The sequence below is a fragment of the Drosophila persimilis genome, unplaced genomic scaffold (assembly GCF_003286085.1).
Source record: "Drosophila persimilis strain 14011-0111.01,24,50 unplaced genomic scaffold, DperRS2 tig00000477-arrow-pilon, whole genome shotgun sequence".
Lineage (NCBI taxonomy): Eukaryota > Metazoa > Arthropoda > Insecta > Diptera > Drosophilidae > Drosophila > Drosophila persimilis.
The window spans coordinates 2,087,971-2,376,328 of NW_020825313.1; the positions used below are offsets into that span (position 1 = coordinate 2,087,971).

The following is a 288,358-nucleotide window of genomic DNA, read 5'->3' on the forward strand; positions in this document are numbered from 1 at the left end:
CTCGGACGCCGTGCCTCGGAAACGAGCAATTAAGTCGCCCCTTAGTTCCTGCCAAACACCACCGCCATGATCACGGATGTACTGCCAGTACCATTCCCGCGCGTTTTTTGTAGCCAGGTGATGAAATCCCTTTAGAACTTCATCCCACGGACAACGGCATTGGGCTTGTAGGAATTCAATTCGGAACACAAAATCCTCGACTGTCATTTTGTTGCTGTCTCCGTCGAACGTCACGTCCCATTTTTCGACTCGGCCCCACCGTGGCCAAGGTCTACAACCCAGGGGATTTGGATGCGGATCTTCTCGAGGAATCCCACCAGCTCTCCTACCCTCGCCACGACCCTGACCCGAGTGTCTGAGTGCTATTGGGTTTCGCCAATTTCGCGCTTGATGCCCACCCCGTTGATGCTGCTCACTGGATGCGGTCTGTCCTACGCCTGAAGACGGTTCCGGACCAATACCACCTCGCCCCGAGCGAGACAAAAATGGTTTTGGTGCTAGACGGCTTCCTTTTCGGGATTGCTCCTCGATACTCCTGCTCGTGGTGAACCTCCTCCCGCTGCGGTTCCTTCTGCTGCTGCAGCTGTCTAACCGGCTGGAGTACCTCGTTGAGTATGTGCATCATCTCGATAAACCCCTTACGCAACTCTTCCTGCAACACCCGACTAATCGAGTCAGTGTTCGCTGCCCTGTGTGTCGCATGAGCCTGGGCCAACGAACCGGTGTTCTTGGCAACCCACCCACAGCTCCAAGTTCCTCCCGAGCTTGATCAAACATCGCCCCTGACCTTTCTCCTATCTGGTCCACTGTTTTGTTTCCGCGTGATCGCGTATGATACTGTCGACTACCCCCTTATTATGGCATCTGCACCGAGCAACACCAATATTACAAAAAAAAGGGAAACTCCTAAACTAAGATAATATACATAAATAAAGAAATAAATACCCAAAGAAATAACTAGTAAGAATAAATAACACCACGCTTCGGACCAATAAATACTCCGATAAATAAATAAATAAATACCGATATAAATATTGCGCCAACTAGCGCCGTTAACGAGATATATGCAATTAAATATTTGAATAAATAAATAAATAATAACATACATGTATATTCGATCGACACCTAAGACACTCAAACTTCAAACCCATTCAACACAACACCAAACCTAACAACAACAAAAATTTCTAACAGTTCTTCTTCTTCTTCTTAGATTCATTAAGAGGGGGACACGTGACTAGCCGGGACCAGTAACCGCTCCAGTTTCTGCGCTCCACTTGACAGTCGCCCTACGGATATCCTACAATTACGAACACCACCTTTGTGTGGCCTGTCATCTACTCTAGTCATCGCTCTAAGCCATGGCCGATAAACGAGAAGCCTCACGGTGCATGAGCTCACTTTGCTTGTGATTTGTTCCTGTCATCCATCATACCGATCTGCCATGACAACAGATGCATCGTGGGTTGTCTTTACGACTCCCGGGCCACCTACTCCTCACCACCTCTCGGCAGACAGACAACAGGTTCAAAAACACGAAAGCGGCTTTGTTTTAAACAAGCAGGTGCGAAACTATAATGAACATTTACCTACATGACTTACTCTAACTTATTCCAATATCATATTCCATCACAGATTTATTCGATATCACAGTCCACCAGGCAATGTGTCCGTCGCAAATTCCCTGTCCATTTTTTTGTTGAACGGCAGTGACTTACGTTCACTTGCGACATCGAATAGCGACAAAATGTTCAACTGTAATTCGTAAGTCCCTATCACATATTTTATATTTCCGTTAACTGCCTCCGTCCATCCATCCCTAGCATCAATCACCCCGGGCCATTAAGGACCAGCTTTACGCTCACCTTAAGCCTGCAGCAGCGACTTCGGCCGGGACAGCTAAACTGCACTTCGCCAGCTGTCGTCTTCTCCACAAAATTTATTATTTTTTTCATTCCCCGCATCTGCCTTTACCAGCCCGAGTGACATTTGTTGTAATACCACCCGAACCTGCGTCAGTCCAGATGCATGCGAATTCGAAAATATATTGGGCGCCATTTGTTACACTTGGCTTGTTTCCCAGGGGGCAATGCCGGCTAGCTGTCGACCCCAGGGCTGGGTAGTTCCCTTTGCCCGCCAAATGTAGACAAAAAAGGAGACATACTACTTCTCGGGACATCAAAACTAACAACAACAAAGAAAATCATAAACAGACGGCTATCAAGTGGGTGAAGCTTGGGTGTTATCACTTCGCGCGCCCGCCCTACCTGGGACCAAACACAACGTTCATTTTGGCCACCCTCTGCTGGCCTACTCCATGGCTTACGCCACGCGTCCTCCCTCTATTTTAAATTTACTGCATCATGCTTCAGTATATATCCAAGCTTTAATAATTATAAATTGACAATTTCATCTTTCTCATTAATAAAAAGATATACTCAAAATTATCACTAACCAAAAAGAAACACCAAAACGTTCGACACAAAGGCAAACACGGAAATAACTGCTGAAATTTCGTTCAACCAAAAGGGATGCCCTCACCCATACGTAATGGAATATGTGTAGATGAGTGGATCCAGTTTTACGGGAGTTAATTTAACTCGGGCCTCTACGGAGAGTTAACCTACCAAGAGCTCTTGTTAAGGGTCCCCGGGACATAAACAATAAACAATATTTTTCCACAAATCGCTCGACCAATACGGTGGACTGATGGGACCCCCGCGTCACCCACTAAGGGTTAATCTGGAGCTGAACTGAACAGCTGATCGCAGATTTAGGTTTGTGAAAGGTGTTGGTGTTTTTACATATTTTTTTCAATGGCCAAGATTTTACGTTAAACGGTTTAAGCTAATACTAAATACTGAATAAAGGACAACACACGGAACAAAATAACATTTAATGTGGGACGGTGTTTGGAGGGCGGATTATGTTTTTTTCTTTAAGTTCAAACGACGTGGGCGATCGCTGGCCGTGGCCGGTCAGCCCTAAATTTATATACATAGGTCCGTGTATACGTGTTTTTTTTTTTTTATTGGGTAAACAATTTATATTTATAAAATAACAATTATGGCTAGGAAGGGTGGGTACGCTCCCGCGGGACTGCCGCTAGGCATTACTTCGCGGTGCGGGCTGTGGGGTCATCTTTCTGGCTTAGTTTTTCCGGCTTCGCTCCAGCCTGCGCAGCTCCTTGATCACGCTTGCTGCCATGTAGGCGACCGCGTTCCAAGATTGCTCATCGGCTAGCATCTGGTCGGTGAGGGTGTCCACACTCACTTCTGCAAGCGTCTCCCCTAGCCTCGTTCGTTCTTGCGAGAAGCGGGGGCATACAAAGAAGACGTGCTCTGCATCCTCGTCGACTCCAGGCCAGCAGCAGCTGCAATACGGGTCGTCAGCATGCCTAAAGTGATGCAGGTACTGCTTGAAGCAGCCATGCCCCGTCAGCAGTTGGCCCAAATAATGATCCATTTGGCCGTGCCTTCTTCGCAGCCATGGGCTAAGCTGGGGAAGGAGACGTCTGGTCCACCTCCCTTTTGCCGCTTGGTCCCAGCGCCGTTGCTATATAGTGGCTATAGTACGCTCTCGCCGCTCGCTGGCTACCTCCATTCCGCTCTGCCGCTCAGCTGCCAGGAGATCCAGCGGAACCATGCATGCCACAATAAGCCCACCAGGGTGCACCCTTCCGGTAATGTAAGCCGCAGGATATCGTCATACTTCACGTTCCACAGTATCGGCCCTAGGACCGAGCCCTGTGGGACGCCTCCGGTGATTTGGTGATGTTCTGCTCCTTCTTCCGTGTCGTAGATCAGGACGCGGTCCGTAAAATAGCTTCGCAGAGTCCGTGTGATTTGCTCAGATATACCCCTCCTGGTCAGTGCCTCTAGGATGCTCTTCCAGCTGGCAGAGTTGAAGGCGTTTCGTACGTCTAGTGTACATACTAGGCAGTACTTTTTGTCGCCTCCAGCCCATCGCGTTCCTGCCATGGCTTCCCTGGCAAGGTTTGTCACCATCTCGATGGCGTCAGTGGTGCTCCTCTGCTTGCGGAACCCGAATTGGAGGTCGGAAAGTCCGCGACGCTCAGCCAGTTCCGCCTCCAGTCGGTTACATACCATCCTCTCGAAAATCTTGCCCATGGTATCCAGCATGCACAGCGGCCGGTATGACGTTGGGTCGTTGAGCTCGTTGCCTGGCTTGGGTATCAGAACCAGTCTTTGCCGTTTCCATGCTCGTGGGACTGTCCGCTCCGCTAGGCACTGGGTGTACATTGTGGCGAATGCTTCCGGATGGGCTCTAATTATGCATTTTAGTGCTGCATTAGGGACTCCATCTGGACCTGCCGCTTTGCCGATCTTCAGCTTACCCGTGGCCTCCAGTACTTCTCTGGCAGTGATGGTGGTGATGGTGTCCCTCAGGCTAGCTCCTTCTACCCTAGCTTCCTCTTGTAAGGGTGGTTGTCTAGGGAAAAGGGTGCCGACTATCTCTCTCATATGCACCGGATCCTTGGGCATAGGCTCTCTGTTTAATCTCCCCATGACTAGTTTTTATGCTCCACCAAAAGGTTCCGCATCGGCCGCATCGCAGAGCTCCTTGAAGCATTTGAGTTTGCTGCTTCTGATGGCCTCCTTCAGCTCTTTTCTTTTGGCCTTGAATGCCGCGCCATTTCTGCCAAATTGGGCGGAGCTTGCTCGCTGGTAGGCACGCCGAGCTGCGCAGCACTCCCTCCTGGCCTTGGCAATGTGCTCATTCCACCACGGTACTGGCCGGTGCCTGCTTCCTCCGATCTTTCTTTTTTTCATGGCTGCATCACATGCCGCTTTGACGGTCCTGTAAACGGCACGCGCGGATGCTTCAGCATCCCCGGCGGCGCTTAGGTTTTCTGCTGCCGAGAGGAGCGCGGCTCTGCTCAGGCTTTCCTCCTTGTACCCGGCCTGGAGCGCCCGCTGTATCCTTGTTGTGTTCCTGGGTGCAAAGGTTTCCGTCAGTACGGCTAAGTGGTCGCTATGGGTGTAAGCACTCAGCACTTGCCACTTCGCGTGGCATGCGAGCTCTGGGCTTGCAAAGATGAGGTCTACAATAGACTCCCGTCGATCGCTGCAGCTATGGCCTCACATACATCGTCGCCTGTCGTGAGCTCGTCTATGTTGAGTACCTCAACCGCGACTGTCTCCTGCATGGCCTTCACGGCTGCCTTGTTCCCAAGCGCTGCCTGGATGGCCATCTGTAGCTCCTGGGTGGCGGGGTCTGAGGATTTTTGCATCCTTAGAAGCAGCTCGTCCGAGGCTGTCTTCCTGATGCCCTGAACCTTGTTTTTGAGGTTCTGGAGCGTTGGTGCTGCCTTCACCAGTTTGAGGATGTCGGCGTATGATGCCTCCTCGGTGCATTTGACCAGCACTGCGTCTGGTCGGCCTGTCTGCTTGCGTTTCGCACGCCTGCCTCTCACCTCACTCCACTTCTGTGTAGGGTTGGTGTCTTCCGCCTTGCCGCACTGCATCTTGGTTTCCTCTTGTCGAGTGGCGTCAGCTTGGTGGCCTTGCCGGGGCCTTCCGCGCGCGCTCTTCTCCTCAGTTCGGGGTGTTGCCTCGCGCTTGTGGGCTCCTGATGCCGTTTGCGTCGCCTTAGTCGCACTGGGCTTGGTCATCCTGGGTAGGGGGCCAGTTGGGCCTGCAGTGTGATCATGGCACTGGCATCCTCCTGGCGCTGCCATTTTATCCTCTGGCGCCTGCAGATGGGATTTGACTTCCACTTGCAACTCCTTCATGCGTGCTACCATCTTCTTGATGGCCATGTTGATCGACCTCTGGCCGTTCTCGTTCATCTGGTAGAGTAGGTCGTCCAGAATTGCGCCAATCTCGTCTATGTCCTGTAAGCGGTTCCTGCTTCGCTTAGGGGGGTTTTTCTCCCGCTACTCGATGGTGTAGGGGGGTCCCTCGGCCTCTTCGGAGTATCAGTGCCCTTGCCGCCGTCCTGCGTGGCCCCACTGGCAAAGCTGTGCAACGAGCTCTGCTTCATTGGCGGTGCTAAAGCTGCTTGTGGCGGTGTTCGGGCCACTTTTGAGGCTTTTTGGAAAGCCATTGCTCCTTGGCTTGTAGCCGTGTATACGTGTGCGCGTGTGTGTGTGTGTGAATAGGGTTTCGGGGTTTTTACGTGGAGAATGAGACCAAACATGTGGCACGTACTGGAAGGCGATGCAACGATCGTGCGGTGTGTCTAGAATCGCCCTGGCAGCTAAATCGTCCTCTTTCACCCTCCCCCTTCACACGTCTCGCGCTACTTGGCTCACACACGCGCAACTAGAACGAACTCACTCAGGTTCACGTTGGACAGTCTTCTTCTCTGCAGTCGACTTTCTCGAACTCCAGTGTTCCTCTCCAGGAAACCTTCTGGCCCGGTTCTGGTGGCTATATTCCTTGCCGGCTGTGAGTAAAATTTTCTGCATTACAACCTATTTTCTCGCCCGCATTTTTCTGTACTCACTTCAAACTTTCTGTTTTAAGCACAAAATTTCAACTTTCGACGTTAATCTTCCGTCCACGCTCCACGATTTCCATAATCCAATCCACGTTTTCTAATATTTTCACTCCTATTTATCCCTTTTTCCTTTACTAATACATATAACTAATCCTATTCTCTTCCTTATATCCCCAGTAACGGCTCCAGCTCCCCCCATGTCCCCATACACCATCGGGCCTCCTTGGACTTCCGCTAGATGGCGCGTCGCCCTCAGCCCTGGCCACCTATCGTTCAGGTGGGACTGGAACAATATGTTAAGCAAAAACGAATTTAAAGTAAATTAATTTCTTTTCTTCTGTAACATCGAGTATTTTTTAGTCGTTTGGAGCTCATGGATATCGCTTTTTTATTTTTTCTTGTTCTTAGCTTAAATATTAATGTGATGACTATTATTATAAATATAATTGCACACAAAACTGCATTGGAAAAAATGTCGCGTTAGTGACGTCGCGTGAGTGACCCAGAAGAATCCTTCGCAAAAACAGGACAGGCCAAATTTTGAAAAATCATAAGTCTACTAATAAAGCTTCATATTTCTTATTTATGTCAAAAATATTTCAAGTTCCAAATTTGTACACAATTCGCAGAGTTTGCCGATTATTAGCATTGATGTCTAAAGACATGACTATTTGAAGTCGCGTGAGTGACCGCTCTTTTGTGGCTTTTACCTCAACAAAAAAAAAAAACAAATGGGAGGCTCTCAATTCTTTTTACCATGGATAGTACTCTCAAAATACTACAAAAAATTATTCGTGGTGAAGTGTAAAAAATTGAATTTTGTTTGATTTATTTAACATTTAAAGTTTTATTTTGCTTCCGAAAGTCGTGTGAGTGACCGCGGAAATGCCCATATGTGGTAAAAAATGATTTTACAAAATGCAATTCTTTTGGACCGCACCAACGGCAATAATTTACAATATTTAAGCTGCTTGACCCGCTAGACTATTTAAAATGCTTAATCAATAAAAAAAAAAATTAATTGATTAAAATTAAGAACTAATAATGCATCTGCAAAAAAAAACAACTTTGACAATGTATTGTACAGCTTCTAGACATCGTTGCACCATGCATTTAAACAGATTCAATATTGCAAGTTTTTCCTTTAAGTTCTTTTTTTTTCTTATTTCGTTCAGAAGGTAATATTTTCGAACGCTGAAATGGCAGAAGTCTCCACTGCGCGACGTGGCGAAGATCCGAAATGAAACTGCACCGGACAGATCTGTTAGGCAAACGAGAAGTAGGCGCCAAAGAGAGTAGGCAGCAGTGCGATGAGCCGGGAGAGCAGCGTACTCGAAGAGTAGAAATGCAAACAACAACAAACGCTGTCTACCACGAAGTGCAGCAAAGGCATTCAATTTTTTGGGTATTGTGTTGCTGTTGATTTCTTTTTTAATATTTATAGGGTTAAAGTCACCGTCTTTATTTTTCATTCAAATGACCGTTCACGACTGGGCATTAAGTAACAAGGAGTCAAAGCTGTTTTCACCCTCCCCACTTCATTACGTCACCATGTCAATTGTTTGACTTGTGGTGTTTGACTTAATTTTATGGGGTCCGCCTAGTTTTTTCAATTTTCGACGAGATGAATATCGGTACCATGTAACCTCTTGGTAAAGAGGATGAGGTCTCCACGACAGGACTCCACCCTCAGGCGTGCCTTTGTGGGCCCTTTTTGACATGGAAGCGGTGCCCCACCCTTTTTACACCAGCCTATACGCGGGTTGAGTGCGGGGTATGTGTTGGTCGCTCCTAGGCGGTCTATTATAGCGTTCGTACTCACGTTGTGGAATGTTCCGGATATAACTAAATACACTCCAAGTACATCCTTTTTGTTGTGAAGGGCTTTCTCGTATGTAACTACTACGAGTTCAATGCCGCCGCCTCCGATTTGCCTTTGATTGAAGCATGCTGGTGGTCGACATTAGTAGCCTACATCATTCCTGATGTGTAGAACCCGCAGCTTTTCCAGTGTTTTAAGTAGAAAAGAGGTGAGGCTCTTGGGGCCCTTTTTCTTATTACGGTAATTTATTTATTTAATCTTCTCTCTTGGAGACTAACGACAAGTAGGCAAATCATCATCTAATATATTCAATATATATTCTAGTTATTCAATTGAATTGAATTATTTAAAGAACGGCCCTAACTATTATGGTTGGGTGGGGAGAACTCTACGCCGGAGTCGTGTATGGCTAGTGTGCTAGTTTGCTTTTACCTTTGTGATTTCATCTTTAACAGATCATTCATTTAAGTGCCCCAGTTCATAATAGTTCTCATGATCTTCGATTGAGCTCTATGGATTAATTCTAAGTTACTAGTACAACCGTTTCCCCTTGTTATTAGCTGAATGTCAAAATAGGTTTTAGAGCTGCATTGTACAAATGTACTGTTGTATTTCAGTTTTAGTGGTGAATGGGCGTTTAAAGGTCAAAGCTTTAAAGGTCTGTTAAAAGGTTCAAATCTTGAGCGACATCAATCTAGCCCCTTATGAAACTTATATGGCTGCACTTTTGGGAGGAAGAAAATCTGCGAAATCCTTCATTGGATAGGTATACATATAGCCTGTACGTAGGTAAACCGAGTATACTGCGGACAGCAATGGGGTGATCAGGTCTTTGGTCACCTGTAGTATTGCTGGGAATTTTCGGTCTAGTCCAGCTGCTTTTACACCCGCTATGTAGATTCTCTTAAAGTTTATCAGATTTGTTGGCGAATACTGATCCTCTGTTTCTATGTCCTAATGCTTTTGAGCATCTGTGATCTCGGTGCATCCTAGGAAGGCTTCTTCGCTACCCTCAGTCCTCCTTCCGTATGATTCTGTATGGTATCCTTCTTTGATAGCAGCTTTCCGAGTATATGTAGATGCTCGAGGAATGGGTAGACAGCAAAACCAATAAAACTGATGCGGGCAGTGGACTCGACCTCAGCAGAGAGAAGTTTATGAAAGAGAAGTCCATGAGAAGTCCTACAGCTTTCAAGAGACTGGATGTTTTTAAGACGCTGGCTAAGATTAGATAGGGAACTGTTTCTTCTCCTGTAGCATCCTTTTTTCCTGGTCCAGCTCAGAAGTGCAGACATTGTCATGACACACCTGTAGATATCCCTTGAAATTTTTAAATTACGTGCTCTAGACATATTTCAAATCGTAATTCGAAGAAGAAGAAAATAAAAAAAAATGGCACAGACACAATAAAAAATGGAGAAACCAGAAATTGGTCGTAATAAGTAAACAAATGTATGTATGTATTGAATTTTTGATGATTAGTATTTTGCAGCCATTAAATAAACAAACAATACACGCAAGTCGAAATGGACTGCATAGATGAATCTCAATATAAACATTTGGCATGAGAGTACTGCGGCTCTAGTATCCAGTATCTTTGTGCGACCAAAGCGATCCACCAAAGCAACAAAACTGGAGCGCAAAAATAACTTTTCTTGCACATATATAAATTGTTTTTTTATAGCCAATTAAATAGCCTATTTACTAATTTAAAATTGTGTAAATTTTCTAATTCAGACCAAAACTTTGTTATTTTATGCTCATCAGCCGCTTTTTGACGAATGGTAGATGGTGAATGGTGCCAGTGTGAATCTGAGTGAATCACATTTGTCAAAAAATCCCACCGTTCCCTTGGGATGTGCTTAGTGTGCAGAGTTGTCGTAATTCAATTTAAAATAAAAAAAAAACGCGGACAATATTTTCACGTTTACCACCCATTGCAAGCAATCACCAAATTAGACAAGAACCAATGCATAAAAAAGTTTAACGATACGTTAACCGCTTCTTATCGCAAACCGATTTCTAACGAGGGGGAACGTTGTGAGTTGCTGCGTATACCGCAACTCTACATTTATACCCGATACTAAGTCAGTATGGCTCTCCTCCGGCAGACGCCGCTAATATTAAACGACACGACAAAAAGTGCCTGCGAGAGAGACAGAAAATCAGTCTGAGCGTGACGTCGGGCGCTGCGTAGCCACTGCAAATTGATTTGTTCCTTTTGGTTATAAAAATTATCTGATCTGATCCAGATTCAGCAATCTGATAAATATGGTCATTATCTATGATTCTGCGCTTTTAGTTTTCTCGAATCTGCAATATTGTGGATGCAACAGATTTTCGTCCTTTGTGTGGGCGGAAGGGGGTGGGGCGAAATTTGGACACGAAACGGTCAAGATCCGATATCACAGGAGTGTGGATACCAAATTTGGTTGCTCTAGCTCTTATGGGTTCTGAGATCCTTGAACTCATATTTTGCAATTGGCAAAACCGACCATGACACCTGTGTGTTAGAGAGAGACAGAGCGAGAAAGAATGAAATTGTTTTCTTGATTCTGCCTATAATAATTATACGATCTGGTTCAGATTTTGCACTCTAGAAGATATAGCCATCTTCTACGATTCTGCGTTTTTAGTTTTCCCGTATCGTCGAAATTGTGGATGCCACAGATTTTCGCCCTTTGTGGGGGCGGAAGTGGGCGGGGCGAAGTTTTGAAATAATTTTGTAGCAGTGACATATCACTGAAGTCTGGATCCAAAACATCGTTACCCTAGCTCTTATAGTCTTTGAGCATTAGGCGCTGAAGGGGACGGACAGACGGACAGACGGACGGACGGACAGACGGACAGACAGACATGGCTCAATCGACTCGGCTATTGATGCTGATCAAGAATATATATACCTTATGGGGCCGGAAACGATTTCTTCTGGATGTTACACACATCCACTTTTACCACAAATCTAATATACCCCAATACTCATTTTGAGTATCGGGTATAAAAATAAACTTTTTACTGTCAGTCCAGGTTACAGTGGTAGACAAAAGTATTTAAACATAAATATATTATTATTTAAAAAAAAGAAATCTTTATTTTTCTGTAAGAACAACAAATATTATTGCACCTTTATTTAAGCAACAGCTGTAGAAATTTTTTTAAAATATTAATTTGTAATTATTTTTTTTTTCTCTATCTCTTTCAATCTCTTGTGCCTACACATGAGACGCTGATCAAGCGGTCTGTGCAAGTTTCTAAGCAGATTATTAAAAATATGTACATACATGTATATGTATAAATTATATACATAACATATAAATCATAAGATTACATATATTTCGACTGGGTATCGGGTAAAACAGGCGATTCGTAACCCTGTACATCTGCTCACACAGTACTCATTTTTAAATTGGCGGCTATTCAATTATGTCCTTCATATATATTTTCTTAACACTGAATTGACTTTACCCTCAATGGCACCACCCAAAGCTACGTGTATAGCGAGCGAGCTTGAATTTGACAAGCTAAAGCTCAAGTGTACAGAGGAAACTTTTAATATCAAAGGGGACTTCTAGTGAAACGTTTCTTTCACGGTCTGGGCTTTTGAGCTGAGCGGTGCTGTAATCTCGAGATACCTTACATTTGTCATTTTACCAAGCACGACGGCACAAGCTCTGTGCTTTTTCCCGTCGCATGTGCCAAACACAAGATTCCAAACTATAAAGCATACATACAATTCGATTAACCACCTACTAGCATGGACATAAATATATACATAATTCAAATTTCGAACGGGGTGTAAATAAATGTGCAATAAAAGACAAAAGTAGAAATCGACCTTAAGTTTATGTGATACATTTTCATTTGCATACTTACATATATATGAGTATATAAACATTTCAAGTGCATAATGCGCATGCTTCACATGTTCTAGTGGCTACTCCTGTATGTATGCAACATTTATAGGTATATTCATAAAATACATATACATATAAATATTTGCTATAAATTACATATAGATAACATGCCTTTAGACAGATCCAAAAACAGATTAATATACAATTTACGTAATATTAAAGATAAAAATCTTTACAAACTGTATATGTACATATGTATGTAAGTGGAGCTATGTATTTTTCCTCCATCCCACCAATAAAAAGAAAGCTTTTAGTATAGGGATACATAGAACGAATTTTGTATCCTTTTTATTAATAAAAATACATAAATATATCCGGTTGGATTGTGTGATCTGCATCATCAAGCACCACAAATATTTATATATTACACTACAAAAATGTTTGAATTTAAATTGAACAATATATAAGAAAGTAGTAGTTAAAACCAAAATATATATACCTTTGGATGTATGTATATACATATTTACGTTGAATGAACTAAGAATTTTGGATTATGTAGTCATCGTTTTAAATTCGAAACGTACATATGTATGTATATAACATGACTCAAATGTGCATATCATACATACATACATATGTACACAAATACATATGTATGTGTACATATACATATACATATGTATATGTGAATATGTATGCGGGACATCAACAACGCTAAAGCATGGCATATCTTAACGTATTTCCATTAACCGTTACGTTCGTCACCGTGCACCTTTCAACAGTTTAGAAAACCAAGACGAAAAATGTAATAACCAGAAAAACATAATACATTTTAATAAATGTACATACTGTAGTTTAAAAATAAACTGGGCCGTTCGGGGTTTTGAGAATGTACATTTTCTTTGTGCGAGGAACCTACTCTGGCAACGGAATTGATTTGTCCGGGATCATTTTTTAACAAAGCTTGACCTTACTTTCCAAATTAACTCATCAGTGATAAAAACAATATATGTTAAAATAAAATACCTCAAAACAAATTTGATCATCATTGTATGCACATCATTGTAGCGCATAAAAGTGTCATTTATATTATTCTTACACCTACTCATAAAATAAGTGAAGTGAAGTATTCAGAACACAATTCCAGCGTCGTAACACGCAGGCTACCTGAATAGCTACCTCCCCTACAACTCTAATCCGTCAAAAAAACTCGAATACCAGAAACGGTACCGGGCGACCGTTGCCTAGAAGTGTTCGAGTTTTTGTATGGTGCGTGGCAATGTATTGGATACCCTTTCTATTTCGCTCATTGGGTTGCTTTGTATGGTTGTGTAAGTATTCTTTGGAATTTAACAATATAACTTTAATAATGTTATGTCTAATGTGTATATTCAAAAAAATAATTTTTTTTTTTATGATTTTATATTCTGTCAGAGGGTATTTTAGTATATTCTCCCAAAATATTTATGTTCTTGATCCGCAGATTTAAGCGTATAGAAATTTCCTTCGAATGATCCCAAGCGGTATCACAATGGGCCGAAACCGGCCTAAGTGTGTATCTATCCTAACCTCCTTCTATGCTTATGGTCTAAGTAAATAGTAATTATCTTTGGAACGGTATTCAAGCATAACTGGAAAATAACGGTCAACACTTCTTTCCTTTGCTGTCTGGTCCCTGCCATGATGAAATTATACAAGTACCACCGCTTACTTTTTTTCTTATTTTACGCTCAGCACTACTGAGTCCGCTTTGACGCCATGTTTGATGTAAGAGCGGAGAAAAAGATAGATATATGGATGATGTTTCGTTTTGTCTTGTTTTTATAATCCTCGCTGCTTTCCGCTGCTGTGAAATGTGTAAAATCAAAAGAACAAAAATTATATATTTTCTTACAAGTTTTTCTTTTATTACACAAAAATTTGTAGCATTTTTCCGAACATCCGTCACACACAATCACTCGCAACAAGCAAACGAGTCGGACTGGCCAAAATAAGACCCGAAAAGAGAGCGCGTTGCGGGAGCGGACCGCCTTGTATTAATTCATCATGGTCACTGACAAAATCGGTAAACACCACGCACACATGCCCTCTCACTGAGTAGAACACTATTTGTCTCTTCGTTTGTGCGAAGTTGAGCTCACAGAAAATTTTGATTGTAGTTGAGCAAAATTTGTCTGCGTCAAGTCTCTTTAGTTTCCTGCAAATTTTAGATCATTACAATTGTAATATATTTTTATAGATCTGCAAATTTTCTGCAACCTAAAGAGAGGTGATGAAAAAAGATGTAATGACTTCATTTTGCCCCAAAAATATCTAAAAAATTGATTTCAAACTCTAAACGTGCACATTTTTTTGTACATATGCATATATTTTATTAATCAGAGATAAGCTTACCCTCTAACAAATAGTTCATATTTTCCGCACTTAGGGAGAAAGGTTTTTATTCACATAGGCAAGTGATCGTTGCCATAGGCACCACAGTACCAAGCACCTATTTCAAAAGGTGTAATTTTTATACCCATATATAGAGCCACGAAATTTCGTATCCAGACTTCTGTCATACTGCACTGCACAGTGGTTGCGCTTATATGGGGCTGGTGGCCAAAAACACTTCCCGTAAAGATAGAGCGCTGAGATTTGTTTCTGGGTATTAGAGATGAATTTAGATAGCATACAGTAAATATTTGTGAAAGAGAAAATATTAAAAAAGAAAAATTCGTTTTTCAATCATATATAACAGCCAATGTAATTTAATTATAAGATAATAAAAATTACGAAAATTAAAAAGAAATAACAAAAAAGATTAACATACATTATCTAATAATACATTATCTGATAGTCATATGTAGATGATATAAAAGTGGATTTGTGATTCTTTGGCAGATTTCTTTGACCTGTTATAAAAGGGTCTGACCTCAAAAGAAGAGTTTTAATCAAATCGGTATTTGTCAGTATACGAGACATCTTCCGAGTATGCTGCAGACGGCACTTTTTATACCCGATACTCAAAATGAGTATTGGGGTATATTAGATTTGTGGTAAAAGTGGATGTGTGTAACGTCCAGAAGGAATCGTTTCCGACCCCATAAGGTATATATATTCTTGATCAGCATCAATAGCCGAATCGATTGAGCCCTGTCTGTCTGTCCGTCCCCTTCAGCGCCTAGTGCTCAAAGACTATAGGATCCAGACTTCTGTGATATGTCACTGATACAAAAATATTTCAAAACTTCGCCACAAAGGACGAAAATCTGTGGCATCCACAATTTTAAAGATACGAGAAAACTAAAAACGCAGAATTGTAGAAGATGACTATATCTTCTAGAGTACAAAATCTGAACCAGATCGTATAATTATTAGAGCCAGAGTCAAGAAAACAATTTCATTCTTTCTCGCTCTGTCTCTCTCTAACACACAGGTGTCATGGTCGGTTTTGCCAATTGCAAAATATGAGTTCAAGGATCTCAGAACCAATAAGAGCTAGAGCAACCAAATTTGGTATCCACACTCCTGTAATATCGGACCTTGACCGTTTTGTGTCAAAATTTCGCCACACCCCCTTCCGCCCCCGCAAAGAACGAAAATCTGTTGTATCCACAATATTGCACATTCGAGAAAACTAAAAACGCAGAATCATAGATAATGACCACATCTATCAGATTGCTGAATCTGGATCAGATCGAATCGATTTTATAGCCAAAAGGAACAAATCAATTTGCAGTGGCTACGCAGCGCCCGACGCTCAGACTGATCTTCTGTCTTTCTCGCACACACTCTTTGTCGTGTCGTTTAATATTAGCGGCGTCTGCCGAGGAGAGCCATACTGACTAAGTATCGGGTATAAATGTAGAGTTGTGGTCTCCGCAGCAACTCACAACGTTCCCCCTCGTTTATTTCTTTATTGTTTGACTCTGCAGCTTCCTCTGAGAGCTCTCCGATCCAAACCAAAGCGTGCTCTATTACCTTGGGTCCATGAATTAAAATTTAATGCACTGTTGCTGGAAGATAGTACCATGGATACATTTCAATTAATTTATTAGCCGTATCTAGGGCGTATTTTTCGAATTTTTGTATATTCATTTTGTATTCTGATGCTAAGGCTTGCAATATCGTAGCGCATCGGGCAATTACTTCTTCATCAATGCCTGTAATCTGAGATGCTAAGCTTGGGTTACTGAAAAATTTCCTGGCAGTATTTCCATCGCTGGAGTTTCCTCTGCCTCTGATGTTTTCTCTTTAACACAATAGACTTGAGTTCTACCGATCGTATTTGCCAAAGCTTTACATCCAGTTTATACGAAAGTGGTGATAACCCGATGTAATTTTGTATTGCAAATTTTATGCTCATTTGTCTTTAAGTCAGCTATTTTCTCCTTGAAGTAGTGCTCTTCTTCGACGGAAAGTGCGGCGGTCTCCTTTTTAAATTGAAGTCTGAGTGGTCTACAATATCGGGTATACGATGGCCTGGGATTTTTCCGTATTATCTTAGAGTCGATTACAAGCTGAAGTGGGACGTACGATGTGACAAAAAAACTTTTCTCGTCATCAATACAATTGGGAAACTTTTGTTTATACTCGCTGTGACCAGTGCTGCCATCGAATCCCCATTTTCCAATTAATGCTAAGGTTTTTTCTGTTTCATCCAAACGTTCTTCAATTATAGTCTTTTGAAGCTCTAAAATACTTGAAGCCGTGTTATCTAAAAGACTTTGTAGTTCCACTTCTGCATATGTTTCGTCTATAACAATATCATTTGGATATCTCAATGTTTTAAATTTAAGAATTTTTGCATAGCTTGGCAATAAGTTGTAGGGAACTTCTGAATTGATAAATGATCTAAAGACAAAGTATTGGTGCTTGGACAATCCAATGTCCACGAAAAGCGACAAGATTTTTTCAATATTTATTTCAGTGGCATAAAGTTTTGACTGAGAATCAGATGAGCGCAAAACAGAAGCTGCAGACTCATCATGCTTTTGTAGCAGGGCTATTCGGCAACGTTTGGTCCTTTTTGAGGACTCAGCCAAATCCATTTTTGGGCCGTCCACGACTAGAACTCGGATCAATTTCTTGAGCACTACCAGTAGGCTTCAGGGCAATGAATTCTTTAGTTTTTAGCCATTCAGATTGGTATTGTACAACTGAACTTCTAATTCTTTTGTACTGAGTCCAGTAGGCAACTATCTTTTTGCAAATGTACTGAATGCATTTCTTAAGGTCAATCGTATTGACTTTGTAGTCTTTGCTTATTATGTTAAGTTCCAGCAAATTATTTATGCCTTACATTTTTTCGACATTCGTGCCCTTTTCTTGGCACCAAAGATCAAAGATGTGCATGCGTGAAAACACAGAGCTATGACAATCTCCTTTACAATGAATAGTAAAATGTCAAAAGAAGACAAAATTATAAACAATAATATTTAAAAAGTTTTATAAACAAACAGAATTGACGAAAACGACAGAAACATCAAATAAACAAAAGAATAGCAGCTGATTGCATTGCATGTTTGTCCTTGAAAAATAGTGAGACCGCTTTAGTTTATTTAAGAATGTACGCAAATAAGCAACTATCAGCAGGTAAAACAGTAATCACAGTAATACACAAATACACAAAAACAGTTGAGTTGGTTAAAAGGACACAAAAAGATTTAATTAATTATATTAATGTTACAATAATAATTTCTTTAACTAAATACCTTCAACTATAAAATCCATTTTAAATAATTAATCTTCGAACACTTTGCCAAACGTGTAATCACTTTGAAGTGCGCTTTTGTTTTGACAAAAAGCATAAAAAGCAGAGACGCGTCGCAAAAGTGAACATGTGTTCGTCATTTCAATTCTATTTTTTGAAAGTCCTGTTGCAAATCCGGTTTGCCACAAAGAAGTTTGGACATTTATGAGACGATATGGTTACATGTTGTCAAAATATTTTATAATTGATTTTTTGATTTTTGGCCTATGGGCGCAACCACTGTGCACTGCAACAAGCTATATCGATCTGATCGGATGATTTTTGGTTTGACACTGAAACCTTGGGTGGCGGGGATTTTTTTTAAGCGCATTCCTATTCCTACTGTACATATAAGTGAACAAATTTCATTGTGTTTAAGCAGACCACTTTTTATGAGAAATGCAAGGAATAATTCAAAAAGTTGAATCTCAAGAATATGGTTTAGTACGAAGGACGAAGCGTTTAATACAGTTCCAATTTGTGAATTTTTAGAATCGTTTTTCAAAAGAGTGTACGGAAAACTTTGGGTGGCTATGATATTAAATTTATTATTTATGAAAATTTGTGTGTTCGATAGTATTCAATTTCAACGAATAATCCTCTATTTTTACAATTTCATCTCTTTGCCTTGATAAGCTACGGTGGCAAAGCGGTTCTAATTCGTGAGGATTAGCGAGGAAGCGAGCGGTCCCGCTTAGCCCTAGCCTAACTTACACTACTATAAAGTATTGAGGTATTTACTCATCAATTATAAGATTACTTAACAATAAAGATTAACCTCTCAGCGCAAGAGAGTTTACAATATTCTTGGTTAGTCCGTCTTTAGCCAACACAAACAAACTGGATGGTTTTCACACATGCGAATATGCCACATACAGTTGTCCGTGGGAAAAGCATGATTTTTCCAAATCTAAGCCACATACAGACAATGTCTGGCCTTGTGACTTATTGATCGTCATAACGAATGTCAATCTAATTAGGAATTGATTACGTTTGAATTCAATTGACACATCTGTATTAACCATAGGGATTCGTGGCAGCAACACATTTTCGCCTTGAAACTTTTCATTCAAAATGATGGCTTCAATAATGTTTCTCATTAGTTTTTTAATGACTAATCGTTTGTCATTACACAGCCGTGGTGGGTTCAAGTTACGAAGCAGAATGACCGGAGATTCAACCATCAATTTTAAATCTTGTTGCAGCATGCCTGGCAAATCCAATGAATTTAAAAACTCTATTGGATAATTCACAGTTCGGTTGGTATCGCAAACTGCATCGATAGATTTGTATGACACTTAACTTAACTAATTTAACTAATGAAAACCAATTAAAATAAGCAAAAGATATTTGTTTGGTATATTTAAAGTAAAAAATAATGATTGGAAAAATTATAGTTTTGCGACCGGTACTTCAAGTTTAAAAATACCAATTGAGATAATTTATTGTGTAAGTACTCAATAGAAACCTACATTTATCTTCTTTTAAAATAAATTAAAATAAAATATTTTTTTTAAATAAATTTAAGTAATCAGCTGCCTAGGGTCAGTAGAATGTCGGTATATGGCACGGCGATTTATCGTCTGGCTCTCTCCGACTTAGAACGTCCTGTTGTGCAGGTCCGCTGGGTGAATCTTGGCAACCCTACGCCGGTGTCTGAGGCTTATAGTCTCTGAGCATTAGACGCTCATAGGGACGAACAGACAGACAGGGCTCAATCGACTCGGCTATTGATGCTGATCAGAATATATGTACTTTATGGGGTCGGAAACGATTCCTTCTGGACGTTACACACATCAATTTTCACCACAAATTTAATATACCCCTATACTCATTTTACGTATCGGGTATAAAAACTGGAAAAATTTGTCTATCTTTTTTGTACATCAAAAGCATTTGAACGAATATATAGCGAAATAATCAAAAAATATTTCCCAGAATAATCATTATTTTCTCGTACTATCGAGAATGTTGTCTGTTTATAACAAAATTAATAATATTATAAATATTTCATTTGAAAACATTATAATTCCCGTTTCCGACCAAATAAAGTTTATAATCAAGCAGGCTCCGTTTTTCACTTACTTTTGCGGATCACGCTTTCAGCCAAAACGTTTCGTTGTCGTTGTAAGGTGCTCCAGTTTTCACATATTTTTGTTATCGATATGTTTAATTTTCATCGTTTATGAGAAACAAAATCAGCTGACCTGGCTGCTTTGTAAAAATACAGCGTGATTTAAATGCCTTTTTTTTCAATTGCTTGTTTTGAAGAAAAAGGTCGGCAGAAATTACGTTATTTAAGACGATCCAGACTTCATAGATGCAACACTTGTGTATTTAAAATGTCTGACGAGCTGTGAGTAACAGCATGTTGCCTCGAATAGTTGCCTGTGTGGATGGAACTCACATCAGAATACTAAAGCCTGTACAAAACCGCTCCGTGTTCTATAATAGGAAAGTATTTTATAGCATGAAATATGGTGTCATGGTGGTGTGTAACTACAACATGGAGATAATTACTATTGATGCCACGCACCCTGGTTCCTGCCATAACTCCTTCATTTGAAATCACTCCCCTGCTAGAGAATATTTATCCACGACCATCAAAGGGTTTGTTTCGGGCTACGCTTTAGAGAGTTTTGTTCGCGGAGATAGCCACCTTTCAGCACAGATTCAACAGTCCTTAAAAGCCGTTTCCGTTGCATGCAACGCACTTTAAATTACCAACCAAAATTATGCTGCCATATTATAAATGTATGCTGTACCCTACATAATATTTGTAGAAGACGTAATGTCTTAATTGAGAAGGATGTTCGATTTAACGACCCTCTAGACACTAAAAATGAATTCAATGATGCTGAAAATAATGGATCATCTATACGCGACCATTCAATAATCTTTATATCTTTCACAATAAACTAATTGTTGAGACATCGAGCTTTTTCGCTGACTATAATTGTTCAAGAATTTCACAAAGTAATGATTTCCAAAACCCTATCATTTTTATTATAGGTAATTTGTGTGTTGAGGGTGGCGAAACGCCAGTCGATGCAATCGTTGAGACAAGCTTGATGCACGGCGAAGAGCAGAGAGGAACGCAGACGTTGTAAGATCCTTCACAAGCTCGATTTGAACCGCCTTAATGGAGAAACATATAAAAATGCTCATGTAGCACTTTAGTGAGGGCCGGTTGCGAACTTCTGATTTTTACAGGAACGGACCGCAATAGTCAACGCCGGCCACCAAAAATGCACGAGATTCGCTAACTCTGTCCACCGGAAGATCTGACATTATTTGCTCGAGAGTTCGAGCTTCACACTAAAGCATCTGACACACTCTTGGATTACGTGTGCTATGGTCTTTCGGCCACCGATTGGCCAGTACGTTTGACGAATTCTGGCTAAAGCGACAGGGGTCCAGCGTGAAGGTGTTTTTCGTGTTAGTGCCGTATCAGAGCAGAAGTGATGGTTATTCCAGACTTTCGTCGATGAATGAATTTGCATACATACGCAAAAATTCGTTGCATTTTGGGAAAGGAATTTACAAACTTTGAATCTTCCACAAAATATCTTGACGCGCAGTTTTTAATTAGTATAGTTTCTCGTGCCTCCAAAACTGGCTCTGGAAGAACAGGCGTACTTGGCCATTGATCCGTACTGGCTGTCAAGTATGTAAGTCTTCCAAAGATGAGAATTGATGAGCTCAGCTGGTAATGATCCTCGAGAAAGCATATCGGCAGGGTTTAGATCAGTTGGCACGTGCAGCCAAGACATTCCAGATGTGAGTTCCTGAATAGTAGAATGTCTATTAGCGACAAATACATTGAAGTTGGATGGTTGATTCTTGATCCAAGCTAAAACGACTGTGGAGTCACACCAGCAATAATAAGAGCAATTGAAGTTCATCAAAGACACTTCATGCGTAAGCTGGGCGAGCAGCTCTGCACCACATAATTCCAACTTGGGTATTGTGATAGTCTTCAGTGGCGCTACACGAGATCTGGAAAATAGGAGATTTGCCTTGACTCCATTGTCGCCTTGCGAAACAGCGTAGATGCAAGCTCCATAAGCACTCATGCTGGCATCACAAAATCCATGTATTTCAAGGTTGCTGCTTCGAAGGAACGATAGGCGAGGGAAAGAAATTTGTTGCATAGATTCAAACTGCTGAATAAAGTTGATCTAAGTTGTGCGTAAGGAGACTGGCAGACTTACATCCCAATGAAGCTTTTCTTCCCACAGCTGCTGTAGAAATATTTTTGCTTTGGCAATTACTATATATATATAGGCCTATAAGACCCAGTATATAAGTCCTAGTATATAAGTCCCAGTATATAAGTCCCAGTATATAGGTCCCAGTACAAGTGGATCATAGAATCGTGCAATAGTTGACAATACAACTCGCTTAGTTGGTTTCGAAGGGACTTCATTGGGACAGAATGAAAATAATAGTTCATCCGAAGTGGGATTCCATGCTAAAACTTGCGTCTTGGTTACATCGCTGCCATCAGTAAATTTACCAAATGATTCCCATCTTCACTGGGTGTTTGATCGAGTACAGATGCATCGTTGGAACACCATTTCCTGATCTTGAAATTTTCTTTGGCTAAGAGTCCTGACACCTGGCGAATTATTTCCAGCACCTCATTTGTAGTATCTCCCCCGTTAGCAAATCATCCACGTAAAAGTCCCGCAGCACAACTTCAGAGCCAATTGGATATGAAGAGCTCTCGTCTGCCGCTAGTTGGTGCATAGAACATACGGCCAGAAATGCTGCTGGTTTCGTTCCATAGGTCACGGTATCCAACTGTAATATTCTTAGATCCTCGGGGGGTGAGTCAGTCCACAGTTGCACTGCAGAAAACTATCTTGGGGCGAGACACGGACGCATCTATACATTTTACAAATGTCACCAGTCAATGCTATACGAACGGTACGAAATCGAAGAAGAGTCGTAACTAAGGAAGAAGATGAGAAGAAAAAATTGGCATTGTTTAAGTGAGTCACCTTTGACAGGGGACATGTGATTCAAATCGACGTATTCCGTATTACTTATAAATGCGGCGTATTGTACATTGAAAAGTGGTTTGCAAACCAGCTTGCGCTCTAGATTGAGGAATCTGCAAAAAGGCAATTGAACGCAGTACTCGCCGCTTGGAAGCCGACCGCAATGTTTTTTAAAATGTTCCTCGCAAGCAATTTCCTCCTTTGTTGCTTCTGTAGCGGGACCGTGGCAGTTTTCCACTTCCCAGAACCTTCGCACTAGCTCATCCAAGCCAACGGTAGGCGTTTGACTCAATTCCGTCGAACTAGGGGCAGCTAGGAGCACTGAGCTGTGGGAGTAATGACCTCCACCTGTGACAACCCAGCCGAGACGGGTTTTTTGTATTATAGGAAGTCCCCTCTCCAATTTGATCTGTCCAACGCATAAAATATCGTAAAATAAGCTGGCTCCAATAAGTACATCGATGCGGTGAGATTTGTTGAAGTGTGGGTCAGCAAGGCTGATATTGGAAGGCATTTCCCATTTGGATACATCAAATGAAGATGCAGGCTGGTTTCCTGTAATACGTGGAGCAACGAGAGCTGTGAGACTAGTGAAGTAGACTAGTGAATGACCAAATTAACTGAACCTTCCGTGTGAAATGCCGAATCAGCGCCGATACCGGATACTGATACCGACCCTTGGCTCGTTTCAGCTGAAGCTTTTGAGCAAAGCGAGAGGTTATTAAATTAATCTGAGAGCCTGAATCCAGAAAAAACCGGCAAGGAAGAAGATACCAAATCAACTCTTTATCATAATGCGTTTGAATCAACATAGCTTGATCCATGGTCTCCATGGCTTGACATCTCCTCTCCAAAAAAAACCGAAAAATGGTCCCATGTTGGTATGACGTTAGGGGGCGACAGCTCCTCCCATTTGGTCCTGGTATCAGAGTCGAGATACTTGTATGTGGAGTGAACGATGATGCATCCCGCTATTTCCTCCATGGTAACCATCGACCTAAGCGCTCTCATGTGAGAATGAAGCTTGTCCGATAAAGCATGTAGCTGTGTAGTTGACCCATTTTCAACCGTCTCATGCCTCCAAATCTCAGCGACGGGTGCCTGAAAGATTAAACGTTTATTATTGAAATGATTGTTTAAAATGTCCAATGCAATATCATAATTGCTCTCCGATACTTCCAAAGAGCGAACAGCCTCCAGGGCAGATCCATCCAAACATGAGCGCAGGTGCTGGAACTTCTCAATCTTTGATAGAAAGGGCTCCTGATCTATTACTGCGCTAAACATCGAGTAAAAGTCTGCCCACTTAGTATAACCTCCACGGAAAGTGGGAAGTTTAATGTCAGGAATATGATATCGTGACCGTACATTTCCGGAGGCAGTAACGTTGAGCTCGGGTCGTATCGTTGAGTGATGCGGCATGTTCTGGGTAGTCCTGCGGAGTGCTGAGCGAATACGAACTTCGATTTCCATCGCCAAATCCTCAAAATTGTTGCTTAAGTCGCTGCCAATTTCGCTTACATCAAGCTCTTATAAATTAGAATGAGTAACATTAAATGAGTCGGACATTTTTTCCAAGAATTTTAAATGAACACTTAGCGCATCTTCACTGATTGGGTTATTTTCAGCATTCAATATCGTCTCTCAAAGTGAAACGGCTTTGTTGTATATTGAGAGTGCCTTTAGTTTGTAAAAAAACACTCTGTTTTCTGGCAAGTCATTAGACTCATCCATTTTCGACAGGCAGCAGCGAGCAAAGCACAAAGAAGAATCGAAGAACCAACCGTTTAATTTTTTTTGGTATGCAAGCGCAAGTGCAGCGAACCCGAAGCCGCTAATGCACGTAGCTGTATTAGTGCTTGTAAGCAAGCGCGCGACGAAATGGAAACTAGCCGCTTCGCGTTCGAACACTGAAAACACTGTTTATAGTTGTTTATTTCCGAATTGTTATTGACGATCACGTCGGGGTCACCAAATGTTGAGACAACGAGCTTTTTTTGCTGACTATGATTGTTCAATAATTTCACGAATTAATAATTTCCGAAACGTTATAAATTGTATTATAGGTATTTTGTGTGTTGAGGGTGGCCGAAGATGCCAGAGTCTTTTACAATATTAGAGTGATACACTTGAATGAGGCAAGCGAGCCGATCTCGATTGGGGACAAAAAAGGTCTGTTCTCCAACTATATCAAGCGGTAATTGATAGAGCAGGCGCAGCTGCTGACGGCTTAGCGACGGCATAGGAAGGAAAATAGGAAAAGGTAACAAGAGCGAGCATAGATAAAGACTAGATGAATTAATGCGAGCATGTTGCTGAGCGAGCATAGATAAAGCTACGCTTACGTTACGTTAGTTTAGTATAATGACAAAAATGGAAAGGAAAGTGAATTGATAGGCAATAGAACGATGGTACAAAATTTACACTCGGGCTTCGCCCGAACATACTCCCCCCGTGGAAGGATCCATGCCTTTCACCTCATCTCGTAGAGGCAATAGACATAGTTTTGCAAGTGCTCTTCGGCTAACACCTGTAGCCATCCTGATCAAGGCGACTCGAGATACGCCATCAGCTCCTGGCATGAGCTTGAGGATTCTCGCTAGAGGCCACTTCAGAGGAGGGAAGTCCTTAACAAGAACGACATCATTGACGTGAAGCTCAGGATTCCGGGTGCGCCACTTCGTTCTTTCTTGAAGACTGGTTAAATACGATTGGCGCCAGCGAGACCAAAAGATTTGCTGAAGCTGTGTGACCTTCTGCCAACGGTCCAAGCGATCGACGTTTAAATGAACCAAGTCAGGCTCCAAGAAGGTTGTGATGGGGGCGCCAACCAGAAAATGGTTGGGCGTGAGTACATCGAGATCTGCAGGGTTCTCTGAAAGAGGAAACAATGGCCTTGAATTAATGATTGCACAGATATTGCACGCGAGAGTGCGCAGCTCAAGGGCGAGGATCCAAGGGCACGTCGAAGATGATGTTTAGCAAGCTTGACTGACGCCTCCCACAATCCTCCAAAATGTGGCGATCTAGGAGAAATGAAACGCCAATCGATGCAGTCGGCGAGACAAGCTTGAAATCAGGAATATGATATCGTGACCGTACATTTCCGGAGGCAGTAACGTTGAGCTCGGGTCGTATCGTTGAGTGATGCGGCATGTTCTGGGTAGTCCTGCGGAGTGCTGAGCGAATACGAACTTCGATTTCCATCGCCAAATCCTCAAAATTGTTGCTTAAGTCGCTGCCAATTTCGCTTACATCAAGCTCTTATAAATTAGAATGAGTAACATTAAATGAGTCGGACATTTTTTCCAAGAATTTTAAATGAACACTTAGCGCATCTTCACTGATTGGGTTATTTTCAGCATTCAATATCGTCTCTCAAAGTGAAACGGCTTTGTTGTATATTGAGAGTGCCTTTAGTTTGTAAAAAAACACTCTGTTTTCTGGCAAGTCATTAGACTCATCCATTTTCGACAGGCAGCAGCGAGCAAAGCACAAAGAAGAATCGAAGAACCAACCGTTTAATTTTTTTTGGTATGCAAGCGCAAGTGCAGCGAACCCGAAGCCGCTAATGCACGTAGCTGTATTAGTGCTTGTAAGCAAGCGCGCGACGAAATGGAAACTAGCCGCTTCGCGTTCGAACACTGAAAACACTGTTTATAGTTGTTTATTTCCGAATTGTTATTGACGATCACGTCGGGGTCACCAAATGTTGAGACAACGAGCTTTTTTTGCTGACTATGATTGTTCAATAATTTCACGAATTAATAATTTCCGAAACGTTATAAATTGTATTATAGGTATTTTGTGTGTTGAGGGTGGCCGAAGATGCCAGAGTCTTTTACAATATTAGAGTGATACACTTGAATGAGGCAAGCGAGCCGATCTCGATTGGGGACAAAAAAGGTCTGTTCTCCAACTATATCAAGCGGTAATTGATAGAGCAGGCGCAGCTGCTGACGGCTTAGCGACGGCATAGGAAGGAAAATAGGAAAAGGTAACAAGAGCGAGCATAGATAAAGACTAGATGAATTAATGCGAGCATGTTGCTGAGCGAGCATAGATAAAGCTACGCTTACGTTACGTTAGTTTAGTATAATGACAAAAATGGAAAGGAAAGTGAATTGATAGGCAATAGAACGATGGTACAAAATTTACACTCGGGCTTCGCCCGAACATACTCCCCCCGTGGAAGGATCCATGCCTTTCACCTCATCTCGTAGAGGCAATAGACATAGTTTTGCAAGTGCTCTTCGGCTAACACCTGTAGCCATCCTGATCAAGGCGACTCGAGATACGCCATCAGCTCCTGGCATGAGCTTGAGGATTCTCGCTAGAGGCCACTTCAGAGGAGGGAAGTCCTTAACAAGAACGACATCATTGACGTGAAGCTCAGGATTCCGGGTGCGCCACTTCGTTCTTTCTTGAAGACTGGTTAAATACGATTGGCGCCAGCGAGACCAAAAGATTTGCTGAAGCTGTGTGACCTTCTGCCAACGGTCCAAGCGATCGACGTTTAAATGAACCAAGTCAGGCTCCAAGAAGGTTGTGATGGGGGCGCCAACCAGAAAATGGTTGGGCGTGAGTACATCGAGATCTGCAGGGTTCTCTGAAAGAGGAAACAATGGCCTTGAATTAATGATTGCACAGATATTGCACGCGAGAGTGCGCAGCTCAAGGGCGAGGATCCAAGGGCACGTCGAAGATGATGTTTAGCAAGCTTGACTGACGCCTCCCACAATCCTCCAAAATGTGGCGATCTAGGAGAAATGAAACGCCAATCGATGCAGTCGGCGAGACAAGCTTGATGCACGGCTTCTTGATGACTGTCGCTTAGGAATAGCGACTTATGTTCCGCCAGTTCGTTCCGCGCTCCAACAAAACTTGTGGCATTATCTGAGCAAATACGAATCGGTCTTCCACGGGTGCAAATGAAACGGCGGAGAGCAGAGAGGAACGCAGGCGTTGTAAGATCCTTCACAAGCTCGATGTGAACCGCCTTAATGGAGAAACATATAAAAATGCTCATGTAGCACTTTAGTGGGGGCCGGTTTCGAACTTCTGATTTATACAGGAACGGACCGCAATAGTCCACGCCGGTAACTAAAAATGCACGAGATTCGCTGACTCTGTCCACCGGAAGATGTTCCATTATTTGCTCGAGAGTTCGAGGCTTCACCCTAAAGCATCTGACACACTTTTGGATTACGTGTGCTACGGTCTTTCGGCCACCGATTGGCCAGTACGTTTGACGAATGATGGCTAGTAGCGACTGGGGTCCAGCGTGAAGGTGTTTTTCGTGTAAGTGCCGTATCAGAGCAGAAGTGATGGAATGATTCTTGGGCAATATTATGGGATGCCGTGCTTCGAAGTCCAAGGTAGAGTTTTTAAGACGCCCTCCAACTCGAAGCAAACCGCAATCACCTAAAAATGGCGAAAGCGAGACGATCGAGCTTGAAGCCTTGATGTCCTTTCGCGTTTCCAGGGCTCTTATTTCAGTAGATAGACGAGATTGCTGAGTAAGACGAAGAAGCAGTTCGGTTCCCAAACGCAAATCCTCCACAGTTATTCCAGACTTTCGTCGATGAATGAATTTGCATACATACGCAAAAATTCGTTGCATTTTGGGGAAGGAATTTACAAAACTTTGATTCTTCCACCAAATATCTTGACGCGCAGTTTGTAATTAGTATGGTTTTTCGTGCCTCCAAAACCGGCTCTGGAAGAGCAGGCGTACTTGGCCATTGATCCTTACTGGCTGTCATGTATGTAGGTCCATACTTCCAAAGATGAGAATTGATGAGCTCAGCTGGTAATGATCCTCGAGAAAGCATATCGGCAGGGTTTAGATCAGTTGGCACGTGCAGCCAAGACATTCCAGATGTGAGTTCCTGAATAACAGAAAGTCTATTAGCGACAAATACATTGAAGTTGGATGGTTGATTCTTGATCCAAGCCAAAACGACTGTGGAGTCACACCCGCAATAATAAGAGCAATTGAAGTTCATCAAAGACACTTCATGCATAAGCTGAGCGAGTAGCGCTGCACCACATAATTCCAACTTGGGTATTGTGATAGTCTTCAGTGGCGCTACACGAGATCTGGAAGATAGAAGATTTGCCTTGACTCCATTGTCGCCTTGCGAAACAGCGTAGATGCTTGCATCCATAAGCACTCATGCTGGCATCACAAAATCCATGCATTTCAAGGTTGCTGCTTCGAAGGAACGATAGGCGCGGGAAAGAAATTTGTTGCATAGAGTCAAACTGCTGAAAAAGGTTGATCCAAGTTGTGCGTAAGGAGACTGGCAGACATTCATCCCAATGAAGCTTTTCTTTCCACAGCTGCTGTAGAAATAGTTTTGCTTTGGTAATTACTGGCCCTATAAGTCCGAGTGGATCATAAAATCGTGCAATAGTTGACAATACAACTCGCTTAGTTGGTTTCGAAGGGAAGTCCCTTGGGACAGAATGAAAATAGTAGCTCATCCGAAGTGGGATTCCATGCTAAACCTAGCGTCTTGGTTACATCGCTGCCATCAGTAAATTTAACAAATGTTTCACTATCTTCATGGGGTGTTTGATCGAGTACAGATGTATCGTTGGAACACCATTTCCTGATCTTGAAATTTCCTTTGGCTAAGAGTCCTGTCACCTGGCGAATTATTTCCAGCACCTCATTTGTAGTATCTCCCCCCGTTAGCAAATCATCCACGTAAAAGTCCCGCAGCACAACTTCAGAGCAAATTGGATATGACGAACTCTCGTCTGCCGCTAGTTGGTGCATAGAACGGACGGCCAGAAATGCTGCTGGTTTCGTTCCATAGGTCACGGTATCCGTCTTGAATGTTCTTAACTCATCGAGGGGTGTGTCAAGCCAAAGTATGCACTGCAGAAAACTATCTTGGGGCGAGACACGGACGCATCTATACATTTTACAAATGGCACCAGTCAATGCTATACGAACGGTACGAAATCGAAGAAGAGTCGTAACTAACTTTGGCTGAATTGTTGGGCCTGACATCAATATATCGTTGAGGGAATATCCTGTAGATGTACAAGCGGATCCGTCGAAAACTACTCGGAGTTTTGTGGTGGTTTTGTCTTCTCTTAAGACGCAGGGATGAGGAAGAAAAAATTTGCAATTTATAAGTGCGTCATAGGCTTGTTGATAAGAATCTCCAAGAAGACTGTCACTCAGTTTTAAAGGCAATTGAACGCAGTACTCGCCACTTGGAAGCCGACCGCAATGTTTTTTGAAATGTTCCTCGCAAGCAATTTCCTCCTTTGTTGCTTCTGTAGCGGGACCGTGGCAGTTTTCCACTTCCCACAACTTTCGCACTAGCTCATCCAAAACAACGGTAGGCGTTTGACTCAATACCGTCGAACTAGAGGCAGCTAGGAGCACTGAGCTGTGGGAGTAATGACCTCCACCTGTGACAACCCAGCCGAGACGGGTTTTTTGTATTATAGGAAGTCCCCTCTCCAATTTGGTCTGTCCAACGCATAAAATGTCGTAAAATAAGCTGGCTCTGAAATGCGCTGAAATTTGTTGAAGTGTGGGTCAGCTGATATTGGATGGCATTTCCCATTTGGATACATCAAATGAAGAAGCAGACTCGTGAAGTAATCGGAAGTCCTGGATCGAATGACCAAATCAACTGAACCTTCCGTGTGAAGTGCAGAATCAGCACCGATACCAGATACTGATACCAACCCTTTGGCTCGTTTCAGCTGAAGCTTCTGAGTAAAACGAGCGGTTATTAAATTAATCTGAGAGCCTGAATCCAGAAAAGCCCGGCAAGGAAGAAGATACCAAATCGACTCTTTATCATAATGACTGTCGTGGCTAGAAGCACTACGTCTGAGCTAAGATTCTGAGCAGGAGGCGAGCATGGTGATGAAGCGGCAACAAGAAAACTTGAAAGATTGGGGCCTGAGCATGAGTTTGTCTAAATAGGAGACGTAGTAGCGTTTGCAGGTTCCGTGTTAACTGACGTAGGCAGCGGATTGTTGATATGTAAAAGGGTATGATGTTTTTTACCGCATGTGCGACATGAGCCTGAACTGCAAGAGGTATTCCAATGTCTTTTCTTCAAACAGTTGAAGCAAACTCTAAGCTTCCTTGCCTTTATAATTGTTTGATTGTTTAATGATTTCCGAAACGTTATAAATTTTATTATAGGTATTAGAGAGTGATACACTTGGATGAGGCAAGCGATCCGATCTCGAGCCAAAGTAATAGATTGTGGACAAAAAAGGTCTGTTCTCCATCTATATCAAGCGGTAACTGCCAGAGCAGGCGCAGCTGCTGACGGCATACGAAAGATAACAAGAGCGAGCATAGATAAAGAATAGATGATTAAATGAGAGCATGTTGCTGGGCGAGCATAGATAAAGCTACGCTTACGTTACGTTAGTTTAGTATAATGACTAAAATGGAAAAGAAGTGAATTGATAGGCAAAAGAAAGATGGTACAAAATTTACACTTGGGCTTCGCCCGAACACTAATAGTAGGAAACTAATTATTTCGACAATTTGCCCAAAATTTGGCTAAATTGCTTAAGAGCGCATTTGGACCTCAAACTCCTTCCTCCATCTCTAACGCATCCATTCTGTCGAAATCTTCCGAAATTTTGGTTGACATTGTCGACATTTCCATGGACTCTTCCTTCTCTGAGGGTTCCTCCTCAATGAGATCTTCCAACACGCATTTAACCCCAGTGTCATCCTCCTTGGTCGTAAGGGGTGGGAAGTCCATACGTCCTTCCACCTGTATGAACAGGTCACATAGCTTTGCCACTTCCTCCTCCAATTCGCCAAGCGATCACTGTGCGAAGGGCCCACCACCTGTAGCTCGAGATTATAATTTGTTCGTGGCCAGCGTCTTGCGGATGTTCGTCTTCCGATCTGCCCAAACCTGAAATCATAGAATCGTATCTGACATCTGGTTATATTGAACTTTATAATTCTGCAAAGCTGATTAATGCAGCTATAAATCCTACCAGAACACATTGTAGGTTAAGGTTACCGTCTGGAAAGTATTAAGCTTTCAAATTAAAAACTACAAGTTTTTGGTGGTATTTTTAAATGAAATTTTGACTTTGAAAATTTGGGAAAAGTTTAAATAAATTTATTCCTTGGGGTTTTTAATTTGCTGGTATACCCATACATTGCACTAATTGGGCGTCGTTTTTAGTGCAGCCGTTGATCAAATATACAATTTTCGCACTTTTCCACCTGTTAAGCTATTAAGCGTTTTTAACAACTATTGCAATTTGAAGTTAATGAAAGTCGAGAGGCTGTTTATAATTCACAATTTATTTGTATATGTAAACCAACTTATCGTATGTACATATGGGAATGATTGGGGCGAACGATTGATGCGAGGATGTTAGTCTAATAGCTGCGACGATTAGCTCAAGACTGCCCATGCAAGGGCTGACGGGCCAAATTGCCGGGCCCTATGCAACAAGCTTAGACGCGAGCGAGAGCGTATGATAGAAAGAATTCCGCTGCATGTGCATATGCGGTAGCAAATGATCTTTACAGTGGGGGCATTGGAAACGACAACACCAAAATGCATTTCCTTTGGGCCGCACCACTGGCAATAATTAAAAATATTTAAGCTGCTTGACGCGACACCACCCGTACAACAACTCGTACTTTTCAGTCTTTTGAATAAGGTTTAATTAAAATATAAAGACTTTTTTATTTGCTATGTTTCTACCAGTTCCAGAAGTTTTTTAATATTAGTAATGAATTTAGTTAGTTAACGCTTGTTGCTAGGTTTAAAATGATTGAAGTTTGTTGGCGTACAACATATTTTGATTCCCTTGATACAGTCGTTCCATAGCTCTGAACAAATTCTAAGTAGGAGATCAGGAAATGGATTTTAGGTGACATGTTTGCTCCAATTTTTTCATAGTTCTGAAACATAATCATCACTCTTTATGTTACCAAGAACATTTTTTGGATGGGAAGAGGAAGATAAGGTAGGAGCACATGCTTTAAGCTTTCCTTTCTGCAGTTCAGAAATAACCCCCAATATTTTGGGTTGTAAGCCTCAAACAGTTGCTTAAATAGTCTGAAAAGATCCAAGAAGCTCGGCTTTAAATTTATGAAGATTCAGGATCAATTGTGCCCGTAAAAGGGGCTTGCCATATCTATTATCTATATTCTCCTGAATGGTCATTACTTGAATTCGTTTTTCCATTCGACGAATACGTTTTAGTGCCATTATTTCCCTCGAAATAGGATCAGGAAGGAGGCCTTAACCAGTGTGATGGACCTATTTCAGGCTGAGGTAAGCTCAGTAACCACAAGAAATTCGTAGAAATGGATGGAACTTTAAGGGAGATATCAGGTTTGTCCTGTTGCAGAGGGGATGGATCGGGGCTCGAGTATGAGTCTCTCGTGTTGTGCGTTATACAGTGCAGGAGGAGGTGTAGAGTGAGGGGGCACTGTTGGTGCCTCGGTGATTTGAAATGAACTTACGCAGCTGATGTTATTCGGGTATTCGACCTGGTATTTCTCTTTATTATTATCGGATCGGGTTGTCCACGTCAGTTCTTGGCTACGTCTGTACTTGGGGCCGGTTTTCTACGTAAGTTTTTGGTAAAACATCTGTACTCGGGGCCAGGTTTCCACGTAACTTCTTGGTACGTCTGTACTCGGGACCAGGTTTCCACGTAAGTTTTCCTCTGGTTCCAGCAGGCGCATATTTATACGTTCTCTGTCGCTCTGCGAAAGTGCACCTCCGCGCAGGGCTCGCATTTCGCTGACTTGGTGATCCTGGGTCGACCGGGTCACATTTCTTCCCATTTTGGTGACTTGGCGGATTTGCCTTTGGCGCGTGTCGTGAGTTTGCGCGGTCTCATCACTTCGTGGTTGATGAACTCGGACGATTGCACCCGACCGTCGCTAAGTCTGGAGTAGGGAAAAGGAGGCTCGCACAGCCTGGTGTGAGATTTCTTTGGGCTTTCTTTGTGCCGGTGTCTTCTTTCCGTGGTTGATGAACACGGACTACGAACCCGGGAAAACGCGTCAGACCGGTCGTTCGGTTTTGGGGTGGAGAAAGTCCGCATGACCAGGCGGGCTTAGTCGGCGGTTTGAGGGCCGGCGCGTGTCTTAGTAGCTACGTTGGCATTTCTTATTCTATGTTGGGAGTGGCATTGTAGCGAATCCTTTTAAGTTCGTTACACCAGATTGTTTCGGGTAAACCATTTTCATGGTCCTCCCAATTCCAATTACTTTGAATGAACAAAAGAAGCATTCGGAGCCGCAAATATCTATATTCCTCCACAGCATAGGACCACCAAACTGAAATTTTTTACCAAAAGAAAAAATTGTAAGAAAAAAAAAATGTTTTTTTAACTCATCGCCTCACATTTTCCCATAAAGCGTGACTATAAAAATACCGAAAAATATCAAATTGTGATCTTTTGCCTATTTTAATACGTTTTCAGATCTAAGTTAATAAAATGAAATGCCAATAAGTTAAATTAGTTAAGTTTCATTCAACTTAGAAAATAATATCGAGCTAAAAGAATATGGAAATGGGCTTATATTAGAACTTAAACATTTGATGACGTTTGAAATTTCCACGGAAAATAAACAACAATAATTATAACGAATCTAGCATAAGATCACTATTAATAAAATATCAAAAATATTCCCTTCTGTTTATACCAGGTCACAAAAATATTGAAGGAAATAAGCTAGCGCCAAATCTGATTATGATACTATGTAACACAATATTTACGCTTCGAACCAAACCGACATTTTCTGATAGATAATAGATTTTTTCATGAATTATTAATTTATGAATTTAATGAATTATGGTTTTTATTTCATAATGTGGTTTTTCTTTTTTACATAAATTAAGTATCTAACGCTTGTTTTGAACTTTGCCATTCTGAAAAGCTGATAAATGCAGTCTAAAAACTGGACCCGATCACTTTGTAGCTTCATCATTTTTTTCGTTATTTTTATACCCGATACTCAAAATGAGTTTGGGGGTATATTAGATTTGTGGTGAAAATGGATGTGTGTAACGTCCAGAAGGAAGCGTTTCCGACCCCATAAAGTACATATATTCTTGATCAGCATCAATAGCCAAGTCGATTCAGTCATGTCTGTTTGTCTCTTCGTCCCCATGAGCGCCTAGCAGTGCGGCCGATTACGCTTTTTTCCCGTCAGATCTGGCTTTTTTGAAGACCAAATCCGGGAAAATTGTTCAATTGTGGGAATTCTAGATTTATTATAAATGTGTTTTGTCTTTTTTTCAGCTTTTTTGATGTTGCTACCGGTTACGTAAAGTGGCCGGTTCATCATTCTTTTTTAACGATGTTTGTCAACCACCCCTTGTTTACCAGATAATTTAGAAATTTTAAGACCGTCAGATCCGCCAACAAAATCTTGTGCGCTAAGGAAAATGGAATTAGTAAATTTGATTACCTTAAAGTTGAAAATATTCAGAAATTGAATGCATATATAGCGATATTAATTTAATTTAATAAAGGGGGAAAATATCAGCGAGATCCCTAGCTTTAGGAGGCTTACTTCTATAAGGTTAGGTTAGGTTGAGGCGGCTGCCGGGCTCGCTCGGAACCCGTCACACTTAGGCCGGTTTCGGCCCGTTGTGATACCGCATAGGATCATTCCTTCCTGCGTTGTGAGACTTCCTGTCAGCAATTATCCCATCCAGATGTTCTCACAAAGTTCGCTATCCTCCTGGGACATAGTTTGGACATCTCTGAGATGTCGTGTAGAAAGGCTGAGCTCAGGTGCTGTAGCCTTCTTCTGCTGAGAGCTGGGCAGGAGCAGAACAGATGTTCCACTGTCTCCTCCTCTTCCTCGTCTCTACAGCTGCGACAAAAATCGTTATATGGGGCCCCCAGCCTGTTAGCGTGGGTCCCTATTAGCCAGTGTTCCGTGAGGGAACGTATGACTACGTTGCACCTTTTCCTGCTTAACTTGAGGAGCTCGGAGGTGCGCTTCATGTCCATGGTCGGCCATGTTTGCCGAGTTGTGCGACATCGTGGCACTGTTTGCCACATATCGTTTGTTAGTCGCTTGTATTGCTCCCTTATAATGAGCTTACAGGTGGCCATTGGCATACAGATATCCTCCTTGTCTTGGAGAAGGCCAGTAGTGCCAGATCTAGCCAGCTCGTCCGCTATACAGTTGCCCTCGATGTCCCGGTGGCCCGGGACCCAAATCAGGCTAATAGCAAATTGCTGAGCCATCTCGTGCGGAGATTTGCGGCAGTCTGCCACGGTGGCCGAGTTCGAGGAAATCGCGCTTAGCGATTTGATCGCAGCCTGGCTGTCGCTATAAATGTTTAGCTTGGTTGCCGTAACGGCCGCCGCTTGTAGGCAGTCTAGAGCCTCCCTGATTGCTATGATTTCCGCTTGAAAGACACTGCAATGATCTGGCAGTCTGAAGGAATGTCTTATGTTTAGCTGTTCAGAGTAGAGTCCCCCTCCGACTCTGTCGTCCAGCTTTGATCCATCTGTGAAGATGTTTATGGCCCCATCTGGGCCTGGGAGTCCCTCGAGCCATTCGTCTCTGTGAGGGATGATTGTGTCGAAGGGAGTGACTGTGTACTCTCTTGGAACTTGGTAGTTTGTTTTTGAGGGGACGGTACTGCTATTATTTAATATGGCTGAGTGACCTATGCACTGTGTCACCTATTGATCTGAGTCTCCTAGACGTATTGCTGCTGCTTCTGCCCGTTCCTTTCCTGCGAGGTCAAGGCTCTGTAGGCATAGGATGGCATTTAGCGCATCATTTGGGGTGGTGCGAACAGCTCCGCTGATGCATATGGCGGCAGTCCGCTGGACTTTGCCCAGTTGCTTGGTGATCGCCCTTTTTGATAGGGCCGGCCACCACACCGTAACTCCGTAGAGTAGTATTGGTCTAACTATAGCTTGATATATCCATTGGACTATGCTTGGGATCATGCCCCATCTTAGCCCAATAGCTTTTTTGCATGTGTAGAGTGCAGTCATTGCCTTCTTCACTCTGTCTTTGACATTCAGGTTCCAGCTAAGCTTCTTATCAATTACCAACCCTAAGTAACTGGCACTGTCGCTAAAGGAGAGCCTGCATCCTTGTTGTATTGGAGGGTTGAGGGGCGGGACCTTGTATTTCTTTGTGAATAGTACGAGTTCCGTTTTTGAGGGATTTACTCCCAGACCGCGCGATTCTGTCCAATCCGACAGTTGCGCTAGCTTTGTGGACATTAAGTCGCACAGTGTTTGGGGGTATTTCCCCGAGAAGATAATCGCAACGTCGTCCGCATAGGCCACGAATTTGCAGCCCCCCCTCTTCTAGGTCACATAGAATCTTGTTAACTGCTATGTTACACAGAAGAGGAGACAGGACACCACCTTGCGGGGTGCCTCTGTTGACATACCTTGACTGGGCGGACGATCCCATCGATGATGTCACCGTCCTGCATGTGAGCAATTGATCAATGCGCATCGCCAAGTGACGGTCCACCCATAGGTAAGTCAGGGCTTCTGTAATGGCGCCCGGTACAACGTTGTTGAAAGCTCCCTCAATATCGAGAAAGGCTATGAGTGAGTACTCTTTGTGATGCAGAGATTTCTCTACAGCTGAGATCACTTCATGAAGAGCCGTTTCCGTGGATTTTCCTTTCCGGTAGGCATGCTGTGCGCCTGACAGCAACTGAGGGTATATAGTTGTCCTCAGTTGCAGCCCGACGAGTCTCTCAAAGGTTTTGAGGAGGAAGGACGATAGGCTGATTGGTCTAAAGTCTTTTGCAGCTGAGTGCGAGGCTTTTCCTGCTTTGGGAATGAAGACTATCTTTGCCTTAAGCCATGTTCGCGGGATTGTACCCACAGCCAGTATCTTCCTGAAGATACCTTGTAGCCAGTTGATGGCCGTATCCCCGGCCTTCTGAAGTTGGGCCGGGATTACCTGGTCTGGGCCTGGCGATTTGAACGGGTTGAAGCTGTTTATTGCCCAGCTTATGTTACGTTTTGTGAGGATGTGATCCATCGAGGTTACCGGTCCCTCTCCTGGAAGATGTACCGTCTCGATGGCTGTGCACCCTGGAAAATGCGTGTCTAGTAAAATGTGCAGGGTCTCCTCACTGGAGTTAGTCCATGTGCCGTCATTCCTTTTAAGATACCCTACCGAGGGGTTAGTTTTTGAGAGAATCTTGCGAAGCCTTGCGGCCTCTGACGTTTCCTCAATTTCCGAGCAAAATTTTTGCCAAGAGGCCCTTTTTGCTTTCCTTGTTTCCTTTTTATATAGTGACAGACTGATTTTGTAGTCTGCCCAGTGGCTCCCCTGTTCTCCAGTGGCTCTCCTGTTTGGCCCTGTTAAAGAGGGTCCTGCAGCTTTTACGTAGGATGTCTGTTTGTTTTGACCACCAGGGGGTATCTTTTTCCCCCTAGGTTTGCTAGAGGGGCATGCTGCCGCGAAGGCTTTGTTGCATGCTTCTGTGAACCTGTTCACTAGGCAATCTAGGTCGTCTTTTGTGTCAGGGCATGATGGTGCTTTGGAGGGGAGTAAGTCCTCCAGGGCTGAGCTATATTTTTCCCAGTTGGCTTTCCTGCGATTAATATAGTCCTTAGGTTTCGGACACTCGAGGGATAGTGTGGTCTCGATGTATCTGTGGTCAGAGAAAGAGTGGTCATCAAGGACTTACCAACTCTTGACTATGTCTAACAGGTTGGGAGACACTAAGGTGATGTCAATAACCTCCTGTCAATTTTTAATTATAAAAGTGGGGTCGTTGCCCCGATTACAAATAAATAGATTTGAGTTAAGGATGAAGCTGAAAAGTGACTCACCCCTTACATTTGTGTTCGAGCTCCCCCATTGAGTGTGGTGAGCGTTGGCATCGCAACCTATTAATAGGTCTATGTCCGACCTCTCGCTGTCGCTGGCTAGTTTGCGAACAAGGTCGTTGGGAGGATCGTTTCCCTCATGGGCCATGTAGGACGACATCAGCCTTAGATGTGTCCCTTTCAGCTCTAGGCTGCCGCCGTGTTGTCGCTATCGCTATAATTATGGATAGAAAGATATTAAGGTGCTTTCTGGCGAGAATGCAGGTGCGGGTTTTAAATTCATGTTGAGCTACAATTATCTTGTACTCCTTCGACCATAGTCCACAAACCTTGTCTCCCACTATCCAAGGTTCCTGGATCAGGGCTACGTCTGCTCCGCTCTCTTCAAGGCGGAGTATAAGAGCAGCGGATGCTGCTTTACAGTGGTGGAGATTGATCTGAAGGAGCCTCAAGGACATCCTTAGTGTTCTCCACCACTGTAATGTCGGCATCCGGATCGTCCTCGACTTCCTCGTGGCAACACATCGCCTCGAAGTCGCATCTCAGCGTGCCATCGGTGGAGTAGCCCTCTGGGTCTATCTCTGTGTGATCGTCGGGTGCTTCGATCTCCGAGGCAGCGTCCTGCTCGACTGGCGACTGGTCCAGGCTGCTTTTCCAGCAGGTCGAAGCAGCGGTCGGCCAGTGCCGCTTCCACCCACTTCCACTGGTTCCTAGGGATCCGGGAGTCCGCGCTGCCTTTGTCCAGGACGCCAATCAGCGTCCTTTCACTGGTAATCTGCGCGAATGATGTGTTAGGCAGTACTCTGCAGCGCTTCGGTGTCGGCCCCGGAGTCTCTTGCGAGCGCTGCCTTTTTGGCTGAGGGGCTTCCTTCTTCGGTGCTTCCTTGCCAAAGTTCGGCAGCACCTTCGAGGCCCACTCAACCTTCTTTATCCATTTGTCCGTCGGGCTGGACATCTGGCTTGCGTTCTGCTGACGGAGTATATTGCCAGCACTCCTTCTATCGGCATATGTAAAAGATTTGGCTTGGACACTAGTAGATGGTGACTCATCACCCGCCACTTTACCAGCATGCAGAGCAGCCGCAGGATTGCATAGCCACTCTGCCAAGGTATCGGTTTTGTGAGCCAATTCACCACCCACCCCGACACCGGGATGGGACCCCTTTGGGCTCTCCCTAGCATCTTCCGCCGCGCAGGTTTTCCCTGCTGATTTGCGGGTCGGGCCAGGCCTTTGGGCCGCTGCCTTCCCCTGTTTGGGATTGCTCCCTGTTGGCATTTGGGGAGTGCCAGACTCATTTTGTTTGATTTTAAAATCTTCCATTCTTTTCCCACGAGCTGCAGAGAAGGGGTACGGTCCGTCCGGGCAGAGATCCACGTTGCCCGGATAAGGCATACTTGGAACAGGGGGCTGCCAAGTCCCTGAGTTCTCCGTTAACGACTGGGCTAGTTTTATATACCGGGCCCCCAGCCAGGCTGACTCTCGGCACGGGTCGAATAACACTCTTAGTCCAGCCCGGTGTGAGCTGAATGTGGGGGGTTGGGATGTGGGTAGGTAGTGTGTAGGGATAGGGGAGTGTGTGAGCTACTTATACGAGGCGGCACCACAAGCGCATCGTCAGTGTTGCTACTTCGCGAACACCCGCTGGCTGTCCGCGGCTGCTTATTTTCGGTACTCTCCCTAGGGATGTCCGATTATTCGCAGCTGACCTACCTATATGACCTGTATATAGGTAGGTCGTTCGATATCCGCAACCTGCGACCCGTCCGGTGGCCTCAGCTAGGCCCCCTTTGAGCCACCTCACGAGCTCATCAGACCAGATTACTTCTATAAAGATTCTGGTGAAAACAGCTGATTTTTTGACCTAGCAGCTGTTGCACTGCAAATGTTATCATTGCCGTGGTTAAACGCGCAAAATTTAGCGGGTATTAAGCCACGTTCATCTGGTTAAGACAAAACTAAGGAATTCCAGGAAACTAAGCAGAACCAATAGCACTCTGTGCATAAGGTAAAGTTTTATGGTCAGTGAAGGGATATTACACCAAATTTTTTTTTACATGGTAAATTGGTTCGTGAAAAAACCGTGTAAAAAAACGACATTGATCGTATGCAAAAATAGGTGATTGGTTCCTTGTTTTTAAAGCCTATTAAAATTAGGGAAACAATTAGGAAACTTTGGAAAAACAAATTTACGTATAGAAAAATTTCTTTACTAATCACGTCTGATTGCATTGATACTTCAGTTTCTAGCTGCTTGTGAGCTGTGTGTTTTTATTTTAAACCGTGCTGAATGAAATAAAATCGTTTAAAAAATTAAAAATTTGTTATTTTCTAACCGTGTTATTTGCAATCCGTGTATAAAATGAGCGTGTAAAAACGGAATTAGGTGTACTAGTTTTTGTTTAAATATACAGGTATGGCTTGCGAAGTCTTTGTTAAAGTTAGCAGCACTGGCGCCTAGTGCTCAGAGACTATAAGAGCTAGAACAACCACATTGTGTATCCAGATTTCTGTAATATGTCAGGTGTTACAAGTGTTTTTCAAAATCCGCCCCCTTCCGCCCCCACAAAGGACGAAAATCTGTGGCATCCACAATTTGAACGATATAAGAAAACCAAAAGCGCAGAATCGCAGAGAATGACAATATCTTTTAGACTGCAGAATCTGAACCAGATCGTATCATTATTACAGCCAAAATGAAGGAAAAATTTCATTCAATCTCGCTCTGTCTCTCTCTAACACACACGTTTCATGGTCGGCTTTACCTACTGCTAAAAATCCTAGATCTCAGAGACTATATGAGCTAGAGCAACCAAATTTGGTGTCCACACTCCTGTGGTATCGAACCTGCACAAGTGTATTTCAAAATTTCGCCCCACCCCCTTCCGCTCCCATAAAGGACGTTTCGTTCAGGTACCACGCAAAACCAATGAACCAATGTTTGTCAACAACGAGGCAAGTTTTTGTCTCCCGGCTAGATGCTTTTATATAAGTCAGAATAAAGGTGAAGGTGGAGAAGTTGAGTCCTCTTCAAAAACTTTCTCTCTTCACCAGTCAAGATTACTTCTAGAGTAACGCAGGGCAGCCATATAGGCCCCTTACTTTTCACACTCTTGACTTGCCTTCGGTATTAGCATACTCTCGAGTACTCATGTATGCGGATGATGTTAAGCTCTGTGTCCAGTAAATAACATTTCATTTCATTCTCACTTGCAATCCGATCTTAATAATTCGACGTTCTGGACCTCCGGATATTGCCTACATTTGGGGTTCCCGCCACAATGACGAGTTTTGCTTCACGGCTGGCCCGTGACCTCATATCTAATGATGTTAAATCGGTCGACTTAAGGTGGAGAGGTTTAACTTCTCTTTTGCCAGGGAGATACCTTCACTTAAGATAAGCGTCTCCCTAACTCCATTCGACACCATTTGTTCTGCCAAATTTTGGCCGGAGCTTAAGCCTAAGAAGATGAATAGGACCCCATAGCTATTCCAAGTCAGAATCAGCCAAATGTTCCATTCTCATCTCCCTTCCAAAAGAACTAATTTCTCTTTATCTCTTTACCTTCTGCGGATATCTCAATTTATGAGCAGCACTTGTCCGCTTTAAATGTTGCTTCTTCCTCGCTATCAGATAAAGATCATAAGGTTAAGGTTACCTTTAGAGTACCTAAGGGCAGCCATCTAGGCCCCTCACACTTCATACTCTTTATTAATGACTTGCCTTCGGTATTAGCATACTCTCGAGTACTAATGTATACGGATGATGCTAAGCTCTGTGTTCAGTGTAAGGATACTTCACTTCAATCCGGCTTGCAATCCGATTTCAATAACTTTTAGCCATGGTGTTGTGCAAATTATCTAGATCTAGCTCATAATCATCTATAACTGCGATCAAAAAAATAAACAACAATTATTATAACGAATCTTTCATAAGATCACTATTAATAAAATATCAAAAATGTTCACTACTGTTTATACCAGGTCAAAAAAATATTGAAGGAAATAAGCTAATTGACCTAAGCGCCAAATCTGCTTATAATACTTTGTGGATATGAATGAGTGGACTGTATAAATTTTACTAGGTTTTAAGTAATATATTTGATGATTATATAATATCGGTGATATCTGTGCGGCTGTATATCGATATGCAGGCGGTTGGTTATGAATCTATTTTCCTACTTACTTCCACTTCACAAAAGAAGTCGAGCCAAAACGGAATTGAAAGATCACACGATGCGACGGTCCAATGCAAAACAGTACACATCGATGTATGCGTGTGCAGCTGCGGGCTTTAGCTATATGTGTGAGAACGTTACAGCTATGTTTTGGACACAAGCAATAACAACACAGCTATGCGCGTAAAAATAGTTACTTAAGCGGTGCAATACAATCATGAGCATATGAATAGGTCAGTTGTAATATAAATGAACATTGAACAAAACTACGTGTCTAATTTCTGAACATACCGGCTTCCCTGAACGACTGTTCAGAACAAGGAAAGCACAGCAACTTTGGTAATAGTAAACTCGATAACTCGATTGGTAAACTCGAACCCTCTCGTCTTGGCCACGGTTATGTTGGTGGACTCCTGCTGCCATTTCGTGCGAGGTTGCAAGGGAGCAAGATATTCAAGACTCCGTTTCCAGAATTCTTGAATCTTGGCTTGCAATTGTCTCCAACGCTGCAGTCTGTTAATGTTGACGTCTAACAAGGACGGCTCCGGCACCGACATGTGAGGTTGAACTGTAAGAAAATGAGCGCGGGTAAGGCGATCCAAGCTTTGATCGCTGGGCGTACACAGTGGGCGAGAGTTGAGTAAACCTTCAATATGGGTTTAAATTGTTGAATATTCCTCGAAAGTCAACGCACTGCTACCAATTACTCAGCACAGGTGGAGCTTGATAGATCGTACGCCGGTCTCCCAAATACCTCCAAATGCGGGGCAGACGGCGGAATGAAGTTCCAGTTGATTTCCTGACTCGTCAGAAAATTAGCAATTTCCTCGTCCTGACTTTAAGATACAGCTATCCGTTGCATCTCCGTTAGTTCCTTTCTGGCTCCATGGAATGTTGTGCCATTGTCTGAGTAAAAATCGGATATAGGGCCACTTCGAGACAATAACCGTTTGAAAGCGGCGATAAATGCAGGAGTGGTCAAATAACTTACGAGCTCTATATGAATTTCTTTTGTGAACAGACAAACAAAGATGGCGAACCAAGCTTTGCCAAACTTCGGTGTCCAACCTACTGATGTCTTGATGGTAACTGGTCCAGCGTAATCCAATCCAGAATGTAGAAAGCAGCGGGAGGGCTGAACGCGAAAGGCGGGAAGATCAGCCATGAGTTGTGTGCTCGTACCTTTGCGCTGGAGGAAACAAATCTTGCAGTTCAATACAATTTTGCGGACTATGTTACGGGCTCCAAGGATCCAATACTTCTGTCTCAACGTGTGGAACATAAGTTCGACTCCAACGTGTAGCGATGGGACGTGCTGGTGTCTAGCTAGTAAAATAGCGACTGGTGATTCCTTTGGAAGAAGTATGGGATGTTTTGCATCATAGGTTGTCCTCGAATTTCCAATGCGTCCTCCTACGCGCAGAATTCCTTGGTCGTCAACAAATGGAGTGTAGTGAATCAACTTGGGTTTTTGAGAAAGGGCTTGTCCAGTGCTCAGCTGTTTGTACTCCACTTGGAAGAACTCCATCTGGACATGTTTGATTACCCTAGAGCGGGCATATTGACGCTCCCATGACGACAAAAACGATGACAGGCGGTCCTTGCAACGAAGTCGATGTACAAAGCGAAAAAAATTGCTAATTGTCCGCAAGAGATGTGACCAGGAGGAAGCTTTGTTGATCATACAATCAAGATAATTTCCTTCATCAGATATGTGTAGATTAACTTGAGTCTCACGCGACTGTAGATGACAGCGGCGTGTGCCGGTAAATGATCTTCAGCTACAAACTGTTGCCAACGTGCACATAGCTGCGCTGGTAGTGATTCGTTCCATTCGACCGAGCTCAGCCAACTATTTTAAAGGAGAACATTTAGAATTACAGTTGTGGGGGCAAGCAACCCCGGTGGATCGTAGATCTTGGCAAGCTCAGACAGCAAAATCCATTTTGTCATAGCACTTGGGGCATCAGGTCAACTTGAAGGAAAGCTCGCCTACAGCCGTGTACCATCGTATTTCAAGAACCTTGACATATTGAGTTGGACTTTCTTCCTGTAGAGCTTCAAGCGGATACTCACAAATTTTCTTTGGCAGCGAATTGAGTAGTGACCAACAACTTGAACTCCATTTTCGAAGTTTAAATTGAGCTTGGCTCAATAGTCAAATTAATTCATCTTTGAGTGCATTGAGATCAGATAATTTAGTAATTCTAAAACAGGTTGACTTTTTGCGTCAACAAAATCTTGTGCGCTAAGGAAAATGGAATTAGACAAATTTTTGATTACCTTAAAGTTGAAAATATTCAGAAATTGAATGCAAATATAGCGATATTAATCCAATTTAATAAAGGGGGAAAATATCAGCGACAGCACTAGTTTTGGAAGGCTTACTTCCATAAAGATTCTTGTGAAAACATCTGATTTTTTGACCTGGCAGCTGTTGCACTGCAACTGTTATCATTGCCGTGGTTAAACGCGCAAAATTTAGCGGGTATTAAGCCACGTTCATCTGGTTAAGACAAAACTAAGGAATTCCAGGAAACTAAGCAGAACCAATAGCATTCTGTGCATAAGGTAAAGTTTTATGGTCAGTGAAGGGATATTACACCAAATTTTTTTTTAGATGGTAAAAAAGACATTGATTGCATGCAAAAATAGGTGATTGGTTCCTTGTTTTTAAAGCCTATTAAAATTAGGGAAACAATTAGGAAACTTTGGAAAAACAAATTTACGTATAGAAAAATTTCTTTACTAATCACGTCTGATTGCATTGATACTTCAGTTTCTAGCTGCTTGTGAGCTGTGTGTTTTTATTTTAAACCGTGCTGAATGAAATAAAATCGTTTAAAAAATAAAAAATTTGTTATTTTCTAACCGTGTTATTTGCAATCCGTGTATAAAATGAGCGTGTAAAAACGGAATTAGGTGTACTAGTTTTTATTTAAATATACAGGTATGGCTTGCGAAGTCTTTGTTAAAGTTAGCAGCACTGGCGCCTAGTGCTCAGAGACTATAAGAGCTAGAACAACCACATTGTGTATCCAGATTTCTGTAATATGTCAGGTGTTACAAGTGTTTTTCAAAATCCGCCCCCTTCCGCCCCCACAAAGGACGAAAATCTGTGGCATCCACAATTTGAACGATATAAGAAAACCAAAGGCGCAGAATCGCAGAGAATGACAATATCTTTTAGACTGCAGAATCTGAACCAGATCGTATCATTATTACAGCCAAAATGAAGGAAAAATTTCATTCAATCTCGCTCTGTCTCTCTCTAACACACACGTTTCATGGTCGGGTTTGCCTACTGCTAAAAGTGAGCGCCTAGATCTAGACTATAAGAGATAGAGCAATCAAATTTGGTATCCACACTCCTGTGGTATCGAACCTTCACAGTGTATCTCAAAATTTCGCCCCACCCCTTTCCGCTCCCATAAAGGACGTTCCGTTCAGGTACCACGCAAAACCAATGGTGGGGGTTCTCAACAACGAAGCAAGTTTTTGTCTCCCGGCTATATGCTTTTATATAAGTCAGAATAAAGGTGAAGGTGGAGAAGTTGAGTCTTCTTCAAAAACTTCCTCTCTTCACCATTCAAGATTACTTCTAGAATACCGCAGGGCAGCCATATAGGCCCCTTACTTTTCACACTCTTGACTTGCCTTCGGTATTAGCACACTCTCGAGTACTCATGTATGCGGATGATGTTAAGCTCTGTGTCCAGCAAATAACATTTCATTTCATTCTCGCTTGCAATCCGATCTTAATAATTCGACGTTCTGGACCTCCGGATATTGCCTACATTTGGGGTTCCCGCCACAATGACGAGTTTTGCTTCACGGCTGGCCCATGACCTCATTTAATTATGATGTTAGTGCTTTTTATAAAAAACAAAATAAAACCGTCGGCTTAAGGTGGAGAGGTTTAACTCCTCTTTTGCCAGGGAGATACCTTCACTTAAGATAAGCATCTCCCTAACTCCATTCGACACCATTTGTTCTGCCAAATTTTGGCCGGAGCTTAAGCCTAAGAAGATAAATAGGACCCCATAGCTATTCCAAGTCAGAATCAGCCAAATGTTCCATTCTCATCTCCCTTCCAAAAGAACTAATTTCTCTTTATCTCTTTACCTTCTGCGGATATCTCAATTTATGAGCAGCACTTGTCCGCTTTAAATGTTGCTTCTTCCTCGCTATCAGATAAAGATCATAAGGTTAAGGTTACCTTTAGAGTACCTAAGGGCAGCTATCTAGGCCCCTCACACTTCATACTCTTTATTAATGACTTGCCTTCGGTATTAGCATACTCTCGAGTACTAATGTATACGGATGATGCTAAGCTCTGTGTTCAGTGTAAGGATACTTCACTTCAATCCGGCTTGCAATCCGATTTCAATAACTTTTAGCCATGGTGTTGTGCAAATTATCTAGATCTAGCTCATAATCATCTATAACTGCGATCAAAAAAATAAACAAAAATTATTATAACGAATCTATCATAAGATCACTATTAATAAAATATCAAAAATGTTCACTACGGTTTATACCAGGTCAAAAAAATATTGAAGGAAATAAGCTAATTGACCTAAGCGCCAAATCTGCTTATAATACTTTGTGGATATGAATGAGTGGACTGTATAAATTTTACTAGGTTTTACAGCGATATGCAGGCGGTTGGTTATGAATATATTTTCCTACTTACTTCCACTTCACAAAAGAAGTTGAGCCAAAAGGGAGTTGAAAGATCACACGATGCGACGGTCCAATGCAAAACCGTACACATCGATGTATGCGTGTGAAGCTGCGGGCTTTAGCTATATGTGTGAGAACGTTACAGCTATGTTTTGGACACAAGCAATAACAACACAGCTATGCGCGTAAAAATAGTTACTTAAACGGTGCAATACAATCATGAGCATATGAATAGGTCAGTTGTAATATAAATGAACATTGAACAAAACTACGCGTCTAATTTCTGAACATACCGGCTTTCCTGAACGACTGTTCAGAACAAGGAAAGCACAGCATCTTTGGGAATAGTTCTCTTGTAAACTCCTCGGGCTGTTTTTACGGTGACCACTCGAACCCTCTCGTCTTGGCCACGGTTATGTTGGTGGAATCCTGCTGCCATTTCGTACGAGGTTGCAAGGAAGCAAGATATTCAAGACTCCGTTTCCAGAATCCTTGAATCTTGGCTTGCAATTTTCTCTAACGGTGCAGTCTGTTAATGTTGACGTCTAACAAGGACGGCTCCGGTTATCCTCCCCGTGGTGCAGAGACGCTGCCCGCGGGGTTTCTATGGGTTCTTCGGTGCCGGTAAGCCAGCCGCGATTACGCTCTGCTTGGCACCGTTGATGTAGTGGGATGGTCTTGTCTCTCCGGTACTTAAAAGGAGCTCCGAGCTCCTTTGCGGTGTTTTTTTTTTAATATTTTAAGTAGTGTAGTTGACGTAGTAGTTCCCACGAATATTCGGGAAGGGGTCGGTTCAGTTGGTCAAGTAACTCTCAATTAAGAGTAACTCAAGTAACTCAACCAATTAATAAATACTCTTTCGCAAGCTCTGAGCATAAGCCATAAACAACATTGTGACATCTTTTTATTTTTTATAACTGGAATATTTTATATCAATTTAAAATTTAAACAGGCCAAATCTAACATTATAAAAAGGACCAACAGACATTGGTCGATATTTTGTCAATTTGTTTGCCCAAAAGAGATTTATTGTCGCCAGAAGTCTTAACCGCAAAATCGAATCCAGGATCCCCCAGCAATTGTTCAATGCTAAATTAGCTTACATTTTTTTTATATAATATAAATTATTATAATTTCACGATACGTGTCACGACTAAAAAAGTTTCGACAGATTAATTGTGGAGCTAGGGTATTCCAAATATAATCGAAATCTAAGTTTCAAAAAAATATACCGCGAAAAATTCTCAATTTTGAATTTGAAAGCTTAATATTTTCCAGACGGTAAGCTTAAACTACAAAGTGTTGGTTCCGATTTATAGCAGCAGTACACCTAGAAAGAACAAAAATTTTGAAACATTTGTAAGGCTCAAAATCTATCATAAACTGTCGGTTTGTTTCACAGCGGAAATGTGGTGTTGCGTATTGTAATAATGCATATTAAGGCCACAGAAAAAACCACAGCATGATTACCTAATACTTAAAATTATTTCTTGAAATAGGTTTTGGACTTGCATACTCAACAAAATTTGGCGCTGATCAATATGATCATAGTTCAGCAAATGGTGACAGTAGCCATGGCGATCTTTATTTAGGCACGGTTCCAATAAATAAGTCCGGACGTCAGGATTTGTTACAGCAGACACAACTGCGTTTGGCAGGCAAGACAGCTTATCTAGGAAACGATGAGGAACTTGATGAAAATAAGTTGGCAAAAAATTTTCCTAAAAATGGGGAGAAACTTAGCTCCATTTCTGACTACGCACCATATCAAAACCACAAAGAGTACAACAAGGAAAGCGAACATGATGGCACAGGATTTTATGATCCCACCTTTACCTTGGAAACTGTTGTCCCACATAAAACAGGTAGCTCAGGAAACTTCAACACAGGCGATATTCCAAAGTTTCGCAATATTGGTGCGCAGAAAAGTAGGACTGAAGTAATTGGCTCACGGGAAGGTGATCGAAAAATTAATTCACGTGGTCGTGAAAGCTTTCTTGGTGGACCCAATAATAAACAGAAACCCTTTAGAGTAAATTTGGCAGTGCTTGTCCAGGATGATCCCAGTCAAATGGTTGAAACCGTTACCAGCTGCCAGAATCACAGTGATGGGTCTAGCGAGAATACCTGCAAAAATCATGAAGATATGGTCCCTAAATTGCAAATGGACTGCGAAAAAAGTGGCGTACACGTAATGTGTCCAAAAACTTTTCGATGTATCTTTAAGTACTGGCTTTGCGACGGCGATGATGATTGTGGTGATTACTCGGATGAAACACATTGCGGAGCATACACTAACTGTACGGATGATCAATTTCAGTGCCAGAACGGCTTTTGCATTCCACGAACATGGCTCTGCGATGGTGAAAATGATTGCAAAGACTTCTCAGACGAAACGCACTGTAATCGTTCTAGCTGTACTGAAGAGCATTTCACTTGCAATGACGGATATTGCATTTCATTGGCGTTTCGGTGTGATGGCGAACGCGATTGCAATGATAACTCAGACGAGTTTAAATGTGCGGCAGTGATTAACATCTGCCCTGAAGGCGAATTTAAGTGTCGCGGTGGTTTGGGTGGCGCTGGAGGCCCTAGCGGGCAATGTATACTCAATCGTTTTCGCTGTGATGGTGATAATGATTGCGGAGACTGGAGTGATGAAGAAAATTGCCCTCAAAAACCATCATTGTGTACATCAAATGAATACAAATGCTCAGATGGAACGTGCATTCCAAAACGCTGGAAATGTGATAAAGAGCAGGATTGTGATGGAGGTGAAGATGAAAATGACTGTGGGTTAGTTGAGCATTCATTGAATTGCGGATCTGACGAGTTTTCCTGCAACAATGGACGCTGCATTCTGGTAACATATTATTTCTATGTAGTTTAATCTGTATATATATACTAAAGTTTGTAAATTTTATGTAATATCTTAGCGAACATGGCTTTGTGATGGATATGCAGACTGTTCTTCAGCTGAGGATGAGGTTGACTGCCATCTACAGTGCGACCCTGGGCAATTTTTATGTCCAACAAAGCAAAACGTCACTAACCTTAAGTCAGTAAAATTTAAAAACTAGTTGCATTCATAGAATAATAGTTGATTGTAATCGTTTTCAGAATATGTGTACATCAAAAACACGTATGCGACGGCCATAGCGACTGCCCTTCTGGTGAAGATGAATTGAACTGTCCTGAGGAGCAGAGCTGTTTCGAACCTAAACAGTGTGAACAACTTTGTATAAAAACAAAAAAAGGTTCTGATGAGTGTGCCTGTCGACTTGGTTACCTTATGGATAAAAACAAAGTGAAGTAAGTGTTAAGGATACTAAATTTCGACCATATTTCTAAAGACAGTATTATTTGATTAGCTGCACCGATATAGATGAGTGCCAGTACCTGACTAGTCCTGTCTGCTCGCAAAAATGCCAAAATACACTAGGCTCATTTATATGCTCATGTGAAATGGGTTACATACTTCGACCAGATTTAAGATCTTGCAAAGCGTTAGGTGGCGCCATGACTCTGTTGGTAGCCAATCGTTGGGATATACGACGTGTTACGCTAAGCAATAATCGCTATACAGCTGTAGTTAAGGGATTGCACAACGCGATTGCATTAGATTTTCATTATCGCAGGGCTCTGATGTTTTGGTCGGATGTGTCTACTGATGTCATAAAAATGGTATACATGAACGGAACACGAGTTCGCGACGTCATTAAATGGGGCTTAGAGTCTCCTGGCGGAATAGCTGTAGACTGGATTCATGACTTACTATTTTGGACTGATTCAGGTACTCGAAGAGTCGAGGTATCCAATTTTCAAGGCAATTTACGCACTGTAATCGCTTCCAATGATTTGGATAAGCCTCGCGCCATTGTTATCCATCCAGGCGAGGCATTAGCATTCTGGAGCGACTGGGGACCGAATCCAAAAATTGAGCGCGCTAATATGGATGGATCACAACGACAAGTGATTATATCAAATGGTGTAACTTGGCCAAATGGTCTAGCAATAGACTACCCGAATCGAAAAATTTATTGGGCTGACGCTAAGCAGCATGCGATAGAATGCTCAAATCTGGATGGCACTGATCGGATTAAAATTCTTAGCACCCATCTACCACACCCGTTTGCTTTGACCATCTTCGAAGACACCATGTACTGGACAGACTGGAACACAAAGACAGTATCTGCAGCTAACAAAATAACTGGAAGTGAATTCAGAGCAGTTCATGAAAATTTTCATTTTCCCATGGATATTCATGCCTATCACCCTGCGCGTCAACCTGAATACCCAGACCGTTGCCAAAAAGACCGAAGAGGCATGCGTGGTGGCTGTTCTCATTTGTGTTTGCCAAACCAAACTTCACGCCGGTGTGGTTGTCCCATCGGCCTTTCATTGAAGGATGATGGCAAGACTTGCAAAAGTACAGCTGATAAATTGGTTCTGGTAGCACGCCGTAAGGATATACGCTTAAGACAACTTAAAAACAATCAAGCAGAGCTAAGTGAGGTTGATATGATTGTTCCACTGGACAACCTTAAGCATGCCGTTGCATTAGATTGGTGCAGTGATACAGACTTCATTTATTGGACGGATGTAGAGCGTAGTACAATTAATAAGGCGCATATAAACGGCAGCTACCAACAGCGTGTGGTGCACTCAAACTTAGTTTCGCCTGTAGGATTAGCCTTAGATTGGATTACTGATAAACTTTATTGGACAGACCCATCCACAAATCGTATTGAAGTGGCTACAACAAATGGGAAAATGCGTACGTTACTTATATGGGAAAAATTATACAAGCCCAGAGATATTGTCGTCAATCCCATAGGTGAGTTGAATAAAGTCAATTAATATTATATGTAACCCTTATTTTTTTTTTTGTACCCAATGGTCGTGAAATAAAAAGTATTTGTGAAGCAGAAATTAATAGAAAAAACCAAAAATTTACATATATCTAAAAGTGAAATCTAACCATATGTATGGTTCAATCTGACAGTGTCCAGTGATCTCTCGGGTAACTGCCGAGCGTTATAGTCTCTGTATGAGTCGGATAAATCCTGAATAAATTGGCCGGGCATTTCTTGGATCGCAAAATAGGTGGTCATATCGATCGTGAAATTCTACATGTGATGGTTTGCTCACTACGCCTGTTTGTCTTTAGCTGCGATATTTCATGCTTGAGAAGCCTGCATATGGCCATCGGCAAAGTGGCATAGCGGCATCGTTCCCATCGATGTTCCTATATCCGATTGATATAGGAAGTGTTTTAATCGTTTCTTGGCAGTTCGAGAAGAGTCCAAGGATAGTTTGGAGACAGTAGAGATGGCTTTTCTGATTTCTGCCGTCTAATTTTGAGTCATCAGGGTAGATTTGTACGGCAGTTGTAGGTCCTGGGTCGTACATGTCCCATTCTTAGCTTAGTGGGAGAGATAGGTCATTGAGAGGTGTTCATTATGGATGCAGTAATCTTCCTTCTCGTGTATTTTCGGGAATCTTGCCAGGATTCTCAAGTGTACAAGCGAGGATGGCTCTCATTTTTAGTTTCTCTCACTCAGAGAGAAGTTACAACCTTCTCCTTATGAGATCTACGGGGATAAGGTGTCCTGAGGTTGCGATGCGCTGACCTCGACTAAGCTTGCTTGGAAAAAACTTTTTGAGAGCTGTTTGCCATATCATCAATGCCTAAAGCAAGAATGGCCAAATACAAGTGGTGAATTGTCACCGTTCTTTGTTCTATTTCAGTCCGATGTCTTTCCTATAGATGCAGAAGGCCACTGTGGACGTCTTTACCCTGTCCTCGGTGCTCAATTTCCAATCAAGTTTTCTTTCACGGACTAAGTGTTTCTAAACACTTCCCTGCAGGGTCCACAATCGTGTGTAGGTTCAAACAAATTGTTTGGGTCCTATTTATAGCTGCATTTATTAGCTTTTCAGAATTACAAAGTTCGATACAACCAGATTTGAAATATTTAAGATATCACCATATAAAAAAAGTAATAGCTCATTAAAAAATGCTAAAGCACCAAATCTATCTGGAAAAGACGGTTAAGTTCGAAACGTTCATAAAAGGTTCAATTTGGTTGCCTAATGTCTTGGTGGTCAGTATATAACTAAAAATATTCATTGGTGATCTTTGCTAAGTCGCTCTCGTCAGACACACAGCAGTCCAAGATATTATCCGATACCAAAGAGCCTATGTCTGACATCGCAATTTTCACTTCCGTCTGTGCAATTTACGGCCTGTCTCGATCTTGGCTGGCTTGCCATTGTAGTCAGGATTGTAGAAAACTATAGCAACTCTTTTGTAACTATAGTCCGGCACACCGCCCGTCCAGTAACTGTTTCACCGTGCAGCGATATTTCTTGCTTTTGAATAATCTTTAGTATTTTTTAAAGCAATTATATTATGTACAGTTATGACTCGAACTCTGAAGGAGTGACCTGTCATAAATGCCTTCGCTGCCTTCTCCTGTGATATATTGACCTATTTTATTTACGCGTATTCACCAAAATGTATCCATCCGATTCCACCATTTAATGCTGCACGTACTTTCTACTGACATACATAGGTACTTAGGTAAGACTTGCAGACTTCATTTCCAATTTTATTCAGATAGCTATTTAACCAAAAGAAGTCGTATTTTTTTCCATAAAGGGGAAAAATTGAGTTACATATGAAGTATCTATTTTATTGTTATGTCAAGAATAATCGTAAAAATGTTTTTGGGCCAGTGCGACCTATTTAGTATATTTATTTAAAAATTATTGAAATTGATTACATTTTAAATTATATTTTTTAATGTCATCGTCTTCTTCTTCTGGTTGTATGTAGTAAATGTCCTCATTATAATCAGATTCCGAGCTGGATTCGTTTTCATATGAATTTTTTTTTCGGTACCTGGAAACTCCACAAGACTTAATACTTTCTTCGAAATAGGTCTTTGCTTTTTTCTTTAATTTATTTCAAACAGACTCTCAAGAGTAACGGATCCGATAAATCTATCGCTCTGTGAAAAAGATCAGCTATAGTATTCATTCAACCACTTTTCCTTGCATTCCGTGCTTCTGAAGCTTTTTTACCTTAGAATCCAAGGGAAACCAACGTCGAATTGTTTATTTAAAAACTGTGGATCCAATACTTTACGAATCGCCTTTCTATTAATATAATGTGAACGTATATTTAAAACTTTTTTCTTTGCTGAAGTTGGTAAAGGACGATACTAGTTTACTATTTGCAAAAGCTCCTTTTTCATCTTTATTCATAGCCCTTATCATTCCAAATCCTTTCCTGACTGTATTTTTTCCATATGCTCATTTTAATCTTATCATCCCCTTTCATATTCTATTTTTTTATCTTTATGCTGTACGAGGTACAGGTACGTTCAGGAAAAATTCTAGAAACCGGATCCATGCATGTAGTGGACTTACCCCAAATTTCAATGCTTTAAGCTGAACTAAAATCTATAATTTCCAATATTTTTGTTGTGGTGGCACCACAGATTGGACAACATTGAGTAGGTTTAGTTCCAGCTAATATGTTTAGAGCTTTCACATCTATAAGTGTCATATTCTTTTAATATGTCACTGCTATGTCCACCTTCTTATCCAATTTATAAAAAAAAATTGGTTGTTTTAAGGTTGTTAATTTAAAATCTAAATGATTTTTTTTCTATACATCAAGATGTTATGATGAAAGGATTCTATAGTTTGTGTGGGTTACAAATACTGAGTGATCCGAATGCTGTCCACAAGGTGTTGTACTTTAAAAGTTTGTTCAATACAAATAGGGAAATATAAGTATTTTCTGATATCGCTAAATACGAATTAAATATGTATTTTTTGTGTATTCCATGTTGCCGCAACATATTTCCCTTACATTGATTTATTTAGTTAATATTGGCATTAATATCTCTTATTTGAGGTCTCTGTTAAAAGCTGCAAATTAATTTGATTTTCGATGTGCAGAATGAACCAAAAGATTTTGTAATTACACTGGAGCTGTAGTTTCCATTCCGTCTGTACTCACGGGCCTCCACTATAATTTGTCTTTCATTGCATGATTCAAGTTGGGATATATGTTGCTGTAATGAGTTTTATTCAAAAGCCTGGTGTTCTAGTTTAAAGCTACGGTAAGGCTAAGGTAGGCTAAAATTTCGTCTGGTGTAAGTTGTTTTGAAGTTTTCTCATTTCAGTTGATGTTGTCGTTTCTTTAAGGGCAAAGGCCACATCCTTCCTGCATCGTTTTGTAGAAAAAATTGCTCCAGCATGCATAAGAAGATTCGTGTTAAGATTATTTTTATTTTCAAGCTCCTTTTTTCCTTTTTTAATCTTATCCCTGCATTTGCGTGCCTGCGTCACATTTTCTGTGGTATCTTACAATTTTCATCAACAGTAATTGATATGTTAGACGCCAGCCATTTAGCATTCGATACAAATCGTACCAAAATTTTATTGGATTTCGGAAGATTTATTTTAATGACTGATTTGTTGTTGATTTTATTGTAAATTTAACCTGAGGCAGAATTTTGTGTAGATTTTTTCTGCGATTGATGAAGTCGCTATGACAAAACTCAAACTTGAATAAATATTAAAAAATTGACAAAGGGGAACGTTGTGAGTTAATGCTGTGATCGCAACTCTACATTTATACTCGACACATAGTCAGTATGGCTACATTGAGCGACAAAAAGTGTATGCGAGAGAAACAGAAAACATGTCTGAACGTGTCGTCGGGCACTGCGTAGCCACTGCAAATTGATTTGTTCATTTGGCTATAAAAATGATCCGATCTGATCTTCATTTTCTATGATTGTGCGTTTTTAGTTTTCTCAGCGGAGCCCCACATAGGCCAATATGGCCCTTAGTTGTCTAGATAGGGGGGTATGAACCGTCGCGGCAGTGTTTATGGGATTTTTTAAGGTCCTCGAGAATCGAGATATTTTTCGCATAGGCCAGTAGTTGCTGTGGCGTCCTCTTGGAGGCATCTTCCAGTGATGCCAGCACCGGGCGCCCAGGTATTTCCTCCTTGCCCTTAAAAGATCATGACAGTTTCAGATTAGATGTTCCAGGGTTTCCGCCCAGGTTCATCACATTTCCTACAACTGTCTCTGTTGGAGATGCCTAGCTTTGTTGCAAGCGCCGCAGCTAGACATTGGGCTGTTAATATTCCCACTCCTCTGGTACTCCTCTACCTACTTTCGGTTTGTTTTTTGGCCTGCTTTTCTAGATCGCTTTGCAGCTTTCTAAGGGAGACAGGCACGTTTTGGGTTCTCGTATTCGTCAGCCCGACGTCTTCCTTGGCTAGTACGTCCGCCGCTTCGTTTCCTTCGATGCCCTGGTGGCTGGGAACCCTATAGATCCGCACTGTCTTTGTCGTGCTTAGGATGTCTAATGCCTCCCTGCTCGCCAAGACACTTCTGGAGCTGACCGCGGACGACTGCATGGATCTTATCGCCGCTTGGTTGTCGAAGAATGGGTTGACCGCATAGCGATATGCAAAGCCGACCATGAAACGGGTGTGTAAGAGAGAGACAGAGCGAGAAAGAATGAAATGGTCATTCTGGCTATAATAATTATACGATCTGGTTCAGATTCTGCAGTCTAGAAGATAAGTCATTCTCTACGATTCTGCGTTTTTGGTTTTCTTGTATCTATGAAATTGTGGATGCCACAGATTTTCGCTCTTTGTTGGGGGCGGAAGTGGGCGAGGCAAAGTTTTGAAATATACTTGTGCAGATTCGATATCACAGGAGTGTGGATACCAAATTTGGTTGCTCTAGCTCTTATAGTCTCTGAGCACTAGGCGGTTATAAAGACGGGCAGACGGACAAACAGACATGGCTCAATCGACTCGGCTATTGATGCTGATCAAGAATATATTAACTTTATGCGGTCGGAAATGCTACTTCTGGACGTTACACACATCCATTTTCCCCACAAATCTAATATACCCCGATACTCATTTTCAGTATCGGGTATAAAAACAAGGGGGAACGTTGTGAGTCGCTGCTACGGCTCCCGTCCACCAGAGGGCGCACACATTCACTAGAGAATTCACGAAGAGTGTGTAAGAGAGGGACAGAAAATAAGCACGCGCGTGGACGGGGTTGTGTAGGCCCTGCAAATTGTTTTGCTCCTTCTGATCTGATCCAATCCGATCTGATTCGGCAATCTTTTATATATGGTAATTTTCTACGATTTAGGGTTTTTATTTTTCTCGTATCTTCAAAATTGTGGATGCCACAAATTTTCGTCCTTTGTGGAGAAGACTTCGAAACAAACTTGATTTAGAGTGATCTCACAGGAGCCTGGATACAAAATTTCGTTGCTCTAGCTCTTATAGTCTCTGAGAAGTAGACGTCAAACAAGACGGACGGACTCGGAAGCGCTTCCTTCTGGGCGATATGCAAAACCTAAAAAAACTCCTATACTCTTTTTGAGTATGGGGTATAAAAAAGGGGCGAAAACGGGCCAAAGTTATTACTTGGCGATCGAATAGGACTTTGATATGTATAAACAGATGTAAACAGTTTTTCTTAGTAAGCCTAAGAACGTTTGTACTATTCCATTAAACAGGGAATGCACGTTAATTTTCTACAAAGTTAGACATAAATTGGACATTGCACAAAACATAAATCCTAGGACTACACAAAAAATAACTAAATTCTTTAGATACTACATGCCCTGATCTTTATTTTCCATTATTAAGTGGAATTTAATTCCATTATTTTAAATAAATTTACTTCAGTATCACAGAATAATGTAATCAAGTAATTTTTCACAAATTTGTTTCTTTCATAACACATTTACGCTGTGAACTAATCCGACTTTTTCTGATAGATTTGGCTTAAAGAAATTTTGTACGGACATATATGTATATACATTTTTTTTATAGTTTAATTTTTTGAAACATTTTTTATCTAATATATAAAGTTCTCGTGTCACTTGTAGCGCTAGGATAGAGCACGAAAATAAATAAATACAAAAAATAAAACCAAAGCATTATTACCTGGGGTATAGAATTTCATGGTTTAATCCATACAACATAGTAATTTTCAGTCTTTTGAGTAAGTTTTAATTAAATATAAAGACGTTTTTATTTGCTACTCGGTGACCCGGCAAACGTTGTTTTGCCGTGTATATTATTTCTGGGAAATTTTTTCAGTTCAATAAAAATAACTATAATAACCATTTTTATCAATTTCTTATCAGAGAATCTTAGAGTATACAATATTCGTGGTTAGTCCATCTTTAGCCAACACAAACAAACTGGATGGTTCTCCCACGCGAAATATAGTTGTACAGTTGTCCGTGGGAAAAGCATGGTGTTTCCAAATTTCATCTTTAAAAATGTGCGCGTCAATGGGGTCCACATACACATGTTATCGATGAGAGTATTTTGCGAGTCGATAATTGAGCATTTGTGTATGCATCCAGTATTTTCATGTACACTAACTTTCCCATCGCCAATATCTAACAGTAGTTTAGAGAACTTTTCGGCGGATGGATCCTGAAGCGTTTTAACGCGCATGTTCACATTGTTAGCGTTGTTGGTAAATTCCTCTACGTTTTTTGCGTTGTTGGTCAATTCCTCTACGTCTGTCGACTATGTACCTGCGCGTTACTCTCCGTTCCAGTTGGCGTTGTTGATTTCGTTCATCTCGGGCCTCTTGCGATTGTGATTCGTTTAACTGCGATTTGGATTTTCTTGGATTTGTTCCCCTGAAATTCATACTGTTATGTCTTACATGATTCTAGACTTGATCGTTTGACGACTCAAATTGGGCACTCTGCGTCTTATTAACTTTGGCCAAAAATATTAAATTCTCGGGTTACAATGTTTGTTATTAAACTTCTCAGAATTGTATGTGCATTCGATTAAAGGTTTTTTTGTATATGTTTTCGCTTCCGTGATGAAACGAATAATGATTTCATTCACAATATTTAAACCCCAGGACCGAATTTTTTCGGCCTACTGGGATTTTTGAATTTCATGACGCTATTGACTCAGATTGGCGAGATAAGCTTGGTAGGTTAGGTTAGGTTAAAGCGGTAGCCGGGAGGGGGGGGGATAAGAGCCTCCCGCCCCCAAGCTCACTTGGACCTATAGACAGGTCCGTTGTGTTGCCGCATGGGCATGTGCCCCTTCGCGTTGCCCGAACCGTGAGAGCATACTACTGCAGGTTAAGGGCAGTCCCATCCGGTGGCTTGGATGTATTTGGACAAGGTCCCTGGTTTGATTACGGATAGGTCCGAAATGTCCGTGAGGAAAGCGGCCCCGAGAATACGAAGACGACGATTTCCAAGGGCTGGGCAGTGGCAGAAGAAGTGGGGGACCGATTCCTCCTCCTCCTCGTCGCGACAACTCCTGCAGAAGTCGTTATGAGGGATTGACAGTCTAGAGGCGTGAGTGCCGATCTGCCAGTGTCCCGTAATGGCTCTAGTAACTGCAGAGCACTGTGCTCTGCTGAGTTTATACAGCTCTGCTGAGCGCTTCTTCGATCGATATGGCCATATCAATCTTGAGACTTTACAGGAAACGGTTTGCTGCCATCTCCTATTGGCATTTTGCTCGAACAATTCGTGCGTTAGGAGCCTGCACGTAGCCAAAGGCATCGCTACTTGCTCCCTCTCCGATAGGAGAGGAATCGTAGTACCCTGCCTGGCTAGCTCGTCGGCGGCGTCATTCCCCTCGATGTCCCTATGGCCTGGGACCCATATAAGGAAGAGGTCTAACTGCTCTGCGATCTCGTGCAGAGACCTACGGCAGTCATTTACAGTCGCTGAGTTCGACGATATTGAGCCTAGAGCTTTGATAGCTGCTTGGCTGTCCGAGAAGACGCACACTAAGTGCGTATCTAGGAGTAGTTTGGAGACGATCGAAATGGCCTCCTTGATGGCTTCAACCTCCGCTTGGAACACACTACAGTGATCCGGGAGCCTGAAGCAATGACTGATGTTCAGCTCGCTGCAGTAGACTCCGCCTCCTACGCGGCCGTCTAGCTTTGAGCCATCAGTGTAGAAGTGGACCGCATTAGCAGGCCCTGGTTCGCCCATCTCCCAGTCCTCCCTAGATGGGATTGATACCTGGAAGGGCGTCGAGAGGTGATCACTGGGGATACAGTAATCTGTCCTCTCTGGTAATTGCGGGAGTCTCATCAGGATTCCCGAGTGCCCAACCGCGGATGCTTTCCACAGTCTGGCTTCTCTCATTCGGAGGGCGGAAAGTGTTGCCACCTTCTTTCCCATGAGATCAACCGGGAGGAGGTCCAGCACAGTATCCAGGGCTTCCCCTGGAGTAGTGCGTAGCCCGCCGGTTATGCATAGTTCTGCCATGCGTTGAACTCTGCTGAGTTTATTGAGGCCTGTCCTTTTGTCCAAGGCTGGCCACCATACCACCACTCCATAGAGCATGATTGGTCGTATGATGGCGGTGTAGAGCCACCGAACTATGTATGGGGTCATTCCCCATTTTAGTCCGATGGCTTTCCTGCAAGTATAGAGGGCCACTGTGGCCTTCTTTACTCTATCCTCTATGCTCAATTTCCAATCGAGCTTTCTATCGAGGATAAGGCCAAGATACTTGGCGTTGTTGCTGAAGACTAGCGTTTCCCCACATAGTCTTGGGGGAATCAGTGCCGGAACTTTGTACTTCCTAGTGAAAAGTACCAGTTCCGTTTTAGACGGGTTGACGCCTAACCCGCATTTGTCTGCCCATTTCGACATTTTCGTGAGAGTACTTGTCATGCACTCACACAACGTCTGCGGAAATTTTCCGGAGAATGCTATGGCAACGTCGTCCGCGTACGCCACCACGCGGCAGCCACCCCCCTCTATCTCCCGCAGCAGTGTGTTCACTGCCACGTTCCATAGGAGGGGCGAGAGGACTCCGCCCTGCGGTGTGCCTCTGCTGACAAATCTGGTACACGTTGACGTCCCCAGTGATGCCTCAACCGTCCTGCATTGTAGCATCTGATCGATCAAGCTCACCGTCCTGGAGTCAACGCCCAGATCCGTCAGTGCGCCCGTGATGGCGGTCGGAAGGATGTTGTTAAAGGCGCCTTCTATGTCGAGGAAGGCTACTAGGGTGTACTCCTTAAAATTAAGGGACGCTTCGATGATCGATGTGATCGAGTGTAGGGCCGTTTCGGTGGATCTTCCCTTCCGATAGGCATGCTGGGAGTCTGAGATCAGACTGGACGGAATGCACGCCGTTAGATGCAGCCCCAGGAGCCGCTCCATCGCCTTTAGAAGAAAAGACGATAGACTTATGGGTCTGAAATCTTTTGGGGCAGTGTGCGAGGGCTTGCCTGCCTTGGGTATGAATACGACTTTGGTCTGAAGCCAGGTGTCAGGAATGCACCCGTGGGAGAAGATTCCCTCGTAGATTATTTTGAGCCAGTTAATGGCTTTGTGTCCCGCGTGAATCAGTTGGGCAGGGAAAATGCCGTCTGGCCCCGCGGACTTGTAGGGTTTAAAACTTCTGATCGCCCAGGAAATGTTCTCCTGGCTTAGCAGTCTCAGGATGGCATTTGAGGCGACGGAAGGAGGCGCGAGGTAGTTGGGTCTGTTTTCATCGCAGCCAGGGAAGTGGGTATTTAGGAGAAGATTTAGGGACTCCTCGCTGGACGTAGTCCACGACTGGTCGGTGTTCTTCAAGTAGCCCAGGGTGGGTGTTGTCTTCGAGAGAACTCTGCGCAAGCGTGAGGCTTCTGAGTTACTCTCGATTTCGCTGCAGAACTTACGCCAGGAGGCGCGTTTGGCTTTTCTAAGTTCTTTGTTGTAGGTTGACAGACTGGCTTTGTACTCGGCCCAGTTTTGCTCAACGTTTTCAGCCTTGGCTTTATTGAAGAGTCTCCGGGAGGCTTTCCGGAGTTCACCCAGTTTCGGATTCCACCATTCAGGTTTCTTCCGGCCTCTGTTCTTGCCAGAGGGGCATGCTTTGTCGAGCGCCTTATTGCAGGCGTCGGTAAAGATCTTAAGAAGACGAGTCGTGGCCTCCGTGGAGAACTCCTCCTCAGATGGGGGCTCAGGGAGAACACGACAGAGGTAGTCAGAATACCGAGTCCAGTTTGTCCGCCTGATGTTCCGGAATTGGACTGGCTTCGACACTGAGAAGGAGAAGACAGTTTCCACGTACCTGTGGTCCGAGAAGGAGTGCTCTTCCAGGACCCTCCAGGATACAATGTTACGCTGTATCTCATGAGAGGCAAGCGTGAGGTCCAGGACCTCCTTGCGGTTTTTAATGATAAAGGTGGGATCACTACCCCGGTTTAATAAGACCATCTGTGTGGTCAGTAAGTAACTGAAAAGGTACTCACCCCTTTCGTTCGTGTCAGTGCTTCCCCACTGACAGTGATGTGCATTGGCATCACACCCCACAATTAGGCCGATGTCCTTGGCCGAGCAGTCTGCGATTAGAGCCCGGAGAGGCGCGTGTGGAGGGGGGTCTGGTTGTTCATGCCCCATGTATGCGGAGCAGATCCTCAGTGAGCGCTCCTGGCCTTCGAGGCTCACTGCGGTGTGGTCTTCATTGCTGAAATTTGGGAGCAAAAATAAGTGCAACTCTCTTTTTGCAAGAATGCAGGTACGAGTTTTACCTGTGGTTTCAGCTACATATAGCTTGTAATCAGAAGTACTCAGACCGGAGACCCTGTTTCCGAGGATCCAGGGCTCCTGAATGAGTACTATGTCGGCTCCACCCTTGGCCAGGTGGAGCAGTAGAGCAGCGCATGCTGCCTTACAATGGTGGAGGTTTATCTGCAGGAGCGTCAACGACATTCCTGAGGCTCGCCTCCACCATTGTTACTTCTGGATCGCTGTCAGGGGACTCTGGCTCCTCCCCGACAATGATATGGCTGAGACCTCTGGCTAGGTCGCTCTCGTCGAACGCGTAGTCGTCCAGGATGTCGTCCGACATCAAGGACGCCGCATCCGACGCCGGGTTATCCTCCTCGCACGAGGCCCCCTCTTTCGGGATCTCTGGCAGCTCCGGGTCTGGCTCGACCTCCGCTTGCCTGCCCTTGCGATCGGACTTGTACGTGGATATGGTGACCTTCTTATAGCCATAATCCACTACACCGTCCGACTTTGCGAGGAGATCTATTGATTCCTCATTTAGGACGAGGATAATCTGGCGCCTCTGCCCTTGGATATCCTCCACCTTTGCCACCTTCCAATCGGCTGTAGGAAGGTGGGGGTTGCAGACCTGCAGTAACCTGAGGATCTTCTCAGGCTCTGCAGGCTTAGCCGAGACCCACGCTCTGGCTCTCGGGCGACTAGGGACATCTTCCCACTTCACGGCCTCCAGTTTCGCCCCTGGATAGACCTCTTTTAGGGCCGCCACCGCCTTCATGTAGAGGGCCGCAGAGCGAGCGTCTTGGCAGGCGATGGCTTTCACCTTGCCTTGATGCCACCCTGCGTCCTCACACTTTGGCGGTGGTCCGCCGTTCTCCTCAAGTTCCAGTAGGAACCGGTCCTGGAGCTCGTTCTCCACCAGGTGCCACTTATCGCGGGGGACATGGCCGTCCTCGGCGCCCCTATCCAGGACACCGATCAGGGTCTTGCCCCTCGCCACCTCAGCGAACGACCGGTTCGTGAGGTGGGTCTTCACCCGCTTGGCTTGCTGGGCTTGACCTGGCTGATTTGCGGGGTCCTCCGCTGAGCGTTGCCGCTTGTTGGGGGCCTTGGCTGCGCCCTTTCCAGCTTTGGCTGGCTGGAACAGGGGAAGGATTGAGCAGGCCCACAGCCTCTGCTCCTTTCCTTCGGTTGACGCCTTGAAATTCGGGTCTTCATTGGACAGGATGAAGGCCGCTCGTCTCCTGTCCTGGTACGACGGCTTTCCTCCCCGTGGTGCAGAGACGCTGCCCGCCGGTGGTCCCAGGGGTTCTTCGGTCCCGGTGCGCTTACCAGCCGCGATTACGCTCTGCTTGGCAGCCACACCGGTATCCGCTTCGCCCTTGGAGCCACCCGACTTGGAAGAACCCGATTGGCTTTTCGGGCCCCCCCTCGCTGCGGCTGCTGCCTGAAGACGGTGGACCGACTGAGTTTCCTTCCCCGTCTTCTTTGGACCCGGTTTCCCAGGCGCTGGTGCAGAGGGATTGGCTTGTCCCTCCGGTACTTTAGGAGGAGTACCGAGCTCCTTTGCGGTGTTTTTATTTTTAATATATGATTTGTTTGGCATTTTTGTTCCCACGAGTAGGCGGGAAGGGGTTGGTCACCCGAGGCATAGCCCGCTTGCCCCGGGAAGCCTGATTTAAACTGGAGGTCGGCAGGTATCCAGAGTCCGCATATTAGCGACCGGGCACCCCCCCGGCCATGCATCCCTCGGCATATAACAGTGTCACCTTGGATTGGGGTAATTTCACTGAGAGTTTTCTTCTCTCCGCCCGACTACCATTTGCCAGCATCCTAGCAGAGACATGACCGTGCTAGGACCTGTTTCCAGCCGCCCTCACGGGGAGAGTATAGTCGCACTTCCACCGGTGTGCACAGTTACGGCGGGTGACGGCTCGCTCGCAACCCTCTGTGTCCTAGGGGGGTGTGAGACGCAGACCGCACCGGGTATTACTAACCGGAGCGGCTGCGCCTCAGTTCCGAGTTCACAGTTGTGCGAGCCGACCCGTCATCCGTTTGTCCCCCTGTAGCACCCGATGGCTGACGGCCTAAGCTTGGTAATCGTAGTAACAATTTTCTGGGTTTTACATGCGCTGCAGCTCCAGATGGCGATGGGCGCTTCGCACGATGCTATACCTCAAAACTAATCAAACTGAATCAAACTTTGTCAAAACATAAGGGCGTGTAAAAAAAAATAAAATTATGTTTTCCAAATCTTGACCCGATCAGACCACTTCTTCGGGTACCTCCCAAAAAAGGACATACGTGTTTGGGAAGTACCCGAAAAAGTGATCTGATTGGGATGAAAAATAGATGTTGGCGCATGCGCAGACCTAACCGATAAGCACACAAGATTTCACGAAAATCGGTCATGCCATTTCGGAGGAGTTCAGCAATAAAATTTAGATGTTACTACAAGTTCCAGAAGTTTTTTAATATTACTGATACATTTGGTTAGATATCAATTTTGTTGATTAAAGTTTTTTTTGCGATCTTCTTTTCTTCTCTCGACATATAGTCGCTCAAGATATCTCCGTGTTCATCACGAACTTCCCCTAGGTTAGGAGTCCTACACTGCAGGAAATGGATTTTAGGTGACTTCTTTGCTCTACTTTTTTCATCGTTCTTAATTAGGTCTTAGAATATTTTATCGTAATCCTTGCTCTTTCTGTTACCAAGGAAATTAGTTTAAACCAGTTGGAATGAGATCCAGGCTGCATTCTTATTCGTAGAGAACATATTTTCAAGTTATCAATTTCTGTTACCAAGGAAATTAGTTTAAACCAGTTGGAATGAGATCCAGGCTGCATTCTTATTCGTAGAGAACATATTTTCAAGTTTCAATTATCTTTTAGTGGTTTTCGGTTGCCATCAAATACGTCTTCTTTAACTTTTGCCAGCGACATTCGCGGTAAACTCTTTAGCTAAATCATCGATTCCCCTTTCCTTTTCCAGTGCTGGATTTAATAAAATTCTCTCGGATATTCATTAGTTGTGCATTTGTACGTTTTGATGTCCCAAAGTATTTTCGTCCCGTTCTGGCCAGTGCTTTTTTGAGCAATGCGCTTTTCTATCTCGGCTATCCCATAGGCACAGGAACCAGCAGTATTTTTATAACCTCATTGCAATCCAGATAACACGATGCGACCATTCACTGGTGTTTTCAAACAATTTAGTCATTGTTTTAATAGTACTCTTTCATATTAACATCTCGGACGATTGCAAGAGGCGGCTTTTGATTTCCATTGTGTAGAAAAAAATGCCTTTAAACTTTCCTTCAGCTGTCTACAAATAGCCTCCAATTGTAATGCTTTGTTTTGTTTAAATATATCTAAGTAGAAGCGGATTTCGGTATTTGGACCAGCAACGTAACGAACCTTACTTTAGGGGTAAAACGCGGAAATTAATTTTTTGATGAAATGGCTGCACCTTAGCCGTTCATCTGTAAATATCTATGAAAAAAGGAATACATTTATTTCGACTTTTCCCGATTTTTCAAACTCAAAATACGTTTAAAAAATTTCAATTTGAAAGCTTAATATTTTGTACACGAAAGCTTAAGCTACAAAGTGTTCGAGTAAGAACTATCGCTGAACTGATCAGCTTTTGTAAATTGCAGAGTTCAATAACTAACCATACAGTTTATAGATGTGCCAGTTCATACAACGAAAGCGTCACACATTGGCTAGCGCGTTCCGTACCCCAGAGTGACGCGTCATCATGAGAGAGAGCGCAGAGAGAACATCTTTGCATGTGTTAGTACACACGCAATATGTTTCGACAAAAATATGTGATTGTATTCTTTTTTCAGATTTTTTGAACTCTCTCAGGTCTAGTTCTGTTTTGCCACCAGCATGTTTGTATTTGAGTTTGGTTCTTGTTTTGGGTCTTTTGACGGACTGACCTAAATGAAATGAAGAATGGGCAGGGGGTGGGGGTATGGTACACTAAGGCGCGGGAAATAAAATAAAAGCTGTTATTTGTTTGATTTATACCACAAAATATAAAATATTACAATAATATAATTACACATTTTTTTCCTTATTTTAAACAGGTTGATTCTAAATTATAAAAATTATGCAAACGCCGTCGGTTCTCGACTTTTTTGTTTATTATAACTAAAACAATATTATCTAAATATACAATATAAGAAAATATATATAGTTAAATATCCGCAACTCGATTTTAAGTGTTTTAAAAAAGACTTTTATTTTACAACTTAAATATCTTTATGTCACAAGATTTAAATGAATTCCCCGACTTGACTTTGGGTCTGCTTGTCTCAAACGGAACTGATCTCTCCGCTGCTGGCTAGTTTCCATGAGCCCTTCTCTTGGAACTCCCGACTCTGGCTTCGGGCGTTGCTTTCCTCGGCTGCATCTTCGTGTCGGTGGCGTACGTGCCTGGATCGATATTTGGGGATGCGTCGGCTTTGATGAAAGGCATCCACTGCTGGCGATCGGTGTTGCATTACATGACGGAGCTAGGAATGTGATACTCCTTGGTTTTATGTCTAGCTTTGATTGGTCCTCATGAGTGGCGTGATTCTAAAGAATCGATTTCTCGAGAGTGGCGTGATTCTAATGTTGATGAAACAATGTGGTCCATTGTTTATATTATGGGGGGCCCTAGCTTGGAGTATGGGAAGAAACAGTTATTGATTCTTGAGTGGGGTCCTGTTACTTGTGTGGATGGGGTGGATGAATTGTACATAAACATAATGTGTATGGGATGTGGGGAATTATGGATATGTCACTCCCCCAACGTTTGTTATTAGCCTGTCCCTAGGCGATTACCCTCGGGTATAGTGACGGGGTGTCAAGTGCGGTGGCTGAGGTTGGTTCCTCTTCTGCTTCTATTATAGGGTTAATACATTTAACCGTGACTCTTTTAGAAGTTTTCTTAAATTTAACAGCTACATAACTTAGTAGTACTAATATAATTATGACAAATGAAATTAGTAGACTTATTTGTAATAGGTTACTATATTTGGTGTATTGCATAATTATTTCATTAGTTTGGACATATGACAGTGGTTTTATTTTAGTTATGTTGTTGTTGACATAAACATTCTGGGCAAAATCTAACATTGTGTTTGATATTGTAAATTCATTTAATTGGATTGAACAGTTGTAGATTTTTATAATGGTATTTCCTTCCGCTATGATTTCTTGGTTTACACAATTCTGGTTTAGCGTTGTTTTTGGAAGATTCCATGTGATTAGTATATTGGGTTCAATAAAGTTTATTTGAAAGTTTTGAAAAGTTTTGGAATATGGACATTTAGTGGGAGTTTGCATTAAAATCCCTTTAAACAATTGTCATTGGTTTTCAATCTAGTTTCTTTAACAAATACTTCTTCATTTTTTATGTAGTACTTGTCGTATGTCATATCTGTTAACATGTTATTTAATTCGTCTGGATACGGAACGATTTTATAGATTGGTACTTTTTTAATGTCTTTGGGAATGTTGGAAATTATTAGAATTTCGTTGGTATCGGATTTTAGCCATGTGGAGGTTTTTATATTTAGTATTTTCTCAGAATTTATTTGTTCCAGGTAGTCTTGTTTTAATAATTTTGGATTAAATATACCGAGCCTAGTTAATTTCATACCTAGTTCTATAGCTTCGATATATTCTGTGAAATGTTGTAGATTGAATATCAAAATTTCTATTTGCTGATTCCATTAACTTCCTCGGTTTCTCTGGAAATTTTATATTTGCTTGTATTAGATTTCTTCTTTTTCTTGAATTTTGATTTATAATGAGTTATTTTCCTACCCCTATTCTTTTCTTCATAATGTTTTTCGTCTACCTGTCTAATTTCGCCCGTCCTTTTGAAAGGATTTGTTACCTTAGACTTAACTAGAGGTGATAGTTTATAGCGGGTATCTACTTCATACTCTATGCGGTTTTTATTTAATTGAGTGATTTCATTCACTGTATTTAGTTGCGTGTCATAATCAGGTGAGCCTGCATAAATGAATATATCAGCTGGTGTCCTATTTGTGGTATTATGTTTGGTTTTATGATTATAAGTATAAAGAATTAATTCAAACTTCGTGAATCTATCTTCTGGGTTATCCTCGCTAGATATTATTCTTAATTTTTCATTTACTGTTTTATGAAATCTTTCTACGTCAGATATTCCATTTTTGCTGGAAGTGATCTCTATTTTGACGTTTTCCGCATTCAGCCATGCTTGCAATGCTGTGCACATAAAAGCTGAATCTTTATCGGCTTTGATTTCAATTGGTTTGCACATCTCGTTAAAAACTTTCATGATGGCTCTTTTTGCTTCTAACCAGTCACGACTTTTTACTTCTACAAGAGTGGCAAACTTCGAGTATACGTCAATACATGATAGGAACTGTTGGTTACCAACCATATAGAAATCTATGACGTATTTCTCTCTGATGTTCAGTATTTCCGGTGTAGTTTCGAATGCCAACTTCGTATTTCTATGCTCTGTTTTGGCAATATTACAAGTAGGACATTCGTTTATGATGTTTTGGATTAGTTTTTGATAATCCGGGTAATAGTATTTTCACCTAAACCAATTGACGGTTTTCTCTATCCCTGGATGGAGTAAGCCTTTATGATTCTTTAATATGGTTTCTTTAAATTCAGCGTAACTCTGAATATCTAGGAGTTTCGTGCTTGATTTAATAGCTTTGGTTATATTGTTAGAATTAATGATTTCTAAATAGGTTTTTTGGAATGGAGGAAAATCTATTTCGTTATGGAAATATAATGCGCTTTTTTTGGTCCATAGATATTCCTTTATTATATCCTTCGCTAAGGTGTTAGTCATTTCCTTATACGTGATCTTGATGATTAGCTTGTGAAAATAACGAATTGTTTCTACCTTATCTTCATTGCCTTTTATTAGCTCAATTTGCCGATTGTAATAGTTAATTGGTCTTTCCGTGATAGCAATGTGATTTAGATTGTCTTCCTGTGCGCTATGTACAGTTGCACCAACGCTATTGGAAGCTTCTCCAAGGAGATTTTCGTTAATCTTTACCCTTGATAAGGCATCAGCTACATGATTTTCTTTGCCTGGTAGATATTTCATTTTAAAATCAAACTCATTCAGTTTTATTTTCCACCTTTGTAATTTCATATTTGGCTCCTTGAGGTTGTTCAACCAAATCAAGGGTTTATGATCGCTTTGTATCTCGAATGTTCTACCGAACAGGTATGAACGGAAATACTTGGTTGCCCATACGATCGCTAATAATTCCTTTTCGATGGCTGAATAGTTTATTTCATTTCATTTAGGGTTCTGCTAGCGTAGCAGATCGGTTTGTGTTCTTGTGACAAAACCGCTCCCAATGCTATGTTACTAGCGTCGGTTGTTACCGTGAACATTTTGTCAAAGTCTGGGAACGCAAGGATAGGGTCTGAGGTGATGAGTACTTTTAGTCTCTCAAATGCCTCGACGTACTTTTCTTCCATGGGGTCTATGACAGCTCCTTTCGTTAGTTTGAGTGTCATGGGTTTTGCTATGTTTGCAAAATTAGGAATGAATTTCCTATAGAACCCGCACAGACCTAAGAATGACTTTATTTGTTTAGTCGTTTCTGGTATTGGAAATTTGACAATGGCAGAGATTTTGCCTGGATTTGGTACTATTCCTTCAGTAGTGACTACATGACCTAGGAATTCAGTTTCCTTTTTCATGAATTCACATTTATCCATTTGTAGCTTCAAGTTGGCGTCTCTCAACTTTCCAAATACTCTCCTTAGTGACAACAAGTGTTCTTCCAATGAAGTGGAAAATATAATGATGTCATCTAAGTATACAAAGCAATCTTTGAAGATTAACTCTTCTAGCAGATTGTTCATACATCTTTGGAAGGTAGCTGGGGCAGTGGTTAGCCCAAAGGGCATACGAGTGAACTCGTAATGTCCATGCTTTGTGGAGAACGCAGTTTTGGGGATTGAGCTAGGTTCCATGGGTATTTGATGGAAACCCTTTGCTAAATCGATTGTCGTAAAATACTGACATTTACCTAGTTTGTCTAGGATTTCATCCATTCGTGGAGTTGGGAATTTGTCCTTAACTGTTATTTCATTTAGACTTCTATAGTCTACTACCATTCGATATTTTTGCTTTCCTGAAGCATCTATCTTCTTCGGAATCATAGATATGGGCGAGCAGTAAGGAGAATTCGACTTTCGAATTATTCCCTGCCTGATCATATCTTTGATTTGCTGGTTTACCTCCTGATCATGTATCTGGGTATATTTGTATGGTCGTCTGTAGACCGGGTCTTCATGTTGAGTTTTGATCTCGTGCTTGATTGTACTTGTGAAAGTCAAATTGTCACCTTCTCTGTACTGCACATCCTTAAACTCATATAAGACCTTCTTTAACTCTTCCCTCTCTTCGTCGTTTAAGTGTTCCAATCTTAATTGATTACATTCCCTTAATTCACTGTCTAGAGCGGAAGCGAAGTATTGATCTCCCTCTGGAGATGGGTCAAGGCACTTAGGTGCGATCTTCTCTTCTTTTGTAGAGGTATCAGTGCACTTCTGTGCGGTCTTGCCGGCTTCAATAGCTTCTCCACTCTGAATGATTGGGTACGACCTAGCTCCTAGTGTTACAGTGTCATTTCTGTAACCGATGACGGCTTTACTTGCCATCAAGTATTCTCTTCCTAATAAAATATCATAATTTTCGGAAAAGTTATGTATGTAGAACTTTTGTTCGGACGGACATGTTTTGTTCGCATTCCTCAGACCGTAAGGTTATCGTCTTTTATCTCGGAATCTGTATAATTTTCTTTCATGATGTTGATCGATGATCCCGAGTCAGCGATACACCTTAATATTCTTTTATAAATGGTAATGTTTATATAGGGTCCTCCTCGGTTTCTTCCGAGGCGGCTTGATGAAAATTTACGTCCATCTTCGTTTGGCCACTCTGGCTCTCCCTCCCTCTTTTAGTGGGTTGGTTGGGTCCACTCCCACTAGCTTGGTTTTGAGATATTTGCTGATTGAATGGATTCTGAGCCCTACCATGATTCAAGGAATTTTTGAACTCATTGTATAATCCAGGATTTTGGGAATTTTGATTTTGATTTGTTCGATTAGTCTGACCTGTTCCAGATGAACTCTGAGTTTGATTGTGATAGTTAGTAGTATTATAATTTGGATAATAGTTTCCAACATTCTTTCGATTTGATTGAGACGATTTCGATTGATCTTTATTTGTACCTGAATCTGTTGTACTAGCTTCGTACAATCCTTCTTTTTGTGCTGCCTTCTTAAGATTAGACAATGTGGTAATATCTTTTCTTGCTAAGGTCATGAACATTCTGTCAGGAAGTTTTCGAGTAATGACATCTTTAATTGTGTTGTTCAAAGCGTTTTTATAAATGACATTATTTTCTGGTATGTTTTCTAAGTTTAGCTTATTGTTTATTAATAATGCCTTTATCTCTAATTCTTCTATAAACTTACGAAGACTGCCGTTGAATCTGGTGGTGTATAGTTGTCGTAAGAGTTCTTCATATGGTGTGTGATTTTTGAACTCGTTGATCAGCGCCGTCTTCAGTTCGAGCCACGTGTTGGGTTGTATCATTTGCGATATGCGTTGTGCCTCTCCTGACAGTTGGATCTCGGTCGCTCCAAATAGGATCCTTTGTTGGCGAAGATCTTCAGTTGGATATAATCCGCATACATATTCGATTCGTTTGATAAATGAGCTTAGCTGTCCAGATGAACCGTCATAGGCAGGTATTTGTCTGATCGACAGCAGTGCCTGGTTCAAGTGGATTTCGCTCAATGATAGTGGTGGTAACGCCTGTTGTTGGTGTTGATTGGGTTTTGTTTTGTTTTCAGTAGTTTTTAACTTTATTTTGGTTCACTTGTAAGTTTTTTGATTTTGTATTTAGTGTTTCACTGTTCTTAGTGGATCAATATCTCCGCTTACTTCAGTTCACTTAATTTTAGTTTTGCAAATCGTATGGGCTCGTAACACATAGGTTCTTTGGCGGATTTCACAATTTTATTAACGATTCCGGGATTACGTGATCACATTAATTAGAAATTACACAAGCTGACCATTACCGAAATATAGGAGTTAATTTTAAACGAAATCCTACCGACTGCGCTAGTTAAATATCCGCAACTCGATTTTAAGTTTTTTAAAAAAGACTTTTATTTTACAACTTAAATATCTTTATGTCACAAGATTTAAATGAATTCCCCGACTTGACTTTGGGTCTGCTTGTCTCAAACGGAACTGATCTCTCCGCTGCTGGCTAGTTTCCATGAGCCCTTCTCTTGGAACTCCCGACTCTGGCTTCAGGCGTTGCTTTCCTCGGCTGCATCTTCGTGTCGGTGGCGTACGTGCCTGGATCGATATTTGGGGATGCGTCGGCTTTGATGAAAGGCATCCACTGCTGGCGATCGGTGTTGCATTACATGACGGAGCTAGGAATGTGATACTCCTTGGTTTTATGTCTAGCTTTGATTGGTCCTCATGAGTGGCGTGATTCTAAAGAATCGATTTCTCGAGAGTGGCGTGATTCTAATGTTGATGAAACAATGTGGTCCATTGTTTATATTATGGGGGGCCCTAGCTTGGAGTATGGGAAGAAACAGTTATTGATTCTTGAGTGGGGTCCTGTTACTTGTGTGGATGGGGTGGATGAATTGTACATAAACATAATGTGTATGGGATGTGGGGAATTATGGATATGTCACTATATATATATTTAAATAAATATTCATAAATATAAATGGAATTGGTTTTACATATATTTCAAATCAATTTTCAATCGCGAGCTTTCCGACGGGAATCTGCAAAGCAAAAATTTAGATGCCGGTCGCATCTTGAATACTCTCATGGACAATACCCAAAAAAAAACTTAGTCAGTATGGCTCTCCGCCGGATGACGCCGCTTATATTAAACGACACGACAAAGAGTGCGTGCGAGAGAGACAGAAAATCAGTCTGAGCGTGTCGTCGGGCGCTGCGTAGCCACTGCAAATTTATTTGTTCCTTTTGGCTATAAAAATTATACGATCTGGTCCAGATTCAGCAATCTGATAGGTCATTCATAGATCAATTGGTCATTCTCTATGATTGTGTGTAAAGTATAAAGTATCAATATAAATCAGCATCAATAGCCGAGTCGATTGAGTCTTGGCTGTCTGTCCGTCTGTCCGCCTGTCCGTGCCTATGAGCGCCTAGTGCTCAGAGACTATAAGAGCTAGAGCACCGACATTGTGAATCCAGACTTCTGCAACAGCAACGACAGCTGCTGTTGATGCAGATTCGGGTGCCGAATTCATCGCTTCGGAGAACGTGCAGCCAAGTAAGTCTGCAGCGTCCGTGTCCGTGGTGTCCGCAAGCTCGATAGCTGTACATTTATTCAGTAATCAGAAGTTCCGGACCTCCGGATATTGCCACCACAGGTACTAGGCCTGTGGTGCCTAAGCCACTGGTGGGAGTCGCACCAAAACGACAACTTTTTATTTCAAAATAAAAGCCATGGGTTTAAAGGTGGAGAAATTTAACTTCTCTAAGGCTAAGAAGAATAATAGGCCCCCCATAACTCTTTTACAAATCATTCCAGTGTATCACCCTCAACCTCAACTACCTCTTCCTCATCTTCCCATCCTGCTTCCACCTCTTCAAAAAACTAACTTCTCTTTTTGTAACTTATCAGAATGTTAGAGGCTTACATACGTAGTAAGCTCAGCATTCTTTTCCGGGATAGTGTTGCATTTTCTTTCCACGTTATTGTGTTTACTGAAACCTGGTTAAAGCCGGACATTCTTAGTTCAGAGGTTTTGGCAGGTCGGTACACAACTTTTAGGAAGGACCGTTCGTCTCGACGTGGGGTTAGGGTGCGGAACGATGACTGAATACAGTCAATATAGCACATAGCACAATCTGATGTATTTCAGGTAGAATATACAAAATGGGTACCAGTATTGGTATTCGTTGATATTCCTTCTAGGCAGATTTGGGAAGAAGCTAAGCGAAAGAATTCTCATAGAGAAATATAGGAATATGTGATAACGATACAAGAAAAATCTCCCGACTGAAGTATGCCCCTATAATATATACTATATATAATATATAATGAAATTTCACTGCCATATCTTTAAAATTGAAAATACCACAGCTTTTCCTCAATCATCTAGTGTGTGGGACTTCCTTGACTCCAGTTTTAGTGGCACAAAACCCAAATAAATCCGAATTAAGTTTATGGCTTACATTATCAAAACGAAATCAAGTAGCCTACTGCTTTCTTTCCCCATAGACCAGTCCCATAGAACAGTTTTTCTTTTTTTGTGCTTTTTTTTTGTTTTGTTTGGTGTTACATATACATACCTTGGAAACGGGTATACAAACATTGTCCAGGAGCTTGCATCGGTGAGAAAACGTAATTCTTATCTATATATAATCTGGATCGCATGAAGCACTGACAAATCCGCCACAGAAACAATCGATTGAAGGTCCGTCCTTGTGAAAATACACTTTACAAATACTAGTCCCTGCCAAATTCGTTCAACATGGGACTATATTACAAATCTTCAGGGTATCTCTGTCTTCGGATCCCGTCTATTACCTTTCGCCTTAGAGGGATGGGTGGGTGGGCGAGGCACCAGACCCGGTCCCGACACGGTCCCGGGTGCAGTGATCTGATTGCAGTGGACTCTTACTTCACGTCGGAACACTTAACAGTCCAAGTTCAACAGCAACTGGAATTCCTGTGTGTAAAACTGATTCTTCCCGCTTTCGCTATATTCATTACTTTCTCGTATATTCCACCTTCTTCGGATATCTCTATTTATGAGCAGCATTTCCTTTCCTTCCTTTCTATCAGATAAAGATCATATGATAGTTCTTGGTGACTTCAAGTTGCCAGGAACTGTTTGGTCTTCGGTAAACGAGTTTAATAAGCTAATGCCATGTCACTATATGAGTGACTATATGTCTCAAGTCAAACATGTGAAAAATTCCTCGGATCGATTGCTTGATCTGTGGTTTGTATCGGATCCGACCTTAGTGTTGTTAACCCGAGCCCTTCCACTCACTATACGTGAAGACGCCTACCAACTGTATTGGATCGGTCGAGTCGATCGGTCGTTGCTTTCGTAAAACCGAGTTTGCGAAGCTAAGTAATCTAATTAGGGATTTTGATTGGTCCGCTTTGTACTTGTGCACTGATGTCATAAAAGGCACAAACATTTTGTACAATGCTCTTGGCACATTTTTTGATTATTGTGTCCCGCTTTCTTGGTTGGGGGTAAACCCCCGTGGTTTACCAAAGAGCCTAAAAAACTTAAAATCAAGACGTTATAAAAAATTTCAAGAAGGTGGTTCTCCTACTTCTCACTCTCGCTATGTAACAGCGCGGTCAAACTTTTCAGTTCTTAATGCACAATGCTATAAGAACTACCTGTCTCGATGCAGGTTACGTTTTTCTCAGGACCCTAAACAGTTTTACTGTTTCGTAAACAGTAAGCGTAGAACGTCCGTACACCCATCCTCGCTATCATTTTGTAATTGGCAATTGCCGATCTTTTTACCCAAATTTTCCAAACCACCTATTCTGAGGAAAGCTACTCTGGTCATCCGTACCCATACGGTTTGCCGAGGTCGAACGGCATTTTCAGTCCCTTGTTAAATGAATGTTCCCTACTTCATGATCTTCGACTAGTTAAGCCGGTGTTTTCACCGGGTCCAGACGGGGTTCCAGGTTGTGTACTCAGGTACTGCGCCGAGGCACTGTGACCCCTTCCTTAAACTATTCACTTCTTGCTTTCCCCCGATCTGGAAGGAAACGTTTATAATTCCTCTCTATAAAAAAGGTAGCAAGTCTGAAGCAAAAAATTATAGAGCAAAGCTATCCGTTATCCCTAAAATTTTTGAGAAGATTTTAACTCTGCACTTGCAACATCTCTGCAAGTCACTTATATCTCCAACTCAGCATGGATTTATAAAGCGGCGATCAACCACCACGAAATTGTTAGAGTTTACCTCTTTCATTATTAAAGGCTTTCAAGGTAACTTTCAGAGAGATGTTATTTACACCGACTTTAGTAAAGCATTCGACTCTGTAAACCATTCCCTTTTAGCGCATAAACTTGACCTTTTATTTACCTTGCCTTCGGTATTAAAATACTCTTGAGTACTTATGTATGTATGCGGATGATGTTAAAGTCTGTGTCCAGTATAAGGAAATATCATTTCATTCTCGCTTGCAATCCGATCTCAATAACTTTCAGTCATGGTGTTGTGCAAACTTGTTGCACCTTAATGCCTCGAAATGCAAGGTTATGACATTTCACCGTTCTAGCCCCTTGTTGGCTCCCTATACCCTATTTGGAGGTTCTCTTGAGAGAATTACCCTGGTGGATGATCTTGGTGTTAGCAGTATCCCCCCCATTCTTAGTTAACCGTAGAAAAATGCTTGGTGTGATATTTATGCACAACTTGATCAGGGGTGACATAGACAGCCCTGATCTGTTGAGCCGCATAAACTTCACGATTCCAATTAGACCTACTAGAAATTTTATACCGTTGTTCCTTCCACTTTGTAGATCGAATTATTCCTTGCATGAACCGTTTAGGGTCTTATGCTCGGATTATAATTCCCTCTACCATATTATATCCAACACTAATTCTCTTCCTCTTATTAAATCACTAATCCTTACACACCTTTCTAGTAATTAGTAATTGTAGTGGTATTGTATTTTGAATGCATGCCCAGTTCTCTCAGTAACTTTAATGCTAATTGTCCTCGAATATTAGTCTAACATCTATCTTTCCTGCATGCTCGCGTAACAGCCTTCTGCTGGTTTCAGACGGGCCATTTTATGGTGCAGTAATTGCATCGCCTCTTGCAAGATGTAGTCATTGCATGTCCAAGATGTCACTGTTACAAGTATATTTCAAAACTTCGTCCTGACCACTTCCGCCCCCACAAAGGACGAAAATCTGTAGCATCCACAATTTCAAAGATACCAGAAAACAGAAAACGCAGAATCGTTCCATCGGAGAAGCTTGAGACATTTCACCGGACCAATATGGATTTCGCAAGGCCAGATCCACGATAGACGCCGTTGCTAAAGTGGTAGACATTTGCCTCTTGTGCAATTGCCGGCACTCGGTGGAAAGGTGGCGGAAAATGGATATAAAGAAATGGATTTCAGAGGATAGTACAAAGCCATTTTGAGAGCAGGCTGCTTTTGTACAGCACGCAGGCTAGCACGAAGCAATACGAGGTATCGGCAGTCGTCCCGCATGGCTCGGTGCTGGGCCCCACACTATGAAACGCAATGTATGATGACATATTGCGACTCACCCTCCTCCACGGACCCTTGTGGTGGAAAAAGACTTGTCCGTCGTGGAGACGACCTGCAACCAGACAATTGAGCGTATTCTGTGGTTGGATCTGGTTGGGCTCGAACTTGCACCCCAAAAAACCGAGGCAGTGCTGGTGTCCAGCCAGAAGAAAGTCGAGATGGCCAGCATCACAGTGGCAGGCACCTTGGTTTCATCTAAGCGTGCAATCAAGTACCTTAGAGTCTTGGTAGACTCTCTGCTTCGAGAGCACTTGGCCTACATGGGAACGAAGGCGGCGACCAGCAACGATGGACGCGGCTGGCAAAAGGCAGGTGAGCATGTTCGGAAGGCTGCAAGCAGTAGAGCCTCAGAAAGTGGCAACAACGCTGGGACATGACCCCAAAGGGGCGATGGGCTCACCAGTTCATCCTATTCATCGAAGCTTCGGTTAATAGGAAGCACGGTCAGGTTAACCTGACTCAGCTCTTCAGTGGCCATAGATGCTTCCGAAGCTACCTTCACCGCTTCGGTCTCGAGGACTCGAGTACAACGTGGAGAAGGATGCCAAACATATCATATCTGCGGCAGGAAGAAGCTCTGGGCGGGGCTTTAACCAAGCAAAACCTGGTGCCATACATGGTCGCGGCAATCATCATGGCAGAACACTGCGCTGTTGAGCGCAAGAGAAGGGGGTAGCTAGGCTAAGAAAAGCCGCCACATGTGTGAAGCATTGCTTCACAGCCGTACCACACATGTTGGCTTCGCATAGCCTAACTTATATTTTTTTTTTATTAATTATAAAATAAGTTGAACATTTACTATGAGTAAATAAATGGAATTAAAAAAAAAAAAATCATTTAAAGCGATGTTTATTACACGCTTTACTCTTTGCTACCATCCTCCCGCAAAATACGTTTCCTAACGCTGCCGCTGTTTTTAATCACTTTCTCTGATGGCAACTATAATATAGCATTCGATTTATTCGAAAAAAGATTTTATAATCGACGTTTGATTTTTTAGGCACAAATTACTGAGATAGATATTGGGGCTCCAGGCTGTAGAACATGGGTCAGTGGTTATGCTTCGGGAGTTTTCGCACATATTCAACGCTCATATGCGTGAGGTCCAGGGTTTGGGTACTCTTGAGCAGATCGCAGATCGCATCATCGGGCAGGAGCTTTTCAGGAAAGTAGATGCAGCGAGACAAGCAAAGTGGGAGGAGCGATTAGAGGACACACCATTTGTTAAGTTGATTCCAGCGATGCAACTCATTGGAGACAATGGATTAGGCTATGGGAACCGATGCGCTGAGCAGTCAGGTGGATAGGAGTAAAAACCATACGCGTTTAGATTCATTTATTTATTATTATTAAAATGATTAGTATTACTCGCCAACGGAGTCACAATAGTCCTGACCTGGCTTATTTCTATCTTAAAAATAAAAAAAAAGCTATGCATGGCAAAGGAAGAATTCTGTAAGCAACCACCTGACAGTTCTCTTTTCCCTGGCAAAAGTCAAATAGCATCCCAGCTGTCTGCGCATTGTGCTGGTGAAGTGCCAGGTGGTCTCATTAATGCCAAAATTGGTTCGGTGGATATCAACTACAAAAGGTGCATGGGCTCTTATGCTCCTGGCAGGCGTACTGAAGCCATGAGGAAAGTTAAAGTGAAGAAACTTTGAAATATTGCTGAGTCTGGCAATTTGCCTATAATTGAAGATGAAACTTATGGAATCTTTCCTATAAGTGAGCGTGGCAAATTTTCACTTGCCAATAAACCGGTAACAGAGAATTTGTGAAGATAAACAAAACGCAACGCGAAACTGGTATTTTCCTCCAAAGGGTCAGCTTCCAAAACATCATGTGTGAAAATATTGACCACCGCAAGAACAGACTCTAAGATATCCAAATCATGCCAAACTGTCTATGGCTCAAAATTTGAACTAAAAAAAGAAGCAAAAATGTTTGCTATACAATCAGTATTTCAGCTCAAGTTACCAAGGTTCATAGCTAAATGAAACGCCAAAACGACCGGTATTGATTTAAAGTCCCCTTTCAACGTCGCTAATGTACTGATTATATAATAATATAATAATACCTCACCCAATTAACAGGGTCAAATAACTCCTAGCCAAGACTAGATATTTTTAGTATAATCCGGCATGCCAAAAATAGTCATCCTACTTAATCTACATTAGTATCTCGAATAGATTCAGGCTTACATCAGAAAAAAAAAATATTTAGAATATGGTTTCGCCCAGGGCGAATAATAATGGAATTTAGCTGAAAATACCAACGGCATATGATGCATGTCACATTCTACAATAGGCAGCTTGCAACATGTAACACGCAAATTTTAGCAATGTTTGGGAACTGCGCCTTGTAGATTCCATAGCAGCTATTTGGTGGAACGTACGGTGCGCTAAAAAATAACATCTCCGACTGGCCGGCCACCGCCACACCTATTTGATCCAAAATAGAGTCATCATCCAGGAGAGAAATCGGATCACAGCGTAGGCTAACGGCCACACTTTCTCTGCAGCGCTTCGTTTTGGTAGAATTGCTGTCAATACGAACCGCCTAGAATAGGTTAGGATCGAAGCGTTAGTTGTCGAAGACGTTTGAGTTTAGCCAGGTTTCAAGCATGACACTGTCGGAACGCACATAAAGGTTGCCAGGTTGACAGCCGGAGCATTGATGATCATACCCACTTTCTCTTGGAAAACAAATTGCATGCAGCACCTTGGCACCGTCACAGATAGCGGCGCTGCGGTCCAGTTAGCGGCTACTGAAGATGGATCGAGGGGAGGGTCAGGCATATCCCGCTGAGCCAGAGGGGCGAGGCCAATACTTAAAACTTTCCCAAACGCCGCAGTTCAAATCAGCAGAACACCATCCTCTTCCAGAAAATCGGGCATTGAAGCAGCAGGGAGAACTGAAGCATTGCTGAATATTCAAGAGTATTCAACTTAAGAGCGACGCCGGGCTGCTAACTCTCCCCAAATTTCGAGTGCTGTGACGGCGCATGCATAGCACTCAAAGTAGTGCATTAGCGTTTATTGTAGTAATGATGAGGTCAGAAGCGTACGTAGTCGAGAAAGAGCGCCAGGAAGAACATTGTCATCTCATCTAGCAGTAGCCGAAAAAACAATATTTTGTGGTTGTGTCGAAGAGGCTTGCCAAAAATGAAACAACGGCCTGTTGCTCATAGCAAAGATGCGAAAAAGTGCAAGGTGAATATGTTGTCGAGAATCGGCGACTATAACACCAGAGGAACCGCTAATTGGCACTTTTTTGAAGTGGATGGAACTGGAGCTTTCTGAGTCGGCGTGGACGTCTGCAATGGCACAGCTGCACACAGATTAACTGCCGTCAAATCAGCAGTCGGCCTCTGTCTATGCACAAAGCGGGAAACCCTTACCAATACTGGCCAGAATCTATCATCAATGAGCACGGGGAATAGGGATTTGGGGACCCCAAGCTTAAAATTAACGAACTTCAACGCAGCTAAATCAGCATCTCGCTTGATCAATTTCGCGCAAGAAATTTTATCGGCAACAAATATCACCACCGCCTCTGGCCCCGTCGCGATAGAAAATTTACCAATGTGGAGGTATGTTAAGAGTTTAACTGCATCTGCATGCATATCAATGCACGTCAGATGAAATTCTCGGCGGCACAACGAACAGCGGACAGCACCAAAGCAACGATGTTGAGCGGCTGTCCATCCGAATTGTACTCCGACCAGTGATAGAGCGACATAACGAGAACACGACCGAACGACCGATCGCCATTAAGCAAAACTTATCAGGTTGCGTGCTGTGCAATGATAGCTCCCACGAAATCCATTACTTTATCCCCCACAAATCACCTTAAAGAAACCAAGAGGCTTTCCCTTGGTGTAAACTGTCTTAAAACAGGGCATCTATTGAGTCAGTGCAACTCAAGCCATACCCTCCTGCTTTTCAGTAACCCTGAAGCTAATTCAGCCCAAGGGCAATGAGTGCCACTCCATCCTCCGTCTCTATCTACGCCGGCTCAGCATTCCACTGACCATATGTCAGTATATCCGCCTACGACTTCTCATTATACCACTGTACCAGAGGGTTCAGCGTCTACTTCCACTACTCTAGTTGCTCAAAATCTCTGCAATGATGATGTGCTACTGTCCGCGGCTACCCTCCTGGTCAAAATTTGATCTGCAGCCTTCGTTTGTGGCCGAGCGCTGCTAGATTCCGGCTTTCAGTTGCATTAGTCAATTTCCGTTATGTCAATCAGCTTCAGCTTCCGAAGGTAGATTTGTTCACTTTGTTTGATTCGTTCGGGAAAAGGTGATCGCAGCTTCAACGACGATGGATTGTCGATCCACATAAGCCTACAGTTTCGCTGCTCTAACTACTCCCAACAATTTTGTTAGCTGTTTATTGCCTTTTCCAGAAGCTCCTGTGTGTTGGGAAAGTCAGGCTGCTGTCATGAATACCGTTAATTCTGAAGGCTCGCTTGTGATGGGTTATATATGGATTTTGTGATCGGTTGACGGACTCTTTGTTGCTGGTTTTACGCGCTCCTGCCATTTCGTATAGGCAAACGCCTGAACTTCACCGAAAGGTTCTCCTGGTCAAAGTTCCCCGAACTTGTTTCCTATGATTCCCTGGCTATAATCTTTAAAATGAAATCCATTGCCGTGACCTCTAAATAGATGATACGATATCTGGCTCTCACTCTCAGGAAAAGTCCAATAGGCTTTTCCAACAACCAACTAGACGTTCACCTTAAGGTAAATTCCAAATGAGGCACCTGAGCACGAAAACTGTACATAATGGAGCTCCTGCAGCTGGGAATAAGCCCATTCGAATATTGGCTTATTGGCGGGAGAATTTGCAATTTTCTGATCAAATTTTGTATAGTTGTAAATTTGGCATGTAATTTGAAAATCCAGACTTGGAAATCCAGAACAGCTAATGTTGATCGAAACTAATAATTTATCTAAAAACGAAGTTGTCGAGTTATCAACTTAAACTTCTCTCGAAAAATATATATTTTAAAGATATAAATGCATCCAGCGTGGATGGTGTCGAGCCAATTCGTCCAGGTAGTCGGAAACGATGACTTTTCGGAGCCGATCGCATATAAATTTGAGTTAATTTTAACAATTCAACGCGCATGAGTTTTCTCAATAAAACTTGACAGATGTTAATTATTGCATTTCTTATGTCATTTAAATGGGTTCTAACGTACTGACACCCCAAACCTTGATTTGGTCAATAGTCTTCCAGGAATCTTAAAATCTGGCAAAGAGTGCAACGTTTGTACCTGATATAGCTTCGGCACATTGCTCAAATGCTACCCGCAAATATATTTCACTGACGTGATGTCTGCATGGGAGGTATAAGAGTGTTTTGTCTAATGGTTTCTTTAGGCGGAATGAAGAGCCGATAATTCGTCCAGAATTGGATGCAGTTGTAGGCTTCTTTTTATTTGGGCAACAATTCCCCATTTCATTCGCATTCCGCATTTTGGGTAGACGAGGGTGGCAATTGGATATTTTAATACTCTGTACATGTAATTGCGCATTAGTCGGAAAAGTTGAATGTTGATTATTTATTGTTGGCTCAAGTATTGATAAATCGAGCTGAAATATATTTTAATATTCTAAATAAGAACAATATGCAATATAGTAGATGCCATAGGAACCATTGGCCAAATATCGTATTTTAACGAATGGAAATATAGTATACTGACTATTCTTTTCATGTCAGATTATATTGAAAATAGCCAGTTTTAGCTAGAAGTTGTTTGGAACAAAAAGTAAATCTTTTAGAAAATAAAGTCTCCCTGTCCAACTAGAAACCAAATCTCTGTCTCCGTTCTCCATTCGAAATAAGAACTCTCGAACCGTAACAACTGGTGTCAGAAGTGTTGATTTTGAGAAGGGTTAAATACGGAGAGGTAAAAGTTGAACAGTTGACGAAGGAATTAGCTGAGCTGGGCTTACCGACAAGCGTCTTGAAAGTCGAACTGCAGCTACGGCTAATGGAGAGAGCAGGCCTCATTGTCGAGGATTATGAGTACTTGGATGAGCAAGGGTCCAGGTCGACAGTGGACATGGAGGTGATATGGAGGTGAACACATACGGAAAGTTCATCGCTTGGAATTGAAGGGCAGGGTACATCGTTACGCGGAATCGCTTCAAGAGTTCGCGATAGCTTACAATGATGCCCCAACCAACTTTCTACAGAGATGCAAAATCAAGGGTTTTATAGACGGTATCAAGGATTTAGAAACACGGCGTGCAATGGTTTGGATGCCGAGAAGAACCTATGAGGAAGCGGTCAGTCAGGCATTGACCTGTGAAACATCACTATTGATATGTCGTCCAGCACCAAAAGTGCATAATGTACAAGCTGAAATGAATAATGGTAATCGACCGACAGTAACCCAATGACAAAGAATATTCGAGGGAAGAAGCTTCATTTGCCATCAAACGGGCCAAATGGCGAGACGATGTCGCTATAGCCAAAAAAAACCGGTATCCTGGCCCAAGAGCGGAAATCATCACAGGAACAAAGGCTTATCAAAAAGTTCAGCTACAGCAGCGCCTCGATGAGGAGGCGATGAAGAAGCACAAACAACAGATGCAACAGCTGTTTGAGGTTAGGCAATTGGCGAATCAGGAGAAGCATAATCAAGAACAAAGTCTGTCCGAACTTTAGGGTTGCCAAAGGGAACTAAGCAGCATACAGTTTGCAAGCAGGAGGAGAAGATCACTGAGCTGTATGTACAGACAAGGAAAACTGCAGCAGCCCTCGTCTCCAGAAAGGTGGAGCAACAAAAAATGCGGCACTAGAGAAGATCAACAAGGATTATGAAGAATCTCGAGCAGAGTCCTCCCAGTTAGAGGAACGTATCCAGCAAATTTCACAACAGCTCAAATCCGAGCGGCAGGCAGACCGATCCTCGTCGAGCAACCTTCACATAAAGATGACCATATTTAGCGAACAAACGATCAGCAGTCAGAAAGAGCTGACCAGCAAAGCCTATACCTGGGTCCAGGAGATGCTGTAGATGCAGCCCGAGGTGCTGGATCAGCACCAGCAGCTGCACTTTAGTCAAGAAAAAAAATCTGAAGAAGGAACTGTTCAAGATTCAGGCGGACCAACAGCAGTTGAGCAGCGGCACCCAGGAGACCATCAAGGACCTGAAGGAACGCCTAAAAATCGCCAACACGGATGTCCAGCCCAAAAAAAAAAAAAAAAAAAGGACCTAGAAGATGCACAAAAGATCAACGACCCCAATGCCACTAACGCCACTATATCCGAAACTAATACAGAGCTTTACAGGGGCAGGAGGTGCTTCAGGCACAAAAGGGTGCACCGATTCACATCTTCGAGCTGTTCGAGATGAGACGGACACTGAAGGGTGACTTTGAATCAAAAAAAAAAATCTACGTGCTTTTTTATACCCGATACTCAAAATGAGTATTGGGGTATATTTGATTTGTAGTGAAAATGGATGTGTGTAACGCCCAGACGGAATCGTTTCCGACCCCATAAAGTATATATATTCTTGATTAGCATCAATAGCCGAGTCGATTGAGCCCTGTCTGTCCGTCCGTCCGTCCGTCCTTATTAGCGCCTAGTGCTCAAAGACTATAGGAGCTAGAGCAACGATGTTTTGGATCCAGACTTCTGTGATATGTCACTGCTACAAAAATATTTCAAAACTTCGCCCCGCCCATTCCGCCCCCACAAAAGACAAAAATCTGTGGCATCCACAATTTTAAATATACGAGAAAACCAAAAACGCAGAATCATAGAGAATGACCATATCTTTTAGACTACAGAATCTGAATTGGATCGTATTATTATTATAGCCAGCATCAAGAAAACAATTTCATTTTTTCTCGCCCTGTCTCTTTCTAACACACACGTTGCATAGCCGGTTTTGCTTAGAGTATAACATTAGCGCCTAGATCTCAGAGACTATTAAAGCTAGAGCAACCAAATTTGGTATCCACACTCCTAAGATATCGGACCGAGACGAGTTTGTTTCAAAAATTTAGTCCCACCCCCGTCCCCGCAAAGGACGAAAATCTGGGGATATTCACAAATCTCGGAGACTGTTAACGCTAGAGTAACCAAATTCGCACGCACTCTTTGTCGTGTCGTTCTATATTAGCGGCGTCTGCCGGATGAGAGCCATACTGACAAAGTATCGGGTATAAATGTAGAGTTGCGGTGTACGCAGCAACTCACAACGTTCCCCCTCGTTTTTTTTATTGTGTAAGTAATTTTTATTGTTTTTAATTTATCTGTAAAAATGCCGCGAAAAAAGAAGATCAAAGCTTTACCGACAAAGCCGTAATTCAAGAAGGATACGAAATATAGCGAATGAAAAGTCAGCGTTGGTATGGCTCGGCTTCGTTCTTCTCAAATATAAGAGCAAAGCGGGGCAGCCCGTGAAACGGCTCGATTCGCAATGCCAAATCGATGAGCGAACAACAGAAATCAACAAGTAGATAATTTTCGACGCTAAAGAAGAGATTTATCGAGAGCTGATTTGAATCGAGCAGCGTTTCGATACAATTGCAGCACTGATTACTGCTTGACTCCTAGAGTTTGCATTGAGCCAATGGACGTTGCTTGCGAATATTGGTTCGCATTTAAGTTTTCCGAAGAAACGGCCGGAATGTGCTGCCTTAGTGGTCACGTTAAATTGTTATAATTGACTCCGCACTACAAATGACTTGCACTCATTGCTCATTGCGAAACGCCCGAATCACGTTGTTAAGCTTTTAAGCGTTTTTAATAACTGTTGCAATTTTGCAGCTAATGAAAGTCGAGAGGTTGTATATAATTCACAATTTATTTGCATAAGTAAACCAACTTATCGCGTATGTACATATGGGGTAGATTGGGCGATGGATTGATGCGAGGATGTTAATCTAATAGCTGCGACGATTAGCTCAAGACTGATAATGCAAGGGCTGATGGGCCAAATTGCCGGGCCCTATGCAGCAAGCTTAGACGCGAGCGAGAGAGTAGGATAGCCCGAGAGCTTTAGAGCTGCTCGGGGCCGCTGTTAAGCCGAGTACGAGAGATTGCGATATAAAGAGACGAAAGAATTCCGCTGCATGTGCATATGCGGTAGCAAATGATCTTTACAGTGGGGGCATTGGAAATGACAACAACAAAATGCATTTCCTTTGGGCCGCACCACTGGCAATAATTTACAATATTTAAGCTGCTTGACCCAACATACTCCCCCCGTTGGAAGCCTGACTTTCACCAGCATCTTTTAGGGGCAGCAGGCACAGCTTGTTGACGGCGCGCTTGGTGATTCCAGATGACGTCTTCAGCACAGCAACTCGGGAAACGCCATCTCGTCCAGGCAAAAGCTCGACCACTCTCGCCAGTGGCCACTTCATCGGAGGAAGATTCTCATCCTTGCGACTGTTAAACTAGGCTTCGCAGTGCTCCTCCTTCCACCGGGACCAAAAGAGCTGCGGCAGATACGAAACGCGCTGCCAGCCGTCCAGGCGATCGAAGTTTAGCTGCGTGACGTCAGGCTCAGCGAACGAAGCAGGAGGGCGACCATTCAAGAAATGCGCTGGAGTTAGAACATCTAGATCGGCAGGGCTCTCTGAAATCGAAACTAAAGGTCTTGAATTAATCACTGCCGTGATGTGGCACAACAGCGTCCGCAGCTCGTCAAATCCAAGAACCGAGTTGCCTATCGCACGGTAGAAGTGGTACTTGGCCGTCTTCACTGCAGCCTCCCATAGACCACCAAAACGAGGGGAGCGCGGAGGAAAGAAATGCCAGTCAATAGTTTCGACCAAGCAAAAACCCAGCAGCGCCTTCTGATGGTCATCGCTGAGGACCAGGCGCTTTAATTCCATCAGCTCATTCTTAGCGCCGACAAAATTGGTTGCGTTGTCTGACCAAATTTGCCGCGGCTTTCGTCTGGTACATATGAAGCGCTTTAGTCCATGTAGAAAAGCAACTGTGGATAAGTCTAAGCTCCAGATGAACAGCCTTGGTAGCGAAACAAATGAAGACGCAGACGTAGCACTTGATTGGAGCCTTGTTGCGTGCCTCCGGTTTGTAGAAAAACGGCCCACAGAAGTCCACGCCTGTGATCTCAAGGGCATGAGAACCATCGAGCCGCTCCTTTGGAAGATCCGCCATAATATGCTCCAATACCCTGGGCTTCAGTCGAAAGCATCTTAAGCACTTGTTTACTACCTTGTTTACCGTCTTCCTCCCCCCAATAGGCCAATATTGGGATCGAATTAGTCCAAGCAAAGCTCGAGGACCAGCGTGCAGATTCCGCTCATGAAAATGGGAGATTATTGCAAGAGTCAGTGGATGGCTGCTGGGCAAGAAGATGGGCCATCAAAATCCAACGAAGAGTTTTTCAGTCGACCATCTACCCTGAGAAGTCCAAACTGATCCATGAATGGCGATAACGATGCGATTGAGCTCGATGAGGAGACTGCTCCCCTTGCCCGCAGTGACTTCATGTCCTCCCATAGCTGAGTACGCTGGACTAGTCGTAGCAATACCTGGGTTCCATGTTCAATGTCTGAGACAGTGAGTCCGGGGCGCCGAATTCGGTTGCAAAACTTGTGAATGTATCTGAAAACGCGTTGCAAAGAAGCAAATGAATTCGCATACTTGGAATCAGCAATAATGTCCATGTAGGGCGATTTGACCAGAAGAGCCTTCCGACGAAGTTCAAGGGCTGGCTTATCAGGTAGCACAGTGGGTGGCCAGTCATCTGAGGAGCCGCAAAGAAATGGAGGACCATGAGCCCAAAGAGGTGACTCATTCAGCTCAGTCGGATGAGCCCCTCGAGACAGAATGTCGGCTGGGTTTAAAGCTGTGGGAACATAGCGCCATTCCAATTTTTCGGTCATTTCCTGAATCGTTGACACTCTATTTGCAACAAAAATATTAAATCTTGACGGCTCGTCCCGAATCCAAGAGAGCGCAACGGCAGAATCACACCAACAGTAACACCTTCCCTTGAATACATTCATTCCAGCTATCTCAGATATGAGCCTAGCCAGCAACTCCGCTCCACAAAGCTACAACTTTGGTACTGTAAGTGTCTTCAAAGGAGCCACACGAGATTTGGCACAAAGTAAGTGACTGCTGGAATGCTGACCCTTGGACACCACATAAATGCATGCACCATAAGCCTCGATGCTGGCATCGCAAAATCCGTGAATTTCCAGCGTAGAGTCTGGAAGGAGCACAAGCCGAGGAAATTCAAGTCGACGAATCTGACCAAACCCGGTGCATATTTCCTGCCACTCGGTGTTCAGTGCGACTGGAAGGCTTTCATCCCAGGACAACTTCTCTTGGCACAAACGCTGGAGAAAGATTTTGGATTTAGTAATTACGGGACCAGCTAGTCCGAGAGGATCGTAGAATCGCGCTATGGATGACAAAACAGAGCGCCTGCAGGAATTCAAAGAAGATTGAAGGGCCGAGAACGAAAATAATAGTAGATCAGAAACCGGATCCCACGCAAGTCCTAAAGTTTTAGTCACATGGCTGCCATCGTCGAACTTTAAAAATATTTCCTTGTCCTCTTCCGGAACTCCATCCAGCACAGCAGGGATGTTCAAACACCATTTCCTCGATCTGAACTGACCTCTAGACAAAATTCCAGTAGTTTGCTTTAGAATTCGGATAGCCTCTTCCTGAGAGCTGGCTCCAGATATCAAGTCATCCACGTAGAAGTCACGGCGAAGGATTTCAGCTCCAACTGGAAACGTCATCTGCTCGTCCATTGCCAACTGATGCATCGCTCGCACAGATAAATACGAGGCAGGCTTCGTCCCATAAGTAACGGTGTCCAATTGAAACACACGGAAGTCTTCTTCCCTGGAGTTTCTCCACAGAATACACTGCAAGTTGCTATCCTCGGTCGAGACTCTTACACAACAATACATCTAACAGATCAAGAATATGAAATAGTTTGGGTTGGATTACGGGATCAGCCATTAAAACGTCGTTCAGGGAATATCCAGATGAGGTTGAAGCGGATCCATCAAAAACGACGCGAAGCTTGGTCGTAGAACTATCTTCCTTCATGACGCAATGGTGAGGCAAAAAATATCGGCAGTTGCTGATTGCTTGGGTAGGAACCTGAGACATATGGCCCAAATCAAGGTACTCCTTTATAAATGCTGCATACTGAGATTTAATATCAAGGCGCCGATCAAACTTTCTCTCAAGGGTCGGGAATCTACGAACCGCTTGATTGTAAGATTCTCCAAGGAGATCCAAATTATATTTTGCTGGCAGCCGAACTCAATAATCGCCTTTATGTAGTCGACGGAAATGCTGCACAAAGTGTGCTTCACAATCTAGCTCTTCTTTGGTAGACTTTACTATTGGTTCGATGCAAAGTTCTACCTCCCAAAACCTCCGAAGAAGCATCTCAAGCCGATCCTCTGGACTATTATCCTCAGCAGCTACGGCTCGAGCGTGAGAGACCATAAACGAGGAACCTTTTAAGCGCGAACAACCTCCAGACACGACCCATCCCAAGCGCGTTTTCTGAATTGAAGGCAATCCTGGCAGTAGCTTGACCTGACCAACACACAGGAGTTCGAAAAACAGACTTGCGCCAAATAGCAGATCGACGCGCTGTGGCTCATAAAACTCCGGATCAGCTAGTGGTATGTTCGATGGAATGTTCCAGTTTTGAATATCAATTTCAAAGACTGTCTGTCGATCGGTTATGCTAGAGGCTAAAATGGCAGTGATGAGAGTTGAGTAATCCAATGAGCGAGAGTGAGGCTAACGTTGACCGAAAATCCATCCGTGACGAAGCTAGAGTCGCCTATTCCCGAGACTGCAATCGATGATTTCATTTTTCGAAGCTGAAGTTGATTCGCGAAACGAGAAGGTATTAGATGCAACTGGGAGCCGGAATCCAGCAACGCTCGGCAGGGAACTAAAACTCCGGAACGATTTTTGACTAAGACCGTGGCCGTGGCAAGTAGAACAACACCATTCCTGAGATCTTGGGCAATAAGGGCAGACGAGGTAGCCGCTGAAGTAGAGGGCTCAGTGGTATGCTCAGACGGCGTAGACTCAGACAGCGCAGACTGAGATGGAGTACACGGCGCTGATTTCCCTTGGACTGCGGTATCTTCAGGGCTACCAAAATGAAGGAGGGTATGGTGTCTACGCCCGCAGGTACGACAGTTGCTCGAGGTGCACTGAAGTAATCGATGCCCTGTTCTGAGACAATTTATACACAACGAAAGCCGCTTGGCTTCTTTATGGCGATTTGTGGGGGACAGCGCTTTAAACTTCTGACAGTGCTGGACCTCGCGAGCACCATCGTTGCACAGCGCGCAGCGTGCTACGGTTTGGTTCGTTGTAACCAATGTGGACCTAAAATTATTATTCTTTCTACTTATGCTCAACGCATAGCTTGCCATAGAAAAGTCCATCGTCTCCAATGATCTGCATCGCTGCTCCAAGAACGAGGCCATAGATTCCCACGACGGAATTAAGTTGGCGAATGCGGGGTCGTTGAATCGTTCCTCCCACTTCTCTTGGCTCGCTGGATCCAGTTTTCGGAGAAGCTCCTGCACGATGATGCATCCTGCGATCTGCTCAGTTGTGCCCAAGCCCGGGAGTGAACGCATATGAGAATTCAACGTGTCTGAAAGCTCCCGAAACATGACCACTAACCCAGGTTTCATAGCCTGGAGCGCCAAGATATCATTCATGTGTGCCTGAAAAACCAATCGCCGATTATTGAATCTGTTTTCGAACAAATCTAATGCCACAGCATAATTGCCATCTGAGATTTCCAGCGACCGAACAGTCTCCAATGTCGAATCCCGCAGACATGAGCGCAAATGCTGGAGCTTTTCTATGTTTGTTAAGTCCGGATGGCTGTCGATGATGGTGGCAAACATTGAATAAAAGTCCGTCCAGTTCGCATACCCGCCGCTAAACGTCGGCAATTGTATAGGAGGCAGGGATGGTACTTGTCTACGGTGAGGTAGAAATTGCGAGCCGGCAAACTCAACCGTAGTGTTTCCTCCAGCCAAGGTAGAATGAAACGGCATGCGGCCGCTACTCTTAGCCATTTCCCTCATAATCGCCGCCTTCAGCGAGCTTGCAAGTGACTCAAAAATGTCACACAAACCACTGTGAATTTCGCTTCGATCCAGTTCCTCAAGCTCGCCGTGAAACATCTCAAATTTGCCGATCAAATTCTCGACTTGCTCTTGCTTTACCACGAGCATATAGTAGTCACAGTCCGACGACTCATTCTGCCAAGCGGTAGCTAACCTTTTTATTTTCTCGCATAATTCCGTTGACTTAAGCTTCAAAAAAGACACCCTGTTTTGCTCACTGGTCATTGGAATTTCGTTAGCAGCATTAATTTCTATGGTAGCAGCAGAGTTAGCAGGAAGACCAACGTCTCTAGCGGGAAGATGATCGCATAGAGTAACACGAGCAATACACGACAAAAACCGAGCCCAGCAATCGAACAGCTATGTACGAACTGTATATAGAAACGTTTCTTGCGGGAAGATGACCGAAAAGAGAAGCGCAAGCCAACAGCTACGTGCACTACCGAATATGCAGGGGAGGCCGGTGTATATATGTATGGAAAACTTATGTGGTCGATGACACTGGTTGAGATGGCAATTAGTTTAGATCTTTGAATGCTATATTAGTTTGTGATTGCACTGATAGATTATTTGTTGCACAATCACGTCGGGGTCACCAAATGTTAAGCTATTAAGCGTTTTTAATAACTGTTGCAATTTTGCAGCTAATGAAAGTCGAGAGGTTGTATATAATTCACAATTTATTTGCATATGTAAACCAACTTATCGCGTATGTACATATGGGGAAGATTGGGCGAACGATTGATACGAGGATGTTAATCTAATAGCTGCGACGATTAGCTCAAGACTGACAATGCAAGGGCTGATGGGCCAAATTGCCGGGCCCTATGCAGCAAGCTTAGACGCGAGCGAGAGAGTAGGATAGGCCGAGAGCGTTAGAGCTGCTCGGGGACGCTGTTAAGCCGAGTACGAGAGATTGCGACATAAGGAGACGAAAGAATTCCGCTGCATGCGCATATGCGGTAGCAAATGATCTTTACAGTGGGGGCATTTTAAATGACAACCACAAAATGCATTTCCTTTGGGCCGCACCACTGGCAATAATTTACAATATTTAAGCTGCTTGACCCGACGCACATTTTATTGCAAACATTCAAAAATACAATGTTTGTTTTCAACTGACCTCATTTGGCCATTTTGCATTCGCCATGACGATTAACAAATCACAAGGCCAATCCTTGAAAGTATATGGTCTGAATCTGGAAAATCAATGTTTTTCCCATGGCCAATTATATGTGGCATGTTCACGGGTCGGAAGACCATCTTTGTTTTTTTTTTTTGCGCCTGATATGTTGTGTAGGTAAGGTTAACCAGTAGGTAGTGGCTGAGTTTCTCGTTGCGTTATTTGCACATGATTTTCGAGGTTCTGCAGGTGGTGGTGCTCCTCCACCTACTTTCGGTTTGTGATTTGGCCTGCTTTTCTAGATCGCTTTGCAGCTTTCTAAGGGAGACAGGCACGTTCTCGTTTCTCGTATTCGTCAGCCCGACGTCTTCATTGGCTAGTACGTCCGCCGTCTCGTTTCTTTCGATGCCCTGGAGGCTTGGAACCCAGTAGATCCGCAGTGACTTTGTCGTGCTTAGATTATCTAGTGCCTCCCTGCTTGCCAAGACACTTCTGGAACTAACCGCGGACGATTTCATGGATCTTATCGCCGCTTAGCTGTCGACAAATAGGTTGACCGCATCGTGGGCTCTTGATAGAGCTGATGTCAAAAATATGCTGCCTGGAATATGCTGCATTGGTCCGGAAGCTTATATGACAGCCTCATCTCAGGGTCTGTACAATATAGGCCCACTCCTACTCCTTCGTCCATCTTGGAGCCGTCCGTATATATATATTGAGGTGCTCAGTTTGGTCTGTACCGATTTTCCAGTCTTCAGGTCCCAAAGATGCGGTTGTTTTCACGTCGAGGCAAGTTTGAGGTGTCATGTAATCAGTTGATCTGGTCATTTCCCTGCCAATTGAACTATGTCCGTATCCATACCTTGTACCTCTTGGTAAAGAGAATGAGGTCCGTCTTGTCCGCGTTGATACTGAGTCCTACTTCTTCCGCCCACTCACGTATCTCCCTGAGTTTTTTTTTTTAATTTTAATTGGTTTAATTACTCTAGTAGACTGCTATTATTAAACCTCCAATCCTTAGTTAACCGTAGAAAAATGCTTGGTGTGATTTTTATGCACAACTTGATCAGGGGTGACATAGTCAGCCCTGATGTGCTGAGCCGCATAAATTTCACGATTCCTATCAGACTTAATAGACATTTTACACCGTTGTTCCTTCCACTTTGTAGAACGAATTATTCCTTGCATGAACCGTTTAGGGTCTTATGCTCAGATTATAATTCCCTCTACTATATTATATCCACCACTAATTCTCTTCCTCTTATTAAATTACTAATCCTTACACACCTTTCTAGTAATTAGTAACTGTAGTGGTATTTGTATTTTGATTGCATGCTTAGTTTCTTAGTAAGTTTAGTGCTAATTTTCCTCGAATGTTAGTCTAATAGCTATCTTTCTTGCATTTTCGCGTTCGGTTCGGCTACGCACCGCGCGTCATGCGGCAGCGCCCCTCGGTCGGTTGGGCGGGAGGAGGGCTGCGTTTTGCCTGGGATCCACGCGTAACAGCCTTCTGCTGGTTTCACACGGGCCACTTGACTGTGCAGTAACTGCATCGCCTCTTGAAAGATGCAGTCATTGCATGTCAACGTCCAAATATTAAGCGTTGACTCCGTACATTGCATATATCGTATCTTACAACAAAGGTAAATAATATTAAGGAGACCAAACCTATTGCTTAATGCAAGAGGACTTCGAGAAATATAATATAGTATAATATATAGTAATAATAAAAAAAAAATTAATATTATAATATTGCGAGGGAAACTTATAGTTGGCCAAAAGTTTTGGCAAAGCCCAATCTCTTCAATCGCCTCGAAGGTCTGGCAGGTAGTAAACGTCTCGCGAGTTTACTTAGGTGTCTAATCAGCCTGTCACTGTATCTGCTGGTGTGCCTTCCAATCTGCTCCTCTACTGTACGCAGATTCAAGTCCCGATGTAGGGTGGAGCCTCGCACGTACCAGGGGCAGTTCGTTATTTGCCGCATGGCGCGATTCTGCAGGACCTGTATCCGTTTGTAGTTCGTTTTTGCAGCTATACCCCAAATCTATACGCCGTAGAGCCAGATCGGGGCTATATAAAGTTTATATATTATAAACTGCTCTTTTGGCTCTCAGTGACATGGTGCTTCTTCTGTTCATCAGCCACCGCAATTGCTGCATTCTTTGCCACATTTACGAGCCGTAGCTTTCAAGTGTGGTCCAAAAGTAAGACGCTTATCAAGGGTGATACCGAGATACTTTGCTTGCTCTGGTTGGTCCAAAGTTACGCCTTCATACTCTATGGGTAGGGTGTTGTCTATGAGCGCTTTCAGGGTGAAGCATGGATTGCTGGTCTTCAGTGGATTGACTTTTAGATTCCATCTCTTGCACCAAGCTGCCAAAGAGTGTAGGTACTCCTGGAGCCCATCTGCTGCTTCAAGGATGCATTTAGAGCTGTACAGCAGTGCTATATCGTCCGCGTAAGTAGCAAGTAGAGCCTTACGGGGAACCTCCATATGGTGCTCGCTTGGGGCGGGTAGATCTGCGGTATAAATTAAGTAGAGCAGCGGGCCAAGGACGCTGCCTTGTGGAACTCCAGCTCTCATTTGGCAGGGGGTTGAATAGGTGTTCTTGCACCTGACCATAAACTGACGTCCTTCCAAGTATGATCGTAGGACTCCGTAGTATGGTGCTGGGAAGAGTTTTTTTAATTTTGCTCAGTAGGCCGATATGCCAAACTCTATCGAATGCTTGCTGCATATCAATGAAGACTGCATTGCAGTATTCTAGCTTATCGAAGGCCTGTAGGATGTGCCTTGCCAATCTATGGACTTGCTCCACTGTGCCGTGTCCCTCCCGAAAGCCAAACTGATGATCCGGCAAGATACGGCATTCTTTGATGATGCCACCAAGACGATTGGCAAGAAGCCTTTCCCAGACCTGAGATAAGGAAGACAAGAGACTTATTGGCCGATACGACTCAGGGTTTTCCTCCGGTTTTCCAGGCTTATGGATCATCAGGATTGTTGCTATCTTCCACTGCTTAGGGAAAAACTGCACCCTTAACATGGCGTTAAAAATGAGCGCTATGTAGAGTATCGCCCGTGTAGGTACTGCCTTCAGTGTGGAATTGCACACTCTGTCAATGCCAGGAGCCTTCTTTCTCGGTAGGGACTTGATGACTTCTACAATCTCCTCAACCCTGACTAGTTTAATGGGTAAGGCCATTTGTAGAGGTGCTTGCGGACTATCTCGGGTCTCTCTGAACTGTGCCTCCGTGGCGAATTGGTAATGGGTGAACCTGTCCTCTAAATGATGTGCAAACGAATTGGCCTGCTCTTCTTCGTTTCTGGTAAGATCGCCGTTGGGACACCGGATAGGAACCTGCCTTAACGGTTGTCTCGTAAGAGATTTAGTGGTCTTCCAAAGCGAATATCCAGCATCCACGGTGTAATCCATGGAAGCTAGCTTTTGTTCAAAGAAGTTGCTTCGAAGTTCTCTTAGTGTGTTTCGAAGTTGCTTGGCAGCCCGGTTCCATAGAATTCGGTGACATGGGTCTTGAGATCGGATTGCGCGTCTTCGAAGTCTCCTTTTTTGTGACAAAAGCTGTCTGGCCTCTCTTGTAAGAACTATTCCATAGGCGGCGCTTGTCGGTTGATGCGAAGGCGTTGAGGCAGCTGCGGCCATGTATATACTCTCTGTGATGTTATCCACAGCCATCTCGATGTCTTCCTCAGAGTTCGGTTGGATCGACCTCTCCAAATGTTGCCTAAAGGCGAGCAGATCAGTGTGCTTGGTGAATAGACGAGGGCTTGGATTTTCTATAATGCCATCTGTGTCAATGCTGATGACTAGGGCCAGATGGTCGGAGTCCAGATCCCAGCTCTGACTTATTGTTGCTCTTGAATCCGGAATACCATGATGCACTGCGAAGTCTATGCAGGACGGCGTGTGATTGAGTACATATGGATACCTGGTTGGTGATCCAGTTGCAAGGATCTTCGCGCCAGTGGCAGATATGGCTTCCGCTAGCTCTCGCCCCCTAGGGGAATTGTAAGTGTCCCCCCACAGCCAGTGTCGGGCATTCCAGTCACCACCAACCAAATACCTTTGCCCGCAAGCACGGAGTGCGTCGAACGAATGTCTTTCCTCAATCCTGACACTGGGAGGGCAGTAAAAGGCGCTGAACTCAACATCGCCCAGTCCTGTGGCTACTTTTACTGCTGACATTTGCATGCTGCGTGTCTCAATGACCCTTTGTGGAAAATGGCGAAGCGAGGTCCTCACTAAAACCGCCACTCCACCAACGCTATTATTATTCCGCGATGGCTTGAAGGCTGGATAGAAGGAATATCCATGGATTTTTACAGCTACCCCTCTTTTAATCCTGATCTCCGTCAAAAGAAGAATGTCAACGCTGTTGTTGTGCGCGAAGTGCTCAACTTCATTTACTTTCCCTGAAATGCCGTTAGCATTCCAGATGAGAACCTTTAGTGGATTCATTGAGAGGCTGAAACGTTGTTCTGGAACTGCCGATTAGATCCAGCCCATTGCTTAATCGTGTTGGCCAATTCAAAAACTATTTTTCAAGTTTTTCAAGGCGTTGATTGGCTTGACTATTATGCTGCTGCTGTTGCTGTAGCCACGTAAGAAACTGCTGCTGTTGCTGCTGTTGGAGCTGTTGTTGCCATTGCTGAAATTGTGCCTGCTGGTGTTGCAGCAGCGCATGAACTTCATATGAATTTTGTTGCTGATTACTCAATCCTTGTTGCTGAGATATCTGATGAAAACGACGCTGTGCAGGTCCATCTTTGCGAGGTATTGCATTTGAATTACCTTTTGCTACGGCTGCATAGGAGGCTCCTGTATTACTTCTGGTTCCTGGCAAAGGTTGATGCTGGACAATATTTCGCTGGTGTTGCTGTATTATTGGTCTATTAGCCCCTTTTTTGTGGCTAGACTGCAAGGTAGGAAACTTTTGCCGATCTCCAGGGAGTGTGGCAGAGTAAGCATATGCCACTTGGTTGTTTAAGGGGACATGACTCGTCCGGTTTGTATTAATTGCCTTCTTTGCAGATCCCATTGATCGGCGTAGAAACTCCTGGTACCATTGACATCCTTTGTAACTGGCAATATGGCTTCCAGAGCAGTGAATGCAGGTTGGCTGTGCGTCTAAGGGACGAGTGCATTGTGAGGTTTGGTGATTTTCACCACATCTGGCACAATTGGGATGTCGGCGGCAGTATTTAGCTGTGTGGCCATAACCCTGGCATCGACGACATTGTGCAATCTCTGTAGATTTTCTCATCTTTTCAATCCTTATTTTTTGACGGCAAAGGGTCCTGACTTGGTAAATTTCGTTAATTTTAACACAAGGCTTAATATTAATGAAGAAAATATTAAGTTTTTCGTCCTTGTTAGTCTTTGAGCTTGGATTATGGATATGAAGGACCTCGAAGCCCAACATTTTTAACTCGGCGGTAATGTCATTGTTTAGGGTGCTATGATGTAGGTCTCTTACTAAAATTCTATTTGGCTTTTCAGTCTGCATTTGGTATGTGTGGAATTCTATTCCTATGGCATCCAAACAATCCACAATTGCTCTATAGGTATCACTGTCTTTTGGGAGGATTCTGACCGTTTCCCCTTGGTTAGCTTTGCTGACAATGTTATTCAGATTTACAACTTCCCTTATGAGATCAAATAGGTCATTTAAGTTGCTAATGTTGACTGTTTGTGGTGGTTTTGAGGGCCCTTAAGCTGATTACCAGAGCTCGCTGTTTCTCCTTGCAGACCCTGGTCTGTATTAACTGCGTCATGAAGTTGGTCATTTTTAGCGTCTGCATCTACAATCATCCGAACTTCCTCATCCTCACTATCACTTGGGATGTCCGTGTCAAGAGTGGCAAATCTGTTGTTGCAGTTTGCCTGTTTGCTTGTAGTGGAGGGCGAGCGCAGATCCCGGCCGCCGCTCCCTCGTTTTGGGTTACAAGTGGGTGACAAAGTCTGATTGTTTTTTCTTTTGCCCGATCTCCGTTTTTGGGCATCCAGCAATCGTTCGGCAGCAGCGCTGATTGTTTTTGCCTCTGGGCATATCGATATGGTGGGTTCTGGGGTCCTATCAGTTCTTAGTGCAGGGCAGATACTGCTTATTGTAGCAGTAGCCATGGTGTAGGTGGTGTTGCTGGTAGCACTAGTGAATGTTACTGTTGTTGTGATTTCTGTGCATGCGTTCAGCCTCTGAACGGTACTCAGCACGAATCTCTCTTCACACAAGCATTCTCTCATGATCAGTCCGCTTATTTCTAAGCCGAGAGTCAGATACAATGTTAGTCGCTACCAGGCGATTTGTTATTGCTTTCGTAGCCACGTTGTTAAATGCTCCAGAGATGTCCACAAATACTCCCAGTGCATACTTTTTATTGTGAAGGGCTTTCTCAAGGGTAGCTACTACCGAGTGTAGTGCAGTCTCCACCAATTTCCCTTTGGTATAGGCATGCTGGTTGGTTCACATCAGTCCTCCTACCTCATTCTTGATGTATAAGTCCAGCAGCTTTTCTAGTGTTTTTAATATAAAGGAGGTAAGGCTTATCGGTCAATAGTCCTTGGGACTCGCATGGCTGCACTTTCCTGACTTTAGGAGGAAGACAACTCTCGAGGTTCTCCATTGGAGAGGGGTGTAACCTGCACTTAGACACGCTGTGAATATTGCGAAAAGCCATGGGGTAATCGCCTCTTTGGTCACCTGCATCATAGCTGGGAATATCCCGTCAAGTCCTGGTGCTTTTGTGCCCGCAAAGGAGTCTATTGCCCAGTGGATTCGCTTAGTGGTTAACAGATCTGTTGGGGGGTGTTGTTCCTCGGTTGCTAGGTCCTGGTACTTTTTGGCATCAGCGACCTCGGTGCAGCCAGGGAAATGCTCCACCATTAGTGCTGTTAGGGCTTCATCACTGCCCTCTGTCCACTGTCCGTCGTCTTGCTTTAATTGGTTTTGTATGGTAGGCTGCTTAGAGAGCAGCTTCCGAAGCGGTGTCTGGTACTTTCTCGATATTGGAGCAGAAGGTCCTCCACGAGTTCCGTTGTGCTTTACGTATTTCCTTCTTGTAGCTCCTGAGTAGGATTCTGTATTCCTCATAGACGATCCCTTCGTTCGCTTGTTTGGCGATCTTAAAGAATTCCTTGAGGTTGTCCCTTTGAAGAGAGAGATCCCGGCTCCACCAGAGTGGCTTGGACCTCTTCTTCGTCCTCGAGGGTTTGCACGATGTGTGGTAGGCGTCCAGTAACGCGTTGGATAGGGTCTCTAGAGACTTCTCTATGTCCTCCGCGGATTTCACTGAGCCCGGACACGCGAGCTTCGAAGTAGATGTCTTTTTAAACTTTTCCCAGTTTGTATTCCGGGGATTTCTATAGACTGTTACCTTCGAAACAGTCTATCGTTGGATGAGGTCGGACCTACGAAGGTGTGCTCCTCCCCGACGTTTGCTATATATAGATTAGTTGCTAGTATAAAGTCTAAGAGTGACTCACCTCTGTCATTGATGTCGGTGCTTCCCCACACATTGTGGTGGGCATTGGCGTCCGTCCCGATGACGAGTTGATGGTTTTTGGTGCCGGCTTCTGTCACCAGACTCCTGAGTTCGTCGGGTCGTGCGGGTCTTTCATATAGCAGGAAGCTACCAGACGGCGCTTTTCCTCACTTTCCAGCATCACAACCGTTTGGTCATCACAATCCAGGGCTCCTGGACTAGAGATATGTCGGCGAGCCCTTGCTCCAGGGCGATGAGGAGCTCCGCCGACGCTACCTTGCTTTTATGCAAGTTGAGCTGCAGCACACTCAGCATGGGTGGCTAGCTCCTTTGCACCTTACGTCAGGTCACCGTCCTCCTCTTCTTCCTCTGCTTCTTCGAGCGCAAGACCCTGGGCGGCCTCCATGATGGACTCGAGACCTGAGTCTCGGGGAGTGATGGGGAAGAGTACCTTCGGCTTAGGCATGGACGGGACAGGCTCCCGATCCACAACCTCCAGCTTGGCCACTGTTCCGCGGTCATCTTTCGGTGGAGGGGCTGCACTCTTGGGCCCGCGTTGCAGCTTGCTCGCAGGAGTGTCCTTAATGGCACTCTCAGTCGAGCGTTGCCTCTTTGTGGCCATAATCTACTCCACCTTATTGGCAAATTCGCCATTCGACGCCCTCATTTGTGGCATCTAAGCGTAGTACAGCCGGCCCCCCTCTACTCGCTACTCGGCCCAGGCTAGCTTGACTTTCTCCTCATGGGAGATGTCTGCTTTACCTTGCAGCTTTTGCAGCTTTTGATGTTGAGGGCCTTTACGCTGCGCTTTGGCCTTCATCCCCTCTTTGGAGCGTTTCGGCCCTTCCCTAATCAGGGAGCTGGTGCCTGTTTCCGGCGAGCGGAAATGGCTCTCTTCCTATTTCCTGCTTAGAGAGAGCACGCTCTCCAGATCCGTGTCTGTTTCGACTACGGCATCCGTGCGGCTCAATTTGGCCTGCCTCCGCTAAGTCCGTGGTGTGACCGCTGGCGACACGCAGAGAGGATTGCCGGTGGTAGCAGTCACGCTTCCCATCCCCCGGCCCGAGGGTCCATACCGGTTAATATTTTTCGGGGAACCACCCCCTAGCGTTTTAGGCCTGACCGCCAGGCACCTCTACCCATGGCCCTGGTTCGGTTCCCCCGACTTTAAATCGGGAAGACGCCGGACCATTGCCTTAGCTAGACACTGCATTACCCCGGACAGAGCAAGCGACAGTGCATTACCCTTGCCCTCATGGAGGGTTCAGCTAGAGGATTTTGTGTATCACAAGGTGCTTAAGTGAAAAAAAAATAAAGCCTAAAGAATCGTTAAAATAAATAAATGAACATGATAAAATCAGAAATCATTTTATATATTGCCTCTAAGGCGGAAAAAAGATCACCGGGTCATCTAAAAATATTTCGTTATACATTAGCCACATTTACTTAAGATGCCGCATTAGTTTATGAGATGCATGAGAATGAAGGAGAAAATATATAGAGAGAGTTGTTGTATTTGAGAGAGCGACATCAAAAGGAATTGCTGAAGAAGAGCAATTGAATATGGCAATGCTGTGTCGGGCAATGCGAGAGTTAAGAGAGGGTGAGACCCGAGGCGGAGAATGTGCTCGGCAGTTTACTTATGGATTTTGAAGAGAGAGACAACACCGAGACTCACTGCGCTCGAGGCTTAAGAAAAATACAAGAAGAAGAAGAGCCCCCTGTCCCTCGGCCCCTATCATTTCTTGGACGTGGACATGAAATGACTGCATCTTACAAGAGGCGATGCAATTACAGCATCGTCAAATGGCCCGTGTGACACCAGCAGAAGGCTGTTACGCGAGGATCCCACGAACGCGAACGTTCGAACGTTCGAACGCGAACATGCAGGAAAGATAGATGTTAGACTAATATTCGAGGACAATTAGCATTAAAGTAACTGAGAGAACTGGGCATGCATTCAAAATACAATACCACTACAATTACTAATTACTAGAAAGGTGAGTAAGGATTAGTAATTTAATAAGAGGAAAAGAATTAGTGGTGGATAGAATATAGTAGAGGGAACTATAATCTGAGCATAAGACCCTAAACGGTTCATGCAAGGAATAATTCGATCCACAAAGTGGAAGGAACAACGGTATAAAATTTCTATTAAGTCTAATAGGAATCGTGAAATTTATGCGGCTCAGCACATCAGGGCTGTCTATGTCACCCCTGATCAAGTTGTGCATTAAAATCACACCAAGCATTTTTCTACGGTTAACTAAGGATGGGAGGTTTACTAATAGCAGTCTACTAGAATAAGATGGGAGTCTCACACCCGAATCCCAGTTAAGGCCGCAGAGCAAAGAGTAAGAAGTTTTTCTGTATTGATTCTATACGGTCCTGGTGTAGTTTGTACTAAGGGCACCATACATAGGAGCCGTATTCTAAGATTGGACGAACAAGCGAGATATAGAGAGTCTTTGTTATATAGGGGTCGTCAAATTCCTTTGACCAAGTCTTTATAAACCCAAGCACGCCCATGGCCTTATTTACCATGGTAGAAATGTGTTCGAAAACTAATAAAACACCAAGATCATTCCCCTAGGATAATTCTCTCAAGAGAACCACCACATAGGGTGTAGTTAGCCGACAAGGGTGTAAAACGGTGAAATGTCATATCTTTGCATTTCGAGGCATTAAGGTGTAACAAGTTGGCAACACCATGACTGAAAGTTCAGATCGGATTGCAAGCGAGAATGAAATTAAATGTCCTTATACTGGACACAAAGTTTAACCGCACAAATCCGCATGCATAGGTACTCGAGAGTATGTTAATACCGACGGCAAGTCATTAATAAAGTTTGTGAAGTGTATGTGTAAGCCATCTAGGGATGGCTGCCCTGAGGTACTGCCGAAGAAACTTTTACTGGTGAAGAGATGGAGTTTTTGAAGAGGAATCTTTGAGATCTGGAACAAAGATAGCTAGAAATCCATCTCAGGAGGTTGGACGGATACCTTAGAAGGTCAAGTTTATGTGCTAGAAGAGAATGGTATACAGAGTCAAATGCGTTACTAAAGTCGGTGTAAAAACCATCCGTCTGTTAGTTACCTTGAAAGCCTTTAATAATGAAAGTTCTAACAAGCTCGTGGTGGTTGATCGCCGCATTATAAGTCCATACTGAGTTGGAGATATAAGTGACTTGCGGAGATGTTGCAAGTGCGAAGTTAAAACCTTCTCAAATATTTTGGGAATAGCGGATAACTGTGATATACCGCTATAATTTTTTGCGTCAGACTTCCTTCCAGATCGGGGGGAAGCCAGCAAGGGTCCACATAGAGCCTCGGCGCAGTACCTGAGTACACAACCTGGGACCCCGTCTGGACCCGGTGTCGAAGATCATAAAGTAGTGAACATTCATTTAACAAGGGACTGAAAGTGCCGTTTGTCCTCGTTAAGCCGTATGGGTACTGATGACCAGGGTATCTTTCCTCAGAATAGGTGGTTTGGAAAAATTGGGCAAAAAGATCGGCAATTGCCTGATCATTATTTGCCGACGTATTACGAAATGATAGCGAGGATGGACGTTCTAGCTTACTGTTTTCGAAGCTGTAAAACTGTTTTGCGCCCTGTGAAAATTGTATCCTGCATCAAGATAGGTAGGTAGCATTGGGCATTAGGTTAGGTAGGGGAGGTGTCAGGCTCGCTCGGAGCCCGCCACACTTAGCCCGGTTTCGGCCCATTGTGAAACCGCTTGGAATCATTCCCCTCCTGCAAAGTGAGACTTCATGTCAGTAGTTGTCCCAGCCAGATGCTCTTATAAAAGAGATGCCGCAGAGATTTGCGGCAGTTTGCCACTGTGCCGCAGAGATTTGCGGCAGTTTGCCACTGTGCCGCAGAGATTTGCGGCAGTTTGCCACTGTGCCCGAGTTCGACGAAATCGCATTAGGTGATTTGATTGCAGCTTGGCTGTCACAATAGATGTTTTTCTGGGTTGCCGTGGCGGTGCCCGTTAGGCAGTACAGAGCCTCCCTGATTACTGTAACTTCCGCTTGGAATACGCTACAGTGATCTGGAAGCCTGAAAGAGTGCCTTATGTTTAGCTGTTCAGAGTAGATGCCTCCTCCGACCCTACCGTCCAGCCTCGAGCCATCCGTGAAGATGCTTATGGCCCCGTCTGGGCCTGAGAGTCCTTCGAGCCATTCGAAGCTGTTGGACGATAATACTAGTAATCTATATTTTGAAAATTTCATTGTTGGTTTGCCGAGTAGACGATTTGCGACGGGGAAATTAGAAATTATTTTAGTAGTTAAGTAGTTAGTTAATAAGACAGACTGTCCAGAGGCGGCCATATCGGCTTGGCGTGGATGACAAAGAATTAAAAGAAAAAGACAAAGAATCAAATTCCAATAGATCCAGGATCGATAGACCGAACCGCCTTTGTAACCCCCGAAGTCCAGTATGACATCCTTGCTATGTCATTTGGACTGAAAAATGCCTCTTCGATTTTTCAGCGAGCCACAGCCCGAGCCCTGGGTGACTTGATGACGTGGTGATAGGCACGAGGTCGAAGGAGGAAACATTTGAAGCATTTTAACATTAAAAAGTACGCATTTCTCAAAACTGAAATGGAATATCTTAGATACTTGGTCAAAAACGGTAGTATTGAACCAAATCTTGAAAAATACAAGCATTATCTGATTTACCTGAACCTGGTGTACTACTTTCGCAAGTTTGTCCCACAGTTTTCTGAGCGGATAAACCCTTTATATCATTTGACTTCCAAGATTAACAGTTTTGTCTGGAAGGTCGAGCACGAAGAAATACGACAGAAGATTATCTCAGTGCTATCTCATGATCCGGTATTAATTATTTTTGATCCACAATATCCCATTGAACTGAATATGGATGCAAGTGCAGACGGCTATGGTGCCATACTCATGTACAAAATTGACAGTAAGCCTAGAGTGGTCGAATATTATAACAAGTACACATCGGCTTCAGAATCGAAATATCATTCATACGAACTGGAGACCTTGGCTGTGTACAACGCTAAAAAAGATTTTAGAAGTTACCTGCACGGTAATCTTTACGGATTGTAATTCGTTAAAAGCAAGTCGTACTAAAGTAGAACTAACGCCAAGAGTACACCGTTGGTGGTCGTTTGCCTTATTTGTGGAGTACCGCAAGGGCATGACACATGTGGACTTTTTATCCCGAAATCCGATTGTTGCTGGACATGAGACTTCGTTGTTCGCATTCCTTTTGTGGTGTATGATGTCCATTGCGAATTTGGGGAAAGTTCTAAAGTGGTGCTGCAATCGCTTCTACATTACAACACTCAAAGTACAGTTTCTCCGTGGAGACTATACCCCTAAAGATGATTAACCCTGCTTATGCAAGGTATCCGCGGCTCACATCGACTTTACTGAAGTAACAGATAACTGGCTCGTAGCTGAGCAGCAGCGTGAGTCGTGCTTGAGGGAAATCATAGCAGAGCTTAATGGTGGGGAGATGCAGATTGCCAATGACATATGAGCTAAGATCAGGAATTCTATATCGGAATATCCAGAGAAATTGCAAAACACGCTGTTTACCTGCAATCCCGAGAGCCTTCAGTTGGTCCGTGGTAAATTATGTGCATGAAGCGATAATACATTTGGGATGGCAAAATACGTTGGATAAGGTTTATGAACAATATTAGTTTGAACATATGTATGTATAAGTATGTACGAAAATTCGTAGAGAATTGCATCACATGCAAACTGTCAAAGCCTCCATCAGGCAAAGTTCAAATGGAATTTCACCCACTACCGAAGTTTTAAATACCATGGCATACTGTGCATATTGACATAAGTGACAAGCTGAGTGGTAAAAATGATACCAAGGAATATGTCATAGTGCAAATTGATGCTTTCACTAAGTTTGTTTACCTGTATCATACCTTGAATTTAGATGCGCAGAACTGTATTAAGGTTGTGAAATCAACAATATCTCTTGTTTGGGTACATAGTTGTATTATTGCAGATCAAAGTAGAAGTTTTGCCTGTGCACGATTTCGAGAGTTCTGTTCAATGCATAAAATAGATTTACATTTTATAGCGACAGGTGCAAGTGGGGCCAATGATCAGTTTGAGCGAGTCATGAGCACGATGAAAGGTATGCTGACAGCCGTAGAGACAGGCGAACGATCCTGGCAGGATGCATTAAGAGAGGTACAGTTAGCCATGAATTGCACAAAAAAAATGGTAACGAAATTCAGCCCTTTAGAGCTATTAATTGGAAAAGAAACTAGACCAACGGGTTTACTGCCTGTAAATGATGAGACGAAGATAGATTGTAAGCAAGCGAGAAAACAGCCCAAAGAAAATATTGAGAGTAATGCGAAATCGACAAGAAACGAGTTGACAAGAATAAGGGCGAGATTGTAAAACACAGGGTTGGGGATTATATCTTGCTTAGGAGTGAAGAACGGCATCAGACCAAATTGGATCCTAAGTTAAGGGGACCTTTGGTGGTTGCTGAGTTGCTTGAAGGTGATCGTTACCTGTTAAAGTCATTGACCAATAAACGAACGTATAAGTATTGGCGCGAGAGTCTGCGAAAGTTACTAGATCAGCAAAGTGATGATAGTAATGAGGAAAGCGACAGTGGTGAAAGATACATGAGTCCTGGGTCTTTCTCTCCCAGCTAAGAGAGGTGTGGGGAACGTCAAACACAGGGGCTGGTTCCAAACAACAATTTTCATGCCTGAATTGGGTGATATTGTGTCTGATGGACCTTGGATCTACTGAAATCGTGGCACTGGAGGATGCGACAAGAGCCTAGAGACTGAATAGATATCGTGTATAGTCAAATGAATGGGTTTACGCAGTAGAGTATGATATACTGAGAGAAAGGTCAAGCCGAAGGCACAAGTGCTGAACTAGCAGTGTTCAGACATGATGTGTGGCGCGGTTGACGTGGTTGTGCGAGACGGATGAGGCACATCTTGAAAATTGGAATATGGTTGCCTACGAAACCACGTAAATTCTTCAACTCTGAAAAATTAGAATTCTGAATGATGAAATGAAAAATGAAAAATTCTGAATTAACCGAAAACCTTGGCTGTAATTTAATTATTTATTCGGCGGGGCGAAAATGGATACGCTCGATCTATTTCAATGTTAGCGAACAACTATATTTTCTTCACAATTCAAAATCTCTTACTCTAGCTAACCTACGGTGGCAAAGCGGGGCGAATTCGCCAAGAGCGAGAGAGCGAGCTTTTATTGCGCTCCCGCTTTGCCCTAGCCTAACTTACACTAGACTTCATAATTAAGATCAATAACTAATAATCGCCGCCATGGATGGAAGGTCACGCAACACCGGCCCCGTTGAACGCCTGCATCGGCTTCAACACATTGGGAGCGGCGCCAATTTGTGTATGGCCCGCCGAAAAACCGCTCCAGTGCTAGTCTTTATTTCGACGACCCTGACCATGCCGTCCTTTCCTGCGTGCGTGGCGATGACCCTCCCCACGAGCCACACCTGAGGCGGCAGATTGTCCTCGGCCACGATGACGAGGTCTCCTTCCTCGAGGTTCGGTTGCTGCTGGTGCCATTTGCCCCGAATTTGCAGCCCCAGGACATATTCGCGGGACCATCGCTGCCAAAACGCTTGCCTGACTGACGAGACAAGTCGCCATCGCCGCAAGCAACTGAGACTCTCCCGGTCCGGAGTCCGCAGTGCTGGGGGGGGCGATGAGCGACCCGCCTGTCAGCAGGTGCCCGGGTGTTAGGGCCTCGCCGTCGCTTGGATCTTGGCTGATGGCTCCCAGCGGCCTCGAGTTCATTATGGCCTCGATGCCGACGAGGACTGTGGCGAGCGCTTCGGCGGTTAGGAGCGCGCTGCCTACCGCCCGTAGGAGTAGGCTCTTGGCAGTTTTTACACCTGCCTCCCATAGTTGCTTCGCTTTTGGATTTATTCAAAATTGTAAGAATCTCAGTTTAGATCTTGTTAAAGGCAGCAATATCGACGGACTGCACAAAGTCCTCGAACTCTTCAATCTTCTCCTGCAGAAGATGGATGGACACCTTCTCGTCCTCAATGACGCACATGATCTGCAGCTTTTGGATGCCATAGCCGACGGGCATCAATTTGGATGCGCCCCACAGCAGACCGTCCATTTCGATGGTGCGAACATTATTCTCCATATCCTTCATGTCGGTCTCATCATCCCATGGCTTGACATCGAGCAGCACCGACGACTTGGCAATAAGGGCGGGTTTCTTCGATTTCTTGGCGGTGTAGGCAGCAACACGCTCCTGCTTGATACGCTCGGCCTCAGCGTCGTCCTCCTCGTCGTGGGAGCCGAATAGATCGACATCGTCATCGTCGTCAGCAGCTGGCATGGCCGGAGCAGCCACTGTGGGTTTGCCACCAGCCAACTGAGGCAGGGGAGCGCCTGTCCAAGCGGAGCGCTCTCCGGCCTCGAAGGAGGCAATGTGGCGGTACCAGCGGTCTCCAGCTGGAGCCTTGCCCAGGGAATCGAACACAGACAAATCGGGTATCCGCTGATGTAGCTGCTGTTGGCCAGGAAGTTGTTCAACTCCTTTAGTCCCTGTGGGGTCTTTACATCACCAAAAGCCATTTTAGTTTATTTCTTGATCTGAATTCGCGTTTAAAAAAAATCAATGCCCGCGTGCACGTACCGACGAAAAAGGAAAGAGAGAAGCCCTCCCATGTGAGGAGCTCGCGGCGGTATGAACGCAAATTCGCATCCGTTTTTTGACGCGAAGTCGCGAATTGTGTCTCCCTGCTCCTTGAGTCTGATTCGCAGAGCGCTGAGATGGCGGCTCGCTCCGACGAAGTTCGAATGGTGCAGATGACGAATATAGGTTCGCACGAATTGCGAGCGCTTAGTCAAAAGCAGAGGAAACTTGGCATCGTATGATATAGGAGCTTTGGCTAGTCGCCCCCCCCACTCGCAACAACGAAAAGTTGCACCAAGTCCGTGTGTCTTCATGGATGAATGGGTTCAACCGCTGAAGACTAGGACCAATTGTAGATCCTTTCCTAACCTTTTCGATTTCTCCTTGATACTCGTGATGCTGGACGATTTCGACAATTTTATCAAAGCCTTCATTGTATTCGGTCGGTGAGGTAGTTTTTTCGAAATTTAAGCTTGGGTCTTTACATTTTCTTATAAAGCGGAACACATACACGAACACTCTAAGCAGTTTGAGGTGTCACGAGAATCCCTCAATGACATCTAACAGCTCCGAACTTCGCACAGCCGCGGTTAGCCCGACCGCAGTCTTCCTCTTTTCCAGCTGAAGATCATCGGAGTGTTCGAAATGAGCGTTCTTGGGCCAGTTTTCTTCCTCCTCTTTCAGAAATGATGGTCCTTCGAACCAAATTGACTGAACGATTTCGTCGACGTCACAACCTCTTGAGACAATATCTGCTGGGTTCTGTTTCGTGGGTACATGCCGCCACGTAGCATCATCTGACCACTCTTGAATCTCAGCCACTCTATTTGAAACGAAAGTCGACAACGACGATGGATGAGACCGGATCCAATGAAGAGTTACCTCTGAATCCGACCAATAAAAGACTCGTTCAATGGGAACGTTTAATAGGGGCTTGATTCTGTGACAGAGATCTGCGAGAAGGTGAGCGGCACATAACTCAAGCCTTGGGAGCGTTTTGGTCTTGAGCGGCGCTACTTTGGATTTCGAAGTCACAACATATTCCACGCTGTTTCCAAATGCATCGGGATCGACTCATCCCAATCTAGTTTGTTAAGCCAAAGCTCCTGCAATAGGATCTTGCCTTTTATGAGGATAGGACTTAACAAGCCAATGGGATAATATCGCTCGGAGACCGATAGCTGAATTGTCCATTTTGAACTTAAAGGCATCGTCAGTAGGTAACCATGAGATTCCTAACGCCTTTGTCGACTCTGAATCCGAGATTGTTTTGGGTTTGGCTGTGCTCTCAGATGCGGTGATCTCGGGTGAGTTTGAAAACCACTTAGTCAACTCAAACCCTGCGGTCTGAAGAACCTGAGACACTTCGGACTTAATTGCCCTTAGCTCCTCTACGCATGCAGCACCAGTCAACAAGTCATCGACGTAAAAGTCGGACCCAATAACGTTAGCAGCTCCAGGGAATGAGAGCTTCGCAGGCTCACTCAACCTTTTCAAACACCGGATAGCTAAGAATGGGGCTGGTCCAGTCCCATAGGTTACAGTGTTGAGCTTGTATAATCTCAAGGATTCAGAAGGGTCTCTTCTCCACACTATGAGCTGAAACTGCCGATCCGCTTCGTTCACCATCACTTGGCGATACATCTTTTTAACATCAGCAGTCAGGGCAAACCTGTGCAGACGGAAACGGAGCAGTGTATAATTCCTCTTGAATGGTAGGTCCCACCATCAGAATATCATTTAAGGCCACCTGTGAGGACGTCTTGGGCGGAGCATCGAACACGTCAGTAGGAGACATATGACCTCAGGAGAGGTACTCTTCCATGAATTCCAAGTACATTTTCTTCAACTCAGGGTCACGATGCAATCGTCTTTCAAGCGACAAAAACCGCCGTTTCACAACCTCAAAGGAGCTGCCTAAACAATTTGGATCTGATTTAAACGGGAGCCTTACTTCGAACCGACCTGATGATAGTACCTGAGTCGTCTTAAGATAGTATTCTTCACATAGCTTGTGCTCAGGTGTGGCAATTTTCTTGGTAGATGGCATTTCTTCCAGTGACCAAAACTTTTTCAAGGTCCTATCGATGGATACTAGCAACTCTTCACTGCAACTCAAACTGTTTGTAATTTGAGGAGCAGAACTCCTGGAAACATATTTTCCCGACACAACCCAACCAAGAAGGGTTTTCTGAAGAGTTGGAAAGTCAGGACCTTGTTTAATTTGACCAACAGCTAATAATTCAAAGAACGATTCGGCTCCAATTAACATATCTATTCTTTGTGGCTTGTAGAAATAAGGGTCTGCCAGTGGTAGGTTCTCTGGGATTCGCCAGTCAGTCACATTCACTGACTGGTCAGGGTGATAACCTGAAATTGATTTCAGGATCCAAAAATCAAAGGAGAACTCACTACCATTTATTCGCGACTTCACCATTGTGTGTATTTTATCCTTTACTTGAGAATTAGATTCACCAATTCCAAGCAAGTTAATACAGGACTCCTCTCTACGGATCTGTAAGCGATTAGCGAGGTCCTCGGTAATGAAATTTGTTTGCGATCCAGAGTCGAGCAGAGCTCTGGCCAGAATGTGTTCACCGCTCTTAGTTCGGACGCTTACGATCGACGTAGCCAGAATTAACCTGTCCAACGCTGTCGCATGCAAAACATGTGACGTGGAAGGTTGATTCAGATTTGATGGAGGAGTAGGACTATCTTGGGGTGGTGGCAACGCGAGATTAGCCGACACTGTGTATCGATGCAATAATGTATGATGTGAGCGGCTGCACACTCGACTAGCTACAAGTTTGCTGAGTTCTACTGTTGGTGGAAGTGCAAGAACAAGCAAATGAACTGCGATTATGTTGATTGCTTGGCACGACTTTGTCTTGCCTTGGCTTGGTCGATTTTTCAGCAGACAGATGCTGGTATCGACGATTCAAGACTTTCTCAGAGTCGGACCAAAGCGGCAACTTCTCATAAGTAAGCTGTTCATCCCACTTTTGTTTCGTCACTGTGTCGACTCTGTTTAAAACGAGATGAATGAGCATTGCATTCGAAATTTTTGTATCATCTCCGATCGAGAGTAACGATCCGTAAATCGACGAAACAGTATCGATTAGAGTTCTTAGAGATGATGCAGATTGATGCGACATTCTCGGCAGATTGAACAATGTGGAAATATTATTCGTGAAAATCAAATAATCGTTGTCATATACTCGTTTTAGGCCAGCCATGGCCGTTTCATAATTTGCCTCGGTGACTTGGAACGCCTTTATTGTTCCTAATACTTCATCAGAGAGGCACGAAATCAAATGATTAAATTTTTCGATCACCGGTATGCTGTTGTCGCTATGGACTAGTCTCTCAAAAAGGCTAATGAAATTTTTGAACTCCGAGTGTTTACCACTAAATTTGAGTAATGCCAATTTCGGAAGTCTAGCATGAGTTGGGGCTGAAGAAGACACTGGCTTCGTCTCGCTTGCTGCATCAAAGGCGGCGATAAGCGACATTATCTTTCCCTTGGTGACAATCGTCAACTCTTCCAACTCGGCTGCATATGCATCATCACCTGTTATGTCCTCGATTTGCTCCTGCAAATGGTTAGCCTTTTCAATTGAAGCATTCAAACAATCTAATCTACATTGTAATTCCGGTAATTGCAAAGGAATCGACCCTTGATCTAATCGATCCTCTAAGCGGCGAATGCTTTTCACTCGACTTTTGAGCTTAATCTTGAAGTCTTCAAGAGTGGATTTACTGTTTTCTGCCATAATATTTGTGTATGTAGATTTTACGCAACAAACCACTATTATTTATATTTATTTATTTATTATTATTATTATTTTTTTTTTTTAATGTTTTAACGAGAACGATAATCGAAAACGAATTTTAATTGAATGTCGAGGCACGAGGTATCAAGTGACGTTCGAAAACAATATACCCTTAGAATTTAGGGTATCGCGTCACTTGGCAATTAACAGCCGAAAACAATATACCCCTTAGATACAGGGTATCGCGTCACTTGGCAAGTAACAGCCGAAAACAATATACCCGTTAGATACAGGGTAGCGCGTCACTTTGCGCACCGTTAAGCTCAAGAGCGGCAACGAAAATTCTTCCAACAAATACAACGCAAGCAGCAGTGGAGAAGCGTAAACGAAATAATGCACCGGTGCTGCTGCTTGTATGTATGTGTGGATACTTTCTATACGCCGTGGTTTGGGTGAACGAACGAGGTGTGTGAGGTGTGAGGGTGTGATGTTCTAACGACGAGAAAGGTAGAACAAAATAAAGGGGGGGGGGAGGGCGACAGTGATTGCAGTAAACGATAGATGTATGTACATATAACTGTTGCGTCCAAATAGCGGTTCACATATGTCTGTATGTGTCGATATGTATGTATTTATGTGTGTTTAGTTATATTTATGCAATTACTAATAAAATGCATGCAATCAAGCCCTACTATATGTATATCATACGTCTGTGCCTAGAATTGAAGGCGATGTGCAATTTTTTCAGCACAAGACACCTCAAAGAGAGATCTGAATGTCTTTTGCTCAGCCTTCAATTTTCTGCACAAATACCTCTGATTCCTCTTTTGGATCTTTGAATCCAACTGCTACTTTCCTGGCTTTATCGCAGGGCATCCCTCGGCGGTAGCAGAAATTTGCACAAAAATTATTCTTGGCGCGACCGACGCGATGATATTATGCAAATTGATTGCTGATTGACACACACACCACGACGCGGGCAACGAATATGTTTGCATATACTGCAATTTCTTGTGTCACTGTCACTTATTGTTGCTGCCTATAATTAACTTTACAGTCCACCCGGGGGCGCCATGAAAAATTAGAAGAGTTTTTCTAATGAATTAAGCGAAAACTTTGGGTGGCTGTAATTTAATTATTTATTCGGCGGGGCGAAAATGGATACGCTCGATCTATTTCAATGTTAGCGAACAACTATATTTTCTTCACAATTCAAAATCTCTCACTCTAGCTAACCTACGGTGGCAAAGCGGGGCGAATTCGCCAAGAGCGAGAGAGCGAGCTTTTATTGCGCTCCCGCTTTGCCCTAGCCTAACTTACACTAGACTTCATAATTAAGATCAACAACTAATAATCGCCGCCATGGATGGAAGGTCACGCAACAAATTCTTTAATGAAGTTTTTTACTGTTTGAGTTTGTTTATTTATTTTTTTTGGAATGGCCATAAGATATGAAAACAAGAATGATGAAAAGACAATATTACTAAAGCAAGAATGATACAACCTAATGTTACAGAATGCGCATGGGGACGTGTGAAGGTCAGGATGGCCGTGTCGGATATGCATGAGAATGAAGGAGAAAGAGTTGTGTAGCATTGAGGAATGGTAACAACATGAGACAACAACGTGACCCTGTCATTTCTTGGACGTGGACATGCAATGACTTCATCTTACAAGAGGCGATGCAATTACTGCACCGTCAAGTGGCCCGTGTGACACCAGCAGAAGGCTGTTACGCGAGCATGCAGGAAAGATAGCTGTTAGACTAATATTCGAGGAAGATAAGCACGAAAGTTTCTAAGAGAACTAGACATGCATTCAAAATAAACATAAAAATAAAACTACCACTACAATTACTAATTACTAGAAAGGTGTGTAAGGATTAGTAATTTAATAAGAGGAAGAGAATTAGTGGTGGATATAATATAGTAGAGAAATTATAATCTGAGCATAAGACCCTAAACGGTTCATGCAAGGAATAATTCGATCTACAAAGTGGAAGGAACAACGGTGTAAAATTTCTATTAAGTCTAACAGGAATCGTGAAATTTATGCGGCTCAACAGATCAGGGCTGTCTATGTCAAACCTGATCAAGTTGTGCATAAAAATCACACCAAGCATTTTTCTACGGTTAACTAAGGATGGGAGGTTTAATAATAGCAGTCTACTAGAGTAAGAAGGGAGTCTCACACCCGCATCCCAGTTAAGGCCCCGCAGAGCAAAGAGTAAAAAGTTTTTCTGTACTGATTCTATACGGCGCTGGTGTACTTTGTACTGAGGGCACCATACACAGGAGCCGTATTCAAAGATCGGACGAACAAGTGAGGTCTAGAAATTCTTTGTTATATAAGGGTCGTCAAATTCCTTTGACAACCTCTTTATAAATCCAAGCACGCCCATGGCCTTATTTACCATGGTAGAAATGTGTTCGGAAAACTTTAACTTGAGGTCTAACATAACACCCAGATCATCCACCAGGGTAATTCTCTCAAGAGAACCAAATAGGGTATAGGGAGCCAATAAGGGGCTAGAATATGATGAAATATCATAACTTTGTATTTCGAGGGATTAAGGTGTAACAAGTTTGCACAACACCATGACTGAAAGTTATTGAGATCGGATTACAAGCGAGAATGAAATGAAATGTCCTTATACTGGACACAAAGTTTAACCGCACAAAATACATAAGTACTCGAGAATATGTTAATACTGATGGCAAGTCATTAATAAAGAGTGTGAAGTTTAAGGGGCCTAGATGGCTGTCCTGAGGTACTCCCGAAGAAACCTTTACTGGTGAAGAGAGGAAGTTTTTGAAGAGGACTCTTTGAGACCTGAAACAAAGATAGTTAGAAATCCATCTCAGGAGGTTGGGCGGATACCCTAAAGAGTAAAGTTAATGTGCTAGAAGGGAATGGTTCACAGAGTCAAATTCTTTACTAAAGTCGGTGTAAAAACCATCCGTCTGTAAGTTACCTTGAAAGCCTTTAATAATGAAAGAGGTAATCTCTAGCAAGTTCTTGGTGGTTGATAGTCACCTTATAAATCCATGCTGAGTTGGAGATATAAGTGACTTGCAGAGATGTTGAAAGTGCGTTGCTAAAACTTTCTCAAACATTTTGGCAATAGCGGATATCTTTGCTAAACCTCTATAATTTTTGGCGTCAGACATGCTATCTTTTTTATGGAGAGGAACTATAAATGATTCCTTGCAGATCGGGGGGAAGCAAGAAGAATCAATGGACATGGTGAATAGTTTAAGCAAGGGTCCACACAGTGCCTCGGCGCAGTACCTGAGTACACAACCTGGAACCCCGTCTAGACCTGGTGAAAACACCGGCTTAACTAGTCGAAGATCATGAAGTAAGAAACATTCATTTAACAAGGGACTAGAAATGCCGTTCCCCCTCGTTCAACCGTATGGGTACGGATGACCAGAATAGCTTTCCTCTGAATACGACGCTTGGAAAAATTGGGCAAAAAGATCGGCAATTGTCCGATCATTATTCGCGGGCGCTCTACGCTTACTGTTTCTGAAGCTGTAAAACTTTTTTGGGTCCTGTGAAAAACTTATCATGCATCGAGGTAGGTACATAGTTTTTATAGCATTATATAGACAGATTGAGAAGTAGGAGAACTAACTACTTGAAATTTTGTAAAAAGACTTGGTTTTAAGGTTTTTAGACCGGATAACTTTTTAGTGCAGATCTAGTCGGACAAGAAAGCTTGACAGAAGAATCAAAAAATGTGCCGATATCATTGTAAAAAATGTTTGTGCCTTTTATGACATCAGTGCACAAGTACAAAGCGGACCAATCAAAATCCCTATTGAGTTTATTAAGCTTCGCAAACTCGACTTTCCGAAAACAGGGGACACGTTTAGATACCCTACTCGACCGACCCTATACAGTAGGTTCTATATCTTGCGATACTTCGAAAGTAGGATGGTAGGCATTTTCAGGTGTACTTAGCGGAAGGGATCGGTACAAACCACCGACGAAAAAGGAAAGAGAGAAGCCCTCCCATGTGAGGAGATCGCGGCGGTATGAACGCAAATTCGCATCCGTTTTTTGACGCGAAGTCGCGAATTGTGTCTCCCTGCTCCTTGAGTCTGATTCGCAGAGCGCTGAGATGGCGGCTCGTTCCGACGAAGTTCGAATGGTGCAGATGACGAATATAGGTTCGCACGAATTGCGAGCGCTTAGTCAAAAGCAGAGGAAACTTGGCATCGTATGATATAGGAGCTTTGGCTAGTCGCCCCCCCCACTCGCAACAACGAAAAGTTGCACCAAGTCCGTGTGTCTTCATGGATGAATGGGTTCAACCGCTGAAGACTAGGACCAATTGTAGATCCTTTCCTAACCTTTTCGATTTCTCCTTGATACTCGTGATGCTGGACGATTTCGACAATTTTATCAAAGCCTTCATTGTATTCGGTCGGTGAGGTAGTTTTTTCGAAATTTAAGCTTGGGTCTTTACATTTTCTTATAAAGCGGAACACATACACGAACACTCTAAGCAGTTTGAGGTGTCACGAGAATCCCTCAATGACATCTAACAGCTCCGAACTTCGCACAGCCGCGGTTAGCCCGACCGCAGTCTTCCTCTTTTCCAGCTGAAGATCATCGGAGTGTTCGAAATGAGCATTCTTGGGCCAGTTTTCTTCCTCCTCTTTCAGAAATGATGGTCCTTCGAACCAAATTGACTGAACGATTTCGTCGACGTCACAACCTCTTGAGACAATATCTGCTGGGTTCTGTTTCGTGGGTACATGCCGCCACGTAGCATCATCTGACCACTCTTGAATCTCAGCCACTCTATTTGAAACGAAAGTCGACAACGACGATGGATGAGACCGGATCCAATGAAGAGTTACCTCTGAATCCGACCAATAAAAGACTCGTTCAATGGGAACGTTTAATAGGGGCTTGATTCTGTGACAGAGATCTGCGAGAAGGTGAGCGGCACATAACTCAAGCCTTGGGAGCGTTTTGGTCTTGAGCGGCGCTACTTTGGATTTCGAAGTCACAACATATTCCACGCTGTTTCCAAATGCATCGGGATCGACTCATCCCAATCTAGTTTGTTAAGCCAAAGCTCCTGCAATAGGATCTTGCCTTTTATGAGGATAGGACTTAACAAGCCAATGGGATAATATCGCTCGGAGACCGATAGCTGAATTGTCCATTTTGAACTTAAAGGCATCGTCAGTAGGTAACCATGAGATTCCTAACGCCTTTGTCGACTCTGAATCCGAGATTGTTTTGGGTTTGGCTGTGCTCTCAGATGCGGTGATCTCGGGTGAGTTTGAAAACCACTTAGTCAACTCAAACCCTGCGGTCTGAAGAACCTGAGACACTTCGGACTTAATTGCCCTTAGCTCCTCTACGCATGCAGCACCAGTCAACAAGTCATCGACGTAAAAGTCGGACCCAATAACGTTAGCAGCTCCAGGGAATGAGAGCTTCGCAGGCTCACTCAACCTTTTCAAACACCGGATAGCTAAGAATGGGGCTGGTCCAGTCCCATAGGTTACAGTGTTGAGCTTGTATAATCTCAAGGATTCAGAAGGGTCTCTTCTCCACACTATGAGCTGAAACTGCCGATCCGCTTCGTTCACCATCACTTGGCGATACATCTTTTTAACATCAGCAGTCAGGGCAAACCTGTGCAGACGGAAACGGAGCAGTGTATAATTCCTCTTGAATGGTAGGTCCCACCATCAGAATATCATTTAAGGCCACCTGTGAGGACGTCTTGGGCGGAGCATCGAACACGTCAGTAGGAGACATATGACCTCAGGAGAGGTACTCTTCCATGAATTCCAAGTACATTTTCTTCAACTCAGGGTCACGATGCAATCGTCTTTCAAGCGACAAAAACCGCCGTTTCACAACCTCAAAGGAGTTGCCTAAACAATTTGGATCTGATTTAAACGGGAGCCTTACTTCGAACCGACCTGATGATAGTACCTGAGTCGTCTTAAGATAGTATTCTTCACATAGCTTGTGCTCAGGTGTGGCAATTTTCTTGGTAGATGGCATTTCTTCCAGTGACCAAAACTTTTTCAAGGTCCTATCGATGGATACTAGCAACTCTTCACTGCAACTCAAACTGTTTGTAATTTGAGGAGCAGAACTCCTGGAAACATATTTTCCCGACACAACCCAACCAAGAAGGGTTTTCTGAAGAGTTGGAAAGTCAGGACCTTGTTTAATTTGACCAACAGCTAATAATTCAAAGAACGATTCGGCTCCAATTAACATATCTATTCTTTGTGGCTTGTAGAAATAAGGGTCTGCCAGTGGTAGGTTCTCTGGGATTCGCCAGTCAGTCACATTCACTGACTGGTCAGGGTGATAACCTGAAATTGATTTCAGGATCCAAAAATCAAAGGAGAACTCACTACCATTTATTCGCGACTTCACCATTGTGTGTATTTTATCCTTTACTTGAGAATTAGATTCACCAATTCCAAGCAAGTTAATACAGGACTCCTCTCTACGGATCTGTAAGCGATTAGCGAGGTCCTCGGTAATGAAATTTGTTTGCGATCCAGAGTCGAGCAGAGCTCTGGCCAGAATGTGTTCACCGCTCTTAGTTCGGACGCTTACGATCGACGTAGCCAGAATTAACCTGTCCAACGCTGTCGCATGCAAAACATGTGACGTGGAAGGTTGATTCAGATTTGATGGAGGAGTAGGACTATCTTGGGGTGGTGGCAACGCGAGATTAGCCGACACTGTGTATCGATGCAATAATGTATGATGTGAGCGGCTGCACACTCGACTAGCTACAAGTTTGCTGAGTTCTACTGTTGGTGGAAGTGCAAGAACAAGCAAATGAACTGCGATTATGTTGATTGCTTGGCACGACTTTGTCTTGCCTTGGCTTGGTCGATTTTTCAGCAGACAGATGCTGGTATCGACGATTCAAGACTTTCTCAGAGTCGGACCAAAGCGGCAACTTCTCATAAGTAAGCTGTTCATCCCACTTTTGTTTCGTCACTGTGTCGACTCTGTTTAAAACGAGATGAATGAGCATTGCATTCGAAATTTTTGTATCATCTCCGATCGAGAGTAACGATCCGTAAATCGACGAAACAGTATCGATTAGAGTTCTTAGAGATGATGCAGATTGATGCGACATTCTCGGCAGATTGAACAATGTGGAAATATTATTCGTGAAAATCAAATAATCGTTGTCATATACTCGTTTTAGGCCAGCCATGGCCGTTTCATAATTTGCCTCGGTGACTTGGAACGCCTTTATTGTTCCTAATACTTCATCAGAGAGGCACGAAATCAAATGATTAAATTTTTCGATCACCGGTATGCTGTTGTCGCTATGGACTAGTCTCTCAAAAAGGCTAATGAAATTTTTGAACTCCGAGTGTTTACCACTAAATTTGAGTAATGCCAATTTCGGAAGTCTAGCATGAGTTGGGGCTGAAGAAGACACTGGCTTCGTCTCGCTTGCTGCATCAAAGGCGGCGATAAGCGACATTATCTTTCCCTTGGTGACAACCGTCAACTCTTCCAACTCGGCTGCATATGCATCATCACCTGTTATGTCCTCGATTTGCTCCTGCAAATGGTTAGCCTTTTCAATTGAAGCATTCAAACAATCTAATCTACATTGTAATTCCGGTAATTGCAAAGGAATCGACCCTTGATCTAATCGATCCTCTAAGCGGCGAATGCTTTTCACTCGACTTTTGAGCTTAATCTTGAAGTCTTCAAGAGTGGATTTACTGTTTTCTGCCATAATATTTGTGTATGTAGATTTTACGCAACAAACCACTATTATTTATATTTATTTATTTATTATTATTATTATTTTTTTTTTTTTAAATGTTTTAACGAGAACGATAATCGAAAACGAATTTTAATTGAATGTCGAGGCACGAGGTATCAAGTGACGTTCGAAAACAATATACCCTTAGAATTTAGGGTATCGCGTCACTTGGCAATTAACAGCCGAAAACAATATACCCCTTAGATACAGGGTATCGCGTCACTTGGCAAGTAACAGCCGAAAACAATATACCCGTTAGATACAGGGTAGCGCGTCACTTTGCGCACCGTTAAGCTCAAGAGCGGCAACGAAAATTCTTCCAACAAATACAACGCAAGCAGCAGTGGAGAAGCGTAAACGAAATAATGCACCGGTGCTGCTGCTTGTATGTATGTGTGGATACTTTCTATACGCCGTGGTTTGGGTGAACGAACGAGGTGTGTGAGGTGTGAGGGTGTGAGGTTCTAACGACGAGAAAGGTAGAACAAAATAAAGGGGGGGGGAGGGCGACAGTGATTGCAGTAAACGATAGATGTATGTACATATAACTGTTGCGTCCAAATAGCGGTTCACATATGTCTGTATGTGTCGATATGTATGTATTTATGTGTGTTTAGTTATATTTATGCAATTACTAATAAAATGCATGCAATCAAGCCCTACTATATGTATATCATACGTCTGTGCCTAGAATTGAAGGCGATGTGCAATTTTTTCAGCACAAGACACCTCAAAGAGAGATCTGAATGTCTTTTGCTCAGCCTTCAATTTTCTGCACAAATACCTCTGATTCCTCTTTTGGATCTTTGAATCCAACTGCTACTTTCCTGGCTTTATCGCAGGGCATCCCTCGGCGGTAGCAGAAATTTGCACAAAAATTATTCTTGGCGCGACCGACGCGATGATATTATGCAAATTGATTGCTGATTGACACACACACCACGACGCGGGCAACGAATATGTTTGCATATACTGCAATTTCTTGTGTCACTGTCACTTATTGTTGCTGCCTATAATTAACTTTACAGTCCACCCGGGGGCGCCATGAAAAATTAGAAGAGTTTTTCTAATGAATTAAGCGAAAACTTTGGGTGGCTGTAATTTAATTATTTATTCGGCGGGGCGAAAATGGATACGCTCGATCTATTTCAATGTTAGCGAACAACTATATTTTCTTCACAATTCAAAATCTCTCACTCTAGCTAACCTACGGTGGCAAAGCGGGGCGAATTCGCCAAGAGCGAGAGAGCGAGCTTTTATTGCGCTCCCGCTTTGCCCTAGCCTAACTTACACTAGACTTCATAATTAAGATCAACAACTAATAATCGCCGCCATGGATGGAAGGTCACGCAACAAATTCTTTAATGAAGTTTTTTACTGTTTGAGTTTGTTTATTTATTTTTTTTGGAATGGCCATAAGATATGAAAACAAGAATGATGAAAAGACAATATTACTAAAGCAAGAATGATACAACCTAATGTTACAGAATGCGCATGGGGACGTGTGAAGGTCAGGATGGCCGTGTCGGATATGCATGAGAATGAAGGAGAAAGAGTTGTGTAGCATTGAGGAATGGTAACAACATGAGACAACAACGTGACCCTGTCATTTCTTGGACGTGGACATGCAATGACTTCATCTTACAAGAGGCGATGCAATTACTGCACCGTCAAGTGGCCCGTGTGACACCAGCAGAAGGCTGTTACGCGAGCATGCAGGAAAGATAGCTGTTAGACTAATATTCGAGGAAGATAAGCACGAAAGTTTCTAAGAGAACTAGACATGCATTCAAAATAAACATAAAAATAAAACTACCACTACAATTACTAATTACTAGAAAGGTGTGTAAGGATTAGTAATTTAATAAGAGGAAGAGAATTAGTGGTGGATATAATATAGTAGAGAAATTATAATCTGAGCATAAGACCCTAAACGGTTCATGCAAGGAATAATTCGATCTACAAAGTGGAAGGAACAACGGTGTAAAATTTCTATTAAGTCTAACAGGAATCGTGAAATTTATGCGGCTCAACAGATCAGGGCTGTCTATGTCAAACCTGATCAAGTTGTGCATAAAAATCACACCAAGCATTTTTCTACGGTTAACTAAGGATGGGAGGTTTAATAATAGCAGTCTACTAGAGTAAGAAGGGAGTCTCACACCCGCATCCCAGTTAAGGCCCCGCAGAGCAAAGAGTAAAAAGTTTTTCTGTACTGATTCTATACGGCGCTGGTGTACTTTGTACTGAGGGCACCATACACAGGAGCCGTATTCAAAGATCGGACGAACAAGTGAGGTCTAGAAATTCTTTGTTATATAAGGGTCGTCAAATTCCTTTGACAACCTCTTTATAAATCCAAGCACGCCCATGGCCTTATTTACCATGGTAGAAATGTGTTCGGAAAACTTTAACTTGAGGTCTAACATAACACCCAGATCATCCACCAGGGTAATTCTCTCAAGAGAACCAAATAGGGTATAGGGAGCCAATAAGGGGCTAGAATATGATGAAATATCATAACTTTGTATTTCGAGGGATTAAGGTGTAACAAGTTTGCACAACACCATGACTGAAAGTTATTGAGATCGGATTACAAGCGAGAATGAAATGAAATGTCCTTATACTGGACACAAAGTTTAACCGCACAAAATACATAAGTACTCGAGAATATGTTAATACTGATGGCAAGTCATTAATAAAGAGTGTGAAGTTTAAGGGGCCTAGATGGCTGTCCTGAGGTACTCCCGAAGAAACCTTTACTGGTGAAGAGAGGAAGTTTTTGAAGAGGACTCTTTGAGACCTGAAACAAAGATAGTTAGAAATCCATCTCAGGAGGTTGGGCGGATACCCTAAAGAGTAAAGTTAATGTGCTAGAAGGGAATGGTTCACAGAGTCAAATTCTTTACTAAAGTCGGTGTAAAAACCATCCGTCTGTAAGTTACCTTGAAAGCCTTTAATAATGAAAGAGGTAAGGTAAATCTCTAGCAAGTTCTTGGTGGTTGATAGCCACCTTATAAATCCATGCTGAGTTGGAGATATAAGTGACTTGCAGAGATGTTGAAAATGCGTTGCTAAAACTTTCTCAAACATTTTGGCAATAGCGGATATCTTTGCTAAACCTCTATAATTTTTGGCGTCAGACATGCTATCTTTTTTATGGAGAGGAATTATAAATGATTCCTTGCAGATCGGGGGGAAGCAAGAAGAATCAATGGACATGGTGAATAGTTTAAGCAAGGGTCCACACAGTGCCTCGGCGCAGTACCTGAGTACACAACCTGGAACCCCGTCTGGACCTGGTGAAAACACCGGCTTAACTAGTCGAAGATCATGAAGTAAGAAACATTCATTTAACAAGGGACTAGAAATGCCGTTCCCCCTCGTTCAACCGTATGGGTACGGATGACCAGAATAGCTTTCCTCTGAATACGACGCTTGGAAAAATTGGGCAAAAAGATCGGCAATTGTCCGATCATTATTCGCGGGCGCTCTACGCTTACTGTTTCTGAAGCTGTAAAACTTTTTGGGTCCTGTGAAAAACTTATCATGCATCGAGGTAGGTACATAGTTTTTGTAGCATTATATAGACAGATTGAGAAGTAGGAGAACTAACTACTTGAAATTTTGTAAAAAGACTTGGTTTTAAGGTTTTTAGACCGGATAACTTTTTAGTCCAGATCTAGTCGGACAAGAAAGCTTGACAGAAGAATCAAAAAATGTGCCGATATCATTGTAAAAAATGTTTGTGCCTTTTATGACATCAGTGCACAAGTACAAAGCGGACCAATCAAAATCCCTATTGAGTTTATTAAGCTTCGCAAACTCGACTTTCCGAAAACAGGGGACACGTTTAGATACCCTACTCGACCGACCCTATACAGTAGGTTCTATATCTTGCGATACTTCGAAAGTAGGATGGTAGGCATTTTCAGGTGTACTTAGCGGAAGGGATCGGTACAAACCACAGATCAAGCAATCGATCCGAGGAATTTTTCACATGTTTGACTTCAGACATATAGTCCCTCATATAGTGACATGGCCATTCGGTTATTAAACTCGTTTACAGAAGACCAAACAGTTCCTGGCAAGTTGAAGTCACCAAGAACTATCATATGATCTTTATCTGATAGAAAGGAAGAAACAGCAGTTCAAGCGGACAAATGCTACTCATAAATAGAGATATCCGAAGAAGGTGGAATATACGAGCAAGTAATGAATATAGTGAAAGGGGGAAGAATCAGTTTTACACACAGGAATTCCAATTCCGGTTGAATCTGGACTGTGAAGTGTTCCGAGGCACAATGGAATGATTTATAACAGGTATGGGGGGCCTATTCTGCTTCTTAGCCTTAAACTCCTTCACCACCAAATGCTCCGGCCAAAATTTGGCGGAGCAAATGGTGTCAAATTGAGTTGGGGAGAAGCTTATCTTAAACGAGGCTATCTCCCTGGCATAAGAGAAGTTAAATTTATCCACCTTTAAACCCATGGCTTTTATTTTGCTTTGTATAAAAGCAGTTACATTATTATATGTGAGGCAAAAACTAGTCGTTTTGGTGGGAACTTCACCGGTAATTTGGGCACCACAGGCCTAGTACCTGTGCACAGTGGTTTGTATGAAGGCGCGGTCAAAAATACTTCTAATGTTAGCAGAGTGCTGAAATTTGTACTAAGGATCTTAAAAAAGGTGATAAGAGGATGGACGTGATTTTTATTTGGCCCCAAACCCCACTAATAAAAAAAATTCCACAAATAAGGAAAACAAATATTAGAATAATATTTCATAATAATTATTGTCACAAAAATGTATAATGTGAGGACACTCTAGTAAGACATACACAAATAACTTCGATTTATTCCTTTTTCCAAGCTTTCTCTGCCCGGTTATAAATGCGTGACATTTTTCGGCTGTGATTAAGTCTACAAATTTTTTTGTTCTTTGTTGTTGGATTCAGTAGCTTCCTGTGAAATCTCCTCAAATGATACGATCGCATTTTCTATCACAGAAGATCCATGAAGTAAGACCTTATGTACTGTAGACTGCAAATAGTAACATGGATATTCCTTAATCAGTATCGAGGGAACATTCATTAAATTTCTAAACATTATTTTGTAACCTGATGATATAGCTTGAAGTATCATGGCGCAACCAATTCTGCAGCCAATTTTTGGTTAGAACAAAATTCTCTGGAGACATTTCCATCTGCAAAGTTTAGTTTTGGACGGCCACGATAAGAACTTTTCTCCATTTGCTGCGATTGCTGGTTGCATTTTAAAAATATTGACTTAGTTTCCTTTAACCAATCGCACAGAAATTGGAGAACTGGAGATTATTTACGATCGTAGCGAGTCAAAAATACTACAATCTTTTTACAAACGTAGCCAATATGATTCATAATGTTTGTCGGTTCAGATGTGTAGCCTTTTTTCTCAATATCTTGCTGTACAGTACTGATTATTTCTTGTAATTTTTCTGCATTTGTACCTTTTTTGTGCATCATATATTGAAAATATGTTGCCGTGCAAGCACACTTTGATATAAATCGCCTTTCAAAACCAAATAGAAAATTAAATAAATAATAATAATTAAATTAATTAAATAATGACAGCAAAAATCTGTTCACAAACACAAAAGACGAAAACAAACACACTGCGCCGTAAGGCTACACAGAGGATTCCCTGGGAAAATTTGAAAAATAAGACGAAGAGTTAGTATTTTAAATATTACAGACACATCCTCAAAACTCCGCAAATAAATTCAGTCCCTTTATTACCTGAAGAATAAACATAAAAAACACACCAAAAATTAATAAACACATAGTTTACTCAAAACATTAATTTCAAAAGAGTCACAACATAAATTGGTTTTTATTAATAACTAAATATAAATTAAATACCTTTATCTTCCAAATCCATTAAAAAATTTAGTTTTGTAAACTTCACCAATTACACGATGGATTTGAAGAGCGCTTTTGATCTTAATAGCTCATCCTGCTTTCAGCTTCGCTTTGAAAATGAACACGCTTTAATTCTATTTTTAGAAAGTCCCGTTAGATTTACAGAAAAATCTGGTTTACAATTGTGAAGTTTGGACATTTAAGAGACAAATTGTGTAATTTTTGTATAAATACTTTTTGATATTATTTTTTTTATTTTTGGCCTATGGACAGTGGTTCCGTGCTGTTGTGGCAATATCCGGAAATTCTATTCACTGATAGGATCGGAATAGACTTGACAGCTAGTGAGTTTGCGGAAACCACGGTACGGACGCTTCAGACGTTATTGGCTGCACGTTCTCCGAGGCGATGAATTCGGCTACCGAATCTGAATCGCCAGCAGCTGTCGTTGCCTTGAAGTGGCAAACGAAATCAGCTGCTGCACACTTGGAGTGGTCGGAGTCAGTTTTTCGGCAAAAAGCGGCTGCGTGACTGTTGGCACTGGCATTTCGCACGGAGTGACCCTTTTGCGCCTCGGAGACTCATGCCGCCCTTGCAGACTGCCAAACTGAGACTCCATGGCTAGGAGCCGATCGTACTGCTTTTTAAAGCCAACGGTCAGCTCCTTAAAGCCTCATAAATATAACCATGTCAGTCTCAACCGCACGGCATGTCTTACAACTTTAGTACAAGCCATAACGTTACCCAGCGCATTTTGCGAGCAGTATCCTATCGTAGAGCCAGCATGGGATACTCGGCTGATCATGGGTGATCTCTTTCCGACAGGTTTTTTTGTCACATACAAATCAGTTAAAAAAAGTTAAAGATAAGTTAATAAAAAGTTAAAATCAAAAAACATTTCAAAACAAATAGCTATCAGACCAGTGTGCCAGACAAACGCTAATAAGAGCAGAGGAGAGCAGTTGCAGCAGCAGCTAATGAGAGGGAGAGATAGCTACTGATCAGAAAGTTACGAGTGCGAGAGAGAACGAAAAGTTTAGGTGATAGGGAGAGAGTAAAAATCTAACAAAATCTACAAGACGAGGGTGGACTGTACTGCAATGTAATACGTATGTTCGGGCGAAGCCCGAGTGTCAATTTTGTACCATCGTTCTATTGCCTATCAATTCACTTTCCTTTCCATTTTTGTCATTATACTAAACTAACGTAACGTAAGCGTAGTTTTATCTATGCTCGCTCAGCAACATGCTCGCATTTATTCATCTAGTCTTTATCTATGCTCGCTCTTGTTATCTTTTCCTATTTTCCTTCCTATGCCGTCGCTAAGCCGTCAGCAGCTGCGCCTGCTCTAGCAGTTACCGCTTGATATAGCTGGAGAACAGACCTTTTTTGTCCCCAATCTATTACTTTGGCTCGAGATCGGCTCGCTTGCCTCATCCAAGTGTATCACTCTAATACTAGTGTAAAAGGCTCTGGCATCTTCGGCCACCCTCAACACACAAAATACCTATAATAAAATTTATAACGTTTCGGAAATTATTAATTCGTGAAATTATTGAACAATCATAGTCAGCGAAAAAGCTCGTTGTCTCAACAACGTACTCATGGCAACAACACAAACAAGACAAGCCGGCGCCGATAAGTAAAAAGTGAAATAATTTTTTAACACAAATCAAAAGGCATGAACTCTCGGAATAGAATAGAATTCCAGATTGTAGGAAGTTAATTAAAGTTTATTTACGAAAACACTGGTTGCTTATTATACACAAAGAAGAAATGCGGAGCGCAAAACAAAAACGCGTCTGGTCACTACGAAAGAGAACGAACGATACATATATGTACATATTATGTACATCTATTTACATTTATGTATATATATGTATATAAGTATATTAGGCTTCCGCATAATTGTATGCGCTTTTTTAATCAAAAGTCTCAGGGTCTAAAAATGTTCCTTTTGTTATAAAACAATAAAATGCAACGTTTAGAGGTGCCGACTTGAGGTCAAAGTTAAAAAATACGATATTTGGCAAATGGGTCCTATGGCAGCTATACTATATATCGCTTTTATCGGATTGCATTTTTTTCTGATTTAAAATATTAAAATATAATCCATACCCCAAAATTTCAGCTAGACTAGTTCATATTTAAGTCAGCAGTAAATAGTTAACATTCAACTTTTCGGACTAATGTGCAATTACACATGCAGATTATTAAAATATCGAGTTGTCTACACAAAATGTATTTGGAATGGGAATGAAATTGGGAGTAGTTAATCAAATTAAAAAAGCCTGTTTTGATAAAACAGTGTCCAGTTCTGGACAACTTAACGGCGCTACATTCCACCTAGACACTATTAGACAAAAGACTTTTATACCTCCCGTGCAGACATCACACCAGCGAAATACATTTGCTGTCAGCATTTAAGTCATGTGCCGAAGTTACATTAGGTGCAAACGTTGGACTCTTTGCCAGATTTAAAGATTTCTGAAAGACTATTGAACAAATCAAGTTTAAGTTTGGTGTGACTTATCAGTACGTTGGAACGCATTTAAATTACCTTCTGCCAAGTTGAATTGAGAAAACTCATGCGCGTACTGATTACGTTGAATTGTTAAAGTTAGCTCAAATTTTTTTTAGGATTGGTTCCGAAAGGTAATTTTTCTGACTCCCTGGACCAATGCACCATTCACGCTGGATGTATAAGGCGATTTATACCTTTAAAATATATATTTTTCGATAGTAGCTTACGTTGACAACTCGATAAGAAAAATATTTGCGCGACGTATCTAATTTTATTGTGCGTTTTACATAAATTATTGGTTCCCGTCAATGTTAGCTATAGAAGCTCCTAATCTGGACTTCCAATTCTTATGCGAAATGTACATCTATAAAGAATTTGATCCGAAAATTGCAAACGTCATTCTAAAAAGACTTGCAGACATTTGTAATATTTATCTGATGAAAATATCGCACTTGCATTGTTTGACGATAAAGTTACTTTAAGGGAGAAACGAGAAATAGCGAAGCAACTTTTGGTACTTTGTGTTGACGATGATGAGTCAAAACTTCTGCAAAACGCCTAATATTGAAAGAAAAAGGTTTGCCAAAGTTAATTACAAAGAGACAATCTGATTTTGTGACACCTAATTGTGCTACATTTTTTTATCGGTTTATTATTCCCAAACGTGTTTTAACTGAAGATTCTTCAGAATGGCATAGTAATGAAGATTTTCAAAATGCTTTAAATGTATTAATAAAATTTTAAAGTGGTAAATGATACAGCCGAACGTGCCGTTAAATTTATGCAAGACTAACCAAATACTAACCAAAAAATATATGAGTTTCAGAAATTAATAAGTGTCGTAAAAGAATATGCAAGTCAAAATCAAACTGCTCGACTTTTCATTTTGTTAAGTACAGCATTAATGCATTATATTTCCTGTTGGAAAAATAAATGTCGAAGAAATAGTTTACGTAAAACGAGGGGGAACGTTGTGAGTTGCTGCAGTGACCACAACACTATATTTATACCCGATACTTAGTCAGTATGGCTCTCCGCCAGCAGACGCCGCTAATATTAAATGACACGACAAAGAGTGCCTGCGAGAAAGACAGAAAATCAGTCTGAGCGTGTCGTCGGACGCTGCGTACCAACTGGAAATTGATTTATTCCCTTTGGCTATAAAAATGATATGATCTGATCTAATCCAGATTCTGATAGATACGGCCATTCTCTGTGATTGTGCGCTTTTAGTTTTCTCGTATCTTTCCTATTGTGGATGCCACAGATTTTCGTCCTTTGCGGTGGCGGGAGGGGGTGTGGCGAAATTTCGAAACAATTTCAAGTTTCGATATCACAGGAGTGTGGATACCAAATTTAATTACTATGGCCTTAACAGTCTCTGAGATTTGTGGATGCCCCAGATTTTTGTCCTTTGCGGCGGCGGAAGGGGCCGAAAGTTTGAAACAAACTTGTCAAGTTTCGATATCACAGGAGTGTGGATACCAAATTTGGTTAGCTTGTATAGTCTCTGAGATCTAGGAACTCACTTTTTGCAATAGGCAAAGCTGACCATGAAAAGTGTGTGTTAGAGAGAGATGGAGCGAGAGAAAATTAAATTGTTTTCTTCATTCTGGCTATAATAATATTACGATCTGGTTCAGATTCTGCAGTCTAAGAGATATAATAATTTTCTACGATTCTGCGTTTTTTGTTTTCTCGTATCCTTAAAATTGTGAATGCCACAGATTTTCTTCTTTTGTGGGGGGGGAGTAGGCAGGGCGATTTTTCGAAATATACTTGTAACAGTGACATATCACAGAAGTCTGGATACAAAATGTCGTTGCTCTAACTCTTATAGTCTCTGAGCACCAGGCACTCATAGGGACGGACAGACAGACATGGCTCAATCAACTCGGCTATTGATGCTGAACAAGAATATATATGCACTATGGGGTCGGAAACGCTTCCTTCCAGACGTTACACACATCCACTTTCACCACAAATCTAATGTACCCCTATACTCAGTTTGAGTATCGGGTATAAAAAGCTGCTGTCACCTGTTTGATTTGTATCGTATGGTTAGCTTAGATTAGGTAGAGGCGGCTGCCTCTGTGGTTCGCTCGGATCCAGTCACACTTAGTCCGGCTTTGGCCCGTTGTGGTACCGATTGGGAACTTCCCTTTTCTGCGTTTTGAGACCTGATAATAGCAGTTATCGCATCCAAATTCTCTTACAATCTAGCTTGCAATCTTCTTAGGACATAAAGCAGAAATCTTTGAAATGTCAGTAGGGCCTTCTTCTACTGAGAGTTGGACAGGAGCAGAACAGATGTTCCACCGTCTCCTCCTCTTTTTCGTCTCTACGGAAAAAGTCATTAAGTGAGGCACTCCGCCTGTTTGCGTGGGTGCCTATTAGCCAATGTTCTGTGAGGGAACGTATAACTGCGCTGCATCCTTTTCTACCTAGCTTGCAGAGCACAGCGGTGCGTTTACTATCTATGGTCGGCTATTTGCCACGTTATTACTATTGCTTTTTCATGATAAGCTTACAGGTGTCCATTAGCATACAAATATCCGATTTATTTTAGAGAAGGGGGATTGTAGTACCAGATCTGGCTAACTCGTCCGCTGTACAACTGTATCCTCAATGTGCCGGTGGCCCGGGATCCATATAAGGCTAATAGCAAATTGATGAACCATCTCGTGAAGAGATTTGTGGCAGTCTGCCACGGTGGCCGTGTTCGAGTAAATCGCATTTAGTGATTTTGGTGCACCTTGGCTGTCGTTATAAATGTTTAGCTGGGTTGGCACAACGGAAACTGCTTGAAGGCAGCTCAGAGCCTCCCTGATTGCTATTACTTATGGTTGGAAGAAGCTACAGTGATCTGGGAGTCTGAAGTAGTGCCTTCTGTTTAGCTATTCAGAGCCATCCGTGAAGATATTTATGGCCCCATCTGGGCCTGAGAGTCGCTGGAGCCATTTGTCTCTGTGAGGGATGATTTTTTTGAAAGGAGTATCTGTGTATTCTCTTAGAACTTGGTAGTCCGTTTTTGAGGGGACGGTATTGAATTATTTAATATGGCTGAGTGACCTATGCACTGTGTCACCCATTGATCTGAGTCTCCTAGACGTATTGCTGCTGCTTCTGCCCGTTCCTTTCCTGCGAGGTCAAGGCTCTGTAGGCATAGGATGGCATTTAGCGCATCATTTGGGGTGGTGCGAACAGCTCCGCTGATGCATATGGCGGCAGTCCGCTGGACTTTGCCCAGTTGCTTATTGATCGCCCTTTTTGATAGGGCCGGCCACCACACCGTAACTCCGTAGAGTAGTATTGGTCTAACTATAGCTTGATATATCCATTGGACTATGCTTGGGATCATGCCCCATCTTAGCCCAATAGCTTTTTTGCATGTGTAGAGTGCAGTCATTGCCTTCTTCACTCTGTCTTTGACATTCAGGTTCCAGCTAAGCTTCTTATCAATTACCAACCCTAAGTAACTGGCACTGTCGCTAAAGGAGAGCCTGCATCCATGTAGTATTGGTGGGTTGGGGAGCGTGACCTTGTATTTATTTGTGAATAATACGAGTTCCGTTTTTGAGGGATGTACTCCCAGGCCGCGCGATTCTGTCCATTCCTACAGATGCGCTAGCTTTGCGGTCATTAAGTTGCACAGTATTTGGGGGTTTTTCCCTGAAAAGACTTTTTATGATAGATTTCTGACTTTCAAGATGTTCACATTTTTTTTTTTTTTTTTGTTAAGGTTAAGGTGCAGCCTTAAGATTCTGCCGCTGTGCAAAAATGCACCTCCGCGCAGGTCTCGCATTTCGGTGACTTGGCGGATTTGCCGTTGGCGCGTGTCGTGTGTTTTCGCGATCATCTCTACTTGGTTGATGAACTCGGACGATTGCACTCGATCGTCGCTGTAGTCTGGAGTAGGGCGGAGGAGGCTCGCACGGCCTGGTGTCTTTGGTCAGCGTTCGTGTGGTCTTCATATGCTGAGACCTCTTAGGGCTTTCTTTGTGCCGGTGTCGTCTTTCCGTCTGGTTGATGAACTCGGACGACGAGCAAGGGAAAGACGAGCAGCTCACAGACCAACATCTGAGATTCTCTCCAGGGGGCAGGAAACCATTTAACTGTTTAATCGTGTTTCCGATCTGACGTATTCAAGGTATTCAACGCATCCCGTCCAACAACGGCCTGAGCTTGGATGAACTTCTGCATGCTGGCCCAGTCCTAGAATCTGATTTAACCTTTCAGATCCTAAAGTTTCGCTGATTCCGGTACGTGTGCAATTCTGATATCACTAAGATGTATCGACAGATTTGGGTAGATCTGAAGCACACCCTCTTCTAGTGAATATTTCGCAACAAGGAGGGAGAAATTCGCGACTATAAGCTGAAGACCGTTACCTTTTTAGTCAATTGTGCTCCCTTTCTCGCCATCCGTATGTTGCCACAGCTATCAGACGATGTCCAGTCCCGATTCTCAAGAGCTAGTCTTATTATTCGGTCCTTTATGTACAAAGACGACGTCCTACCAGGAGCAGACTCCACAACTGATGCTAAGCTAGTTATCCGCAAGTTACAGGCCGTACTTAGCTCTGCGGAGTTTCCGCTGAGAAAATGGCCGTCCAACCACAAAGCTATTTTGGCCAGAGCTCCGAGTTACTATTTCCTCCATGAAATTTATACAGAGAGTACGGCCAAGAACCTCGGAACCCGCTGGAAGGTGACCTCAGACGAGTTCATCTTCGTTTCTCCAGATAGTGGCCAACCGAGTAACAAGAGTTTCCCAAGACACCGAGGTCAAGTACCGTCCGCGCATAACCCCGTGGACTTAGCCAGTAGGAGCACCACCATACAGAAGCTAGTCGAACAAACTCTGGTGGCACGCTGCAAGAGCCCCGCTATCAATGGCCAGCACAATCTGAGGAATCTCCCGTTATGACCCTTGAGCAACGTGCTGTAAAGGTTCATCTTGCACCGAGCCCATCCGAAGAATTCCTTGACCGGTTGTTCAATCTTGAGAGAGCTCTGCCAGTCCGTGCTTATGTTATTTGCTTCACCAAACGCTGCCGGAAGGCAGTCACCTGACAAGAGGACCACCTTGCAAGCGGAGAAATTAGCGAAGCTGAGCGCACTCTTATCCTAGAGACCCAGCGAAACTGGGAATACCCCCAAGAGTATCTCTGCCTAAGTGAGAATTGGCCAGTGCCAAGGTCAAGTTCTATCCTGAATTTGAAGCCGTTCCTAGACCAACATAGGCTCATAAGAGCATGTGGCCTTGTCGCAACTTCTGCCTTTATGACGAACGGCATGCAACTATTCTTCCATACAGTTGTTGGCTGTCAGGTCTTCTCGCACAATTCACCCACCGGATAACTCTTCATGGCGGCAACCAATTAATAGCGACCTGTATTCGATGCAAGTACAGTATGTCAAAGATTCAGAAGCTTATGAAGGGGGTCGTAAATTCTTGCCAGAAATGCTTCATCCATAAATAGAAATTTCAAGCCCAAATGTTTGGTGATCTTCCAACTGAGCGAGCTTCCTTTTCCAGACCATTCACGCACACCGGAATTGACTACGCGGGCCACTTCGAAATACGGAATTATAAAGAGCGTGCCTGATAAGTACGGGTGTTTGAATTAAAGGGCTCGGTGGCTGATGCTTATACCCATCAGCAAGCTTTGTGGCGTTTTATCCCACCAGGAGCTCTTCATATTTATTCATTTACTTATTAGTAAGATAGTAACAGGAAATACAAAAATTAATTATGGAAAAAGAAGAGATCTACAAGCAACCGTCTGACGGCTCCCTTCCCCTGGCAAAAGTCAAAACGCATTCCAGCTGGCAGCGCATGTGCTGCCGAAGCGCCCTAAAAATAGGCTCATTGGTCCAGTGGAGATCAAATGCAAAGGGTGCATGGGTCTTAAGGCTCCTGGCAGGCGCACTGAAGCTAATCTTTGTAATATTCGAAGCTTGTCGTCCTTATTTATTGGAAATATCAAAGCCTAACTCCGAAAGAACAGCCTAAAACTACGTCATAACAAAATTTGAGTTTAAGATTTTGTGAGCTTTGATAAAGCTTATCAACATATGTTTTGCGATCAAGTGGCAACACTTTAATATGCAATGTTTCTGCTTTGCATCATATTTTATTAAATATTGCTGTGCCTGCATTCGGTATAACAGAAACAGACCATAGAAAGTGTGAAAACTACGTGGGTTGCTGTACTTAGTAGGCCCAGCCTCTTTCTTTTTCTCCTCGTGGCCGTCGTCGTGACCGGTAGTGAAAATATATACGCTTAAAGCCGGCTCAGTGTCCGTTCCAAGGTCAAGCCAAATCAAAGATTCCTGCCAGGGCAAAGTGGTAGTTCCACGCCGTGGACGGAGAAAAAAAATATATATCGCCAATACGTGGGCAGCCGTTCTGGAAAACGAGCGCCGCAGTGTGTTAACAAATGAATTGCGCTTAACAAAGCCAAACATAGCACAGGCTTCTGGCAATATAAAATTCAGATGCTCAACACAAAGAAATCTTGAGTCAAATAAGAACTTGTAGGTCTAGTATCTCCGTCAGCTTTAAGAGAAGATAGCCATCTATTGAATATGAGGCCAGCACATTGAAGACACACTAGATCAAGGTAACAAATTAACTTTTGCTAATGTTGAGAGGGAGCGAATAAAGTCTGCACCAACAAAGGGGGTCCGAAGGCTTTCCATTTACCACTACGACATACTCTCGCCGCTCAAGATATGACCTAAACGAACTGGGCAGGAAGGAATGAATCCCTAACCGATGCAGCTTGGCTATTAAGACACAGTGGGGACTTTGTCAAAGACCATAGCAAAGTCATCTATCTACTTGAGAGTGCATTCCAAAGACACGAGTGCAGAAATTACTGAAAGCGATGAGATTAGTGGTCTTTGATTTACCCGGCATCAAACCATGCTGATTTGGGCCAATGTACGACTTCATGAAGAGAGTGATCTTTCTGGGTAGAAAATTTTAAAAACTGCTGAGTTTGGCAATTGGTCTATAATTGGAGATGAGATTTCTGGCACCTTTCTTAAAAATTGGCGTAATCGTGGCCGCCCATTAACAGCGAATTTGGGAAGAGAATTTTGAGAGGTGCAACGACGATATTGTTGTTGTTTGGATGGATGAGTGGCCTATGTGCACCCATTGGTCGCAGTGTCTTAGACGTATTGCTGCTGCTTCTGCCCGTTCCTTTCCTGCGAGGTCAAGGCTCTGTAGGCATAGGATGGCATTTAGCGCATCATTTGGGGTGGTGCGAACAGCTCCGCTGATGCATATGGCGGCAGTCCGCTGGACTTTGCCCAGTTGCTTGGTGATCGCCCTTTTTGATAGGGCCGGCCACCACACCGTAACTCCGTAGAGTAGTATTGGTCTAACTATAGCTTGATATATCCATTGGACTATGCTTGGGATCATGCCCCATCTTAGCCCAATAGCTTTTTTGCATGTGTAGAGTGCAGTCATTGCCTTCTTCACTCTGTCTTTGACATTCAGGTTCCAGCTAAGCTTCTTATCAATTACCAACCCTAAGTAACTGGCACTGTCGCTAAAGGAGAGCCTGCATCCATGTAGTATTGGTGGGTTGGGGAGCGTGACCTTGTATTTATTTGTGAATAATACGAGTTCCGTTTTTGAGGGATGTACTCCCAGGCCGCGCGATTCTGTCCATTCCTACAGATGCGCTAGCTTTGCGGTCATTAAGTTGCACAGTATTTGGGGGTTTTTCCCTGAGAAGACTTTTTATGATAGATTTCTGACTTTCAAGATGTTCACATTTTTTTTTTTTTTTTTGTTAAGGTTAAGGTGCAGCCTTAAGATTCTGCCGCTGTGCAAAAATGCACCTCCGCGCAGGTCTCGCATTTCGGTGACTTGGCGGATTTGCCGTTGGCGCGTGTCGTGTGTTTTCGCGATCATCTCTACTTGGTTGATGAACTCGGACGATTGCACTCGATCGTCGCTGTAGTCTGGAGTAGGGCGGAGGAGGCTCGCACGGCCTGGTGTCTTTGGTCAGCGTTCGTGTGGTCTTCATATGCTGAGACCTCTTAGGGCTTTCTTTGTGCCGGTGTCGTCTTTCCGTCTGGTTGATGAACTCGGACGACGAGCAAGGGAAAGACGAGCAGCTCACAGACCAACATCTGAGATTCTCTCCAGGGGGCAGGAAACCATTTAACTGTTTAATCGTGTTTCCGATCTGACGTATTCAAGGTATTCAACGCATCCCGTCCAACAACGGCCTGAGCTTGGATGAACTTCTGCATGCTGGCCCAGTCCTAGAATCTGATTTAACCTTTCAGATCCTAAAGTTTCGCTGATTCCGGTACGTGTGCAATTCTGATATCACTAAGATGTATCGACAGATTTGGGTAGATCTGAAGCACACCCTCTTCTAGTGAATATTTCGCAACAAGGAGGGAGAAATTCGCGACTATAAGCTGAAGACCGTTACCTTTTTAGTCAATTGTGCTCCCTTTCTCGCCATCCGTATGTTGCCACAGCTATCAGACGATGTCCAGTCCCGATTCTCAAGAGCTAGTCTTATTATTCGGTCCTTTATGTACAAAGACGACGTCCTACCAGGAGCAGACTCCACAACTGATGCTAAGCTAGTTATCCGCAAGTTACAGGCCGTACTTAGCTCTGCGGAGTTTCCGCTGAGAAAATGGCCGTCCAACCACAAAGCTATTTTGGCCAGAGCTCCGAGTTACTATTTCCTCCATGAAATTTATACAGAGAGTACGGCCAAGAACCTCGGAACCCGCTGGAAGGTGACCTCAGACGAGTTCATCTTCGTTTCTCCAGATAGTGGCCAACCGAGTAACAAGAGTTTCCCAAGACACCGAGGTCAAGTACCGTCCGCGCATAACCCCGTGGACTTAGCCAGTAGGAGCACCACCATACAGAAGCTAGTCGAACAAACTCTGGTGGCACGCTGCAAGAGCCCCGCTATCAATGGCCAGCACAATCTGAGGAATCTCCCGTTATGACCCTTGAGCAACGTGCTGTAAAGGTTCATCTTGCACCGAGCCCATCCGAAGAATTCCTTGACCGGTTGTTCAATCTTGAGAGAGCTCTGCCAGTCCGTGCTTATGTTATTTGCTTCACCAAACGCTGCCGGAAGGCAGTCACCTGACAAGAGGACCACCTTGCAAGCGGAGAAATTAGCGAAGCTGAGCGCACTCTTATCCTAGAGACCCAGCGAAACTGGGAATACCCCCAAGAGTATCTCTGCCTAAGTGAGAATTGGCCAGTGCCAAGGTCAAGTTCTATCCTGAATTTGAAGCCGTTCCTAGACCAACATAGGCTCATAAGAGCATGTGGCCTTGTCGCAACTTCTGCCTTTATGACGAACGGCATGCAACTATTCTTCCATACAGTTGTTGGCTGTCAGGTCTTCTCGCACAATTCACCCACCGGATAACTCTTCATGGCGGCAACCAATTAATAGCGACCTGTATTCGATGCAAGTACAGTATGTCAAAGATTCAGAAGCTTATGAAGGGGGTCGTAAATTCTTGCCAGAAATGCTTCATCCATAAATAGAAATTTCAAGCCCAAATGTTTGGTGATCTTCCAACTGAGCGAGCTTCCTTTTCCAGACCATTCACGCACACCGGAATTGACTACGCGGGCCACTTCGAAATACGGAATTATAAAGAGCGTGCCTGATAAGTACGGGTGTTTGAATTAAAGGGCTCGGTGGCTGATGCTTATACCCATCAGCAAGCTTTGTGGCGTTTTATCCCACCAGGAGCTCTTCATATTTATTCATTTACTTATTAGTAAGATAGTAACAGGAAATACAAAAATTAATTATGGAAAAAGAAGAGATCTACAAGCAACCGTCTGACGGCTCCCTTCCCCTGGCAAAAGTCAAAACGCATTCCAGCTGGCAGCGCATGTGCTGCCGAAGCGCCCTAAAAATGGGCTCATTGGTCCAGTGGAGATCAAATGCAAAGGGTGCATGGGTCTTAAGGCTCCTGGCAGGCGCACTGAAGCTAATCTTTGTAATATTCGAAGCTTGTCGTCCTTATTTATTGGAAATATCAAAGCCTAACTCCGAAAGAACAGCCTAAAACTACGTCATAACAAAATTTGAGTTTAAGATTTTGTGAGCTTTGATAAAGCTTATCAACATATGTTTTGCGATCAAGTGGCAACACTTTAATATGCAATGTTTCTGCTTTGCAACATATTTTATTAAATATTGCTGTGCCTGCATTCGGTATAACAGAAACAGACCATAGAAAGTGTGAAAACTACGTGGGTTGCTGTACTTAGTAGGCCCAGCCTCTTTCTTTTTCTCCTCGTGGCCGTCGTCGTGACCGGTAGTAAAAATATATACGCTTAAAGCCGGCTCAGTGTCCGTTCCAAGGTCAAGCCAAATCAAAGATTCCTGCCAGGGCAAAGTGGTAGTTCCACGCCGTGGACGGAGAAAAAAAATATATATCGCCAATACGTGGGCAGCCGTTCTGGAAAACGAGCGCCGCAGTGTGTTAACAAATGAATTGCGCTTAACAAAGCCAAACATAGCACAGGCTTCTGGCAATATAAAATTCAGATGCTCAACACAAAGAAATCTTGAGTCAAATAAGAACTTGTAGGTCTAGTATCTCCGTCAGCTTTAAGAGAAGATAGCCATCTATTGAATATGAGGCCAGCACATTGAAGACACACTAGATCAAGGTAACAAATTAACTTTTGCTAATGTTGAGAGGGAGCGAATAAAGTCTGCACCAACAAAGGGGGTCCGAAGGCTTTCCATTTACCACTACGACATACTCTCGCCGCTCAAGATATGACCTAAACGAACTGGGCAGGAAGGAATGAATCCCTAACCGATGCAGCTTGGCTATTAAGACACAGTGGGGACTTTGTCAAAGACCATAGCAAAGTCATCTATCTACTTGAGAGTGCATTCCAAAGACACGAGTGCAGAAATTACTGAAAGCGATGAGATTAGTGGTCTTTGATTTACCCGGCATCAAACCATGCTGATTTGGGCCAATGTACGACTTCATGAAGAGAGTGATCTTTCTGGGTAGAAAATTTTAAAAACTGCTGAGTTTGGCAATTGGTCTATAATTGGAGATGAGATTTCTGGCACCTTTCTTAAAAATTGGCGTAATCGTGGCCGCCCATTAACAGCGAATTTGGGAAGAGAATTTTGAGAGGTGCAACGACGATATTGTTGTTGTTTGGATGGATGAGTGGCCTATGTGCACCCATTGGTCGCAGTGTCTTAGACGTATTGCTGCTGCTTCTGCCCGTTCCTTTCCTGCGAGGTCAAGGCTCTGTAGGCATAGGATGGCATTTAGCGCATCATTTGGGGTGGTGCGAACAGCTCCGCTGATGCATATGGCGGCAGTCCGCTGGACTTTGCCCAGTTGCTTGGTGATCGCCCTTTTTGATAGGGCCGGCCACCACACCGTAACTCCGTAGAGTAGTATTGGTCTAACTATAGCTTGATATATCCATTGGACTATGCTTGGGATCATGCCCCATCTTAGCCCAATAGCTTTTTTGCATGTGTAGAGTGCAGTCATTGCCTTCTTCACTCTGTCTTTGACATTCAGGTTCCAGCTAAGCTTCTTATCAATTACCAACCCTAAGTAACTGGCACTGTCGCTAAAGGAGAGCCTGCATCCATGTAGTATTGGTGGGTTGGGGAGCGTGACCTTGTATTTATTTGTGAATAATACGAGTTCCGTTTTTGAGGGATGTACTCCCAGGCCGCGCGATTCTGTCCATTCCTACAGATGCGCTAGCTTTGCGGTCATTAAGTTGCACAGTATTTGGGGGTTTTTCCCTGAGAAGACTTTTTATGATAGATTTCTGACTTTCAAGATGTTCACATTTTTTTTTTTTTTTTTGTTAAGGTTAAGGTGCAGCCTTAAGATTCTGCCGCTGTGCAAAAATGCACCTCCGCGCAGGTCTCGCATTTCGGTGACTTGGCGGATTTGCCGTTGGCGCGTGTCGTGTGTTTTCGCGATCTCATCTCTACTTGGTTGATGAACTCGGACGATTGCACTCGATCGTCGCTGTAGTCTGGAGTAGGGCGGAGGAGGCTCGCACGGCCTGGTGTCTTTGGTCAGCGTTCGTGTGGTCTTCATATGCTGAGACCTCTTAGGGCTTTCTTTGTGCCGGTGTCGTCTTTCCGTCTGGTTGATGAACTCGGACGACGAGCAAGGGAAAGACGAGCAGCTCACAGACCAACATCTGAGATTCTCTCCAGGGGGCAGGAAACCATTTAACTGTTTAATCGTGTTTCCGATCTGACGTATTCAAGGTATTCAACGCATCCCGTCCAACAACGGCCTGAGCTTGGATGAACTTCTGCATGCTGGCCCAGTCCTAGAATCTGATTTAACCTTTCAGATCCTAAAGTTTCGCTGATTCCGGTACGTGTGCAATTCTGATATCACTAAGATGTATCGACAGATTTGGGTAGATCCGAAGCACACCCTCTTCTAGTGAATATTTCGCAACAAGGAGGGAGAAATTCGCGACTATAAGCTGAAGACCGTTACCTTTTTAGTCAATTGTGCTCCCATTCTCGCCATCCGTATGTTGCCACAGCTATCAGACGATATCCAGTCCCGATTCTCAAGAGCTAGTCTTATTATTCGGTCCTTTATGTACAAAGACGACGTCCTACCAGGAGCAGACTCCACAACTGATGCTAAGCTAGTTATCCGCAAGTTACAGGCCGTACTTAGCTCTGCGGAGTTTCCGCTGAGAAAATGGCCGTCCAACCACAAAGCTATTTTGGCCAGAGCTCCGAGTTACTATTTCCTCCATGAAATTTATACAGAGAGTACGGCCAAGAACCTCGGAACCCGCTGGAAGGTGACCTCAGACGAGTTCATCTTCGTTTCTCCAGATAGTGGCCAACCGAGTAACAAGAGTTTCCCAAGACACCGAGGTCAAGTACCGTCCGCGCATAACCCCGTGGACTTAGCCAGTAGGAGCACCACCATACAGAAGCTAGTCGAACAAACTCTGGTGGCACGCTGCATGAGCCCCGCTATCAATGGCCAGCACAATCTGAGGAATCTCCCGTTATGACCCTTGAGCAACGTGCTGTAAAGGTTCATCTTGCACCGAGCCCATCCGAAGAATTCCTTGACCGGTTGTTCAATCTTGAGAGAGCTCTGCCAGTCCGTGCTTATGTTATTTGCTTCACCAAACGCTGCCGGAAGGCAGTCACCTGACAAGAGGACCACCTTGCAAGCGGAGAAATTAGCGAAGCTGAGCGCACTCTTATCCTAGAGACCCAGCGAAACTGGGAATACCCCCAAGAGTATCTCTGCCTAAGTGAGAATTGGCCAGTGCCAAGGTCAAGTTCTATCCTGAATTTGAAGCCGTTCCTAGACCAACATAGGCTCATAAGAGCATGTGGCCTTGTCGCAACTTCTGCCTTTATGACGAACGGCATGCAACTATTCTTCCATACAGTTGTTGGCTGTCAGGTCTTCTCGCACAATTCACCCACCGGATAACTCTTCATGGCGGCAACCAATTAATAGCGAGCTGTATTCGATGCAAGTACAGTATGTCAAAGATTCAGAAGCTTATGAAGGGGGTCGTAAATTCTTGCCAGAAATGCTTCATCCATAAATAGAAATTTCAAGCCCAAATGTTTGGTGATCTTCCAACTGAGCGAGCTTCCTTTTCCAGACCATTCACGCACACCGGAATTGACTACGCGGGCCACTTCGAAATACGGAATTATAAAGAGCGTGCCTGATAAGTACGGGTGTTTGAATTAAAGGGCTCGGTGGCTGATGCTTATACCCATCAGCAAGCTTTGTGGCGTTTTATCCCACCAGGAGCTCTTCATATTTATTCATTTACTTATTAGTAAGATAGTAACAGGAAATACAAAAATTAATTATGGAAAAAGAAGAGATCTACAAGCAACCGTCTGACGGCTCCCTTCCCCTGGCAAAAGTCAAAACGCATTCCAGCTGGCAGCGCATGTGCTGCCGAAGCGCCCTAAAAATAGGCTCATTGGTCCAGTGGAGATCAAATGCAAAGGGTGCATGGGTCTTAAGGCTCCTGGCAGGCGCACTGAAGCTAATCTTTGTAATATTCGAAGCTTGTCGTCCTTATTTATTGGAAATATCAAAGCCTAACTCCGAAAGAACAGCCTAAAACTACGTCATAACAAAATTTGAGTTTAAGATTTTGTGAGCTTTGATAAAGCTTATCAACATATGTTTTGCGATCAAGTGGCAACACTTTAATATGCAATGTTTCTGCTTTGCATCATATTTTATTAAATATTGCTGTGCCTGCATTCGGTATAACAGAAACAGACCATAGAAAGTGTGAAAACTACGTGGGTTGCTGTACTTAGTAGGCCCAGCCTCTTTCTTTTTCTCCTCGTGGCCGTCGTCGTGACCGGTAGTGAAAATATATACGGTTAAAGCCGGCTCAGTGTCCGTTCCAAGGTCAAGCCAAATCAAAGATTCCTGCCAGGGCAAAGTGGTAGTTCCACGCCGTGGACGGAGAAAAAAAATATATATCGCCAATACGTGGGCAGCCGTTCTGGAAAACGAGCGCCGCAGTGTGTTAACAAATGAATTGCGCTTAACAAAGCCAAACATAGCACAGGCTTCTGGCAATATAAAATTCAGATGCTCAACACAAAGAAATCTTGAGTCAAATAAGAACTTGTAGGTCTAGTATCTCCGTCAGCTTTAAGAGAAGATAGCCATCTATTGAATATGAGGCCAGCACATTGAAGACACACTAGATCAAGGTAACAAATTAACTTTTGCTAATGTTGAGAGGGAGCGAATAAAGTCTGCACCAACAAAGGGGGTCCGAAGGCTTTCCATTTACCACTACGACATACTCTCGCCGCTCAAGATATGACCTAAACGAACTGGGCAGGAAGGAATGAATCCCTAACCGATGCAGCTTGGCTATTAAGACACAGTGGGGACTTTGTCAAAGACCATAGCAAAGTCATCTATCTACTTGAGAGTGCATTCCAAAGACACGAGTGCAGAAATTACTGAAAGCGATGAGATTAGTGGTCTTTGATTTACCCGGCATCAAACCATGCTGATTTGGGCCAATGTACGACTTCATGAAGAGAGTGATCTTTCTGGGTAGAAAATTTTAGAAACTGCTGAGTTTGGCAATTGGTCTATAATTGGAGATGAGATTTCTGGCACCTTTCTTAAAAATTGGCGTAATCGTGGCCGTTGTTGTTTGGATGGATGAGTGGCCTATGTGCACCCATTGGTCGCAGTGTCTTAGACGTATTGCTGCTGCTTCTGCCCGTTCCTTTCCTGCGAGGTCAAGGCTCTGTAGGCATAGGATGGCATTTAGCGCATCATTTGGGGTGGTGCGAACAGCTCCGCTGATGCATATGGCGGCAGTCCGCTGGACTTTGCCCAGTTGCTTGGTGATCGCCCTTTTTGATAGGGCCGGCCACCACACCGTAACTCCGTAGAGTAGTATTGGTCTAACTATAGCTTGATATATCCATTGGACTATGCTTGGGATCATGCCCCATCTTAGCCCAATAGCTTTTTTGCATGTGTAGAGTGCAGTCATTGCCTTCTTCACTCTGTCTTTGACATTCAGGTTCCAGCTAAGCTTCTTATCAATTACCAACCCTAAGTAACTGGCACTGTCGCTAAAGGAGAGCCTGCATCCATGTAGTATTGGTGGGTTGGGGAGCGTGACCTTGTATTTATTTGTGAATAATACGAGTTCCGTTTTTGAGGGATGTACTCCCAGGCCGCGCGATTCTGTCCATTCCTACAGATGCGCTAGCTTTGCGGTCATTAAGTTGCACAGTATTTGGGGGTTTTTCCCTGAGAAGACTTTTTATGATAGATTTCTGACTTTCAAGATGTTCACATTTTTTTTTTTTTTTTTGTTAAGGTTAAGGTGCAGCCTTAAGATTCTGCCGCTGTGCAAAAATGCACCTCCGCGCAGGTCTCGCATTTCGGTGACTTGGCGGATTTGCCGTTGGCGCGTGTCGTGTGTTTTCGCGATCTCATCTCTACTTGGTTGATGAACTCGGACGATTGCACTCGATCGTCGCTGTAGTCTGGAGTAGGGCGGAGGAGGCTCGCACGGCCTGGTGTCTTTGGTCAGCGTTCGTGTGGTCTTCATATGCTGAGACCTCTTAGGGCTTTCTTTGTGCCGGTGTCGTCTTTCCGTCTGGTTGATGAACTCGGACGACGAGCAAGGGAAAGACGAGCAGCTCACAGACCAACATCTGAGATTCTCTCCAGGGGGCAGGAAACCATTTAACTGTTTAATCGTGATTCCGATCTGACGTATTCAAGGTATTCAACGCATCCCGTCCAACAACGGCCTGAGCTTGGATGAACTTCTGCATGCTGGCCCAGTCCTAGAATCTGATTTAACCTTTCAGATCCTAAAGTTTCGCTGATTCCGGTACGTGTGCAATTCTGATATCACTAAGATGTATCGACAGATTTGGGTAGATCCGAAGCACACCCTCTTCTAGTGAATATTTCGCAACAAGGAGGGAGAAATTCGCGACTATAAGCTGAAGACCGTTACCTTTTTAGTCAATTGTGCTCCCTTTCTCGCCATCCGTATGTTGCCACAGCTATCAGACGATGTCCAGTCCCGATTCTCAAGAGCTAGTCTTATTATTCGGTCCTTTATGTACAAAGACGACGTCCTACCAGGAGCAGACTCCACAACTGATGCTAAGCTAGTTATCCGCAAGTTACAGGCCGTACTTAGCTCTGCGGAGTTTCCGCTGAGAAAATGGCCGTCCAACCACAAAGCTATTTTGGCCAGAGCTCCGAGTTACTATTTCCTCCATGAAATTTATACAGAGAGTACGGCCAAGAACCTCGGAACCCGCTGGAAGGTGACCTCAGACGAGTTCATCTTCGTTTCTCCAGATAGTGGCCAACCGAGTAACAAGAGTTTCCCAAGACACCGAGGTCAAGTACCGTCCGCGCATAACCCCGTGGACTTAGCCAGTAGGAGCACCACCATACAGAAGCTAGTCGAACAAACTCTGGTGGCACGCTGCAAGAGCCCCGCTATCAATGGCCAGCACAATCTGAGGAATCTCCCGTTATGACCCTTGAGCAACGTGCTGTAAAGGTTCATCTTGCACCGAGCCCATCCGAAGAATTCCTTGACCGGTTGTTCAATCTTGAGAGAGCTCTGCCAGTCCGTGCTTATGTTATTTGCTTCACCAAACGCTGCCGGAAGGCAGTCACCTGACAAGAGGACCACCTTGCAAGCGGAGAAATTAGCGAAGCTGAGCGCACTCTTATCCTAGAGACCCAGCGAAACTGGGAATACCCCCAAGAGTATCTCTGCCTAAGTGAGAATTGGCCAGTGCCAAGGTCAAGTTCTATCCTGAATTTGAAGCCGTTCCTAGACCAACATAGGCTCATAAGAGCATGTGGCCTTGTCGCAACTTCTGCCTTTATGACGAACGGCATGCAACTATTCTTCCATACAGTTGTTGGCTGTCAGGTCTTCTCGCACAATTCACCCACCGGATAACTCTTCATGGCGGCAACCAATTAATAGCGAGCTGTATTCGATGCAAGTACAGTATGTCAAAGATTCAGAAGCTTATGAAGGGGGTCGTAAATTCTTGCCAGAAATGCTTCATCCATAAATAGAAATTTCAAGCCCAAATGTTTGGTGATCTTCCAACTGAGCGAGCTTCCTTTTCCAGACCATTCAGGCACACCGGAATTGACTACGCGGGCCACTTCGAAATACGGAATTATAAAGAGCGTGCCTGATAAGTACGGGTGTTTGAATTAAAGGGCTCGGTGGCTGATGCTTATACCCATCAGCAAGCTTTGTGGCGTTTTATCCCACCAGGAGCTCTTCATATTTATTCATTTACTTATTAGTAAGATAGTAACAGGAAATACAAAAATTAATTATGGAAAAAGAAGAGATCTACAAGCAACCGTCTGACGGCTCCCTTCCCCTGGCAAAAGTCAAAACGCATTCCAGCTGGCAGCGCATGTGCTGCCGAAGCGCCCTAAAAATGGGCTCATTGGTGCAGTGGAGATCAAATGCAAAGGGTGCATGGGTCTTAAGGCTCCTGGCAGGCGCACTGAAGCTAATCTTTGTAATATTCGAAGCTTGTCGTCCTTATTTATTGGAAATATCAAAGCCTAACTCTGAAAGAACAGCCTAAAACTACGTCATAACAAAATTTGAGTTTAAGATTTTGTGAGCTTTGATAAAGCTTATCAACATATGTTTTGCGATCAAGTGGCAACACTTTAATATGCAATGTTTCTGCTTTGCATCATATTTTATTAAATATTGCTGTGCCTGCATTCGGTATAACAGAAACAGACCATAGAAAGTGTGAAAACTACGTGGGTTGCTGTACTTAGTAGGCCCAGCCTCTTTCTTTTTCTCCTCGTGGCCGTCGTCGTGACCGGTAGTGAAAATATATACGGTTAAAGCCGGCTCAGTGTCCGTTCCAAGGTCAAGCCAAATCAAAGATTCCTGCCAGGGCAAAGTGGTAGTTCCACGCCGTGGACGGAGAAAAAAAATATATATCGCCAATACGTGGGCAGCCGTTCTGGAAAACGAGCGCCGCAGTGTGTTAACAAATGAATTGCGCTTAACAAAGCCAAACATAACACAGGCTTCTGGCAATATAAAATTCAGATGCTCAACACAAAGAAATCTTGAGTCAAATAAGAACTTGTAGGTCTAGTATCTCCGACAGCTTTAAGAGAAGATAGCCATCTATTGAATATGAGGCCAGCACATTGAAGACACACTAGATCAAGGTAACAAATTAACTTTTGCTAATGTTGAGAGGGAGCGAATAAAGTCTGCACCAACAAAGGGGGTCCGAAGGCTTTCCATTTACCACTACGACATACTCTCGCCGCTCAAGATATGACCTAAACGAACTGGGCAGGAAGGAATGAATCCCTAACCGATGCAGCTTGGCTATTAAGACACAGTGGGGACTTTGTCAAAGGCCATAGCAAAGTCATCTATCTACTTGAGAGTGCATTCCAAAGACACGAGTGCAGAAATTACTGAAAGCGATGAGATTAGTGGTCTTTGATTTACCCGGCATCAAACCATGCTGATTTGGGCCAATGTACGACTTCATGAAGAGAGTGATCTTTCTGGGTAGAAAATTTTAAAAACTGCTGAGTTTGGCAATTGGTCTATAATTGGAGATGAGATTTCTGGCACCTTTCTTAAAAATTGGCGTAATCGTGGCCGCCCATTAACAGCGAATTTGGGAAGAGAATTTTGAGAGGTGCAACGACGATATTGTTGTTGTTTGGATGGATGAGTGGCCTATGTGCACCCATTGGTCGCAGTGTCTTAGACGTATTGCTGCTGCTTCTGCCCGTTCCTTTCCTGCGAGGTCAAGGCTCTGTAGGCATAGGATGGCATTTAGCGCATCATTTGGGGTGGTGCGAACAGCTCCGCTGATGCATATGGCGGCAGTCCGCTGGACTTTGCCCAGTTGCTTGGTGATCGGCCTTTTTGATAGGGTCGGCCACCACACCGTAACTCCGTAGAGTAGTATTGGTCTAACTATAGCTAGATATATCCATTGGACTATGCTTGGGTTCATACCCCATCTTAGCCCATTAGCTTTTTTGCATGTGTAGAGTGCAGTCGTTGCCTTCTTCACTCTGTCTTTGACATTCAGGTTCCAGTTAAGCTTCTTGTCAATTACCAGCCCTAAGTAACTGGCACTGTCGCTAAAGGAGAGCCTGCATCCATGTAGTATTGGTGGGTTGGGGAGCGTGACCTTGTATTTATTTGTGAATAATACGAGTTCCGTTTTTGAGGGATGTACTCCCAGGCCGCGCGATTCTGTCCATTCCTACAGATGCGCTAGCTTTGCGGTCATTAAGTTGCACAGTATTTGGGGGTATTTCCCCGAGAAGATAATCGCAACGTCGTCCGCATAGGCCACGACTTTGCAGCCCCCTGCTGGGGTCTATATAGCCGAAGGCTTTATTTAGGATTTGCTGGGACCAGGAAAAGGCAGCTGAACATAAATTTCCAGGGTGGGATGGTAAAGGTCTTTGGGAAAAGAAGATTGGAAGATTGAAATCGCCGAGGACGACAAGACAATCGGACTCGTTAAGTTGGTTGAACATTCAGAGGACGGTGGGATGTAAGAACACGATATAAATAGATTTATTGAGGAGAGTCGTAGTTTAACTACTATAATTTCAATATTGTTATGAGCTTCGACAGAAAAAAGTTGGTATGTTATGTCAGAACCACCACCACGAGATGGATGATCCGATCTATAAATGTTAGATTTGTCAATAAGGATCTCGGAATCAGAGATTGAGGAATGAAGCCAGGTTTCGGAGAAAGCGATAATGTCGGCCTCAAAAGTTTCACTATCAGTATGTATCTTGTTGAGCTTGCTGCCAAAACCACGAACGTTCTGATAGGCGATCTTTAACGTACTAGGAGAAGCTAGTTTTTTCCTACAGAAGATGTAGCATACGGAGATGGAGTAGAAAGAATACCAACTCGATGTTCAGGGCTAGTGGGACGATTTGTAAAGAGGTGACAAATCGTATGCACCGGCCAGAAAGAGGGGTCGAGCAATCTATTTACAAGCTTATCCGGGACGAGAATTTTAAATGAGGAGATGTTTCGCTTGACTTTGAAGTTAAATTTGGTAACTACAAGACCCGCAGAACTATCTATGTATGTTGAGCTTTGACAATATGAAGTTCCGAACCATGACCTCCGTAGCCGATTCCATTAGTCGAGAGCCGAAAATAGGGTCACAGAATTATTTGTTGAGACGGGAGAAGTGGACGTAAAGGTGTTAGTTGGAAGAGTAGTAGTTATGGGAGTTGAGGTTGAGGGAGCCTCGACATTCCTCCGGACGGCAGCGTTAGCGTCTTCAAGTATGACCACAGAAGAGCTTGCGACGGCTTCCTCGTTGACTTTCTGGCCGACATCCTGGTCAGACACAGGCGCGGGAGAGGGAGAGAAACAAAGGTCCGTGGCATCAAAATTTATTAGTGACGGTGATCGAGATTGGGGTGCAGGTGATCCCGGGACTGGAAGAGAAACGACCGGATTAGAATTTGGCAAATAATTGGTAAACTTCTTTCGCTTTGGCGACTCAGTCAAAATTTATAGATTTTTGAAATGAGACTCCATCGCAAGAAACTTATCCTGTAGCATTTTGAATCCGGAGTTGAGCGCAGCGAATTCAGTATGAGTCTGTCTCATAAAAACCCGCATGTCGTTCTCAATAGCTCTGCAGTCCCAACAGGTCCAGTTGAGACCGCAGCGAGTCCTTATGAGGTCTACTACGCGTCCTCCAATTTGGCCAAAGTTGGCGCAAACAGTGTGTGCAATGCTATCACACAACCAGCAGAAGGTGAATGTTTGCCGTGTTGCAGCTGAGCGGCAGCGTTTAGCACAACAAATACTGATTATGAAAAGATGAGGAAAATAAATATTAGAAAAGTGAGATTATTCGAGGAAAATGCTTGAGCGATGACTTTAAGTCGAAACTAATAATGATCAAGTAGCACAAACAATTACGCAGATCAATACAGTGACAACAACGAACAAACGGCCGTCGCAAAATCACAAACACAAAACGAACACGAAAAACACAAAGCGTCCGACGCGGAGAGGGAGGCGGCAAAAGCAATACGACTGTGTTAGTATTTATGCAGAGAAGATTAAAATGTAGATAAGAAGAGAGAGCGGCTCAGATAGAGTGCATCGACAATACATATGTCAACAACAATGCAGCTGCCGGTGACTAAGATTGACGGGGTAGGAAAGAAAGCACAAATTGGATTAAAAATTTGGGAATAACTACACGAAAACACGAGTACTGGTTATGCACATGTAGCAAACGGAATGCTCGATTAATTACAAACACAATAAACGTTTTATAATGTAATTACTCTCCTTAAATCACGGAAAAAAATAATTATTAGGCGGAGCGAAGTAATGACGCGACCATCAGTAACGATAGATATCGATGTGATATCTGTGGCAGAAGTATTACAACTGACATGACCTGCTCCCGCCATGCCCGAGGTGTGACCGCTGGCGACACGCAGAGAGGATTGCTCCTCCCCGTGCCCGCCGGTGGTAGCAGTCACGCTTTCCACCGACGTTTGGGTTGACATCCCAACCCGTGCTTGCTCCTTATCAGACTCCATATTTGGCCCGAAGGTCCATACCGGTTAATGTTTTTCGGGGGGACCACCCCCTAGCGTTTTATGCCTGGCCGCCAGGCACCTCTAGCCATGGCCTTGGTTCAGTTCCGCCGACTTTAGATCGGAAAGACAATGGACCTTAGCCTTAGCTAGACACTGTATTACCCCGGGCAGGGCAAGCGACAGTGCATTATCCTCGCCCGGGATAATGCAGTGTCCATTGCCCAGCCGGCACCCTCGTGGAGGGTTCAGCTAGAGGGTTTTTGCCAGCTCAACATCAAAGACTTTTTTGGCAGATACCTTTGGCCTTATCATCACTTGACAAAACGGCGTGTAGTTTTTAGTGTAGTGCAACGCCCTACAGGCAATGTCAAAACAATTCCAGCCCACCTACGGCGAGAAGTTTTCAACTAGTTCGATGATCGTTTGATAGTATCAGATTCATTTGAGCGGCATTTAAAAAAAGTTTTAGGACTTGCTATTGCATGCATCAATATTGGTATAGGCCTGTCTGCCTAAAATAAGTTAAATGTCTTTGGAAACGGTACTATCAGTAAAAATTCCATACGATCACCGTAGTTAATGATCTATAATGACCTATCGTTCGGTCTGTGAAACAACAAATTTATTGGTCGCAATCGATGCAGACCCGTCATCCATACCGCCGCATTTGAGCCGAATCTCCGCGTCTGATTTTATTTCATTTCTTTTTTTTTTTCATCTACAACAGCAGAAGGCTGTTACGCGAGTATGTAGGAGATAGCTGTTAGACTAATATTCGGGGAAAATTAGCACTATAGTTACTAAGAGGACTAGGCATGCATTCGAAATACAAATACCACTACAATTACTAATTACTAGAAAGGTGTGTAAGGATTAGTAATTTAATAAGAGGAAGAGAATTAGTGGTGGATATATTATGGTAAAGGCAATTATAATCCGAGCATAAGACCCTAAACGGTTCATGCAAGGAATAATTCGATCTACAAAGTGAAAGGAACAACGGTATAAAATTTCTAGTAAGTCTAATAGAAATCGCGAAGTTTATGCGGCTCAACAGATCAGGGCTGTCTATGTCACCCCTGATCAAGTTGTGCATAAAAATCACACCAAGCCTTTTTCTACGGTTAACTAAGGATGGGAGGTTATTAATAGCAGTCTACTAGAATAAGATGGGAATCTCACACCCGCATCCCAGTTAAGGCCCCGCAGAGCAAAGAGTAAAAAGTTTACTGATTCTATACGGTGCTGGTGTACTTTGTACTGAGGGCACCATACACAGGAGCCGTATTCTAAGATCGGACGAACCAGTGAGGTCTAGAGATTCTTTGTTATAAAAGGGTAGTCAAATTCCTTTGACAACCTCTTTATAAATCCAAGCACGCCCATGGGCTTATTTACCATGGTAGAAATGTGTTCGGAAAACTTTAACTTGGGGTCTAACATAACACCCATATCATCCACCAGGGTAATTCTCTCAAGAGAACCACCAAATGGGGTAGAGAAGCCAACAAGGGGCTAGAACGATTAAATGTCATAACTTTTCATTTCGAGGCATTAAGGTGTAACAAGTTTGCACAACACCATGACTGAAAGTTATTGAGATCGGATTGCAAGCGAGAATGAAATTAAATGTACTTATACTGGACACAGACTTTAACATCATCCTCATACATAAGTACTCGAGAGTATGTTAATACTGATTGCAAGTCATTAATAAAGAGTGTGAAGAGTAAGGGGCCTAGATGGCTGCCCTGTGATACTCCCGAAGAAACCTTTACTGGTAAAAAGAGGGAGTTTTTGAAGAGGACTCTTTGAGACCTGGAACAAAGGTAGCTAGAAATCCATCTCAGGAGATTGGGCGGAAAACCTAAAAGCTCAAGTTTATGCGCTAAAAGGGAATGGTTTACGAAGTCGAATGCTTTACTAAAGTCGGTGTAAATAACATCCGTCTGTAAGTTACCTTGAAAGCCTTTAATAATGAAAGAGGTAAACTCTAAACTATTTAGGGTCCTGAGAAAAACGTATTCTGCATCGAGATAGGTAGTTCTTATAGCATTGTGCATTAAGAACTGAAAAGTTTGACCGAGCTGTTACATAGCGAGAGTGAGAAGTAGGAGAACCAACTTCTTCAAATTTTGTATAAAGTCTTGATTTTAAATTTTTTAGACTGGACAACTCTTTGGTAAACCAAGGGGGTTTTGCAGATCTTATCGGACAAGAAAGCGAGGAAGAAACAGCGGTTAAAGCGGACAAGTGCTGCTCATATACGAAATATACGACCAAGTAATGAATATAGTGAAAGTGAAAGCTTCGGCCAAAATTTGGCGGAGCAAATTGTGTCAAATTGAGTTGGGGAGATGCTTATCTTAAACCAGGCTATCTCTCTGGCATAAGAGAAGTTAAATTTCTCCACCTTTAAACCCACGGCTTTTATTTAGCTTTGAATAAAAGCAATTACATTATTAGATGTGAGGTCAGGGGCCAGCCGTGAAACAAAAACTTGTCGTTTTGGTGGGACTCCCACCAGTGGTTTAGTCACCAGAGGCCTAATACCAAATTGAGATTCCATGGCTAGGAGCCGATCGTACTGCTTTTTAAAGCCAACGGTCAGCTCCTTAAAGCCCTTCCGCGTCTGCCTCATAAAAGCCACCATGTCATTTATTTATTTAAAAATTTGCAACAGCAAAATTTCAAACAAATTGGTATCAGACCAATGTGGCAGCGACGCTCAAAGCGGAATTTGTAAAAAAGAGAGCAGGTTGGAGAGCGATTATAGCTAGAGCTACTAAACAGAGAGCGCTATTGCTCAGAAGGTTTAAGGAGTGAGTTTATTGAGTGATATCGTTGAACGTTGTTCGTCATGAAAGCCTTAGTTCATCCCCAAACAGCTCACGAAGCGGCGGAGGCTCGGGAGTTTGTACAGTCATGTGCTTCTCGGCAAACATTAGAGAATAAGTTGGACTGACTGGTTGCAACTTTCAACAGCTTTTTGGAGCTCTCGGAGAAGTTGAGCAAACACTGTGGAATGCTTATTTGGTGGAAAAACTCAACTTCTGGAGAAGATTCGGGATACAGCGGTAACAGCAAAGCTGCATATCGAAAAAATATACATTCCAACGTTTTCGGGCAGATACGAGGATTGGTGTCAGTTTAGTGAATTGTTCGGATTGCAATACCAGGACGCATGGGAGAAGCTCGGTAATCGTTATAAGATAAAATTACTGATTTCTCGTTAGTTCATTCCAAATTTTCTTTCGTTGCCAACCACAGAGGGTTCAAACATCGCCAAGTTGCGTAAAATAGTCGACAGCGCTGAGGAAAGTATACATGGTCTACAAGCGCCAAAATGCCACAGCCGCGATGTGTGCCTCATCCACATCTTGCTTTCACCCTGAATGCAAGGAAGCTTGGGAAACCTCCAGTGAATCGTGCTAAGAAAATGTGACCATATATGAACTGTTCGGCTTTGTCTTCGCACGCTGCGATGCCCTTGAGTCTTGTCAGATCCACAGCTAATCTATGATACACACACGGTGCTTTCATCATGTTGACGTGCCAAATACGCCTGTTCGTGACTGTGTATATTGTCATGAGCAACACAGTCTTTATGCGTGCACTCTTTATGCGTTCAAGGCTCTGGATGTTGTGGATCGCCGCAAGTTCGCAATGGATGGTTATTTGTGCTTCAATTGTCTAAGCCGATCTCATCAAGTAAAGGAGTGTAATTCCACACACACGTGCCGTCTGTGTAAGTTGAGGCACCGCACCGTTCATCCAGAGGATATCCGCTCTGTCAAGGCTTCCGCTGCTGTCAATACATCCGCTGACTCAACCGTCCGCTCGTCCAATTTCTCTGCTGATGCGGATCCAGCCGTCGTCGGCCATCATATATTGGGGAGGAAACTCGTGGACAAGAGTCAGGCCATATAGCCAAAGATTTTGGTCACTATAGTCGACTCCTGGGGCAACGGGACAACCTGCAGGATACTGCTGGATACTGGTTCAACTATATCGATGGTCGCCGAATCATTTATTCAACGAATAAGATTGCCGCGCACGCATGCTCGTATACCAGTGGTTGGTCTAGGCGCAAATCCTGCTGGGGTTACTAGAGGTCGAGCCACATTCACGCTGCACTCCCGCACAAGCTTGGTAAACCAGGCGAAATCGACGTGATTTTAAGAGCTGATTAGCTTTTGCACTTCATACTAATGTTGGTTGGATCTGAGTAGTGATGCTCACACCAACGCACTAGCACGTCACGCTCACGAGGATCTGGACACTTTGGTTCGATCGTACATGAACATGGAACGAGCTCAACCAAGTAATGCTTAGTTCATACGCACACCCGCAGAAACGATGGCGTGTACGTCGGCCAATTCAACGATTCTGCTCTTCCGATGCGGTCCACTTCGATCCACTGGGGTTGGTTGCCCCATAACTGTATTTCTCAATTTTCTCTTTCAAGATAGTTGGCTGAGCTCGGTCGAATGGAACGAATCACTACGAATCAACAGTTTGTAGCTGAAGATCATTTACCGGCATACGCCGTATCATATACAGTCATTTACGATTGTATGATCAACAAAGCTTCCTCCTGGTCACATCTCTTGCGGAAAATTAGCTATTGTTTTCGCTTTGTACATCCAGTTCGTTGCAAGGACCGCCTGTCATAGTTTTTATCGTCGTGGGAGCTTTAATATGCCCGCTCTAGGGTAATCAAACATGTCCCGATGGAGTTCTTAAAAGGGGAGTACAAACAGCTAAGCACTGGACAAGAACTTTCTCAAAAATCCAAGTTGACTCGCTACACTCCATTTGTTGACGTCCAAGGAATTCTGCGCGTATGAGGACACATTGGCAATTCGATGGCAACCTTCCAAAGGAATCACCAGTTGCTGTTTTACTAGCTAGACACCAGCACGTCACATCGCTACACGTTGGAGTCGAACTTATATTCCACACGTTGAGACAGGAGTATTGGATCCTTGGAGTCCGCAAAATTGTATTGAACTGCAAGATTTGTTTCCTCCAGCGCAAAGGCACACAACTCATGGCTGATCTTCCCGCCTTTCGCGTTCAGCCCTCCCGCTGCTTTGTACATTCTGGATTGGATTACGCTGGACCAGTTACCATCAAGACATCAGTAGTTGGTTCGCCATCTTTGTTTGTCTGTCCACCAAAGAAATTCATATAGAGGTCGTCAGTGATTTGACCACTCCTGCATTTATCGCCGCTTTTAAACGGTTATTGTCTCGACGTAGCCCTATATCCGATTTATACTCAGACAATGGCACAACATTCCATGGAGCCAGAAAGGAACTAACGGGGATGCAACGGATAGCTGTATCTCAAAGTCAAGATGAGGATATTGCTAATTTTCTGACGAGTCAGGAAATCAACTGGCACTTCATTCCGCCGTTTGCCCCGCATTTTGGAGGTTTTTGGGAGACCGGCGTACGATCTATCAAGCTCCACCTGTGCTGAGTAATTGGTAGCAGTGCGCTGACTTTCGAGGAATATTCAACAATTTAAACCCATATTGAAGGTTTACTCAACTCTCGCCCACTGTGTACGCCCAGCGATCAAAGCTTGGATCCCCTTACCCGCTCTCATTTTCTTACAGTTCAACCTCACATGTCGGTGCCGGAGACGTCCTTGATAGACGTCAACATTAACAGACTGCAGCGTCGGAGGCAATTGCAAGCCAAGATTCAAGGATTCTGGAAACGGAGTCTTGAATATCTTGCTTCCTTGCAACCTCGCACGAAATGGCAGCAGGAGTCCACCAACATAACCGTGGCCAAGACGAGAGGGTTCGAGTGGTCACCGTAAAAACAGCCCGAGGAGTTTACAAGAGAACTATTACCAAAGTTGCTGTGCTTTCCTTGTTCTGAACAGTCGTTCAGGGAAGCCGGTATGTTGAGAAATTAGACGCGGAGTTTTGTTCAATGTTCATTTATATTACAACTGCCCTATTCATATGCTCATGATTGTATTGCACCGCTTAAGTAACTATTTTTACGCGCATAGCTGGGTTGTTATTGCTTGTGTCCAATATAGCTAAAGCCCGCAGCTTCACACGCATACATCGATGGGTACTGTTTTGCATTGGACCGTCGCATCGTGTGATCTTTCAATTCCCTATTGGCTCGACTTCTTTTGTGAAGTGGAAGTAAGTAGGAAAATAGATTCATAACCAACCGCCTGCATATCGCTGTAAAACCTAGTAAAATTTATACAGTCCACTCATTCATATCCACAAAGTATTATAAGCAGATTTGGCGCTTAGGTCAATTAGCTTATTTCCTTCAATATTTTTTTGACCTGGTATAAACAGTGGTGAACATTTTTGATATTTTATTAATAGTGATCTTATGATAGATTCGTTATAATAATGGTTGTTTATTTTTTTGATCGCAGTTATAGATAATTATGAGCTAGATCTAGATAATTTGCACAACACCACGGCTAAAAGTTATTGAAATCGGATTGCAAGCCGGATTGAAGTGAAGTATCCTTACACTGAACACAGAGCTTAGCATCATCCGTATACATTAGTACTCGAGAGTATGCTAATACCGAAGGCAAGTCATTAATAAAGAGTATGAAGTGTAAGGGGCCTAGATGGCTGCCCTAGGTACTCTAGAAGTAACCTTAACCTTATGATCTTTATCTGATAGCGAGGAAGAAGCAACATTTAAAGCGGACAAGTGCTGCTCATCAATTGAGATATCCGCAGAAGGTAAAGAGATAAAGAGAAATTAGTTCTTTTGGAAGGCAGATGAGAATGGAACATTTCGCTGATTCTGACTTGGAATAGCTATGGGGTCCTATTCATCTTTTTAGGCTTAAGCTCCGGCCAAAATTTGGCAGAACAAATGGTGTCGAATGGAGTTAGGGAGACGTTTATCTTAAGTGAAGGTATCTCCCTGGCAAAAGAGGAGTTAAACCTCTCCACCTTAAGCCGACGGTTTTATTTTGTTTTTATAAAAGGCACTAATATCATTATTAAATGAGGTCACGGGCCAGCCGTGAAGCAAAACTCGTCATTGTGGCGGGAACCCCAAATGTAGGCAATATCCGGAGGTCCAGAACGTCGAATTATTAAGATCGGATTGCAAGCGAGAATGAAATGAAATGTTATTTGCTGGACACAGAGCTTAACATCATCCGCATACATGAGTACTCGAGAGTATGCTAATACCGAAGGCAAGTCAAGAGTGTGAAAAGTAAGGGGCCTAAATGCTGCCCTGCGGTACTCTGGAAGTAATCTTGACTGGTGAAGAGAGGAAGTTTTTGAAGAGGACTCAACTTCTACACCTTCAAGTCTGCGGCTTTAATTCTGACTTATATAAAAGCATCTAGCCGGGAGACAAAAACTTGCCTCGTTGTTGAGAACCGCCATCATTGGTTTTGCGTGGTACCTGAACGGAACGTGCTTTATGGGAGCGGAAGGGGGTGGGGCGAAATTTTGAAATCCACTTGTGCAGGTTCGATACCACAGGAGTGTGGACACCAAATTTGGTTGCTCTAGCTCTTATAGTCTCTGAGATCTAGGCGCTCATTTTTAGCAGTAGGTAAAGCCGACCATGAAACGTGTGTGTTAGAGAGAGACAGAGCGAGATTGAATGAAATTTTTCCTTCATTTTGGCTATAATAATGATACGATCTGGTTCAGATTCTGCAGTCTAAAAGATATTGTCATTCTCTGCGATTCTGCGCTTTTGGTTTTCTTATATCGGTCAAATTGTGGATGCCACAGATTTTCGTCCTTTGTGGGGGCGGAAGGGGGCGGCGCGAGATTTTGAAAAACACTTGTAACACCTGACATATTACAGAAGTCTGGATACAAAATGTGGTTGTTCTAGCTCTTATAGTCTTTGATCACTAGGCGCCAGTGCTGCCAACTTTTTATCAGAAAAAAAGCTGTGTCTATGTGAAGAAATCGAAGTGAAAGCTAAAAATTAAAAAACAACGCAATTAATGTTGTGAACTATTTTGCATTAAAGTGATATTTAATATTTTATATTATTTTCATTAACTCATCCAGCTCTGTGGGGCTAGCTTCTGATGCGCACTTATGTGGCACTTCGTTGTCAAAACAGCTTTTTCAAAGTCTTCGCAAGCCATAATGTAAATTTAAATAAAAACTAGTGCATCTAATTCCGTTTTTACACGCTCATTTCTTACACGGTTTGGAAATAACACGGCTAGAAAATACAAATTTTTAATTTTTTAAACGTTTTTATTCCATTCAGAACGGTTTAAAATATCAACACAAATAGATAAAAGCACATACAGCTCACTAGCAGCTAGAAACCAAACGAAAACAAGACAGATCGTAAAGAGAATAAGTACATATTTGTTTCTCTTTTGATTTTCTTCGTATACACACATACATACAAGCTAATTTACTGGTCGGAGTAATTGCAGATAGCAACAATATAGGAAATCCCTATTTGTGTAAATTTAAGGGGATTAAATTTTTTCAATAGAAATATGCTAGTATTTTGTGAAGAATCAATGCAATCAGACGGGTTTGGTAAAGAAATTTTTCTATATGTAAATTTTTTTTCCAATGTTTCCTTATTATTTCCCTATCGTATTTGCATACGATCAATGTCTTTTTTTACACGGGTTTTTCACGAACCAATCTACCATATAAAAACAAAATTAGGTGTAATATCCCTTCACTGACAATAAAACTTTACCTTATGCACAGAATGATTTTGGTCCTGCTTAGTTTCCTGGAATTCCTTAGTTTTGTCTTAACCAGATGAGCCTGGCTTAATACCCGCTAAATTTCCGCGTTTAATCACGGCAATGATATCATTTGCAGTGCAACAGCTGCCAGGTCAAAAAATCAGCTGTTTTCACCAGAATCTTTATAGAAGTACGCCTTCTAAAACTAGTGCTGTTGTTGATATTTCCCCTCTTTATTACATTAGATTAATATCACTATATTTGCATTCAATTTCTGAATATTTTCAACTTTAAGGTAATCAAAAATTTGTCTAATTCCATTTTCCTTAGCGCACAAGATTTTTTTGACGGAAAAAAGTCAACCTGTTTTAGAATTTCTAAATTATCTGATCTCAATGCTCTCAAAGATGAATTAATTTTGCTATTGAGGCAAGCTCATTTTAAACTGCGATAATGGAGTTCAAGCTGTTGGTCACTATTCAACGCGCTGTCAAATTAATTTTGTGAGTATCCGCTTGAAGCTCTAGAGGAAGATAGTCGAACTCAATATGTCAAAGTTCTTGAAATACGCTGGGACACGGCTGTAGACGAGATTTCCTTCAAGTTGACCATTCCTGACGCCCCAAGTGCTCTGACAGAACGGATTTTGCTGTCTGAGCTTGCCAAGATCTACGATCCACTGGGGTTGGTTGCCCCATAACTGTATTTTTAAATGTTCTCTTTCAAGATAGTGGGCTGAGCTCGGTCGAATGGAACGAATCACTACGAATCAACAGTTTGTAGTTGAAGATCATTTACCGGCATACGCCGCTGTCATCTACAGTCGCGTGAGACTCAAGTTAATCTACACATTTCCGATGAAGGAAATGATCTTGATTGTATGATCAACAAAGCTTCCTCCTAGTCACACCTCTTGCGGACAATTAGCTGTTGTTTTCGCCTCGTACATCGTCTTCGCTGCAAAGAACGCCTGTCCGCTCTCTAATCAAACATGCCCAGATGGAATTCTTCCAAGTGGACTGCAAGCAGCTGACCACTGGACAACTAGTGGCAACTTTTTGGCAAATCTTCCCGCTTTTCAAGTTTTTTTTTCTATAATTACAGACGTCTCTTAAACAGTTTATGTCATAGTCCGACCTCAGCTCACACTGTAGACTGTAGACGATTTATGTTCGAATTTATGGATTCCAAGACTTTTTCCGGAGATGATCAAATCCGCTCACAAATTTCCCTTGTCTTCTCACGCTTGCAGTTGTAAATCTCTTGAAAACCTATGTCGTCATTTTTTCTGGCCAAACTTAGTGACAGACGTAAAGAAAAATATTAACAGCTGCGACGGTGTAATTGCGCAAAATATCGAAATCACACCTTTCGCCCGCCTCTTGGAAAACCGAGTGAAACGCAATAAACTTAAAAAAATCTAAAATGTCAAGTTTTTTAGTGTCGCATTCAAGTGTTGGGCAGTGTACAACCCGATCAGAAGAACTGGGACGAACAGCTAAGTCATATATGCTGTTCATTGCGTTCAAGCGTTCACTCAGGTAATACTTCCAGCCCTTATAGTATGATATTTGGTCAAAATATAGTTAAGAGTGGATCTGAGTACGAGTGCAATTCCACAGTGAAGATTAATTCGACTTGATTCGCTAAAAAGCAACATAGTCTATGTTATAATCTACCAAGCGGAGAATTTTCCTTTGCCGTTGGAACTATCCCGTCGCAACTTTCAAGACAGTTGGCTAAGTTGCGAAAGCGCGCAACAACAAATTCCCCTCTTATTAGAGCGGGCGCTCTCAACGAGGAATTTCTGCTCCTCGCCCAACTATCTCACCGGTCGGTCGCATCACAGACATCTTTCCGCCAGACATCTAGATATGGATGTAGTCGTCTTTGCGGTGTGCCGAGGAGTAACAAGTAACCTCCTCCAACGTTAGCCATTTGTTCCGTCAATTTAAAATTCCTAGCAAATTCATTTAGCATTGCTGTTATTAGTTTAAATATTTGGTGCCTTTTTTCTGGTTGGAAAAAGCAGCGAAAGCTATGACACGGAAATAGTGGTAATAATGGTGTTTTTCTTGTGCTAAAATTGTTGAGCTGCTGAAAAAAGTGTGAGATTTTTTTATTGTCACATGTTTAATCCAGTCTGAAAGTAACTTTGCAGCAGGCCATGTAAGCACTTTCATCGGTGGATCAACGCAAGTATAAAACCCAAAATAAGCTGTAAGTTGCACAATGAAATTTATAAGAAATTTGATTTTTGTTGCTCACGTAATCAAAACTCTCTTCGCTTAAGATAGGCGGTTCTCTCTCTCCAATACTCTCCTGCTGCCCATACACGCAGCGCCAAATAACTGCATGCTGGTGCTCTCTTAAGAACAAAGCGCAAAAGGGAAGATGAGAGGATATGCGCTCTGGCTCTTTTTCTTTGTTTTTGTCTGCTTATGATCGTGTCTTTGATTTGCCAATATAATATAACAGACCGTGCTGGAGTCCATGGTGATTTTATCAAATCACTTAATGAGCGTCCTCCCGCCTCTGAAAATTGTTTCAGATAGCATTTTACGCAATCTGGATGGCCTTTACTCGGCGACATAGTGAAGGCAATTTACATTAAGCTTCCGTGATCTGCTGGCTCCGATTGTTTGATTGAGGATGGACTAAAATATTTGACGCCAATTATTTGCTTTTGCACCCAGCTTAGTCGTTCTGAAGGAGATTTTGAGCGAAATTCTTTACATCACAAAGTGGTATTCGTAATGTTCATCTTTTCGCTTTTAGCTCTCTACGTAATATTTGAGTGTTCTTTCCTGTTCCTAAAACTCAAATTCTTTGTTCTAGGAACTGGAGCACTTGATGCCTGCATTAGCTTTTCAATGTTCTCGTTAAAGATTGCAATGTATTTTTTAAGTGTTATACGTATGTTCTTATGGAATTTCAAATATTTTTCGCGTTTATATGTTTTTAATCTTTGAGTCGTTTTCGTTAAAACGATTCCATGCGTCTTCGAGTGCTGTTTTTTTTGCTTTGAAGTTACTAATGAACCTACAAATTTATTCTCCAATGCATCGGATCTCCGATCTCCTAGCTGGCAATCGAACATAGATTTATTGATATTACACATTGGGCCAGACGGCCGATATTCTAGCATACATTAAAAAAGTCATGGAAACGAAATACTTTTGGAATGACACGTAATCATAATGTATACCGTAGCTAGGAAAACTGAATTTATCCTTTTGATTTTAATGCAGCCCTGAAAGGTTTGAAAGGCCCTGAAGAAAAAGGATTAGAAAGGCCGGGGTATGTAAAATGTCTGAATGAAAAAATATGTTGTTCATATTTGTTAGTTTGTGCATATTGATTTGGGCCTTTCAAAACTTGAGAAAGCTAAACCAACTTACCTGTCTATTGTGATCCCTAACTTTTTCCGTGAAATTTTGTGTCCCTTTCTAACTATATTAAACTAATAAAAAAAGTGGTTATTAACTAATGTATATTAAATTAGCTACAACCCTTTTCGACCATTGCACTTTTATGGTTGTTTCCATTTTGTAGGTTAGGCTGAATTTTTCTAAAAAATGCAGCTCAATATTTGGATATATATCATTAAAAATGCTTCCATTGTTATGAGCTTGATATTTTAGCAAATGCTAAAATATTTTTAACTTAATCATGAAATTATGAACCCAGAAAACATGCCCTTGAGAACAGGAAAATGACCCAAAGCACTCCTTAAAGCTGGTCAAGGCTTGGTTTAGATTGGTGAGATTCCAGTGGAGACTTGCCGCAAACTTATTGCTAGTATGCCAAGAAGAATGGCCGAAGTTATCAAAATTAATTGTGGCTATATAGGATACTAGTAAAAGATTATAAATTATAAGAAAAAAGTGGACAAATTTTGATACGCTTTTAGTTTTTCGCTTTGGAGAATTGCTGTACTTATTATTTTGGCCAGCCCTTGTTTATGTTTTTAAGGTTTAATCGGTCATAGAATATATATTTCAAATGAAAAATGCTTATGATGAACATTTTTATAGTCTACTGTAGGCTAGAAAACTAAAAGTAAATTTGAATTTTTAATTATGTTTATTAGAAAAGTTGTATAGGACGTGAAAAAACGCTCATAAGCGTGTATATATTAATTTGGCCAGTAGTTTGGCCATATTCTTATCAAAGAATCATGTCAATAAGTTGACGAATTTATGTCAGCATTTCGGATGCCGGTACCTGTTTATATACGGTACTCAACCAGTGCACATTGAGCCAGGCAGCGTAAGTTTGTCATAAATTCAAAAGAAAATTAAATTAGAGACTTCCTAATGTACAGTTGATTGTGTTGATATATATAAGAACTGAGATCAATTTCAGACCGATCCGACAACGCCCACCCTTACCGCCCATATGACGGGCAATTTTTATTAATGGCTTTTGCTGAGTACTTATATATTCATATTTTTCATCTATTCATGCTAATTTATACTTATAGTTTATAAGGCCAGGTTAGGTGATTGTGGTAGTCAGGGAATTGGGGTTTACCCCCATCTCACTTGGACCTATTTAAGGTCCATTGTTTTCCCGCAGGGGCGTGTGCCTCTTCTCACTGCTTGGACCGTAGAGAAAACTATTGCAGATTACAGGCAGTCCCATCCGGGGGCTTGGATGAATTTTAACAAGATCCCTGGTTAGTTTCGGAAAGTTCCGAAGTTTCCGTGAAGAACGAAAAGCAGGAAACTACTATTTCCAAGGGCCGGGTACTGGCAGAAGAAGTGGGGGACCGATTCCTCCTCTTCCTCCTCACGAAAACTCCTGCAGAAGGGATTGACAGTCTAGAGGCGTAGGACACACTAAAGTAATTCAGGAGCTTGAAGCAGCTACTGATGTTTACAGAAGAAGACATCAGTGTACAAGTGGACCTCATTTGCAGGTCCTGATTTGCCCATCTCACAGTCCTCCCTAAGTGGGACTGATACCTGGAAAGGCGTCAAGAAGTGATTACTGGGAATAAAGTAATCCGTCCTCTCTGGTAATTGCGGAAGTCTTGTAGCATAGTCTGTAGCGTACAGGTTATAGGAGCTGATGATATAAACGGGAGTAGGAAGTACGCGCTGGCTTCGGCTTTTGTCTCTGGTCGGCGGGGTGTAGGCATGGAGGATATTTTACTACCCATTTAAAGCTCTGGCAAATGGTCGAGATAAAAATACATATAAAAAAAATCGCGTACGAGAAGGGAAAGGATACTAGGAAACGGGATACAGGGGGTCAAAGGGCCAGATCAGCAGGGATACGTAAACGAAGAAGATCACCGGTCAGATCTTTGTCGGCTGCGGTATCGCCCATTGGCGAGAACGCCCACCCTACCATGATCCTTCAGGGCCACCTATTAACAGTCAGGATCCCTCCAACAAAGACTGCGGTGGGTCACATCTCCGTCAGACGAGGTTGCATGGTTCCGATATAAGATATTTAGCCTTGGTTCATTTCCAAACTAACTTTATTTAAGCAATCCATAATTCTTCATTTAAATTCCTATAAAACCTAACGCTAATAGAATTTAGTCCCTTATATAAGCAATATTCGATATTGTCTTACATTTATAGGGTATTACTATACAGCATATACTGGGGAAAGAATATCATAGGGGCGAGGTAGGGTATAATGATCTTAGATCTATAAAAATGATTAGTAGTAGGTATATATAAATGCACGAGCTATGTTATGTGTTCATCATAGGAACAAGAAAACTTCAAACTTCATTACGTTAACTTGGTCAGTGCCAAAACCAGACAAAAATCGGGTATATGGAAAATCGCTTAAAGGCATGAGTAATATGTGTATAAAACCGTGATCATGGTTGAAGACCAACGAATAGTTACCGCACATTCATTCTTTTCAGATGGCTTACTTGGTTCAGGATAATCTCTTACGATACGATTAATAGCTTTGACTCCCACGCAGAAAGATCTTTCGTTGTGTGTTGGATGAGATGATTTGATGGGTGGAGGAGTATGATGATGTGTGTGATTGTGATGAGTATCTGCATATATGATGAGATGAATGCGTGGCAACCAAAATCAAAAACTGTAAAAATAATCGGTATTAATACACTACTTATTTGTTCAAGTTCGACTTAGCCCATGGACAGGAATTCCCTTTTTGTTTATACCGGATTTAATTGGCTGTTGCAAATTTTTGCCGTATCAAAAGAACGTAGCTAAATAGAAAGCGTATAAAAAAACAGGGTGTATTTGAAGAGTCAGTCAGATCATCCCCATGGGTCGAACGGTTCCAGGCGTCGCTTGCAGAGCCCACCAATCGGGTTTACTGGAGGAGCAAGTCCATGCCCTCGGCTACCGCCTGATCCAAATGTCGAACGGTGGGGTTTAACCGGTGGTACGGGCACGTGGCCAATAGAGGTATTCGCGAATTACCAATCCGTAACTTCTAGACCAGCATTTCAATACGTAGATACTAGTGGTGCTAATCCTACGAGGAAAGAACAGAACATTTTTCAACGGGTCGCTGTAGCTGGGTGGATAATTACCTCAACAGAATTGCACCACTGTTTCGAAAAATTTTAGTAAGCTGTGGGCGCTTGTTTTCCCAAATGGTCGAACGTCTGCCCCAGCCTTGGCAATATATAACTGGCGCGTCCACTCAAATTAAATGATCACTTTGAGCCGCACTTGGCACTTGCACTAGGCTTTGACTTCGGCTTGACCTTGGTTTAGAGAGCTGGGTCAGCTCTACAAGACTTCTTTTTCCACTGCTGGTCACTCTGACGGTCACGAGGAGAAAAAGAAAGAGGCTGGGACTACTAAGTACAGCAACCCACGTTTTTTTCCACACTTTCTATTGTCTTCTTCTGTTATACAGAATCCAGACAATAAAATAATAATAAATAATAATAATAAAATATAGTGCACGGCAGAAAAATTGCATATCAAAGCGTTGCCGCTTGGTCGCAAAACAGCTGTTGATAAGCTTTATCAAAGCTCAAAAGATCTTCAACTTAAATTTTTTTACGGCCTAGTTTTAGGCTGTAATTTTGGGAGTTAGCCGTGGATAATTAAAATACAAGAAGGCACGACAAGCGTCGAATATTACAGTCTTTCTATACGGGGCCATTCATTACTTTAGTCCGATGGTTTTTCTGGAGCTACAGAGAGCCACTGTTGCTATAGGCTAGCGCTTTCCCACAATGTTTTACGATTGCCAGTGGGAATCAACCTACAGGGCCAGGGTGTGCTCTTTATAGTTAAGGGACGCTTCGATTGATCGTGTGTAGGGCCATTTTGGTGGATCTTCCCTTCCGACAGGCTTGGTGGGAGTCTGAGATTAGACACTGACTAGGTGGAATACTCGCCAGGTCTCTGCTCGTTCTCTTTCGCAGATCAGACTCGTTATACCCGATACTCAAAATGAGTATTGGGGTATATTAAATTTTTGGTGAAAATGGATGTGTGTAACGTCCAGAAGGAATCGTTTCCGACCCCATAAAGTATATATATTCTTGATCAGCATCAATAGCCGAGTCGATTGAGCCCTGTTTGTCTGTCCGTCCGTCCGTCTGTCCGTCCCTATTAGCGCCTAGTGCTCAAAGACTATAAGAGCTAGAGTAACGAAGTTTTATATTCGGACTTCTGTGATATGTCACTGCTACAAAAATATTTCAAAACTTCGACCCGCCCACTTCCGCCCCCACAAAGGACGAAAATCTGTGGCATCCACAATTTTAAGGATATGAGAAAACCAAAAACGCGGAATCGTAGAGTAGTAATCATATCTTTTAGACTGCAGAATCTGAATTGGATCGTATTATTATTATAGCCAGCATCAAGAAAACAATTTTATTTTTTCTCGCCCTGTCTCCCTCTAACACACACGTTGCATAGCCGGCTTTGCTTAGAGTAAAACATTAGCGCCTAGATCTCAGAGACTATAAAAGCTAGAGCAACCAAATTTGGTATCCACACTCCTAAGATATCGGACCGAGACGAGTTTGTTTCAAAATTGCGCCACACCCCTTTCCGCCCCCGCAAAGGACGAAAATCTGGGGATATTCACAAATCTCAGAGACTATTAACGCTAGAGTAACCAAATTTGGTATCCGCACTCCTATTAGATCTTAATATAAAACGTATATCTCAAAATTTCGCCTCACCCCCTTCCGCCTCCCAAAGGATGAAAATCTGTGGCATTTACAATTTTGAAGATGCGAGAAAACTAAAAACGTAAAATCATAGATAATTATCATATCTATCAGATTGCTGAATCTGGATCAGATCAGATCATTTTTATAGCCAAAAGGAACAAATCAATTTGCAGTGGCTACGCAGCGCCCGACGTCACGGTCAGACTGATTTTCTGTCTCTCTCGCACGCACTCTTTGTCGTGTCGTTTAATATTCGCGGCGTCTGCCGGATGAGAGCCATACTGACTAAGTATCGTGTATAAATGTAGAGTTGCGGTGTACGCAGCAAGTCACAACGTTCCCCCTCGTTTTTGTTTTGCGTTCCGCATATTTTCCCCTTGTTTTACATAAACAACCGGTGTTTTCTTAAATAAACATTAAATACCTTCCTAATTCACCTACTATCTGAATATCTATTCTATTCCGCGAGTGCATGCCTTTTGATTTGTGCTTAGTTATTATTTATTGAACTTCAAATTTTTCGGCGTCGGCTTGTTGTGTTTGTGTTGTTGCCGTGAGTAAATTACATTGCATTACAGCTCTCATCTTGTAGCTTTTATTGTTTTATCACTGTCTCGCTATCATCTCAACGTCAATAACTGTTCTTTCTCTCTCACTCTTTGAACTTTCTGAGCAATAGCGCTCTCTACTCAGTACCGCTCGCTATAACCGCTCTCTACTCTGCTCTTATCTTTTACCATTTCCGCTTTGAGCGTTGTCTGGCACATTGGTCTGATACCAATTTGTTTTGGAAATTTTTTTTTTTCGTAAATTTTCTTGAGTAAATAAATAAATAATAAAAATGGAAAACGCTGTGGTCTGCGCCAAAAAAACCTGTAAGAAGCAGATCACCCACGATCAGCCGAATGTCCCCTGCTGGCTCTGCGACAGCGTAGTGCACGCAAAATGCTCTGGATTTTCTGGCTTCGTGAGTGATACTAAGCCAAACGTAATGGGTTGCATTACAGTTGCGAGGCATGCCGTGCGGTGGAGAATGACATGGTGGCTTTTATGAGGCAGACGCGGAAGGGCTTTAAGGAGCTGACCGTTGGCTTTAAAAAGCAGTACGATCGGCTCCTAGCCATGGAATCTCAATTTGGTATTAGGCCTCTGGTGACTAAACCACTGGTGGGAGACCCACCAAAACAAGTTTTTGTTTCACGGCTGGCCCCTGACCTCACATCTAATGATGTAATTGCTTTTATTCAAAGCAAAATAAAAGCCGTGGGTTTAAAGGTGAAGAAATTTAACTTCTCTTATGCCAGAGAGATAGCCTGGTTTAAGATAAGCATCTCCCCAACTCAATTTGACACCATTCGCTCCGCCAAATTTTGTCCGGAGCATTCACTTTCACTATATTCATTACTTGCTCGATTATTTCGTATATGAGCAGCACTTGTCCGCTTTAACCACTGTTTCTTCCTCGCTATCAGATAAAGATAATATGATAGTTCTTGGTGACTTCAACTTGCCAGGAACTGTTTGGTCTTCGTTAAACGAGTCTAGTAACCTAATGCCCATGTCACGACATGACTTTGTTGACGGCTTACTTGACCTGTCCCTGTCTCAAGTCAACCATGTGAAAAATTCCTTGGGTCGATTGCTGGATCTTGAGTTCTTCCGCTCACTATACCTGAAGACGCCTACCATCCTACTTTGGAAGCGTCGCTAGATATAGGACCAACTGTATTGGATCGGTCGTGTAGGCCACCTGAACGTGTCCGTTGCTTTCGTAAAGCCGAGTTTACGAAGCTTAATAAACTCATTAGGGATTTTTATTGGTCCGCTTTGTACTTGTGCACTGATGTCATAAAAGGCACAAACATTTTTTACAATGCTCTTGGCATATTTTTTGTTTCTTGTGTCCCGCTTTCTTGTCCGATAAGATCTGGAAAACCTCCTTGATTTACCAAAGAGTTGTCCAGTCTAAAAAACTTAAAATCAAGACTTCATACAAAATTTGAAGAAGTTGGTTCTCCTACTTCTCACTCTCGCTATGTAACAGCTCGGTCAATCTTTTCAGTTCTTAATGCACAATGCTATAAGAACTACCTATCTCGATGCAGGATACGTTTTTCTCAGGACCCTAAATAGTTTTACTGCTTCGTAAACAGTAAGAATGTAGAATGTCCGCACACCCGTCCTCGCTATCATTTCGTAATACGTCGGCAAATAATGATCAGGCAATTGCCGATCTGTTTGCCCAATTTTTCCAAACCACCTATTCTGAGGAAAGCTCTACTCTGGTCATCCGTACCCATACGGTTTACCGAGGTCGAACGGCATTTTCAGTCCCTTCTTAAATGAATGTTCTTTACTTCATGATCTTCGACTAGTTAAGCCGGTGTTTTCACCGGGTCCAGACGGGGTTCCAGGTTGTGTACTCAGGTATTGCGCCGAGGCTCTGTGTGGACCATTGCTTAAACTATTCACCCTGTCCATTGATTCCTCTTGCTTCCCCCCAATCTGGAAGGAATCGTTTATAATTCCTCTCCATAAAAATGGTAGCAATTCTGACGCAAAAAATTATAGAGGTATAGCAAAGTTATCAGCTATTCCCAAAATGTTGTAGAAGGTTTTAACTCCGCACTTGCAACATCTCTGCAAGTCACTTATCTCTCCAACTCAGCATGGATTTATAAGGCGGCGATCAACCGCCACGAACTCTTTAGAGTTTACCTCTTTCATTATTAAAGGCTTTCAAGGTAACTTACAGACGGATGGTTTTTACACCGACTTTAGTAAAGAATTTGACTCTGTGAACCATTCCCTTCTAGCACATTAACTTTACTTTTTAGGGTATCCGCCCAACCTCCTGAGATGGATTTCTAACTATCTTTGTTTCAGTTCTCAAAGAGTCCTCTTCAAAAACTTCCTCTCTTCACCAGTAAAGGTTTCTTCGGGAGTACCTCAGGACAGCCATCTAGGCCCCTTAAACTTCACACTCTTTATTAATGACTTGCCATCAGTATTAACATATTCTCGAGTACTTATGTATTTTGTGCGGTTAAACTTTGTGTCCAGTATAAGGACATTTCATTTCATTCTCGCTTGTAATCCGATCTCAATAACTTTCAGTCATGGTGTTGTGCAAACTTGTTACACCTTAATCCCTCGAAATACAAAGTTATGATATTTCATCATATTCTAGCCCCTTATTGGCTCCCTATACCCTATTTGGTTCTCTTGAGAGAATTACCCTGGTGGATGATCTGGGTGTTATGTTAGACCTCAAGTTAAAGTTCTCCGAACACATTTCTACCATGGTAAATAAGGCCATGGGCGTGCTTGGATTTATAAAGAGGTTGTCAAAGGAATTTGACGACCCTTATATAACAAAGAATTTCTAGACCTCACTTGTTCGTCCGATCTTTGAATACGGCTCCTGTGTATGGTGCCCTCAGTACAAAGTACACCAGCGCCGTATAGAATCAGTACAGAAAAACTTTTTACTCTTTGCTCTGCGGGGCCTTAACTGGGATGCGGGTGTGAGACTCCCTTCTTACTCTAGTAGACTGCTATTATTAAACCTCCCATCCTTAGTTAACCGTAGAAAAATGCTTGGTGTGATTTTTATGCACAACTTGATCAGGGGTGACATAGACAGCCCTGATCTGTTGAGCCGCATAAACTTCACGATTACAATTAGACCTACTAGAAATTTTATACCGTGGTTCCTTCCACTTTGTAGATCGAATTATTCCTAGCATGAACCGTTTAGGGTCTTATGCTCAGATTATAGTTCCCTCTACTATATTCTATCCACCACTAATTCTCTTCCTCTTATTAAATTACTAATCCTTACACACCTTTCTAGTAATTAGTAATTGTAGTGGTATTGTATTTTGAATGCATGCCCAGTTCTCTCAGTAACTTGAATGCTAATTTTCCTCGAATATTAGTCTAACAGCTATCTTTCCTGCATGCTCGCGTAACAGCCTTCTGCTGGTTTCAGACGGGCCACTTGACGGTGCAGTAATTGCATCGCTTCTTGCAAGATGCAGTCATTGCATGTCAACGTCCAAGTAAGAAAAGTTGTGATAACAGATTTCTCCATTGTTAAAGATAGTAGCCCCCCATTTACACAGTTTAACTGTTCATAGTTGAACTCTAAACATTAAACATTTTAGGGGAGACCAAGTCGTGACCCTGTGATTTTTTTGCTTGGAGACTTGGCCCTTAATGACTCTAATAACTTCTCCTGATTGATAGGCGTGGTGGCTTCAAGATTACTGGTTAGTGGCAGCACAAAGCTATTTATTGCTGGATGTGGCTTGATAAATGGCAAATGTATTTGCCTCCTCTTTGTTGCTACGAGCCCACTCTCCTGCTTGGGTACGTAACGGTGATTGACTCTCAATTTGGAATCAATCGTTTGCTGTTTGGGGGGAGTTGCTCCATATAGTATATTTGAGCTCGGTTTTTCTCATCTTCTAGGGCTTTGCGTAGTAAACGGCTGCCTATTTTCAACCGCTTCTTCAAGGCAGGTGATCTATAGACTGGCCACTCTCGTCGAAGCCTTCTTTTACCGCGGAGCAGCTCATCAAAATGGCTGGGAATACGACTACTGTTGATTAGCTGTTATTATAGCAGTGGAGTGCTTTGCAGCCAGTGATAGCCAGAACAGAAACTAATGCTTTAACTGAGCTTTCTAAGTCATCTTTACAGTAGATGTCTGGGCAGCTATCAATATGTAAAGTTATATATTTCTTGTATTTCAGCCAATCCGTTTTTCTAGAGGTTAGAAAGTGGGGGCGTTTTTATACCCGATACTCAAAATGAGTATTAGAGTATATTAGACTTGTGGTGAAAATGGATGTGTGTACCGTCCAGAAGGAATCGATTCCGACCTCATAAAGTATATAGTGACATATCTATAGTCCATGCTCCGCTTACCCTGGTCTATGTCTATTACCCTGCACCCACAATACTATAAACAATCCGACACCCTCAGCTTCGAACCCCCATAAGCAATCTCACGCTCGAAATGGACCACGCGTAGCCGATTGCAGGCAATCTAAACAAACACCCTAAGCTAGAAGTTGAACATAAAACAATAGATGCCGCACTAGAATCCAGCCGCACTAGAATCACGCCACTCTTCAGAGATCAATTACTAATCGATTCTCAAGAACCGCGCCCTCGTAGCTGACCAATCAGAGGCCCTATTCTCAGCCACCCCCAAGTAATGCAACACCGATCAAATGAGCGGAAGCATTTCATCAAAAGCCGCCTTTCCCACAAATCCGAATCCCAAACCGAGCATCATAATATAAATAGTCTACATCTAAGAAGGCAAGTCAGTTCTGTTCAAGACAAACGTCAATCGCGACACCGTCGGAGAATTCAACCAAGTTAATTCCATTCAAGACGTCGGACCTCAGTCATCGTCGGGGAAATAACTAACCATTGTACGCTAAGTTTTAGTGAAAGAACAAAACTTTTTTTTAAAACTTAAACTCAAGTGTCGCATTTTTAACTATATATATTCTTGACCAGCATCAATAGCCGAGTCGATTGAGCCATGTCTGTTTGTCCGTCCGCCTGTCTGTCCGGACTTCTGCGATATGTCACTGTTACAAGTATATTTCAAAACGTTTCCTCGCCCACTTCCGCCCCCACAAAAGGCGAAAATCTGTGGCATCCACAATTTCAAAGATACGAGAAAACGATACGATAAGATACGATACGAACGCAGAATCGTAGAGAATGACCATATCTTCTTGACTGCGGAATCTGAATTGGATCGTATCATTATTATAGCCATAATAAAGAAAACAATTTCATTTTTTCTCGTCCTGTCTCTCTCTAAAGCACACGTTTCATAGCCGGCTTTGCTTAGCGCAAAACATTAGCGCCTTGATCTCAGAGACTATAAAAGCTAGAACAACCAAATTTTTGATCCACACTCCTGAGATATCGGACCTTGACGAGTTTGTTTCAAAATTTGGCCACACCCCCTTCCGCCCACAGTTTTGAAGATAGGAGAAAATTAAAAACGCACAATCATAGAGAACGGCCATATCTACCAGAATGCCGAATCTTGCCGAATCCGAATCAGATCGGATTATAGCCAAAAGTAACAAATCAATTCGCTGTGGCTACGCAGCGCCCGTCGACACGTTCTGACTGATTTTCTGTCTCTCTCGCACGCGCTCTTTGTCGTTTAGCCATACTGACTATGTATCGAGTAAAAATGTAGAGTTCCGGTCGCAGCAGCAACTCACAACGTTCCTCCTCGTTTTTCGTTCGGTTTGCTGAGTTGAGATCCCAATGGTTGTGCATGGGCATTGTAGTCACCAGTTGCTATAAAGCGGTTACTTATTAGGTCGAACAATTTTAAAAATTATGTTTCGGAAACGGAGAAGCACGGGGGCAGAACACTGCGGCTAGGTTTAAGTATTCGCTATGGGTTTCGATATGAATTGAAGTTGCCTGTAGATAAATTGTTGCAAATGATGGCAACGGATAATGACGCGTGATCAGAACTCCAGTACCTCTATGCGACTAGCGTATTAACATGAAATATAAATATCATCGGGATGATTTGTCGCATAGAAGTTGTAGCGTTGAGCATGGCGTTAATGTCATGTGGTGTGAAATATCATTTGTATTTCAGAAAGATGTATTTAGAAATACCATTTATTATGTTCAGAGCCATTTTGACTTTAAAGCTCTTATCTTTAAGTCCAGCTATTATCCCATTGATTCGAACTGTTAATTTGTTATCTTTGATAACCACTTATAATCCTTTGCTACTTTTAAGTTCGTCATTGGCTTGTATTTTTGTTTCATTTATGTTACCCTCTTTTTTATAAAAATGCCATACAATGTTTTTGGTTAAATTTAAAAAAAAAGTTGAGAACAATTTACTTGACGCACATAGGGGTTCGAGCGCTATCATCATCTTCTTTTGAATCACTAAGAATCGCAAAACTATTTTTTGTTAGCGCCTTATTTAGCAGAGTTTTTCAGACGTTTTGGTTATTTTTCTTTTTTGCTCAATTGCTTAAGGGCTCAATTTTTTTTTTAATTTGCTCATAGCGATCGAGTCCTGTTTTTATTCAAACATTCCGTTAGCGTTTTCCGTTTTTTTATTGGTTGGGAGAGTTGGAGTTGTTGACAATACCGGGCGCTGTGAAAATCCGAAATTTTGCTTAACGGACATAATAATTTTTACATTTGGAAGCCGGTTTTTAATAATGTCTAACAAAATTAATAAAACCTCTTAAATGATTTTTTTCTTTATAAAGATGGCCTAATGTTTTGGTCTGATTGGGGAGAGGAACCAATGATTGAACGTTCGAATATGGATGGTCATGACCGCGTTATTATATCTTCAAAAAAACTTATATATCCGAATGGACTAGCCATTGACTTCGATAAAAGTAAACTATATTTCGTTGATGGTGGAACGAAGACCTTGGAGTATATGAATTTTAATGGCAGCGATCGTCGAGTAATTATAAGTGAGTAAACGAAGTTTGATTCCTATAGATTAGATAAAATCGTATTTTGCAATAGATGGCCTCAAACATCCGTTTGGATTAGACGTGAGTGATGGACGTGTGTACTGGACCGATTGGGATACTAAATCTGTAATGAGTGCGGACAAACTGACGGGAAAAGAAAGCAGAGTAATAATCGCAAATACCAGTGATCTAATGGATGTACGTGTTTTTCACCGCACTCGAAGGCGGGCATTTAATGCTTGTGACAAAGAAAATGGTGGCTGTTCGCACTTGTGTCTACTGAATCCGACAAGCTACACTTGTGCTTGCGCTGTTGGAGTACAGCTGAAGGAAGACAAGCGCACATGTTCCGGAGGTCCTACTAAATACATAATTTTCGCTCACAGAATTGATATACGGCAAATTTCCTTGGACTTTGACCACTTGATAGACGTGGTTCTGCCTCTCCCCCCAATATCAAATGCGGTAGCTTTGGATGTTGACAGAGACACGGGAAACATTTTTTGGTCTGACACTATCGAAAATGTCATAATGAGTTCAAGCCCCGATGGTCTGCACGTTCATAAAGTGGTTGGAGACAGCTTGGATAATCCTGATGGCTTGGTGGTTGATTCGATTGGTCGTACAATTTATTGGGCCGATGCAGGACGCCACACAATCGAAGTGGCAAGTGTTGACGGCAGTAACCGTCATATTATAGCCTACAAAGATCTCGAGTCTCCACGGGGTCTTGCTCTTGATTATGAAGCGGGTCTATTATTTTGGACTGATTGGGGACATTACCGAAAGATCGAGCGATCTCATTTAGATGGTAATGAACGATCACGAATTGTTACTGCCAACCTCGGATGGCCAAATGGCCTATCACTTGATTTAAAAAGCAAGCGCGTTTACTGGGTGGATGCGCGTCTAAAGACTATTGACTCCTGTGACTACACAGGGAACCAGCGCAAGTTAATTATGTCGTCCTTACACCATCCTTATGCCTTAGCTCTCACTGAAGAACACATTTATTGGACAGACTGGAAGTCAAAGGCTTTACACATGACTGAAAGGCGAAATATAACCGCAAAGCATGATGTAATGAATAACATTGATGGACTTATGGATATTAAAGTAATTTATCAGCGTCAATCTATGACGAAAAACGTGTGTGGTCGAAATAATGGTGGATGCTCTCACCTCTGTTTACGTAATCCATCAAGTTACACTTGCCAATGCCCGATTGGACTGCGGTTGCAAGAAAACAGTACAACACAATGTCAGAGTCTTCCCGAAGTAAGCATTGACCAAGAACGGTTAACTGAAGATGATTCATCTAACATAAGTTGTTCATTTTTTACAGGACTACCTCCTCATAGCCTTGCGTTCTGGAATTGGAATGATTTCATTAAACACTGGAGACTACATGGATGTGGTATTGCCTATAAATGGAGTTCATGGAGCTGTTGTCCTTGATTACCATTACCGGAAAAATTTTCTTTTCTTTGCCGATGTGAATTTGGATGTGATACGGAGAGTTAATCTGTTGAACTTTACTGATAGCAAAGTTATAGTGAGCACAGAAGTTCTAACACCCAATGGTATAGCTGTCGACTGGATTGCTGAAAATCTATACTGGTCCGATACTGATCGTAAGTTGATCGAAGTTGCACGGATTGATGGCAGCTGCCGTAAAAGACTAATCGAAGAAGACCTTGGTGACCCGCGGTCACTTATAGTCCATCCGAAAAAAGCGTATGTATGCATTCATAAGCTTTTATTAATCCAGAGTAATATTTACATTTTTTACTGTCAGATTTCTGTTTTGGACAGATTGGAGCTCACCTGCGAAAATCGAACGAAGCTTCTTAGATGGTACCAACCGTACGGTAATTGTAACTTCCGGAATTGGCTTTCCAACAGGCCTTACTATTGATTTCGAGTGAGCTTTCTACAGGCGAGCCTACTAATTAGAATATATTAATAAAGGGATTTTATTTTACGTAGAAACCGGCGTCTGCTATGGGCTGACGCATTGGAAGACAACATTGGCCAAGTTGACTTTAATGGCAAGCGCCGTCAGACTATTATACAGTATGCACCGCACCCATTTGGTTTAACCATGGTAAGAAGGACCTTTTAATGTACAGTTGCGCATAATAAATATTCTTTTTATTTTAAGTTTGACAACAATTTATTTTGGACTGATTGGTACAATAAGTCGGTGTACCGTTCACAGAGTGTACCACGAAGCGGATACGTTAAAGTGCGTGATGCTCTAAGTGGCGCATTGGACATACGCGCCGTCTCTTTGCACCGCCAGGCTAAAAGTTGGAATCACTGTGCTCAGGAAAATGGTGGTTGTTCGCATCTGTGTTTATATCGTGCAGTTGATTATGTGTGCGCCTGCCCCGACCGATCCGATCCAAATGAGCCTGTATGTTCCACCAGGCCAAAGGTGTTGGTTCATGCCCGATTGGATAACGATCAACAAGCTGAATACTCAGATGAACTCACAGAGGATTCAGCGCCGCCAAAACAGTTTGGTGACTTAAATACCGAAGATCAACAAGAGAAAAATCGCAAAATTGATAATGAGCGGGAGTTCTTTGTTCTCGTCGCGCTAGGTGTGGTCATTATCATGGTTGTTATAATAATGCTTGTCATTTTCAGTAAGGCGCCCTCTATTAATTGTTTAAATATTTTCTGATATATTTATCATGTATAATATTTTCAGTGCTTGCTTTCAATACAAATCGAAAAAAACAGAAGCGTAACACTCGCGCTTCCAGTAGATCTGTACTAACATTTTCAAATCCGAATTACAACGTCGATGGTACACCCATGGAACCAAAAACGAATATTTGGAAGCGATTTAAATACGATAAATCGATTGTAAGATATAAAAATCGTTCATCATTAAAAATTATATATGTATGTACATGCAAACTGAAATATATAATCAGCAGGAACGCGCCGGGACTTATGAAGAACGAAGTTTGACGACAGAAACTGCATCTTCCAGCCTCTTCGTTCCGACACCATCACCGATGGCATCACCGTCAACCAAAACAATCCAACTGACAACGCTCTCGACTATCACATAAACTGCGAAAAACACGAATGGCTTTATATAAGCAAGTCACATGACATATTTACCAAAAACAACTTGCTTATAACCATAATATTCTGTAAAAATTATGATAAATATGAATGACAAGCTGCTTACCTCGAAACAGCTTTCTCGGTCTCTTTGGACTATTTTTGGCTTTACTTGAATTAAAAGTAAAATCTATTTCTTAGAACTTCGAAAGTGATATTTAAATTTTTGTTAACTTGTTTATGTGTAACTACTGCAAAGTATAACTAGCAGCTAGTAGCTAGCAGCATAATGGAATATTTTTTGAATTTTGTGATTATTTTACTGCTATTATTTATTGAATCTTCGAATCGTTTTACTGGGTCTGTTCTTAAGTCAGTTGGCGTCGATTCTAAAATTGCGCTTAGAGCAGTTCAGATGAGAAGTGACTCTAGAGCTCCTACTGAATGTTCGATATCTCCATCATTATCCAGTGCTGGGTTGAGCTCGGATGTGTAAGTTTACGTATTTTGTATAACTTTTTTTCATAACGAATCAAACCAAATTTTTCTGATCGATTTGGAGCTGGATAGAAGGCCATGGTGCAGCCGTTTGACCAAACCTACTATACCTGTATTCAACAATTCGTACCGAAAACATTACAAAATACGATTTTACCGTTAGGATTACGTATAACAAATAAAAGTGTCAGCCACATTAAAAGGGCAAAGCAGCGCGTATTTTTGTATTTAAATAAGGGTGTTGCCGACCACTGCTATATAATATAGTTTCCATCGGGAATAAAAACGAAAAACAGCTATATGAGAAACAAAAACCAAAAACACTTTTAGTTTCTGAGGGTTATCCAACGAATAAATTAGAAAATATAGTTTCACAAGTACATAACAAAGCCAACTACTACTATTTTATACCTTATAAATATATACGGTCGTAAAACTAGACTTTGTGACAAACATTCACCGAAACGGAATGGACCGAGCTGAAAGGTTTTAAAAACTTGTTATTTTTATACCCGATACTCAAAATGAGTATTGGGGTATATTAGATTTGTGGTAAAAGTGGATGTGTGTAACGTCCAGAAGGAATCGTTTCCGACCCCATAAAGTATATATATTCTTGATCAGCATCAATAGCCGAGTCGATTGAGCCATGTCTGTCTGTCCGTCTGTCCGTCCGTCCGTCTGTCCGTCTGTCCGTCCCCTTCAGCGCCTAATGCTCAAAGACTATAAGAGCTAGAGCAACGATGTTTTGGATCCAGACTTCTGTGATATGTCACTGCTACAAAAATATTTTAAGAATTTGCCCCGCCCACTTCCGCCCCCACAAAAGGCGAAAATCTGTGGCATCCACAATTTTAAAGATACGAGAAAACCAAAAACGCAGAATCGTAGAGAATGACCATCTCTTTTAGAATGCGGAATCTGAATAGGATCGTATTATTATTATAGCCAGCATCAAGAAAACAATTTCATTTTTTCTCGCCCTGTCTCTCTCTAACACACACGTAGCATAGGCGGCTTTGCTGAGAGTAAAACATTAGCGCCTAGATCTCAAAGACTATAAAAGCTAGAGCAACCAAATTTGGTATCCACACTCCTAATATATCGGACCGAGACGAGTTTGTTTCAAAATTTCGCCACACCCCCTTCCGCCCCCGCAAAGGATGCAAATCTGGGGATATTCACAAATCTCAGAGACTATTAAGGCTAGAGTAACCAAATTTAGTATCCGCTCTCCTGCTAGATCTCACTATAAAACGTATATCTCAAAATTTCGCCCCACCCCCTTCCGCCCCCGCAAAGGACGAAAATCTGGGGCATCCAAAAATCTCAGAGACTATTAAGGCTAGAGCAACCAAATTTGGTATCCACACTCCTATTAGATCTCACTATAAAACGTATATCTCAAAATTTCGCCCCACCCCCTTCCGCCCCCACAAAGGACGAAAATCTGTTGCATCCACAATATTGCAGATTCGAGAAAACCAAAAGGAACAAATCTATTTGCAGTGGCTACGCAGCGCCTGACGTCACGCTCAGACTGGTTTTCTGGCTCACTCGCACGCATTTTTTGTGGTGTCGTTTAATATTAGCGGCGTCTGCCGGAGGAGAGCCATACTGACTAAGTATCGAGTATAAATGTAGAGTTGTGGTCTCCGCAGCAACTTCCCCCTCGTTTCTTTTGCAATTAAGGTACGTTTCGATGTATAAAGAGCCGTTTATTTTTCATTTCGTCAACGAAAATGTTTTCGTTTTGAAAACGAATAAATCTTTCGGAATGTGAAAACGGGAGTCCCAATTTATGTGTATTCAAAAGTAAATCGGAAAACTTTTGTGAATGTGAAAAACGGAGCCTGGCTGAATATGAAATTATATGTATAAAAGTTCTTTTCTAAAGAAAAGAAACCCACCTTTAAAACCCCTCTCCTTCATCATCTGCATCGCTTTGCGTAAAATGCTTTCCGGGGGTTCATTTCCAGGCGGAATGCATTCTGGGGTTCAGTTTTGTTTTATTTAGTTTACAAATTATAAACTCCAGAAGTGTAAGTGGTATTTTACCTAGCAAAGCTTAGGACCTTGTAGGTCCTAAGGGCCTTCTCCCCTTGCACCGCATCGACATTATATATTAAATGCAAATTGCTTAAAATACCAGCTAGCTGTAGTATTGATTGCAGCTATCTCTAAATGAAACCATTTAATTATAATATACGTACCTGTTTATTAATAAATTATTTCTAGGTTTCTCCCTTTATATTTGATTTTAAACAACGTTGTACTAACTTAGGAACTAACTTGCTAAGGAACTAAAAATGCATCCAAAATATAAATACCATTACCATTAGTATTAGTAATTTACTAAGAAGTGAATTAGTGGTGCATATAATCTGATAGAGGGCATAAGACCCTAAACGGTTCATGCAGGGAATAATTCGATCTACAAACGGAAAGTTCAAGGTAAATAGTCTCTAGTGTATCTAAAAGGAATCGTAAAATCAACAAGTCTGGGCTATCTATGTTACAAGGGTAAGATGACAATCTCACGCTTGCATTGCAGCTAAGGCCCCGCAGAGCAGAAAGTAAAAAGTTTTTCTGGAATGATTCAATACGGTCCTGGTGTACTTTTTACTGAGGGCACCATACACAGGAGCCGTATTCTAAAATCGGACGAACAAGCGAGGTATAGAGTGTCTTTGTTTTATATAGGGGTCATCAAATTTGTTGACCACCTTTTTATTAACCCAATCACGCCCATGCCCTTATTTACAATGGAAGAAATCTGTTCGGAAAACTTTAACTTGGGGTCTAACACAACACCAAGATCATCCACCAGGGTAATTCTCTCAAGAAAACCACCAAATAGGGTATAGGGAGCCAACAAGGGGCTAGTATGGTGAAATGTCATAACTTTGTATTTCGAGGCATTAAGGTGTAAAAAGTTTGCACAACACCATGACTGAAAATTATTGAGATCGGATTGCAAGCGAGAATGAAATAAAAGGTCATTATACTGGACACAGAGCTTAACATTATCCGCATACATAAGTACTCGAGAGTATGTTAGTACTGATGGCAAGTCATTAATAAAGAGTGTGAAGAGTGAGGGGCTTAGATTGCTGCCCTGAGGTACCCGAGAAGTAACCCTGACTGATGAAGAGAGGAGGTTTGTGAAGAGGACTCTTTGAGACCTGGATCACAGGTAGCTAGAAATCCATCTCAGGAGGTTAGGCGGAAACCATAAATTGTCTAGTTTTTGTGCTTGTAGGGAGTGGTTTACAGTTATAAATTTATAAATTTATGGTCTGAATTGTGAAATTTTCACAATTTAAACTTAGTAAATTGGCTATATTATTAACTATAACACAAAAATCCATATATGTACAATAAACGTTATTCTTTGGACTCTCTGATTGCCTCCCTAAATTGCAGCAGCTTTGTTTGGAAGTGGATCTGGTTTTGGCTGCTCGCAATTTGCTTGAGTACCTCTCGCTTCGTTTCCTCAGGCTCATTTTGTAATTTCTGCTGCTCCTTCTGGACTTCAAGAATTTTCCGAACAATCTCCTCCAGACATTCCAGTTTCATCCGCTTTGATGCGGCGCCTTTGTGTTCCAGTCCCACCTGACCGATAGTTGATCCAGGGCTGAGGGCGTCGCGCCATCTATCGGAATTCCAGGGAGGCTTGATGGTGTATGGTGATATCGAGGGAAGCTGGGATCCGTTACTGGGGATGTACAGACGAATCTCGCCGAGAACATTTAGGTAATCGCCAGACCTTGTTTTCGGGGTCCTACCACGCGTTCAAAATACCACGGAGGTCTTTGCTATGCGAAGATACCGACAGGTATCGCCGAGAGTGCCTAGGCTATCGCCGGATAGCGGCCTCGGGATCCTGCTGGGCTACAAACTACTGGAGGGAATTATGCAGGGGCGCCAACAGGTGTCACAGAGAGCGCCTAGGCAATCGCCGGACTGCGGCCTCGGGATCCTACGGGGCTACAAACTACTGGAGGGAGTCATGCGGGAGCGTCAACAGGTATCACCAAGAGCGCCTAGGCAATCACCGGGTAGCTGCCTTGGGATCCTGTTGTGTTACGATCTACTGGAGGGAATCATGCAGGGTACCGACGGGCAACTGTAATGAATTCGGATCACCACGTGGGTGGGACAAAAGGGAGACTCCGGCAAGAGGCATAAGGATGGAGAGGGAAGGCAGGACCCCGGACATCCAGTTTCCCCAGTTAATAGCTGCGGACTGTTGGTGAAGAAAAAAAGGATATAATGAAAACATAGCCTGGTTTTCATTATATCCTTTTTTCTTCTCTTTATTCTTCTACTTCCCTGCCTATCGTACCGCTCAGCAGCCCGTATGCACGACTAGAGACTCGCTTACCCCCTGAATTCCCAAGCTTATAGTTGCCGGCAGCTTCTTCTCCTCCGTAGGCACGGCGTCGGTGCAGGATACTTTTCTTTTGTTCCACTAATTGTGATTTTACCGTTCCACTCGCGATTTTTCTGCAGCCAAACGGCCTTGATTTTCTTTTCACCGCGAACGCGTCCACTCCTCTCGGAACTCACTGATCAACTCTTTTATTCTTGATTCTCTGCACCTTTTCCGGCGCAAAACCGGCGTTCTGCTGGCTCTGTTCTTGCTGCAGGAGAGACCTGGCGCCCTTGTTTTTACTCTCTTTCGGCGTCTCTTGCTGCGCCGGTGACTTTCGCCGCTTCTTTCGTTTTCCTTGGTGAGCCTGTAGTCGAACTACATTGGGAGACAAGGATTTGGTTACCTTGTACGGCCCGTCATACTGAGGGGCCAGCTTTGCCGCGAAGCCGTCAGTGACTTTGGACAGCTGATGCTGCCGAAGGAGGACCAGTGCTCCTAGTTCGGGTCCCAACACGCGCCTTCGGAGGTCGTATGTTCTCTTCTGTTCTCGGTATGCACGTTGGGTGTTCTCCTGTACCTTTTTTAATACTTCCTGTAGTCGTGTCGCCTTCTCGCTGGCCAATTCTTGCTTCAAGAACTCGGCCGCCCACGGCGAGAGGGGTGTTTCGATGATGGGGGGCGAGAATTCTTCTTGCAGGGTACATGTTATGATGGCGAGGTTCACGGTGATAGGGTTAGTCGAGTCTGGCCTTCGAAAAGGGTTGCGTGGTCGACCGGCAGCGGCATCGGATAATGGGCCGAGCTGATAATCCGTTGGGGGGTTAGATGCGAGGTGGTCTACCTTGACCCGTCCATGTCCTTTTGGCACGTCGTCTTCCAGGCGTAGCGGGTCGTGGCGTAGAGCGATGCTGGTTCCCCGCGGGGTCGTTCGCGCTGGCTTAGCCGCATGGCTGGGTAGGTCTGATTTGACTTGCGTCGATTCTGTGATACTTTTAGCGCCGCTGGGTCCGTAGCCACGTATCGAAAAAGGCGTCTGGAACTAATAACAAATCGCCTTTTTGTGGCTTATTAAAGATAGGATCAGCTAATGGATAGTACTCAGTACCATCCATTAATGAATCAGTTATGTTTGTAGTAGGGCGGATCGAAGATCAATTCTCCAACATCAAAATCGTTGATCCAGTGAACCTCTTAGAAGCCTCTTAGCAGCCGTCGCGAGAAATAAAAAAACTGCTGTATTTCGTGGTATGTAGGTGTGTATTTGGGTCTGTGGTCGCAGTGTGGATCGGCCGTTTGAATCGGGGGTGGAAACGTCACTAAGCCTTATGATCTATGCTCTAGGATCGTGGATCGTAAATCTCCCGAGCGCCATTACGAGCGCGCGAGAGCGAGTTGGGAACGGAGCGCACGGAGTTGGCACAGGGCTTGGCAATTATTTGCTGCTGGCCTGAACATCCCCCCCCCCCTCCCTTGCAGGATTGCAAAGTATAATTGGGTGGCCTATGGCTGGGTGCACGCCCTGGACCCGATTCATCCAAAAACAGTGCTCTGGACTTGACAAGGACGTCGGCTCAGTACCGCTCCACTGTCGAATCGGTGTGCGGATGCGCAAAACTGGGCTTGAGGAGTCTATGGGCGGCGCCGTGGTTCCTACGACGGGGCGGCTCACGGGGAGACGAGTGTGTCGTTCGGCGTGGGCCGATGTAGATGGTGACGGTGCCGTCGCGACGAGGGCGGCTTACGTGGAGTAGCGTGTGGTGGTTCTTGCCACACACCCTGCACAGCCCGCCACTGCGATTGGAAATTACCGCCCGATTACATTGTCTTGTGAGGCTGTGTTGACCTAAGGGTGGATTCAGATTCAAGTTCAGACTTGAATTCGGAACGGAGCGCTGAGCTTTCATACAGTGAATATTTTGCTTTCGTAAAATGACCCCGAGTCTTCTACCAGTTTGATAGGTCATCTTGAAATTTGACTCGAAAACGATGAGATTTGATTCATCACTTGTGGCACTGGACCTGTGAGTACCCAGCCAAAAATAGTTTCCTGCCCGAGGAGAGAGCCAAAGATGTTGGTCAGTGAGCCACTTAACTGTATGGACGGATGGATATCCGCTCCAATCAGAACATCTATTTGTGAACTGTCATAGAACGTCGGATCCATGAGATCGCATGAGAGGTTCGGCAGGTCTTTCAATAACCTTGGCGAGATCGGATGGCATGGAATATTCGCGGCCACTTCCGGAATAACTAGGCTGTGTCATTTAGTTGTAAACCCGGCTTAATCGGAGAGCGAATGGAAAAACTACAGAGCTTCTGTGACTGAGCGGATACGGCATTATTTAGGACGGAGACCTGTGCCTGTATACGTTGGAATGGTATTTGATCATATCAACAAGACTTTCCGTAATGAACGTCGCCTCGGAGCCAGAGTCGATCAGAGAGCGGGCGTGGAAATTTTTCCCCAGGTGGCAAATATTAACGATGGCCGTGCCTAGAAGGACAGTCCTCGTGCCGGAGGCGAAATACGCCTGAACGGTTGGCTGGGCTTCGGACGAACTTGTATTTTGCACGCTTGGTTCTCGTAGCTTGGGCCACGCTGAGGAATTTTATGCCGTTGTGGAAATCGCTTCGCTGGAGTTTGCTGGATTGCTACGGTGTAGAAGCGTGTGGTGCCGGTCTCCATAAGTGATACAATTCTGGGCGCTGTGGCATGCTCGTATCTGGTGGCCCCTTGCAAAACAGTTCAAACAAAGCTGCTTTTTCTTAATGTAGTCGGAGCGAGCGTCAGCGGATATTTGAAGGAAGAGAGGCCCAAAAACAGATTGGATGATACTCTTTGAAGACCGCGTAGCAGTCATCGTACATCCCTTGGACGTCAGCTACCACCTCTGGATCTGCTTCCGCTATCGTCCCCACACAGGCTCGAACTCCGCGTCCAGTTTCACCCACAGACTTCGGAGTTGATCTCGATGGAGCGTTGAGCTTCTGGTCGAAGCGTGTCAGTCTGCTTGCAGCCAAGGCAAACTTAGACCGTGCGGAACTGTCGGCCGATTGGGCCATAGTGCTAGGAACCGTGCGAGCGACTATCGAGGGGAGCAAAAAGGCCTCGAAGGCAGGTGGTCTGACAGCTCTGGACGTGGTCGGGCCTCGCTTAACTGGGGCCGAACGGGAAGATGTGGGCGTAGTGACTGAGCCGTTGGAGCTGTGTGGATGGTCAAACTCAGCGAACTCACCCGCTTAAATTCCTTGCGAGATTTCTTTTCACCAGTGGGCGTGGCTGGCTAAAGGCTTTTCGATAACGCGTACCAGAGTCGCAAAGCAGGTGAGCGGAAATGGAAAAGTGGAAGTTCTGAACGACGAACCGTGGATATGTGGTCTTGGTGGAATTTATTGCGAGTACTTTTATTATAGAAATCGTACACCGTGGCCGGAATATATAGATATAAATACGACGATTAACAAAAAAATGTCCAACCAAGAACAAAAATTGAGTATGAACAATAATATTGAGTCACAGGTACCAATCGTTGAAAAACAATATACACTCGAAATGCAGGGTAGCGCTTCTGTCGGGTCAAGCAGCTTAAATATTTTAAATTATTGCCAGTGGTGCGGCCCAAAGGAAATGCATTTTGGTGTTGTCGTTTCCAATGCCCCCTCTGCAAAGATCATTTGCTACCGCATATGCGCAGGCAGCGGAATTCTTTCGTCTCCTTATGTCGCAATCTCTCGGACTCGGCTTAACAGCGTCCCCGAGCAGCTCTAACGCTCCCGGGCTATCATACTCTCTCGCTCGCGTCTAAGCTAGCTGCATAGGGCCCGGCCATTTGTCCCGTCAGTCCTTGCATTTTCAGTCCTGAGCTAATCGTCGCAGCTATTAGATTAACATCCTCGCATCAATCGTTCGCCCAATCATCCCCATATGTACATACGCGATAAGTTGGTTTACATATGCAAATAAATTGTGAATTATAAACAGCCTCTCGACTTTCATTAACTTCAAATTGCAACAGTTATAAAAAACGCTTAAAAGCTTAACCTTTGGTGACCCCGACGTGATTGTGCAATAAATAATCCATCAGTGCAATAACAAACTAATATAGCATTCAAAGATCTAAACTAATTGCCATCTCAACCAGTGTCATCGACCACATAAGTTATCCACACATATATACACCGGCCTCCCCTGCATATTCGGTAGTGCACGTACATAGCTGTTGGCTTGCGCTTCTCTTTTCGGTCATCTTCCCGCAAGAAACGTTTCTTGCACCGGTCGCCTTTGTATATACAGTTCGTACATAGCTGTTCGCTTGCTGGGCTCGGTTCTTGTCGTCTTTTGCTCGTGTTACTCTTTGCGATCATCTTCCCGCTAGAGACGTTGGTCATTCTGCTAACGCTGCCGCTACCATGGAAATTAATGCTGCTAACGAAATTCCAATGACCAGTGAGCAAAACAGGGTGTCTTTTTTGAAGCTTAAGTCAACGGAATTATGCGAGAAAATGAAAAGGTTAGCTACCGCATGGCAGAATGAGTCGTTGGACTGTGACTACTACATGCTCGTGGTAAAGCAAGAGCAAGTGGAGAAGTTGATTGGCAAATTTGAGACGTTTCACGGCGAGCTTGAGGAATTGGATCGAAGCGAAATTCACAGTGGTTTGTGTGACATTTTTGAGTCACTTGCAAGCTAAGAGTAGCGGCCGCATGCCGTTTCATTCTACCTTGGCTGGAGGAAACACTACGGTTGATTTTGCCGGCTCGCAATTTATACCTCACCGTAGACGAGTACCATCCCTGTACCATTGCCGACGTTTAGCGGCGGGTATGCGAACTGGACGGACTTTTATTCAATGTTTGCCACCATAATCGACAGCCATCCGGACTTAACAAACATAGAAAAGCTCCATCATTTGCGTTCCTGTCTGCGGGATTCGGCATTGGAGACTGTTCGGTCGCTGGAAATCTCAGATGACAATTATGCTGTGGCATTAGATTTGTTGGAAAACAGATTCAATAATCGGCGATTGGTTTTTCAGGCACACATCAATGAGATCTTGGCACTTCAGGCTGTGGAACCTGGGTCAGTGGTCATGCTTCGGGAGCTTTCAGACAAGTTCAATTCACATATGCGCGCGGTCCAGGGTTTGGGCACCACTGAGCAGATCTCAGGATGCATCATCGTGCAGGAGCTTCTCCGAAAACTGGATCCAGCGAGCCAAGAGAAGTGGGAGGAACGATTCAACGACCCCGCATTCGCCAACTTAATTCCGTCGTGGGAATTTACGGCCTCGTTCTTGGAGCAGCGATGCAGATCATTGGAGACGATGGACTTTTCTATGGCAAGCTATGCGTTGAGCATAAGTAGAAAGCATAATAATTTTAGGTCCACATTGGTTACAACGAACCAAACCGTAACACGCTGCGCGCTGTGCAACGATGGTGCTCGCGAGGTCCAGCACTGTCAGAAGTTTAAGGCGCTGTCCCCCACAAATCGCCATAAAGAAGCCAAGCGGCTTTCGTTGTGTATAAATTGTCTCAGAACAGGGCATCGATTACTTCAGTGCACCTCGAGCAACTGTCGTACCTGCGGGGGTAGACACCATACCCTCCTTCATTTTGGTAGCCCTGAAGATACCGCAGTCCAAGGGAAATCAGCGCCGTGTACTCCATCTCAGTCTGCGCTGTCTGAGTCTACGCCGTCTGAGCATACCACTGAGCCCTCTACTTCAGCGGCTACCTCGTCTGCCCTTATTGCCCAAGATCTCAGGAATGGTGTTGTTCTACTTGCCACGGCCACGGTCTTAGTCAAAAATCGTTCCGGAGTTTTAGTTCCCTGCCGAGCGTTGCTGGATTCCGGCTCCCAGTTGCATCTAATACCTTCTCGTTTCGCGAATCAGCTTCAGCTTCGAAAAATGAAATCATCGACTGCAGTCTCGGGAATAGGCGACTCTAGCTTCGTCACGGATGGATTTTCGGTCAACGTTAGCCTCACTCTCGCTCATTGGATTACTCAACTCTCATCACTGCCATTTTAGCCTCTAGCATAACCGATCGACAGACAGTCTTTGAAATTGATATTCAAAACTGGAACATTCCATCGAACATACCACTAGCTGATCCGGAGTTTTATGAGCCACAGCGCGTCGATCTGCTATTTGGCGCAAGTCTGTTTTTCGAACTCCTGTGTGTTGGTCAGGTCAAGCTACTGCCAGGATTGCCTTCAATTCAGAAAACGCGCTTGGGATGGGTCGTGTCTGGAAGTTGTTCGCGTTTAAAAGGTTCCTCGTTGATGGTCTCTCGCGCTCGGGCCGTAGCTGCTGAGGATAATAGTCCAGAGGATCGGCTTGAGGTGCTTCTTCGGAGGTTTTGGGAGGTAGAAAATTGCATCGAACCAATAGTAAAGTCTACCAAAGAAGAGCTAGATTGTGAAGCACACTTTGTGCAGCATTTCCGTCGACTACATAGAGGCGATTATTGAGTTCGGCTGCCAGCAAAATATAATTTGGATCTCCTTGGAGAATCTTACAATCAAGCGGTTCGTAGATTCCCGACCCTTGAGAGAAAGTTTGATCGGCGCCTTGATATTAAATCTCAGTATGCAGCATTTATAAAGGAGTACCTTGATTTGGGCCATATGTGTCAGGTTCCTGCCCAGTCAATCAGCAACTGCCGATATTTTTTGCGTCACCATTGCGTCATGAAAGAAGATAGTTCTACGACCAAGCTTCGCGTCGTTTTTGATGGATCCGCTTCAACCTCATCTGGATATTCCCTGAACGACGTTTTAATGGCTGGTCCCGTAATCCAACCCAAACTGTTTCATATTCTTGCTCGATTTCGGTCATACGCCGTTGCGATTACGGGAGATATCTGTTAGATGTATCGTTGTGTAAGAGTCTCGACCGAGGATAGCAACTTGCAGTGTATTCTGTGGAGAAACTCCAGGGAAGAAGACATGCGTGTGTTTCAATTGGACACCGTTACTTATGGGACGAAGCCTGCCTCCTATTTATCTGTGCGATCGATGCATCAGTTGGCAATGGACGAGCAGATGGCGTTTCCAGTTGGAGCTGAAATCCTTCGCCGTGACTTCTACGTGGATGACTTGATATCTGGAGCCAGCTCTCAGGAAGAGGCTATCCGAATTCGGGAGCAAACTTCTGGAATTTTGGCTAGAGGTCAGTTCAGATTGAGGAAATGGTGTTCGAACATCCCTGCTGTGCTGGATGGAGTTCCGGAAGAGGACAAGGAAACATTTTTGAAGTTCGACGATGGCAGCCATGTGACTAAAACTTTAGGACTTGCGTGGGATCCGGTTTCTGATCTACTATTATTTTCGTTCTCGGCCATTCAATCTTCTTTGAATTCCTGCAGGCGCTCTGTTTTGTCATCCATAGCGCGATTCTACGATCCTCTCGGACTAGCTGGTCCCGTAATTACTAAATCCAAAATCTTTCTCCAGCGTTTGTGCCAAGAGAAGTTGTCCTGGGATGAAAGCCTTCCAGTCGCACTGAACACCGAGTGGCAGGAAATATGCACCGGGTTTGGTCAGATTCGTCGACTTGAATTTCCTCGGCTTGTACTCCTTCCAGACTCTACGCTGGAAATTCACGGATTTTGCGATGCCAGCATCGAGGCTTATGGTGCATGCATTTATGTGGTGTCCAAGGGTCAGCATTCCAGCAGTTACTTAATTTGTGCCAAATCTCGTGTGGCTCCTTTGAAGACACTTACAGTACCAAAGTTGGAGCTTTGTGGAGCGGAGTTGCTGGCTAGGCTCATATCTGAGATAGCTGGAATGAATGTATTCAAGGGAAGGTGTTACTGTTGGTGTGATTCTGCCGTTGCGCTCTCTTGGATTCGGGACGAGCCGTCAAGATTTAATATTTTTGTTGCAAATAGAGTGTCAACGATTCAGGAAATGACCGAAAAAATGGAATGGCGCTATGTTCCCACAGCTTTAAACACAGCCGACATTCTGTCTCGAGGGGCTCATCTGACTCAGCTGAATGAGTCACCTCTTTAAGCTCATGGTCCTCCATTTCTTTGCGGCTCCTCAGATGACTGGCCACCCACTGTGCTACCTGATAAGCCAGCCCTTGAACTGCGTCGGAAGGCTCTTCTGGTCAAATCGCCCTACATGGACATTATTGCTGATTCCAAGTATGCGAATTCATTTGCTTCTTTGCAACGCGTTTTCGGATACATTCACAAGTTTTGTAACCGAATTCGGCGCCCCGGACTCACTGTCTCAGACATTGAACATGGAACCCAGGTATTGCTACGACTAGTCCAGCGTACTCAGCTATGGGAGGACATGAAGTCACTGCGGGCAAGGGGAGCAGTCTCCTCATCGAGCTCAATCGCATCGTTATCGCCATTCATGGATCAGTTTGGACTTCTCAGGGTAGATGGTCGACTGAAAAACTCTTCGTTGGATTTTGATGGCCGTCATCCAATCATCTTGCCCAGCAGCCATCCACTGACTCTTGCAATAATCTCCCATTTTCATGAGCGGAATCTGCACGCTGGTCCTCGAGCATTGCTTGGACTAATTCGATCCCAATATTGGCCTATTGGGGGGAGGAAGACGGTAAACAAGGCAGTAAACAAGTGCGTAAGATGCTTTCGACTGAAGCCCAGGGTATTGGAGCATATTATGGCGGATCTTCCAAAGGAGCGGCTCGATGGTTCTCATGCCTTTGAGATCACAGGCGTGGACTTCTGTGGGCCGTTTTTCTACAAACCGGAGGCACGAAACAAGGCTCCAATCAAGTGCTACGTCTGCGTCTTCATTTGTTTCGCTACCAAGGCTGTTCATCTGGAGCTTAGACTTATCCACAGTTGCTTTTCTACATGGACTAAAGCGCTTCATATGTACCAGACGAAAGCCGCGGCAAATTTGGTCAGACAACGCAACCAATTTTGTCCGCGCTAAGAATGAGCTGATGGAATTAAAGCGCCTGGTCCTCAGCGATGACCATCAGAAGGCGCTGCTGGATTTTTGCTTGGTCGAGGCTATAGACTGGCATTTCATTCCTCCGCGCTCCCCTCGTTTTGGTGGTCTATGGGAGGCTGCAGTAAAGACGGGCAAGTACCACTTCTACCGTGCGATAGGCAACTCGGTTCTTGGATTTGACGAGCTGCGGACGCTGTTGTGCCACATCACGGCAGTGATTAATTCAAGACCTTTAGTTTCAATTTCAGAGAGCCCTGCCGATCTAGATGTTCTAACTCCAGCGCATTTCTTCAATGGTGGCCCTCCTGCTTCGTTCGCTGAGCCTGACGTCACGCAGCTAAACTTCGATCGCCTGGACGGCTGGCAGCGTTTCGTACCTGCCGCAGCTCTTTTGGTCCCGGTGGAAGGAGGAGTACATAACGTCCCTGCAGCAGCGCTCAAAGTGGCGCACTGCGAAGCCTAGTTTAGCAGTCGCAGATTTGGTTCTGGTCAAGGATGAGAATCTTCCTCCCATGAAGTGGCCACTGGCGAGAGTGTTCGAGCTTTTGCCTGGACGAGATGGCGTTTCCCGAGTTGCTGTGCTGAAGACGTCATCTGGAATCACCAAGCGCGCCGTCAACAAGCTGTGCCTGCTGCCCCTTAAAGATGCTGTTGAAAGTCAGGCTTCCAACGGCGGGAGTATGTCAGGTCAAGCAGCTTAAATATTTTAAATTATTGCCAGTGGTGCGGCCCAAAGGAAATGCATTTTGGTGTTGTCGTTTCCAATGCCCCCTCTGCAAAGATCATTTGCTACCGCATATGCGCAGGCAGCGGAATTCTTTCGTCTCCTTATGTCGCAATCTCTCGGACTCGGCTTAACAGCGTCCCCGAGCAGCTCTAATGCTCCCGGGCTATCATACTCTCTCGCTCGCGTCTAAGCTAGCTGCATAGGGCCCGGCCATTTGTCCCGTCAGTCCTTGCATTTTCAGTCTTGAGCTAATCGTCGCAGCTATTAGATTAACATCCTCGCATCAATCGTTCGCCCAATCATCCCCATATGTACATACGCGATAAGTTGGTTTACATATGCAAATAAATTGAGAATTGTAAACAGCCTCTCGACTTTCATTTACTTCAAATTGCAACAGTTATTAAAAACGCTAAAACGGTCAAGCGCGGCACCAAAAAATATTCTCCCAACAACTAAAACGCAAGCAAACGGCGGAGAAGCGAAAGCGAAAAAAAAACGAAAAGAATGCACAGCTGCTGCTGCTTGTATGTGTGTATGTATGGCTGTAAGTGCTATGAACCACAGCTTGGGTTGACGAACCAACGTTTTGGCGCTTGGATTGCGTTGCAATGTGTGCATGTGTCAGCAACGAAAGCTCAGCTGGTAGCTTTGAGAGGTAGAAATATTATTTACACTGGATCGGAGGCTGAACGCAGGAGCTAGCTCGGATCAAATTAAACCTTTGGAGAAGTTGGAGGCCACAACCGTTGGCAGAACGAAGTATGGTTTAATTTGGAGCTAGAGCGAGAAATTAATACATATGTATGTACATATGCCACGGGAACTCGGACTGGGATGTAAAACTCGCACAAAATCACTGCACTGGTGTTGGGCACACTGAAGAGTACTTATATTGAACTTGGAGCGATCCGCCGTTGCTGGCTGAGGTAAGATTCTCCTTATGGAGAAGGCGAAGATCCGGCTCGAAGGACCAATGTTTATAGTGGGGCGGATCGAAGATCAATTCTCCAACATCAAAATCATTGATCCAGTGAAACTCTTAGCAGCCGTCGTGAGAAATGAAAATACTGCTGTGCTTCGTGGTATGGAGGTTGTTATTTGGGTCTGTGGTCTCGCGGTAGATCGGCCGTTTGAATCGGTGGTGGAAACGTAACTAAGCCTTATGATCTATGCTCTAGGATCGTGGATCGTAAGTCTCCCGAGCACCCCTGCGAGCGCGCGAGAGCGAGTTGAAACCGGAGCGCACGGAGTTGGCACAGTGCTTGGAAATTATTTGCTGCTGGCTTGAACAAGTTGGAAAATTCTTTTCTGTGTGATGCAAGGAACTTGATTTTAAGATTACAAAATCTGGCACCATTTCAAATGGGTGTATCTTGTTTGCACAACTTAATGTGTTGATAAGTTGGACTTTCCAATAGCTTAAAAGCTAATATGCTTTCGAGTTCTCTTCAACTGCAGACTTTTTGCCAATTCAATTATATTGCTTAATATGGAGTCGCTATCCACTAAGCTAGTAAATAAGCCGATACAATTTTTATATTCGGTATAATCGCCACTAAATTTGGCAATTTTACCTGTTTCAATTGTCTACTTGTAGAAATTGATGTGTTTTTTACCGAGTCATTGGCTGCCCTTTGTTCGAATTGCGCAGCCATCGACTTAAGCGTGGATTTAGTCACGATACATAATTCCTCAAGTTCGGCTTGAGAAGCTAAATCAGGGTAGACATATTCAATTTCTAATTGTAGTTGAAAGCCCTTGTAATATAGGACTCTAAGATGTCCATGCGGTACTCTATTAACGCCATTGTGAATGACGACTATTTATCTTTCAGCCTCTGCGTTGTCGATTTGTGCAGAGCTAGACATTCTTCGACGTTTTCCAGGCATGTTAGTTAATTACAATTTGAAATATTTAGCCTGTTTCGCCAGACGAATTGAGGAAAAATCACATAAGCCTGCTACCCATAGAAGCCAGAATTGGCGCGGTAGTACCCAGCAGAAAAACTAAACTATACGAAAATTATAATCAAGGTGGTCAGAGAAAGAGTCCCATTATTCTGAAACTCAAGGGGCGGCCAGGATAAGGCCAGCTCGTTTAGTATTTTAAGTTCTCATTTATTTCATTCGTGTCAAATCTTATTATACCCGATACTCAAAATGAGTATTGGGGTATATTAGATTTTTGGTGAAAATGGATGTGTGTAACGTCCAGAAGGAATCGTTTCCGACCCCATAAAGTATATATATTCTTGATCAGCATCAATAGCCGAGTCGATTGAGCCATGTCTGTCTGTCCGTCTGTCCGTCCGTCCGTCTGTCCGTCTGTCCGTCCCCTTCAGCGCCTAGTGCTCAAAGACTATAAAAGCTAGAGCAACGATGTTTTGGATCCAGACTTCTGTGATATGTCACTGCTACAAAAATATTTCAAAACTTCGCCCCGCCCACTTCCGCCCCCACAAAGGACGAAAATGTGTGGCATCCACAATTTCGACGATACGAGAAAACTAAAAACGCAGAATCGTAGAAGATGACTATATCTTACAGAGTGCAAAATCTGAACCAGATCGTATAATTATTATAGCCAGAATCACGAAAAAAATTTCACTCTTTCTCGCTCTGTCTCACTCTAACACACAGGTTTCATGGTCGGTTTTGCCAATTGCAAAATATGAGTTCAAGGATCTCAGAACCCATAAGAGCTAGAGCAACCAAATTTGGTATTCACACTCCTGTGATATCGGACCTTGACCGTTTTGTGTCAAAATTTCGCCACACCCCCTTCCGCCCCCGCAAAGGACGAAAATCTGGGGCAACCACAAATCTCAGAGACTATTAAGGCTAGAGTAACCAAATTTGGTATCCACACTTCTGTTAGATCTCACTATAAAACGTATATCTCAGAATTTCGCCCCACCCCCTTCCAACCCCCACAAAGGACGAGAATCTGTTGCATCCACAATATTGCAGATTCGAGAAAACTAAAAACGCAGAATCATAGAGAATGACCATATCTATCAGATTGCTGAGTCTGGATCAGATCAGATAATTTTTATAGCCAACAGGAACAAATCAATTTGCATTGGCTACGCAGCGCCCGACGTCACGCACAGACTGATTTTCTGTCTCTCTCGCACGCACTCTTTGTCGTGTCGTTTTTTTATTAGCGGCGTCTGCCGGAGGAGAGCCATACTGACTTAGTATCGGGTATAACTGTAGAGTTGCAGTGTCCGCAGCAACTCACAACGTTCCCCCTCGTTTTTTTTATTATAGATATATTATCAAAATTCGTCGGAATTATAGCAATTAATACATATGTATGTACATATGCCACGGGAACTCGGACTGGGATGTAAAACTCGCACAAAATCACTGCACTGGTGTTGGGCACACTGAAGAGTACTTATATTGAACTTGGAGCGATCCGCCGTTGCTGGCTGAGGTAAGATTCTCCTTATAGAGAAGGCGAAGATCCGGCTCGAAGGACCAATGTTTATAGTGGGGCGGATCGAAGATCAATTCTCCAACATCAAAATCGTTGATCCAGTGAAACTCTTAGCAGCCGTCGTGAGAAATGAAAATACTGCTGTGCTTCGTGGTATGGAGGTTGTTATTTGGGTCTGTGGTCTCGCGGTAGATCGGCCGTTTGAATCGGTGGTGGAAACGTAACTAAGCCTTATGATGTGTGCTCTAGGATCGTGGATCGTAAGTCTCCCGAGCACCCCTGCGAGCGCGCGAGAGCGAGTTGAAACCGGAGCGCACGGAGTTGGCACAGCGCTTGGAAATTATTTGCTTCTGGCCTGAACAAGTTGGAAAATTCTTTTCTGTGTGATGCAAGGAACTTGATTTTAAGATTACAAAATCTGGCACCATTTCAAATGGGTGTATCTTGTTTGCACAACTTAATGTGTTGATAAGTTGGACTTTCCAATAGCTTAAAAGCAAAAATGCTTTCGAGTTCTCTTCAACTGCAGACTTTTTGCCAATTCAATTATATTGCTTAATATGGAGTCGCTATCCACTAAGCTAGTAAATAAGCCGATACAATTTTTATATTCGGTATAATCGCCACTAAATTTGGCAATTTTACCTGTTTCAATTGTCTACTTGTAGAAATTGATGTGTTTTTTACCGAGTCATTGGCTGCTCTTTGTTCGAATTGCGCAGCCATCGACTTAAGCGTGGATTTAGTCACGATACATAATTCCTCAAGTTCGGCTTGAGAAGCTAAATCAGGGTAGACATATTCAATTTCTAATTGTAATTGAAAGCCCTTGTAATATAGGACTCTAAGATGTCCATGCGGTACTCTATTAACGCCATTGTGAATGACGACTATTTATCTTTCAGCCTCTGCGTTGTCGATTTGTGCAGAGCTAGACATTCTTCGACGTTTTCCAGGCATGTTAGTTAATTACAATTTGAAATATTTAGCCTGTTTCGCCAGACGAATTGAGGAAAAATCACAAAAGCCTGGTACCCATAGAAGCCAGAATTGGCGCGGTAGTACCCAGCAGAAAAACTAAACTATACGAAAATTATAATCAAGGTGGTCAGAGAAAGAGTCCCATTATACTGAAACTCAAGGGGCGGCCAGGATAAGGCCAGCTCGTTTAGTATTTTAAGTTCTCATTTATTTCTTTCGTGTAAAATCTTATTTTTTTATTATAGATACATTATCAAAATTCGTCGGAATTATAGCACTTGACCTAAAAAAGGAAATGCAATGATTGACATTGCTAAAAATATAATAAAGAAAGATTATTGTTCAGAACCTATTCTTTTCACACGTTCGCCGAACATTAATTACATTCACTTCGACGACACGGATGTCCAAGTGGCCGTCAGGGCATCATCTAACAATATGATCGAAAATAGAATAAAAGCATTCGCAGACTTAGATAAGGCTCTGCCGTACAAGATTAATACTATAGCAACTATACGTACAAACGGGGAACCGGTTTACGCAATGCTGTACCCACATCCCGTGGGCGTTTCCGATTCTGGCGAACGGCACTATCCGACCCTCAAGGTCCCCCTACAATAACCCGACATGGGTCGTTGATAGAAAGAGTACAGACAAGAACGGTGTCAAAAAGTAAATGCTGGTTATTGATTTCAGGAAACTGAATCAAATTACGATTGATGGTAAATATCCCATCCCCATAATTTCGGCTATCCTGTCGAATATGGGTAAGGCCCAATATTTCACAACATTGGACCTGAAATCAGGCTTTCATCAGTTCAAGCTGGCGGAGAATTTTCCGTTAAAAAATTGATATTTAAAAAAAAATCGAGTTTATTTAAAGAAGTATTTGAATCCAGACAAATCGAATTTATGCACTGCTCGTGACGATTCGGATACGAACAAAGCACTACTTGACCTCCTTGACTTGCAATCCTGAGCGCGAAGATTGCTTAATTTTGTCCGCTTTTTCCTTATCCTGTACCACTAGCGTGTACAAAAAGCGCGAGCAGCTGATATTGAATTTAGTATTCGTAGGATTCTTCTTGATTTTCACAGCACGCGCATCTGAACGACGTGATTTTATAAGAAAATCTTGAACTTCTTTTATTTCTCGTGGCATGTTGAGTTATTTCTGCAGTTTCAACTACAATCTCGAAAATTCCGTATTGTTCGGTCCAAAGCAGAAAAGGAAAGGGGAAAGGAACAACGGGAAGTCTGAGTGTTGTAGACTTCCGTTTGGGCTACAAAGCTCCTCTTGTATTTTCCAGAGGGCTATCGACGATGACTTTAGAGAGACAACAAAAGATCATTTTATGGATGTCGACCCAGTCGATATTATAAGTCTTCATGAGCCTTGAGGATATCCCAGGAAAAATGCAAGTTAAAAGGAAAACCGTAGAATACTTGGGAATCATTGTATCCAGAGGCGGATAAGAACTTCACCCGAGAAGCTGCAAGCAACAACAAACTTCCCAACCCCAACCACACTTTTCGACCTTAGATCATTTCAAGGCGTTGCAAGTTACTATCGTTGTTTCATAAAAGAATACGCCAAGATCGCCAGGCCCCTTACGGACGCTCTCAAAGGAGAAAATGGAAAAATTAGTAAGAACCACTGACCGAAAGTGAGTATAAAGCTGTCCCAAAATCAAGTACAAACATTTTCGAAATTGAAAATGCGGGACCCATATCAGGCTAATAGCAAATTGCTGAGCCATCTCGTGAAGAGGTGGCCATTTTTCGAGGAAATCGCATTTGGTGATTTGATCGCATCTTGGCTATGTCGCTATAAATGTATAGGTGGGTTGCCGCGCTTGAAGGCAGTTTAGAACCTCCCTGATCGCTATATCTTCCGCCTTGGAGACGCTATATTGATTTGGTAGCTTAATTGAGAGCCTTATGTTTAGCTGTTCATAGTAGATTCCTCCTCCGACTCTGTCGTACAGCTTCGATCCATCCGTGAAGATGCTTATGGCCCCATCTGAGCCTGGAAGTCCCTCGAGCCATTCGTCTCTGTAAGGGATGATTGTATTGTAAGGTGTACTCTCTTGGAACTTGGTAGTCCATTTTAGCGGGGACGATGTTGCTCTTGTCTAGTATGGTCGAGTGGCCTATGCGCTGTGGCACCTATTGATACATAGGGCGGCAGTTCTCTGAACTTTGCCAAGTTGTTTGGTGATCGTCCTTTTTGATAGGGCCAGCCACCACACCGTAACTCCGTAGAGTAATATTGGTCTAACTATTGCTAGATATATCCATTTGACAATACTTGGGTTCATTAGCCCAATGCATTGGGAATTCCGCCCAGTGTGCAATGGCTTTCTTACATGTGCAGAGTGAAGTCGTTGCCTTCTTCAGTCTATCTTTGATATTTAGGTTCCAATCAAGCTTCTTGTCAATTATAGTTGATAATTATCAACCCTAAGTTACTGGTACTGTCGCTTAAGGACAGCTTTGCGGTCATTAAGTCGCAGAGTGTTTGGGGATATTTTCCCGATAAGATAATTGCAACGTCGTCCGCGTAAGCCATGACTTTGCAGATCCCCCTTCCAGGCCGCATAGAATCTTGTTGACTGCTATGTTCCACTGAAGAGGAGACAGGACACCACCTTTCGGGGTGCCTCTGTTGACATGCCTTGACTGGGCGGACGGTCTCATCGATGTTGTCACTGTCCTGCATATGAGCAATGAGCATCACCAAGTGACGGTGCACCCCCAGGTCAGTCAGGGCTTCTGTAATGGCGCCCGGTATAACGTTATTGAAGGCTCCCTCAATATCGAGGAAAGCCGTTAGCGAGTACTCTTTGTGATGCATAGATAGCCATGCTGTGCACTTGAGTGCACCTGAGGTCTTATGGTTCTCTTCAGTTGCAGCCCGCCAGGTCTCTCAAAGGTTTTGAGGAAGAACGACGATAGACTGATTGGTCTTTAGTCTTTTGCAATTAAATGTGAGGATTTCCCTGCTTTGTGGATGAAGACTATCTTTGTCTTAAGCCAAGCTCGCGATATTGCACACACAGCCAGCATCATCCTGAAGATACCTTAGCCGGTCCGGGGCTGGCGATTTAAACGGTTTGAGGCTGTTTATTGCCGGCTTACGTTCCGTTTTGTGAAGATGTGATCCATCGAGGTTACCGATCCCTCTCGTTAGTTGTACACCAGGGCAAAAGCGTGTAGAGTTGAATGCGTAGGGACTCCTCACTGTAGTTGGTCCACGTACCATCATTCCTTTTAAGATACGCTTCCGAGGGGTTAGTTTTCGAGAGGATCTTGCGTAGCCTAGCGGCCTCTGACGTTTCCTCTATTTCCGAGAAAAACTTTTTCCTTTTAATATAGTGCCAGATTGATTTTGTAGTCTGCCCAGTGGTTCTTTTGATTTCTATTTGTTTTGACCACACGGAGAGTTTCTTTTTCCCCATAGGATTGCTAGAGGGGCATGCTGCCGTGCTATAATTATGGAGCAGAAAGATATTTAGTTGCTTTCTGGCCAGAATACTGGAGCGGGTTTTACTTTCATTTTGAGGTACAATCATCTTTACTCCCTTATCCTTAGCCCAAAAACCTTGTCTCTCACAATCCAAGATTCCTGGACTAGGACTACGTCCGCTCAACTCTCTTCAAAGCAGAGTATAAGAGCAGCGAATGCTGCTGTATAGTAGTGGAAATTGATCTGAAGGAGCCTTAAGGACATCCTTTGAGATCCCCACCATTATATGTGGGTGTCTAAGTCGTCTTCGACTTCCTCGTCTGACATATCACCTGAAATTCACGTCTCAGCGTGCTGTCTTTGAAGTAGCCTTCCAGGTCTATCTCCGTATCGTCGCCGGATGCTTCGATTTCCGAGGCAGCGTCTTGCTCGACTGGCTTGTCGACAGGACGCGCCCTGGCCGCTGCATCCGACTTGTAGACCATTACGGTCATTACGATGAACCCAAAGTTTGGCAGCCTCAATCGGCGCCAGTGACTCCTTATTAAGGACGCCCACCGCTTGGTTTGTAAGACCCTGTGACAACTACACATTGACCACCTTCCAGTCCGATGTTGGAAGGTAGGGGTTGCATCTCTGCAGTATTTTCAGGATGTGATCCGGCTCTTTAATGGAGGCGGGCACCCAGACTCTTGCCCTTGGTCTACTGGGAAATTTGCTCCACTCTACAGTGACGAGCTTCGCCCCTGGGTAGACCTCTCCGACTTGCGCTACCGCTGCTTTGTACAGCTGTACGGGGCGTTCGTTTTCGCAGGCTATAATTTTGTTGCAGCCCTGTCACCAACCCATGTCCTTGCAGACTGGAGGGGACCGTGCTGCTTTTCCAAAAGCTCAAATCAGCGTTCGGCTAGTGCCGCTTCCACCCACTTTCACTGGTTCCTAGTTCTTGAGTCTGCGCTGCCTTTATCCAGGATGCCAATCAGCGTTCTCTCTCTGACGATCTGCGCGAACGATGTGTTTGGCAGTACTCTTGGTGCTGGCCCAGGAGTGCCCTTCGAGCGTTGCCATTTTGGCTGAGGGGCCAAAATCGCTTCTTCGGCGCTTCTGTGCGAAAGTTCGGCATCACCTTCGAAGCCCACTTCACTTTTTTGAGCCACATGACCGTTGGGCTGGACATCTGGCTTGTGCTCTGCCGACGGACTATGTTACCAGCACTTCTCCTTTCGGCGTATGTAAATGTTTTGCCTTGGACGCTAGTCGATGGCAAGTCGTCCCCCGCCACTTTACCAGCAGGCAGAGCAGACACAGGATTGCATAGCCACTCAACCAAAGGATCGGTCTTGGGAGTCGTTTTACCACCCACCCCGAATCCGGTAATGTTCTCCCTAGCGTCTTCCGCTGCGCAGGGTTTCTCTGCTGTGTTGCGGGCTAGGACAGGCCTTTTGGTCGCTGCCTTTATATGTTTGGGATTTGGGGACTGTCAGACTCATTTTTGTTTTTTATTTGTTTCTTCTCACCGCTTCTCACCATTCTGTGGTCTTTAAAGAAACTGCGAAACTATCTTTATTGATATGCAATGACTGCATCTTACAATTTTCGATGCACCATGAAGTGGTCCGTGTGACTCCAGCAGAAGACTTTTAACACCGATCCCAGGCACACCGCACAGGTACAGGGAATTATAATTCGAGCATAATATTCTAAACGGTTCATGCAAGGAATAATTTTATCTACAAAGTGGAAGGGACAACAGTATATAGTTTCTAGTGACTCTAATTGGAATCGTGAAGTTTATGCGACTCAACAGATCACGGTATCGACGACTTGAACAAGTTGTGCATAAAAATCACAATAAGCATTATTCTACGGTCAAGTAAGCATGGGAGGTTTACTAATAGCAATCTACTAGAGTAAGATGGAATTCTCACACCCGCATCTCAGTTGAGGACCCGTAGAGAAAGGATAAAAAGTTTTTCTGGACTGATTCTTTACGGTCCTCGTGTAATTTGTACTGAGGGCACCATACACAGGAGCAGTATTCCAAGATCATACGAGCTAGCGAGATATAGAGAGTCCTTGTTAAAAAGGGGTCGTCAAATTCCTTTGACCACATCTTTATAAACCCAAGCACGCCCATGACCTTATTTACCATGGTTGAAACGTATTCAGAAAACTTTAGCTTGGCGACATGTTATATAAGAGACCACCCACCAGGGTAATTCTCTCAAGAGAACTTTCATAACGATGAAATGTCATTACTTTGCATTTCGAGGCATTAAGGTGTAACAAGTTTGCACAACATCATGACTGAAAGTTATTGAGATCGGATTGCATGCGAGAATGAAATGAAATTTTCTTATACTGGACACACCCCTTAACATCATCAGCATTCTCGAGAGTATGTTAATACTAAAGGCAGGTCATTAATAAAGAGTGTAAGAAGTAAGGGGCCAAGATGGCTGCCCGTATACATGAGTATTCAAGAGTGTGTTAATACCGAAGGCAGGTCATTAATAAACAGTGTGAAGAGTAAGGGGCCAAGATGGCTGCCCTGTGGTACTCCAGAAGTAATCTTGACTGGTGAAGAGAGGGAGTCCGTAGATATGGAATAGCCGATAATTTGGATATACCTCCATATTTATTTTCATCAGACTAACTTTTTTATAGAGAGGAATTATAAACGATTCCTTCCAGATCGGGGGGAAGCAAAAGGAATCAATGGACAGGGCGAATAGTTTAAGCAAGGGTCCACACAGAGCGTCAGCGCACTACCTGAGTACACAACCTGGAACCCCGTCTGGACCCGGTGAAAACACCGGCTTAACTAGTCGAAGATCATGAAGTTGAGAACGTTCATTTCACAAGGGACTGAAAATGCCGTTCGACCCCGGCAATCATGTTATGGTGGGATCCCCTACAGTTATTTAGGCACCACAGGCCGAGTACCTGTGGTGGCAATATCCGGAGGTCCGTGACGTCTATTTACTATTTACTATAGATGGAAGCTTGCGGAAACCAGGAGATGGACGCTTCAGACGTTGTTGAGAAATGAGCTTCGTAGTTTTTAGTTCAATGTTCATGTATATTACAACTGCCTTATTCATACGCTCATGATTGCATTGCACCGCTTAAGTAACTATTTTTACGCGCATAGCTGTGTTGTTATTGCTCGTGTCCAAAACATAGCTGTAATGTTCTCACACGTATAGCTAAAGCCCGCAGCTGCACACGCATACAACGATGTGTACCGTTTTGCATTGGACCGTCGCATCGCCTAATCTTTTAATTCCCTTTTGGCTCGACTTCTTTTGTGGAGTGGAAGTTAGTCGAAGTCTCTAGATGAAACCAACTGCACGCATAGTTTATACCGCCGCATCATAGACACCCCCGCTATTCTTATACATGTGTAACATATTAAATAACCAATATATGAAAATAAATAAGCTCAATATATTAAAAGATTATACAGTCCACTAAATCATAACCATAGCAAATTTTGGTCCTTCCAGCCGGATCTCCGGGTTTGAGTTTATTTTATATACATATTGAGTGATATCGTTGACCGCTGTTCGCCAGGAAGGCCGTAGTGCATCGTCTAATTCAGCAACGTGTTGCCTGCAAATCCCAACCAACTCGCGTGGGTACGGAGGCTCAAGAGTTTGTACAGTCATGTACTTCTGTGCAAACATTAGAGCACAAGTTGGACCGACTGGTTGCAACTTTCAACCGCTTTATGGAGCTCTCTTAAGAGCTGGTCCAATATAATGATGAAGATGAATACGTGGATCCGGATTTGGATATCCCCGATTATGAGAAACGGTTCTTTAGTGAGCATAGTATTTTCAGTGAAGCCATACGTGACCGGAGCAGTCACGATAATGAGCACGACAACTCAAATCTACTTCTATCGAACACTGTGGAACGCTTATTTGAGGGACCAACTCAACTTCTGAAGAGGATTCGGGACTCATCGGGAACCTCAGAGCTGCAGTTCGAGAAAATACGCATTCCGACGTTTTCGGGCAGATACGAGGATTGGTGTCAGTTTAGTGGCTTGTTCTTAGGCTCAGTCGACAAGAAGAGTAGTCTGTCCAAGTGCCAAAAGTTTCATTATTTGAAATCCTATCTGGATGGTGAAGCGTTGTGTCTGATAAAACATATTCCCGTATCGGATGCCAATTACCAAGACGCATGGGAGAGACTCGAAAATCGCTATAACAAAAAGTCACTGATTGCTCGTTCGTTCATTCAAAACTTTCTTTCGTTGGCAACCGCAAAGGCTTCAAACATCGCCGAGTTGCGTAAAATAGTCGACACCGCCGACGAAAGTATACGTGGTCTACATGCGCTGAGCTGCGACAGCCGCGATGTGTGGCTGATCCATATCTTGCTCTAGTCTAGTGTTTTGTTTACTTGTTTCATTACTTGATTTTTAAAGCTTTTTACGCAATAATTTTAATATACCTTTAGTTTTTGCTGTGATTTTTATACCCGATACTCAAAATGAGTATTGGGGTATACTAGATTTGTGGTAAAAGTGGATGTGTGTAATGTCCAGAAGGAATCGTTTCCGACCCCATAAAGTATATATATTCTTGATCAGCATCAATAGCCGAGTCGATTGAGCCATGTCTGTCTGTCCGTCCGTGCCGAGCTGTAAGGCAACAAATTAACCGTTACCAACACCTCAATATTAGCCTTTACCGATACTCTAGTGCGATAAGTTTTATGCGATAATGCGATAAGTCGGATGTACGATCGACAAAAGGAAAGAACAGACGTGAAAATAAAGAAACTAATAAAACTAAAACCAAGGACCGCGCCAAAATATATTGATCTTTCATATGCAAAATGTATAGTTTGCGAACATCAGGCATCGCTCTCTGCTCTGCTGCTCCCCTGATATTTGACCTTTGACATTTCTCCTTCACTTCAGTCGTTGAAGGATAGACCGAACCAGTACTACATAAGGCGTATTGGATTTTGCAGCAAAACCGTCCTGATCCTCCGACATAGTAATATGCTGCAGACGACAACATGGTTTCCCAGCAAATCTTCTCCTCTTTTACTTTAGCATTTTACGAAAATTACTGAGACTGTTGTTTGTTGCTTTACCTGTGAGCTTAAGCTTCACCTATATACAGTTGGGTCCTCTTTTTTTTCGAGTGGCTACGTATGCTGGCTCTAATAAAGCTTTTAACATCAGTCCAGTCATCAGCAAAAAGCATCAATGGCTTCTCCACGTGCTCTTCAAAAAATCTTTTAAACATAATCAGTTTTTATACCCGATACTCAAAATTACTCATTTTGGGGTATATTAGATTTGTGGTAAAAGTGGATGTGTGTAACGTCCAGAAGGAATCGTTTCCGACCCCATAAAGTATATATATTCTTGATCAGCATCAATAGCCGAGTCGGCTATTGTCACTGTTACAAGAATGTTTCAAAACTTTGCCCCGCCTACTTCCGCCCCTACAAAGGGCGAAAATCTGTGGCATCCACAAATTCAAAGATACGAGAAAACTGAAAACGCAGAATCGTAGAGGATGACTATATGTTCTAGAGTGTAAAATCTGAATCAGATCGTATAATTGACATCGTATGACATAAATTTTCAGCTTCAGGTTACGCAAAATAGAGAGCACTAAAAGTCAGTTGAAGGATAAGTTAGAAAGAAAACCAGTGTACAATTTGTTTTTGGAAGATGGTATTCTTAACAGAAACAATGCTGATTTCGAATTGCTTTATGTTCCGTCAGAAATGGAAAATTGTTGAATAAGAATTGTTCACGTAAAATTGTGCCATCTGGGAGTTGACCAATGTATAACCGAGAGTAAGAAACATTATTGGTTTCCGAATATGACCCCAAAAGTTGATACTTTATAAAAATAGCATAGACTTAGTATTAAATTTAGCCTTCCGTTCTATTCCAACAATCGCTCATTGCATAGTATACCGAAAAACCAATTTCATTCGACACATTGCATTTTGACCATTTCAGACCCCTCCCCTTAGTCATTAATAAAAAGAAACACATATTGGTAGTCATTGATGGGTTCACAAAGTTTGTTAAATTGTATTCTGCAAACACAACTAGTACTAAGGAAGTTTTCGCATGATTAACGATATATTTTGAAAATTATAGCAGACCTAGGAGAATTGTCACTGATAGGGGCACATGTTTCACATCGTTGGAATTCAGTGAGTTTATGCCAAGTAACAACATTGAACATGTTAGAGCAGCAACTGCCTCACCGCAGTCAAATGGGCAAGTGGAGAGCGTAAATAGAACAATGAAAAGTATGTTAGCAAAGATAACAGATCCATTGCTACATTCAGATTGGTGTAAACTACTCACAAAAGCGGAATATGCAATAAACAATTCAAAACATTCGGTTACTGGGGAAGTACCATCGGTGGTACTCTTCGGTATTCAGCAAAGAGGATGTGATATTGACGTTTTAACGGAATTTCTAGAAGACGAATATAATTCAAAACCAAATAGAGACTTAATAGCAATTCGGAAAGGAGTATTAGATAAAATAACTGAAAACCAAACTAAGATAAAACATTATTATGATAAAAACATTAAAAAACATATAGAATTTAAAGAAGGAGACTTTGTTCTCGTACGAAACGTTGACACTACGATAGGTACAAATAAGAAATGTATACCAAAATTTAAAGGAAAAAAAATTACCAAATGATCGATATGTTATAACTGACATTGATAATTGTCAAGTATCTCAGGTTCCGTATGACGGTGTAATAGAAGCCTGTCGACTTCGGAAATATGTAAATTGGCGTGATCAGTGTAGAACTATCTCCTACTAATCTGTATTTTATAGTTTTAGCCTGGTAGATAACAAAAGTAACCAAATGTAAGGATCGGGGGCGATCCATTGGTCAGGATGGCCGAGCTGTAAGCACTAACCATACACCATATGTATGGTTAGTGCTGATATTAACCCTAACCGATCCCGATATTATACTGCGATAAGTTTTATGCGACATTATACTGCGATAAGTTTTATGCGATATTATTCGGCGATATGATACTGCGATAAGTCCGGGGTTGATTTGAACGATCGACAAGAAGAGAGAAAAGACGTGAAATAAATAAGTTAATAAAAACTAAACGAAGAACTGCGCCACAATTCTGACTTAGTATCGGGTATAACTGTAGAGTTGCGGTGTCCGCAGCAACTCACAACGTTCCCCCTCGTTAACGCTGAATCAACCTTCCGCTCGTCCAAGTTCGCTGCGGATGCTGATCCTGCCGTGGTTAGCCACCATACATTTGAGAGGGAATTCGGGGCCAATGGTCACGCTATATTGCCAACGATTTTGGCTACTATAGTCGACTCCTGGGGCAACGAAACAACCTGCAGGATACTGCTGGATACTGGTTCAACTATAACGATGGTCGCCGAATCATTTATTCAACGAATCGGATTGCCGCGGACGCATGCTCGTATACCATTCGTTCTCTTTCGTAGTGATCAGACGTGTTTTTGTTTTGCGCTCCGCATTTTTCCTTTTGTTTCGAATAAACAGCCGGAGTTTTCCTAATTAAATTCTAAATATACTTTCTAACCAGACAAAAATCTGGAAACCTATTCATTTACGCGAGTGCATGCCTTTTGATTTGTGTTAAAATATTATTTAACTTTTTATTTTTCGGCGTCGGCTTGTGTTGTGTTGTGTTGTTGCAGTGAGTGAGTATTGCATTGCAGTCCGCTCTCGTCTGGTAGCTTTTGTTGTCTTATCACTCTCTCGCTATCACCTCAACCTCAATAACTGTTCTTTCTCTCTCGCTCTTTCAACTTTCTGAGCAATAGCGCTCTCTGTCTAGTAGCTCTCGCTATAACCGCTCTCCACTCTGCTCTCTTTTCTTTTCTTACCAATTCCGCTTTGAGCGTTGTCTGGCACATTGGTCTGATACCAATTTGTTTTGGAAACTTTTAATTTTTTTGATTTTAATAAAATATTTGAATAATAAAAATAAAATGGAATTCGCTGTGGTCTGCGCCAAAAAAACCTGCAAGAAGCAGATCACTCACGATCAGCCAAATGTCCCCTGCTGGCTCTGCGACAGCGTAGTCCACGCAAAATGCGCGGGATTTTCTGGCCTCGTGAGCGATGCCATAGCCAAACGTAATGGCTTGCATTACAGTTGCGAGGCATGCCGTGCGGTGGAGAAAGACATGGTGGCTTTCATGAGGCAGACGCGGAGTGGCTTTAAGGAGCTGACCGTTGGTTTTAAAAACCAATACGATCGGCTCCTAGCCATGGAGGCTCAGTTTAGCGGTTTAAAAACTGCTGAATGAGTCTCCGAGGCGCAAAAAGGTCACTCCGCGGGACCTGCAAGTGCCAACCGTCACTCAGCCGTGCGCCGCCGAAAAATTGACTCCGACCACTCCAAGTGTACAGCAGTTGATCTCGTTTGCCACTCCAAAGGCAACGAAAGCTGCTGGCGATGCAGATTCGGTAGCCGAATTCATCGCCTCGGAGAATGCGCAGCCAAGTACGTCTGCTGCGTCCGTGTCCGTGGTGTCCGCAAGTTCACTAGTTGTCCCGTCTATCCCGATCCCACCAGTAAATAGACGTTCCGGACCTCCGGATATTGCCACCACAGGTACTAGACCTGCGGTGACTAAACCACTGGTGGGAGTCCCACCAAAACGACAAGTTTTTGTTTCACGGCTGGCCCCTGACCTCACATCTAATGATGTAACTGCTTTCATTCAAAGCAAAATAAAAGCCGTGGGCTTAAAGGTGGAGAAATTTAACTTCTCTTATGCCAGGGAGATAGCGTCGTTTAAGATAAGCATCTCCCCAACTCAATTTGACACCATTTGCTCCACCAAATTTTGGCCGGAGCATTTGGTGGTGAAGGAGTTTAAGGCTAAGAAGAAGAATAGGCCCCCCATATCGCTTCCAAATCTTTCCAGCGTGCCACCCTCAACCTCAACTTCCTCTTCCTCAACTTCCCGTCTTGCTCCAACCTTTCCAAAAAACTAACTTCTCTTTTAGTAACCTATCAGAATGTAAGAGGCTTGCGTAGTAAGCTCAGCATTCTTTTCCGGGATAGTGTTGCATTTGCTTCCCACGTTATTGTGTTTACTGAAACCTGGTTAAAGCCGGACATTCTTAGTTCCGAGGTTTTGGCAGGTCGGTACACAACTTTTAGAAAGGACCGTTCGTCTCGACGTGCAGGAGGGGTTCTAATTGCAGTGGACTCTTACTTCACGTCAGAACACTTCACAGTCCAAGTTCAACAGGAACTGGAATTCCTGTGTGTAAAACTGATTCTTCCCGCTTTCGCTATATTCATTACTTGCTCGTATATCCCACCTTCTTCGGATATTTCAATTTATGAGCAGCACTTGTCCGCTTTAACCGCTGTTGCTTCCTCGCTATCTGATAAAGATCGTATGATAGTTCTTGGTGACTTCAACTTGCCAGGAACTGTTTGGTCTTCGGTAAACGAGTCTAGTATCCTAGTGCCCATGTCACGACATGACTTTGTTGACGGCTTGCTTGACCTGTCCCTGTCTCAAGTCAATCATGTGAAAAATTCCTTGGGTCGATTGCTTGATCTATGCTTTGTATCGGATCCGACCATAGTGTTGTTAACCCGAGCCCTTCCGCTCACTATACCTGAAGACGCCTACCACCCTACTTTCGAGGTGTCGCTAGACATAGGACCAACTGTATTGGATCGGTCGAGTAGACTACCTGAACGTGTCCGTTGCTTTCGTAAAGCCGAGTTTGCGAAGCTTAATAACCTAATTAGGGATTTTGATTGGTCCGCTTTGTACTTGTGCACTGATGTCACAAAAGGCACAAACATTTTTTACAATGCTCTTGGCACATTTTTTGATTCTTGTGTCCCGCTTTCTTGTCCGATTAGATCTGGAAAACCCCCTTGGTTTACCAAAGAGTTATCCAGTCTAAAAAACTTAAAATCAAGACTTTATAAAAAATTTCAAGAAGTGGGTTCTCCTACTTCTCACTCTCGTTATGTAATAGCTCGGTCAAACTTTTCAGTTCTTAATGCTCAATGCTATAAGAACTACCTATCTCGTTGCAGGATACGTTTTTCTCAGGACCCTAAACAGTTTTACTGCTTCGTAAACAGTAAGCGTAGAACGTCCGCACACCCATCCTCGCTATCATTTTGTAATACGTCGGCAAATAATGATCAGGCAATTGCCGATCTTTTTGCCCAGTTTTTCCAAACCACCTATTCTGAGGAACGCTACTCTGGTCACCCGTACCCATACGGATTACCGAGGTCGAACGGCATTTTCAGTCCCTTGTTAAATGAATATTCCCTACTTCAAGATCTTCGACTAGTTAAGCCGGTGTTTTCACCGGGTCCAGACGGGGTTCCAGGTTGTGTACTCAGGTACTGCGCCGTGGCTCTGTGTGGACCATTGCTTAAACTATTCACCCTGTCCATTGATTCCTCTTGCTTCCCCCCAATCTGGAAGGAATCGTTTATAATTCCTCTCCATAAAAAAGGCAGCAATTCTGACGCAAAAAATTATAGAGGTATAGCAAAGTTATCCGCTATTCCCAAATTGTTTGAGAAGGTTTTAACTCCGCACTTGCAACATCTCTGCAAGTCACTTATATCTCCAACTCAGCATGGATTTATAAGGCGGCGATCAACCACCACGAACTTGTTAGAGTTTACCTCTTTCATTATTAAAGGCTTTCAAGGTAACTTACAGACGGATGTTATTTACACCGACTTTAGTAAAGCATTCGACTCTGTAAACCATTCCCTTTTAGCACATAAACTTGACCTTTTAGGGTTTCCGCCCAACCTCCTGAGATGGATTTCTAGCTATCTTTGTTCTAGGTCTCAAAGAGTCCTCTTCAAAAACTCCCTCTCTTTACCAGTAAAGGTTTCTTCGGGAGTACCACAGGGCAGCCATCTAGGCCCCTTACTCTTCACACTCTTTATTAATGACTTGCCTTCAGTAATAACATACTCTCGAGTACTTATGTATGCGGATGATGTTAAACTCTGTGTCCAGTACAAGGACATTTCATTTCATTCTCGCTTGCAATCCGATCTCAATAGCTTTCAGTCATGGTGTTGTGCAAACTTGTTACACCTTAATGCCTCGAAATGCAAAGTTATGACATTTCATCGTTCTAACCCTTTGTTGGCTCCCTACACCCTATTTGGGGGTTCTCTTGAGAGAATTACCCTGGTGGATGATCTGGGTGTTATGTTAGATCCCAAGTTAAAGTTTTCCGAACACATTTCTACCATGGTAAATAAGGCCATGGGCGTGCTTGGGTTTATAAAGAGGTGGTCAAAGGAATTTGACGACCCCTATATAACAAAGACTCTCTATACCTCGCTTGTTCGTCCGATCTTAGAATACGGCTCCTGTGTATGGTGCCCTCAGTACAAAGTACACCAGGACCGTATAGAATCAGTACAGAAAAACTTTTTACTCTTTGCTCTGCGGGGCCTTAACTGGGATGCGGGTGTAAGACTCCCATCTTACTCTAGTAGACTATTATTAGTAAACCTCCCATCCTTAGTTAACCGTAGAAAAATGCTTGGTGTGATATTTATGCACAACTTGATCAGGGGTGACATAGACAGCCCTGATCTGTTGAGCCGCATAAACTTCACGATTCCTATTAGACTGACTAGAAACTTTATACCGTTGTTCCTTCCACTTTGTAGATCGAATTATTCCTTGCATGAACCGTTTAGGGTCTTATGCTCGGATTATAATTCCCTCTACCATATTATATCCTCCACTAATTCTCTTCCTCTTATTAAATTACTAATCCTTACACACCTTTCTAGTAATTAGTAATTGTAGTGGTATTTGTATTTTGTATTTTATTGCATGCTTAATTTCTTAATAAGTTTAGTGCTAATTTTCCTCGAAGGTTAGTCTAATATCTATCTTTCTTGCATGCTCGCGTTTGGTTCGGCTACGCACCGCGCGTCATGCGGCAGCGCCCCTCGGTCGGTTGGGCGGGAGGAGGGCTGCGTTTTGCCTGGGATCCGCGCGTAACAGCCTTCTGCTGGTGTCACACGGGCCACTTGACGGTGCAGTAATTGCATCGCCTCTTGTTAGATGCAGTCATTGCATGTCAACGTCCAATTTCTAAAAAAAAAAAAAAAAAAAAAAAAAAAAATACCAGTGGTTGGTCTAGGCGCAAACCCTGCTGGGGTTACTAGAGGTCGAGCCACATTCACGTTGCTCTCTCGCACAAGTTCGGCCTCAGTGGTGGTCACAGGTCTGATTATGAACACTTTAACCTCCTCGATTCCAGCCCAGCGGATCGAGTCCAACACTACGATGTGGGAAGAGATTCGTGATCTACCCTTAGCGGACCCTACATTTGGTAAACCAGGCGAAATCGACGTGATTTTAGGAGCTGATCAGCTTTGGAACATTTATACTGGACAACGCAATAAGTTTGGTTCTGAATATCCTGTTGCACTTCATACTAATTTTGGTTGGGTCATTATATTCATTTTACCTCTTTGAATAGCGCACTTTCTCTGATAGATTGGTCATTCCTCGACGACTTTCGTGAGATCGAGCCCGCCACTAACGCTTTCTATAGCACTGTTTTTTCCAACTTTCCTACCTTTGTTCCATTAGTTTTCCCTCTCAGAAATCTTTCTGGCCCTATTTGGTTCACTCCGCGGCTATTAAACCTAAGGAATATAAAATCTCGTTTATATAAGATGTTTAAACTATCTGGCTCGCAGTCAGATTTCTCTAAGTATTCAATTGAAAAATCTAAATTTTTAATTTGTAATACCCTATGCTATAATAGTTATTTGGCAAAATTTAAGCTCAACTTTAAACGAGATCCTAAACAATTCTTTAAGTTTGTTAACTCTAAACGTAATTCTTCACAATATCCCTCTTCTTTACACTTTAATGGTACTTACGCAGATAACAATTCCGATATCGCTAACCTATTTGCTTCATTTTTTCAACTTTGCTACTCTGCTCCTTCTAATAACATGTCCTCTATTCTCGCCTCACCCCACGACTATCCTGCCTCGCACTCATAGCCTATCCCTTTTAATAGTTCAAGTTGTACCACCCCCCCCTTTATTGATTATGATGGCCTTATAACTAATTTAAAATCATGTACATTTTCTTTCTCCACTGGTCCAGATTTGGTTCCCAGTGCCGTGCTCAAACTCTGTGCGGATTCTCTTTGCGTGCCCCTCTTGAAACTGTTCAACCTCTCTCTCGAGCTTGGTGATTTTCCCACCGTCTGGAAAGAATCCTACATAATTCCTATTCATAAAAAGGGGTCTAAATCAGACGTCTCAAACTACCGTTGTATCTCCAATTTATCTGCCATTCCTAAACTCTTCGAAAAAATTATTACTTCTCAGCTCCAACACTTTTGTAGTTCCCTGTTATCAGAATCACAGCACGGATTTGTAAAACGTTTCCGTTTCCGTTTCGTCTAACCTCCTTGAATTTTCCTCCTTCGTAACTGCCGGATTTGCAAAGCAATGTCAAACTGACGTAGTTTATACTGATTTTAGTAAAGCTTTCGATTCAGTTAATCACAATCTCCTCATCCACAAACTATCTCTACTAGGATTTCCGACTAAACTTCTTCACTGGACTAATGCGTACCTTTGCAATCGTTCTCAGCGTGTCTGCTTCCAATCTTCTCTTTCTAAACCAGTTTTTGTCTCTTCGGGTGTGCCGCAAGGTAGCCATTTCGGGCCCTTATTATTTAACCTCTTTATCAATGATCTTCCCCAAGTTTTAACGAATTGACGAGTCCTAATGTATGCTGACGATGTCAAGCTATGTTTTTCCTACAGCGATCCGAAGTCCCCGTTATTTCTTCAATCAGATCTCGACGCTCTCAACAATTGGTGTACTATTAACGCTCTTCCTCTTAACATTTCCAAATGTAACGTCATGACCTTCCATCGCAACAAGCCTTACCTTTTTGACTTTACAATTAATAACATTTCCTTGGAACGCCTGTACAAAGTTAATGACTTAGGCATTATCTTCGTTCCACACTTATTTTTTAATTCTCATATATCCGCTATTTCGAATAATGCCAAAGGAGTCCTTTGCTTTATCAAAAGATGGTCGAAGGAATTTTCTGACCCCTATACCACTAAACTACTCTTCGTTTCTCTTATACGGCCTATCTTGGAATATGGTTCCTGTATCTGGTCTCCCCATTACCAAAAATATCAAGATATGCTTGAATCCGTTCAAAAACAATTCCTTATCTTTGCCCTGCGTGGACTTAATTGGGACCCCTCTCGTCATCTCCCTTCTTATGAGAGTCGGCTGCGCCTCATTAACTTACACTCTCTTGAAAGCCGTAGAACTTGTCATGGAATTCTCTTTCTCCACAAACTTCTCCTAGGCGAGGTTGAATCTTCGGCCCTCATTAGCCTTATCAGAATTGCTGTCCCATCCCGCCCGACTAGGCATTACTTTCCTCTCCATCTTCCTCTCTGTCCTTCAAACTACTCTGACCATGAATATTTCCGTAGCCTTTGCCGCGATTACAATAAATTTGTCCATCTTTTTTCCTTTGATACTTGCGCTTCCAAAGTAAAATCTTCTTTAATTAATAATTTAAGTTAACTTCTTTCGGCCTTGTATTGTGTTACCGTACTTTCCAGTAGCAGATAATTTTATGATTTGTACATTTCTATTTTTACACAATTTAACTGTCCATAGTTGAGCTCTAAACATTAAACATTAAACATTACAGGCAGTTATCATCTCAGTAGTGATGCTTACACCCACGCACTAGCACATCATGCTCACGAGGATCTGGACTCTTTAGTTCGATCGATCATGGATAAGGAACAAGTTAAGCCAAGTAACGTTACCACCGATGCTAGTGAGCACGCTGAGAAACACTTCGTTCATACGCACACCCGCAGAAACGATGGCGTGTACATCGTCCAACATCAGAGCAAGGATTCTGCTCCGCCGATGGGGTCCACATTGCCGCAAGCTCTAATTCTTGCTACTTCTAGTATTTCGTGTTGGTCCGACTCAGAAATTAGACTGCAATGGCTATCATCACCCCCACGGACTTGGAACAATTATGTTGGCAATCGCACTGCTGGGATTCTGGAAGTTTGCCCACGTAGCTGCTGGCAGTACATTCGCACTGAGGACAATCCCGCGGACTGTGCATCACGCGGACTTCTACCAAAGGATCTGGTAGAACATCAACTGTGGTGGAATGGACCACAAAGAATAGACCGAAGAATGGCAAGGATCGCCTGTCATCGTTTTTATCGTCATGGGAGCTTTAATATGCCCGCTCTAGATGTCCAGATGGACTTCTTCCAAGTGGAGTACAAGCAGCTGAGCACTGGACAAGCACTTTCTCAAAAATCCAAGTTGATTCACTACACTCCATTTGTTGACGACCAAGGAATTCTGCGCGTAGAAGGACGCATTGGAAATTCGATGGCAACCTATGATGAAAAACATCCCATACTTCTTCCAAAGGAATCACCAGTCGCTGTTTTATTAGCTAGACACCAGCACGTCACATCGTTACACGCTGGAGTCGAATTTATGTTCCACACGTTGAGACAGAAGTATTGGATCCTTGGAGCCCGTAACATAGTCCGCAAAATTGTATTGAACTGCAAGATTTGTTTCCTCCAGCGCAAAGCTACGAGCACACAACTCATGGCTGATCTTCCCGCCTTTCGCATTCAGCCCACCCGCTGCTTTCTACATTCTGGATTGGATTACGCTAGACCATTTACCATCAAGACATCAGCAGGTCGGACACCGAAGTTTGGCAAAGCTTGGTTTGCCATCTTTGTCTGTCTGTCCACCAAAGCAGTTCATCTCGAGCTCGTCAGTGATTTGACGACTCCTGCATTTATCGTCGCTTTCAAATGGTTTTGGTCTCGACGTGGCCCTATATTCGACTTGTACTCGGACAATGGCACAACATTTCATGGAGCCAGAAAGGAACGGAGATGCAACGGATAGCTGTATCTCAAAGTCAAGACGAGGAAATTGCTAATTTTCTGACGAGTCAGGACATCAACTGGCACTTCATTCCGCCGTCTGCCCCGCATTTTGGAGGTCTTTGGGAAGCAGGCGTACGATCTATCAAACTCCACCTTCGACGAGACATTGGTAGCAGTGCGTTGACTTTCGAGGAATATTCAACAATGTTAACTCAGATTGAAGGTTTACTCAACTCTCGCCCACTGTGCGCGCCCAGCGATCACAGCTTGGATCCCCTAACCCCCGCTCATTTTCTTAAAGGTCAACCTCACATGTGGGTGCCGGAGCCGTCCTTGTTAGACGTCAACATGAACAGACTGCAGCGTTGGAGACAACTGCAAGCCAAGGTTTAAGGATTCTGGAAACGTTGGAGTCTGGAATACCTTACTTCCTTGCAACCTCGCACGAAATGGCAGCAGGAGTCCAACGACATAACCGTGGACACTCTTGTGATACTGAAGGAGCCGAATCATCCGCTAGCAAGTGGCTGCTGGGGCGAATCACCGAAGTTCATCCTGGCCAAGACGAGAGGGTTCGAGTGGTCACCGTAAAAACAGCCCGAGGAGTTTACAAAAGACCTATTACCACAGCAAGTTTGTGCTTCCCTTGTTCTGAACAGTCGTTTGGGGGGGCGCCGGTATGTTGAGAAATGAGCCTCGTAGTTTTTAGTTCAATGTTCATGTAAATTACAACTGCCTTATTCATACGCTCATGATTGTATTGCACCGCTTAAGTAACTATTTTTACGCGCATAGCTGTGTTGTTATTGCTCGTGTCCAAAACATAGCTGTAATGTTCTCGCATCGCCTGATATTTCAATTACCTTTTGGCTCGACTTCTTTTGTGGAGTAGAAGTTAGTCGAAATCTCTAGATGAAACCAACCGCACGCATAGTTTATACCGCCGTATCATAGACACCCCCGCTATTCATATACATGTGTAACATAACCACCCATATTAAATAACCAATATATGAAAATAAATAATCTCAATATATTAAAAGATTATACAGTCCACTCCATGGCTCCATGGCTTGGAGCCGATCGTTTTGGTTTTTAAAACCAACGGTCAGCTCCTTACAGCCGCTCCGCGTCTGCCTCATAAAAGTTTCCATATCTTTCTTCACCGCACGGCATGCCAACCCATTACGTTTGGCTATAGCCTCACTCATGAGGCCAGAAAATCCAGCGCATTTTGCGTGCCCGACGCTGTCGCAGAGCCAGCAGGGGACACTCGGCTGTTCGTGGGTGGTCTGTTTCTTGCAGGTTTTTTTGGTTCAGAATTTAAGCCTTTTTACCGAACAACAACTGTTCTCGGTGTCCGAAAAAAATCCCAACGTTAAAACGCTGGATGGCGTGGTACGCCAGCGTTTAAACGCGTTGGAAGATAATACGGACTCGGAGGTAGCAACCTGTCAGAGCAATGAGTCACCCACCTATGTCATAGAGACAACTAATAAACCAGTCAACTGTTTAGAAAATCAAATCATTATCGATGAATCAAAAGTTCCCTAACCAAAAAAACTTCATATTCTTTAAAGAAAAAACAAGACAAATCATAAAATTCTCCAGCCGCGACTCGTTACTAAAAACCCTAATAATTGTGGTAAAAGCCGACGTAGTTAATACAATCATTGCAAACTACCAATATTAGCATTCATTCAGCCTAAATTAGTCCAAGCGTTCCCTTTAACAACATTTAAACATTGTAAGTTTTTTTAACGGACATTACAGATCCTTCTAAGCAGAGAGAAATAATGACAACGGAACATAACCGAGCCCATCGGGCAGCTCAGGAAAATGTTAAACAAGTCTTAAAAGACTATTTTTTCCAAAAATGACACGGTACGATACAGAACACATTGTACCACAAATAGTGTGTGAGCGAGAAAGAGAGAGTGAGCAAACGCGTGGCTGGGTTTGCGTAGCAAATTGATTTTTCCCTTCTTGCTATTATAATAATCTGATTTGATCGAGTCAGTCTAACAGAAATGGTCATTCTCTACGATTTTGCGTGTTTGGTTTTTTGGTTACGTAGGGGAAAAGGTTCGCCCGTGGCGAAGGTTCAGTTGTGGCCCACCCTACTTAAATTTTCACAGAAAGGACTACACAAATCTGACTACAAGTCTACCACTACACAATGTTTTTATGCGAATGGTAAAGAGATCAGACTTCTAGACTATAAATTTATTATATTTTTTTGATTCAACAGCGATAGCCTACATAATGTACGTAATCTCAATTTATTTGTGCTGTTTGAAAATCACTTCCAAATATGGGTGTGGCCACTCAATTTGGTTCGGGTATGGCCACTCAATTTGGTTCGGGTATGGCCACTCAATTTGGTTCGGGTTTGGCCACCCCTTTTTTTACAAATATATCAAAATAATAGAGCTCTACTATCTTCTAGTACCACTGTACTTGTACTATTAGTTCTTTCTACATTCTGCATTGGATTACGCTAGACCAGCTACCATCAAGACATCAGCCTTCTCCGCTCGCCGGAACCAGGTACCAGCTGCCTGCGTAGGGAAGGGCCGAAGCGTTCCAGGGAGGGGATGAAGGCAAAAGCTCAGTATAAGGCGGCCCTCAAGTTACTGAGCCGGCTCCAGGGCATGGCGGATATCTCCCAAGAGGAGAAGTCCAAGCTAGCCTGGGCTGAGCAACGGGTACAGGAGGGCCGCGAATACTACGCGCAGTTGCCGCAGATGAAGGCAACAAACGGTGGATTCGCCAACAAGGTGGAGGAGATGTTGGCCACCAAGAGGCAACGCTCGATCGAGAGTGCTGCCAAAGACACTCCGGCGAGCAAGCGGCAACGCGGGCCCAAGGTCGCCACCCCCCAGCCGAAGACGAGGAAGCCGAGACAGAAGGCCATGAGCGAGGTGTCCAAGAGACATCTCATTGTGGCCTTGATCGACCGCAGCGATGAGAACGGGAAGATGACGGCGGCGCAGTGGAAGTTAGTCCATGCGCAGCTCGTCTAGGCACTGTTCTCGCGAATGGAGGAGGACCCTAGCGCTCCCATGCACACGTTCGATGGAGCGGGATGGCTGAACGGGGTCAAAATCCTCAAATGCAACGACGACCCAACGCGGCAGTGGCTGGTGCAGAAGGTGCCCCTACTGGAAGCTCTGTGGGAGGGGGCCAAGCTGGAGTTGGTAGACAGGGAGCTGATCCCGTCCATACCAAAGGCGAAGGTGCTCTTCCCCATTGCTGTCCAGAGGGAGCGAGCACTGAAGCTGCTGCAGAGGCAAAATCCGGACGTGCCAACGGCTGATTGGAAGGTTCTGCATGCCGGTAGCCCACTACCCAACGAGGGGGGCCAGCACGTGATCCTCCAGATCAGCAAGGTGGCGGAGGACATCCTGTATCCCAAGTTCGGGAAGATGGCGTGGGGCGTAGGTAGCGTATACCTACGGCTGAAAAAGCGCCACCCCGAGGATAAAGATGCGCACACCCTCCAGTCAGGCGAGGTCGAGAAGGACCTAGTTCTGGAGACCATAGTGGAGGCCGCCCAGGGTCTTGCGCTGGACGACTCGGAGGAGGAGGAAGACGGTGACGGTGACCTGACAATCATAGTCAACCCGTCGTGCGAGGTTGAGTTAGCCACCCATGACACTAAGGGTGCTGCAACTCAATCTCCATAAAAGCAAGGTAGCGTCGGCGGAGCTCCTCATTGCCATGGAGCAAGGGCCCGCCGACATAGCTTTAGTCCAGGAGCCGTGGATTGCGTCAGGCAACTCTGTGGCCGGACTAAAGTCCTCAAATTACAGCCTTCTCTACTCAACATCGGTAAGCAGGAACAGAACCGCCGTACTCGTACGGAAGGGAATCCATGCTCATCTTATGTCTCATTACAGCACGGATGACCTGACGGTGGTGATGCTGGAGAGCGAGGAAAAGCGCCTAATGGCAGCTTCCTGCTACATGGCACACGACAGGCCCGCCCCGCCGGAAGAACTTAGGAGTCTGGTGACAGAAGCCGGCTCCAAAAATCTCCAACTCCTCATCGGTGCAGACGCCAACGCTCATCACAATGTGTGGGGAAGCCCTGACACCAACGATAGAGGTGAGTCACTCCTAGACTTTATCTTATCCACTAACTTAGATGTAGTAAACGTGGGGGAGGAACATACCTTCGTGGGTCCCACCTCGTAAAACGTGCTAGACCTAACTCTTGTCACGGGAAAGAGTACCTTGGTATCTGACTGGAGAGTCCTCGAAAGACCATCCTTCTCAGACCATAAGTACATTCAGTTCAAGTGCGAATTCAAACACTCTTCGTAGATAACAGTCTATAGAAACCCCCGAAACACAAACTGGGTAAAGTTTAAAAAGACTGTTACTTCGAAGCTCGCGAATCCGGACTCAGTGAAATCCGCGGAGGATATTGAGAAGTCCCTAAAGACCCTATCCAACGAGCTACTGAACGCCTACCATGCATCATGCAAACCCTCGAGAACGAAGAGGAGGTCCAAGCCACTTTGGTGGAACCGAGATCTCTCTCTCCAAAGGAACAACCTCAAGGAATTCTTCAAGATCGCCAAACAAGCGAACGAAGAGATTGTCAATGAGGAATATAAAATCCTACTTAGGAGCTACAAGAAGGAAATACGTAAGGCACAAAGGAACTCGTGGAGAAACTTCTGCTCCAACATTGAGAAAGTGCCCGAAACCGCTAGGCTCCGGAAGCTGCTCTCAAAGCAGCCCACAGTACAGAGCCAACTAAAACTCTACAACGGACAGTGGACAGAGGGCAGTAAAGAAGCACTAACAGCACTAATGGAGGCGCACTTCCCTGGATGCACCGAGGTCACTGACGCCAAGGAGCATCAGGACCTGGCAACTGAGGAACAGCACCCCCCAATAGGTCTGTTAACCACTAAGAAAATCCACTGGGCCATAGACTCCTTCGCGGCCATAAAAGCACCAGGACTGGACGGGATATTCCCAGCCATGATGCAGTTGACCAAAGAGGTTATTACCCCATGGCTCTTCGCAATATACTCAGCATGCCTAAGTACGGGCTATATCCCCATCCAATGGAGAACCTCGAGGGTTGTCTTCCTCCCTAAGGCAGGAAAGTGCAGCCACGTGAGTCCCAAGGATTACAGACCGATAAGCCTTACCTCCTTTATACTAAAAACACTAGAAAAGCTGTTGGATTTACACATCAGGAATGAGGTAGGGGGACTGATGTCAATAAACCAACACGCCTACACCAAGGGGAAATCAGTGGAGACGGCATTACACTCGCTAGTAGCCACCATCGAGAGCGCCCTTCACAACAAAAAGTATGCTTTGGGAGCATTTGTGGACATCCCAGGAGCATTCAACAACGTGGCAACAACCGCAATAACAAGTCGCCTAGAAGCGAATAACATACACCCTGCAATCAACGTCTGGATCAAAAACCTCCTAAGTTGTAGACGGGTGCAATCGGAGTGGGGCACCGCTTCCATGGTAAAGGGGGCACACAGAGGCACACCTCAAGGTGGAGTCCTATCGCCACTACTGTGGAATTTGGTGGTCGACGACCTCATTAAGAGATTTGAAAGGGAGGCCCCATAGATAACAGCTTATGTAGACGACAATAGCATACTTATTACGGGTGTATGTCCATCGACCCTCAGCTCCATTATGGAACATACACTCAGGGAGATACGTGAGTGGGCGGAAGAGGTAGGACTCAGTATCAACGCGGACAAGACGGACCGCATCCTCTTTACCAAGAGGTACAAGGTACCGATATGGACCCCCCCGAAAATTGACCAAACTAGGCTGACTCCAAAATCACAGGTGAAATACCTAGGCACAGTACTGGACAGCAAACTGGCATGGAGGCCCAATGTAGTGGAAAGGGTGAAGAAGGCTACCATTGCGCTTTATGCATCCAAGAATATGCTCAGCAGCACATGGGGCCTGTCACCTGCTCTAATGCACTGGATCTACATCTCGGTGGTGCGACCAACTCTGCTGTATGGAGCCTTAGTGTGGTGGCAGGCTATTGAAAAGAAGACATACCATAAGCTTATGGAAAAGACTCAGCGACAGGCTCTGCTCTGTATTACAGGGGCGCTGAGGTCAACCCCAACAAAAGCACTCGAAACTATACTCGGAATCGACCCCCTGGACATTCATGCTCGCCTGATTGCGGGAAAGGCAACACAACGCCTTATAGCATCAGGAAACCTATCCATACAAGGATACGGGCACAGTTCAATTGGCAGGGACATGACCAGATCAACTAATTACATGACCCCCAAAACTTGCCTTGACGTCAAAACAACCACATCTTTGGGACCTGAAGACTGGAAAATTGGAAGGGACCAAACTGAGCACCTCAACATATACACAGGCGGCTCCAAGATGGAAGGAGGAGTAGGAGCGGGCCTATACTGTACAGACCCTGAGATAAGGCTGTCGTATAAGCTACCGGACCAATGCAGCATATTCCAGGCAGAAGTTTTTGCCATCGGGAAAGCAGCGGAGGTCGCTCTCCTAACAGAACGAGCACACGATGCGGTCAACCTATTCGTCGACAGCCAAGCGGCGATAAGATCCATGCAGTCGTCCACGGTCAGTTCCAGAAGTGTCTTGGCGAGCAGGGAGGCATTAGACATCCTAAGCACGACAAAGACAGTGCGGATCTATTGGATTCCCAGCCACCAGGGCATCGGAGGAAACGAAGCGGCGGACGTACTAGCTACGGAAGGCGTCGGGCTGGAGAATAGGAGAACCGAGAACGTGCCTGTCTCCCTTAGAACGCTGCAATGCGATCTAGAGAAGCAGGACAGAACACAGACTGATAACAGGTGGAACAGTACCACCACCTGCAAAACCTCGAAGATAATGTGCAAGGAACGCAACGAGAAACTTAGCCACTACCTACTGCACCTACCACGAAAAGACTGTAGATTGCTAGTGGGAATACTTACAGGTCACTGTCTGGCTGCTGCACATGCAGCTAAGCTAGGAATCACCAACAGAGACAGTTGTAGGAAATGTGATGATCGAAACCCTGGAACATCTCATCTGCACCTGTCCGGCTCTCTCAAGGGCAACGAGGAGATACCTGGGCGCCCCAGTGCTGGCATCACTGGAAGATGCCTCCAAAAGGACGCCACAGGAACTTCTGGCCTATGCTAAAAACACCTCGATTCTCGGGGACTTTAAAACCACCTAAACACTCCCGCGACGGTTCATACACCCCCCCCCCCCGCCCGGATAACTAGGGGCCAGATTGGCCTATGCGTGGCCCCGCTGAGGGCCGTCCGGGTTAACCTAACCTAAGACATCAGCAGGTCGGACACGGAAGTTTGGCAAAGCTTGGTTCGCCATCTTTGTTTGTCCACCTTCGACGAGTCATTGGTAGCAGTGCGTTGACTTTCGAGGAATATTCAACAATGTTAACTCAGATTGAAGGTTACAGGTCAACCTCACATGTCGGTGCCGGAGCCGTCCTTGTTAGACGTCAACATGAACAGACTGCAGCGTTGGAGACAACTGCAAGCCAAGGTTTAAGGATTCTGAAAACGTTGGAGTCTGGAATACCTTACTTCCTTGCAACCTCGCACGAAATGGCAGCAGGAGTCCAACGACATAACCGTGGACACTCTTGTGATACTGAAGGAGCCGAATCATCCGCTAGCAAGTGGCTGCTGGGGCGAATCACCGAAGTTCATCCTGGCCAAGACGAGAGGGTTCGAGTGGTCACCGTAAAAACAGCCCGAGGAGTTTACAAAAGACCTATTACCAAACTTGCTGTGCTTCCCTTGTTCTGAACAGACGTTTGGGGGGGCGCCGGTATGTTGAGAAATGAGCCTCGTAGTTTTTAGTTCAATGTTCATGTAAATTACAACTGCCTTATTCATACGCTCATGATTGTATTGCACCGCTCGTGTCCAAAACATAGCTGTAATGTTCTCGCATCGCCTGATATTTCAATTACCTTTTGGCTCGACTTCTTTTGTGGAGTAGAAGTAAGTCGAAATCTCTAGATGAAACCAACCGCACGCATAGTTTATACCGCCGTATCATAGACACCCCCCGCTATTCATATACATGTGTAACATAACCACCCATATTAAATGACCAATATATGAAAATAAATAATCTCAATATATTAAAAGATTATACAGTCCACTCCATGGCTCCATGGCTTGGAGCCGATCGTTTTGGTTTTTAAAACCAACGGTCAGCTCCTTACAGCCGCTCTGCGTCTGCCTCATAAAAGTTTCCATATCTTTCTTCACCGCACGGCATGCCAACCCATTACGTTTGGCTATAGCCTCACTCATGAGGCCAGAAAATCCAGCGCATTTTGCGTGCCCGACGCTGTCGCAGAGCCAGCAGGGGACACTCGGCTGTTCGTGGGTGGTCTGTTTCTTGCAGGTGTTTTTGGTTCAGAATTTAAGCCTTTTTACCGAACAACAACTGTTCTCGGTGTCCGAAAAAAATCCCAACGTTAAAACGCTGGATGGCGTGGTACGCCAGCGTTTAAACGCGTTGGAAGATAATACGGACTCGGAGGTAGCAACCTGTCAGAGCAAAGAGTCACCCACCTATGTCATAGAGACAACTAATAAACCAGTCAACTGTTTAGAAAATCAAATCATTATCGATGAATCAAAAGTTCCCTAACCAAAAAAACTTCATATTCTTTAAAGAAAAAACAAGACAAATCATAAAATTCTCCAGCCGCGACTCGTTACTAAAAACCCTAATAATTGTGGTAAAAGCCGACGTAGTTAATACAATCATTGCAAACTACCAATATTAGCATTCATTCAGCCTAAATTAGTCCAAGCGTTCCCTTTAACAACATTTAAACATTGTAAGTTTTTTTAACGGACATTACAGATCCTTCTAAGCAGAGAGAAATAATGACAACGGAACATAACCGAGCCCATCGGGCAGCTCAGGAAAATGTTAAACAAGTCTTAAAAGACTATTTTTTCCAAAAATGACACGGTACGATACAGAACACATTGTACCACAAATAGTGTGTGAGCGAGAAAGAGAGAGTGAGCAAACGCGTGGCTGGGTTTGCATAGCAAACTGATTTTTCCCTTCTTGCTATTATAATAATCTGATTTGATCGAGTCAGTCTAACAGAAATGGTCATTCTCTACGATTTTGCGTGTTTGGTTTTTTGGTTACGTAGGGGAAAAGGTTCGCCCGTGGCGAAGGTTCAGTTGTGGCCCACCCTACTTAAATTTTCACAGAAAGGACTACACAAATCTGACTACAAGTCTACCACTACACAATGTTTTTATGCGAATGGTAAAGAGATCAGACTTCTAGACTATAAATTTATTATATTTTTTTGATTCAACAGCGATAGCCTACATAATGTACGTAATCTCAATTTATTTGTGCTGTTTGAAAATCACTTCCAAATATGGGTGTGGCCACTCAATTTGGTTCGGGTATGGCCACTCAATTTGGTTCGGGTATGGCCACTCAATTTGGTTCGGGTATGGCCACTCAATTTGGTTCGGGTTTGGCCACCCCTTTTTTGACAAATATATCAAAATAATAGAGCTCTACTATCTTCTAGTACCACTGTACTTGTACTATTAGTTCTTTCTACATTCTGCATTGGATTACGCTAGACCAGCTACCATCAAGACATCAGCCTTCTCCGCTCGCCGGAACCAGGTACCAGCTGCCTGCGTAGGGAAGGGCCGAAGCGTTCCAGGGAGGGGATGAAGGCAAAAGCTCGGTATAAGGCGGCCCTCAAGTTACTGAGCCGGCTCCAGGGCATGGCGGATATCTCCCAAGAGGAGAAGTCCAAGCTAGCCTGGGCTGAGCAACGGGTACAGGAGGGCCGCGAATACTACGCGCAGTTGCCGCAGATGAAGGCAACAAACGGTGGATTCGCCAACAAGGTGGAGGAGATGTTGGCCACCAAGAGGCAACGCTCGATCGAGAGTGCTGCCAAAGACACTCCGGCGAGCAAGCGGCAACGCGGGCCCAAGGTCGCCACCCCCCAGCCGAAGACGAGGAAGCCGAGACAGAAGGCCATGAGCGAGGTGTCCAAGAGACATCTCATTGTGGCCTTGATCGACCGCAGCGATGAGAACGGGAAGATGACGGCGGCGCAGTGGAAGTTAGTCCATGCGCAGCTCGTCTAGGCACTGTTCTCGCGAATGGAGGAGGACCCTAGCGCTCCCATGCACACGTTCGATGGAGCGGGATGGCTGAACGGGGTCAAAATCCTCAAATGCAACGACGACCCAACGCGGCAGTGGCTGGTGCAGAAGGTGCCCCTACTGGAAGCTCTGTGGGAGGGGGCCAAGCTGGAGTTGGTAGACAGGGAGCTGATCCCGTCCATACCAAAGGCGAAGGTGCTCTTCCCCATTGCTGTCCAGGGGGAGCGAGCACTGAAGCTGCTGCAGAGGCAAAATCCGGACGTGCCAACGGCTGATTGGAAGGTTCTGCATGCCGGTAGCCCACTACCCAACGAGGGGGGCCAGCACGTGATCCTCCAGATCAGCAAGGTGGCGGAGGACATCCTGTATCCCAAGTTCGGGAAGATGGCGTGGGGCGTAGGTAGCGTATACCTACGGCTGAAAAAGCGCCACCCCGAGGATAAAGATGCGCACACCCTCCAGTCAGGCGAGGTCGAGAAGGACCTAGTTCTGGAGACCATAGTGGAGGCCGCCCAGGGTCTTGCGCTGGACGACTCGGAGGAGGAGGAAGACGGTGACGGTGACCTGACAATCATAGTCAACCCGTCGTGCGAGGTTGAGTTAGCCACCCATGACACTAAGGGTGCTGCAACTCAATCTCCATAAAAGCAAGGTAGCGTCGGCGGAGCTCCTCATTGCCATGGAGCAAGGGCCCGCCGACATAGCTTTAGTCCAGGAGCCGTGGATTGCGTCAGGCAACTCTGTGGCCGGACTAAAGTCCTCAAATTACAGCCTTCTCTACTCAACATCGGTAAGCAGGAACAGAACCGCCGTACTCGTACGGAAGGGAATCCATGCTCATCTTATGTCTCATTACAGCACGGATGACCTGACGGTGGTGATGCTGGAGAGCGAGGAAAAGCGCCTAATGGCAGCTTCCTGCTACATGGCACACGACAGGCCCGCCCCGCCGGAAGAACTTAGGAGTCTGGTGACAGAAGCCGGCTCCAAAAATCTCCAACTCCTCATCGGTGCAGACGCCAACGCCCATCACAATGTGTGGGGAAGCCCTGACACCAACGATAGAGGTGAGTCACTCCTAGACTTTATCTTATCCACTAACTTAGATGTAGCAAACGTGGGGGAGGAACATACCTTCGTGGGTCCCACCTCGTAAAACGTGCTAGACCTAACTCTTGTCACGGGAAAGAGTACCTTGGTATCTGACTGGAGAGTCCTCGAAAGACCATCCTTCTCAGACCATAAGTACATTCAGTTCAAGTGCGAATTCAAACACTCTTCGTAGATAACAGTCTATAGAAACCCCCGAAACACAAACTGGGTAAAGTTTAAAAAGACTGTTACTTCGAAGCTCGCGAATCCGGACTTAGTGAAATCCGCGGAGCATATTGAGAAGTCCCTAAAGACCCTATCCAACGAGCTACTGAACGCCTACCATGCATCATGCAAACCCTCGAGAACGAAGAGGAGGTCCAAGCCACTCTGGTGGAACCGAGATCTCTCTCCAAAGGAACAACCTCAAGGAATTCTTCAAGATCGCCAAACAAGCGAACGAAGAGATTGTCAATGAGGAATATAAAATCCTACTTAGGAGCTACAAGAAGGAAATACGTAAGGCACAAAGGAACTCGTGGAGAAACTTCTGCTCCAACATTGAGAAAGTGCCCGAAACCGCTAGGCTCCGGAAGCTGCTCTCAAAGCAGCCCACAGTACAGAGCCAACTAAAACTCTACAACGGACAGTGGACAGAGGGCAGTAAAGAAGCCCTAACAGCACTAATGGAGGCGCACTTCCCTGGATGCACCGAGGTCACTGACGCCAAGGAGCATCAGGACCTAGCAACTGAGGAACAGCACCCCCCAATAGGTCTGTTAACCACTAAGAAAATCCACTGGGCCATAGACTCCTTCGCGGCCATAAAAGCACCAGGACTGGACGGGATATTCCCAGCCATGATGCAGTTGACCAAAGAGGTTATTACCCCATGGCTCTTCGCAATATACTCAGCATGCCTAAGTACGGGCTATATCCCCATCCAATGGAGAACCTCGAGGGTTGTCTTCCTCCCTAAGGCAGGAAAGTGCAGCCACGTGAGTCCCAAGGATTACAGACCGATAAGCCTTACCTCCTTTATACTAAAAACACTAGAAAAGCTGTTGGATTTACACATCAGGAATGAGGTAGGGGGACTGATGTCAATAAACCAACACGCCTACACCAAGGGGAAATCAGTGGAGACGGCATTACACTCGCTAGTAGCCACCATCGAGAGCGCCCTTCACAACAAAAAGTATGCTTTGGGAGCATTTGTGGACATCCCAGGAGCATTCAACAACGTGGCAACAACCGCAATAACAAGTCGCCTAGAAGCGAATAACATACACCCTGCAATCAACGTCTGGATCAAAAACCTCCTAAGTTGTAGACGGGTGCAATCGGAGTGGGGCACCGCTTCCATGGTAAAGGGGGCACACAGAGGCACACCTCAAGGTGGAGTCCTATCGCCACTACTGTGGAATTTGGTGGTCGACGACCTCATTAAGAGATTTGAAAGGGAGGCCCCATAGATAACAGCTTATGTAGACGACAATAGCATACTTATTACGGGTGTATGTCCATCGACCCTCAGCTCCATTATGGAACATACACTCAGGGAGATACGTGAGTGGGCGGAAGAGGTAGGACTCAGTATCAACGCGGACAAGACGAACCGCATCCTCTTTACCAAGAGGTACAAGGTACCGATATGGACCCCCCCGAAAATTGACCAAACTAGGCTGACTCCAAAATCACAGGTGAAATACCTAGGCACAGTACTGGACAGCAAACTGGCATGGAGGCCCAATGTAGTGGAAAGGGTGAAGAAGGCTACCATTGCGCTTTATGCATCCAAGAATATGCTCAGCAGCACATGGGGCCTGTCACCTGCTCTAATGCACTGGATCTACATCTCGGTGGTGCGACCAACTCTGCTGTATGGAGCCTTAGTGTGGTGGCAGGCTATTGAAAAGAAGACATACCATAAGCTTATGGAAAAGACTCAGCGACAGGCTCTGCTCTGTATTACAGGGGCGCTGAGGTCAACCCCAACAAAAGCACTCGAAACTATACTCGGAATCGACCCCCTGGACATTCATGCTCGCCTGATTGCGGGAAAGGCAACACAACGCCTTATAGCATCAGGAAACCTATCCATACAAGGATACGGGCACAGTTCAATTGGCAGGGACATGACCAGATCAACTAATTACATGACCCCCAAAACTTGCCTTGACGTCAAAACAACCACATCTTTGGGACCTGAAGACTGGAAAATTGGAAGGGACCAAACTGAGCACCTCAACATATACACAGACGGCTCCAAGATGGAAGGAGGAGTAGGAGCGGGCCTATACTGTACAGACCCTGAGATAAGGCTGTCGTATAAGCTACCGGACCAATGCAGCATATTCCAGGCAGAAGTTTTTGCCATCGGGAAAGCAGCGGAGGTCGCTATCCTAACAGAACGAGCACACGATGCGGTCAACCTATTCGTCGACAGCCAAGCGGCGATAAGATCCATGCAGTCGTCCACGGTCAGTTCCAGAAGTGTCTTGGCGAGCAGGGAGGCATTAGACATCCTAAGCACGACAAAGACAGTGCGGATCTATTGGGTTCCCAGCCACCAGGGCATCGGAGGAAACGAAGCTACGGAAGGCGTCGGGCTGGAGAATAGGAGAACCGAGAACGTGCCTGTCTCCCTTAGAACGCTGCAATGCGATCTAGAGAAGCAGGACAGAACACAGACTGATAACAGGTGGAACAGTACCACCACCTGCAAAACCTCGAAGATAATGTGCAAGGAACGCAACGAGAAACTTAGCCACTACCTACTGCACCTACCACGAAAAGACTGTAGATTGCTAGTGGGAATACTTACAGGTCACTGTCTGGCTGCTGCACATGCAGCTAAGCTAGGAATCACCAAGAGAGACAGTTGTAGGAAATGTGATGAACCTGGGGCAATCGAAACCCTGGTACATCGCATCTGCTACTGTCCGGCTCTCTCAAGGGCAACGAGGAGATACCTGGGCGCCCCAGTGCTGGCATCACTGGAAGATGCCTCCAAAAGGACGCCACAGGAACTTCTGGCCTATGCTAAAAACACCTCGATTCTCGGGGACTTTAAAACCACCTAAACACTCCCGCGACGGTTCATACACCCCCCCCCCCCCCCCCCCCACCCGGATAACTAAGGGCCAGATTGGCCTATGCGTGGCCCCGCTGAGGGCCGTCCGGGTTAACCTAACCTAAGACATCAGCAGGTCGGACACGGAAGTTTGGCAAAGCTTGGTTCGCCATCTTTGTTTGTCCACCTTCGACGAGTCATTGGTAGCAGTGCGTTGACTTTCGAGGAATATTCAACAATGTTAACTCAGATTGAAGGTTTACTCAACTCTCGCCCACTGTGCGCGCCCAGCGATCACAGCTTGGATCCCCTTACCCCCGCTCATTTTCTTACAGGTCAACCTCCCATGTCGGTGCCGGAGCCGTCCTTGTTAGACGTCAACATGAACAGACTGCAGCGTTGGAGACAACTGCAAGCCAAGGTTTAAGGATTCTGAAAACGTTGGAGTCTGGAATACCTTACTTCCTTGCAACCTCGCACGAAATGGCAGCAGGAGTCCAACGACATAACCGTGGACACTCTTGTGATACTGAAGGAGCCGAATCATCCGCTAGCAAGTGGCTGCTGGGGCGAATCACCGAAGTTCATCCTGGCCAAGACGAGAGGGTTCGAGTGGTCACCGTAAAAACAGCCCGAGGAGTTTACAAAAGACCTATTACCACAGCAAGTTTGTGCTTCCCTTGTTCTGAACAGTCGTTTGGGGGGGCGCCGGTATGTTGATAAATGAGCCTCGTAGTTTTTAGTTCAATGTTCATGTAAATTACAACTGCCTTATTCATACGCTCATGATTGTATTGCACCGCTTAAGTAACTATTTTTACGCGCATAGCTGTGTTGTTATTGCTCGTGTCCAAAACATAGCTGTAATGTTCTCGCATCGCCTGATATTTCAATTACCTTTTGGCTCGACTTCTTTTGTGGAGTAGAAGTAAGTCAAAATCTCTAGATGAAACCAACCGCACGCATAGTTTATACCGCCGTATCATAGACACCCCCCGCTATTCATATACATGTGTAACATAACCACCCATATTAAATGACCAATATATGAAAATAAATAATCTCAATATATTAAAAGATTATACAGTCCACTCCATGGCTCCATAAAAGTTTCCATATCTTTCTTCACCGCACGGCATGCCAACCCATTACGTTTGGCTATAGCCTCACTCATGAGGCCAGAAAATCCAGCGCATTTTGCGTGCCCGACGCTGTCGCAGAGCCAGCAGGGGACACTCGGCTGTTCGTGGGTGGTCTGTTTCTTGCAGGTTTTTTTGGTTCAGAATTTAAGCCTTTTTACCGAACAACAACTGTTCTCGGTGTCCGAAAAAAATCCCAACGTTAAAACGCTGGATGGCGTGGTACGCCAGCGTTTAAACGCGTTGGAAGATAATACGGACTCGGAGGTAGCAACCTGTCAGAGCAATGAGTCACCCACCTATGTCATAGAGACAACTAATAAACCAGTCAACTGTTTAGAAAATCAAATCATTATCGATGAATCAAAAGTTCCCTAACCAAAAAAACTTCATATTCTTTAAAGAAAAAACAAGACAAATCATAAAATTCTCCAGCCGCGACTCGTTACTAAAAACCCTAATAATTGTGGTAAAAGCCGACGTAGTTAATACAATCATTGCAAACTACCAATATTAGCATTCATTCAGCCTAAATTAGTCCAAGCGTTCCCTTTAACAACATTTAAACATTGTAAGTTTTTTTAACGGACATTACAGATCCTTCTGAGCAGAGAGAAATAATGACAACAGAACATAACCGAGCCCATCGAGCAGCTCAGGAAAATGTTAAACAAGTCTTAAAAGACTATTTTTTCCAAAAATGACACGGTACGATACAGAACACATTGTACCACAAATAGTGTGTGAGAGAGAAAGAGAGAGTGAGCAAACGCGTGGCTGGGTTCTTGCTATAATAATAATCTGATTTGATCGAGTCAGTCTAACAGAAATGGTCATTCTCTACGATTTTGCGTGTTTGGTTTTTTGGTTACGTAGGGGAAAAGGTTCGCCCGTGGCGAAGGTTCAGTTGTGGCCCACCCTACTTAAATTTTCACAGAAAGGACTACACAAATCTGACTACAAGTCTACCACTACACAATGTTTTTATGCGAATGGTAAAGAGATCAGACTTCTAGACTATAAATTTATTATATTTTTTTGATTCAACAGCGATAGCCTACATAATGTACGTAATCTCAATTTATTTGTGCTGTTTGAAAATCACTTCCAAATATGGGTGTGGCCACTCAATTTGGTTCGGGTATGGCCACTCAATTTGGTTCGGGTATGGCCACTCAATTTGGTTCGGGTATGGCCACTCAATTTGGTTCGGGTTTGGCCACCCCTTTTTTGACAAATATATCAAAATAATAGAGCTCTACTATCTTCTAGTACCACTGTACTTGTACTATTAGTTCTTTCTACATTCTGCATTGGATTACGCTAGACCAGTTACCAACAAGACATCAGCAGGTCGGACACCGAAGTTTGGCAAAGCTTGGTTCGCCATCTTTGTTTGTCCACCAAAGCAATTCATATCGAGCTCGTCAGTGATTTGACGACTCCTGCATTTATCGCCGCCTTCAAATGGTTTTGGTCTCGATGTGGCCCCATATCCGATTTGTACTCAGACAATGGCACAACATTCCATGGAGCCAGAAAGGAACTAACGGAGATGCAACGGATAGCTGTATCTCAAAGTCAGGACGAGGAAATTGCTAATTTTCTGACGAGTCAGGAAATCAACTGGCACTTCATTCCGCCGTCTGCCCCGCATTTTGGAGGTTTTTAGGGGACAGGCGTACAATCTATCAAACTCCACCTTCGCCAAGTAATTGCTAGCAATGCGTTGACTTTCGAGGAATATTCAACAATGTTAACTCAGATTGAATGTTTACTCAACTCTCGCCCACTGTGCGCGCCCAGCGATCACAGCTTGGATCCCCTTACCCCCGCTCATTTTTTTACAGGTCAACCTCACATCTCGGTGCCGGAGCCGTCCTTGTTAGACGTCAACATGAACAGACTGCAGCGTTGGAGACAACTGCAAGCCAAGGTTTAAGGATTCTGGAAACGTTGGAGTCTGGAATACCTTACTTCCTTGCAACCTCGCACGAAATGGCAGCAGGAGTCCAACGACATAACCGTGGACACTCTTGTGATACTGAAGGAGCCGAATCATCCGCTAGCAAGTGGCTGCTGGGGCGAATCACCGAAGTTCATCCTGGCCAAGACGAGAGGGTTCGAGTGGTCACCGTAAAAACAGCCCGAGGAGTTAACAAAAGACCTATTACCACAGCAAGTTTGTGCTTCCCTTGTTCTGAACAGTCGTTTGGGGGGGCGCCGGTATGTTGAGAAATGAGCCTCGTAGTTTTTAGTTCAATGTTCATGTAAATTACAACTGCCTTATTCATACGCTCATGATTGTATTGCACCGCTTAAGTAACTATTTTTACGCGCATAGCTGTGTTGTTATTGCTCGTGTCCAAAACATAGCTGTAATGTTCTCGCATCGCCTGATATTTCAATTACCTTTTGGCTCGACTTCTTTTGTGGAGTAGAAGTTAGTCGAAATCTCTAGATGAAACCAACCGCACGCATAGTTTATACCGCCGTATCATAGACACCCCCCGCTATTCATATACATGTGTAACATAACCACCCATATTAAATAACTAATATATGAAAATAAATAATCTCAATATAATAAAAGATTATACAGTCCACTCCATGGCTCCATGGCTTGGAGTCGATCGTTTTGGTTTTTAAAACCAACGGTCAGCTCCTTACAGCCGCTCCGCGTCTGCCTCATAAAAGTTTCCATATCTTTCTTCACCGCACGGCATGCCAACCCATTACGTTTGGATATAGCCTCACTCATGGGGCCAGAAAATCCAGCGCATTTTGCGTGCCCGACGCTGTCGCAGAGCCAGCAGGGGACACTCGGCTGTTCGTGGGTGGTCTGTTTTTTGCAGGTTTTTTTGGTTCAGAATTTAAGCCTTTTTACCGAACAACAACTGTTATCGGTGTCCGAAAAAAAACCCAACGTTAAAACGCTGGATGGCGTGGTACGCCAGCGTTTAAACGCGTTGGAAGATAATACGGACTCGGAGGTAGCAACCTGTCATAGCAAAGAGGAAAATGTTAAACAAGTCTTAAAAGACTATTTTTTCCAAAAATGACACGGTACGATACAGAACACATTGTACCACAAATAGTGTGTGAGAGAGAAAGAGAGAGTGAGCAAACGCGTGGCTGGGTTCTTGCTATAATAATAATCTGATTTGATCGAGTCAGTCTAACAGAAATGGTCATTCTCTACGATTTTGCGTGTTTGGTTTTTTGGTTACGTAGGGGAAAAGGTTCGCCCGTGGCGAAGGTTCAGTTGTGGCCCACCCTACTTAAATTTTCACAGAAAGGACTACACAAATCTGACTACAAGTCTACCACTACACAATGTTTTTATGCGAATGGTAAAGAGATCAGACTTCTAGACTATAAATTTATTATATTTTTTTGATTCAACAGCGATAGCCTACATAATGTACGTAATCTCAATTTATTTGTGCTGTTTGAAAATCACTTCCAAATATGGGTGTGGCCACTCAATTTGGTTCGGGTATGGCCACTCAATTTGGTTCGGGTATGGCCACTCAATTTGGTTCGGGTTTGGCCACCCCTTTTTTGACAAATATATCAAAATAATAGAGCTCTACTATCTTCTAGTACCACTGTACTTGTACTATTAGTTCTTTCTACATTCTGTATTGGATTACGCTAGACCAGTTACCATCAAGACATCAGCAGGTCGGACACCGAAGTTTGGCAAAGCTTGGTTCGCCATCTTTGTTTGTCCACCAAAGCAATTCATATCGAGCTCGTCAGTGATTTGACGACTCCTGCATTTATCGCCGCCTTCAAATGGTTTTGGTCTCGATGTGGCCCCATATCCGATTTGTACTCAGACAATGGCACAACATTCCATGGAGCCAGAAAGGAACTAACGGAGATGCAACGGATAGCTGTATCTCAAAGTCAGGACGAGGAAATTGCTGATTTTCTGACGAGTCAGGAAATCAACTGTCACTTCATTCCGCCGTCTGCCCCGCATTTTGGAGGTCTTTAGGAGACGCGTACGATCTATTAAGCTCCACCTTCGACGAGTCATTGGTAGCAGTGCGTTGACTTTCGAGGAATATTCAACAATGTTAACTCAGATTGAAGGTTTTCTCAACTCTCGCCCACTGTGCGCGCCCAGCGATCACAGCTTGGATCCCCTTACCCCCGCTCATTTTTTTACAGGTCAACCTCACATCTCGGTGCCGGAGCCGTCCTTGTTAGACGTCAACATGAACAGACTGCAGCGTTGGAGACAACTGCAAGCCAAGGTTTAAGGATTCTGGAAACGTTGGAGTCTGGAATACCTTACTTCCTTGCAACCTCGCACGAAATGGCAGCAGGAGTCCAACGACATAACCGTGGACACTCTTGTGATACTGAAGGAGCCGAATCATCCGCTAGCAAGTGGCTGCTGGGGCGAATCACCGAAGTGCATCCTGGCCAAGACGAGAGGGTTCGAGTGGTCACCGTAAAAACAGCCCGAGGAGTTTACAAAAGACCTATTACCAAACTTGCTGTGCTTCCCTTGTTCTGAACAGTCGTTTGGGGGGGCGCCGGTATGTTGAGAAATGAGCCTCGTAGTTTTTAGTTCAATGTTCATGTAAATTACAACTGCCTTATTCATACGCTCATGATTGTATTGCACCGCTTAAGTAACTATTTTTACGCGCATAGCTGTGCTGTTATTGCTCGTGTCCAAAACATAGCTGTAATGTTCTCGCATCGCCTGATATTTCAATTACCTTTTGGCTCGACTTCTTTTGTGGAGTAGAAGTTAGTCGAAATCTCTAGATGAAACCAACCGCACGCATAGTTTATACCGCCGCAACATAGACACCTCCCGCTATTCATATACATGTGTAACATAGGTACGGTTAGGTTAACCCGGACGGCCCTCAGCGGCGCCACGCATAGGCCAATCTGGCCCTTAGTTATCCGGATAGGGGGGTGTATGAACCGTCGCGGGAGTGTTTATGTGGTTTTAAAGTCCCCGAGAATCGAGGTGTTTTTAGCATAGGCCAGCAGTTCCTGTGGCGTCCTTTTAGAGGCATCTTCCTGTGATGCCAGCACTGGGGCGCCCAGGTATCTCCTCCTTGCCCTTGTGAGAGCCGGACAGGTGCAGATGAGATGTTCCAGGGTTTCGATAGCCCCAGGCTCATCACATTTCCTACAACTGTCTCTGTTGGTGATGCCTACCTTTGCCGCATGTGCAGCAGCCAGACAGTGACCTGTAAGTATTCCCACTAGCAATCTACAGTCCTTCCGTGGTTGGTGCAGTAGGTAGTGGCTAAGTTTCTCGTTGCGTTCCTTGCACATTATCTTCGAGGTTCTGCAGGTGGTGGTACTCCTCCACCTGCTATCAGTCTGTGTTCTAGCCTGCTTCTCTAGATCGCCTTGCAGCGTTCTAAGGGAGACAGGCACGTTCTCGGTTCTCCTATTCTCCAGCCCGACGCCTTCCGTAGCTAGTACGTCCGCCGCTTCGTTTCCTCCGATGCCCTGGTGGCTGGGAACCCAATAGATCCGCACTGTCTTTGTCGTGCTTAGGATGTCTAATGCCTCCCTGCTCGCCAAGACACTTCTGGAACTGACCGTGGACGACTGCATGGATCTTATCGCCGCTTGGCTGTCGACGAATAGGTTTACCGCATCGTGTGCTCATTCTGTGAGGTGAGCGACCTCCGCTGCTTTCACGATGGCAAAAACTTCTGCCTGGAATATGCTGCATTGGTCCGGTAGCTTATACGACAGCCTTATCTCAGGGTCTGCACAGTATAGGCCCGCTCCTACTCCTCCGTCCATCTTGGAGCCTCCTGTGTATATATTGAGGTGCTCAGTTTGGTCCCTTCCGATTTTCCAGTCTTCAGGTCCCAAAGAAGTCGTTGTTTTGACGTCAAGGCAAGTTTGGGGGGTCATGTAATCAGTTGATATGGTCATATCCCTGCCGATTGAACTATGCCCGTATCCTTGTGGCGATAGATTTCCTGATGCTATGAGGCGCTGTGCTGCCTTTCCCGCAATCAGGCGAGCGTGAATGTCCAGGGGGTCGATTCCGAGTACAGTTTCGAGTGCTTTTGTCGGGGTTGACCTCAGCGTCCCTGTAATACAGAGCAGAGCCTGTCGCTGAGTCTTTTCCATAAGCTTATGGTATGTCTTTTTTTCAGTCGCCTGCCACCACACTAAGGCTCCATACAGCAGAGTTGGTCGCACCACCGAGATGTAGATCCAGTGCATTAGAGCAGGTGACAGGCCCCATGTGCTGCTGAGCATCTTCTTGGATGCATAAAGCGCAATGGTGGCCTTCTTCACCCTTTCCAATACATTGGGGCTTCCATGCCAGTTTACTATCCAGTACTGTGCCTTGGTATTTGACTTGTGTTTTTGGGGTTAGCCTAGTTTGATTGATCTTCGGGGGGGTCCATATCGGTACCTTGTACCTCTTGGTAAAGAGGATGAGGTCCGTCTTGTCCGCGTTGATACCGAGTCCTACTTCTTCCGCCCACTCGCGTTTCTCCCTGAGTGTTCGTTCCATTAGTGAGCTGAGGGTCGATGGACATACACCCGTAATAAGTATGCTATTGTCGTCTACATAAGCTGTTATCTATGGGGCCTTCCATTCAAATCTCTTAATGAGGTCGTCGACCACCAAATTCCACAGTAGTGGCGACAGGACTCCACCCTGAGGTGTGCCTCTGTGTGCCCCCTTTACCATGGAAGCCGTGTCCCACTCCGATTGCACCCGTCTACAACTTAGGAGGTTTTTGATCCAGACGTTGATTGCAGGGTGTATGTTATTCGCTTCTAGGCGACTTGTTATTCCGGTTGTGGCCACGTTGTTGAATGCTCCTGAGATGTCACCAAATGCTCCCAAAGCATACTTTTTGTTGTGAAGGGCGCTCTCGATGGTGGCTACTAGCGAGTGTAGTGCCGTCTCCACTGATTTCACCTTGGTGTAGGCGTGTTGGTTTGTTGACATCAGTCCCCCTACCTCAATCCTGATGTGTAAATCCAACAGCTTTTCTAGTGTTTTTAGTAGAAAGGAGGTAAGGCTTATCGGTCTGTAATCCTTGGGACTCACGTGGTTGCACTTTCCTGCCTTAGGGAGGAAGACAACCCTCGAGGTTCTCCATTGGATAGGGATATAGCCAGTACTTATACAAGCTGTGAATATTGCGGAGAGCCATGAGGTAATCGCCTCTTTGGTCACCTGCATCATGGCTGGGAATATCCCGTCCAGTCCTGGTGCTTTTATGGCCGCAAAGGAGTCTATGGACTAGTGGATTCTCTTAGTGATTAACAGACCTGTTGGGGGGTGCTGTTTCTCAGTTGCCAGGTCCTGATGCTCCTTGGCGTCAATGACCTCGGTGCATACAGGGAATTGCGCCTCCATTAGTGCTGTTAGGGCTTCTTTACTGCCCTCTGTCCACTGTCCGTTGTCTAGTTTTAGTTGGCTCTGTACTGTGGGCTGCTTTGAAAGCACTTTCGGGCACTTTCTCGATGTTGGAGCAGAAGTTTCTCCACGAGTTCCTTTGTGCCTTACGTATTTCCTTCTTGTAGCTCCTAAGTAGGATTTTATATTCCTCATTGACAATCTCTTCGTTCGCTTGTTTGGCGATCTTGAAGAATTCCTTGAGGTTGTTCCTTTGGAGAGAGAGATCTCGGTTCCACCAGAGTGGCTTGGACCTCCTCTTCGTTCTCGAGGGTTTGCACGATGCATGGTAGGCGTTCAGTAGCTCGTTGGATAGGGTCTTTAAGGACTTCTCTATATTCTCCGCGGATTTCACTGAGCCCGGATTCGAGAGCTTCGAAGTAACTGTCTTTTTAAACTTTGCCCAGTTTGTGTTCCGGGGGTTTCTATAGACTGTTATCTTCGAAGAGTGTTTGAATCGCACTTGAACTGAATGTACTTATGGTCTGAGAAGGATGGTCTTTCGAGGACTCTCCAGTCAGATACCAAGGTACTCTTTCCCGTGACAAGAGTTAGGTCTAGCACGTTTTACGAGGTGGGACCCACGAAGGTATGTTCCTCCTCCACGTTTGCTACGTCTAAGTTAGTGGATAAGATAAAGTCTAGGAGTGACTCACCTCTATCGTTGATATCGGGGTTTCCCCACACATTGTGATGGGCGTCGGCGTCTGCGCCGATGAGGAGTTGGAGATTTTTGGAGCCGGCTTCTGTCACCAGACTCCTAAGTTCTTCCGGTGGGGCGGGCTTGTCGTGTGCCATGTAGCAGGAAGCTGCCATTAGGCGGTTTTCCTCGCTCTCCAGCAAGTGTGCGCATCTTTATCCTCGGGGTGGCGCTTTTTCAGCCGTAGGTATACGCTACCTACGCCCCATGCCATCTTCCCGAACTTGGGATACAAGATGTCCTCCGCCTCCTTGCTGATCTGAAGGATCACGTGCTGGCCCCCCGCGTTGGGTAGTGGGCTACCGGCGTGCAGAACCTTCCAGTCAGCTGTTGGCACGTCCGGATTTTGCCTCTGCAGCAGCTTCAGTGCTCGCTCCCCCTGGACAGCAATGGGGAAGAGCACCTTCGCCTTTGGTATGGACGGGATCAGCTCCCTGTCTACCACCTCCAGCTTGGCCCCCTCCCACAGAGCTTCCAGTAGGGGCACCTTCTGCACCAGCCACTGCCGCGTTGGGTCGTCATTACATTTGAGGATTTTGACCCCGTTCAGCAATCCCGCTCCATCGAACGTGGGCATGGGAGCGCTGGGGTCCTCCTCCATTCGTGAGAATAGTGCCTCGACGAGCTGCGCGTGGACTAACTTCCACTACGCCGCCATCGTCTTCCCGTTCTCGTCGCTGCGGTCGATCAAGGCCACAATGAGATGTCTCTTGGACACCTCGCTCATAGCCTTCTGTCTCGGCTTCCTTGTCTTCGGCTGGGGGGTGGCGACCTTGGGCCCGCGTTGCCGCTCGCTGGCCGGAGTGTCTTTGGCAGCACTCTCCATCGAGCGTTGCCTCTTGGTGGCCAACATCTCCTCCACCTTGTTGGCGAATTCACCGTTTGTTGCCTTCATCTGGGGCAACTGCGCGTAGTGTTCGCGGCCCTCCTGTACCCGTTGCTCAGCCCAGGCTAGCTTGGACTTCTCCTCTTGGGAGATATCCGCCTTGCCCCGGAGCCGGCTAAGTAACTTGAGGGCCGCCTTAGACTGAGCTTTTGCCTTCATCCCCTCCCTGGAACGCTTCGACCCTTCCCTACGCAGGGAGCTGCTACCTGTTTCCGGCGAGCGGAGAAGGCTTTCTTCTTCTGTCTTGCTAATGGATAGCACGCTCTCCGGGTCCGAGTCTGTGTCGACAGCGGCACCCGCTCGGCTCACCCTGCAACGCGTCGTTTTTGTGGCAGTAGTATTACAACTGACATGGCCTGCTCCCGCCATGCCCGAGGTGTGACCGCTGGCGACACGCAGAGAGGATTGCTCCTCCCCGTGCCCGCCGGTGGTAGCTGTCACGCTTTCCATCGACGTTTGGGTTGACATCCCAACCCGTGCTTGCTACTTATCAGCCTCCATATTTGGCCCGAAGGTCCAAACCGGTTAATGTTTTTCGGGCGTTTTATGCCTGGCCGCCAGGCACCTCTAGCCATGGCCTTGGTTCAGTTCCCCCGACTTTAGATCGGGAAGACGATCGACGCCATTGCCCAGCCGGCACCATCGTGAAGGGTTCAGCTAGAGGGTTTTTGCCAGCCATGTGTAACATAACCACCCATATTAAATAACCAATATATGAAAATAAATAATCTCAATATATTAAAAGATTATACAGTCCACTTATTCATAACCAGACGTTATTGGCTGCACGTTCTCCGAGGCGATGAATTCGACCACCGAATCAACATCGTCAGCAGCTGTCGTTGCCCTTGGAGTGGCAAACGAAATTAGCTGCTGCACACTTTGAGTGGTCGGAGTCATTTTTTCGGCAACGAGCGGCTGAGTGACTGTTGGCACTTGCAGATCGCGCGGTGTGACCCTTTTGCGCCTCGGAGACTCATTCAGCAGTTATAAACCGCTAATCTAAGACTCCTTGGCTTGGAGCCGATCGTTTTGGTTTTTAAAACCAACGGTCAGCTCCTTACAGCCGCTCCGCGTCTGCCTCATAAAAGTTTCCATATCTTTCTTCACCGCACGGTATGCCTCGTAACTGTAACGCAACCCATTACGTTTGTCTATAGCCTCACTCATGAGGCCAGAAAATCCATCGCATTTTGCGTGCCCGACGCTGTCGCAGAGCCAGCAGGGGACGGGCTGTTCGTGGGTGGTCTGTTTCTTGCAGGTTTTTTTGGTTCAGAATTTAAGCCTTTTTACCGAACAACAACTGTTCTCGGTGTCCGAAAAAAATCCCAACGTTAAAACGCTGGATGGCGTGGTACGCCAGCGTTTAAACGCGTTGGAAGATAATACGGACTCGGAGGTAGCAACCTGTCAGAGCAAAGAGTCACCCACCTATGTCATAGAGACAACTAATAAACCAGTCAACTGTTTAGAAAATCAAATCATTATCGATGAATCAAAAGTTCCCTAACCAAAAAAACTTCATATTCTTTAAAGAAAAAACAAGACAAATCATAAAATTCTCCAGCCGCGACTCGTTACTAAAAACCCTAATAATTGTGGTAAAAGCCGACGTAGTTAATACAATCATTGCAAACTACCAATATTAGCATTCATTCAGCCTAAATTAGTCCAAGCGTTCCCTTTAACAACATTTAAACATTGTAAGTTTTTTTAACGGACATTACAGATCCTTCTGAGCAGAGAGAAATAATGACAACGGAACATAACCGAGCCCATCGGGCAGCTCAGGAAAATGTTAAACAAGTCTTAAAAGACTATTTTTTCCAAAAATGACAAGGTACTATACAGAACACATTGTACCACAAATAGTGTGTGAGAGAGAAAAAGAGAGTGAGCAAACACGTGGCTGGGTTTGCGTAGCAAATTGATTTTTCCCTTCTTGCTATAATAATAATCTTATTGATCGAGTCAGTCTAACAGAAATGGTCATTCTCTAAGATTTTGCGTGTTTGGTTTTTTGGTTACGTAGGGGAAAAGGTTCGCCCGTGGCGAAGGTTCAGTTGTGGCCCACCCTACTTAAATTTTTACAGAGAGGAGATACATATATCAAATCTGACAATAAATCTACCACTACACAATGTTTTTATGCGAATGGTAAAGAGATCAGACTTCTAGACTATAAATTTATTATATTTGTTTGATTCAATAGCGATAGCCTACATAATGTACGTAATCTCAATTTATTTGTGATGTTTGAAAATCACTTCCAAATATGGGTGTGGCCGGTTCGAGCTTGGCAACCCCTTTTTTTACAAATATATCAAAATAATAGAGCTCTACTATCTTCTAGTACCACTGTACTTGTACTATTAGTTCTTAAGCCCACTCTAATTGCTTCAAAGGTGACTATGTTGAAACCGTTACACTTTCATACTCAATGGCTGCCAGCGAGAATCAAATGAACGAGGACGAGCGACGCCGCTTTGTGGTTTCGCCTGATCCGACTGTTGGCCACGTCAAAGAAGCTCCGTTGAAGTCATCAACTTCTTCAGTTTCTTTTCTTCAGCTTCCATTTTAGATAAAATCGTTCCCTGCATATTGGCACCCCAAAAGAATTATATACTAGCAGACGTACGCCAATGTAGAGCGCATTTCTCACTTCAAAAAACGTGCTGAGTGATTGAAAAAATATAGCACAGAAGCGTGAAGCAAAAAAAAAGGTCAAGAAAGGGAAAAAAAGAATCCAAACGGCAATACCATCCAAGTCATCGGCTAACTTCAACTTCTTCAGCCGAACTGCGCGGTAAGCGGTCCAAGATCCAAGACGAATAATAACAAGTTAATTAAGTTTATAAATAAACAAATTTTAGAATATTTTTCAAGGCGGCCACACCCGAACCAAAATTGTTGTTGCCTTTAAATAGCCTTTGCTTTACTAAATACTTGATACAATTTTTATTGTCGACCGAATGAACTTAGTTTTGTTGCCAGTATGTTAATATAATTGAAATTTTAGAATAGTTTTTCTAAATAAAAGAGACCGAAAAACTTGGGTGACTGCAAATTTGTATTTTACGACGACGAAAAAAAAGGAGTTCGTGCGTTCGTTTCAATAGGTTTTTCTCGACTTTCGCTTATCTTACCTACGGTGGCAAAGCGGGGCGAATTCGCCAAGAGCGAGAGAGCGAGCTTTTATTGCGCTCCCGCTTTGCCTTAGCCTAACTTACACTAGACTTCATAAAATTCGATCCTAATAACAATTATTATACGCCAAATGGCGCTACACCGGCCCCGGCCTGGAAGGCTTCAAATCAGTGGCGGAAGCGCCAACTTGTGAATTGGCCTCCGGAACATGGCTCCGCTGCTCGTCCTTCGGTCGACCACTCTGACCCTTCCGTCCTGCCCGGTGGTTGTTCCGACCACCCTTCCGAGGAGCCAGTGTTGAGGGGGCAGGTTGTCCTCGGCGACGATTACGAGGTCCCCTTCCTTGATGTTTGGTTCCCCCTGCTGCCACTTGCATCTTATTTGCAATCCCAGCACATACTCCCGGGACCATCGCTGCCAGAACATTTGCCTGGCTGACAAGACAAGCCGCCATCGCTTTAAGCAGCTCAGACCCTCCTGGTCCGGGGTCCTGGGTGCTGGCGGTGCGATGAGCGGTGCGATGAGCGGTGCGATGAGTGGTGCGATGAGCGGCCCGCCTGTCAGCAGGTGCCCGGGAGTCAGCGCGTCTCCGTCGCTTGGGTCTGGGCTTAGGGGTCCTAGCGGGCGCGAGTTGAGTACCGCCTCGATCCCGACCAGCACGGTCTCCAGCTCTTCTGCGGTGAGGAGATCGCTTCCGACTGCCCGTAAGAGTAGGTCCTTGGCAGACTTCACACCGGCCTTCCAAAGTCCGCCCATGTGCGGTGCTCGAGGCGGTATGAAGGCAAACTCGCACCCGCTTCTTGACGCGAATTCGCGTATCGCGTTCGCTGAAGTGGCGACTTGCTCCGACGAAATTTGTTGTCGCAGTTCACGCGTTGCGGACATCCTCGACGACCGACGAACCTTTGGAATGCCAACGAGAAGGAATTAGTCGTCAAATCGGAGATAGTTTCTAAATGAACCGCCTTGGACGCAAAACAGACAAAAACCGCTATGTAGAACTTATAAGGGGGCCTTCCACGAATTTTCAGAGTCGTATAGACTGGGCCACAAAAATCAACGCCACATACTGAAAATGGGCGGAGAGCACGGAGCCGGTCTGCGGGTAAGTTGCCCATCATTTGGGTCTGGAGTAGAGGCTTGCATTTAAAGCAACGAATACACGACCTAACTGTCGCCCTGCAGACCGCCTAAGCATTCACTATCCAAATGCGCTGTCTAAGGATACTCACGAGTGCTCGTGGGCCGGTATGAAAATTCGTTTGATGCAGATAGCGAACGTATGTCTGCACAAACTGCGAGCGTTTTGTCAATAACAAAGGAAACTTGGCATTATATGACATAGGAGCGTTAACTAGTCGCCCCCCAACTCGCAACAACGAAAAAGAGCACCATGTCCCAGCCTCTTCATGGATGAAGGGATTCAAGCGCTGAAGGCTGGGGCCTAACTTGGTGCCTTTACGAACCCTTTCAATATCTTCTTGAGACTCATTTTTCTGTGTTATTTCGACTATTTTTAGAAACGCCTCGTCGTATTCTACGGATGACGGAATTTTTCCAAAGTTGAGACTTTTGTCTTTGCATTTTCGGATGAAGCGGAACACGAAAACGAACACTCTTAGCAATTTGAGGTGTGACGAGTATCCCTCGATTACATCCACTCAATAATTTGGCTTGGCCGCGACGGTCAGTCCGACCGATTTCTTCCGACTTTCCATCTGTATCTCTTCTTCGGAAAGCTCGAAGTGTGGATTTCTGGGCCAGCTCTCTTCTTCAAACATTAAGAACTCTGGTCCACCAAACCAGATCGACTGCACGATTTCCTCTACGTCACAATTTCTCGAAACTATTTTATTTATTTATTTATTTATTAAATTAACAATTATCTGTTAATAATGGTACTTAGTTAAAGGCGGAAAAAGATAAGTTAAAAGTTAGCTAAATTTAAATGATTATAAATATTGCATGCAATTAGTTTAAGAGACAGTTCAGGGGATAGGGTTTGACAGAGGGAGTTATAATTATGGCATAAAACCCTAAAAGGTTCATGATCAGCATAATTAGACCTACATATGGGTAGACGGATAGGCCTAAAAGTACGGGTAGGTCTAAATGGAACGGCCAAGTCAATCTGACCCAAGAGAGTTTGGGAGTCAACAGTCCCAAGAAGGAGCTTGTGCACGAACATTACGCCATTGCATATTCTGCGATGGTGCAACGACGGCAGGTCAATAAGATTTAGCCTAGACCGGTAGGGTGGCAAGATTCTACCTGAGTCCCAGTTAAAGTTCCGAAGGGCAAAAATTAAAAATTGCTTTTGCACGGATTCAATAACAGCCTGCTGTACTTTATACTGCGGGCTCCACACACAAGAACAATACTCCAATATAGGACGTACTAACGAGATGTACAGTTGTTTCGTAACGTACGGGTCGTCAAACTCCTTGGACCAACGCTTGATGAACGCTAAAACACCCTTAGCTTTATTTACAGTTGCAGCTATATGGGTGTTAAAACACATCTTATGATCAAAAAGGACTCCAAGGTCCTTTGAACTCGAAATTCGCTCAAGGACATGATTTCCTAGAACATATGGGACAAAATGAGGAGCGCGACGGTAAAATGTCATAAGTTTGCACTTGGAAAGGTTCAGAAAAAGAAGATTAGTTGAACACCACAATAGTAGTTCACTTAGATCAAGTTGAAGGCGTGTGTGCAAATACCAATCAGAGTAAGAAAGACAGATTTTGACATCATCAGCATACATTAGTGTAGTAGAGTATGTTATAACTTGAGGAAGGTCATTCACAAATAAAATAAACAGAAGCGGGCCCAGATGACTTCCCTGTGGCACACCTGAAGTAACATTTACAGTATTTGACAACACGTTAGAAAACAAAACACGTTGAGTACGGTTAGAGAGATAGGACAAAATCCAATCTAGAAGATTCGTTGGGAACCCTAATAAAGAGAGCTTGTGAATAAGCAGAGCATGGTTCACAGAATCGAATGCCTTGCTGAAGTCAGTAAAAACTACATCAGTCTGCAAACCAATTTGAAAACCACGGTGGATTAGGTTAGAAAACTCAAGAAGGTTAGTCGATGTTGAACGATGTCTGAAAAAACCGTGTTGCGACGGAGATATCAAGCTGCAACAAAGATGTTGCAGTTGCCGGGTGACTAGGAACTCAAGAAGGCGGAAAGCTTTGCGATACCACGATAGTTTTCAATGTTTGATCTTGAACCTTTTTTGTGAAGCGGAATGATATAGGACTCATTCCAAATTACTGGGAGACAAGACTGTTCCAAGGAGAGGTTGAAGAGAAAGGTCAAGGGTTTGCAAAGGGACTGGGCACAGTGTTTTAAGATGCAACTAGGTACCTTATCTGGACCCGCAGAAAACGACATGTCCATAGATGACAAACCTTCCAGAATAACGCTTTCCTCGAAAAAGGGCAGAAAAATGCTGTTAGCTTGAGGTAGCTGGTACGGATACGGAGTGGATGCGTTGTAAATATGAGACGAGTACGTTGTTTGGAAAAAGTTAGCGAATAAATTTGCAATACCAACAGCAGAAGCTTCTGTTTTGTTCTGGTAATGAAGGGACGGAGGAAAACCGTTGCGACTTGCGCTTAGAGTTAACGAACGAATAGAATTTTTTAGGATCACTACGAAAGTTTCTACTACATTGTGAAAGGTAATGATTATAACACTGACTATTGACGGCAAGGAATAGAGAGCGAGCGGAGGAGTATAGAGCTAAGGCCAACGTGGAGCCCGACTTCTGGTACTTTTTATAGAGCCGGGATTTATTATTTTTTAAGTATGACAAATACTTGGAGAACCAGGGAGGCTTGGACGATACAGGTACAGTGATATCTGGAACAAACGTATTTAGGGCGGAGTAAATAGAACTATAAAACGAGTTAACAGTTGCATCTATGTTCGGTAATGAATAAAGAAACGACCAATCAACACGCGAGAGATGAAGATCTAAATCGATAAAGTTTGTTTTGCGAAAACACTTTATGTGACAAGGAGCCATGGAACCGTCAGCACCTCCAGATTGTGTACACTCCAGTGATATCTACAAAGTTGGATGGTAAGGATCTTCAGGGAGAGATATTGGGCTTGCTCTAGATACCGTAGCAAGAGAACCATCGTTAACAAAAACGAGGTCAAGAAGTCTGTCCCTAATGTTTTTAACGGCATTAATTTGGACAAGGGAAATATCCGTTAGCCCATTGATAAAGTCGTTATGACAATTGGGAAACAACAGGTTGGCGTCATCACAAGGCAGCCAAGAAAGAAATGGGAGGTTAAAGTCCCCCATGACAATAATTCGATCATTGCACCCTAATGCAGAAACAACAATATTAATTGCTGAGAGGTGGTGTAAGTAAAGCTCAGCATCAGACCTGGGAGGAATGTAAGAGCAGGTTAAATAGAAAAATGCGGAGCCAACACGAACTTTGACTGCAACAAATTCAATTCCGTGAATGTTATTAAATGGGAATAACTCAGATGAGAAAACAGATTTAACTGCAATCAGAACCCCACCTGCAAAAGATGGGCGGTCCATTCTATAAATAGTGTAACTATCAATGACAATTTCATGATCATTTACAGAGGAGTTAAGCCAGGTTTCGGTAAACGCGATGGCATCGAAATCAAAGGACGCGCTATTAGTATGAATTTGACGCAATTTTCCCAGCAAACTGCGAACGTTCTGATAGTGCATGGAAAAATAGTAAATCAGTTTTTTGGAGCATGCTCGGTAATTCTTGGATTTTAGAGTGAAAAATTTTGAGAAGGAACTCATGCACAATTGTATGCTCAGGCCATATTGACGGTTCTAGAGAACGGGATAGTAAGGAATCAGGGAGAAGAATTTTAAATGATGATATGTTGCGCTTATGTTTAAATGTAAATTTAGTCACAACTATATCAACAGGCGAAGTGTTAAGTTTGGAGGAAAGATGTTGTTTAACATCCTCTGTTGTAGCCTCAGGAATAAGACGAGAAACAAATATTGCTTTCCGAGGGACCACTGCTCTAAGTTGAAGTCCCGAGCGAGATCGAGATGGTGGAGCCACTCCTAAAAGAGATCTCGGTCCAAGGGCAGAGGAATTGGCAGCAATGGTTGTAGCAGGAATTGGAGCAGAAATTGGAGCAGGAATTGGAGCAGGAATTGGAGCAGGAATTGGAGCAGGAATTGGAGCAGGAATTGGAGCAGGAATTGGAGCAGGAATTGGAGCAGGAATTGGAGCAGGAATTGGCAAGACGTCGTCAGCAACCAGCACACCCGCACTAGGAGCACTCACCGCGTCAGAATGACGGCCACATTGCTCGGTGTAAAGAACTCCGGAGCCACCGTTGGCGGATTTACAGACAACGGCGTGGCGTGACTACACGGAAATGCTGCCGATGGATAAAGGTGGGAGGAAGGCGTACCAATCGGATTAGGTTGCAAGAGATTGGTATCATTATGCGGAATTTTCCGTCTAGGCAATTCGCTCAAGAGTTTGAGCCCAAGAAACTGTGATTCAAGGGCAAGAAAATTCTCGTTGAGAGCCGCAAATAGTTTCCGGACATCCAGAAACCCAGTTCGAGTCTGTCTCATAAATGTGCGCATTTCGGCCTCAATCTCCCGACAAGCCAGACATGACCAAGACAGGCCCATGCGTTTCGAGATCAGATCATTCAGCCGGCCAAAATTTCCACCACCAGCACATTTTATGTGGGCAAAATTGTCGCACAGCCAGCAGCTAAGAAATGAATCACCAATGATAACACCACCGAATTCACATTTCTTTGCACTACAAACGATTGCCATTATTGACAGCAGTAGAATCACTGTGCACGAATAATAAAAGAATGGAGTTAGATCGCAGGTAAAGTAGGAGAGCAGACAGCAGAGCGAGCCAGACAATCAGCTGCAGCGGCAATAATTCAAAGCAGATGATCCAACGAAGTGCAGAAAACGAGCAGTAAACTCACCGAAGCAGAGACACAAAAGAAAAGTCCACAGAGAGGGAGAGTATAAGCAATCCAGAGAGAGTGAGAGCAACAATGCGAGCAGCCCGCTTATGCTCACGAGAGAGTGTGGGCGATGCAAACGCTGATGCGCGAGAACAGTGCACACCGAAGAAGCGATAACGAAAAGCAGACTGAGCAAAAAAGCAATAACAAATTGCCTGCACGAGTCCGATGCGTTACGATTGCAATATTGAATTTATATTAAACACTTGTTTACTAACAAAACACTGGTGGTTAACACAAAGTAGAATCAAATTAAAGAGATGCGATAATATATCAAAACAAAGTCACAACAATGTTGTATGATATTTAGGCAAAGGGCGGAGAATGCGGGAGCAAGAAAAAAAACACAACCGGCTTAAGCAAGAGCTAGAAGCGAATGCTGGATTCACTTGACCACTCTTGAATCTCCGCTACTCGGTTCGCAACGAATGTCGACAACGACGAAGGGTGGGATCTGATCCAATGAAGAGTAACTTCTGAATCTGACCTGTATATAATTTTCTCAATTGGAACCTTGAGCAGTGATTTGATTCGGTGACAAAGGTCTGCGAGAAGGGGAGCGGCACATAACTCAAGCCTTGGGAGCGTTTTCGTCTTGAGCGGCGCTACTTTCGACTTTGCAGTCAACCAGGAGACCTCGAAACCTTCTGCAGTCTTTTTACGGATATAGACGCAGGCTCCATAAGCTCTCATGGATGCGTCGGCAAAGGCATGTACTTGAACCGGTGACATGGGATTCGTATGCACAAATCGAGGTATGGTAATCTTCTCCAACTGACCCAAGGATTCTTTTAATAAGTTCCATGCTGTTTCCAAGTTCATTGGAATTGACTCATCCCAATCTAGCTTGTTAAGCCAAAGCTCCGGCAGTAGGATCTTTCCCTTAATTACTAAAGGACTTAACAAGCCAAGGGGTTCAAACAGCTTTGATGTCACCGATAATATGTTCCGTTTTGTCGCTCTGAGACCCATAACTGACGTGTCCTCCTCCAGTCAACATGTCATCGACATAGAAGTCGGAGTCAATAACTTCAGCAGCTTTAGGGAATGAGAGTTTTGCAGACTCACTCAACCTCTTCAAACACCGAATAGCCAAAAATGGGGCTGGTCCAGTCCCATATGTTACGGTTTTGAGCTGTATATTCTCAAGGACTCAGACGGGTCTCTTCTCCACACTATGAGCTGGAATTGTCTATCCGCATCAGCCACCCAGACTTGGCGATACATGTTCTTGACATCGGCTGTCAAGGCGTACCTGTGTAGTCTGAATTGGAGCAATGTCGAATACAGCTCATCCTGTATCGTAGGACCGACCATCAATATGTCGTTCAAGGCCACCTGAGAGGACGTTTTACAAGACGACGTGCTTTGGGGCCTCAACACACACTGATGTGGAATGAAATAATGTGGAGTTTTGGGGATTGTGTTGTCTGTGGTAGACATGTGACCCAAGGAGAGGTACTCTTCCATGAACTCCAAGTACATTTTCTGTAACTCGGGGTCACGAGACAATCTTTTTTCAAGCGATAAAAACCGCCGTTTAGCCACTTCAAATGAGTTGTCTAAGATACTGGGATCTGATTTAAACGGCAGTTTTACTTCAAACCGACCTAAAGGCACGACCTGAGTAGTCCTTCTAGAGATAGAGACTTTTAAGAAGACGGAAATTCTTCCAGTGACCAAAACTTTTGTAATGTGTTGTCGATGTGTATCACTGACTCTTCTCGACAACTCAAACAATTCCTCGCTTCTTGGGTGGCAGTCACCTTTGGAGTGTATCTGCCCGACACAATCCAGCCGAGAAGCGTTTTCTGCAGAGTTGGATAGTCAGGACCTTGTCGAATCTGACCAACAGATAAAAGTTCGAAAAAATTTTCTGCACCTATCAACATATCTATCTTCTGTGGCTTGAAGAAATATGGGTCTGCAAGTGGTAAGTTCTTCGGGATTTTCCAGTCACTCAAGTTAAGTGTTTGATCAGGGTGATACCCCGAAATAGACCTTAAAATCCAGAAATCAACCGAAAACTCACTACCAGTAATTCGCGACTTCACCACCGTGTGTATCTTTTTCTTGACTTGTGAATTGGATTCACCAATACCAAACAAGTTGATACACGACTCCTCCCTACGGATCTGTAAGCGCTGTGCTAAGTCCTCAGTTATAAAATTGTTTTGAGACCCCGAGTCAAGCAGAGCTCGGGCCAAAACATGTTCACCATTATTTGTTCGGACGCTTACGATCAACGTAGCCAGAATAACTCTATCCATAGCTGTCGCATGGAGAGCATGCGAAGTGGAAGGTTGATTCTGATTGGGAGGAGGAGAAGAATTCTCTGGGGGTGATGGTAACGCCAGACTTTTATTCGTCACTGTGTACCTATGCAATAAGGTATGGTGTGAGCAGCCAAACACTCGACAGTTCTTAGCTTTGCATCGTACTACAGAGTGGCCTTGTTGCAGACAATTGATGCACAGGGATGCAGTTTTTGCGAATTCGAACAGTTGCATTGCTGCTAGCCGACCAAATGGACTGCAATCTGTGAACAAATGGCCTTTCGCATTGCAGTAGCTGCATTGTTGGTTTTTGGTATTCGCGGTAGAACACACGAATGAGCTCCGATTATGCGGCTTGCTTGGCACAGCTTTCTGCTCCTGCTTTGGTTTGTCCGAATTTTCGGCCGAAAGATGCTGATGTCTGCGATTAAGCAACTTTTCACAGTCAGTCCAAAGTGGCAATTTCTCATAATCGAGCTGTTCTTCCCATTTCTCTTTGGTCACCGGATCGACTCTGCTCAAGACGAGATGAATTATCATCCCATTCGAGATCTTTTTATCATCGCCTATTGACGGTATCGATAAGGTTCCTTAAGGACGATGCTGATTGCTGGGTCATTTTGGGAAGACTAAATAGGGCATCAATGTGATTTTTAAAGATCAGACAATCATTATCGAAGACCCGTTTTAAGCTAGCCATTGCTTTCTCGTAGTTGATCTCGGTTACTTGGAGAGACACGAAAGCAAATGGTTGAACTTTTCGATAATTGGAATGCTTTGGTCATTGTGAACTAGAGTCTCAAATAAACCTATGAAGTTTTTAAAGTCCGAAAAGTTGCCGCTGAACTGCAGCAGAGCTAACTTCGGAAGGCGAGCACGAGTTAGGCCACCATAAGCTGGTACTGCCGGTATTGTCTCATCAGCTGTCTTCAATGCGCAAATGAGAGACATTCATTTTGCCTTTGTGACAATTGAGAATTCTTCCAACTCGACTCCAAATTCATCGTCAATGTCTATATCTTCAATCTTCTCTTGAAGTTCGCCTGCCGTGTCAACGCTACGCATCAGCGTTTCGAGTCTGCACTCGAGCTTCGTCAATACCAGAGGAATATCCCCCGCTTCTAAACGGTCCGCTAATAAACGAATGCCTTTGACACGGCAACTGCGCTTTTAGCTTCAGCTCTTCAAGGGCGATATTGTTGGCTTTTGGGGTCATATTGATTCTCAATACAAGCAACTGAAGGCGAAAGATCGTTTCGACGAGAAGCGCCGAAAAGATAAGCCGCCAGCGTCGACGCAGCAACGAAGCGCTGAAACAGTTAGCCCACAGCAGCAACGGCAGAAGAGAAACGCGGAAAACTAAAGCGAAGTAACGATGCGCCAGCAGCGAGAAAGAGAGGCGAAAGTCACCGTCGCAGCTACAGACGCCGAAAGAGAGGGGAAACAACGACGCCAGCCTTCTGCCCCAGCGAGGATGACGACGCTAGCCGCCCACGCTGACGCTGGATCGGCAGAGCCAGCAGAACGCCGGCTCTGATCTGGGAAAACGTGTAAGGAGAGGAATTCGTTTTGAAGCAGTCGTAGGAGTCGGACGTGTTTGCGGATAAAATCGAGTGGCGTACGAAAAGTAACACACGTGGCGGACCAGATCCACGCCAACGCTATTAGTGACACGGGGAAGATCCTGCATCGACGCTGTGCTTACGGGGAGAAGACCCTGCATCGATACTACACTTACGGAGAGCAGATCCTGCATCTACGCTGCAAAAAGAGAGCGACACGCGGCGAGCAGCGAGTCGTGAGCTGCAGAAGCCGAGCGAGCTCCGGAAACCTCCCGAAGACCGACCGTCCCAGCTATATATTTTGGACTCAGAGCCAGAAGAAGCAGTCAATGCCCGGCCTTCAATGCGATAGCAGTTAGTGAATGCACGGTCTTCAGCGTGATCATTTAAAGCCCGGCCTACAAAACGATAGCCGAGAGTAAACGCCCGGCCTTCAAAGTGATCAGTCAGCGTTCAGCCATCAACACGGGACGAGATCCAACGCTTAAATCAACGAACCCAGCACGACCAGGACCACAAAGACAATTCCCAGGACAACGATAGCAAGGACTATCCACCGGCCTAGCAAGGATCAACAGTCCAAGGACAACGATAGCAAGGACTATCGACCAGGACCCCAAGCAGCAAGGACGCCAAGGACGCCTCCACTGGACAACCGTGTTAACCGTGCATACGCCGCGCTTCCGTGAATAGCCCCAAGGACTCCGGTATTCAGTGCGTTACCTAAGAAAGGATTCTACCGGAGGGTCAATACGTGATACTACCGTCGGAAACGCGAAAGACCTCGAAGTGCCAGTTCGACCACCGTGCTTCGACGGAATTGCAGGCCATCGCCGTCGAATTCGGTCTCGGTGAAACCGGGACAGTGGATGAACTGCGCAGCCGGATCTCGGCCTTTATCTTGCGCGGTGAGCATCCGACTGCGATCGAAAAACGGATCAAAGAGCTTGGAATGGTCTTCGGCAGCACGCCCAGCCCGAGAAGCCCGAGGAACACGTCCCCGTCGCCGGGACCAAGTCAGCGAGAGCGGAAGGAAGGGATCTGTGCGGAGCAGCCTCTATCTATCATAATTCCCGAGTTCCCGCGTGCAGCTCACGGCGACTCTGGCCGGCTTGAAACCACGACTGACCGGCGACATGGTGACAATCACCACCAGCACCGCTTCCCCGAGGAAGCCGGAACTTCGCGACCCGGAAGGGATGACATTTCCTTCGCCGCCCTGGCCGATAAACTGCGCAATTGGGGTCTGAAGTTCGACGGATGCGCTGGCTTTCATCGAACGGTTGGAAGAAAGGGTCGACTCATATGGCGGAAGCCCAGCACAACTGCCGCGAGCCATCTCCGGGCTACTAACTGGCAAGGCAGAAGGATGGTTTAGGACGTTCCAGATGCAAGGCAAGCCATGGACCGAGTTCCGGAAGGAGTTCTTGGAGTTCTTCCTACACCCGCGATACTTTCAGCGCTTGGAAGATACGACCCGCTCCCGTCACCAACGACCTCGAGAAGCCTTTCAGGACTACTTGATCGACCTCCGACTCATGATGCAACGAGCTCAGTATACTCCAGACAGGGAGCTGGACAGGATCTACGAGAACCTTCGCCCGGAATACCAACTGTTCACCCGTAGACATGAGTTCGAGACGTTGCGAGAACTGACCCAATTGATAGTAGCGTACGAGACAACGCGGGACCGCGAACAAACCCACCCAGCTATCGACCGCCCAAATACGAAAGCCAGAACGCCATCATACCAAGGACCCGGATTATCCACCCCACAGCATGCCCCTCCAGACGACACCGGGCCCTCCCGGAGCGCAGAGACGGCAAGCCGCGTAGTGACCCAGGATGGAGACCGGCCGGTGAACACACGCCGGGCCTGCCGGAATTGCGGGGAGGAAGGTCATTTCAGCAGTTCATGCAGGAATCGGCGAGTGCTATTCTGTTGGGAGTGTGGCCGCCGCGACATCCGGACGATCGACTGCTGTAGGCTATCCGAGTCGGGAAACGGGCCGAGTCTCCGCTCGTCAAGGAACCGATCGGAGACATACCTCCAGGGCCCCCAGGAGAAACTCATCCCTTAAGTTTAGAAGGAGGCAGGATCGCCGCGCTAGTAACCATCGAAGGAGTACCGCTCACAGCTACCCTCGACACGGGAGCAACGCGGTCGTTCGTCAGTCAACGCATCGCTCATGAAGTAAGAACGCACGGAATATAAGGACTACCGTCCGCCTGGCGGATGGTACAGCAAAGGAGGTGACGCAAGCAGTTTCGGTCAAGGTACGTCTGGATCAACAGGAAACGCGGGTGATTCTATTAGTCCTACCCATGGTAGTAGACGACATCATACTGGGGCTCGATTTCCTTTGCGGCGTCCAGGCCATAATACAATGCGGACGAGCATACTTGCAGTTGACCAAGCGGGCGATCCGGGAAACCAACCCGATCCCCACATCATCCTCGAATCGGCCCCGCATGGTTACTTTTAGTGACGAAAGTCCCGCGACTGCATCCGCTGCTCCTACCCGCTCGACCAATCCAACAGCGACCCCCCGGACGAAGCCGACGCACCCGAACCCAACCCACGATTCGATACGACCACGCCAGAATCATCAACGAAGCTACGCCGGTGACGACTGCCACACCGCTGGACACACCCAGGGCCAGTCCATCCGCCCCGAAGAACGCCCAGAGTAACGAAACCACGACGGAGACGACTGCGACACCGCTGGACACACCCAGGGCCAGTCCGTCCGCCTCGAAGAACACCCAGAGCAACGAGGATTCGACGGAGACGACTGCGACACCGCTGGACGCACCCAGGGCCAGTCCGTTTGCCTCGAAAACCACCCAGAGTATCCCTACCAAGACAACGGAGCTAAGCCACGACCACGCCAGAACCAGCAGTAACATCAGGACAACGTTTCTAAGTTTCGACCACGCCAGACTCAGCAGCAATATCAGGAAAACGCTTCTAAGCCCCGACCACGCCAGACCCAGCCGCAATACAAGGACAACGCATCGAAGCTTCGACCACGCCAGACCCAGCAGTAATACAAGGACAACGCATCTAAGCCCCGACCGAGACGGACCCGGCGGCGCTAAGAATACAACACGATCGACGCGAGCCAAATCAGAAATGCCCAGCAGTGCGGCTCAATCAGAGCGAACGACCCCACGGGAAACCAGCATCGTTCTACACCACGACCCGCTACGCCAGGAAGACCACGGCCCCGAAAGACAGGAGCGGGTCAAGGTAGACCAACTCGCATCTATCCCCCCAACGGATTATCAACTCGCCCCTTTAGCCGATGCAGCGGCCGGTCGACAACGCAACCCTTTTCGAAGATCAGACTCGACTGACCCTATCACCGTGAACCTCGCCATCATAACATGTGCCCATCACCGAACCACCCCTCCCGCCGTGGGTAGCCGAGTTTTTGAAGCAAGAATTGGCCAAGTTCGAGGGATTGGAGGGCGTGTCTCACTCTGAAGGACGACAAGCCGATAAAGCAGAGGTACTTCCCCAAAAATCCGGCCATGCAGAAAATCATCAATGCTCAGGTCGACGAGTTGCTGCAAGACGGGCGAATCGAAGCTTCAAAAAGCCCACACAGCGCTCCCATCGTACTGGTGGGAAAGAAGACAGGCGAGATGCGGATGTGCGTAGACTACCGACAACTCAACGCGCAATCAATGCGCGACGCCTACCCACTGCCCAGGATCAACCACATCATCGAGAGGCTCCGTAACGCACGTTACATCTCGACTTTGGACCTCAAGAACGGGTATTGGCAGATCCCTATGGCCGAGGGGAGCCGAGAATGTACCGCCTTCACCGTTCCGGGCAGAGGACTCTTCCATTGGAAGGTGATGCCGTTCGGACTGCACTCAGCATCGGCCACGTTCCAGCGAGCCTTGGACAGCGTCATCGGACCACAGATGGAACCCAACGCATTCGCTTACCTTGATGACATTATTGTCATCGGAGCGGCGTTGGAGGAACACGTCGACCATCTGCGAGAGGTGTTCCGGAGACTACGGGAAGCAAATCTAAGATTGAACCAAAAGAAATGCAGCTTCTTCCAGAAAAGCATCGTATACCTGGGACATGTCATTAGTGAGCAGGGTATACACACCGACCCAGATAAGATCGTCGCCGTCCGGAAGTTGGCCCCACCCAGTTCAATAAAGGAGCTTCGACGCTGCCTAGGAATGGCATCGTGGTACCGGAGGTTTGTCCCAAACTTCGCGACGATTGTACAACCAATGACTAGCCTCCTGAAGAAGGAGAAAAGGTGGATCTGGAGTGACGAACAGCAGGCCGCTTTCGAGGAGTTGAAGGAGAAGTTAACCCGAGCACCCGTCTTAGCCTGCCCGGATTTCGCGGAGAGGTTCGTTCTACAAACTGACGCAAGCGACTACAGTCTAGGGGCCGTCCTGACGCAACAGATCAGCGGAGAGGAGAGGGTCATAGCCTACGCCAGTCGAAGCCTCTTGAAAGCAGAAGAGAACTACTCAGCCACGGAAAAGGAGTGCTTAGCCATCGTCTGGGCCATCAGTAAATTACGATGCTACCTGGAGGGCTACCACTTCGACGTCATCACCGACCATCTCGCCTTGAAGTGGTTAAACTCGATCAATAATCCAACCGGTCGCATCGCCCGTTGGGCTCTGGAACTCCAACAGTATCGCTTTGACGTGCTTTACCGACGCGGAAGCCAAAACATCGTAGCAGACGCTCTTTCCCGGCAACCTATCGACACCATACAGCGAGCCCTAGAAGACCTGCCCACCTGCCCACCTGCCCCTGGATACAAAAGTTGCTCAAACGTATCCAGTCACGACCTGAGGAATGCAGAGAACGGACATCGTGAACGGACAGATCTACCGGCAGCCTGGACACCGACCAATCGAGGAAGAATCTCACCAATGGAAGTTATGCGTCACCAGTGGCCATCGTAGACGAGTGTTAGAAGAATGCCACGATCACCCGACCGCCGGACACCTAGGAATACGGAAGTCGGGTAACCCAACGATATTACTGGCCAGGACTCTACAGAGACGTGGCCCGATACGTGAAACATTGCGAAAGCTGCCAAAAATTTAAGGTGAGCCAGAACAAACAAGCAGGTCACATGTATACGCGACAGGCGAAGGGCCCGTTCGACATCCTTTGCGCGGACTTCGTAGGCCCACTACCCCGCTCAACGCACGGTAACACGATGCTCCTCGTGTTCTTCGACTCATTCTGCAAATGAGTAGAACTTGTGCCACTCCGGAAAGCCACAACCGCCCACTTGGAGAAGGCGTTCCGAGAGAGGATACTCTGCCGATTCGGGGTCCCGTGGAAGTTTGTGTGCGACAACGGAACACAATTCACTAGTCGGTCCTTCCGGAAATTTTGCGAGGTGGCGGAAATGGAACTCGAGCACACCGCGCCGTATACCCCTCAGCAAAACCCGACGGAGAGGGCAAACCGGACCATCAAGACAATGATTGCACAATACGTCGACAGGGACCGACGGACCTGGGACGATCTCCTCCCCGAGTTAAGCTTGGCCATAAACAGCAGCACGTCGGACACCACGGGCTTCAGCCCGGCCTTTTTGGTACTCGGACGAGAACTAAGGCTTCCAGGAGCCTCGTACGACGAAGTGACCCCAGGATTAGGAAATGAACCAGAGCCTGCCCACGAGAAGGCGACACGACTGCAGGAAGTGTTCAAGGTCGTACTGGAGAACACCCAAGAGCATCCCAAGAGCAGAAGAGAACATACGACCTCCGACGGCGCGAGTGGCGACCCGAACTAGGAACCCTAGTCCTCCTTCGGCAGCATCACTTATCCAAAGCCGCCGACGGTTTCGCGGCAAAATTGGCCCCTAAGTACGACGGGCCGTACAAGGTAACACGGTTCTTATCTCCCAACGTAGTTCGACTACAGATTCAACAAGGCAAACGAAGGAAAACAGCGAGTTTAGCTGACTTAAAGGCGTTCCACGGAGTGGACCACCCCGAGGAGAACCCGACGACGCTGGAGAGACCCGAATGACCTGCCGACTTCTCAAGGGCCACTTGCGGTAGCGTGCTACCGTAACGACCTCGCCCCGTAAGGGGCGCGACCCACGAAACCGTAAGCTACGTGTACATCCCCTTATGGGATTAGATAAGTACTACACCCAATGTAAACATCTTCTTACTCGCACCGCTCAAGCAGGATAGAGGTGGGTATTAATACTTCTAGTTAAAACAGGCAGGTCCTAACCGACAGGCATTTTCTCCCTAGAATCGACTGAAGACATGAAGCGTCTAAGAGACGGAAGGCAAGCTCGGCCCCTAGGGGCAAATGGTAATACGACGGGACAACCTAGCGGAGACCAGTAGCCTGAAGTCCCGGCACCTGCCGACGAACCAACGACAAACCGGACTCGCGGCTGGATCGTCGACCCCAATGGGCCATCCGCCTCCCGTCAAGCCCAGCTGAGGCGGGTCGGAGAGGCGACACTTCGACAACAGGACAGGATGCCATGGGGCCAGCGCGCGGCAGCCATCCAAGGGTGGATCGACCAACAAACCCAGGACCCGGGAACCGACGCCGAAGAGGAAGAGCCCGATGGCCGCTTCGCAACCGCAGGTGTCCGCTCGGCGCCCAATCACGACGTCGCCGCCCTGAATCGCCGTTGGTTCGGGAGTTATGGGGCTGCCATCAACGACGACAACGCGACAACGGACACCGACGAGCACGAGACGATAATACGCGACGCTCAAAGCCTGGCGTCCAGCAGGACGAAGGGAACAGGCACCCACTGGCTCGCGGGAGCGAATGGGACTCGCCCCTTTGGGCCGAGTGGAACCTGGCCGGTCAAGGTCGGGCAGCCACCCCTCCAGCGGTACACAACGAGAACGAATCCGGGGACGGTGCTGGACCACACTACTCCGACGTGTCCCACGCAAGCGATACAGGGGGGGAAGTAGGACCCCAACGCGACGACGGAGGGTCCGATTCCGGGTCCCTCATGAGCCTGGGCTTCGCGCCCCAGGCGAACCAGCAGTGGGCACCAGCCAACCCGTCGGGGTCAGATGACGTCCCACCTCCCCTCGTAGCCGCCCACGCCGGACTACCCCCACAACGTCCCGATGAGGGAGTAGTTGACTTCGTCTCCGAAGAGAGCCTCCCGCTGGAGTATGGCGAGATGGCCGACCTGCTGCAAATCCTCCGACTCCACCCTACGGTAGCCGCTGTGCAGGACGACCAGGAATGGGCAGAGGCTCCCCCCGAATGGCGGACCAACGCGCCAGGGCGGCGGTTTCCCCGGGACCTCATATCCAACATAACCGTATTCTTACGCGATCGCGCCTACCGACTGGGAGTCGGGCGACTGGAGGTCCATGACGGCACCTGCTTTCGCGTAAAAATTACTCGCAGCCGGGTTGTCACCGTCCCTCTTCGGCACCCCCGAAGTATGGAGGGGGTGTGAGGGAGCGTGCGCTCCACCCACATTTTTCCGCCCATCAACTCGCCGGCATTTTCCCATTGGAGGGACCCGAACCTACTTTATTAGAATTAAGATTTTTGACTTTTCTTCGTTTTCTAGGTTTAAGCATTGACTTTTCAGTTTTAGGTTAAATGGGAGGGGGGAAAGCCACGAAGGCTACATGGTATTAATTTTATATATTATACGGCCCGAGGGGTCTCTAAGCCCCACGTAGCTTATTATCTTCTTTAAAGGGGGGGCAAGTCGCGATCACGGCGGACGCCACTGGCTTTTCAGAACCAAAACCCAACAACAACGACGCCGCAGCGGCCAAAGGGAGACGAGGAAAACACCGAGAACCAAAACCCAACAACGACGACAATGCAGCGTCCAAAGGGGGACGAGGAAAACACCGGGACCCAGCGAGCCGCTGGCATCGACGCCGCAACGGCAGAGGAGAAGCGCTGAAAAGATAAGATCACAGCGTCAACGCAGCCACGGCAGAAGAGTAGCGCGGAGAACAGCAATCAAGTAAAGCAACGACGCACCAGCAGCGGAAAAGAGAGGCGAAAGTCACCGGCGCAGCTACAGACGCCGAAAGAGAGGGGAGACAACGGCGCCAGCCTTCTGCCACAGCGAGGATGACGACGCTAGCCGCCCACGCTGACGCTAGATCGGCAGAGCCAGCAGAACGCCGGCTCTGAGCTGGGAAAATGTGGAAAGAAAGATTGGATTGGGAACAGTCGTAGGAATCGGACGTGTTCGCGGAAAAAATTCGAGTGGCTTGTGAAAAGTAAAACACGTGGCGGACCGGATCCACGCCAACGGGATCAGTGACACGAGGAAGATCCTGCATCGACGCTGCACTCCCGGGGAAGAGGAGGCTTTCGTAGCCCGACAGGACCCTGAGGACGCTGTCCGGCGATTGCCTAGGTGTTCTCGGTGACACCTGTCGGCGTTCCCTACGCATGATTCCCTCCAGTAGTTTGTGACCCCGCAGGGTCCCGAGGCCGCTATCCGACGATCGTCTAAGCGCTCCCGGTGACGCCTATTGGTGTCTCGCCTGATCCCCGTAGTTCCCTGGGTCCCGAAGGTGCTGTCCGGCGATTGCCTAAGCCCTCTCGGCGATACCTGCCCTGTATGATAAAGACTTTCGCAGTAATGTTTAGCCCGATAGTGTCCCGTGAGTGCTATCCGGCGATTGCCTAGGCACTCTCGGCGATATGCGTCGGTATTCCCGTATTCGTAGTAATTCTTAGTTCGGCGGTGTCCCGTAAGTGCTATGCGGCGATTGCCTAGGCACTCTCGGCGATGCTTGCCGGTATCCCCGACCCTCGTAGTAATTCTTAGTTCGACAGCGTCCCGTAACTGCTATCCGGCGATTGCCTAGGAATTCTCTGTGATGCTCGGCGATATCCCTGATCCTCTTAGTAATTCTTAGGCCGACAGGGTCCCGTAAGTACCGTCCGGCGATAGCCTAGGTACTCTCGGCGATACTTGTCGGTATTCCCGCATAGCAAAGTTCCCCTTTCCGCGTCGTAGTAATTCTTAGGCCGACAGGGTCCTGTAAGTGCCGTCCGGCGATAGCCTAGGCACTCTCGGTACTCTCGGCGACACCTGTCGGTATTATCGCATAGTAAAGACCTCCGTATTGATCCTGAGCTCGGTGGGGTTCTGAAGGCGCTATTCGGCGATAACCGGAGTGCTCTCGGTGGAACCAACTGCGACGTCCCACGATACGATCGCTCCCGTCCGCGGGACTGGTGCGTTCGTTTCAATAGGTTTTTCTCGAGTTTCTTCATATATTCAAAACAATTTCTTCTTCGCTTATCTTACCTACGGTGGCAAAGCGGGGCGAATTCGCCAAGAGCGAGAGAGCGAGCTTTTATTGCGCTCCCGCTTTGCCTTAGCCTAACTTACACTAGACTTCATAAAATTCGATCCTAATAACAATTATTGTACGCCAAATGGCGCTACACCGGCCCCGGCCTGGAAGGCTTCAAATCAGTGGCAGAAGCGCCAACTTGTGAATTGGCCTCCGGAACGTGGCTCCGCTGCTCGTCCTTCGGTCGACCACTCTGACCCTTCCGTCCTGCCCGGTGGTTGTTCCGACCACCCTTCCGAGGAGCCACTGTTGAGGGGGCAGGTTGTCCTCGGCGACGATTACGAGGTCGCCTTCCTTGATGTTTGGTTCCTCCTGCTGCCACTTGCATCTTATTTGCAATCGCAGCACATACTCCCAGGACCATCGCTGCCAGAACATTTGCCTGGCTGACAAGACAAGCCGCCATCGCTTTAAACAGCTTTAAACCCTCCTGGTCCGGGGTCCTGGGTGCTGGGGGTGCGATGAGCGGCCCGCCTGTCAGCAGGTGCCCGGGAGTCAGCGCGTCTCCGTCGCTTGGGTCTGGGCTTAGGGGTCCTAGCGGGCGCGAGTTGAGTACCGCCTCGATCCCGACCAGCACGGTCTCCAGCTTTTCTGCGGTGAGGAGATCGCTTCCGACTGCCCGTAAGAGTAGGCCCTTGGCAGACTTCACACCGGCCTCCCAAAGTCCGCCCATTTGCGGTGCTCGAGGCGGTATGAAGGCAAACTCGCACCCGCTTCTTGACGCGAATTCGCGTATCGCGTTCGCTGAAGTGGCGACTTGCTCCGACGAAATTTGTCGAGTTGTCGCAGTTCACGCGTTGCGGACATCCTCGACGACCGACGAACCTTTGGAATACCAACAAGAAGGAATTAGTCGTCAAATCGGAGCGAGCGTTTTGTCAATAAAAAGGGAAACTTGGCATTATATGACTAGTCGCCCCCCAACTCGCAACAACGAAAAAGAGCACCAAGTCCCAGCCTCTTCATGGATGAAGGGATTCAAACGCCGAACGCTGGGGCCTAACTTGGTGCCTTTACGAACCCTTTCAATATCTTCTTGAGACTCATTTTTCTGTGTTATTTCGACTATTTTTAGAAACGCCTCGTCGTATTCTACGGATGACGGAATTTTTCCAAAGTTGAGACTTTTGTCTTTGCATTTTCGGATGAAGCGGAACACGAAAACGAACACTCTTAGCAGTTTGAGGTGTGACGAGTATCCCTCGATTACATCCACTAAATAATTTGGCTTGGCCGCGACGGTCAGTCCGACCGATTTCTTCCGACTTTCCATCTGTATCTCTTCTTCGGAAAGCTCGAAGTGTGGATTTCTGGGCCAGCTCTCTTCTTCAAACATTAAGAACTCTGGTCCACCAAACCAGATCGACTGCACGATTTCCTTAACGTCACAACCTCTCGAAACTATGTCTGCTGGATTAACTTGACCACTCTTGAATCTCCGCTACTCGGTTCGCAACGAATGTCGACAACGACGAAGGGTGGGATCTGATCCAATGAAGAGTAACTTCTGAATCTGACCTGTATATAATTTTCTCAATTGGAACCTTGAGCAGTGATTTGATTCGGTGACAAAGGTCTGCGAGAAGGGGAGCGGCACATAACTCAAGCCTTGGGAGCGTTTTCGTCTTGAGCGGCGCTACTTTCGACTTTGCAGTCAACCAGGAGACCTCGAAACCTTCTGCAGTCTTTTTACGGATATAGACGCAGGCTCCATAAGCTCTCATGGATGCGTCGGCAAAGGCATGTACTTGAATCGGTGACATGGGATCCGTATGCACAAATCGAGGTATGGTAATCTTCTCCAACTGACCCAAGGATTCTTTTAATAGGTTCCATGCTGTTTCCAAGTTCATTGGAATTGACTCATCCCAATCTAGCTTGTTAAGCCAAAGCTCCTGCAGTAGGATCTTTCCCTTAATTACTAAAGGACTTAACAAGCCAAGGGGGTCAAACAGCTTTGATGTCACCGATAATATGTTCCGTTTTGTCGCTCTGAGACCCATAACTGACGTGTCAATTTGGAACTTAAAGACGTCTTCGTGTGGCAGCCACGATATTCCTAACGCCTTAGTTGACTCTGAGTCCGAGATCGTTATCGGTTTAACTGTGCTCTCGGATGCGGTGACCTCAGGTGATTTCGAAAACCATTTAGTCAATTCAAACCCAGCGGTCTGAAGAACCTGAGCCACATCAGACTTAATTGTCTTTAACTCCTCCACAAAACCAGCACCAGTCAACATGTCATCGACATAGAAGTCGGAGTCAATAACTTCAGCAGCTTTAGGGAATGAGAGTTTTGCAGACTCACTCAACCTCTTCAAACACCGAATAGCCAAAAATGGGGCTGGTCCAGTCCCATATGTTACGGTTTTGAGCTGTATATTCTCAAGGACTCAGACGGGTCTCTTCTCCACACTATGAGCTGGAATTGTCTATCAGCGACCCAGACTTGGCGATACATGTTCTTGACATCGGCTGTCAAGGCGTACCTGTGTAGTCTGAATTGGAGCAATGTCGAATACAGCTCATCCTGTATCGTAGGACCGACCATCAATATGTCGTTCAAGGCCACCTGAGAGGACGTTTTACAAGACGCATCGAAATCGACACGGAGCTTGGTCGACGTGCTTTGGGGCCTCAACACACACTGATGTGGAATGAAATAATGTGGAGTTTTGGGGATTGTGTTGTCTGTGGTAGACATGTGACCCAAGGAGAGGTACTCTTCCATGAACTCCAAGTACATTTTCTGTAACTCGGGGTCACGAGACAATCTTTTTTCAAGCGATAAAAACCGCCGTTTAGCCACTTCAAATGAGTTGTCTAAGATACTGGGATCTGATTTGAACGGCAGTCTTACTTCAAACCGACCTGATGGCACGACCTGAGTAGTCCTTCTAGAGATAGAGACTTTTTAGAAGGCGGCAATTCTTCCAGTGACCAAAACTTTTGTAATGTGTTGTCGATGTGTATCACTGACTCTTCTCGACAACTCAAACAATTCCTCGCTTCTTGGGTGGCAGTCACCTTTGGAGTGTATCTGCCCGACACAATCCAGCCGAGAAGCGTTTTCTGCAGAGTTGGATAGTCAGGACCTTGTCGAATCTGACCAACAGATAAAAGTTCGAAAAAATTTTCTGCACCTATCAACATATCTATCTTCTGTGGCTTGAAGAAATATGGGTCTGCAAGTGGTAAGTTCTTCGGGATTTTCCAGTCACTCAAGTTAAGTGTTTGATCAGGGTGATACCCCGAAATAGACCTTAAAATCCAGAAATCAACCGAAAACTCACTACCAGTAATTCGCGACTTCACCACCGTGTGTATCTTTTTCTTGACTTGTGAATTGGATTCACCAATACCAAACAAGTTGATACACGACTCCTCCCTACGGATCTGTAAGCGCTGTGCTAAGTCCTCAGTTATAAAATTGTTTTGAGACCCCGAGTCAAGCAGAGCTCGGGCCAAAACATGTTCACCATTATTTGTTCGGACGCTTACGATCAACGTAGCCAGAATAACTCTATCCATAGCTGTCGCATGGAGAGCATGCGAAGTGGAAGGTTGATTCTGATTGGGAGGAGGAGAAGAATTCTCTGGGGGTGATGGTAACGCCAGACTTTTATTCGTCACTGTGTACCTATGCAATAAGGTATGGTGTGAGCAGCCAAACACTCGACAGTTCTTAGCTTTGCATCGTACTACAGAGTGGCCTTGTTGCAGACAATTGATGCACAGGGATGCAGTTTTTGCGAATTCGAACAGTTCTAGCATTGCTGCTAGCCGACCAAATGGACTGCAATCTGTCAACAAATGGCCTTTCGCATTGCAGTAGCTGCATTATTGGTTTTTGGTATTCGCAGTAGAACACACGAATGAGCTCCGATTATGCGGCTTGCTTGGCACAGCTTTCTGCTCCTGCTTTGGTTTGTCCGAATTTTCGGCCGAAAGATGCTGATGTCTGCGATTAAGCAACTTTTCACAGTCAGTCCAAAGTGGCAATTTCTCATAATCGAGCTGTTCTTCCCATTTCTCTTTGGTCACCGGAACGACTCTGCTCAAGACGAGATGAATTATCATCGCATTCGAGATCTTTTTATCATCGCCTATTGACAACAACGAACCATATATGGATGAGGCGGTATCGATAAGGTTCCTTAAGGACGATGCTGATTGCTGGGTCATTTTGGGAAGACTAAATAGGGCATCAATGTGATTTTTAAAGATCAGACAATCATTATCGAAGACCCGTTTTAAGCTAGCCATTGCTTTCTCGTAGTTGATCTCGGTTACTTGGAGAGACACGAAAGCAAATGGTTGAACTTTTCGATAATTGGAATGCTTTGGTCATTGTGAACTAGAGTCTCAAATAAACCTATGAAGTTTTTAAAGTCCGAAAAGTTGCCGCTGAACTGCAGCAGAGCTAACTTCGGAAGGCGAGCACGAGTTAGGCCACCATAAGCTGGTACTGCCGGTATTGTCTCATCAGCTGTCTTCAATGCGCAAATGAGAGACATTCATTTTCCCTTTGTGACAATTGAGAGTTCTTCCAACTCGACTCCAAATTCATCATCAATGTCTATATCTTCAATCTTCTCTTGAAGTTCGCGTGCCGTGTCAACGCTACGCATCAGCGTTTCGAGTCTGCACTCGAGCTTCGTCAATACCAGCGGAATATCCCCCGCTTCTAAACGGTCCGCTAATAAACGAATGCCTTTGACACGGCAACTGCGCTTTTAGCTTCAGCTCTTCAAGGGCGATATTGTTGGCTTTTGAGGTCATATTGATTCTCAATACACGTAACTGAAGGCGAAAGATCGTTTCTAATAATCGTATTTAATGCCCAGGCACTCAATGAAATAATGGGTAATTGTACCCAAACGAGGTGAAAAACAAATATACCCGACAAATTTAGGGTAGAGCGTCGCTTGGCTGGCGCGTACACGAAAACCACACAAGAATAGCAACGAACAGCAACGAAAAATTTCACCGCTGTAGTTCTGAAGAATGGATGTTGTGTATACGTATGCACCGACAACGATCGACGCTAAATTGATTTGCGAGGCACGACTATGTCTTAATTGATAGTTGGATCCTACTGACACCAAACGAATATACCCGACGAAAACAGGGTAGCGCGTCACTTGGTGTTTGGTTTGGATCAAGCGCGCCAAACAAAAGAACAACGATAAGCAACGGTGAGGAGCGAAAGCGAGACGAAAAAATTCACCGCTGCAGCTGCGTATTGGTATGCGTGCTTGGCCAACGACCCAACTATATATTTGACACAACGAAAACGAGAAAGGGGAAAGGGGTGACAGCGATTGCAGTTAAAATGAGTTATATGTGTAGTTATTGCGTCCAAGAGGGTTAGATGTAAATATGTATTAATATATATGCTCAACTCTAACTACAGCATGCAAATCTAGCTCTACTATGTCATACATATGTGCCAAGAATTGAAAGCGAGGTGCAATTGTTTCAGCACAAGACAATAATTGCGAGTTTTTTAATCTTTTCGTCTTCACTCGAACTTTCAATTTTTGCACACATACCTCTTGATAAGATTGGAAATTCCAGGTGCTGTACTCTCCTCTTCTGATGCTGGATGCTCCACTTGGATCTCCTTTGGTAGATGGTATATATATCTCCTTTGGTATATAGCTGCAGACAGGGTATTGCACGACCGACGCGAAGATTTTCAGTTTGTTTGTTGTATTCTTTGCACACACGTCGCGGTCAATTTGGCAATTTAGCTGTAGCACATATGCATGTACATAGGTATGATAGATTTTGGCTATTGATCTATTCTCCACTGTGTCACTGTCACTTTTGCCGTCCACTTTTAATTAATACGATTAATTTGCAAGTCGACCCGGGGGCCCGGGGGAAATTTTAGAATAGTTTTTCTAAATAAAAGAGACCAAAAAACTTGGGTGACTGCAAATTTGTATTTTACGACGACGAAAAAAAAGGAGTGCGTGCGTTCGTTTCAATAGGTTTTTCTCGACTTTCTTCATATATTCAAAACAATTTCTTCTTCGCCTATCTTACCTACGGTGGCAAAGCGGGGCGAATTCGCCAAGAACGAGAGAGCGAGCTTTTATTGCGCTCCCGCTTTGCCCTAGCCTAACTTACACTAGACTTCATAAAATTCGATCCGAATAACAATTATTATACGCCAAATGGCGCAACAATAATATCAATTTGAGTTAAAAACAAAGCGATGGGCACACCCGAATCACTTCCGCTAATCACGCTAATCAAGCTAAAGTCTGAGCGAGTATTGCATGCCATTGAGGAAAAGTTTGCAGTTATGACAAATACAATTTTTGGTATGGCAGAAGACACGAAAAAACTCAATCAACGTGCTTTGCAACTTTAGACGGCAGGTGAAATCATCCAAGAAGAATAGAGCAGCCAATCATCTAACTTAAAAATGAGGTACGCGGCATGCAAGAAATACGTGCGCGAGTTGTAATTTTAAGCACACAATGTATTGAGCGCACCTGTGCTCCTCCTGTGATTATCCTGATTATCCTGCGGCAAGAGAGTGTGAGAGAGAAGATTGTGTTCTTGCGAGCTGTTGGCAATTATCACAGGGAATCGAAAAACTACTGTCACTGTCATTTAATGGAATTCGACTCCCAGGCTGCTTTTAATAGAGAGTCCTGCTGTTTTTAAAGAGGCCATTAAAGTGAAAAAAAAGAAAAGCACTGTTTTTACTCGTCGGGCGATGGTGCATGTTAAGGTTCTCAGCAGCATTACTAATCACCTTCCCACTAGGTAGTGGAAAATTCCTGCGAACGTAGAATTAGCAAAGCCATCGTGTAGTCGTTTAGAAAATATGTTGCTTAGAATATACTCATTTTTCGATCTTTTTCGAACGGGTCAAATCAAACTTGGTGAAGGTGCCATATGTCTCCGACAGACAACACGGTTCCGCCAGGAGTGCGTTTTAAGGCCGGTTAACAGTTCCACTAAACTTTTAGTCGTCTTTGAAGCATCGAGTAAGACCACTACTGGACATTCCTTGAATGATTTCCAGCTCACAGTGAGGGAAGAGCGTCCCGCTGATAAATTTCAAATACATTACTACACTAAGAAAAATCAGATTTGTTTGAACTTGTTTGCAAGAAGCCCTCAGATACGAGAACGCCAAAGCGTCCACAATTGTATCTCTTATGGAAACCGACGTCACACACTTCTGCTCGTCGAGCTTTCAACAAGCTGTGCGCTATTCCGGTTGAGGATCATGTTAAAAGCCTTTATCTTTCAATGGGCAGAGTATGTTCGGAGCAGCAGCCGTCAATAGCTCTTAAGACATTTCAATAATCCACATTTAACGATATCCAAGCGCCGAGCAATGACAGAAGAAGTGGAGGACTGATTCCTCCTCTTCCTCGTCGCGACAACTCTTGAAGGAGTCATAATGAGGGATTGACAGTCTAGCTGCGTGAGTGCCGATCTGCCAGTGTTCCGTGATGGTTCGAGTAAGTGCAGACTACTCTGCTTTGCTGACTGTTTACAGCTTTGCCTAACGCTTCTTCGATCGATATTGCTATATAGATCTCGAGACTTTAAAGGAAACGGTTTGCTGCCATCTCCTATTTGCACTTTTCTCGAATATTTCGTGCGTGAGAAGACGCACGTAGCCAAAGGCATCGTTACTTGCTCCCTCTCCGATGAGAGAGGGATCGTAGTACCTTCCTTGCTAGCTCATCGGCGGCATCGTTTCCCTCGATGTCCCTGTGACCGAGGACCCATATAAGGAAGATATCTAACTGCTCTGAATTCTCATGCAAAGACCTGCGGAAGTCATTTACAATCGCTGAATTCGACGATATTGAGAACAAAGCTTTAATAGCTGCTTGGCTGTCCGAGAAGACGCACACTAAGGGCCACTGTGGCCTTCCTTCCCCTATGCTCAGTTTCCAATCGAGAAACCGTCCTGCATTGCAGCATCCGATCGATTAGGCTCACCGTCCGGGAGTCAACCCCCACGTCCGTCATTGCGTCCGGAATGGTGGTCGGGAGGATTTTATTAAAGGCGCCTTCTATGTCAAGGAAGGCTACCAAGGCATACTCCTTACAGTTAAGGGACGCTTCGATGATCGATGTGATCGAGTATAGAACCGTTTCAGTGGATATTCCATTCCGATAGGCATGCTGGGAGCCTGAGATCAGACTGGGCGGAATACTCAGTGTGAGATGCAACCTCAGGAGCCGTTCCATCGTCTTCAGAAGGAACGACGATAGACTAATGGGTCTGACATCTTTTGGAGCAGTGTTAGAGGGAGGCAGGCCTTGGGAATAAAAACAGTCTAAACCCAGGTGTCAGGGATGCACCCGTGGGAGATCGAAGCGCCTGACGACGAGCTGGAGCCGGACCAAAAGGGCTTCTCTTCGGAAACGGAGCTAATGCTCGACTTCGAGTCGATGTGCCGAGAGAGGGTCTCAGACGACTCGAACGCAGGCATAACAATGGTGGAGAACATTGAAGATGGTCATAAGGATCCTTCAAATCAGCCCCCATACTCCGTTTGGACGCGAGCGCAGCCGACGTAGTCCTAATCCAGGAGCCTTAGGTAGTAGGAAATAAGGTCTGTAGATTGGGGACGAAGGAGTACAAAATCATTGTATCCCAAAATGAAGGTAAGACCCGTACCTGCATACTTGCGAGAAAGCACCAAAATATCTTTCTGCTCCATAATTATAGCGATAGCGACAACACGGCGGCAAGCCTAGAGATACAAGGGACTCAATTCAGGCTGGTGTGATCCTATATGGCCCTTGAGGAAAATGATCCTCCCAACGACCTTGTTCGCAAACTAGCCAATGACAACGAAAGGTCGGAGAGAGACCTGAGCCGTCTTGTGAACAGGTTCACGGAAGCATGCAATAAAGCCATCAAGGCAGCATGCCCTCATAACAGATCAAGAGGCAAAAAGAAGCCCCTTGGTGGTCAAAACAATTAGATATACTTCGCAGAAGCTGCAGGACTCTATTCAATATAACCACAAAAGCTAACGAGGATATTCAGTGGGCAGACTATAAAACCAGTCTAGCACCATATAAAAAATAAACTAGGAAGGCAAAAAGATCCTCCTGGCAAAAATTGTGCTCCGAAATCAAGGAAACGTCGGATGCCGTAAGACTCCTGTTCGGTCAAACTCCTTTAAGGAACAAGTATTCAAATGATCCTCGTAAAATAGAGAGCCTACGCTCACTTTTTGTATTTACTCTCACCATGATTGTACTAAATTCACCACTGTATTCTCTCTCTTATGCCCAGTACTCAAGCACATTTTGGCGCCCAACGTGGGGCATGTGTGTTATGTTAATTCTTCTGTGAACAATTAAACTAATCGCAATCTACAAAGGCAACAATTACAACATTCGCTCGTCTCGCAGCTGCAATCGAAAGTTCCGAAAACCGTACCAGAATTGTTCGTCTAGATCGCGGGATCGTTGTCCTCGCCTTGCTCTCGCCGTTCTCGCTTAATTTTATCATTCGCTTGTCACCCACAACGCATTCAACGGCGCTTGCATTCTCGGTTCGTTTGCTTTGCAGCTACCTACTTTGGTCCATCGATCAACGCATTCTTTCTATTGGAATTCCACCGCTTCACTTTCGTTTTGCTTTCGTTGCCGCTGCTGGAACTTTTGCTTTTGCTTTCACCGTTGGATTTGTGCTCTAGCTGCTGCTGCTTGCTGCGTTTTTTGTTGTTGTTATTTTTGGAAGCTCTAGTTCTGTGTCAGCGTAATTACACTACACAACAAAATGACGACGCTCGAAGACTTAAAACGCCAACGGAGCAATATAAAACGAAATATAACTCGGATCAAATCTGTGGTAGACGCTAAATCGGAAACCCCGATATGCAATGATGAGCTTCGCTATCGGTTGAACAACTTAGATACGTATTTCAAGAATGTTTTAAATGTCTAAGCTAATATTGAAGACCTTAGTCCGAATGATGAAGGACGGGCAGATTTGGAGGATACATACATAGCAATCAAGCTAGCCATAAAGGAAAAAATGGGAGGAGATCTGAACGCCAGCATTATTGCGCCGGACTACCACCCACCGCCAGTGAAGTCATCGTTACCAAGGTTGTCGCTACCCACTTTCGACGGAACATATGCAAACTATAAGAATTTCATTCACTCGTTCGAGCAAATTGTTGTGCGTGAGTCTGGATTGTCTAATATAGAAAAGTTTAATTATTTGCTGACCTGCCTCACGGGGCCGGCATTAGATACAATTCAGGCATTCCAGGTTACAAGCGAAAACTATCCGAAGGCCCTAGCAAAACTCAAAGGCCGTTTTGATAATCCTACTCTTATATTTTTAGAAGGTATTGAGGCATTGTTTGCACTACAACCTGTGGAAAGGTCAAACAGTCAGCAGCTTCACAGCCTAGTGGATAAGGCATCCGCTATATTAAGCTCGCTGGAGTCCATCGGCAAACCTGAGAACATTGTTCACGCTATGGTTATATATATTATAATGGAAAAGTGTGATCAGCAAACTCGGAAAAAGTGGAAGGAATCGCAGGACTACAAAACTCTGCCAACCTGGCTAGCATGCACACAGCTTTTGGAACGCCACTGTCAGTTTCTCCATTCGTCTGGAAACTCGGCTGCTACTTCGTCACAACGAAAGGCTGAATCCAATAAGTCAAATCGTCATTCTAATCACCAAATAAACTCGTCGTTTGCTATCACTAATCCGTCTTGTACACTTTGTTCTAGTTTTGGATATAAGATCTCTAATTGCGCTCAGTTCAAGGCTATGAACAGCAACCAACGGTACGACAATGCAAAATGCCTCGGTCTCTGTATCAATTGTCTTGGAAATGGTCATAGAGTGGCGCAATGTTCATCGACTCATCGTTGCCGATCCTGTAATCGGAATCATCCACCCCAATCATCAACAGGACAATCTTCAACTACTGAACCGGTACTCCAACCAGCGCAACCCTCCTGGCAAACGGCTCATCAAGCTGCTTCACACTCTCATATGGAGATCGCAGCAGATGATCAAATTTTATTGGCAACAGCTATGGTTTTGGTAAAGGATGCCACAGGTGAATACAAACTCGGTAGAGCGTTGCTTGATTCATTTTCTCAGGTTAATTTTGTAACCGAAACCTTTGCACAAGAGCTTCGCCTTCGTCGCGAAAAAAACACACCATTGGAATTCGCAGTATAGGAGACTCCCTTACTAGTTTGAAGGCTCGTACGACTACCTCTATTAAGTCACGTACTTCCGGCTATCAGCTCACTCTCCAGTTTGGAATTACATCCCATATTGCCTACCAGCCAGATAGTGAGATCGACATATCGAATTGGAACCTACCAGCCAACACTCCATTGGCTGACGAAGCGTTCTATAGGACTAAACGTATTGATTTGTTACTGGGGACCGAAGCCTTCTTCTCTAGCTGTTGGCCAGATTCGCATTGGTCCAAATCTTCCCACTTTGCAGAAGACTCTTGTAACAATTCCACGATATATTTCTATACGTGAGTAGGGGATGGATTGGAGGGGATGTCGAGGTCACGGCCGGTGGGGATTCTTTGGTTCCGTGCTCATTCGGTAACTTGGGGGGGGGTTCGTTTGACCGCGTCTCGACTCCTACTACATAAACTTTAAAATGTTAGAATCCCGTGACTCTACAGAGAGCGAACTCCGAAAACAACACTATGCCTCTTCCGAGCATAACGGACATTACATGGCACAATCATAGGGCGTACCCGAAAGTACCAGGGGCTTTCGTCGGCGTGTTCCAAACTCTCGCGGGCGTGAGGTCTTGCGATGGAAGTCGACCCACACGATTCTATACCCACCCTTCCATGATTTCCAGGGGTGCGAAGGTTCTGGAATGGATGGGGATTGGTAAATAGGGGGGGGGTATGAAAAAGGTTTTTTTTTTGTAGTCTGTTATTTTATGATTAAATCGTTCGGTCTCCAACCCGCAAAAATAAATTCCGTTTTGTGAACTGGCACATTCACGCCTAGCGAGGTAGGACTGTGCCTCAGAGTTAAAGAATATAAGTGCTTAGAAAGAACAAAAATCTCTATGCCCTCGATGCCCTCTATGCGCGTACGTTAGATATGGCGCAAGGGTTAGGGCCGGTGGAGGTTATGTCGCCGGGCAGGTGGATGCTTCAACGACTCCCAAAAGGGAAACAAAAATCTCGGCCCCACACCAAGGTCGACTCCGAAGAGTACTCCTGTCAAGGGTGGGAGTTTGGTGTGGGTGGGGGCAGAACTTTGGGAGAGCCGGGTGGCTACCGCTCGGGGCCAGGGCCCTATGGGCGAAACAGAACCAAAACCACGAGGGCTAAGAAAAAAATCTAAATTTTCCCTACAGGGCACTTTTACATACCGGTTTTTTTCGGACTTTTCCACGGAGACATGAGTGTTGGGTTCTCGTGGCCGAGCTGTGGGACGCACGGGTTTGCACCAAGAACAACACTTGCTGGCGAGGCGAGGCAAATATGCACTTTTCGCCAGGGTAGTTTCTTGCCAGTTTTCTCGGCGCACGGTTATTAATTGTCGCCCGATTTTTGCGGCGCGCCCACCGTGTGGGACTTTCCCCGTTCCGTTTTATTTCTTTTCGGTTTGTCTTTGTGGCACTTATTTGGGTTTTATTTTCTTACTTTTCTTTTCTTTTGGGATTACACGTGGTCGATTTAGTTATATATTTTTTTTTTACCGAAGCGGAGATAGCCACCGGCTGCACAGATTCAAATTTTCGAAAGAGAACGTTCTGGGGCTTTTGCACTACTTAAATACGAGCTTACCGATCTTAAAGCTCGGCTTCGAAAGCTCCGTTGCGATGCGCTGCACAGCACTTACGGCAGCTCAGCTCAGCTGTTCCCTACCTCGAGCTTGCTTGCACCCACCCCAACTATACTATGCCCTGCAGCGATAATTGGCCCAAGGTTATTGCATGCGATATCCGAGCACCATAGCGATAACCTATTTTGAATCGGTATTGTCCAACCGCAACCGCTACACCACCCGATAATATGCCACCGTTAGACGGAATATTAGCGGGAATCAGGATCGAAAGTCTTTCGCATGAAAGGTTCCTATTTCTCGGCCCTGCAGATTTTCCAAGAGGTAGAAACAATTACCCAGTTTTTTCCGCACGCGACATTTCAGAAATTTAGGAGCCAATTTGGCATTAAAATTTTGCGTGAATTTGCTCAAGGAAAAATTTCGGTGAAATACTTCCTGACCTTCTCGGAACGACACAGGCTTGGCTCGTAAATTGTATTGAGCAACGTTGCGCTCATACGCTTTCTTAATATTGCCCTGTATATCTTTTCGAATTAGAGCTAAATTGTCTGACCTAGCTACCGGGACAATGGGTTCTTCCAGCAAGTCGAAATCCTTCAGAAGCTTATAATCCGTCCCATGAGTGAGCATATCTAAGCCAAACAGGGCTCGATATGGTGAACAACCTAAGGACTGATGTAGTGACGATCGCAGCGAACAAGATATACTTGAGAGATGCTGATCCCAGTATGTCTGATCCTGCTGAAGATATGCTCGCACGGCAGCTAACAATGAACGATTTACTCGTTCCGCCGCATTACTTTGGGGAGAGTATAGTGCCGTGTACATATGTTTAATTCCCAGCTGTGTCAAGAATGCGTTGAATTCTGTAGCTTTGAATTGTTTTCCATTGTCGCTAACAATAGTTTCAGGCACCCCATATGCATGAAAGATATGCTTTAGCAGGAATTCTTGGATTACTACGGAAGTAAATTTCTTCAGGGGGTGTAGCCAATGGTATTTACTGAAGTGATCTAAAACAATTAGCAACCCAACATGTCCATTTTTGCTGCGTGGATACGGTCCAAGCAGATCTATGTATAATCGTTGAAAGGGTCGACAAGTTGGTATGTGGTTTCCCATGGGTGGCCGCAGAGTATAATTAGGAGCTTTGCATGCTTTGCACACCTCGCAACTACGAATATACTCTCGAACATCTTTAGCTAAACCGGGCCAAAACAGACTTCTTCGAACTTTTTCTATGGTCTTTTGCATGCCGGCGTGCGCGGAAGTAGGATTGTCATGAGCTTGTTTAAGAACGTCGGTCTTCAATCGCTCGGGAACCCATAATTTCCAAGTTCGACTGTCTTGCCCTGCCTTTCCATCTGCGTGTTCGGTTCGAATGTACAGAAATTGGTCGTTAATCTTCAGATCGGGCAGTTGAGAGGAATTTTTCTGATACTGTTCTTTTAACTGTTGGTAGCTCTCATCCTGAAAGGCATCGGATTCGAGATCTATCACAGGACTCATCACTACTGCGGATACTTCAGGTTCATGTAATCGGGAAAGAGCATCGGGGACAATGTGATCTTTTCCTTTTCGGTGCGATATCGAGAATTTAAATTGCTGCAATCTAAAAATCCATCGAGCTAACCTCCCCGACACGTTTTGCTGGCGCATTAGCCACAACAAACTGGAATGATCAGTAACCACTTCGAATTCCTGCAGTTCCAGATAGCAACGGAACTTTTCGATGGCCAGAATTACGGCCAAGCACTCGCGCTCCGTAACGCTATAGTTACGTTGCGCACGACTTAGTTTTTTCGACATAAACGCTATTGGCTTTTCCTGCAGATCCACCAATTGCACGAGCACGGCTCCTATTCCAAAATCACTAGCATCACAGTGGAGGAAAAATTTCTGTTCGAAGTCTGGGTTTTCGAGCACTGGAGCAGAAGTCAACACGGTTTTTAAAGAGTCCATTGTGACTTGTGCTTCCGGGGTCCAAATAAATTTCTTTTTGTTAGAAAGAAGCTCGGTGATAGGACAGGATAGCTCAGAGAAATTCTGGATGAATCTACGGTACCAGCCGCAGACCCCAAGAAAGCCGCGAACCTGTTTTAGATTCCTTGGCGGTGGCCAGTTCACTATGCAAGCTACTTTGGAGGGATCAGTGCAAATACCTCCATTACTGATGACGTATCCAAGATAATTTACGCTGGTGACACAGAACTGACTCTTCTTAATATTCAGAGTCAGGTTGGCTTTTCTGAACTGTTCAGCGAGTCGTACCAGCACGGCTAGATGGGAAGAGAAATCTGCTGATACGATGCAGAGATCGTCCAAGTATCCAAAGACGCAGTAACGCAAATCCGGGGGAATGATCTCATCCATCAAACGACACATAGTGGATGGAGCGTTACACAGGCCAAAAGGCATAACCTTAAACTGATATAAAGGCATTCCCGGGACCGTAAAAGCAGTTAGTGCCTTGGAATCCTTTTACACTTTTACATACCGGTTTTTTTCGGACTTTTCCACGGAGACATGAGTGTTGGGTTCTCGTGGCCGAGCTGTGGGACGCACGGGTTTGCACCAAGAACAACACTTGCTGGCGAGGCGAGGCAAATATGCACTTTTCGCCAGGGTAGTTTCTTGCCAGTTTTCTCGGCGCACGGTTATTAATTGTCGCCCGATTTTTGCGGCGCGCCCACCGTGTGGGACTTTCCCCGTTCCGTTTTATTTCTTTTCGGTTTGTCTTTGTGGCACTTATTTGGGTTTTATTTTCTTACTTTTCTTTTCTTTTGGGATTACACGTGGTCGATTTATTTATATTTATTTTTTTTTTACCGAAGCGGAGATAGCCACCGGCTGCACAGATTCAAATTTTCGAAAGAGAACGTTCTGTGGCTTTTGCACTACTTAAATACGAGCTTACCGATCTTAAAGCTCGGCTTCGAAAGCTCCGTTGCGATGCGCTGCACAGCACTTACGGCAGCTCAGCTCAGCTGTTCCCTACCTCGAGCTTGCTTGCACCCACCCCAACTATACTATGCCCTGCAGCGATAATTGGCCCAAGGTTATTGCATGCGATATCCGAGCACCATAGCGATAACCTATTTTGAATCGGTATTGTCCAACCGCAACCGCTACACCACCCGATAATATGCCACCGTTAGACGGAATATTAGCGGGAATCAGGATCGAAAGTCTTTCGCATGAAAGGTTCCTATTTCTCGGCCCTGCAGATTTTCCAAGAGGTAGAAACAATTACCCAGTTTTTTCCGCACGCGACATTTCAGAAATTTAGGAGCCAATTTGGCATTAAAATTTTGCGTGAATTTGCTCAAGGAAAAATTTCGGTGAAATACTTCCTGACCTTCTCGGAACGACACAGGCTTGGCTCGTAAATTGTATTGAGCAACGTTGCGCTCATACGCTTTCTTAATATTGCCCTGTATATCTTTTCGAATTAGAGCTAAATTGTCTGACCTAGCTACCGGGACAATGGGTTCTTCCAGCAAGTCGAAATCCTTCAGAAGCTTATAATCCGTCCCATGAGTGAGCATATCTAAGCCAAACAGGGCTCGATATGGTGAACAACCTAAGGACTGATGTAGTGACGATCGCAGCGAACAAGATATACTTGAGAGATGCTGATCCCAGTATGTCTGATCCTGCTGAAGATATGCTCGCACGGCAGCTAACAATGAACGATTTACTCGTTCCGCCGCATTACTTTGGGGAGAGTATAGTGCCGTGTACATATGTTTAATTCCCAGCTGTGTCAAGAATGCGTTGAATTCTGTAGCTTTGAATTGTTTTCCATTGTCGCTAACAATAGTTTCAGGCACCCCATATGCATGAAAGATATGCTTTAGCAGGAATTCTTGGATTACTACGGAAGTAAATTTCTTCAGGGGGTGTAGCCAATGGTATTTACTGAAGTGATCTAAAACAATTAGCAACCCAACATGTCCATTTTTGCTGCGTGGATACGGTCCAAGCAGATCTATGTATAATCGTTGAAAGGGTCGACAAGTTGGTATGTGGTTTCCCATGGGTGGCCGCAGAGTATAATTAGGAGCTTTGCATGCTTTGCACACCTCGCAACTACGAATATACTCTCGAACATCTTTAGCTAAACCGGGCCAAAACAGACTTCTTCGAACTTTTTCTATGGTCTTTTGCATGCCGGCGTGCGCGGAAGTAGGATTGTCATGAGCTTGTTTAAGAACGTCGGTCTTCAATCGCTCGGGAACCCATAATTTCCAAGTTCGACTGTCTTGCCCTGCCTTTCCATCTGCGTGTTCGGTTCGAATGTACAGAAATTGGTCGTTAATCTTCAGATCGGGCAGTTGAGAGGAATTTTTCTGATACTGTTCTTTTAACTGTTGGTAGCTCTCATCCTGAAAGGCATCGGATTCGAGATCTATCACAGGACTCATCACTACTGCGGATACTTCAGGTTCATGTAATCGGGAAAGAGCATCGGGGACAATGTGATCTTTTCCTTTTCGGTGCGATATCGAGAATTTAAATTGCTGCAATCTAAAAATCCATCGAGCTAACCTCCCCGACACGTTTTGCTGGCGCATTAGCCACAACAAACTGGAATGATCAGTAACCACTTCGAATTCCTGCAGTTCCAGATAGCAACGGAACTTTTCGATGGCCAGAATTACGGCCAAGCACTCGCGCTCCGTAACGCTATAGTTACGTTGCGCACGACTTAGTTTTTTCGACATAAACGCTATTGGCTTTTCCTGCAGATCCACCAATTGCACGAGCACGGCTCCTATTCCAAAATCACTAGCATCACAGTGGAGGAAAAATTTCTGTTCGAAGTCTGGGTTTTCGAGCACTGGAGCAGAAGTCAACACGGTTTTTAAAGAGTCCATTGTGACTTGTGCTTCCGGGGTCCAAATAAATTTCTTTTTGTTAGAAAGAAGCTCGGTGATAGGACAGGATAGCTCAGAGAAATTCTGGATGAATCTACGGTACCAGCCGCAGACCCCAAGAAAGCCGCGAACCTGTTTTAGATTCCTTGGCGGTGGCCAGTTCACTATGCAAGCTACTTTGGAGGGATCAGTGCAAATACCTCCATTACTGATGACGTATCCAAGATAATTTACGCTGGTGACACAGAACTGACTCTTCTTAATATTCAGAGTCAGGTTGGCTTTTCTGAACTGTTCAGCGAGTCGTACCAGCACGGCTAGATGGGAAGAGAAATCTGCTGATACGATGCAGAGATCGTCCAAGTATCCAAAGACGCAGTAACGCAAATCCGGGGGAATGATCTCATCCATCAAACGACACATAGTGGATGGAGCGTTACACAGGCCAAAAGGCATAACCTTAAACTGATATAAAGGCCTTCCCGGGACCGTAAAAGCAGTTAGTGCCTTGGAATCCTCAGAGAGTTCGATCTGCCAATATGCATCTTTTAGGTCCAGCTTGGTTATGATATTTGCCTTGGGCAACCGGGCAAAAATACCATCGATACTTGGTAATGGGTAGGCATCCTTACGGGTGACTTCATTCAGTCTTCGAGCATCGAGACACAGACGGACTTTGTTGGGCTTGAGAACCAGTCGCATTGGCGAACTCCAAGCACTGGATGACGGTTCGATAACGCCTAGTTGGAGCATGCGATCTACCTCAGCATAAAGCAACTTTTCCACCGCTGGGCTAACCGGGTAAAAGCGTTGTTTTACGGGGGCGGCCTGACCTACATCGATATGATGCTTAAGCAAGGCCATACGCCCTAGTCCCTCCGTCGCGTTGGGAAATAACTGTTTAACTACCTCGAGTTGTTGGTTTTGCTGCATAGTTAAAGGATACCGTAAGGGATCTGGTTCGGCTGCCTCATCGTCTTTCGAGCTTATCTCGACAGCTGCAATGATGTCTGGGGCCAGCGAAAAGGATCTCCAAAAATCGTGACCTAGGATTAGATTTTCTGTCAGGGATGGAATTATATATAACTTCATGGGTTTCTCGATAGTTCGATAACGCATGATGACATTTAATACCCCCATTATCTGTTGACTTTGGCCATCTGCAGTTTTTGCAGTGGCTTTTATTAGTTTATATTCAGAAAAGGATGAAAAATCAGTCTGAGCTACTTAAGCACCTATACAGCTGATACTTGCGCCGGTGTCTAACAGCCCCTGTTCTGTTCGACCCAGAAAGGATACTTCGGCATAACTGCGCATATCCTTGGGACTATTAATAATAGCGGAAACTAACAGTCTACGGTTATTTTTGACATTATCATAATATTTTCTTAAACGCTGGATTCGTTTTGGGGCTTCATGTGGTTTTTCATTAAAAATTCTGTTTCGAACCTCTAAATATTTATGAATCCGTTCGGGATAGGGTAAAAACCGACAACTTCTCTTTGGAGAAGTTTGACATTATCATAATATTTTCTTAAACGCTGGATTCGTTTTGGGGCTTCATGTGGTTTTTCATTAAAAATTCTGTTTCGAACCTCTAAATATTTATGAATCCGTTCGGGATAGGGTAAAAACCGACAACTTCTCTTTACGATCGTATTCGTTTCCTTTCTTTTCTCACAACAAGAAGCCAAACTCTTCTTGTCTCCCTCTAAGTCAACGGGCAAGATTAATGGTGGTTTTTTGGGGGCATCCTGCTGTTGTTGGATGCACCCTTCTGACGGTTTTCCGAAGCTCTACGAATGCATGTTTGGCACTGCGGCTTATAAACATTCGGAGCTCCACAGCCGTAACAAAATATCCGCCTATCTGCCATACAATTTTCCCACACATGTCCAAGCTCCTCACAATTCCAACAAGAACGCTTAGCCGTCGAACTTTGAATGGCCTCTACGCTGATATCCTCATACTCTTCTTGATCGCTTTCAGGGCGCGATTCCTCCAGACTATGTATCGAACGGCGGCCGACCGGTGGCCGAGACTTGTCAGATTTCTGTAACTCCTGCACTAGATTTTCATGCATCTGTACTAATCTTCTCAATTGACCAACTGAGCTAATGGACTGATATAAGATTTTGTGACGGGTTTCGGGAAGCAAATTTGCTTTTAATATTTCTATTAATTCCTCTTCCGCCATTTTAATGCCAAATTTATCTATAAGACCAGCCACGGCGTCGTGAAAAGCGACGAAGGGTTCTCCGACGTGTTGCTTTCGAGCTCGAATCAATTCCTTGCTCATAAACTCAGAACGATAGTCTTTATATTGTTGTCTAAGAGCTGTACAAAATTCTGTCCAAACGATGCGATCTACCTGCTTGTGGTATCTCCAATACCAATCGCGCGCTTTGCCAACCAGCAAGATGTGCAAATGTTTGCAAAGGCCGAGAAAATCGCTATCCAAGGTTTCATCGGTTAATGTTTTGACTCGGTAAATGAATTCTTCTACCCCTAAACCTTCGGTAGAACCATCAAAAGGAACATTCCACTTTTGCATAATGTTGGCCGTCTTGGCCGTTCGCAGGCTAGTCATGCTGTTTATACATGAAACTGGTGTTGTGATATTTGGCCTCGCATACCCTTCCTGCGGACTCGCTGGCGGCTGAATCTGCAAAGTGGATATGGCTCTGGCCACAGTGCGCTCAATTATCTGTTGGAGGACATCCAAGTCCAACCCCTGGCTTGGAGGGGCTGTCCGTGCATTGGGTGCTTCCCAAGGGCTAGAGTGAGTGGCGACATTAGCTGACGGAGCTTCAGTCTGGTTGGAGCTATGGCTAGCATCCAATCCCGACAAACACACTACTTCCGGACCGGAAGATCGACCTGGCGGGATCTTCGGGACCTGCTTTTTGGCTGGTGCTCGAATTCTTTTGGACCGAGTGGGCCTAGTGGTTCGTTCTACCGGGACTGAACCTACAGTTGGAATTTGGCTCAATTGGGTATTCTTGCCATTTCCCTCGGATATCTTTCCCGTCTCTGGCTGAAAATGTCCATTTGCCGGGGTCTGTGCGACCTCCAAAGCTTTGGCAAGACTTCGAGTAGTAATTCCCGAGGGACCGGGTAATTCTGTTGGTTCCGGCTGCGGCTTGTTTGGAGAACAATTGCCAACAACTAGTTTTGCTTGAGATAACGTACATACTCGGCTACAGTTCGGACACTCATCGTGATGAGGGAACCATTCTTCCAGACATGCTTTATGGAAAACGTGATTGCACGGAGTACAAAAACACGGCTGAGTATTGGACATTTCGGAGCAACAAATGCCGCAAAAGTTTTCCGAACTCAGCGGATTGTTTTGCTGAGGACTATGTCGCAGCGGCATTTTTTATAAGATTTTTTTATTATTATTTGTTTTCTATATTCTACCAAATTTTTCCTAGGGTGACATTTAATGGGTGACATAATAAGATAGGGATAGGAGTTGCGAATCTTTGGAACAGCGACAAAAGAATGGATTTTGTTTGGGCTATGGTTTCTAATTTGCATTGTCTTAGTATCAGTGCACTGGTTTAAGTGTCCACATATGATTCGGCAAGGAGACGCAAGCAGCATACGCGCTAGTTCCAGACAACCATATGCAGCCCCCGCTGCCGCTGGAATAATACCCGCCAATGGTAAGGGTATGAGTGAAGACCAAATCTGGGACCGCAATCTCTGTGCTTCCATCACCCGTACAGGGACAATCAGTACTGATATCCGGCCTAAACCAAATATGCAATATTCTGCAATTGTATGCAACCGTATGCTATGCGCAAAGAGTAACAATACCAACTCCGAATCAACCTCACAATTCAATCTATTGAAACTAATATCCGCTGAATTAACTGTAGCTTGAAGGACGCGACCTAAACCAATCTCGCTTGTTCGGTATGAATACGCAAGCAGCATATATACACATTCCAGACAACAAGTTTGACTAGCCCGACAGGATGCGTCAGCATGGGAACTACTTTCTTAATTCCGGATTATCACTTAAGCTTCCCTTCGTCGTAGACTCGACGACTTCCCAATAAACTCAGAGGAACAACCAGTATTAGGATCCAAGCAGAATCCGCAATATTCTGAAATTGTATCGGAGCAATGCCCAGCTCGTTTAGAGAAAACTAAAGTCAGCATTAAGCATATGAATACAAACGAGCAATAGGTGGGACGAGCCAATAGCTGATTTTGTTGCTAAAGTGACCAATACTTTCTACTGTCACTATAACTTTTGCTAGTGACCCACGTTGGGCGCAAAAAAATTTATGTAACAACGTTACACCCTCGCGTCCAACTGGGTATAGACAGTAGCTAGCCTTGGAAAAAAACCTGCCCCACGTTGGGCGCCAAAAATTTATGTAACAACGTTACACCCTCGCGTCCAACTGGGTATAGACAGTAGCTAGCATTGGAAAAAAACCGGCCCCACGTTGGGCGCCAAAAATGTATGTAACATTTCCACGATATATTTCTATACGTGAGTAGGGGATGGATTGGAGGGGATGTCGAGGTCACGGCCGGTGGGGATTCTTTGGTTCCGTGCTCATTCGGTAACTTGGGGGGGGTTCGTTTGACCGCGTCTCGACTCCTACTACATAAACTTTAAAATGTTAGAATCCCGTGACTCTACAGGGAGCGAACTCCGAAAACAACACTATGCCTCTTCCGAGCATAACGGACATTACATGGCACAATCATAGGGCGTACCCGAAAGTACCAGGGGCTTTCGTCGGCGTGTTCCAAACTCTCGCGGGCGTGAGGTCTTGCGATGGAAGTCGACCCACACGATTCTATACCCACCCTTCCATGATTTCCAGGGGTGCGAAGGTTCTGGAAATCCCTAATATTCTTACCCTACCCCATTAGGTCACCCTGTCCCTAGGAAATTATAAGTCTACTCCATGTTCATTGCTACTACAATTCAATATATTTCGTTGTACTTCATCATAGACATGTTGCTTCAATCAAAACTAGCAAACCAAGTTTCACTTCTTAACATAACACAAGTCTTGCACTACAATCCGCAGGCAACTCAAGAAAAAAAATGAATGGAATGAAAAAAAAATAGGAGGCTTAATCCCTAAAAAAAATTTTATAGATATAGGTATATATAAATGGTGGAGTATAATTAGATAAGATAGGAATATAATATAAGATATTAGAAATAAGTAAATTAGGTATGTATAAAGGAAAAAAATAAAAATCCAAAAAAATTATTCAAAAGCAGCAGGGGTCATACCAGCGATCAGCAACGGTGAGCCAAAACGAAATTTAATTTAACATTATAAATTTATTTAAATTTTTTTTTCTGGGTTGAGGAGATTTTTTTTCTATGTTGGTTAGTGTATTGCTTGGCTACGTCTCCATGCATTAAAAGAATGCAGGGAATGCGAGCAATGCAAGCTTAGCAGAATTGGCACCGAAGAGACCGAAAAGCTTCGAGCGTGTGGAACGCAAGCGTTGCGCTCTCTTATCAGCAGCGGCTGGCCGCTGCGCATGCGTTTTAGATTTGAACGAAGGCAGGCGCAAAGGAGAAAATTGAAATTGGGTCACTTACGGCTTGCATACAGTGGTCCCTCGCTGAAAGGCG

General features: G+C 44.4%; 2 protein-coding genes and 1 pseudogene across 6 annotated transcripts; 1 reads left to right on the forward strand and 2 right to left on the reverse strand.

The window, feature by feature from the left end:
* Nucleotides 1–11,943: 11,943 nt before the first annotated feature.
* On the forward strand, nucleotides 11,944–179,880 carry LOC6602982 (low-density lipoprotein receptor-related protein 4). 5 transcript variants are annotated; one of them, XM_026989978.1, is made up of 14 exons: nucleotides 11,944–12,110; nucleotides 13,289–13,472; nucleotides 49,071–50,434; nucleotides 50,508–50,629; nucleotides 50,692–50,883; nucleotides 50,943–52,408; nucleotides 176,363–176,578; nucleotides 176,634–177,859; nucleotides 177,927–178,318; nucleotides 178,380–178,505; nucleotides 178,571–178,688; nucleotides 178,746–179,235; nucleotides 179,301–179,458; nucleotides 179,530–179,880. In XM_026989978.1, exons 2-14 carry the CDS (start codon nucleotides 13,421–13,423, stop codon nucleotides 179,668–179,670), a joined length of 6,063 nt encoding a protein of 2,020 aa, XP_026845779.1. In that variant the 5' UTR covers nucleotides 11,944–12,110; nucleotides 13,289–13,420; the 3' UTR covers nucleotides 179,671–179,880. The 5 variants fall into 5 exon arrangements, with proteins under 5 accessions (XP_026845779.1, XP_026845778.1, XP_026845780.1 ...); XM_026989977.1 differs by lacking the exon at nucleotides 11,944–12,110 and having other exon boundaries at nucleotides 12,994–13,472; XM_026989979.1 differs by lacking the exon at nucleotides 11,944–12,110 and having other exon boundaries at nucleotides 12,994–13,472; nucleotides 179,533–179,880.
* LOC6602978 lies at nucleotides 109,296–109,952 on the reverse strand (annotated as a pseudogene).
* A 19,725-nt stretch (nucleotides 179,881–199,605) lies between the features above and the next one.
* LOC6602983 (60S ribosomal protein L38) lies at nucleotides 199,606–199,818 on the reverse strand. The gene has a single exon (XM_002027958.1). The coding sequence runs from the start codon at nucleotides 199,816–199,818 to the stop codon at nucleotides 199,606–199,608; it is 213 nt and encodes a 70-aa protein (XP_002027994.1).
* Nucleotides 199,819–288,358: the final 88,540 nt, after the last annotated feature.

Excerpts from the sequence above, each read along its gene's own strand:
- LOC6602982 (XM_026989978.1), top strand. The coding sequence starts at position 13,421 with ATGTATTGGATACCCTTTCTATTTCGCTCATTGGGTTGCTTTGTATGG. Across the intron at positions 177,860-177,926 it reads AATGTCAGAGTCTTCCCGAA|GACTACCTCCTCATAGCCTT; the intron begins GTAAGCATTGAC and ends CATTTTTTACAG. Across the intron at positions 179,236-179,300 it reads AATAATGCTTGTCATTTTCA|TGCTTGCTTTCAATACAAAT; the intron begins GTAAGGCGCCCT and ends TAATATTTTCAG.
- LOC6602983 (XM_002027958.1), bottom strand. The coding sequence starts at position 199,818 with ATGCCACGAGAAATAAAAGAAGTTCAAGATTTTCTTATAAAATCACGT.